The following is a 288,358-nucleotide window of genomic DNA, read 5'->3' as shown; positions in this document are numbered from 1 at the left end:
GACTTCATTGCATGCAAAGGATATGCAACAAAATACTAACATGACTACTTTCATTTGCATGACATTGCTGTGCCCCAAACATTGTGGTGCCCTGAAATGGGGGAACTATGTATAAACACTGCTGTAATTTCTATATGGTGAAACCAAAATATATAAAAATGGCCTTTATTAAAATCTGACAGTGTGCACTTTAATCACATGTGATTTTTTAATATTACAAATCTCAAATTGTGGAGTGCAGACAAATAAATAAATGATGAGTCTTTGGCCCAAACATTATGGAGGGCACTGCATATTACAAACTGACAAGTGTCCATGGTTGAATAACACCCATCTCGTCATTGTGTTTTATGGCTGCTTTTCAACCTCTTCAGTCTGAAGGTCTCAACCCGAAACATCACCTATTCTTTCTCTCCAGAGATGCTGCCTGTTCTGCTGAGTTATTCCAGCTTTTAGTGTGGATCTTCAATTTAAACCACCATCTGCAGTTGCTTCCTACACTCTTTGTTAAGCGTTAGTTGTGTTGAATATTATTCAACACAACTAAGTCTTTTCTTCACCTCCGTTGCTGCAGAGAATACAATCTCAGTTATCAAATCATTCATCAAAGTGAAAAAAAAATACCAGCCCTGCCAATATGTTCATAAATCGCCCCTGGATCCTCTCCAGAGCAATTGCACCCTTTCTACAGTGTGTCATAGTCTTACAGCATGGAAACAGGCCCTTCATCCCAACTTGTCCATGCAGATCAAGATGCCCCATCTAAACTATTTATCTGCATTTGTCCCATATCCCTTTAAACCTTGTGTGTCCCAGTGTGTGTGTAAGGGTGTGTGTTAGAGTGTGTGTCAGTTAAGCGGCGACAACACCCGGAGTGAGCGGAGACTTGGCGATGTCCGGGGAGCATTTCCCCTCTCTACCCCCCCCCGTCCCCAGGAATGCGGGCCGGCCCAGGTGCTCTGTGTCCAGCTGGGGTCCGGGGGAGGTGAGTGTCAGTGACCCAGGGATCCGGGGGAGCAATAACCCGAGATTCATCCCCGCAGCTCCGAAGGCGGCACCGACGCCCCCACTCACCCGGTTCGCTCCTGGCTCCGGGCCGGGGTTAAAACTCCATGTAGTGTGGACAGAGCAGCTGCAGGACACATAGCCGCCAGAGGCGAGGGTGGGGGGTGTGAGCGGTGCCTCATGTGTCGGTGCTGGGACCACCGCCACGTCTCACCTATCACACCATCTGCACGGGAATGTGAATGCGGGTGAGGCAGCATCTATGGAGCGGTAGACAAAATTGCTGGAGAAATGCTTGAGTCTGAAGAAGGGTCAAACTCAGACATGGACGCTGCCTCACCCGCTGAGTTTCTCCAGCATTATTGTCTACATTGCCATTTTAAATAGTGTGCGATGGGCTTAAGCCAAATGCTCGTTCTTTACAGGAAATCCATCGACAGAAAACTATTCTCATTGGTGAGTGTGGAGGAGTGTGACTTTATTTATTTATTTATGTGTTTGTTTGTTTATTTTTTAAGATGTTTTTTTGAGCGTGACAACTTCTGTCATCAGCGTGAGAATTTCGTCAAATGCGTGAGTCTCACGCTCAATGCGTGAGAGTTGGCAGCCCTGGTTACAATCACTACCTTCCTCACCCCTATCCAACTCACCTGGACCCACCCATCAACCCGTTCCCTCATATTATTCTACGAGCTATCGCTCCACGACTCAGTCTGAAGAATTGACCCAAAACGATGCCTATCCATTTCCTTTCACAAATGCTGCCTGACCTACTGAGTTCCTCCAGCAGTTTGTTTCTTTTTTCCCCCATGTCAAATATGAACTTGCCCAATAACAGCAACTCCCAACCAGCTTCTACCTGACACTAATGTAATCAGCTTTCACTAATTTAACATTTTCTCCCAAGTTCCAGTTTTATCTCAATACCCAACTATCTGAGAATTTACAGAATTATGATCACTGCTCCCCTCAAAATGTTCTCCCACCGAAACTCAGATCATCTGGCCAGGCTCATTTCCCAACACAAATTATCCACACAGCGTCAAGATGCACCTAACAAATGAATCCCCATTTAAACCTCTAGCACGAAATGCATAATACTTGTTTTAAAGTACTGGTATAATACAATGAAAGACGATAGATACTCTAAAAAATTAGTTTACGAAAACTTACCTTCAATCACTTCGCCAATTTTGTTACAAATACCAGTAGCAAAATCCCTAATGGGAAGTACAAAGCAAATAATCATTAATCGTAAATTCACAATCATAAACCACAGTGATTTAACAAAATTCATAAATAAAATTCTGTAATAGTAGTTATAGAATGATACTATATCAAAACAGACCCATCTGCCTAGCTCATTCATGCTGTCGAAGATGTCCGAGTCTAATCTGAGACTAATCCAAGATTTATCTGAGCTACTCCCATTTGCCTATGTTTGACCCATATCACTCCAAACCCTTTCTATCCGTGTACCGGTCCAAATGTCTTTACAAGGCAACTATACCTGCTGCCAGAGCTTCCTCTAACAGTTCTTGTACTCACTTGGATTGTGCAGAAAAATGTGCGGCAGCAAAAATGGCAGCTTCCACTTCAATATTATCATGCGAATCCAAACTTTGCCGAATACTGTGATGAGCATTTTTTCTGTCAGGAATAATGGAAGCCATACTTCCCAGCATTCTGCATAAGGAAACAATTCCTTGAATTATATTTTCATTGTCATGGCACATACATGAACAAAAATATAACTACTGGTATGGAAAAATAAACTGCAGCCAGGAGGAACCTTTGTATAGATAAACCAGGGAACTGCATTTGATTCAAATTGCCCTCACAAAAAAACTCAGTGCCAAGTATGTCAACTAGAATAAAAATCAATCAAATAGTGGAGATGATATGTGCTATAATAGCAAGACTTGCTAGGTCCACACTGAAAAATCAAATTTCCAATGGCCCCTTTAAATATCCACTTTTTATTCCGTTTGATAACAATATTTTCTTTAAATCAGGGCCTGTTATTACGAGTTTATTCAGAATTAATTTACAGTTATTTCTTCAACATCCAGTGACAATAGAGTCTGAAGAAGGGTTTCGGCCCGAAACGTTGCCTATTTCCTTCGCTCCATTGATGCTGCTGCACCCGCTGAGTTTCTCCAGCTTTTTTGTGTACCGACAATATATCATACATCTCTTGAAACACAGCATACTCAACAGGAGTATAAATGAACAATGTTATTTAATGTCTAATGTTAGTTTGGCTGTCTTATTTTGACAAATTATTCATAAATCACAACCAATACAAGTGCCCCAATGCGTATCTTCACTGAAATCATCTTACCTGAGAGTTATGGCTCTAGCCACTGGATCATTGCTATGGATAACTGAGAAGACCCTTTTCACAAACTCATCAACATTTAAGATTTTCTCCAGATGCTTTTCACTCTGCTGAGTCACCTTCAGTACACATAGTCTCAAAAAGTTGTTTCTGAAGATGAAAAGTGGCCAAATTAATGCAACTCTTTCCCCTACCGAAATTAAAATGTTAAAAATAGCAATCAGCATTATTCTTTCAAGTGATCGTAACACTTACCCAACTCTGAAGATGTCTGCCAGTTTCAAAAAAGCTGAATTTATAAGAATTGGAAATGGGTACTTCTGGAACAGTCGAGGAAAACGAACAACTGCCTCACACTGTTCACCAAGTTTTCCTGACCTTAGCCCTGAAGAGAAAGAATACAAAACACTGCATTTCAACATCATTTCTCAGCTTCGCATTTTAAAGATAATGCAGGTTGGAATCAAAACATTTTTGTATTGTATGGTTCATTGTCATATTGGCACTGAACTATATGCAAATAAAGAATTTCACTGTACCTAGGTACACTAGACAATAAAGTACCTTTGAGTGATACCATTTGACCATTAGTGGGTATTTCTTAGGAACCGTAATAGAAGGCATAGTGGCGCTGCAGTTGTCTCACAGTTGCTACGAACCAGGTTCAACTGACCCAAGAGCTGTCAATGCGGAGGTTGCACATTTTCCCTGTGTTCACATAGGTCTCCCCTGGCTGTTATAGTTTCCATCCGCATACCAAAGACATGCTAGTTGTTCAGTTATAGTAAATCTCCGCGACATAGATAGGTGATAAAGGATTCACAGGGGCATTGTGTGTAATTCTTCAAGAAAAAAGGCAAACATGCCATCTGAATATATTTTGTGCAGAATATTTGATGAGCTGACTCTAATGCAGATTATACATACAGTGGCAGTAATAAAAGTGTGGTGTTTGAAATTGATTAAAAAAAACACACACACACATATATTCGAAAGTCACCAGCTTCAAGTTTCTGGGCTCTGCATATCTCTGAAGATCTGTGCTGGGCGCAGCACATGGATTCAATCACAAAGACAGCTCCACTTCCAAAGAAAATCAAGGAGATTCAGCATGTCAATGAATAGTTTTTGAACTTCTGTAGATGTTCGGTAGAGAGCATACTCTCTAAATAGTTTAATGGTTTAACCTTGGCCTTTTTGGCAACTCAGACACCCAGGAACGAAAGAGATTAAAGAGTGGTAGACGTTGCCCAGTTACTTATTAATAAACCTGAATGTTACAGATTTTATTAAAGGCTATATTTATACTTTTTGGTTTCACCATGTAGAAATAACAGCTGTGTTCATACAGTCCCCCCACATTTTAAAGCACCAATATGTTTGGGACACATGACATTTGGTCGGTGGGGGCGCTGCAAGACGGCTGCCCTGCCAGCAGCATGTTAGTCATTTCTACATTTTTTGTTTTTTTAGTATGTCCAAATGTGTGTTTTAATGAATCTTGGTGTGTCTTGTGTGGGGGGTGGTGTGGGGGGGGTAAGGGGGAAACCGCTTTTGGTCGCCTCCTCCACAGAGGCGACTTTTTCCATGTCGCCTCCCTCGTGGCCTAACACCAAGGATTGGTGCGGCCCTTCCCGGAGTCAGGCCCGGAGCTTCAGCAGCGGGCGCAGCGTGAACATTTCCCAAACGCTGGCCCACGGCCTACAACATCTGAAGCCGCGGTCTGCGGAGCGTCTAGCTGCGGACCCCTCGTTGGGGATCCCCGGAGAAGAAGAGCTCCGACCCGCCAGCCCGCAGCCTACATCTGAAGCCGCGGACTGCGGAGCTTCTAGCCGCGGGTGTGGCTGGGACTTACGGATTTACTTACCATCTGGAGCGGGATCCCTCGCCGGGGATCCCTGGAGAAGAGCTCCGACCGCCGGCCTACTTCATCTTGAAGCCGCGGTCTCCAATAGGGAAGCACCGATTCAGGACTTACCTTTCAGACGAGAGGGCCTGTACATCTGGCCGACCGCAGCGGCGACTGCGGAGGTATTGGCCCCGACCACGGGGGAACAATGGAGGAGGACTGACTGTACTTTGTGCCTTCCACCACAGTGAAGAATGCTGTGGTGGATGTTTGTGTTAAATATTTATTGTGTATTGCGTGTTTTTTTTTAATTGTACGTGATGAATAAATCTGATTGATTGATTGATTGACTTCACAGGCATTTGTAATTGCTCAGGTGTGTTTAATTGCCTCCTTAATGCAGGTATCAGAGAGCTCTCAGCACCTAGTCTTTCCTCCATTCTTTCCATCACCTTTGGAAACTTTTATTGCTGTTTATCAACATGAGGACCAAAATTGTGCAAATGAAAGTCAAAGAAGCCATTATGAGACTGAGAAACAAGGCTAAAACTGCTAGAGGTATTAGCCAAACCTTAGGCTTACCAAAATCAACTGTATGGAACATCATTATGGAACATCTCTCAGGTCAGATGATCAGCTGCTCCTGATTGAGCCAAAGACTAAGCGGAAGCTCAGAGGGGACCGTGCCTTTGCTGTGTCGGCTCCGAGATTGTGGAATGAATTGCCTCTGCACGTTAAACAGGCCCCTTCTCTAGCTGTTTTTAAATCACTCCTGAAGACATATCTATTCTCCATGGCCTTTGTAGACCAGTGAGGTGTTGAATTGTTTATTAACTTTATTTGCTTGGTTTTGCTGCGTTGTTCGTACTTGTGTTTTATGTTTTTTAATTTATTGTTTGGATTTTTGTATGTAATTTATGCGCCTCGTGTTAGTTGTATGTTCTGTTGTTCTGCCTGTTTTATGATGTCTTGCTTGTTTTCTTTTTTCTGTACAGCACTTTGGTCAGCTTTGGTTGTTTTTTAAGGTGCTTAACAAATAAAGTTATTATTATTATTATTATTATTAAGAAGAACGAGAGCACTGGTGAGCTTACTGAAATTGCAAGGCTGGCCAAGGAAGACCTCCACAGCTGATGACAGAAGAATCTATAATTAAGGAAAAATGCCCAAACACCTGTCCGACAGATCAGAAACACTCTGCTGGAGTCAGGTGTGGGTTTGTCAATGACCATTGTCCGCAGAAGACTTCACGAACAGAATTACGGAGGCTCACTGCAAGATGCAAACTACTGGTTAGCTACAAAAATAGGATGGTCGGGTTACAGTTTGCCAAGAAGTACTTAAAAGAGCAACCACTGTTCTGGAAAAAGGTCTTGTGGACAGATGAGACGAAGATTATCTTATATCAGAGTGAGGGCAAGAGCAAAGTATGGAGGAGAGAAGGAACTGCCCAAGATCCAAAGCTTACCACCCCATTTGTGAAACACGGTGGTAGGCCTGGGAATGTATGGCTGCTGAAGGTACTGGCTCACTTATCTTCATTGATGATACAACTGCTGATGGTAGTAGTATAATTATTTCCGAAGTTTACAGACACATCCTATCTGCTCAAGTTCTAACAAATGCCTCAAAACTCATTGGCCGGTGGTTCATTCTACAGTAAGACAATGATCCCAAACATACTGATAAAGCAACAAAGGAGTTTTTCAAAGCTAAAAAACGGTTAATTCTTGAGTCAATCACCCGATCTGAACCCAATTGAGCATGCCTTTTATATGCTGAAGAGAAAACTAAAGAGGACGCCCCCAAAACAAGCATAAGCTAAAGATGTCTGCCATACAAGCCTGGCAGAGTATCACCAGAGAAGGCACCCATCAACTGATGATGTCCATGAATCGCACACTTCAAGCAATCATTGCATGCAATGGATATGCAACAAAATACTAAACATGACTACTTTAATTTACATGACATTGCCATGTCCTAAACATTAGTGGTGGCCCGTCGGTATCGACGATGCCGGGATGTGCAGTCTCAATTCCGGTGAGTTCTGACATGGATCACAAGTCCAATTCGTGGACCGCACACTTGAGGGCAGTGGGGTCAGATGAAGGTCATCGCTTGGGAGTTTGGGGCGGCAGCCTTCCTCCTCTCCCAGGCTTTCGTAAGTCACTCTAGGCGACGCACCTCAAAGCTGCTGGATGCAATCTTTGTACCGCTTCCTGGGATGCCCACGATTCCTTTGTCACTGGGAGAGCATGCTGTGGAAGACCTGTCAAGGCATGTGGGTTTCATCCAACTTGGTGACGTGCCCAGTTCATCGGAGCTGTGCTTTGATGATCATTGCCTCGATGCTTGTGAAGCTGGATCGATCCAATACTTCTAGGTTGGGCACTTTGTCCTGCCAGCAAATGCCCATGATGGACTGTAACAGGCACATATGGAACTTCTCACGTTGACGGATGTGATTCCTATACAAGGTCCATGTTTCACAGCCATAGAGCAGGCTGGAAAGCACAACTGCACAAACATTAATGGTGCCCTGAAATGGGGGGACTATGTATAAACACTGCTGTAATTTCTACATGGTGAAACCAAAATGTATAAAAATGGCCTTTATTAAAATCTGACAATGTGCACTTCAACCGCATGTGATTTTTTTTCTATTACAAATCTCAAATTGTTGAGTACAGACGCAAATAAATAAATAATGGGTCTTTGTACCAAACATTATGGACGGCACTGTAATCATGTGTTGCCTTTCTACTTACTGGATAGTGCGCAACAAAAGCTATTCACTGAGCCTCGGTACATGTGACAATAAACTAAGCTGGATATAGAATATTCAAATTTCTTTATTTGCAAGTCACAGATCAGAGCATCATTGACAATCATGAGCAGTGTATTTCCAGCCCAACATTCAAATCATCCTGCTGCAGTGCAGATGCTGGTTAATACACAAAGTCAAGGACTGCTCTCACCCCAACCACAGACTGTTTACCCTCCTACCATCCGAGAGGCGCTACAGGTCTTTCCGTTGCCGGACCAGCAGGTCCAGGAACAGCTTCTTCTCTGCGGCTGTTACATTACTCACACTGTACCTCGGTGATTGCCAGTCACCCCCCCCCCCCCCCCCCCCCCACCCCCCCCCCCCCCCCCCCCCCCCCCCCCACCCCCCCCCCCCCCCCCCCCCCCCCCCCCCCCCCCCCCCCCCCCCCCCCCCCCCCCCCCCCACACTCCTTCCACCAGAAAAAATTGCACTACTACGACTGTATGCATGTAAATATATTTATTATTGCTCATATTCTATGTCGCTCTTCTAGGAAGATGCTAACTGCATTTCATTGTCTCTGTACTGCACAATGCACAATGATAAAGTTTGAATGTGAATCTGAATCTGAAAAGGACACCAAATGCTGGAGTAACTCAGCAGGTGAGGCAGCATCTCTGGAGAATAGGTGACGTTTTGGGCCATGACCCTTCTGCAGACTGAATGAGGGAAAAGAAGAAAGCTGGTAAAGGGGAGAGGCAGGACAAAGGGTGACAAGTTATAGGCCGACACAGACGAGGGTTTATTTTGACACGCTGGTGGTTGGGACAAAAGGCAGAGGTGTCCATGCATAAGTGTAGGATGGAATCGCAGATGCTAGTTTAAACCTAGGATAGACACAAAAAGCTATCTCAGCGGGACAGGCAGGATCTCTGGTGAGAAGGAATGAGTGACGTTTTGGTTTGAGAACCTTCTTCAGACACTTCCCAGCCATCCCAATATGTCCATCCATATAAAACTTTGCACGTTGGTTCATATTCAATTTGATTATAGCATAAATAATTCGAGTATGACAGATGTAGAAAGTTTTCAGTCCTTCTATGATCAAAACATTTCAGTTGCTTTATTTATTTGAAAAGAGCTGCCATACAATAACGGAGACAGTGGCTATTACAGGTTTCAAACAGTGACAAACCACGATTAGGTTTGGATTCCTGTCTTTAGGCGGGTGGGGGAGTGAGTTTATGGCCGATGACAGAAAAATGTCTCACAAAATGAAGCGTGAGGATGGAGGGAACAAGATCACAACAACACTTGTAGTGAAGTGAAAGGCAGGCGGGTGATTTATTTACAACAGCCGCGCCGTGGAGCCGGGAGCCGCGGATACCGCACTTCGGGCACCACCTCCATCTGCCCGGCATCGGCGGAAGAAGGGTCTCGACCCAAAAAGTCGCTCATTCCTTCACCTCCATAGAATCATAGAAAATAGGTGCAGGAAGAAGCCATTCGGCCCTTCGAGCCATCACCGCCATTCATTGCGATCATGGCTGCTCGTCCCCTATCAATAACCCGTGCCTGCCTTCTCCCCATATCCCTTGACTCCACTAGCCCCTAGAGCTCTATCTAACTCTCTCTAAAATCCATCCAGTGATTTGGCCTCCACTGCCCTCTGTGGCAGGGAATTCCACAAATTCACAACTCTCTGGGTGAAAAAGTTGTTTTCTCACCTCAGTCTTAAATGACCTCCCTTTTATTCTAAGACTGTGGCCCCTGGTTCTGGACTCGCCCAACATTGGGAACATTTTTCCTGTATCTAGCTTGTCCAGTCCTTTTATAATTGTATATGTTTCTATAAGATACCCCCTCATCCTTCTAAACTCCAGTGAATACAAGCCTAGTCTTTTCAATCTTTCCCCATATGACAGTCCTGCCATCCCAGGGATCAATCTCCAGAGAGAGATGCTGCTGCCTGTCCCGCTGAGTTGTGTGGACACCAGGCCGCGGCCGTCTCGTACCTTTGTCCAGCTCCATCAGGGCGGAGTTGGCATCCATCTCCTGCTCGCCGTAGCCGCCATCCGAGAGGAAAGGCCGGGCGATGGTCAACGCCATGGCAGCTCCGCTCCAACCGACACCTCCCAGTCATGCCCCGCGAACCGGACGTGACGTCGCGGCCCCGCCGTCATTTCCGTCCTCATGCTTCTTTCTCGGCTCGTCCAAAGATGATTGGTCTCGCCCCGCCGGCATCTGCGTCATCACGCTGGACGTCCCGCCCCGCCGGCACTTGCGTCATTCCGCTCCACGTCCCGCCCCGCGGCGCGCACCAATCAGGCCCCGTGACGTCTATTTGGCGGGAGGTTGGGAGCAGAGTGAAACGCGCGGGAGTTTGTAACAGCAGCAGCAGCAGCAGCAAGATTCTCTGTGAATGAGGATGCTGTTCCGTACTGTGCAGAGTAGCAGGGTTTGCAACTCAAAGAGGGGTGAGACGATGTGATTAAGCTATTCTTTCAAGAAGTGTCTGTTTATATAATTTGTTTAAATGAACGGGTAACGTGTGGGTCTAGGCGTGTTTACATTGTGTCAACCCAACATTTGTATTATTGCGTTACTACTAACGGTTTTATTATATATCTGAATTATATATACATCTATCCATATATTCAGATATTATATAACTCCACCCGCACGCTTCAGTTTTTGGGATGGTTCTCAGCCATTGGCTATAAACTTTTCCCCTCTAAAGATCTCAACCTAATCCATTTATATATTCAGATATATAACAAATGTCTATATATTCAATTTAACTGTAAGTAGTAACGCAATGCAAAATTAAGCTGTTTTTGTGGTGGTGGGTGTGGGTGGGGGGTTTGCGGGTGTGGAGGGCAGGGGAGGGCGATCGGGAAAGTGGTGGTTAAATGAGTTTAAGTGAGACTATAGACGAGTCGTGTTTGCAAACAAAAGAAAAAGCATAATTACAAACGAACTTTATAGTGAGAAAAATGTGTAAGTAGAGAATTAAGTAAATGGGCCTGCTCTATGGGACAAGAATACCTGCAAGTTAGAGAACAGATACTATTATGATCATTTACTCTCTGACTACGTTGAGATTAGATGAGGTTTATTGGGTTTTTTTCAAGCAGTTGAATGTAGTGCATGATGCAAATAATCTAAATTGAATAGTGTTCTCACCATTTTAACTGAATTGAGACAGACAAAAGTTAGCAAAGTTTTGCATTGTCGCTGCTCATCAAAAAGACGAAGTTAAGACGGAGCTAAAATTGTTCGAGAGATCAAAAGTATTTAATGGTCATGAGTACGAAACCGGAACAATGAAATGATTGCACAGCTTTACAGGCTTAAACGCAACACACACATACATATAATATTCCAATAATTCAATAAATTAATAGCCATAATATTAGTGCAAAATAAACTAAAGACTTTTCTGTAACCGCCGATACACAAATACAAGTTCACAGTTGCTGAGCCTTGTGTGGTGCAGTTTTCAAAAGCCTGACCGTTGCTGGAAAGAATATTTTTCTTGAACCTATTGGTCACTGTTTTCAGGCTCTTGTAACTTCCGAATAGTAGGAAGGAAATGTGAGCGTGGCCAGGGTGGGTGTGGGCAAAGATATTGGCTGCCTTTTTGAAGTAGCGCCTCCTATAGATCCCTTCAATTGTGGGGAGGTCAGTGCCTGTGATAAACCAGGCAGTGTTTATCCCACTAATTTCCTTCTTTCCTGGGCCAGGCTGTGATGCAACCAATCATGACTTACAGAATCTCCTTGACCTACAAAAGAAGTAGAGGCTTTCTGCTCAGTTTAGTTTATTGTCAAATGTACAGTGAAAAGCTTTTGTTGATTATCTTCTTCCTTTGTGATTGCATCAATGTGCTGGGCCCAGGACGGATCTTCAGAGATATGCTCGCCCAGAAACTTGAAGTTCCTGCCACACAATAAGACACAATAAGGAGCAGGGAGGTTCTACTGCAGTTGTACAGGGTCTTGGTGAGACCACACCTGGAGTATTGCGTACAGTTTTGGTCTCCAAATCTGAGGAAGGACATTATTGCCATAGAGGGAGTGCAGAGAAGGTTCACCAGACGGATTCCTGGGATGTCAAAGATTTCCCCCTTATCCTTAAACTGTGACCCCCTTGTTCTGGACTTCCCCAACATCGGGAACAATCTTCCTGCATCTAGCCTGTCCAACCCCTTAAGAATTTTGTAAGTTTCTATAAGATTCCCCCTCAATCTTCTAAATTCTAGCGAGTACAAACCGAGTCTATCCAGTCTTTCTTCATATGAAAGTCCTGACATCCCAGGAATCAGTCTGGTGAACCTTCCCTGTACTCCCTCTATGGCAAGAATGTCCTTCCTCAGATTAGGAGACCAAAACTGTACACAATACTCCAGGTGTGGTCTCACCAGGACCCTGTACAACTCCAGTAGAACCTCCCTGCTCCTATACTCAAATCCTTTTGCTATGAATGCTAACATACCATTCGCCTTTTTCACTGCCTGCCGCACCTGCATGCCTACTTTTAATGACTGTTGTACCATGACACCCAGGTCTCGTTGCAACTCCCCCTTTCCTAATCGGCCACCATTCAGATAATAGTCTACTTTCCTGTCTTTGCCATCAAAGTGGATAACCTCACATTTATCCACATTATGCTGCATCTGCCATGCATTTGCCGACTCACCCAGCCTATCCAAGTCACCTTGCAGCCTCCTAGCATCCTCCTCACAGCTAACACTGCCCCCCAGCTTCGTGTCATCTGCAAATTTGGAGATGTTGCATTCAATTCCCTCGTCCAAATCATTAATATATATCGTAAATAGCTGGGGTCCCAGCACTGAGCCTTGCGGTACCCCACTAGTCACTGCCTGCCATTGTGAAAAGGACCCGTTTACTCCTACTCTTTGCTTCCTGTTTGCCAGCCACTTCTCTATCCACATCAATACTGAACCCCCCATACCGTGTGCTTTAAGTTTGTATACTAATCTCTTATGTGGAACCTTGTCGAAAGCCTTCTGGAAGTCCAGATATAACACATCCACTGGTTCTCCCTTATCCACTCTACTAATTACATCCTCGAAAAACTAAGATTCGTCAGAAATGATTTGCGTTTCATAAATTCATGCTGACTGTCCAATGATTTCACCACTTTCCAAATGTGCTGCTATCCCATCTTTAATAACTGATTCTAGCAGTTTCCCACTACCGACGTTAGACTAACTGGTCTGTAATTCCCCGTTTTCTCTCCCCTCCCTTTTTAAAAAGTGGTGTTACATTAGCTACCCGCCAATCCTCAGAAACTACTCCAGAATCTAAAGAGTTTTGAAAAATTATCACTAATGCATCCACTGTTTCTGGGGCTACTTCCTTAAGTACTCTGGGATGCAGCCTATCTGGCCCTGGGGATTTATCGGCCTTTAATCCATTCAATTTACCTAACACCACTTCCCGGCTAACCTGGATTTCACTCAGTTCCTCCATCTCATTTGACCCCCAGTCCCCTGCTATTTCAAGCAGATTATTTATGTCTTCCTTAGTGAAGACAGAACCAAAGTAGTTATTCAATTGGTCTGCCATGTCCTTGTTCCCTATGAGCAATTCACCTGTTTCTGACTGCAAGGGACCTACATTTATTTTAACTAATCTTTTTCTCTTCACATATCTATAAAAGCTTTTGCAGTCAGTTTTTATGTTCCCTGCCAGTTTTCTTTCATAATCTATTTTCCCTTTCCTAATTAAGCCCTTTGTCCTCCTCTGCTGGTCTCTGAATTTCTCCCAGTCCTCTGGTATGCTGCTTTTTCTGGCTAATTTGTACGCTTCCCTGATTTATTTTTTTGCCAAACTGGGATGAACAATTGTTGTAGTTCATCCATGCAGTCTTTAAATGTCTTCCATTGCATATCCACCGTCAACCCATTAAGAATCAATTGCCAGTCTATCTTGGCCAATTCACGTCTCATTCCCTCAAAGTTACCTTTCTTTAAGTTCAGGACCCTTGTTTCTGAATTAACAATGTCACTTTCCATCTGAATGAAGAACTCAACCATATTATGGTCACTCTTACCCAAGGGGCCACGCACAACAAGACTACTAACTAACCCTTCCTCAATACCCAGTCTAGAATACCCAGTCAACAATTACTCAATACCCAGTCTAGAATAGCCTGCTCTCTCGTTGGTTCCTCTACATGTTGGTTTAGAAAACTATCCCACATACATTCCAGGAAATCCACTTCCTCAGCACCCTTGCCAATTTGATTCACCCAATCTATATGTAGATTGAAGTCGCCCATTATAACTGTTTTACCTTTGTTGCACGCATTTCTAATTTCCTGTTTGATGCCATCCCCAACTTCACTACTACTGTTAGGTGGCCTTGTACACAACTCCTACTAGCGTTTTCTGCCCCTTAGTGTTTCGCAGCTCTACCCATATCGAATCCACATCCTCCAAGCTAATGTCCTTCCTTTCTATTGCGTTAATCTGCTCTCCAACCAGCAACGCTACCCCACCTCCTTTCCCTTTTTGTCTATCCCTCCTGAATATTGAATATCCCTGGATGTTCAGCTCCCAGCCTTGGTCACCCTGGAGCCATGTCTCCGTGATCCCAACTATATCATAGTCATTAATAGCTATCTGTACATTCAACTCATCCACCTTATCACGAATGCTCTTTGCATTGAGACACAAAGCCTTCAGGCTTGTTTTTACAACACTCTTACCCCTTATACAATTATGTTGAAAAGTGGCCCTTTTTGATTTTTGCCCTGGATTTGACTGCCTGCCACTTTTACTTTTCACCTTGCTACCTATTGCTTCTACCCTCATTTTACACCCCTCTGTCTCCCTGCTCACACATTTAAGAAACCCTTTCCATTTAACACCATCCTCAACTATCCCATTTGACACCCCACCCCCCTTATTCAGTTTAAAACCACCCGTGTAGCAGTGGCAAACCTGCCTGCCAGAATGTTAGTCCCCCACCTGTTAAGATGCAATCCGTCCCTTTTGTAGAGTTTCCCCCTTACTCCAAAAGAGATCCCAGTGATCTAAGAATCTAAATCCCTGCCCTGTGCACCAGTTCCTCAGCCACACATTCAGGTCCCGTATCTCCCTGTTCCTGCTCTTGCCAGCACGAGGAACTGGAAGCAAACCGGAGATAACAACCCTGGAGGTCCTGCTTTTCAGCATTTTTCCAAGTTCTCTAAAGTCGCGCTACAGAATATTCATCCCCTTCTTTCCGACATCGTTTGCCGACATGCACTACCACTTCCGGATGTTCACCTTCGCCCTTGAGGATTTTCTGCACTCTGTCCGTGACATGCTGGATCCTGGCACCGGGAAGGCAGCACACCATCCTCGCATCCCGCCTGTTGCCGCAGAAACCCCTATCCGTACCTCTCACAATGGAGTCTCCCACTAAATACATCTTCTGTTCCGACAGCTTCTAAATGAGTGTTCACAAGAGCTACAACACCTGGGGACGTTGGCATTCCATGCTTCCCTCCCTTTCTCACTGTCTCCCACCTTCTCTCTTCCAGTACCTTAGGTGTAACAATCTTGCTGTAGGACTGTAGGTTAGATCCATATCATTTTGCTTTAGGATGTTAGCCTGAAAGAATTCCGAATTAATTATTTTAGCTCCCATTATCAGATTACACTGAAAATTAAAGTCATCAATGATTTAATGTACTACTGCTTGTTTACTTTGTGGCGGAGACTCGAAGGAGTCCAGCCAAACACTAATCGGAAACGAGTTGCGTGCACCAGACGTGTTTAATCTCTCCAATACAGCTCCCTACTCCTCCCAGGTCACGTGTGTTGCCCGGCCCGTGACTAGCACCTCCCACAACAAGACGCCGCCCTCCAGAGCCGATGGTTCGTTGTGCCCGTGGGTTGCCACCAGGTGCCCCCCCAGAACCAGAGGCACCGAATGGGATGGGATGCCGAATGAGGCAGCCCGAACTCGTAGATACAATCCCATGCCCTGGGGGCTTGCTCGGTTCGGAAGAATCTCCGGGACCTTCATACGGGCGCTGCAAAGGCGACCTATGGGAGTCGCGCCGAAGAAAAACGTACGGGCAGCCCATCAGTGGTAGTGGCACATGGGAAGGGGCCACTCCATGACGCGACGTTGGGAAGGGAGACGGGGCGCTGACCCTCTCCCGCAAGTGGATCAGCACTGATGACGGGGACTCCTGGGACCCATCAGCAGGGACAAACTCCTCGGGGACGGTGAACGGAGCACCATATACCAGCTCCGTGTAGGACGATGACAGATCCTCCTTGGGGGGGCGTCCGAATCCCCAACAGGACCCACGACAACTCGTCCATCCACCCAGGGCATGTGAGACGAGCCTTCAGACAGCAGTGGAACCGCTCCACCAACCCATTTGACTGGGGATGGTACGCTGTCGCGTGGTGGCGCTGCGTCCCAAACAGGCGGGCCATGGCAGACCACAGTTCAGACGTGGACTGGGCGCCCTGGTTGGCTGTGATGTGAAGTGGAGCCCGAAAGCGGGCAATCCAAGTTGCCACGAGGGCACGAGCGCACGACTGGGTTGAAGTGTCCGTGAGCGGGATGGCCTCCGGTCACCGCGTAAAACGGTCAACCACCGTAAGCATGTGTGAAACACCCCGGGACTAAGGCAGGGGCCCCACGATGACCACATGTACGTGATCGAACCGCTGCTGTGGCTCTGCAAAGTCTTGAACGGGCGCCTGGATTTGTAGATGCACCTTTGATGTCTGGCACGGGATGCACGCCCGGGCCCAGCGACCGACCTGCTTCCGAAGTCCGTGCCACATAAACCTTGCGGCCACCATAGCGACCGTGGCCCGGATGGATGGGTGGGCCAGCCCATGGATCACCTCAAAGACGCGACGGCGCCAGGCCGCCGGAACGATAGGCCTCGGCTGACCGTGGATACGTCGCAGAGGATGGAACCCGAGGGACCCAACGGCCCGTCCTCAAGCACCAAACCAGACATCGCGGTGCGGTACTTAGGCATCTCATCGTACGCCAGTTGGGCCACCGCCAAGGCGGAGTAATTATCCCCGAGGCCGGGTTAAGCACGGCTGCCAGCAAGTAAATTCAAACAACGGGCAGAGTCCAGCCAAAAACTAATAGGACACGAGTTGCGTGCACTAGACGTGTTTATTCTCTCCAATGCAGCTCCCTACTTCTCCCAGGTCACTGGCGTTGCCCGGCCTTCAATACCGACTCCAGTACCGACCCCGTGACTAGCGCCTCCCACACCAAGACGCCGCCCTCCAGAGCCGATGGTTCGTTGTGCGCTTGGGTTGCCACCAGGTGCCGCCACAACTTACTCATTTTGTTTTAAATTCTACTTTTTCCTATAGTTTGGGGCCCTGTGCATCAGTCTGACCACTGTCATTTTTCCCTTGTTCTTTTCTGCCTCCACTCAAATGGATTCTACAACTTTTCACCCTCTATTGTCTCCTTGGTTCTTTTGGTTCCAGCCTGGCCTCCCTAAAGTCAAATACCCCAAAATTCTGAATTCCAAGCTTTGATTTCTGTATAATAATGTCTCCAATGGCATTCAGAGGTTTTGTGGAATTTCTGCTGGTTGTTCATTGATTTTTATCTTTGGATATTATGTGCATTTAGATATAGAAGTCTTTCTTTATGCGTTAATCCTATCTGTGTGGTCTATGACAATGCGTCTGAGCCCACTTGTAGGTAATAACCATTGCACAGCCCCTCTGAGGAATGCGGACAAATAAAAATAATACTCAGCAGTTTGCAACTATTTTCCAGGTAATGCCTGTTAATTTTGTATGTAAACTTACAGTATAAATGATGGATTACTAAAACATTTGCTACGTGTCTCTGCATCTGTTTCAATGTTTGTTTTTTCTCTTTGCCATTAGAGCCCCACAGCTACCCTTTGGAGACTTTGCTGCAATATTACCAGTGCAACCGACATGATGAGCACACGTCAAGTGGTGACCTTGGGGTGCCGGTTCCTCCTTTTGGCTGCTCGTGGTCCACAGGTAGGTTGGCCAGTGCTGGGCTTGTACTCATGTATATGGAGTTAGATGTGGTCCTTGTGGCTAAAGGGATCAGGGGGTATGGAGAGAAGGCAGGTACAGGATACTGAGTTGGATGATCATATTGAATGGCGGTGCAGGCACGAAGGGCCGAATGGCCTATCCCTGCACCTATTTTCTATGTTGGGACACAGCTACCAGCCTTGGAGGGCATCTACCACAAACGGTGTCTCAGGAAGGCCGTCAGCATCCATAAAGACTCCTCACACCCTTGTAACGGACTGTTTGAACTACTTCCCTCCGGCAGACGTTACAAGGCCTTCTACGCCTGAACCTCCAGACTCGGAAACAGCTTCATTCCCAGAGCTATAACGGCTCTGAACCGGCCCTGCTGATTGCCCCCCATCCCCCCTGGACTCTCTCCCTCGGATGGTCACGTCACACAGCTTATTTATTTATTTTACTTTTCTTTACATCGGTTGGAAGCTGCATACTAAATCTAGTTTCACTGATGTGCAATGACAATAAAATGTATTATTATTATTATTATTCTTAAGGCATAATATTAATAGATGTGGGTTGGGTAATGGTTGATGGAATTTAATACAGAGAAATGTGAGGTGTTGCATTTTGGAAGCATGGCAGGACCTACATAGTGAGCGGTAAAGCTCTGGGGAGTGTTGTAGAGCAGGGGGATCCAGGAGTGCAGGCACATAGTTTCTTGAAGGTGGTGTCATAGGGAGATGGTGTGGTCAAAAAGGCTTTTGGCACATTGGCCTTCATCAGTCAGGATATTGAGTATGGAGGTTGAGAAATCATATTGCATTTATGTAAGACATGGCAAGGCTGCTTATTGAGTATTATGTTCAGTTCTGGGCACCATGTTGCAGCAAAGATGTCATGTTGGAAAGGGTACAGAGAATGTTTACGGGATGTTACCAGGGCTTGAGGGCCTGAGCTACAGGGAGAGGTTGAGCAGGCTGGGACTTTATACCTTGGAGCACAGAAGGATGGGGATATAGGTTTAAGGCGAAGGGGGGGAAAATGTAATATGAATCTGAGGGGCAACTTTTTCCTCGCACAGGATGGTGGGTGTATGGAACGAGCTGCCAGAGGAGGTAGTTGAGGCAGGGACTGTTGCAACATTTAGGAAATAATTAGACAAAGGATAAAAGGAATATTGTGCATGGATAGGAATGGTACATCGATAGGACATGGTACAAATAAATCTTGCTCGGAGTTTGAAAAGCATTGATCAGACGTCTCCATGCAATTATAGATGTGAGAAGCTGCAATTTTGAACTTGAATAGTTGAATTGTAAAATTAATCCAACTCGAAGACAGATCCCAACCTGAAATATCACCTATTTATCTTCTCCAGAGATTCTGTCTGACCCTCTGAGTTACTCCACCATTTAGTATCTATCCAACACAAAGTTGGATAACATACTTCCTTTTCTTTTTGGAAAATATATGCGTTGGCAAGATGTATATTGGATGTTTATGCAAACAACAAAACAAAAATGTCCAGCAGCTGAAAACTTCTGCCGTAACCTTGATATCCAAAGCAAACAGCCAGTGCATCAGATGTGGTTCAATATATTGAGGGTAATGATGAATTAAACTACATAATGTTAATATTGATTTAAAATCAAGTACACAAAAACCTATAGTTTCTCTGAGGAATATATAATTTATGAAGCAGTTCCAGATTCAAGGCGTGATGAGCAATTGTGGCATTATTTGATACTGTAATTTTACACTGGTAATGTTCAGGTATACCACGGACAGTCCACACTAGGTTGACATTGGAGCTTACATCAACCACCTGGCCAGAAGAACTAGCTTAAGATAGCGTAAAGGCAGCCCTACATGAAGAATGCAATACATTTTAGTTTCTGTTGGTTTAAAATTGTAAGAGAGCATTTTGTTTTTGTGTATTTGTGGATGTTAATATTCTGATTACCGTAACCTTTCTTTCTTTACAGCAGAGCAGTTACAGTGGGTCCTTGCAGTTGTAAATGAAGAAGGTGTAGTCAGGTTATACAATACAGAATGCCATAAGAAGAAGGATCCAATTTTTCGAGGTGTGCCAAGATTTTGTTTGCTTCATTGCTTTCACATTTTTGAAAGGGGTGTGTCTAGATATTAGTCATGTGAAGAAACGAGACATTCCTTTGTTTAAACAAAAGACAAATGTATTGTAAACGCATAACAATTTTAATGCAATGCCATTCTATTCATCATAGACAGGGCCCAGGTTCCTACTCGTCCTTTATTAGTGTCCTGTATTGGAAGGAAAGCATTTCTCTCACCTCTACCACTCTGGCATTGCTGCCAAGTTCAGTTAAATCTTGATATAATGTCCTGTTTAAACAAATGGTTTAGCTGTGCGTGTAAAATCTAATTACCATGCTGGCAGAATAGTGTGGGCCCTTTTAAGAACATAAAGATTATGGGCTGTGGGGAGGGAGGGATCTCAACTCATTAGGTCAAAGTCTTGTGCAATTCATGTATGACTACAGTATTATAGATCATGTTGAATGGCATTTATTCAGGAATACACTGAATGTGTGTTGAATTGTAGAACTAATCCAACTCAAAGGAAGTTGGATGACCTGCTTCTTTTGCTTCTGAAAAAAAACGCGGTGTCAAGATGTTTATTGTTTGTTTATTGTTTGTTTGTTTGTACAAACAATAAAGCAAAATACCCAGCAGTTGAAAATGTCTTAATTCACAAATTATTATGAACAATAAAGTTTTAGTTTACATCCGTCTGAAGAAGGGTCTCAACCCAAAATGTCACCCATTCCTTCTCTCCCGAGATGCTGCCTGGCCCGCTGAGTTACTCCAGCATTTTGTGTCTACCTTTTAGTTTACATTGTTACCTGCAGTGAGTTTTTAATTACCAGTGTAATGGAGCAGTGTTTAGTCCATCGCTTTAGCCTTGTATTTGAGAGCTCACTCGATGCCAAGACTGTATGCCCATTTTGCCTGGGGAGGTGTGCTCTGTGATGGTGTGTTATCTTGAGCCCTGTCAAAGCATCTCCTGTGTCATTTTTATTGAAGTGTCATGTAAAGTGTCTATGGGTGACATGATTATCTCTTGTGCTGTATGGCATTATGATACTAATAATGCTTTCTGAGTGAGAATTGTGCTGTCTATCCTTTATAACAAAATAGCCGACAGTGAAAACGGCCACCACATCACTTGTATGTCATGCTAAGTGACATCTAAATGCTCCGTGGGACTTCTGTTAGTTAGGACATAATTGCTTTTTTGACATTTAAGTGGACAGTTTTCTTTAATCAAGATCTCAAAGGCAATACATGCCATCACCTCTGACGAGACAAAGCGAAATGATGTCTCGAGTCTGTTTATTAACCTGATCTTTAACCTCTAAATTGAAAATGTCCTTTTTTTTCCAGCATGGTTGGCTCACACTAATGCAGTGTTTGACCTTGCTTGGGTTCCGGGAGAACCAAAATTAGTAAGTACCCCAGCCTTTCATTGTATGTTCCTCAAATACGCCAGAATGAGATGATGCTGATAAAAAATCTGTGCTGTTTGTTTTATTTTGAAGGTTACAGCTTCAGGAGATCAAACTGCAAAGCTGTGGGACGTGAGAGTGAGTGAGCTCCTCGGAACGTTTAAAGGCCACCAGTGCAGCCTCAAGTCTGTGGCCTTTGGGAAGCAGGAAACAGGTACCCAATACAACATTATTGATCTGTAGAGCTTTATTCATAACGTAAAAGTGGTTCTAATTGTATTTTTGTTTTTTTAAATAAAGCTGTGTTTTGTACCGGTGGAAGAGATGGCAATATAATGGTCTGGGATACTCGTTGCAGTAAGAAAGGTATGAATTCTATAGAAATTGTGTCTTAGATGCATTTTTTTTTATTTTATTTTTTTTATTAAAGAGTTCAAGTTGTTCAATGAATCTTATTTTGGAATTTTTAAAGGCCTACGGCAATACCTCTTGCATTAAAGCTTGTCTTTTTACTTTCCTTTTATAACCCAGAATTGCCCTGTCATTTGTATTATTTAGTTTTGTACAGGTATCTTCATGCAAGTCCCTAACAAACCCAATTGGAATGAAGATCGACACAAAACGCTGGATTAACTGAGTTACCCAGCATTTTGTGTCTTGTCTTCTACAAATTAATGTATTGCTGATATTTTAGATCATGTCGTTTGTTCTTGTTTCCAGGTTAATTGTTCACAGTTTGCTTCCCTCCTGGTTTGCAAGTAGGATTCTGTTGGTGTATGAATAAGACACTTATTTTAGTCGGCTAAATGTTCCCAGAGTTTCAGAATGGAAATGCTGGGCACTAATTACTTCTTTCAAGGAGGCAGCATGGGTGGTAACAGCCCAAAACTCTTTTCTATGCTGCACAGATTGGGGTCCAAGTACCTCTTGCTTTATCTTTAATATTGCAGCCCCGCTACTGGTACTCTTCTGCTTCCCATTCCATCTGCCCATATCCTCCCCATGTGGGGTTGTGTATGTAGCAACAAGAAACCCTATTTATTTTTTTGTATTTATTTATTTTTTAATACAGTGGTACAGGTGCACAACCTTTTATCCAAAGATCCAAATAACGAAAACCTCCGAATAGCGGCCATTTTTTTCGGTCCTTGAAGAAAGGTCCTTGAAAACGTTCACCGAGGGCGGTCCACAGAGGTGACGGTGGAACCTCCGGTCGGTCCTCGAAGAAAGGGGAACTAAATCCCCATTCATAAAAGAGAAGGTGAGGGTATATTGCGCGGGAGGGTTAATAATTGACAATATGCTGCTACCTGCCTGCTGAGTTAAAAAGTTCCCACGGTAGACTCGTGATACACAGTGTATCGTGAGTCTTGCGTGGGAACTTTTTAACTCGGCGTGCAGGCAGCAGCAGATTGTCGCTCCCTTCAGTTTCACCCCACCTACACCCCTCTGCTTCCCGGCCATGTGTGTGACCCCTTCCCTCCCCTCTCCAGCTCCCCGCCCATTGCACTGGCGCGGGGGCTTTGCACTGCCTTCACGTCGGCGATGGCAGCAGCACAGTGCCGGTCACTGGAGACGTCAGGACCAACGGGACACCGACCCCCAGGCCCACTGCAAGCACGGAGATCCCAGATCAGCAACTCCAGCCCAGCCCCGTTCCAACTCCAGAGGAACACGCTCCCCGTATGGGCAGAAGCTGATGGTGTGCAAGGGACGTCTTGTTCTTGGGGTCGCGCAGCTCGGGCTGTGGGCGAACTGCCACTTGTCGCCGTAGCGGCCCATCGGGGAGCGGATTCCCCTGGAGTTGGAGGGGGAGGGGGGTATTGTGCTGTTTGATCGCCCCCTGCTATCCCAGGGACAGGGAGACACAGCGGCTTTTTAGACTGGTGGGCAATCACTTCCAAAGTTCTGCCCACACAGTCAGTACACCTCTCCTACACTGCATTTCATACAAACATTTATTCTGCAAGAAAAAACTCCATTGAAGACTCAAACTCGCGACCGAGTAACTGCCAGGATCGAGGCGCAAACTCGCGACCTAGCTCGGGGATTCAAGAATGCATGAGCTAGGCCGCCTTAGGGCATGTAGCCCTGCTAGGGTGACATGAGTGCGTGAGGTGATTCAATGCTGCGGGCACATTTACAAATTCAGGAATTCGTTCAACACACTGCATTTCATACAGACATTTATTCTGCAAGAAAAAACGACATTGAAGACTCAAACTCGCGACCTGAGTAACCCGAGTAACTACCGGATCAAGGCGCAAACTCGCAACCTTGCGGATATGAGCCGAGCACTCTACCACTGAGCCAGCCATTAAAATCTACGCTAAAAAATTTCCATTCCGAAGACCGACAAATTCTGAATTACGAAAAGTGTCTGGTCCCAAGGCTTTTGGATAAAAGGTTGTGCACCTGTACAAAAATTATGTTAACATATTACATTCTCTGTACAACTTCCTTTTTTTTTAAAAAAGAGAAAAGTAAGAAGAGAAAAAGGAAAAAGAGGTTGTAGAATGACTAGTGAGTGCGAGTGAAAAACAAATAAAGAAAATAGTGGGGAAAAAAGGAATAAGTGAAGGAGAGCAGGAGGGAGTTTATTCAATCGCCTATTTTATTCGTATTTATTTTGTTTCTCACCTTGTGCCATCATGGCTTAGCTTAACAGTAATCCTCACATTTGCACAGAACTTGATGTTCAGACTCCAATGTGTTGATTAGTAAGGTTATTGAAGTGTTCCTTAAAATAGGATATTGACATTTAAACAGAATTTGTAAGTGTGCTGAAAATCCTCCTTTACATTTTGGGTCATTTTTGCGCACTGATGCACACAGCAGGAAACCATGCATGTTCTTATGGTTCAGAACCATAGCTTTATTCAGGAAAGAAAATAATCATAAATAAAATGTTATATAGGCTGCCTATCTAAAGGTCAGAAGTGTGCCTTTTTTAATATCAGCTGATGTGGTATAAATTTAATCGTGGTAATTAAAATTAATTATTGACCAACCCTGGTTCTTCTGTTCCTTCTTTCTTTGCTGCTCAGCCTCAGTGTTGCAGAGTGTATTCCATTAACCTGATTTTGACAGCCGGTGTTACTACTGACCTGGATCAGTATGATCAACCCAATCCTTCACCCCATAACCTGCTAGGCAATGGGCAATCCCAAAGCAGCAATTGATTGTTCCCAATAAATGACATGCAGGGTAAGTCCAGATGAGATGGGGAGAGAGGCCTCAAATTCTGTCTTGCAGTTGGGATGGGACTTGGTCTTCACAATCTGTACAAGAAGGAACTGCAGATGCTGGAAAATCGAAGGTAGACAAAAGTGCTGGAGGAACTCGGCGGTTGAGGCAGCATCTATGGAGCGAAGGAAATAGGCAACATTTCGGGCCAAAACTGGTCTGAAGAAGAGTTTCGACCCAAAACGTTGCCTATTTCCTTCGCTCCATATATGCTGCCGCACCCACTGAGTTTCTCCAGCACTTTTGTCTACCTTCACAATCTATAGCTGACTGGCAGAAATACAGAAAGGATGGTCACCTTTCAGATTCAGATTCAGATTCAATTTTAATTGTCATTGTCAGTGTACAGTACAGAGACAACGAAATGCATTAATAACCTTGCTTGTTTTTTTGTATTGTACTGTATTTCAGTGTAGTGAGATTTTGACTATAATGTCAGTTTTGGCATATTGATGAAAAATATTATGTATTTCCGGAAAGAGAATGTTTTTCTTTCCTGAATGTTCTTTCAGGAAAGAACATTTATTTGCATAGTTTAACAGGCACACTTTCCTTTGTGTCAGTATCCAAAATGAGTTTATCCTTGCACGAATCAAAGAATAATGTTTAACAATTTATTAGCAGAATTCTCAGAGGGATCGTTGCCAAGTAGGTTGCCATCTTAATATGCAAAATATTCTGTGCATTGTATATGAATGTGAAATTGAAGTCATCAAATGTTTTAGCAGAGAAATGGCCCTTTGGTCCATCCACACAGACTATCCATTATCTACTTACACCAATCCAACATTAATGCTGCTTCAATTTCCACACATTCCCTTCTACTCTTTTCACCCCCACTTGCCCCCCCCCCCCCCCCCCCCCCCCCCCCCAGATTCTACCATGCTTAGACACAAGGGGCAATTTACGATGGCCAGTTAATTTACCAACATGTCCTTAAGATGTGAAAGAGTACTTTGGTGAGCCCAATGTAGGCACGGGGAGAACATGCAAACTCAGCACAGGCAGCGCCAGATATCAGAATTTAATAAGGTGCGGCACGATGCCGCAGCAGTAGATTAGCTGCCTTACAACGCTTGCACCGCCGGAGTCCCGGGTTCGATCCTGACTACGGCTGCTGTCTGTACGGAGTTTATATGTTCTCCCCATGACCGCGTGGCATTTCTCCAAGATCTTCCGTTTCCTCCCACACTCCAAAGACATACAGGTTTGTAGGTTAATTAGCTTGGTGCATGTGCAAATTGTCCCTAGTGTGTGTGTGTGTGTGTAGGATAGTGTTAATGTGCGGGGATCGCTGGTCGGCACAGACTCGGTGGGCCGAAGGGCCTGTTTCCGCGCTGTATCTCTAAAAAAAAAAAAAAAAAAAAAAAAAACAACCTGGGTCACTTGAGGTGTGAGGCTGCACCATTGTGTTGTCCAATGGACTGAGTGGCACATAATATAAAAGGTCAGACCTGGCCTTGTGAGGTGCAATATTGATTTGCTAATGATGTTCTTTCCACAAGCCACTATCATTTCACCCTCTCCAACCCCAAGGCTACCAGACTCTTAGTTCACTCGGCTGATGTCTGAAAAGTGGTCATTTGGGGAAGTGGTCGTCAAGTTGCAGGCATAAATTGTGCTAATGTTCATGGACGCGTTGCCTCTGTTTTAGATGGATTTTACAGGCAAGTGAAGCAGATCACTGGCGCTCATAACTCACAAGCAAAACAGACACCCCCAAAGCAAAAGAAACGGCGACCCACTGCCCGGGGACTTGCTCCGTCTGTGGTATGAACATTCATATTTAAACATTCTATCTCTGTATCTCACTGTGGTGTTATTGTGAGCCTGGTTTCAGTTTTGCTGCAGGTGCTGACCTGTCTGTTAATCTCCAGGATTCGCAGCAGAGTGTGACGGTGGTGATTTTTCGAGATGAGAACACCTTGATCTCTGCGGGGGCTGTGGATGGGTAAGTGCACTTGGAATGGCTCCTTATTTTATTTATATTTTTTTTTTTCTCTCTCGCTCTCCCCTTCAACAAAAATCAAGATTGGAATCGACACGTCGCATGGCTAAAACAGGATGAAACCATATTTAAATAACAGGCAGCAAAGTGGAAGTGTATGGTTGCATGCTAGCATGGGGTGGAAGTGGCCATTACCCAGGGGGTTCTGCTGGTATTGTTGTTTCTCTCGACATTTTAACTTGGGTGTACAAGGCACTATTTCCAAACTTGCAATCGACACAAAACACGAGGATGGCCAGTAATTTTCGAAGAATTATCAAAGCGAAATGTAAAGTTTTTAATTTTGGTGAGAAGAATGAGAAGTGACAGAGTAAAAATTGAGAGCTCGATTCTTAAATGGAGTAGAAGGACAAAGATTGGATAAAATGTGTGCAGATTATTTGAGAATGTATAAAAGCAGACAGATCACTTGATGGCATCTATCTAGGTGTATCTGCTGCATAGCCATCGTTGGCTGTATGATTTAGTTAAGGAATCAACTTGGCCAAAGTATTTGAGTCCAGATAATGCTATTAAAAACATGGTGCCTTTACTTTAAAGTCTCCTTAGAAAGTTTTGAGAGCCCTCCCGCATTTTGTAATCCAGGTATGGTTGCTGCACGAGTGGAACGTGCAGAATATTTTCAGCATGCCTGAGGGTGTTAACAGTGAGGGTGTTGCATATATTTAATATCTGGCCTCTTTTATTTATTTTTTTTAAAGAATGTATTTTATTTCTATTCCAGTGTCATCAAAGTGTGGGATTTAAGAAAGAACTACAGTGTTCTCCACCAAGATCCTGTGCCAGTTCAGTCCTTCCTTTATCCAGGCACCAGTGCACGAAAGCTAGGTAAGTGTTCTTCACTGTGTGATCGCTCATCTGTGACCCAATCACAATAATACTTTATTAGCCAAGTATGTTTTGCAACATACGAGGAGTTTCATTTGCCAAGTCAGTCATACAAATAAAAAGGAAAGGAACACACAATACATTTTAACATAAACATCCACCACAGTGACTCCTCCACATTCCTCACTGTGATGGAAGACCAAAACAAATCTCTTCCCTTCTTTGCTCTCCTGCGGTCGGGGGCCTCGAGCCCTCCGTTGACGGGACGATCTTGGCTCCTGTAGCTGGCAGCGTTTGAGCCCTCCGCATCGAGGCGATCAACTCCTGCATCGGGGGGATTTTAACTCCCCCGTGCCAGATGATCGGACCCCAGGTCGGGCTAGTCGTTGGAGCTTCCCGACCAGCCTCTCCCGGGACTGCGAGCTCTTCATGTTAAGTCTGCAGGCCGCGGTGGAGCGATCCCAGGCAAGGGCCCAAAGTCAGTCCGATGTGGCCTCCAGCTCTATCAATGGTAGGCCGCAGAGCAACCAGAGATGCGACTCGAAAATTAATCGCATCTCTGGCAAGGTAAGAAGCAGGGGGGGGGAAAGTTTCCCCCCCCCCCCCCCCCCCCCACCCCACATAAAACTAATCGGAGAACATTTACACAGACTTTTAACACACACTAAAAAAATATATAAAAAGACGGAAAAAAAATACAGACTGTTGGCGGGGCTGCCAATCGTGTGGTGCCCCTGGTGGTTAAATCCCTGTCATTGAATTCAAAGCAAAGAAATACACTTTATCCTAATCTGATCGGATATCAATCTTCAAACAGTGGCAGCAAAATTCAAGTATTGAAGCACTTTTATGAGAGTCTGTGAGAATTTGGAATTGCTAAACCTGGTTGTGAATGTGGCCGTGTTGATGTAGTTGTGGTGTAGTTGGCTTTTATCTACATGTGGATTATATCTGCAAACCTTATTCTGAAGTGGAGAATTTCAATTTCTTTGCTTGCAGGATACTCCAGTGTTATTTTGGACTCGACAGGCTCCAATCTTTTTGCAAACTGCACTGATGATATCATTTACATGTTCAATTTGACTGGCTTGAAAACTGCACCAAGTAAGTCTGTCTGTTACACTTGAGGGAAGGCATATTATTCTGTTTGCTGTTACCATCTGGCACTTAAAAATAAATTCAACACAATGTATACGCCCACAACTTCTAATATTTCCAACTTGGTACTTAAATTGATAGTATCAATAACTTCCAGATAATATAATGTGAAATATGCTTTAAAGATATGATCGGTGTAGATTAGGTTTTGAGGCGTGTGTCTGTAATCTGTGCCAATATGATTTTTAGAGGACATAATAAACACTGCGATTTAATGATCGATAACATTGGGTTCAATGTATGGGGGTGCTTTTGTACTCGCTGGTTTTTAGAATGAGTGAGGGGGAAATTCAAACCAACTGAATAATGAAAGGCAAAGATAGAGTGAATGAGGAGAGCATGTTTCCAATTGTGGGAGAGTCTAGGACAAGAGGGCACAGCCACAGAATAAAAGAACGTACCTTTAGAATGGAGATGAGTAATTTCTTTAGCCAGAGAATGGTGAACCTGTGGAATTCACTTCCACAGAGGGCGGTGGAGGCCAAGTCATTGGGTATTTTTAAGTAGAAATTGATAGCGTCTGAATTAGTAAGGGTGTCAAAGGTTATGGGGAGAACACAGGAGAATGGGGTTAGAGGGAAAAATAGATCAGACATAATCGAATGGCGACGTGGACTCGATGGGCCGAATGGCCTTACATCTAGATAAGGTGCATGAACATAAGGCTTTTCATTAGCACTGTATATCCCAAGTGCTTTCTAAAATGTAACTATATGCATGGCAGCAAAAATAACATTATGTAGCCAGTCTACGGCATGGCTTGGTGTCCTGTGATCTTTTTTAGTTTTAGTGACACAGTGCGGAAACAGGCCCTTCGGCCTGCAAAGTCTGCACATTGACACTATCCTACACTGGGGACAATTTACACAGAAACCAAGCCAATTAACCTACAAACCTGTATGTCTGGAGTGTGAGAGGAAATCGGGTAACGGGGAGAACGTGCAAACTCCGTACACATTGAACCCGGGCCTCCAGTGCTGTAAGGCAGCAACTCTGCCACTGTGCTGCCCTTTGAAGAATAAAGAATAAATAAATATTTTTTGTTGAAGAATAAAAGTTGACTGGGATAACAGCTTATGATCTTTAGATCTATCTACCTGTTATTTAATGTTTAAATAAAAGTTGCCTTTTCAAACCACTTTCTATATCTCGTGTACTCTGGCTAAGGGAATTAATTAAAATGTTACATTAGTTCTATATATTACTAGACGGATTGGAAGTTTATCGGAAGAATGAAAGACACTTTATGTTTGGTAAAATTTTCACGGAATGAATGTTTTATTTGCTTGGATTGCAGCTGCATGAGATTGGAACATAACCGTAAAAAAAAACCTGGGCACAGCGCAAATGGCTCTCATACAAACATTCAAATAACCAATATTGCCTCCATCGTATCAATTTTGTGGATTGGTTTGAATGTAACCTTGCTCCATTTACCACTGAGCTGACTGACAGTAAATAAGCTCATGGAGAAAATAAATACTAAATATTACTATTTTGAGCTGTATCATCCTCCTCCCATACATACATAAAGTTTTATTATCATTATGCCATAAAATTAACTTTGTTGAAGTAATGTCACTGAGTTAAAGCACTGTCCCACGGTACGAGTTCATTCCAAGAGTTCTCCTGAGTTTGCCCTGATTCGAACTCGGAGATTTACGGTAATGGCCACTCGTCGGTACTCGGGGCTCTCGTGGACATTTTTCATCATGCTGAAAAATCTTCACAAGTCTTCCCGTGCTTACCTGCCGTTAGCGAGTCTTCCCGAATACCTGCCGTTAGCGCTAAGAGACGTCCCCGAGCTCCGATGTACCCGCTACGTTCATTCTCCGTGCTTACCACGAGTTTGATTTTTTTTTTTAACTCGGGAGAGCTCTTGAAATGAACTCGTACCGTGGGACAGGGCTTTTAATGGTATTTCTTTGCCCTCTAACTAGTCTCTTTATTTTGTCTAGTTGCAACCTTCACTGGTCATCAGAATAGCACCTTTTATGTTAAGGCCAGTCTTAGCCCAGATGATCAATTCCTTGTCAGTGGGTCCACTGATAACAATGCATATATTTGGAAGGTGAGTGAATGCAATTAATTGAGAATTAGAAGTACTTGCACTGTCAGCATGTCTGTTAAATCTGTACTTAAAAAAAAAAAAAGTGTTGAAAAAGTTTGCATCAAAAAGTACTGCATCTAAAAAATACTTCAGGCTTATAATTAAATGTGATTAATATTGCTTTGTCGCTGTGAACTGGACCGCAGGTGTACTAAAAGAAAGCAAATGATACAAGATTATCATGTTTTAAATTACAATTAAAACACAAAGTACTTGTGCTATAACTCCAGGATAAGTGCTCAACTAAGAAAGCCAAGCCCAAAGCTAAGGTATTATCTAACTAAATATACCAACTTGCAATAAATAACTGAGTGTAAAAAAAACAGCTACCTAGCACTTATTATTATTTTTTTAAACATATCCTGTAGATGCAAGTATATCATTGAGGTTATCAAGTGGGCACGTCCCTTCATTGGTTTGTTGAGTTAGGCCCACAACACCTCGGGAAGGCTGAACAGTTGGTTCTGGTTTCCCAGACCCACCTCCCTCAATACTTGCTCCACCACCTATGCTACCAGTAGCTACTAAAGAAAGGAAGCTCACTCTAACAAATGGTAAACACCTGCATCCTATCTTGAACTTATCCTGGCCCATCATTAAGCTTGTAACACCACAAATATCATCCTTGCATAAGACTGGGATACACTTACACAGACTACAATTACAAATACACATTCTGCATGTCGTATGTTTCTTTTCTGCCCCCAACTGACATTATTTTGTCTCCATCAAGTCCACCTACTGGATCAAAATCTTGCAAATATTTTAAAAGGGGGCTTTTTGGCCCCTTTTTCTGCTTTTGCAAATGTGCTGGTTTATGCAGCTATGTGGATTGATAAACCTAACCTCAATGCATGGTAGATACACAATGCTGCAGTAACTAAGCGGGGCAAGGCAGCATCTCTGGAGAGAAGGAATGAGTGACGTTTCGGATCGAGACCCTTCTTCAGACTGATCCATTATTTCCTCAATACATATTTTTTATATGTGACGTAGAGCCACAAATTATTTCTGGAAGGAACTGCAGATGCTGGTTTACGCTGGATGGACACAAAATGCCGGAGGAATTCAGCAGATCAGGCAGCATTTCTGGAGAAAAGGAATAGGTGATGTTTCGGGTCAATACCTTTCTTTAAATAAAGAGACTCCCAGTCTGAGGAAGGGTCTTGACCCGAAACATCACCTATTCCTTTTCTCTACAAATTGTTTGTAGCTAAGTGCAAGGAAGTGGGGAAGTCTCGCACTCTCATCCACTGTTTGTTAAACTCTTCCTGGTACTCCATTCACATTGAAATCACTGGAATGTCACAAGGTCAAAATTAACCTTGGGTGTCTTTTGAGTGAGGTTTTACAGTGTCTCACCAAATGTTTAGGAAGGAACTGCAGATGCTGGTTTAAACCGAAAATAGACACAAAGCTGGAGAGACTCAGCGGAAAGAAGGAATGGGTGACATTTTGGGTCCAGACCCTTCTGTTTGGTTCCTAGCATTCTTGTATTATGAATTTGTTTAATGTCGTGGTAGTTTTTTCATGTCTTGCTCAAAGGTTGTTCACTGGAAGTTTTTATCTACCAGTTGTCGTTTGGGTAACTTACAATGTTGGATTCTCTAATTTTAAGTTACTTCCACCATTGCGCTTCTTCCACTACCCCCCCCCCCCCCCCCCCCCCCCCCCCCCCCCCCCCCCCCCCCCCCCCCCCCCCTTTCCTCCACCTAAGTCGTTTAACCAGTTCCACAGTTCACCACACTGTATCCCTCTTGAGATCAAACCTTCCCCAGCCAACAATTAGCCTAGCAGAGCACCACCCTGCCTGAGGTCATTTGTTGCCAGCCTTGTCTGGTCCTTGTTTAATCCCACCTCCAGCTCTAGACTCGAATTTTGTTAGCCCTTGATGTCTCCTCCCCTTCCTTAGCCCTCGAGCTGTCTCCTCCCATCCCCCAGCCCTTGGGCTCCTCCTCCTCCCTTTTTCCTTCCTACTCCACCCCTATCAGTCTGAAGAAGGGCTTCGGCCCGAAACGTTACCTATCTCCTTCGCTCCATAGATGCTGCTGCACCCGCTGAGTTTCTCCAGCATTTTTGTGTACCTTCGATTTTCCAGCATCTACAGTTCCTTCTTGAACACTCCAGCTCTAGACTGTTCGCCCGCAGAAGGGTCTTGACCCGAAACGTCACCTACCCTTTTTCTCCAGAGATGCTGCCTGATTCACTGAGTTACTCCAGCACTTTGTGTCTATCTTTAGCAGTTGTCGTATCTGTGTTTGTGTTAAAAAGAGGATGCCTTATCACCAAGCAACCAAAAGCCTAAGAAGTTCTGGGAGGTTAGTAAGCATCCTGTAATCAGACCTTCAAAGACTGAGGTTCATGGAACTAGCTCACTTGTGCTGCTTTCCTTCAACTCAAATTGCTTATTTCAGAAGGAGCACGAATTGTTTAAATCAGATTTTACACAGTCTGTGATTTCAACATTCCCTGCAATCTGCTTTTGCATGGTTCTGATCCAAATTAGACTCAATAAATAGCAGCAACCTCAGTCATGTTAACTTCAATTACACAAAACCTTTCATATAAACAACAACATCAGATCTAAATCGATGCTGCTATCCTGCAAACCATAATGTTTGTCTTGTAACCAATTGTCATCTAAACTGACTATTTAAATTCCTTGTTACCAGGTCTCTGATCCTCTTCATCCCCCAACAGTGCTTCAGGGACACTCTCAAGAGGTGACGTCTGTATCCTGGTGCCCTTCAGATTTCTCAAAGGTCTGTTTTGTTTGTGATCTGTTCTGAGAGATTTCAGAATTTCATGGTTAGATCATTATCTTTTTGAGTGAGAATCTTATTTGTTCCATGACGTTGAGTGAAGCTTGTTGTTGCTGTACTGATGCCAAGTAGATTGTTGGTACATGGGATTCATTGGCTCTCTGGATTGGGAACTTGCATAAAGAAAACTGGTGTTAATTTAAAAAAAATCAAAAATGCTGGAAACACTCGGCAAGTTCGGCAGAAGAATCGTTAGCATTTGAGGTCTTTGCTATTTCTCAAAGTGGGAGGGATAATAAATTCATCTAAGATGCAGAGAACGATGGAAAGGAAGAGAAAAACAAAAGAATGAATAGTAAGAGTGAGAGAATGGATTAAATAGAGAGTAAATGGTGGCAGGGTTGATGAAGAAAGCAGATGGTGATGGAACAGTTGGGATCGGGTCAGTCTAGAGGGAGATTAAATAGGGAATCCATAATAATTATGTGAAATTGACTAAATGCTGGAAATCTGAAAAGAAAAGTGCTGACTATTTGAAAGTGTTGAATTCAATACTTGAATTCAGTGGTCATGGCTAGTAATGTGCCGAGACTAAAGATTTTTCCCTCTGGCTTCTGAGTATTGTTGGACCAGGAGCCAGGGACTGAGATCAAAATGACATTGAGGGGCAATGCATTGGTAAGTGGATGCTCCGATTTCAAGTAAATTGTAGCTTCAGCTGGAGAGAATGAGATCATGAAGGATGCGAGGAGGTAAAGGGTGGGTGGTTGCACGTTTCAGTCGAAGATGAAGGGGTGAACCAGAGCAGCCTGGAGGGAGTGGTCCTTTACAAGTGCTGAGAAGTACCGGTATCAGGTTTGAGATGTTTGAAATTGCTCTGTTGAGGGAAGAAGCATAAAGCCTGTTGGTTGATGTGGATGAGGGATGGATGGATGGAATTGGATATCCACGATAAACATGGGACAAGAAACTGTTAATGCTGTGGGAGGTGCCAGAAGCAAATATTGGTGGGAAAATCGATCTCTTTCGAAAGGATTATATTATCTTTATATGAACAATAAGAATATTACTTTTTCTTGTAGAAACACTGAACTTTTTTTTTGCAAGAGTGCAACAAATGTAAAATTGTAACAACTGTCTCTGGTTTTGATTTACAGGTAGTTGGAGGTTTTTGTTGAAATTTGAGTTGATAAGATGGTTGAGAAAAGATGAGTAATTGTGCTAAATTCCACAAACATTTACTGCTGTTATGCACTGTAATCTTATTAACCCTTTCAATAAAGAATGTGAACTACTAGAATACATTCCTACGGGTATTGAATCGTATCTGGCAGCAGCAGAACTTGTAGATGCATTATAATTGGTGTATTTAAGGAAATGTAATTATGCTTTGTGACAGATCTATAATTTGCTCTGTCAACGCTTGCCTTTTTGTACTGGCCTTAAGGAATAATAGCTGAAAGAGATTTGTGTTCAAGTCAAGATATATTGACATGATCATAAGCTTGGAGGTACAAAAAATGTATTTTTTTTTTTTGTGGTAATGTTTTGGATAAAATTGCAGCCGTTTTTTTTTTTGTCTTGTTTTTTAAACCCAGTGCATCAAAGTTGCTAATGTTTGCGGGTTTTGACATTTCTAATGTTGCTTCTCTCTGTTTAGATTGCCACTTGTTCTGATGATAATACTACGAGAATCTGGCGCCTAAATCGAAAAATGGATGTGACCAAGACAGAATTGGTGGGGTCTGCCTGCCAAAAGAAGCATTTGGACAAAGGTAAAATAATAATAATAATAATAATAAACTTTATTACGTACTCGAGGTCCAGACAAGGGGCAACATTACATCAAAAAATGCATTGCATATTAAATATCATAAATATATATATAATCTTTGTATATCACTTGTATACCAGTGTCTCCACAGCTGGGATTCGTAGCGTGTAGTGCTAACCCCTATGTTTGTCAAGGCCACCATAAGCACATTTTTAGAGCCATTTATCCTGCAAATGAATTTATACATGTGGTGTCTTAGGATAGCTTCTAAAGTACTGACTCCTGCAGCCACAAACATATTACTGGCACTACACCATCTAGGTTGCCTCAGCAGTGTTCTCATGGCATCGTTATATGCCACCTTTAGTCTCTGCATACTTGTCTTTAAATAGTTCAACCACAGGTGCGCAGTGTAGAGTGGTGTGCAGTATGCTCTAAATAGCGACATCTTCACCACAACTGCACACACACCAAATTTACACAAGAGGATATTCGCCTGTACATACAGCATGCATCGTTGCCTATAAATATCCTCATCATCTGTCATTTGTTCTGTAATAATATGCCCTAGATATTTTATCTTATTACAGACACTAAGATTATTGTCAGACAATTTAAAATCAGGATATTTTAGGCATTTCTCCTCTTTGGTTCTACAGATCATAACAGCACTCTTACTAGCATTATATTTAATGTCATGTTCCACACCTTACACAGAACATATAGTAAGGAGCTGCTGGAGACCAGTGCTAGATGGACTAAAGACCACAAGATCATCTGCATACATAATATGGTTCACTAAAATAGTTAGAGTCCACTATAAAATCTGGAGCCACAGGATAAATATATATACTATATATGGATATATCCAATCCTATACACTAAGGAGTATTGACTTTATTTTTTCCCTATGTAATGCTTGTGTGGGGTTATCCAGTTTTCAAACATCTTTAAACCTGAATTAGTAATTCAGTATCTGAAATGATAAGCAAACTCAATGAATTTGCAGTGAACTTTTCAGTTATACCAAATTTACAGTGAAGTGCAATTTCATCGTGTGGCTACCTAGAGTCATACAGCGTGGAAACTGGCCCTTTGGCCTAATTTGCCCACAACGACCAACATGCCCCATCGACACTAATGCCACCAGCCAGTGTTTGGCCCATATCCTTCTAAATCTATCATGTCCATATACTTGTCAAAATGTTTTTTAAACATTGTCATAGTACCTGACTCAACTAACTCTCCTGTCAACTGGTTCCATATATCTACCACTCTTTGTGTGTTCACACAAAAAATTACCCCTCTGGTTCCTATTAAATTTTTCTCCCCTAGTCTTGAACCTATGTCCTCTGGTTCTGGTTCCCCTATTCTGGGTAAAAGACTGCATTTACTCTATCTACTTCCTCTCATGATCGTATACACTTCTATAAGATCACCCTTCATCCTCCTGCGCTCCTAAGGAATACATTTCCAGCCTGCTCAACCTCTCCCTCCTGCTCCGTACCTCAAGTCCTGGCAACATCCTCGTAAATCTTCTCTATCCTTTTCATCATAACTTTCCTATCTAAAACTGAACACAATATTGTACCCAGTTGCACTATTATGGTCTGGTTAGTAAGTATTAAGCATAATTTATTGTATTATTGATTCTTGTATAATTTATTTGTTGGATTGCTGTACTAATGGGCCTGTTAAGTTGCAGCAAGTAAGAATTTAATAGTTCCACTCTGCTGCATATGACAATTAAACTCTAGGCTTACAAAACGTGAAAGTACTGAAGGCGGAGTTTATTCCTGTTTTTATCATCTTAGACCTACTACACCTCTCCGGTTTGTCCAATTACTGAAGAAAATTAGCATTTAAAATATTCCTTTTGGCGACTATTAAATCTCTTCATGTTGATTGAGTTGAGGGATCACATTTTCCCAATTTGAGTCTTGTAACAGCTTGTGGTATGAGTCATAAGGTCTTGAATCTAATGCATTTGGATAGATTCATGGAGATGCTGATTTTTGGGTTTGATGTGGCCAGTTCTGTATAAATGAACCAAATGTGAACTAAACAATATGCAGTTAGAAGCGATTAATGAGTTGGTACACTCCAGTGCGTTGTAGGGGGGGAGAATCGTGTTTTAAAGTATTAATTCTGTTACCAATTGATCAAAATTGTACAAAGATATTAATTTGTCTGTTGTAAGCCTTGGAGTAGTAACTTCCTTGCAATGCTTTTAACAGACGTCATCATTCAGTCAATACATCGTACTCCAGCTAAAGCATCACTGATGGAAGGTCCCAATTTGCCATCGCCTCAGCAGGCTTCGTGTGCTCCTAATGTTAGTGGAGACCTGCCTCGCTCTTCAAATACCCCCAGCTCCGTAAGCCAGAGTTCCTTGGGCAAGAATAGTACGCCATGTCAGCTGGGCAAGTCCAGTTCCTCTTCACCGCCAAGTTCTTCCTCTGGGAAAAAGTCAATCAGGGAATGGATGGTAAAAAGCCCCAGCCCTCCTTCCTCTCTCCTTGTTGCCCACAACACGTCAAGGACAGCGCTGAGCCCAGTTGGACAAATTCAATCAAAAGCCGTCTTGACAACAATAAACATTCCAACTTCAGAGAAGAGGGTCAAAAGGAGATTGGACCCCTGTGATGGGTCAGTAATAAACAATAACAAACATGACAATGGCAGTCTCGCAGCACAACTCAGTCCTATTTCTAAAAAATGTAAAGTTGATTTCTGCTGTGAAGAGATGCAGGAAAGGGAAAACCTAAATACAGAAGAGAAGGGGATGAAAAACACTGGTTGCAACTTTGGAGAAAACCTCCCTTTAGCTAGCCCTTTCCCCTGTCCAGACCTAAAAGCTTCCTCAACTTCATGCAAGTCCCAACAGAGAGCTGAGATCCTGGACAAAGAAAACGACTCGCCTCCAAATCTGAACTGGCTTGCTGACTTAGCAGAAAAACAGAAACTTGAAGTGGGTGTCAGAGTGCGGAGATTATCATCGAGTCCCACTGCCTCTCACAATCTGGCTGTGAGGAAGAAGGAAGAATTGAATCCAGCAACTTCACCAGTAAGTAATCTATTTATATGTCATAGGAGTTGAATTAGGCCATTCGGCCCATCAAGTCCACTCTGCCATTCAATTGTGGCTGATCTATCTTTCCCTCTCAACACGATTTTCCTGCCTTCTAATATAATCCCATGTATTAGGCCGTAATGGACCCTGTTGCCTTTATCAAAAACATGACCAATTGGATAGACATATTAATATTTCATAAATATTTTTGCTTGAGTGGTTCAAATTCTCAAATCGGTTTATTCTGCTATTGCAATGTTCAGTATTCTATTTAAAACTCCTAATCCAATAATCATGCATCCGATATACAGGTCTCGACCCGAAACGTCACCCATTCCTTCTCTCCAAAGATGCTGCCAGTCCTGCTGAGTTACTCCAGCTTTTTGTGTCTATCATTGGAAATATCATATTTTTTCTTCCATATTTAACACCTTCTGAAGTTCTGCTTCTTTCCATGGATTCTAACTTTATTGATTTTTAAAAATATTCTCTCAGTAATGCATTATTGTTTTAAAAATCGATCAATATTGTTATTGCTGTGTCTCCCACTTGCAGTATTTCATAGAAAATAGGTGCAGGAGGAGGCCATTCGAGCCAGCACCACCATTCATTGTGATGATGGCCGATCGTCCCAAATCAATAACCCGTGCCTGCCGTCTCCCCATATCCCTTGATTCCACTAGCCCCTAGAGATCATCTCCCTCTTCTACTGTCCTGTCTCCAGACTAATAGACTCTGGGTTGGGATTCTTGTCATTATTGGATCTATCAGAAGGAGAATAATGTCTATTTTTGCTGCTTTGCCTTCATTAAATGCCCTGTTTATATGGCATTCATGTTTATGCATGACCATGTGGATGTATGATGTAAAGCTCTCTGAGGCAGTGTTTAATTGCTAACTGCATATATTACCTCAGTTGGGTTAATTTGTTGAAGCCATTGGATTATCCCTACCACCCACTAAATGTGAAGCGGGTGTTGATTAACTTCTCTGCATTAATACCCCTCCAGGTTTACTTATTCTGTAGCAAAGTTGAATTAACAATAAGCTGTCTGTTTGTTCTACAGACTGCGGCTTCAAACCGCAAGATCTCTTCGTATTTTCAGCGGAAGTTGACTGATTGACCATATTGTGCAGCTGGGGATGATTATTGGCAAAATCTATTGCAGCATTCAGATCTTGCAGCACTCTTGATGAAACACTTCTTACCTTCATTTAGTAGAATTTCCTGACTGCCATCTGTGATGGTGTATGGGTTTAATTAATTTACTTGTGAAATAGGCTTAGGACGTTTTTTTTAAATGTGATGCCTTTTTTGACTATTGTTTGACCGTATATTTCCTCTTGTTTGCCAGCCAACTAATTTAACATCTAATGACAATTTATGTACCAGCAATAACATTTTGTATTGGATCTGTGGTTTGTGGAGCGATGTACAGGGCTGCCAACAACACTTTATTATGCAGGGAAATACAGGACTGAGAACTGCTCCCTCATCAAAACCAGCTCGCTGTGTAGTGTGAACAGATCAAATCGGTGGGAAAAAATGCAAACTACAAACTGTACCCCTAACTTTAACTAATCGGTGGTTTTGAGCATTGAAGTAATAATCACTTAGTTCATTGTAGGATTTTTTTTATATGTTAAAACCCGTGATCCATTTGAATTTTATCTAATTTTAAACTGTCTTCTAACAGGATTTTACTTCCCTTTTTTTTTTAAATGCTCAAGATTACAGCTATATTTATTAATTGTGTTACTGGTTGTTTTTGATCTTATTGCTTACCATGCTAGATTTCACCTACTTCAATAACATTTGGTGTCAATTTATTTTTTGTCTTGGCATTGACTAAACCTTATTTTGCTTTGATACCAACCTGCATGACACACTGGGTAATGTAGCTGTCTCCTAGCTCCAGTGATCTGGCCTCAATTCTGATCGCCATTGCTGTCTAGAGTGCATATTCTTCCTGTGATCTCTTTAGTTTCCTCCAATGTTCTGGTCAGTGGATTATTAAATACTGTAAAATACTCCTGCTATAGATAACTAGAAAAACTGGTGTTAATGGGCAGGTGTGAGATAAGACATGAGGAAATGAGTGGGGAAATGGGGTTGCTTTGATATCTAGCATAGACTGTGGACCAATTTACCTTGTCATATGGAAGCATAGGAATAATTTGAAGCAAAACTATCTGTACATTGTTTGGAGACTGCCTTTTGTTTAATGTAACAGTTATGAATAGAACTTAAAAAGCTCAGTTTTGTTTTCCAATCTAAAACTATACGGTATAACCAAATAACAGGCCAACATATAATGTTATCTAAAGCAATGGTCAGGTTACACTTAATAAAATCTCTCAGCCTTTGTCCAGGCTTGCCTTTTTGAATTTTGAATGGAACTGTTGCATTCTCAACTGATAGCACTTCTGCAATGGTAAAGACACATTATTTGTCAGGTGAATTGTTCTATGACATTTTCCTGGTTTGTTTTCTGCATTATTGTGGTACTATTGCACTTTAATTGCAGCCGGTTAAATTGCTAAAGCAATAATACAGTTACAACACAATTATCTTTGAAATAATATACTGGTCAGTCTACGCAGAAGTTACAACTTCAAGTTTTGTATAAGTTTTGGAAATTAAAGTTGCACCACGTACCTTTTGGTCGATTCAGGCGTACAAAGGTTTGAACGTTATCCAAGTAAGTATTACATCAAGGCCATTTGGGTGGCAGATTTGGTTTTGAACAAAACTCCCAACAAAATCTGAGAATTGTAAGATGCAGATCCTGTTCCGTTATCTAGTTTTGCCAAAGGGCTTTCTGAGGGATGGACATTGGCAGTGTGGGCAATAGCTCTGCCTTTGTAAATGTTTATCTAACACAATAAAATATCACTTGGTTGCAAGAGGAATAAGCCTGAATTCTTTGTCGTCTAAAATTGGATTGAATTGTACCATTTTGTTTCCATTTTAAAACTAAGGTTAAACTACGTTATGGGTGATGTATGACAAATCAGATTGACAACCAACAAAGCATAACAACTGTTCTTCATTGAACTGGGTAGTTATTTTTATGAAGCATGCCTACACTGGTCTCCAATTGGAGGCGTGGGTTCGAATCCCACTTCTGACACCATGTAGACAAACTCCAGGCACGCTATGTGATCCAAAATCATCTATAATCAGCACTTAAACTTTAACAGCGTGAAGGATGGTTAGATGTAAGAGCATGGCAACTGCTGCTCGAACTGAGTAGTGCCAGTATAATATAAACATTATAGCGGGGTGGGGTTAATAATGCTAATTATGTGTGATTGGTTAACATACATAATCCATCTACAGCCAGAATGTAGGGCAAATAATTCCCCTCAGTCAACACTGTTTAAAAGCAATTTCTGTTGCTCAAAACTTTAGCTGCACCAAACTACTTTTCAGATGCCATTGCATACAGCAAAGTATGTGAAAGTAGAGAATAACTGTAGAAGCTTGCTCACGTTTCACCCTCAATCAGGTTATCAAATCAATTTTAGTCTATTCTGTGCTATCAACATTGAACAAGAGTGGATTATTGGGTACTATAACCACCATGGCTTTAGATCATTAGCTGTCACAATTAAGATTTGGATTTCAGTCATTGAACATCTGACGGGTGCTGGATCAAGGTATTTGTGGTTAGACAAAATGTCACTTGCAAACAAAAATTGGCACAATCTAGCAAAACACCATTCCTTTTGCAGTCATCTGTAAAGTATAGTACTGATGGTGTGAAGTGAAGGTAACTGAACATAAATATTTCCAAACTAGAAATGTATTAATGGAACTGAAAGGTTGAACTCTCCTTCATTGGGTTTAAACTATATCTGAAGTTCAATTAATTCCCACAATTTAATACTGTTGCTTTGAATATTGGGGCAGAATTCATGGTAATGTAACTAACATGAAATATTGCTACAAATTTACAACACCCACCACCAGGATCATACCCTCTCCTGCAACGTCTAGATGTTTACATAATCATTCGGAGAAAATCTATTGAGTACCACTCATGCACTGGAAAATCTCAGGCATACATCCCTTCCTTTGCCCATGTAATTTCCCACAAAAGGAAGCACACCTTTTTTTGTCTGTCTTCCTGGCTTAAAATGATACAGCTAAATGCTTTCAAATATATCAAAGATACATGGTGGAATGCTTCACTAGGTTGTAGCTTGTATTCCGAGAGAGACAAGCCCAGGCTTGTCTCAGGTGAAGTATATTGAGACAATGACCGATGCCATTGAAATGTCTTGTCCTGGAAGTGCCAACTGATAAGATGTCTTTGAAATGTGTCTACTAATTGATAAGAGACAAGCTCAGATGTGTCATGTTGTGATGTATATTGGCTACATCTTGACCATGACTAATATCTTTGGAATGTGACTATAAAAGACACACACACACACACTGTATAAAACGCCATGCAAATCTTTGTTCATTGAAGTGGTAGCACGGGGAAGTCGAGTATCTGTTGTTTACTTGACTGGTGTATCCCCATCACTTCCACCGGCTAATGATCAGTAAAGCTTGTTGGTTTACAAAACGTTTTTGTGAGTTGTCTGTTTATTAAGTAGTGAACCGTATCAAAAAAAGCTGGTGGTATGGGAGGAAAAAACAACATTTTGAGATGGTAGCAGAAAATGCTGAGAGCATCTATGAAAGGAGAAGTTGATAACGTTCCCAGTCTGATGAAGAGTCTTGAACTGTTTACACATCCAACATGACCCAAAGTATTTCCAGCAGTTTCTGATTTTTTTTTTCCCCCCAGATTTCCAGCATCTGCATTGTTTTTGTTTTATTTAAAGTCCTTAAGAACACTGGTATCTTGACAGCCTTTGCTGGGCTTCTGTTTGACCCTGTGCGAAATCTCTCCCAATTTAGATGCCAGTCTCAAGATATTTGTTGCAATAAGAGTCAAGATGCAAGAGTGCCCCTCGTGTCTATTACAAGATTCAATAAAATAGTAGCATATCTTTTTACCTATGCATCTTTCTTGTAGTTATTTGCCCAAATTTGGTATTTTTACATAGATATTTAAAAACAAAATGCTTTCTTATAACCCCATCTGCTTGTGCCTATGTAACTAAAGAGCAGCCAAGTTTGATAGTTTGTTTTTTAATGGGTCAATGTCACTTGCCTGGAAGGGGCTGAAATTTTGAAGAATCTGTAGTTACAATGGGGGAAACTTCAAATGTAAATGACATTAGATTGTGGTCATTTGCACTGATCAAACCAGTTATGCTGTGGTAAATTGGTGGAAACTACCCTAATGTGATGAATTAAAAGAGTTATGTAATGTTATGAGAATGGGTATAAATGAGCAACCTTACTATTTTATTTTATTTCCCCCCTCCCCCACACTAAAAAAAACCCTGAAAATATAACTGACAAGATGCACAATATCACACTTCCAACCAATTCATTAATTAACCTGCAGAGTGAAAAATGACATCCAAATATTGCTAAGCCATAGAGGACTTAAAGCCTCAGTGATATTAACAATGTGCTTTGGAATATCTCAGATTTTAAAATAAACAAAGATTAATTTTGTAAATTGTAAGAAAGTTACAATAGGAACACTTGTTCAAACAATTTGCAATTGTATTCAATAACAATTCATTTGGTTTGGAAAAGGCTCTGAAAGATTACAAATTTGGCTTCTCTGAAACCAATACTGATTCTATCTTGCATGGATAACACTTTTGTAAGACTGTTTTAAGCAGTAATACTTTGGCAAATCCTGCAACTTTGATGAAGTGCCATAGGTGCCATTGAGAAACAACGTAGATACAGTTACCATTGTTTTGTTGGAATAGCACCACTTCTGATAAAATTATTGTGAATTATTGGCTGAAAATTCCCTTTTACAGAAATAGTCCCCTTTTGTTTTCTTTGTCTAAAACTAATGGTGATCCATTTTCCTCCCACATCTTAAATATGCTAGGTAGGTTTATTGACTAATGTAAATTAGTTATATGTACAAGTGAATTACAAAACCAATACAGTTTCTAGTTGACTGTTTTAAAAAACAACGAGTTAGTGAGCTAACAAAGTGCTCAAAGCTTGAACAGTTTATTTCTATGTGCCACTGTTCCTTGTGTTACATTTAAGTATGGCAGCATGTAAATGGCAATCTGGGGAAACTTCCATTACCCAAAGTCAAACTTAACAGCAAAACAAAAATCCCAAGAGAGCCGTGTGAACCAATTTAAACACACTAATGCTTTTTAAACATTAAAATAAATAATTGTGGTTGTGTGAAGCCAAACAAATGGACCCACAAGCATCTGCTGCTGGAGCTCCAAGCACAGCAGCCTCAACACAGCTATCTTCAGCTACACCTTTTAATGACTTTCCCTTCAGAAGTGGATTTGTTTGCAGATGATTGCATAATGTTCAGTTCCATTTGCAATTCCTCAGATAAAGCAGAATTCATGCCTGAACAATATACAGGCTCAGGCTGATAAGTGGCATGTTGCACAACAAACAGCTGAAATTGTGTCCTTAGCAAAGAGATAAACAGCTCTTGGAAAATTAGTTATTCCCATCTCAAAATTATCTGTTTTATATTTTATACTCCATATAGCAGTTTTATTGAAGGGTGATTCAGCTTCCCTGCAAACTCTTTCCAGCTACTAATTCAGCTCCCATATGGAATTTATAAATGAAGCTGCCACAACCAATACTTGGTACTACATTCCAGACCTTAACCACAGTTGAAACGTGTTTCTTGTGTCTTTTTTTTGTTCATCAACCATGCTATGTTCTCGTATTCTTGACTAATGGCATTAGGAGCAGTTTCTATCTGCTGTCGAGACCTCTCATTGATTTAAACTCTCATTTTCCCGTATTATATTCCTTCTTGTATGCTCAAGACTATATTCCTTCTTGTTCCTTCAAGACTAATTGCTAAACCAGCTCTTCCCATACTATATCTTTCAACTCTCGTTTCCATCTGAAGTGGCAAGTTTAAGTTTTTCCTTCATTGTGCTGCATGACCCCTCTAAGCAGCAGCAGATGATGATGCTGCCGTGACAGTTTGAGGTGCTCTGAGATGTGAAGTTGCATGTCATACCTACCCACTGCATACATTTGAAATCTTCTCCATCCCACATTAGCTGGATTTTGACACTGTTTGCACCAAAACTATGGGCTTGCAAAATCTGATGAAATAGCATTTGTTGTATGGGGTCTGCGTGTGCTGATTTTTCTTCTGTTTGGTTGTGATTCACCTAGTGTGCTTCTGAAACAGTTGATGCCCTGGTTACCATCATTAGAAGGTGACTAGTGTGCGTGTGTGTAGGAGGAACTGCAGACACTGGTTTACACTGATGATAGACACAAAATGCTGGAGTAATTCCGCCTTCAAAATATCCTAAGTCTTACGTTGCTACCTCCACTGATAATTACAAATTGACTTTTACAACTTGTTCTTCCACTTTAACAGGGTGTCATTGCCAGAACACCTATCTGTTGGCTACCTGGGAGACATTCTTTAAATGCCAGCCCTCCATTTAAAAAAATAAAATAAAACAGGATAAACTTACACACAACGACTGTGAAATTCAAGACCGGAGGAACATTGTAGGCTGCAAGTTTATGAAGAACAGGCTATTGGAGGTGCTCCACAGGCTAACTGCTGCAATTGAAGCAGATTGTTCATTGATGTGCTGCTGTCTCGGGCTGCTGTGGAACTAATGAAGCAACGGACAATGGTAACAGCAACAATGTCCATCAACCAAACAGCTTTAATGAAGAAAAAACATCCCAAAGGATGAAGAAGGGTCTCGACCCGAAATGTCACATATTTTTCTCCAAGATGCTGCCTGGCCTTTGTGTTGCTCCAGCATTTTGTGTCTATGATCCTAAAGAATGTCACAGAAACACATCAAGAAAAAAGAATTGATATTAAGATATACGAAGTGGTGTTAAAAAGTTGGTGTCAGAAGTTTATGGAATTTTTTAAAAAGAGGAAAGCGAGATAGAGTCCTCACTTTCAGATGTGGGGGATGGGAAGAAAGCACAAGATATAATTGCCTAGCATAAATATGGCCAAGATCAGGATCCACATGTTCAGAGCATTCAAATTAACAGCCGAACTCCAACAGCAATTTCCCAGCTCTATTCGGTCAGCAGTAAGTAAGTAGCATCTTGCTGGAATTCACCATCACATAGAGTGACACGGTGGAGCAGCAGTAGAGTTGCTGCCTGACAGTGACCCAGGTTCAATCCTGACTACGGGTGCTGTCTGTACATTCTCCTTGTGACCGCGTGGGTTTTCTCCGGGTACTACAGTTTCCATCCACGCTCCACGGACATTAAGATTTGTAAGTTCATTGGCTTTATTAAAATTGTCCCTAGTGTGTAGGATAGTGTTCGTGTACGGGGATCGCTGGTCGGAACACTCGGTGAGCCAAAGGACCCGTTTGTACATTGTATCTCTAAACTAAACTAATCTTACCCTAGCAAGCTTGCACTGAGATCCCATTATTTTCTAGGAAATCTTGGAACAGCAAGAAGGAAAGCAAGTTACTTTTAAAATGTTTGCAGTCATTTTTTTAAAGTTATCTACAATTATTTAAGTTGCTGCAAGGTTTTTATAATAATCTTTTAAAATTGCTATGTTTTTGCAAATTAGTTTTGTAAGCAGAGCTTGTAAAGGCATGCATGAGTGTCCTGATTCTGATGCAGAACTTCTGGTACAGTCCAGCTCATTGCTGCTCAGCTCTTGGATGATCTCAGTCAGGAATATTATCTTACAGAACACAGGCAAGTCCTCAATTGTTTTTGACAATTTTATGGTTCAATGGTGAAATTTAACGCCAAATGAGTCAATCTATTTTCTTCATCTTGTAAATGACAATCAGATCCAATATTCCTGAACCTCCCATATCTATCCCCCCCCCCAATTCTCTCCCAACCTCCCTCCTTCTGATATGGTCAGTCCTCAGCAGAGGCCTTATCTTTGTACCTTCACACCCACACTGCAAGGTGTTCCACCATGATGTTTAGTCTTCTTCAACATCGCCTCTGTCTCCGAGCCTTTTCCTCTGATAAGGAGTCCTGGCCTCTCAGCAATGACTCCTTGTCCCGTCTCCAACATTACTCAGTCAGAAGAGGGTCCTGACCCAGGACATCACCTATCTACATTCTCCAGAGATGTTGCCCGACCCGCTGTTACTCCAGCACATTGTCTTTTTTTTCCCCCTTATCCAAGTAACTTACTCTACACAGCTCTAATGTGTAAAGTTTTGACTCTTTTAGGTGAACTTGATAACAAAGATATTTTATTCCATTTTAGTGATTCTCTCCGTACCATTTCTATAGCCTCAATATCACGACTTGAAAAGATCACAGCTGAAAACAATGTAGCAAATTAAGTCTGACCAGGATATTGTAAAGCACAAAATGATAAACCTCTTTAAAATCAATTAGACACCACAATGTCATTTATGTTGTAGCTATTGATTTACAGCATTCTTCATGTACTTTTATCAGGATATATCACAGCTTGATTTGTGAACAGCTCCATCCAAGACCGCAAGAAATTGCAGCAAATTGTGGACGCAGCCCAGACCAACCTCCCTTCTATTGACTCCATTCATACCTCGCGCTGCCTCAGCAAGGCCAGCAGCACAATCAAGGCTGAGTCGCATCCTGGCCACTCCCTCTTCTCCACTCTCCCATCAGGCAAAAGGTATAGAATTGTGAAAATGCACACCCCCGGATTCGGGGACAATTTTTTCCCCAGCTGTTATCAGCAACTGAATCACCCTACCACAACCAGAAAGCAGTGCTGAACTACGATCTACCTCTTTGATGGCCCTCGGCCTATCCTTGATCGGACTTTGCTGACTTTACCTTGCACAAAACGCTATTCCCTTATCATGTATCTAAACTGTAAATGGATCGATGGTAATCATGTATTATCTTTCTGCTGACTGGTTATTACGCAACAAAACATGTACCTCGGTACACGAGACAATAAATGAAACTTTGAGAGATCCATCCTAAAATGTCCAAGGATTTATTCCTCAGTTCTCTTTAGTGTTATTTGACGAGCAAGTGAAAGTCGAGTATTTACTCTGTTCTCATGTATAACACTGCATTTAGTCAAATTAAACATCATTTACCCATCATAATCTCTTTCTGTTGCATTTACATCTGCCTGAGGCAGTCCAGCACCATCTACATATCTTAGTTTCAGCTGAAATTGCATCCTCAACACTTGCGTTAAAAACCTATTCTCTGCGAGTTATAATTTTAATGTAATTGCATTGTGATAACGTTTTCCCTATTTTTATGTAGATGTACTGATGTGCAAGTAAATTAGTAATGATTGCATAAATAAAACAAGGCCTGATATTATGTAGAAACTATTAACTCATGGAACATTACAGCACAGGAACACGACTGTTGACCCACAATGTGCATGCCGACCAGGATGCAAAATTAAACTAATCCCACCTGCCTTTACATGGTCCATGTCCCTACGCATTCATTTACCAGTCTAAAATTCTCAAATGTCCCGATCAAATCTACTTCCACCAACTCCTCTGGCAGTGCATTCCAGGCACTACTCTGTAAAAAAGAATGACATTGCAAATCTTAGCGAAACTTTCCTCCTCTCACTTTAAACATATTTTGACTCTGGGAGCAAGGTTCTGACTGTCTACAAAATCTGTCCTCGCATAATTTCATGAACTTCTATTACTCTGACGCTCCAGTGAAAGCAATCCAAGTTTGTCCTACCTTTCCTTGTAGCTAATACTCTTTAATCAAGGTGAACCGTTTCTGGAATCTCTCTAAAGCCCGTTTTGTGGTAACCAGGAAGTGGACACAGCATCACAAATGTGGCCTAACTGAAGTTCTATACAAATGCAACAAGTCTTCCCAACTTTTATACTCAGTGCCCGAACCAATCGCGCATGCTGTATGCTCTTTTTACCACTCTATCTACTTGTATTGCCACTTTCAAGGAGCTAGGAACAATGGGCTTTCATCCTAAGATCCTTCTACACATCAATGTGTTTGTGTAGATGATATACACTACTCTACCTTCTACAGTCATCTTCATCATTTGTTTGTAAAAAAGTGACCTACCAGTAAAAAGCCAGACTGATTATCTTTAATAAATAACTTTATACACAGGTAAACATATGTAGTTTATGTTTCAGATGTTATTTTGAGTAAATACATTTTTTTGGGTAAAAAAGGTCTTTATCGTGTTGTTATTACATAATTACCGCGCCATCGCTCTTCATGCACGTCGCACGAAGCGCGCGAGGTCATGGGAGAACCTTATTTATTGAATTGGATTTAGAAATGCGATTCAAAGAGCTTTTGCTAAGTTACCCTTATAATATCTATTTCCTCCGTTTTCTCTCAAGGGAAAGCAATGGGGGGGGCATCAGGATTTTAGAGATGATTAGGTGGGGCATGGCCAAAAAAAGGTTGGGAACCACTGATCTAGAGACTAACCATAAGACACACACCCAGGTCTGATCACCCTGCGGTGGGCCTGTCCCGACTGAGGGCGTCTTGTGATAAAAGGCCGAAACACCCAGTGACGTTGAGGTACACAACTGAAGATGTGTCTGATTGGTAGCAAAATCACCTAGTGGTCACCCCCAAGAATACCAAATGTCAATTGTAGTGGAAAAACATTAGGGATTGTAATATCCAGTCCTACTAATCAATCTGCCATTCCAGTTCAGTTGTAATCCGTCCTTCTTGCATGAATCCCACCTGAGATTTGGTTACATTATAGGAACTACTGTAATAAATTTCTGGGCATCCTTCCCAATTTGAGAAAATCCAACATGCATGTTTATTATAAATTGTCCACAGGATGTGGATGTTGCTGCTATCACCAGTGTTTATTGACCCCTGAACTAAGTGGACAGGTAGGAGCCAACACGCTGGCAAATCTGCAACCACAAATACGCTAGACCAAGCTCGGGCAGCTATTGTCTTCCTGGAACTAGAGGGGTTGTTGCAACAACGCAGTAGTTTCATGGTTCATGTTAATGGAAAAAGCCATGGTGAGCATTTGACAGCACTGGGTCTCTAGTCGCTGGAGTTTAGAAGTTTGAGGGGGGACCTCATTGTTCCATTACAGAATAATGAAATGCATAGGAGTGGTTGTGGAAAGGATGTTTCCACTGGTGGGAGAGTCTAGGACCAGAGGTCATGACCCCAGAATTAAAGGGCGCTCTTTAGGAAAGGAGACGAGGAGGAACTTCTTTAGTTAGAGGGCAGTTAATCTGTGGAACTCATTGCCACCGAGGGCTGCAGAGGCCAAGTCAGTGGATTTTTTTAAGGCAGAGATAGACAAATTCTTGATAAGAACGGGCGTCAAGGGTTATGTGGGGGAAGGCTGGAGAATGGGATTAGGAGGCAGATATCAGCCATGATTGAGTGGCGGAGTAGACTCAATGGGCTGAATGGCCTAATTCTACTATAACTTGGGAACTTGTGATGCCTTTTAAAAAAATATATTTTTAATTCACATTTATTTTTAGATCACGGAGGGATTTGTACTCGTGTCTCTGAACAACACCAAACTGTCTTGGTTGCTTGAGGGACTTCAGGTTTTTGTTTTGCACCAATATTGTTTTATTTTTTAATTTATTGAACTTTCTTTTGTTTATTGTGTTAAATATGAGCACTGTGTTTATAGACGTATTATGCTGCTGCAAGTAAGAATTTCATTGTTCTATTTTCGGTACATATGACAATTAAACACTCTTGACTCTCTTGATCAATGTTCCAGAACGTGGGCTCTAAAGGACAGAAACTTAACAACAATGCCACAAATTCTATTTCTCACCACCTCAATCCACATAAAGTAGCTTGACACCACTTGTTTTAAAGAGTCACACTATAGTGTCGGTTTAGGTTAGCTGTAACTTGCTGGATTAACCACTAATCTTGTAAAATCCAGCCTTACTGCATTTAGCCATCTGAAAAGGCACCTTGACCCAGCAGCTCGGATAGCAGTGATTTCCAAGGATATTTATTATTCTACAGTCAATCCTGCAGAATTTAAGGGTGGTGATTTAATCCTGCAGCACCAAATAAATCTGAAGAAGGATCCCAACTTGAAACCGCCAATATCCATGTATTCCAGAGACGCTACCCGATCCGCTGAATTGCTCCACTTTGTATTCTAATACCAAGTTTATGTCTTTCTCAGGTTTTCATCCTCCAGCAAAATGGTGTAATGAAAAGACACTGCCTCCTTCTAATGATAAACAAAGTGTTTAGTGCATCAGAAACATCATATTGCAGACAGGAATATCTACTGTGGTATTGAAAGTCTTGCTTTTATTTAGGAAGTCCATAGCAAAGGATATTACAGAGAATAAATTCCTTTAACATAATTTAATGCAAAGAGCATAAAGTGACATAAGGTGCAATGACATTTTATATTACTACCAGTATATTAAACCATGCTAAATATGGCTTATTATTCAATTAATAGTCATAGCACAGAAACAGGCCCTTCAGCCCAAGTTACCCATGCCGACCACAATGCCCCAATTACACTAGTCCCACCTGCCCGTGTTTGGGACATATCCCTCTAAACCCTTCATATCCATGTACCTGTCCAAATGACTTTTCAATGTTGTTATAGTATCTGTCTCAGCTACCTCTGCTGGCACTTTGTTCCATAAATCCACCACCGTCTATGTGAAAATGTTGCCCCTCTGCTTCTTATTAAATCATTCCCTTCTCTCCTTAAACTGAGTTCCTCTGATTCTTGCTTCCTCTACTCTGGGTAAAAGGCTGTACCGTATGTGTTTACCCCATCTATTTTCATTTTAATTCACCGCTATAAGATCACCCCCCTCAGCTTCCTGTGCGCCAAGGAATAAAGACATTGGCTTCCGAACCTCTCCCTATAGCTCGGACCCTCAAGCCTTGGCAATTTCTTTGTAAAAATAATATATGGAGTATTGCAATAGTTTCAAACATTCAAATTACATAATGTAGGCCAAGGTATAAAAGTTCAAAGAAAAGGGACTAAAGAATATCATATAGTAAACATTGTCCTATTAGAGTAGCATCAAGATATTGTCTAAATCAAAAAACAAACTGTTGGAGAACAGTGGGTCAAGCAGCTTCTTGTCTCTCCAACTTTTTTAATTAAATCTTGGATACACATTATAGAAAATGTAGGCTTTGCAGCATGGTTGGGGGGGGGGGGGAAAACAAAAAGTTAATAGAAATGGTCAGATGCACATGCACCTCTGTCATGCAGTGCTGCAGAGTGACCAATGTTCAGTGCATTGGAGTCTGTTTAGATGTGCTAGTTGTGCATTTCTTGTTATCCTCTTCTCTCACCATCCTTCCTTCTGATCTTGTCCTCTTCATATCTGATTTCCTTCCCTCACCCCTTTCAATCTCTTGTCATCTTCTCCCACTAGATTGTTACTCTCAATAATCCTATAACCTCATTGTCCTTTTGATTTCCTGTCTAACCCCATTGTTTCTTCCCATCTTTACCAAACCACACGGTGAGGAGCTGGATGACAGGAGGGTGGTTAATGCCTCTATTTGAGGCTGAGAAATGGCTAAGGAAGTGTTTTGGGGTTTTAAAAAAAATTAATTTTATTAGAAGCAATTGTACAGGGATATGGCGATCGACATAACAGTTATACAATTATTGTACAGGTTCATTTTTACCATTGAAACCTAAATTTAAAAAAGAATTAAAAGGAAAAAGGAGTTGAAAGAAAGAAGAGAATGAAGAAAGAGAATAATAGAAAGCAAGAAAAAGGCCCCCAAGCTATCAAAGAAGTGTAAAAGGAAAGGAAATAAACAAGAAAAGAGAAGATGGAGATATACCTTTCTTCTCCCCCCCTCCCATCCCTGGCATCGGGTTTTGAGAAATCAAACCAAGGCAGGACCTTCACTGTGAATGAATTATTCACAGAATAATGAATTGGGGTGGTGATCGACTCTAGCTCTGAACCCCTTTATAAATCAGTTACACAGAATTATTATAGAAATGTTATTGTCACATTTTCTTTCCCAATTTAATATGGATTTATCCGACATAATTTGGAATAAATCTGCCCACAGACATCCTTCTGTCCTTTTTCCATTGTCCACTTCCTACTATTCTGTTAAAATGGCATCCTTATCAAGTTCGTATTAGTGCTATACATACGAGAATAATATGAATACAGATGAGTGCAGGAACAAGAGGGAATTTGGGAGTAAGAGATATTAATGACAGAATTTCATAACAAATTAAATACCTGGGGATTAATGTTAACTGAAAAAGAGGCAGGAGAGAAGTTGGAGTGATGCCAGCAATTTAAGTCATGGAAATAGCCTCAACTGATGGTGCAAATGGTCCTGCTTGGTGAAGTGGACTGTAGTGGTGTAATACTTGGTGTCAAATTTTGTTCAGTAACGCTCCTGTAAAGTGCTTTGAAATGTTTATGGCGTTTGCTGGTATATAGACACAAATTGTTGTTGATTGTGGCTAACAGTTCCAACAGCCCTAATTTAGAGTTTTAGAGATACCGTGCGGAACCAGGCATTTCAGCCCAACGAGTCCGCACCTACCAGCGATCCCCACACGTTAACACTATCCTACACACACTAGGAACAATTTACACATATACCAAGCCAATTAACCTCCAAACATGTACGTCTTTGGAGTGTGGGAGGAAACCAAAGATCTCGGAGAAAACCTACGCAGTCACGGGATGAACGTACAAACTCCATACAGACAGCACCCGCAGTCGGGATCGAACCCGGGTCACTGGCGCTGCAAATACAATAAGGCAGCTGCGCCACCGTGCCCCCCCCTAATCGTGGCTTCTTTCCACTGATTTCCCTACCTGGTAACCAGCCACCCAGTCAATCTGTTCAGATATGGAACTTAGAGAAAAAAAAAAACAGATAAAATCCTGCCATTTAATTCCACACAACTTCATTGTCACTGGAATTTCCAGTTTCCTTTTATCCCCCTTCAGTGACCAAGTTTCCCCATCCATTTCCTCCAAATATCAATGCCACTTTTAAAATTCAACATAATTTCATTTTAAGCGAGTGATAATTTCCAGCCTAATGTTTGCATTTCCTCTGCTCTTCCCCTGCGCTTTCCCGCCCCTCTCCAACAAACCAATATTTCTCCATTTATATCTATTGTCCACAATCACCAGTCCCCTTTTAAAAAGTGTTTTTTTTCCTCTCTCCATAACTTAACTGTCAAGAGGTCTGGGACAAGAACTTGTGTGGGATCACATGTAGCCTTTGTATATCTATTTTGTACAAAATATCTGGATGCATTAAAATGTCACTGTTGCTGGAAAATAAAATTAAAATCTATATATTATTTTTATTATATACAATTGATGAGCCGCTGTTCTCCAGCAATGCATGTAAAAAAAGAATGCTGATGAAACAATTTTCCGTTGGTAAAATAAAATTATAATCTATTTTACGGTCGTTATCCCAATCCATTGAGAAAAGCTAGTTACTTCCACAATTTTTTCTTCTCTTTACAGTTACCTTCAATATCCAATGACTTCCTTCATTGCTTCTTGTTATATATAATTCACAACTTAATTCAATTCCTCAATGAATACCAACAAGTTCCTTTTTTTTTTTTTTAACTTTTGTTTAAAATCTTTTGTCCCATTGCTAGAATGTACCTGATGAATTTATGGCACTGTAACTATTGATCTTTAAACTCCAATGGTCAGTAAATCTATAACTTGATTGCTTCCAATTTGGCTTCCAATATTAGACAACACCAACGTGGCATTGTTCACAAAAATTATATATATAAACGTACAAAACAGAAACACTGGAAATAGTGAGCCAGTCCAACATCTGTGGAAATGGAAACAAAATTGACCCTCAACTCAATGACCTGTCATCAGAACTATTCAAACATCGGGCAATGTTTTCTTTTCAAGTAGTATTATCAAGTAACTAGATAATTGGCACCAGAGGAGGTATGCAGAGTAAACTGAAATATGAATAATATCAGTGTTATAATTTAAAACATCAGACTTCACGTAGGCATTGACGCCCAATTCTACCACAACCTCTTTTAACACCTTGTTAAACTGCTTGTACGATATCCATTAAAGAAGCAGCAAAGATTTCTTGCCAAGTATTGGAAAGACTGCAGCCATCATGTTCATGCCACACACATCTCTCTCCCCGGAAACTGCATGAGACTGAATCAGATTGTTCAAACATTGATCCAGTATTGGGTTTTATGCTGATACCAGCATTAAGACCACTTACCTCCATCCCTTCAACACGGGGTGAAGGAAAGAGCGTTCAAGTCGCGGCCCTGTTTCCACCAATCTTTCCAACACCACGCACAAGAAGCGACAAGACAGACACCATTGTATGCAGATACCGAGAAGTGTGTTCAGCTCTGGCTGAACTAATCTTGTGTGTAGACTCGATAAGAAGATCCCTTCAACACTCCTTGATTCTCTCCAGGCTCTGCTCATCTGTTGCTGAAGCTGTCACCCATGACTTTGTTATCTCTGCACATGACCATTCCAATGCCCTCCGGACTAACCTTCCATATTCTCACTTCCACTGTACAAAATCGAGTTCATCACTGCCCACACCTTAACTGAATAAAATTGATGAACAATTTGTGTAAAGGACTGTTGATGGTCAGCTCAGACTCAGTGGGCTTAAAAGCCAATCTCTGTTCTCTCTCTCTCTCTCTCTCACCATCTATCTGTCTACTGGCCCTCTGCTTTCTCTATTGGTTTCTGCTAAGGAACATGTTGCTTTTGAAATTCTCATCCCTTTTTCAAACCTCGTGGCTTCAAACCTTCAAGGTATCCCCATTCTTCCATTTCTGGTCTCTTAATTACAATTCTTATTGTTTTTTTTTATTTCTCTGTTAGCATTCAGGTATTCAAATGCCAAAGCATTCAACTGTGAAGATCTTTCAGTGGAACTCATCCCTTTTCCCTTGAAGCTTCTTCACTCAGATCTCTTTGTTCAAGGATTTAGATATCTGCCATAATATTACATGGCAGAATGACAAATGTTTCTTTGTTAACCCATGGGATTTTAAATGTGAGATACAAGTGCAAATTATTGCAGTGTGACCCAATTTAAAACATTTCTGAGTGGGAAGGAAAATAGCTTTGCAAGACTCGGAAAGAAGAAATGGGGAGACGGATAGGGACAGAGGTACAATGGGCTATGGTCTGCTCATAGGATTTGGACACTCATAGGTCAATGGGCAAATGTATATTATGGATATGCCCATAACATTGTAGACTTCCTTCAGCTTGAGAAACCATTCCACGAGCATTTCACTTCCAGATGTGTAAAGGAATATTGAAGATGAAAGAAAGCTACAATGTTCACGGGCATATCCATGGAAAATGCACATGCCTCAGGACTTACGAGTGTTCAAATCTAAACAGACCACAGAACACCGTTGCCGGTGCTCGATTGAGCTCGGCAGGTCTTTGGAGAGCGATCTAGAGATCCTCGGTGGAGGGGGAAGAAAGAAAGAAGCCTAGTGCAGGCATGGTTTCAGACTGGCCTTCCTGTGCAAGTAGTCTGATGTACCATCTTCCAGAAGCATTCCTGAATGAAGAGAAGAGGAACAGTGCCCATGAGCAAGCTGTGTGCTCACCTCCTATGCCCTCAGAGGCACGTTGAGCGTATTGAGGTTGGCTGCAGGAGGCACCCCAGCATGTGGAGGCTGAGTGGTGGCTGTGGGAGGCGAGGGGCAGTGCATTCATGGGTCGATGTGCCCACGAGTTAGGCCGCCGGAGGCCATGCAGCAGCTGAGGGAATCGTATGGATTAGGTACCACTGGGGGCTCCAGAGGAGGTGCGCACAGATCAGACAAGGCCTACAGTGGCACAGTGGTGGACGATGGGACAACATTGCCAGGCCGATGCCTGCAACACAGACCCAGCATTGCTGTCAGAACCAAGAGTCTTTTAAGACCAAGAACTTGAATGTTACAAGATGCTGGTGAAAATGGAATGACTGTACTGCCTCAGAAGTCTACTATTCTTAAGCTATAATCATGGCATTTTTATATTTATTTATGATTGTGCTTATATATAGCGTGATTTTACTGAATTGGGCAAATGTATATCATGGATATGCCCATAACATTGTAGACTTCCTTCAGCTTGAGAAACCATTCCACGAGCATTTCACTTCCAGATGTGTAAAGGAATATTGAAGCTGAAAGATCACTTAAGTACCATTGAATTAAGAATTGTTTTCAGTAGAAATGACTTGAATGGAAGACAATTACAAAATTGTAATTAAATTAATTGCCTTTATTACTTTTGATACCTTGATCCAAAATATGATTTTAGACCAGCTTGTGAGCTTGCTGCAGAATTCCTCATGGACTCCACTAGTAGAGCCTTGTCCTGCATCACAAAGGGAAAATTGGTCAGATTTTGCTTCGGGTACCAAATGTGCCAAAGAATCCAAGACCCTGTTAACTTCAATAACCATGGTAGACCTATGAATGATGAGAAAAGGGAAAGATTATTTTGCTTTATTTAGCTTTACCATTATTCAGTCTATCATTAGCTTACCATTATTCACAGGCTTGTTAGCTTCTTTAAACAAGTTTCGTAATAATGCCCCACCCTCCCACCCCCAACATTTACTTCAATGTTCATAGTTTTGAAATACCTTGTATTTTCTTGTTTTTATTTTAGATTTCCAGCATTTGCACTATTTTCTGGATATGCATATGAACATTGTAGCTTTCCTTCAGCTTTTGAGAGACCATCACCATTTACTTCCAGTGGTGGAATTAACATTATTTTTTTCCAGTGGACATTATCTGAATAAATTCTTGAAGGGTATAGACAATGCGAATAGCAATATATATATAATTTCAATGGAGTATTCAATGTCTGCAGTTCCATGTATGCACCACCCTCTGTGGGGAAAAAGTTGCCTCTCGGCTCACTTTTAAATCTTTACTCTCTCGTCTTAAACTATGTCCTTTAACTTTAGATACCCTGGGGGGTATATATATATATATATACCCTGGGGTGTGTGTGTGTGTGTGTATATATATATATATATATATATATATATATATATATATATATATATATATATATATATATATACATTATATATATAGCCCATCACGTACTGATTCAAAAAGGCAGACAAATCAGAGACCCACACCACCCTGATCAGCTCTCAGCTCACTGTTAGTACATGAAGCATGAACCATGACCACCATATTCAAGCATAACTTCTTCCCATTCACCATCAGATTCTTGAACAATCCCACACAACCCTAAAGGGCCTGTCCCACTGTACGTGGTAATTCAAGAGTTCTCCCGAGTTCTCCCCCGATTCAAGCTCGTTTAATGCAAGCTGCGGGTACGTAGGAGCTCGTGGATGTTACGTAGCGGCTCGTACGAATAACGGCAGGTACTCGGGAAATCCGGTAAACTCGTGATGTTTTTTCAACACTGTGAAAAATGTCCACGAGTAAAGAAATACTCGTGATGAAAAAAAATGGTTACTTTTTACTCATACGAGTCCCTACGTACATTACACAAGCTCGAATCAGGGGAGAACTTGGGAGAACTCTTGAATTACCTCGTACAGTGGGACAGGCCCTAAACTCAGCAATGAACTACTATGGACTTTGTTTAGGTTGCACTACATACTTCAATTTGCAGTATTATGGTCTGGTTACCTAATATTACTTTACTATACTATTAATTATTTTCTATTTTGTTATTTATTTACCATGTTGTTGCATTACTGTGTCTGCAGAGCTGCAGCAAGTAAGGATTTCATTGTTCTGTTCCCAGTGTATATGACCATTAAACACTCTTGATCCTCGACAGTATTTTGGCATGTACTCAACATTATGTTGTTTACAGCAATGTGGTCATCGAGCTAAACAGCATAGATACAGAACTATTGGTCGGCCCAACGCATCCATGCTGAAAAGTAGCTTAACCAAGCTCGTCTCACTTGCCCGTGTCAGACCCACATCAAACTTTTCCTATTAATGTACATGTTCAATTCATTACATCTACTACTTGTTCCACGCAAGAATCCCCCCATCCCCCAAGCACACCCCTTCTCATTGAAGATAGCTCCCCAGGTCCCCTCTCACCTTAAACCCAAGCCTTTTAATTTTAGACTCCTGTACCCCGATACAAAGACTGCAGCTATTCATTCCATTTATGCCCTGCATAATCTACTAAACCTCTAACATTTTTTCTGCACTCAAATTTGATATGGAAGATATTTGAATGATCTTTCTCTGCTTTACACTGTTGGTAGATTGCACGCACATTTTCCTCTATCTCTTTGTTAAACTTTTAAATTGGCACAACTTTTAATTGTCAGGTCAACATAACTGTGACACTATAAATGTGCCTTTTAATTAGGACCATTGGTTTCAATGTAATATTTGCAAATAATCAGATTTATGTATTGTGGAGTCTGAAGAAGGGTCCCGACACAAAACATCTCCTATCCATTCCCTTCACAGATGCTGCGTGATTCACTGAGTTCCTCTAGCACTTTGTGTTTAGCTTATGTATTTGCATACGGCATTACACATGAAAGCCCATCACTTCCATAGAAATCAGTTTGCTCTGGCAGTACAACAATGAGAAAATGAAACAGACCATTTTCCAAAAATAGATAGGGTTGATACTGAAATGTAAATTCTTGATTCCCTTTCCTAACCGATGCAACGATATATGGAGATGTACTTAACTTTAACATTAAGGCTAAAGTTCAGAAATGAAATTAACCCCCCTCCCCCAAAAGTTTATTTCTGCAGATAATCTATTGTTTCCAGCATTTTCTGCCTTTTCAAATAGGTGGAAGTCCTTTTTTTTTTTAACCATGGTCATAAGGGTCTGAAGAAGGAACTCGACCTGAAACATCACCCATCCCTTCTCTCCAGAGATGCTGCCTGTCCAACTGAGTTACTCCAGCATTTTGGGTCTATCTAGGGTCTCATACATCTCATTTCCTTCTTTACCAAAAACTATCTACTCTTCTTTTAAATGTCAAGTTATTCAATTAGACTTGCCACCTTCAAAGAGTTAAATTTAAGATCTTTTCATATTTTGATTCAGAATGTGATAAAGATTCCTAAAAAAAACATTCCCCATGATATTGTTTTTTGAGAATAAGCATTTCCAGTTTCCATTGCTTAGAGAATAACTCGTGCTTAAAGCTTGGTATCTATATTTCCTTGTTTTTAAATAGCCCTATCTATCGTATGTGCCTCTCATAATTTCACCAGGTCACTCCTTCATTCCAGAGGAAAAATAAAAGCTCAACCCACAACCAAAGTCCCCAATTCTTGGTGAATCGCCTCTACATAATCACATCCTTTGTATGGTGGGCAGACAGACAATAAATACCGGGATTGACAATGAAGGCTAGAGTCTGGAAAAAATAAATAAATAAATAAATAATGGGTGAAGAAGGGCTGTGTGCCACTAAAATATATTTTTTTTTCTCTCTGGTTTAAAGAAATCTTATTTCAAACACATTGCTTTCTGCAACAGGAAATATGTATATCCAAAATAAGTGTTTGAAATAATAGACAACTGAAGCCATTGAAGTTAATGCTACATTTTTAATATGTAATTTATTAAAAGACTTGGCAAAATTGAAACGGTTATGGGTCAAATCCAACATAATTACAAAACTAGGATGTCACTTTATACTACAAGACAAGAAAGAAGGGAGACAACAGAAAGTTGTCACAACATCAATTACAGGAAGCTGCTGAAATCCATTATTAAGGTCATCATAGAAAAACCATTTAGAAAATCCAAGCAGTCTACTCACACTGATGAAAGCCAAAACAAAAAATCAATCACATTGTGACTGATGAAATTTCTGTGAAGATGTATCAAACATCATTGATGAAAGGGACAGACACAAAATGCTGGGCAGCATCTATGGAGAGAAATGGGTGACTTTTCAGGTCGAGACGTCTTCAAACTTCGATTGTTGAAGGGGCTCTAGTGGAGGTGGTATATTTTCATTTCCACACGGCATTTGTTAAAAAGTGCCATGTGAAACAAAGTGGGTTGAGGGGGGGGGGGGGGGGGGGGAGGAAGGGGGGGGGGGGGGAGGAAGAGGGGGTGGTGGAGGAAATAGCTAACAAGTGGCAAACAGAGTTAGGATAAATGGGTCATTTTCAGTATCGCCATACGAACAAGTGTGGTGCCACTAGGCTCAATGCTGATCCTTAACTGTTAACTATAAGGATACCTTGGATGAAGGGACTAAGTTGTACTGCAGCCATATTTGCTGATGATACAAAATGGGTATGTTAGTGCGTTGTGAGGAAGACCCAAAGAGCCCAGAACGATATAGAAAGGTCAAGCGAGTGAGCAAGAAGTTTGCAGGTGGGGTTTAATGTGGAAAATCTGGTTATCCACTTTGGAAGGAAGAATGAAAAACAAACATTATTTGAACAGAGCAGAACCACAACATATTGTAGTACACATGGATCTGGGGATAGTTGTACATAGTCATACATCCCGGAACAGACCCTACTGTCCATCTAGTCCATGCCAACAAAGTTGTCGGCGCACTTTACGCGGCGACTCTTGCATACGTACTGTATGCAACAAAGAATCAATTACTAAGTACACGTGGCAACAACGTATCACCCAATCAACCAATTCCCATCTATGTTGGGTCTCATTTGCCCACGTTATTCCAAATCCCACTAAACTTTTCCATTATATGCACCTGTCCAAATGTCTTTTAAATGTTATCTTGGTATCTAACTCAACTACATCTGTTAGCTCATTCCAAATATTCACCATCCTCTGTGTGAAATGGTTGCTCCTCAGGTTCCCATTAAGTCTCCCCTCATTTTAAACTCTAGTTCTTGATTCCCCCACCCTGGGAAAAATACTCTGTGTAGTCACCCTATTCCCCTCATGATCTTATAACAATTCTATAAGATTACCCCATAGCCTCCTGCACTCCAAAGTCCTAGCCTACCCAATTTCACCCTCTAGCTCAGGCCCTCAAGCCCTGTCAACATCCACATCAATCTTCTCTCCAGCCTTTCCAGCTTAATCGCCTTTCTCCTACAGCACAGTGACCAAAACTGAACACAATACTTTATGTGAGGCCTCACCAACATATTCTACAACTGTAGGATGACATCTCCAATTCCATACGCAATTCACTGTCTGAAGGCGACAAATCTTCTTCACCACCCTACCTATCCATGATGTCATTTTCAGGCAATTATATACTCCTCAACCTCTCTGCCCGACATCACTCCCATGGCCCTACCGTTTACGGTGATGGTCCGACACTGTCCAAAATGCATGCCTTACACTTATCCAAATTAAACTCCACTGGCCATTCCTCAGCCCATCCGTCCAGCTGTTCAAGATCTACTGTCATTCTTGATAGTCATAATCACAGTCTACAATACCACTTAATTTAATGTCATCTGCAAACTTACTACTCACACATTTACATTCTCATCAATACCTGAAAAAAAAAGTAATAAGGAGGGCATTATAATGGAAGGAGGGCATTAAGATGGAATGTTTGCCTTTTATGGCAAGGTATAAAAGTGTGATAGTTTAAATGTAACTTTACAGGGTTCTGGTGAGATTGCACCTGAAGTATAGTATCTAATTTTGATCTGTATATCGAAGGAAGTAGTGCAGAGAGGGTTAACACATGTAAAATATAGTTTCCAAGCCAAGTTTAATTCTGACTATGTGCTGCCTGTGTGAAGCCGTCACCAATTTCTTTAAAAGCTGGCAGTTGAAGCATATTATATTATTTCCATAGCGTATGAACGCAGACAGAAGACCAGGTGCTGTTCTGCAAGCTTACGTTGGGCAGTATAGGAGCAACATAGAAAGTCAAAGACCAAGGGGATAGATTGGGATTGGGCAGGGAATTAAGGCAACAGGTGACTAGATACTCAAAGTCACCTTCACAGTCCGAATGGAAAAATGGTCAATCAATTTACATTTGGTTTCTCCAAGTAAAGGAGATAACATTTTGAGCAACTAATACAATAGACTAAATTAGAAGTGCAAATTCGACTTCATCAAGGAAGACCAAATGGGTCCCTGGATGGTGGGATGAGAAAAGGTAAGAAGAGCAGGCTTTGGATGCCCTGGTGTTGCATGGGGAAAGTGCCATAAAAATCGGTTCAAGTTGAAATAATAGACCAGGGATCACAAAGGGAATGATCCCGTTAGAATGCTAAAAATAGAGGAGAGGTTTCTGCCTGTTGAATCCCCTTTGGAGGACGATCCATAGAACATTCAGGGTGCTCAGGGAGAAAGCAGTTCCATGTTTGGCTTGGTACGTCTTCGAATTTGGTAGTCTGCATCCCGTGCTCATAATGTGGTCTCTTTTGCAATGGAAAAACTAAATGCAGAATGAGTGAGCATTTCCCCCTCTCGCTAGACGTGGTTACGTCTCTTGCTGTTAATTGGTTGTTTATCTCCAACTACCAGCTTTTTAAGAAATAACATTGTTACTATGACAACTTTGATCTGCAACTAACGTGTAAACCTCCCTCGTATTCATTTTTACCGAAGGGCCCGGGACCCGAAACGGCGCCGCGTTAATGTTGATGATCCGCTCAGCGCTTTCAGCATTTTCTATTTCCAGTATTTGCATGCTTCGGTCCAAGAAATCAAAAGGCAATATAGTTTTAAAAAGGATGCAAAATACTTGAACAATATAGCAAAGTATCTCATATATTATAATAAGTATCTAATTTAAAACTAAAAGCTGAGGGAAGTCGTTTCTTTATAGAAGACATACCTATACATGTTCATATCTTCTGAACACATCGCATTCCGCTCGCCAACCAGCAACATCGTTACTTGCTTTTTAAGACAAGGTTCCGCGCCAACCAAACTTGAGTCCTCATGTCCCGCCCCTCGGCGCCTCTGATTCGTCGCATGACGACAACATCTCCCCTTACACACACGAGGGGGCGCGGCGTCCCGCTCTCCGATTGGCGGAGCGCCCGTCGGTCAGAGCCCGTCCCCGTTTCCGCCCAGTGGGGTTGGTTGGTCGGTCGGTCGGTCCGTTCCGATCGACGCGAGCGGAGAGTGTTGTGGAGCGCGAGCGAGCGAGAGCGCGAGGGAGGGAGGCGGCGGCGACAGTTGGTGGCCACCCTTTTATTTTGTTTTTTAAATATATATATTTTTCTACTCACTCTCTCTCTCTCTCTCTCTCTGATCTCGATTGACCTTCAGAGGATTGGGGTCGGTTGGAAGGGCAAAAGGAAAGCAGAATATCACCGCGTTCCCGCGGCACAGCGAGGGCGGGAGGTGGCAGTGGCTGCGCCCATTGATGCACGGGCGGGCGGGCAGCGAGAGAGCGAGTGAGCGGGGAATGACAGCCTGCTAGCCCGCTCCGTGCAGATCGGCGGCGGGGGGCGGTCGGCAGCCACTCCCAGGGGAGGAGGCCGCGGGCGGGGGGGGGGCTGGCGAGGGAGCTCCGGCCCTGGCCGCCGACGATAACTTCTTGCACATTGCTGCTCGCACTCTGCTTTATTATTTTCCCTCCCTCCTGCGGGGGGTCACTTGTTTCGTTGGACTTGGTTCCCACACGCACGGCCAATCGCGTCCTCCACCTACACTCCCCGCCTTCATCCTCGCCGCTGCCGGTGGCTGGCTGGGTCTGTCTTTAGAAGAAGATGTCGGCAGCAACGGCCGTGGTGACAGCGGCGGAAAAAGTGGATGGGTTCACCAGGAAATCCGTGCGGAAGGCGGCCAGGCAGAAGCGATCGCAGGGATCGTCACAATTCAGGAGTCGAGGCAGCCCGATTGAGATCCAGCTTCTCCCGCCCCTCAAAGGTACAGAGGTTCTGGGACTAACCGTGTACGTTGAAAATATGTATGTATCTAGGTTCAAAGAACACACCTATGTCGCCCTTCGAAGATCAAACACTTGCCCCCCCCCCCCAATCTAACCCTGTAATGCCATCCTCCCCCACTCATTCATTTGTAAAAATAGTAAGAAGCAGAGAGCGTGCCTCATGCTGGAGCCTCTAGGACATCAGATACACCTGGCATCGCAATAGTCATTTGATGTATTTTTCTCCAATATTAATTAAGGTGGATCAACCTGAGTATTATTAACATTTGACATAAAGAAATGTTAGGAAAGTGATCAAAATTGTGCCTCTATGAGGTGGGCCTTAAGGAACATCTTGCTGCAGGTAAAAGAAGAGGCAACCAGGCTTGGGGTGTGAATTCCAGAGGTTAAGGTTGTGGTTTCCAGTCAATTTCATTAGCATGATCCAGTTGAAACATTGGGATTTTTTTGGTGACCTCAAGATGCTGCAGACATCATGTAATAAGCATCATGTAATAATACGGTTTCGGCCGGAAACGTTGCCTATTTCCTTGGCTCCATAGATGCTGCTGCACCCGCTGAGTTTCTCCAGCATTTTTGTGTACCATGTAATAAGTATATTTTGCTATGCAGCAGAAACAATGAACTCAGCAAATGCTGGCTTACAAAAAAAGGCACAAAAAGAGGCCATGCAGCATCTCTGGAGAACATGGATCGATGGGTTGGGACCATTCAGACTGATTGGGGTGGGTGGGGAGGACAGACAGGACAAAGCTTGGCCATTTTGCTATTCCTGACCAAGTGCTTTTGCCCCAGACCATTGGCTTTGGGCATTAAAGGTTAAAGCTCTGGCTGATAGAGATGGAACTGCTAAAATTGTATTTGAGGGTCTACCTTTTAAGGTTAGAAGAAATTACAAAGGTACGGAGGGATTAGAAATCAACAGATGGAATTCTAAAATGGGAATTTAACTGGGAGCTAGTGTAGATTGGGGAGTGCAGAAAAAAGATTTAAGGGTTCCATTGGAATAATCAAATATAGTGGGAACTGGTATGTGGATGACAGAGTCTTCGCAGTGGGTGAGCCAAGCCTGTAAATAGTAATATGGAATCAGAAGTTATTCTTGAAATTAAAATTACCACTGTTGTTGCAGTCTGAACACTCTCAGATGTTTGCCAAAGAGATGGTTGGAATTAGTGGTGGTATTCGGTAGGTGCGACCCAGTACAATCAGGAAATTTTCACTAAAGTAGATATGGATTTTGGTGAAGCAGTCTGACAATCTAATATAATTGTAGGCTCCAAAGAAGTGTTGATAAGATAGATACATGTACTTGGTGCTTTAAGCACATGTGGAAATTGCTGTTATGTTTGCTAACACGTTCGAATATCATTGGTACACGTGACAATAAAAGACCTTTGAAACCTTTAATACGTGGATAAGTAATGGGAAGTGTCCAAAGCTCTTGAAGAACAACATTTCTAGTAATACAGGACTGGAAAGAGAAGACACTGCATGTTACTTTTATTTTGTTTATGATGATGGATTAAAACAAAACCTATCTATTGGGGAGGTATTGGAAAAGGCTATTTGTGGCCATGTAGTAGAAGTAGAAAAGCATACAAATTAAGAGTTAGGGCAGTTAATTCGCTATTTATCTTTGAATGTATTGCAATATGCAAATTCTGTTACTTTTGAATTCTTTGATATATGCAGAATTCAAATGTTACTGCTCCATACTGGATGCATTTCGTACCATCTACGAGTGTGCACGACAATAGTTATCGGTATTGGTTTATTATTGTCACAGGTATCAAGATACTGTGAAAACTTTGCATGCGATCCAGTCAAATCATATTATTTTAATTGCCAAAGCTTTCTATATCAGCACATAGAATTAAATTACATAGGATCCTCACAACCCTGTTATGTTTACCACTGAGAATGTCACCTACTGCAGAAGCCACTGAACGCAAGTTTTTTTGCAAGGAACCCTTATTCTGCCTGGGATAAATGTGGCCATTTTCTCGATCATTGCTGGTCCAAATGTTGAAATTCCTTAACCTAGCAGGTTTACGAGAGAGCCTTTATTTCACGGATTCAAAATATGTCAGATGTGTCACCGATAGTTGTGTATGGATTGAGAGAATGGATTTAATGGTTCCAATTTAAATGGTGAATTTGACAATGATCTTTCCATCCCATAAGTGAATTATATATCGAACAATACAGCACAGTAGCAGGTGTTCCGCCCACAATCTTAACATGATGCCAAATTAAACTAATCTCCTTTGCCTGTAAGTGATCCATATCTAAATTCCCTTCATATCCATGTTCCTATCTATAAGCCTCTTAAATACCACTATTGTATCTACATCCACCATCAACACTGGCAGCACGTTCCAGGTACCCACCATTCTGTATTTTAAAAAAAAGAACAAAATTGCCCTGCACAACCTTTACATTTTGCCCCTCTCATCTTAAAGCTATGACATTTCCTCCCTGGGGAAATGATTCTGACTATCCTATTTATGTGTCTCATTATTTTATGTATTTCTGTCAAATCACCCCTTAGAAAAAAAGTTGCACTTTGAGATCTATAATTGCTTTAACCTTCACCAAACCCAGATGATTGATGTTCAAAATAACTTACCATATCAATGCAGAATTGTCATTGTGATTTAACTACTTACCACTCAACACTAATATGCCTACAAATTGGGCTTCAGGTATTTTTACTGTGCTCTATTTAGTACTAACACCCAATTGGAAGTCACAAAAATTGTGGCAGAATTGGGACATTTAAGATACCATACTGTAGTTTACACCCTTTCAGAGAAGTTAAAATCTGACGTGTGCGCTTTGAAGCTGCTCTTTGTTGGTCTGCAAGAGCAATGACAATCATATCCTGACCCATGGAAAATAGCCAGTGTGTTTAAAGGATCTCTGCATGAGAGCCTTGGATACATGGTGGGCAAATTGAATTTGTGCTTAGATGAAATGTAGCAGGATGTGACCAGTTTATTTTCCTAATGTGAGTGACTTCTATTGGAAATTGATGCAGGCATTTCAAGACCAATATGAGTTTGCTTTTTATGAGCAATATGGATCCAAGTCATTCATAGATATGCAGTAATATCTGTTCCAGAACAGATTTAATTCCAGAAATATCGTATTCAGCTAGAAAAGTGCAAATATTTAGGTGTTTACCTCTCATTCACCAAGAATACATAGGAGTTAAGATTTCAGCTTGCGTTTGTTCAGAAAAAGTTTAGATACCTCATCTTTCCCCCTTCCTGACCAGCCACTGATGTTGAAAATCAAAAAACCTTCTTTTCTGAAGGCTTAACGAAAAATGAAATCCCTGGATTTCACCCAAGAAGATTCAGATATTAAAAATATTAACTGGTTTTAAATTAATAGAAAAATAATCTAACAGTGTGAAACAATTATAAAGCGTTTTGTAAGATTAAGATTTAAGTAATAGCGTTGCTTCATTTTAGAAAGCAATCTATTAAAATAATATTTGTCCTAATATGTGCATGGGAGCAGTGCAGAAATTTGTTTGGCATTGTTCAGTGCGGTGAATAGAATTCAAAGCAATTTGATGCAAACTTGCTTACAGAAAGGTTCATAACTGCATTATTTTACTGCAGCGAACGTTGATAACTTGCTCTAGTGAAGTATTAAGTGATTTCAGAGTGGCTATTACAAATGTATTGCCATGATATAAAAACAATATTTCTGGATGGTTTTGCTGTGTAGAATTTTGATTGTTTTATTGCCATTGCTTTTGATGTCCAACAAACATTTTGATAACTTTTTGATATCTTATTTTGCATGTTTAGTACAGTTTCTGGCATTTTATACAAATACCTGGTGATGGTGTCTTGAGAATAATTATCTTGTATTAATTAATTAACTTCCTCTTCATGTTGTAATTTCAATGTACACAAATATTAAATGTTAATTAATTTTATATTCCCTTTGGAGTGATGAGAAAATTGTTGGCACACACACACACATCTCCTTTCATATTTTTACTGCCATTTGACATTGGTCTCCTCTAGTACCTTGAAATATTCATCACATTGCTACATTTGCTGGTAATTTTAATGTTTTTCATTCACTGTTTGAGGCTCTGGTGTCCAACTACAAAAAGGTTTACTTTTGTGTTAATTTAGTGAGACTAAGTGAATTGTGGATATATAGTAAATTATTTGAAGTTACACAAGAGTACATTGTTTAAATCGCTTGGAATACACCAAAGTCAGAAAATCTTGGTAATCAAATCTAATACTTGAGAGATATATTGGAAATTTGTAATCATCTGTGATTGCCTCATAAGTTTGCAGGAAGAGTAATTCATATTGGGGATTATGTACATTTATCTGTGTTATGCATATATTAAAAAAAATGCCTTTTCATGTAGAGCATTGTGAGGGTCCTGCATTTAACATTTGGGAAATGTGAATATTTTTTTAAGTTCTTTCTCTGCTTTGTAAAGTTCAGAACATTGGCAGATTCTGTAACATTTTGGCATGTTATTCTTTGTTGGATGCTCAGTGTTTTGCTTTCTAAAATGAAGAAAGCCCAAAGTTTTTTTGTGCATTCATTTATTGAATACAAGCCTTTAAGAAGATGTGATTCATTTAATGGTAATTATCTGCAGTTGGGATTTCTACTCTGGCTACCAAGAAAAAAATGACTGTCCTTCTGAATTCTTTAAAGGTGCAAACTTATTCATTTTTCCATTGTTGTGCGATGTGATGATATCACACTCTGATGCTTTTCATTTGGTGCAAAATTGCTTTTTGCCCAATGTGATCTACTCACCAGCAACATGTCAACTCCACCTTTCTCTTTCTCCCTTACTTTCTTCCGGGTGTGCCTCTCTCAATCTCTTCCCTTCGTAAACTGCATAAAACGTATAGCAGAAATTCACCTGAAGTTTTTACTTTCTTGCTGGTCAATAGTATTGATCAGCTAGAAATTTGATTAGAAAAGATTTCCAGTACAAAGCTTGGCATTAGTTTATGAACTCTGTTAAATGTGCATAACTTGGTAAGATCTGCAGCAGTCTGCAATCACAGATTGATCCCAAATAGTTAAATTAAGATGCAATGATCCAGCTTTTAGTGTAAAAGACGTTCACAGAATTTGATTAGTGTCCATTGCCTTCGTAAATAATTGCCCACTGTCCATTTAAATAAAAGATTTAGTGCTATTATCACCCCCTACTGGATCTACATGGTACAATGAATCCAGTTCTAACTGCTACGATATTACTGATCTATTCTTGAAATTCCATAACCAATTCCTGATTTATCCACTCTGTGAGGCATTCCTAATTTAAACAGGTTATTTAGTTCCGCCTTGGCAAGATATATTATCACGGGTGCTGTCTTATATTTGGATAGAGTCGATGTCATGGTTTCAAATGTTTTTGTTGTTCATAAGATTTTGGATAAAATGGTCATTTTTTAGCTAGTTTTTGCAGTTTGCTTACAGATTGGTGTATAAATATAGTCAGCCGTTTTAATGGGCTGTGGCTTTATTGTATGCAACTCTCCAAACCCCCTACATTTTACCCCCTACATAGGGACATACACTTTAATCAAATTGACATAAATGGATGTCAATTTTTTTTAATGGGAATTGTTCTGACTTTTTTGTGGCGGCAGGGAAAGGGGAATTACATTTTATTTTAAAAATTCAAGAAATTAAGAGGACCTGGATGAGTGATGATGGCAAACATCAGTATAATTATTGTTTAGACTAAATAGACAGATGTGCATTTAACAACCATACTAAAAATATATTAGATTACTGTTAGAATTTCTTCTTCATATTGCTAGCTTGAATAAATGTGATTTATTGTGGGTGCTGTGTTACAATGTATTTGCAAATTCTCTGGTAGAACTTATTCTCTGGTAGAAATTACTTTTTTTTTAAAGTAATACAAAAAATAGTCAGCCTAAGAAAGTGGCAAACCAATTTGAGATGACATTGTCATATGTGATGTTTGGTTAACGGAAATGCAGTCATTAGCAAACAGGTATCCTGGCATTAACTCTTTATGAAACTTGGTTCTATATATGCTTTACTGAAACAACATACTGTAAGCACACAGAACAATCTAACAGCTCATTTGGCTGTTTGATTCAAGAATATTTTAGTTTTTCAAAATTTCTGCTTGAATGAAATCAACAATGTAAATTTAAACGATTATATTCCTATATGTTTGAAGTTACTTTGTAGAATGGTTTTGCGGTATATCCATTACGTGCTTTTGAGGTAATTCTGTTAAAGCACTGTGATGGTGTGTTCTTGATGAAATTGTTGCCTATTGTTATAGTAATTATGATATAAAATGAAGGGAATGTGTATATTTTTAAAATATTTTTGTTGCAGAATTTCTGTTTTTTAAATAATATATTCGAGTCAAAAGATATAATTTAGGGAATAGTAATTTTCCTTTTTTTTACATACTTTCTGTAGCTAATATAGTGACAAGTCTGATATGTTCCTTGACATGTCCTGGTCTAGGTATAGGAAGAAGGTTGCGTGAATTAAGTGTGGAGCTGTGTGCTGTAAAAAGATACCGACAGTAAATGGAGGTGGCGTTGTAAAATGTTCATGATCTTCATTATTTTCAAGGCAATTTAATTGTCTATGATGTTTAAAATTGAAATGATCTTATGCGGTTCTTGTAAATGAATTACTTTTTTGCTCTTTTTACAGAAAGATTTATAGAGTATTTTTTAGCTGGTATCTATTCATTTGGCAAACCTTTTGACAATGAGCAATGTTATTGGTCACCCTGCTATTTAAATTAGTAATTTTCTCCCCAAGTGATTTTGGTCCACTGGTGTCACTAAATTTATTGCCCTGATCCTGTTTTATCACTTCTTGAAACATCAACTTTTACCCCCACCAATCCATGGGAAATGGCTGAAAACTTATCTTTCCCTTTCTATTATCAACTTATGTCCCACAAAACATTGAATTATCTCTACTTATCAAATACTTTCCTCTGGCTTAAATGTGATGGTCTATTGGTCCATCACTGTCCCTGTGCTATTGGTAGCTGAGACCATGTGTTCTCAGGTTCCCCCCTTTAATCTGTATGTTGGTATGTTTTTCTACCTCGATTCCTTTTAAGAAGTTCTTTAAAACCTACCACTTTGCCAAGCTTTTACTCTCATCTTGTGTGATATCTTCTGACATATTTGTGTCACAATTTGCTGGAGAAACATCTATGATATGCTTTTTGGCTATTTTACTAAAGTCTGGGACTTATTAAAGGTGATAGAGAAATGCATGTTGGTATTCAGTGCTGTTGGAAGTTGGCGTTCTTGTTCCATGATCTGTGCTCATAATCTTTTCCGTGTGCCACATCGATCTTTATTTCGAGTAAATGGTTCCCTATTCCTGTTTTTTAAAAATATTCCTTTACTAACCTTCATATGTGACCCTTTGTATGTAGGAAATCTCAGATAGAATCATATGGCACAGAAATGGGTCCTTCGGCCCAACTTGTCCACACTGACCAAAATGCGTTATCTAAGCAACTCATTTGGTGGCGTTTGGCCCATATCTCGCCATATCTTTCCTATCCATGTACCTGTCCAAATCTTTTTTTTAATTTTGTGATTTATTGTACCTGTCTCAACCATTTCCTCTGATAGCTGGTTCTGTATACACATGTGTAAAAGGTTGGACCTCGGATTCCTATTAAATCTTTCCCCTTTCACCTTAAAGCTATGCCATCTAGTTCTTCATTCCCCTACCCTGAAAAAAAAACTTTAGCCATCACCCTGTCTATTCTCCTCAGATTTTATACACTTGCGTGAAATCACTCCTCACTCTTCTGCACTCTAAGGAATAAAGCCCAAGCCTGCCGAACCTCAGGTCTTGGAAACATTCTCGTATATCTTCTCTGTACTCTTTACAGCTTAAGGGCCTCCTTCTTATAGTCAAGTAACCAGAAACTAAACATAATACTTCAAGTGTTGCCTCACCATTGGTTTATAACATAATGTCCTAACTTATATACTCAATTCCCTGACTGATGAACACTAGCATGCCAGACACTTCACCACCCTATTTACCTGTAACACCAGTATCAGGGAAATTTTGAAAAGTTCCAGCCTATGATTTTGTGAGCTATTTGCTAAGACCCCCAAGATGTAGATATCTCTTAAATATAAAACACTTAACTTGTGTATCAAACACACTACTCCTGCCAGATCTTGTAACAAAACATTTATCTGTAATAAATTGCATCTGCCAATATCAATTCCATATGTATTCTCATTCCTAATTTGATACCATTTTACAAATCTGGACACAGGACCAATCTCTTCTTTCATTTAAGGGCAGTGCAGTGGTGCAACTGATAGAGTTGCTGCCACACAGAGATCCGGATTTGATTTATATGTGGAATTTGCACATTCTCTCTGAGACCACGTGGTTTCCTTCAGATGCTCCTCCTTCCTCCACATCCCAAAGATGTGCTGGCTTGTAGATGAATTGGCCTCAGTAAATTGCCCAAGTATGTAAGGAGTGGATGCATTAATGGAATAATATAGAACTTGTATGGATGGTAGGCCTGGACTTGGTGGGCCGAAGCACCTGTTTCCATGCTGTATCTCTAAACTAAACTAAAATCATTTTTTTCTAAAACTTAACTGGTCTGCATATTGTTACATTGCATTGGTAATAGCTTGTGTACTTGGACACTTCATTTGGTTCTTTTTGTGAATCGATTTTAATTACTTTCATTTGTTCCTGTTTTGTTCAGTTCTGTTGCTTGTATCTGAACAAAACTTGAAATTTTCAGACATTTCAAGCATTAAAATATAATGAAAAATAAAATAAAAATGGAAGTTTCTGGGAGCCTACTTGTGGAGCCCCATAACAGATTGGTTGATTGCAATGGCATCTATAAATTTGCCTCTGTCATCACTGTAGTTGGTCAAATTACTGGTGGTAACGGGTCCTTACACAGGGGAGAGATAGAACACATGACTGAGTGGTACCGCAACTACAAACTCAATGTCAGCAAGACTCAGAAAGTAATTGACTTCAGAAAGGGGAAATCGGGAGACCACGCAACAGCTTTCATTAGTGGGTTGGCGGTGTAAAAACTTAGCAGCTTCAAATTCCTGGGCGTTTGCATTTCAGATGACCTAACCCGGGCTTACAAATAGATGTAATTGCAAAGAAGACAAGCCAGTGCCTTAGAGGTTTAAAGTGATTCAACATGGCACCAAATAAAGCCAAATGACTATTTGAAGCCAGCTAAATGCAATAAATCTGGCACATTAGAAAACTATGAATGTTTCTTTTAAATTGTTTTTAACTAATTATGTACCTTTTGTGTTGATTCCTACTCTAGTCCAGATTTATTGTTCTTTTTCAAATACTTTTGATATTTCAATTCAGCCATGTGGCATATAGTGGAGAAGAAAATTACTTGTTAGCAATTGGTAGCTTTTCTTGTGTTTCCTCTTTTTGTCAGTGACTTGATTGTCCCAAGCAGATTAAATGAACACTCAATTCATATTAGTAGCACATTTTTTTACTCTTATATTCACAATAGTTATCAGGAGCATAGATTTATACTTTAAACATTTTACAATAATATTTGCAGTGAGCAAGAATTTAAATTTCAAAACTTTTTGCTGATGGAGAGGAACACAAGAAACATAAGAGCAAGAGTAGGCTCTCAGGATAGTGAGGCCAGTGTGGTATATATTGATATGCTTGGACTGTTTGAGATCAAGGAGGAAATGCTGTAGGGTGTTTTGAAAAGTATTAAGGTGGTAAATCCCTAGGGCCGGAAGGGATCTATCCCAGCTAATTAAAAGAGGCAAGGATTTGCAAGATCTTTGTATCCTTTGAAGATCAATGAAGATTTTTATATCCTCTCCAGCCAAAGATGAGATACTGGTAGACTGGAGGGTAGCCAATGCTACTCCCTTGTTTAAGTGGAAGTAAAGAAGTAAAGGAAATTATAGGTCAGTGAGCTTCACATCAGATAGAATATACTCACGTTCATAAGAGAATTGAATCATTAGGGATGGTCAGCGTGGCATTGTCCGCATCAGGTCATGATGTCTAATTTGATTTTAGTTTTTGAGCAGGTGGTGAAGGTGATTGATGAGGGTAGTAGGGCAGTAAATGTTGTCTACATGGACTACAGTAAGGCATTTGATATAGTCCATCATGGTAGGCTAATCCAGAAGGTTAAGATGCATGGGATGAATTGATAGTTTGGATTCAGAACTGGCCTATTCAAAGAGGGTGTATTATCCTAGCTGGAAATCTGTGAACGGTGAAGTTCTGCAGGGATCTGTGCTGAGACCTGTGTTGGTTGTGATATACATATATATATATATATATATAAATGACTTGGATGCAAATGTGTTTAAGAAGGAACTGCAGATGCTGGAAAATCGAAGGTAGACAAAAATGCTGGAGAAACTCAGCGGGTGAGGCAGCATCTATGGAGCAAAGGAAATAGGCAATGTTTCCGGTCGAGACCTTCAGACTGATGTGAGGGTGGGGGAAAGAAGAAAGGAGACAGTGGGCTGAAAGAGAGCTGAGAAGGGGAGGAGAAAGCAGGGAATACCTGAATTTAGAGAAGTCAATGTTCATACCGCTGGGGTGCAAACTGCCCAAGCGAAATATGAGGTGCTGCTCCTCAAATTTACGGTGGTCCTCACTTTGGCCATGGAGGAGGTCCAGGACTGAAAGGTCGGATTCAGAATGGGAGGGGGAGTTGAGGTGCTGAGCCACTGGGAGATCAGGTTGGTTATTGCAAACCGAGTGGAGGTGTTGGGCGAAGCGATCGCAAAGCCTACGCTTGGTCTCACCGATGTAGAGCAGCTGACACCTAGCGCAGCGGATGCAATAGATGAGATTGGAGGAGGTGCAGGTGAACCTCTGCCGCACCTGGTAAGACTGCTTAGGTCCTTGGATGGAGTCGAGGGGGGAGGTAAAGTGACAAGTGTAGCATTTCCTGCGGTTGCAAGGGAAAGTGCCAGGAGAGGCGGTGGTTTGGGTGGGAAGGAACAAATTGACCAGGGAGTTACGGAGGGAGTAGTCTCTGCTGAAAAGGAAGATGTGGCCAGTGGTGGGGTCCCGTTGGAGGTGGCGAAAATGTTGGAGGATTATTTGTTGTATGTGACGGCTGGTATGCAAATGTGAATGGATTGATAAGTAAATTTGCAGACAACACCAAAATTACTGGAGTTGCAGACAGTGAAGAAGGTTGTCAAAGGAGATAATTAGTTAATTAAGGAGATAATTATGTTAATTAGAGAAATGGCAAACAGAGTTGAATCCAAGCAAGTGTGAGGTGGTGCACTTTGGTAGGTCCAATATAAGGGGGAAGTATACAGTTAATAGCAAGACCCTTTATGTCAGGGGTCGGCAACCTTGTTCAGCATAGGGCACAGGATGCATGTCTGTGAGCGGATGGCGGGCCACATCTATCACATGTACACATGGATCCCGCCCCGGATGGCAGGCATCAAATCACGTGTTCACATAGATCCCGCCCTTTTGAGGATGTTACCGGAGCACTGTCCTCTAGTTACGGGCACTCACCAACATGGCGTACCTATGGACCATTGCCATGGCTCTGTCCTGAAGACGGTGGCTCAAATACTCACACTCACTCATCCCCGGCCTATTGACAACCCCGATCCCGACAATGAAGCCCAGACACAGAAGGTGCACAGCCGTGCTGGCGGTTTTGCGCAGGATGTGGTACAGCCAGAGCTTGGCGCTGCTCGGTGACTCTGCCATTGCGGCCAAAGGTGATCTATGATTGCGGCCACCAGGGCAGGCCTCCTTGCGTCACCGCGCCTGGGCGCCGCGGCCTCAGGCCGGGAGGTACCGGAGATGACAGAAGTCTGCGGGCTGGATAATTACTGGATAAATGTACACCTGGGGCCGGATGATTTCGGGTTATGAGCCGCATTAGTGCCGACCCCTGCTTTAAGACATTGATGTGCAGAGGGGTGCAAGTCCATAGCTCCCTGAAAGTGGCAACACAAGTAGAGAGAGTGGTAAAGAAGGCATATGGTGTGCTTGCATTCATTGGTTGGAGTATTGAGTATCGTCAGGAACTCATGTTACTGCCTTGTAAACCTTTGGTTAGGTTGCATTTGGTGTATAGTGTGCAGTGTGGTCACTCCATTATATGAATGTTATGGAGACATTGGAGGGGGTGCAGAAGAGGTTAACCAGAATGCTGCCTGGTTTAGAGGGTTTTAGCTGGAAGGAGAGGTTGGACAAACTTGGATTATTTGCTCTTGAGTGTCGGAGATAGAGGGAAGACTTGTAACAAGTTTATACAATTATGAGGGGAGAAAAAGAGGTTGCATAGGGGAAGGGAAGTAGGTTAGAGGTTGCCTAAAATTGGAGAATTCAATGTTCATACCATTGGGTTGTAAGCCACCCAAGTGAAACATTAGATGCTGTCCCTCCAGTCTGCTTGTAGCCTCACTGGCAATGGAGGAGGGCCAGGACAGAAAGGTCAGTATGGGAAGGGAAGTTAAAATGTTCAGCAGCTATAGATCCAGCAGCCTTCGTGGACTGTGTGCGAGAGTTCAGTGAAATGGTCGCTAAGGCTATGCTTGGCCTTGCCTATGCACAGGAAGTCACTTCGGGAACACTCGGTAGAGGAGTTGCATGTGAACCTCTGTCTCACCTGGAACTACTGCGGGGTCACTGGATGGAGGCGAGGGAGGAGGTATAGGGACAGGTGTTGCATCTCCTATGGTTGCCGGGGAAAGTACCTGGGATGGGGGTGGTTTGGGTAGGAAGGGATGAATAAATCAAGGAGTTGCGGACCAAGCATTCTGTGCGGATGGCGCCAAGCAGAGAGGATGGGAAGATGTGACTGGTAGTGGGATCACATTAGAGGTGATGAAAATGTCAGCAGATGATGTATTGGATGTGGAGTTTGGTGGGGTGAAGGTGAGGATCAGGCAAATTCTATCCTTGTTCTGTTTGGGGGAAGTAGGGAGCAAGAGTAGGACTATTGGACAGAGAGGAGATGCAGTTGAGGGATCCATCTATAACAGAAGGGGGGAAACCATGTTTACTCGAGAAGGTGGCCAAGAAAGGAAAGTCTCGTCTTGGGACTAGAGATAGAGGAATTGAGGGTAGGGGAATAGCGTCTTTGCAAGAGGCAGGATGGGTGGAAATGTCGTCCAGGTAACTGTGGGAGTCATTTGGTTTATAGTGGATGTCAGTCGATAGTCTGTCCCGTGTGATGCAAACACAGAGATCAAGATAGGGAAGAAAGGTGTTAGAAATGGTCTAGGTGAATTTGAGGGCAGGGTGAAAGCTAGTGTGACTTCAATGGTCGACACGTTCTACATGGGTGGAGGAGGTAGCCATGCTAGTAAACAATTGAGGGCCAAGAACTATTTGTGAGGGTAATCCACAAGTGACGTCATTCCAGCCTGAAAAATATCCATTATTTCAATTCCTTGTTTTCAATATCACAGCCGGTTTTCTATCCAGAATGGAGAAAGTAAAGAGAAGAAGGTTTCTCAATTATTTATGAAATGTTAGTGATTTTGGGTAGTGACATCACTCCTTCATTATCCTAAGGCTAAGATGGCGGTAATTCTCATCAGTATTGCAAGAAGAACAGGATGAGCTTAGAGACTTGTCAGTGGGAACAAGAAAAATTGTTATAGTTAGAAACAGCAAAATACAATTCTTCGACATTTCACATATAACCATAAAACCATATAACAATTACAGCACGGAAACAGGCTATCTCGGCCCTTTTAGTCCGTGCCGAACACGTATTCTCCCCTAGTCCCACCTGCACTCAGACCATAACCCTCCATTCCTTTCCCATGCTTATAACTCCAATTTATTTTTAAATGATAAAATCGAACCTGCCTCCACCATCTTCACTGGAAGCTCATTCCACACAGCTACCACTCTCTGAGTAAAGAAGTTCCCCCTCATGTTACCCCTAAACTTCTGTCCCTTAATTCTCAAGTCATGTCCTCTTGTTTGAATCTTCCCTACTCTCAGTGGGAAAAGCTTGTAGTTATTTTTATTCTGTCCCTTGAGATTATATGGTTGTCAATCAAGTTCGACATTTTTTTAACTAAACTTATTAACAGATGAGGCAGTAAGCACATAATTATGCACTCCACTTGTCAGAATCTGGTTATTTAAATTACCAAATTGTTAGTTGCTTTATCTCCATTAAAAAACTTTTAAATCTGCTTTTTGTTTAAAAAATGCATAAAGGTTTACAAGGAAAAACAATGCACTGATGTGTCAGTAAATCTTGTGTGAGATTCTCGTGAGGCAAAAAAGATTCAGAACTGGTGGTTACGTTGCTACACTGAGTTTGCGTTGCTTCACCATCCTTATCTACCATCTCATGCCATAAAAATGAGGTGATCTGGTGAAGAATTAACAATGTACCATCATCACATTTTAAGGTATGTAATCAAAATACATTTATTGCACAAAAACTGATATTGATTAATTGGCTCAAACTGATTGTGAACCATGGTAGTGCAGGTTCACAGATGAAGTGAGTGAAAATTTACTAAAATACTAGAAAATCTTGCACAAAAACTGCTTATGTGTTCCTGCCTTTTGGGGTATTCTGATGTAAGAGGTTAATCCAGCATACAGGAGAGTTCAGATCTGTAACAGCAAATGTAGGTTTAATCTGACAGCAAGTGTGAAGGGTTTTGCATGAGGCAGCACAGATGGGAAACATTTCAAAAGAAAATTGTAAACATTGATGCACTAAAGATGAATGATCTTTCATTGACATAGCTACTTATGTAATGCTTGATACTTTTGCTCTCTGGAAGTCAAATGTGTAATTTGCCATACTTGAAAGTAAGTTGCTGAAAAATTGACAATCCTCTCCATGCATTGAGATCTATATTTCCATGCTACTTTTTCGAACAAAACAAGTTTAGTATCTGTTCTAAAATATTTGCCTTTATCTTTCATTGAAGGAAGAATAGCGTGGCATACATAGAATCTCATAATTTACAATGTAGACTAAATGGGATATGTAATAAGAAAGGAAGTGCCCAATTGAGGTAGAATCATAGGGAGTAGTAGGAATCTTGGTGTGCGTGCAAGGTACCCTGAAGATTGCAGTAACGTTAAGTAAGATGAAAAAAGCTTTGGGGACTGAACATGGAACAGCACTGTAAAGGAACAACCCATTTTGGCCCTAGGATTCACAAATTCACAATTAACAGCCATTGAATAGCTAATTATATAGAAATTGTATAGAACTTTACAAGCAGTTAAATCAGTTACCAGTATGAAACTTCAAATTAATTGACTAACAGTTCTAATCATTTTGTGGCCTTATAAGCACAGAGGACTGAAATACACCAGCCACGTGGTAAATAGCTGCAATAACAACATTTGCATTTCTCCTTTTCTTGAATAAAATGCCCCAAGGTCATTTGGAGCACTATCAAACAAAACAGATATCAAACTGTGGCAATTTTGGATTGAATGACCAAAAGTTAGATGGAAGAGGAAATTAAAAAAAACAAAACATCCTTGAAAGCATAGAAACATAGAAACATAGAAATTAGGTGCAGGAGTAGGCCATTCGGCCCTTCGAGCCTGCACCGCCATTCAATATGATCATGGCTGATCATCCAACTCAGTATCCCGTACCTGCCTTCTCTCCATACCCCCTGATCCCCTTAGCCACAAGGGCCACATCTAACTCCCTCTTAAATATAGCCAATGAACTGGCCTCAACTACCCTCTGTGGCAGAGAGTTCCAGAGATTCACCACTCTCTGTGTGAAAAAAAGTTCTTCTCATCTCGGTTTTAACGGTTCTTCTCATCTCGGTTTAAAGCGGAAGCCAGTGCAGAGGCAATGGTTTAGTGAGGAAAATTCAGAGCTTGTCACATTGGCCACCAAAGACCTTTGCTCAGAGGCCAGCTTCTTTATGTGCAGTAATAACTCAGTGATTCTATGTGAACTGAAATGGATTTTGTGGAGGCTGTTAGCTTAAAAAATACACCTGCTGCCATGTTCAGCGGCAGGCACAAGATAAAATTACGTGGTGAACTTTTGTAGCTTTGGCGGCAGAAACATGTCCTGTGTAGGTGAGGTCTGCTATATAATTTTACTGGGTTGTACGCAAAACAAGGCATTTTGCTGTATCTTAGGTACATGTGACAATAAGGTATCATTGAATCAATGAATTTAGACCAAATAATGCATGTCGACCAATTTGAATTTCTGGGCTAGTCCCATTTGATCTATAATACCTCCAAACCTCTCCTATGCATACACCTGTCCAAATGTCTTTTGAAAGTCATTATCATATTTGCTTCTATAGCTTTCTCTGGCAGCTCATTGCAGATATGGACTGCATTCTGAGTGAAAGAGTTGCATTTGAGGACCCTCTTAAATATCTTCCTTCTCATGTTAAACTTATGCCCTTTAGTTTTAGAGTTCTCTACACTAGGAAAATGGCTTCTTCCTATGTATTGAACTGAGTGTAGTCATCTACTTTTTCAACCACATGATGCTGACCACCCAGGTGTGGTCTCACCAATGGACCCAAATGGACATTCATTCCATTTTGGTTACATGCAGTGCTGGAGAATTGCAAGGGAGCCAAAATAGGCCCTTATCTAGAAATGTTGAGGTCATGGGTCATTAATTTATTATAGGCCAGTCAGCCTAACATCAATGGAAGATATTAAGTTAATTATTAAAAAATATATATTCTGAGCGCTAATTGACTATAAATAATTCTTGAAGTTTCACATTCTTCAAGAAGAGTCTGCATGGATATGAATAAAAGGCTAGTCAGAACTAACTTGATTTGATTTTATTTAAAAAAAGGATCAATAAAGGTAAATAAATAATTTGTAGCCGATTGGCCAGGTTAAAAAAGTAAAAATTTTATAAGATCGAAGAGAAAATGGAAAGTTGGCTCGTTGGCATGATGCAAAGGATAATAGTTGACAGATATTGATTCCAGTAAGATTTGCTTGCAAATACAAATACAATGCTCTTGTTATTAATAATATATGCAAATCATTTTGACCTGAATGTAGAAGCAAAAAATGCTTTGGGCTTATATATGGAAGCCACGTTTAAGAAGTCTGCAAATTTTACTAAAATTGATTACATGGTTAATAATGGAGAAGAAAGCTAAAGACTGCAGGAGGGTATAAATTAATTGGTTATGTGAAAATTGGCAGAGTTTAGCCCAGAAAAGTGAGAGGAAACGCATTTGGATATTCAAACAAGTCATGTAAATGCCCCATAAATGTTTGGATATGGATTTGCATTGGAACTGCATGTCAATAAATCCAAGGTGCTGGGTTTTATTGGACATCGTTCATGCAACATCTTGCCGGAAATATGTGATACTGATAGCATTGTCAAGATCCAGGGGAGATTTATGAGGGTGCTGCCAAGAATGGTAAATTTCATTAATGTTGAAATTAGTTAAGCTGGTGTATTCTTGTAACTGAGATGTAGAAGAGATGCGAAATGAATTAAATTAGGAAAGACCTCCATCAAGGTAATTGTGATTGGGATTTTCTTTCCATCCAAATAATCGTGAACACCTGCCACTGATTGACAGTGTGGTGGAGACAAAACCCTCATGAAGAATGCCTGAATGGAGACTTGATGTGCTCTTGCCTTCAATGGTGTCTGAAAAGTGGCTTTAGTCCAAATTGCTCTGTGTTTGGCCAATATTGGCCCAAGTGACTGGTTTGTCCAGCACATTTCTGATTTCATTGAGTGATGAGTACAATATCAGGACCTGGAAGAAGAAACCCAAGTGACAGTTGTATGTGGATTTCTTGTTTAGCGACGAGTTGAAACAGATGAAAATGCAGCTTGGTGATGCTCGTAGCAACAACAGTGGTTAGAAATATGTTTTGGAGATTGGTCCAGCTCCTACATTAGTGTACTGGAGAATGAGCAATTTATGGACCAGAGATTGACCCAGTAGAAGGTTAGAGAAGTTGCTTAGGCAGTTAGTGGAAGAGCAATCAAGATATTAAAGAAACCAGGTAAGGAACAAACACAGAAGCTGACAGTTAATGTGACAACGCATACATTGCTATGGACAAGCAATACAGAATCCACAAGCAGAAGTAAGCATCAGGGTTAGAGTAAACCAACGGAAGCAATCCTGGAAGTCAGGAGGACATTGGATAGACAAACCTTGTGATATTGTGCATATTTGATCATGGCTGATAGACCTCTCTAATTAATATTTGAACTTCCTCACAAGCATCAACTGATTTTTCACCAATCGGAAGTGCAATGTCACTGTAACCATAGTGAGGCTGCTACTGTACTACATGTCTTATAGCCAGTATATTTATGCTAACATACGATTTTTTTTAATGGAGTAGAGGTTATTTGCTCCCTTCTCAGTTGTCTTGACTTTGGAGAGAGAAGAAGGGAAATAAAGTTGCACGTTGGTGATGGTGATGATTATAAAAAATTTTTGCGGTTGCATTTACTTTAAAGGTTTTTTTCTGAAATATTGGAATGTAAAGTATAAAGTCAGCTTTCAAATTGAGGATCACTAATCAATTGACACAATTCAGAAGCACATTGCATGTTTTGGACATGCAGTTATACTAAAGCAAGGGAACTATATCATAGGAGGATGAGATAACAAAAGTTTGTTAATTAGATGCAGCCCATTTTTTGGGCAAGATCTTATTAAAGGCCTTGCGAAAGTACATATGGACAATATCCACTAACTCGCCCTCATCAATCCTCTTGGTGATCTCTACAAAAGATGATCAGATTTTAGTTTACAATTACAGCGTGGAACGTTCGGCCCACCTAGTCTCTGCCGACCAGCGACCACCCATGCACTCGTTCTAAACCACACACTAGGGACAATTTACAGAAGCCAATTAACCTACAACCTGTACATCTTTGGAATGTGGGGGAAAACCGGTTCACTCGGAGAAAACTCACGCGGTCACAGACAGCACCCGTAGTCAGGATCGAACCCAGGTCTCTGGCGCTGTAAGGCAGTAACTCTATCGCTGCGCCACTGTGTTGCCCCAAATTGATTAGTGAGATAGGATTTCCCATGCTAGCGATCTCTAATCAGTCTCTGCCTATTCAAATGCTAGTAGATCCTGCCCCTCAGAATCTCTTCCAACAACCTTCCCACCACTGAAGTTTCTTGGCTTGCTGCCTTTCTTAAGTAACAGTACAATGTTAGCCACATTTCCAGTTGTCTGGAAATTCACCTGTGGCTAAAGATGTTACAAATATTTCCAAAAGAGCCTCTGCAATGTCTTCCCTAGCTTCCCGTAAGGTCATAGAATATACTTGTTCAGGTCATGGGGACTTCTCAACCTTAATGTGATTTTAAACTGCCAATATCTCCTCTTTGGTGATTGGCTGATGTAGGTGGCTGAATCTTTGTTCCATATGAGAGTGGAGCTTCTTGAATTACTTGAGTGGTATTATTTTGAAATTGTTTGTTGCGAGAAAGAGTTAATCATTAGCTGGAATGAATTCAAAATATCAGCAGTGTCTGCAGAATTGAAAGCAACTTAATTACCTGGACTTCAACTTGTCATGCCAAACTTTATACTGCATTTTAATTGTATGCAATCAGTTAAGTTAACAAACTAGTAACCAAGAGACTGGAGCTAACAATGCAGAGGCTGTTAATAGTTTCTCATGCACCTTTTCTTCTAAGCTTGGCCCAAGTCCATCTAAGTAAGCAAAAAGGTCACAGTGAAATAAAAAATAAGAACCTTTAAAAAAAAAGTTTATTTAAAAACTGGTAATAAAATAATATAGATACAAATCCTGTCAATAGTATGCTAGATGTTGTATGGCATTACTGCAGGCATGATGTGAAATACAGGCACCTCATGTTTTACATGGGTGTTAAACGTGCTTGAAAAGCAGCATGTGAATCAAAAAGCCCGTAAATCCGACAGGTGCCAGGCACCACACGGGACTATACTGCCATACGGTGGCAGACATAAATTAGAGCGTGTTATTTCCAAAAATAGGAGTGCGTAAATTAAACTGCAGCAGCAATTAGACAAGCGCGATATTATAAAAAACGCGTAAATCAAGCATGTGTAGAAGCCGAGGTGTCTGGACTACGAACTATATTAGGGGACCTGTGACAATTGATTGACTCAAGCTTTCCTTTCCCTTGTATCATGTCCATTTCTCTGACCGATACAAGAATATTTGATGTCCATTAACACAGCAATGATGCTTTGATGGAGAAAGGTTTGGATTTATCAGCAGTCTAAAATTTCAGTTTCCTTCCCTACATTGACATATGGAAATGCCTATTGAGGAAAAAACTCTGATGCAAGATGCACTGGTGTATTATAGTTGTCGATACAGTGACTTGTACCTTGGGTGGGATTGTCACACAGTAAGGGTCCAGAAGAAAAATATGTTTACACAAACAAGTACTTAAGGATTACCTTTCCAGCTCATCCAAATTTGGAAATGACAAAATTCCTCCGAGCATACTAAGCCTTGCGAAGTCAATACGCACAAGCATTAGGTGACTCATGTATATATTGTCAACAGGACATAGTCATGCTTACAGAAGGCAGCCAACGTGCTAGATTCATCCATCGCGAGTACGTCCTGGTGGTGGCACAGAGCTACAGTGCCCTTCATAATGTTTGGTACAAAGACCCACCATTTATCTATTTGTCTCTGTACTCCACAATTTGAGATTTGTAATAGAAAAAATCACATGTGGTTAAAGTGCACAGTCAGATTTTATTAAAGGGTATTTGTATACATTTTGGCTTCATCATGTAGAAATTACAGATTTTTTTCTATTACAAATCTCAAATTGTGGAGTACAGAGGCAAATAGATAAATGGTGGGTCTTTGTCCCAAACATTATGGAGAGCACAGTGTAATGTTGGATGAGAAAATCTCTTGTCATCCTCAACATTGACTCCAGACCCTATGAAGTCTCGTGGCATTGTCAGTACTGGCAATTAGGAAAGCTCCCCCTGATATCAGCTACTGTTTTTCCTCGAATAAATGCATAAGTGCTCTCCATGTTGGACAACAAAAGGAAGAAGCACAATTGAGTAGCAAGAGCACAAAATATATTTTAGGTGGGGAACGTCAGTGTGTGTCAGCACAAGCAACTGGATACGACCACCACTGACCAAGCTAGTTGATGCCAAACTGGGTCTGTGGCAGCAATGAGTGAATAAACATGAGATACTCTTTAAGTGACTCCTGTTCTTACAGTCTGAAGAAGGGTCTCGACCCGAAACATCACCCATTCTTTTTCTCCAGAGATGCTGCCTGTCCCGCATTTTGTGTCTACCTTCGATTTAAACTAGCATCTGCAGTTCTTTCTTACACCTGTTCTTAACATTCTACCTGTAATAGATACATCTCTGCATTAGAATTGTTTTTTTTTAAAGTGGTGCCTGACTTTAAAGCACCAATTTAGATAATTGGAAAAACAGGTATTTGAAGATCATTGCTTCAGACCTGGTGTTGTCACAACCTATTGGGTAGCAGTGATCATTGCCCCCCCTGCTTTACTTCCTTATTCTGTCCTCTGCCAGGGGGGTGGCTTAGCAGAGAGACAGAAGGATAGTGTAAACGATCTACTCTGTGAAAAAACTCACAATAACTCCTGTGAATCTTTGGCCCATGACTGCTCAAGGATGAAGGAGGGATGTGATTGAGAACCTTGAGTCCATACAATGGGAGTGAACACAAGCCCTGCAATAAGCGGCTGAAGGAATGCTCTACCTCTCAAACTACGTATGCTCCACCAGTCAGCCACTACCTACCCTCAGGCTATTAAACACTACAACCTCCAAATAAACTCGGACCTACTGTAACTTGGGGCATTGTTTTACCTTTGCACTATTCGTGTTTGTTTGTTGTTATGTTTGTTTTTATTATTTTGTATGGTGTTTTCCGAGTCCTGTGTTTACATATAGGACAGTTGTGCTGCTGCATAAGAATTGCATTGTTCCTTTTCAAGAATATGACGATAAAAGACTCTTGGCCTCGTGTAGAAGAATCTGATTCCCACATAAAGACAAAATGCTGGAGTAACTCAGTGGGTCAGGCAGCATCCCTGGAGAGCAAAGATAGGTGATGTTTCAGGACGGGACCCTTTTTAGAGGTCCATGTTCTCCAGGGATGCTGCCTGACCCGCTGAGTTACTCCAGCATTTTATGTGCTTCCTTGGTAAACTAGCATCTGCCATTCCTTGTTTCTACAATCTGATTCCCAGCTTGGCCTCATTAACCACGAGAACCACAAAATGAGTGGAACTAAGGAGATTATAATTTGAAAATGTTGTATGTTCTTGGACATGAATGGGTCAAAATATTAAACAAACATTCTGTTGAGTATTTGGGGCAGCTGGTGGATCTAGTTGGAGTCATACAATAAGTTCAGTTTGGAAACCTCTGCTATTGACTGTTACGTCAAAAGCTGGACTTTTGGCTTCTTAATCATCTTGCGAATTCCTGCAAGTTGTCAACCTAGAAATAGATACCAATGAGTCATATTGTAACTTGCTATCATCAGTGAACCAGGTTCAATGACTTGTGCCCAACAGATGCTATGCAAGAAGTTTGGTGTTCCTTATTCTCTTAGCGACAATGTTACAGAGAGAAATAATTGTAGATCAAAACATCATTACATCACATCAATAGCTTTACTGTTAACTATTCTGCTACCTAAAACCTTGTAAAGCTGTAACAGTTTGTGAAGTATGATTTAACTTTCATAAATTAAATTTTATTCTGCCCATCAGTTATTATTTCTAAATGCCTTGGTACCGCTTTAATAATAGATCCATAACTTTCCCCACTGCTGATACCAGCTATCTGGATCCTTGGTTTGTCTCCCAACTTTCTTAAATTTCTTGAAATACATAATTTTTTTACCCTTTTCTGTGCTTGGAAGCTATTCGGAATCTGGACTTTTTGAATGATGGTAACCAATGCATCTTTTCTCTCCATAGCTGCATCCTTCAAAGATTGTATGTCATCAGGTTCTAGGGATTTATTGTTTTATCAACCCTGTACATTTTAAACATACTGCTATTTTTAATTAATACTAATTGTATATTTGTTTTGGGGATACGGTTTCCTTCCATCCATCCCGTCTGCCATTCTCACTATTCTATAAATCCCATTTAAATATTCACAATATCTCTAGCCATATCTCATACCTATCTCCCAAACCCCGTTGGTGTTGTCTCATTTTTTCTGTTGTTTGGTTAATTTGTTGCACTTATTGCATAGTAAACTGAACTCTGTCTTTGTACCAGACTGATTCCTGGGATGTCAGGACTTTCATATGAAGAAAGACTGGACAGACTCGGCTTGTACTCGCTAGAATTTAGAAGATTGAGGGGGGATCTTATAGAAACGTACAAAATTCTTAAGGGGTTGGACAGGCTAGATGCAGGAAGATTGTTCCCGATGTTGGAGAAGTCCAGAACAAGGGGTCACAGTTTAAGGATGAGGGGGAAATCTTTTAGGACCGAGATGAGAAAAACATTTTTCACACAGAGAGTGGTGAATCTCTGGAATTTTCTGCCACGGAAGGTAGTTGAGGCCAGTTCATTGGCTATATTTAAGAGGGAGTTAGATGTGGCCCTTGGGGCTAAAGGGATCAGGGGGTATGGAGAGAAGGCAGGTACAGGATACTGAGTTGGATGATCAGCCATGATCATATTGAATGGCGGTGCAGGCTCGAAGGGCCGAATGGCCTACCCCTGCACCTATTTTCTATGTTTGTACTGTTATGTGATCTGCTTCATAAGGAGGATACAAGATTACATGCTGACTGTCCTTGTCACGTGTATGGATGCTGGATTTTCCCCTTGAGCTTTTGAATAATGGTGTGTCATATTTCTTTCTCAATGTTATGCTACAACCATAAAATGCTGGTTACTCTGCACGTGGAGTATTGTTTACAGTTTTGGTTGTCACAGTACAGGAATTATGTGGTTGTGCTGGAAAGAGTGCAAAAGTGATTCACTAGGGTATTGCCTCAAGTTGGGTAAAAGTGAGTTGTGTTTTTTAAAGTTTCATGATCCTGTGGGAGAATAAATTCATCCACACCTCTATCTGAAATATTTGACCCTTATTCTGAAGCTATGCACCCTATGTTAGATAGTCCCACGAGGAGAACCATCCTTTCAGCATCCATGCTGCCAATGCCTGTACATGAAGTAGGGTATCCTTTTTTTAATTCTATATTCCAATGAATATGGACTCGACCTTCCTTTATAGTGGATCTTTACATTCCAGAAATTGGCATCATGAACTTATCTGGACTATTTCCAATGTAGGCACATCTTTCTATAAGTGTGGAGATGAAAACCACACTCCATGTGTTGCAAGAGTATAAATACTCCAAGTACACTAACTTCTGCCTTGTAAAGTTGTCACTTGTAGCAAAGGCCATGTTCCATCAGCCACCCTAATTTTTAGCTTGCATGCTAAAGCAAATCTATGTTTCATGTACTTCAAGGTTCCTTTTGTTTTGCATTGTTTTGACCTCAAACTGTCTAAATATATATATTTTTTTAATTCTTCTTTCCAAAGTGCATAACTTGCATGCATCCCATCAGTCTACCTCTTTCCAACTCTCTTAATCTCTTTACATCCATTTGCATGATAACTTACTTTATCGTGTGATTGGCTTTTTGGCTACAATATTTGGTTCCTTCATCCAAGTCATTTTAAGTAGTTGAAGTCCAAGCACTGAAACCTGTTTAAGCCATCCACTTACTGATTGCCAATTCAAAATTACCCATTTATTCCCAATTTTGTTTTCTGTTTTTTATCCGTGCCTCCTATCATAAGTTCTAGGAGCAGAATTAGGCCATTCAGCCCATCGTCTACTCCGCCATTCAATCATAGCTGATCTATCTTTCCCTCTCAGCTCCATTCTCCTGCCTTCTCCCCCATAACCCCTGACCCCCTTACTAATCTGCAAACCTGGTCACTAAGCCTTCAATTCCCTCATCCAAATCATTGATAGACATCGTGAAGTGTAGCGATCCCAGCACCGACCCCTGAGGAACACCACTAGTCACTGCCAGCCAACCAGAAAAATAATTCTTTATTGCCATATTTTGCTTTCTACCATTCAGTCAAACTGCTATTCATGCTGATACTATGGGCTCTCATCTTTTTTAGTAGCCTCACCAGCGGCACCATATCAAAGGTATTGCCAATGCATGCCAATGTAATACCTTCAACCGCACAAATTATTTTGTGTAACCCTTTAATGGAATTAAATAGCTTAAGGATAAAGGGGAAATCCTTTAAAACCGAGATGAGAAGAACTTTTTTCACACAGAGAGTGGTGAATCTCTGGAACTCTCTGCCACAGAGGGTAGTTGAGGCCAGTTCATTGGCTATATTTAAGAGGGAGTTAGATGTGGCCCTTGTGGCTAAGGGGATCAGGGGGTATGGAGAGAAGGCAGGTACGGGATACTGAGTTGGGTGATCAGCCATGATCATATTGAATGGCGGTGCAGGCTCGAAGGGCCGAATGGCCTACTCCTGCACCTAATTTCTATGTTTCTATGTTTCTACTTGTATTTATTTCTGCCTACAAATTTGAGAGATTACATTGAGATGACCACAAAAGACAATATTCACCCTTCCCAATTGATATTATTTCTGATTTTTTACCCCCAATATGAATGATACTGAACATATCCATTCTTAACATCAAAAAACCTATTCCAGTCATTTGGTTGAAAGACACATTTAACGATATTTCAGTGCCAAAATAAACACCTTTCATTTGAAACTTGGAAAATATCGTATGCATTGCAGAAATAGTTCAAAGGAAATATTAGAAATTGTGATTAATGCTGCAAGTCTATCCAATTTGGAATAGAATTTCAAATAGACAAATTAGGAGAAGAAAAATATTGTCATCAGCAGACCTTTGAAATTCAATTCTTAATGCATTTTCTGTAAATTTGAAAAATTATTCCTTTTGTCATGCAAGTTCAAATTTCCCTTGAAGGTTTCTTCAAAAAATTGATTGTTTGTAATGAGTATTGCATGGGTACGATTTGGAAATTTTCCTGAAACCCCAACTTGTTTTTCTTCACATCCTGAAATGGCAAGTAAAATGGTGCAATAAGGTTTGGTTTCTTATTGTCATGTATACTGAGATACAGTGAAAAGCTTTTGTTTGCATGCTATCCAAATAAATTAGTTAATTAGTATACATGAATACAATCAAGCCATACACAAGTACAACAGGTAGAACAAAGAGAAAAATAGTGTGCTGAATACAGTTTTCAGCAATGTCTGAGATGTCTTCATTTTTTAGGGAACAGTGGTTCCCCTCTTTATTATAGATGAGGCCCTCACATGTGTCTCTCTACTCCGCAGCTCTGCTCTTGCTCCCCTTCCCCCTATTCACAACAGGTACAGAGTCCCCCTAGTCCTCACCTTTCACCCCATCAGTCAACACACAATCCTCTGACATTATCACCACCAACAGGATCCCACCACTAGTCATATCTTCCCATCTCCACCCCTTTCCACTTTTTGCAGAGACTGTTCCCTCCACAATTCCCTGGTTAACTCGTCCCTTCCCAAACAAACCACCCCCTCCCCAGGTACCTTCCCCAGCAACCGCAGGTGCTGCAACACCTGTCCCTTTACCTCCTCCCTCAACTGTCTAGGGACTCCGGCAGTCCTTTCAGCTTATGTAGAGGTTCACTTGCACCTCATCTATTTTACCCATTGTTCCAGATGTGAACTCTTATGTATCGGCAAGACCAAGAGTGGTCTGGGCGATCGTTTCGCTGAACACCTTTCCTCAGTCCGTCTGGGCTTACCAGTTGCCAACCACTTTAACTCCCCTTCCCAATCCCATACTGACCTTTCTATCCAGGGCCTCCTCCATTGTCAGAGTGAGACAATATACAAATTGGAGGAACAGCATCTCATATTTCACTTGGGCAGCTTACAACCCAACGGTATGAATATTGATTTCCCTAACTTCAAGTAACCCTTGCATCTCCTCTCTCACCATCCCTCTCCAATCCTAGTCGTCGTACTAGTTTCACCAGCAGCAGGAAGATTTAAAAGGGCAGTGGACACAGCTGAACTAGTATGTTGCCAGCCAAGAGGGGGACAGCAGCCAATAAGAAGTAACCATGGAGTGAAGTGGCTGTGTTCTGAGGTGCAAGTGATGTGTTTTAAGGGCAAGTGTTGAGGCTTTGGCTCGAGATTTACCAGAATGTTACCTGCATTGGACCCCTTCAGTTATAAAGAGAGAATGGATAGATTGGTTTGTTTTTTCTGATAGAGCAGAGGAAATAGAAAAAAATAAACAATGTAACCATAAGTCCATGGTTGTGCAAGAGGTGGTCTGTAGTGTTCTGATTGTCAAGATAGGTTGTTTCCAAATGAAGATAGGGTTTTGGCCCGAAACGTTGCCTAGTTCCATCACTCCATAGATGCTGCCGCACCCGCTGAGTTTCTCCAGCACTTTTGTCTACTTTCGATTTTCCAGCATCTGCAGTTCCTCCTTAAACATTGTTTCCAAATGTAACTGCTCCTGAACCTAATGCTGTGCAACGTCAGGCTTGATGGTACATTCTGCGTGATGGTAGCAGCAAGAAGAGGACAAGGCCCAAGTGGGGGTAATTCTTAGATGATAGATGTTGCTGCCTTGAGACAGCTCCTCATGTAGATACTTTAGAAGGTGGGGAAGGCTCGCAGACCTTTGTATTGTTGTGTGTGGGAATTGCAATACCAGGCCATGATCCAATAATTCAGGATGCTTTCTACAATACATCTGTAGAAGTTGTGGCGTTGGTCATGATGCCGGATCAGCAATGAACACGTTGGCACACACAGTGAACTCACCCAATGAGCTTTATTTCCAACACAAACATGAGCATCTAGAATCATCCCAGCAGCTTACTCTCTCCACTCCTCTGACTAGAGTTCTGAAGGACAAGGATCAGACTAATTGGTCCAATAACCATTAATTGGATCCAGCTATGGTTTGTTTGCCAAGGGCAGGATCGGAGTGGACTTTAAAGGGGATGTGTTGTTACAAAGTGTATTGGAATATTTGGTGACATGCCAAATTTCTTTAAGCCTGTAGAAGCTATGGCTCTCCTTCTTCGTGATTGCATCTATGTACTGGGCCTAAGACTGGTTAACACACTGACATTTTGAAGTTGCTGACTTTCTCCACCGCTGACCCAACAATGAAAACTGGCTCATGATCTCCCAACTTCCTCCTGAGTTAACGATTAGTTCCTTGGTCTTGTTGACGTTGAACAAGAGGCTGTTGTTGCGACACCACTCAACGGAGTTCTATATCTCTCTCCTGTACGTTGACTCATTATCACCTGTGATTCAGCTAACCACACCATCAGTTGTCAGTGAATTTATAGGTGGCTTTGGAGCTGTGCTTAGCCGCACAATTGCGGCGATAAACAAAGTAGATCCGGGGGCTAAGCATGTAGTCTTGAGGTACACATGTTAATTGTCAGTGAGGAGGATATATTCTTATTGATCACGCTGATTGACCTTTGCTGATGAGGAAGGTGACAATCTAGTTGCAAAGGCAGGTACAGAGATACAGGGCTTGCAGCTGGTTAATGAGTTAGGAGGGAATTATACTGTTGAATGCCGAATTGTAGTCAATGAACAGCAAGCAGCCTGACGTATATGTTCCTGTTGTCCACATGGTCCACAACAATGTAGAGAGCCAGAGAGATATCAACTGTTGTTGACCAGTTGTGATGATAGGCAAATTGAAGCAGAACTTTTCTGTGTCAGGAGTTGATTTGCACCATGCCCAACCTCTCGGCATTTCATTGGTAGACAAAAATGCTGGAGAAACTCAGCGGGTGAGGCAGCATCTATGGAACGAAGGAATAGGTGACATTTCCGGTAGAGACCCTTCTTCAGACAAGGGTGTGAAGAAAGGTCTCGACCCGAAACATACCTATTCCTTTGTTCCATAGATGCTGCCTCACCCACTGAGTTTCTCCAGCATTTTTGTCTACCTTCGATTTTCCAGCGTCTGCAGTTCTTTCTTAACCACGAGGCATTTCATTACAGTGTATTGCATATGGTGAGAGGTAGGAGGTTTCAAGGGATCTGAAGGGGAATGCAGCAGAGTGGTGGAATCTGGAATGTGCTGCTTGAGGGAGTGGTAGGGGCAAGGTAATATTATAACATTTAAGAAGCATCTAGATAAGCATTTGAATTTTGCCACGATGATGAAGACTATCGACCAAATGCGAGTAAGTGGGACGAGTATCGACACGTGCACTGGTCAGAAAAGTAGACATTTGCGGCCAAAGACCTCCCTCTTTCTTTGGAGGTAATATAATTTTTAAAGTAATACTAGACTAAGTGGGATCCGTTGGGTCCCAGCATCACACGGGAGGGCTGGTCCCACAACGCAATATTCCATCTCTCCCCCAATTCCAATATTGGTGGGCGGGGGGGGGGGGCTTTCTGGAGTGCTAGTATGGCTGTTGTGGGCTGAAGGGACTGGTTTCCAGAGGGCTAGTATGGACATTGTGGACTGAATGGATTTTTGGGCTGTGGCGGCTCAGTCACTCAAGCCTGTTGTGCTGGCAGCTCACTCACTCGCGGCTGGTGGACTGGCAGTTGACACGGCTATTCCTTGAAATTACATTTCAAGCAGGGTGCAAGGCCACCAAAGACAGTGAGTTGCGACCTCTCCATCTTGCAAAGAGCCACGCCCACACTTCTCGGTTTTATAGTCCCTCCCACCAGAAGGGGAGTGGCCTTCATGGCGTGGTTGACAGGAGAGAGAATCTCAACATTTTCTAAACACTAATAACTATTTTAATTTTCATCGATGGAAATAATCCTCTTGTCCTGCGCAGCGGAGTAAGATGGCCAAAAATCACAGCCGTAAGTGGCAGCGTTTTTTCTAAAATCAATATACAGAACAACAGGAAGTTCAATTCAACTTTAATGTCATCGCACAAATACAAGTATGAGTACAACGAAATGCAGTTTTGCGTCAGTCCGTAGTAGTTGGGCACAAAGAAATAGAAAGAGAGAAGACTCCGATTTCAGCAATGTGATTGGCGGGACTCCGATTTCAGCAATGTGATTGTATTGTTGTATAAGCTGTTCCTCATCCTACTAGTACGTGACCTGAGGCTCCTGTACCACATCCCTAATGGGAGGAGGGCAAACAGTCCATGGTTGGGGTGTGAGGGGTCTTTGATGATCTTCCCAGCCTGTCTCAGACACCGTTTTCGGTGGAGGGCATCCATGGCAGGGAGCGGGGCACCGATGATGTGCTGCGCGGTTTTCACCACCCGTTGTAGTGCCTTCCTGGTCAAGATTAGACTTTTAGTAATATAAGAATATATGAGTACCGATGGATATAGGCCAAAGTATTGAGGGGTTGAATAGCTGACTCCATTCCAACACACTCAAAATGTATAATGGTTTTTTGATAGATCAATTATAACCTGCACAGGCTTATTTTTCACAACAGAAAGGAAGACAAGTGCACATCAAAAGTTATGCATAATGGATTTTTTTTCCCTACCCTCTTTAATATGGAAAATGTTTGCAAAGCCTATCATTACTATTGACCGGGTAGAGGTGCTGATTGTCAAGAAAATGTTTATAAAAGTAGCAGAAATATGTAGTTTGCAAAGCCATGAAAATTGTACAAGTGTAGTGTTGATGTTAAGGGATGAAATGTAAATGTATGTCATCTTTCTCTCTTTTCACAGATGCTCCAAATGCTGATCAGCATGATCTCTTCGGTCAGAAACTACAGCAATGCTGTGTTATTTTTGATTTTATGGACTCAGTTTCAGACCTAAAGTGCAAAGAGGTCAAAAGAGCAACACTGAATGAATTGGTGGATTTTCTCACATCCAGTAGAGGTGTGCTTCTTGAACCAGTCTATCCTGAAATAGTGAAAATGGTATGTGACAAGTGCCCATTATTAAGCATTTTTTTGTGTGTACGGTTATCTTTCACTGAAAAAGAACTACTATAAATAGATCTTTCTCGGAAAGAGAATTAATATAGCACAAATCAATAAGAACATGAAAGATATCTTGAAATCCACCGGATGCAACTCTACAGTGCATCATTTTAAAACTCAAGTTATGATATCAGTAGTTGTGTCTTTTTGGGATTCCATGTTTCCAGATTTGAATCTGGGAAATTATAACCTATTTGATTAACAAAGGTAAACCATGCCTCCTTTTTTTCCTCAACCACTGATATAATCCACATTTGCAAGTATCTTACAAAGTTGACCACACCAATCTCCTCCAGCACCATTCTTGGTTCCTTTCCTTTATTCCATCTCATTATAACCCAAGAATTGCCTGAAATAAATTATCTTCTTACTGGTATTCAGTTCTAGAAACTGCCCGCTGGGTAAATATGGCAAAGATCAACCCATTGTGTTAATTCTCCGTGAACAGCAAATTAATAAAATTAGAATCTAGATGACATTATGTTCATTGTCTGTTGCAAACTCCATTGCCCAACGTCATCACCTCCAGGATAAATTAATATCAAAAATCTGTTGATTCTTGAAATCTGAAAAACAAATAGAAAATGCTGGAAATGCTCCAGTCACGCAGCATTTGCAGGATGAGAAATAGTTAACATTTCAGATCCAAGACATTTCATTAGAACTAGAAAAAAAAAAACAATTTGATTTTTAGTAGCAAAGAATATAGAGAAATAGGTGAATGTCGTAAGTGGTACAGGATGAGTTAATGTAGTGGTGGGAGTAACAGTAACATTATGTGGCTTTGTCTGTGTAACGTTGTTAATAGCAAGACTAAGAGACATGTCCAGATGGCCAGACTTAGCTAGTAGAAAAAGAATAAAAGCCAACTCAAATTGACAACAGGCAGAAATGGCATGTTCTGATACAGTCAGAAAAATTAATTATTACCCAAAGTTGGAGAATTCAAAATTAGTCTGATAGGCTGCAACAGAAAACTCTTATTTGCAGCTAGGTGGCTAGCGAACCACGAGATCAGATTCTGACCATGCATACAAAATAATTTTGAATAAAACCTTTCTAATGGTAGCACCGAGATGTGAGCATGGCCAGGATGGTGTGGGTCAGCTGCCTTTTTGAGGCAGCATTTCCAGTAGATCCCTACAGAGAAGGGGAGATTGGTAATGTCATCTTGGACTACAGCTGTGACATTCTCAATCAAATGTCAACTCCTTTTACCCTCACCTCTATTCCTCCTGTACCCTGGAACCTTAAACTGCCAGTACTGTTCCTTTCTGAGCTATATTTACGTACAACATTCCAGTCTCACGTATCAATTTACGTCCAGAATTCATACACCAGGCTCTCTTTAGAAGAAAAAATTATAGAGGATTATTAATGTTTAAATGGAGAAAGACTGCATTAACAGTAATACAGAGAGATTTGGGCTTGCATGAAGGGCAAAGAGGTGCAGCAAGAAATGGGAAAGGATAATAAAATGATGGCCTTTTAGTTTGAGGAACTCTACAAGGCATGAGAGAATATATGGATATTGTGAACTGGTTTAGTCCTCTTGTTTAAAGAAAGATATAATTGAATGCAGTTCATTGCAGTTGAGAAGAATGAAAGACAATCTTATTGAAACATGTAAAGTGCCTTGGGGCTGGACAGAATAAATGCGTAGAGAATGTTTCCCCTCATGGAAGAATCTGGAGGGCATAATCTCAGGATAAGAGGGTGTCTGTTTAAGAAGGAATGGAATACTTTATTGTCACATGTGACTAGGCACAGTAAAATTATTTGCTTGCATACCCAATGTATACAAATAGCAGCCAATTACGGCACTGACAAAGTTACAAAGCACGTCGGCTCCTCTTTTGTTCTTTGTTCTCCCCCCTCACCCCCCCATCCCAGTTGTCCATTGTTCTCCCCCCCACCTCCCTCATGGCCGTTCCCCCACGCCGGGTCCTCCATTGTTCTTCCCCTCCCCCCCTCATGGCGATCCTCCACGCTCCCATCGACCACGGGTCGACCTGCGAGGCATCGCTGCAGCCACGAGGCTTCACCACTGCCAACGCCCCACTTCACGCCTCCATGGTGCCGACCCGAGCCCCAGCCGTGGGCTCCGTCAGGCGCTCATTAAGATTAAGACAAGGAAGAATTTCTTCCCTCAGGGTTTTCAAGTCTTTCGAATTCCCTGTCCCAGAAAGCTGTGGAGACTGAATAATTGGAATGTATTCAAAGCTGAAAAAGGTTTTCAATCAATAGGTAGTGCAAAAGTTAGGCATGTAAGGAACAAAAGTGGACGAGGAAAATTAGATCAGTCATGATCTTATTAAAAGGCAGAGAAGGCTTGAGGGGCTTACTAATAATCATTTTTTTAAACATCCTTCTGACCCACTGTAAAACACATTATTACTGCACATCTTACAACACTCCCTGGAGTGGGAATAAAGTTGAGGAATGTTTTAGCTAATATTCTTGAACATCATGCTCTAAACAATTCTGTTAGGTATAATATGATGGTTCCTATCCATGTTTTCTGTTGCATTAGTGTTTAGTTAAGATAGACAAAAGATGCTGGAGTAACTCAGCGGGACAGCGGCATCTCTGGAGAGAAGGAATGGGTGACGTTTCGGGTCGAGACCCTTCTTTCAGTACTTAAGTTCTTGCAATGTAGAGATTTCTCTATTTCAGATGTGTCACATGTCCATTGTGCTTGCTGTTTACTATTTGGGATTAGTTTCCATTTCCAAAGTTAATGCTTATTTTTATGTCAGTAGTGGGTCGGGAAATGAACAATGGTTTTGTCTGTAGTTTTTTACATTGCAATACATCACTTGCTTTTGAGTTTTTTTGTGTCATTTTAGAATGCGATTTGAAAATTGGTAATCTTTATAAATTCATAAACTAATAATCTGGTTGTTAATAATTAACTAAATTAAACTGAAAATACAATTGTAAAGTTATGTTCAGTTTCATTTTGATTTGCTCTTCACTTTGCGTCTCCCAAAGATCTGTAATGAAAGTCTTTATTAGTCAGCTGTTTTGTATAACCAAATTGACAAAGTATATCTGGGGTGGAAAAGTCAGTCTTCAACAAATGTGTTTAAAATACCTGGAATGTATATTATCAAAAGGTCATGTGATAGGAGCAGAATTAAGCCATTCAGCCCAACACGTCTACTCTGCTATTCAATCATAGAAACATAGAAATTAGGTCCAGGAGTAGGCCATTCGGCCCTTCGAGCCTGCACCGCCATTCAATATGATCATGGCTGATCATCCAACTCAGTATCCCGTACCTGCCTTCTCTCCATACCCCCTTAGCCACAAGGGCCACATCTAACTCCCTCTTAAATATAGCCAATGAACTGGCCTCAACTACCCTCTGTGGCAGAGAGTTCCAGAGATTCACCACTCTCTGTGTGCAAAAAGTTCTTCTCATCTCGGTTTTAAAGGATTTACCCCTTATCCTTAAGCTGTGACCCCTTGTCCTGGACTTCCCCAACTTCGGGAACAATCTTCCTGCATCTAGCCTGTCCAACCCCTTAATAATTTTGTAAGTTTCTATAAGATCCCCTCTCAATCTCCTAAATTCTAGAGAGTATAAACCAAGTCTATCCAGTCTTTCTTCATAAGACAGTCCTGACATCCCAGGAATCAGTCTGGTGAACCTTCTCTGCACTCCCTCTATGGCAATAATGTCCTTCCTCAGATTTGGAGACCAAAACTGTACGCAATACTCCAGGTGTGGTCTCACCAAGATCCTGTACAACTGCAGTAGAACCTCCCTGCTCCTATACTCAAATCCTTTTGCAATGAAAGCTAACATACCATTCACTTTCTTTACTGCCTGCTGCACCTGCATGCCTACCTTCAATGACTGGTGTACCATGACACCCAGGTCTCGCTGCATCTCCCCCTTTCCCAATCTGCCACCATTTAGATAATAGTCTGCTTTCCTGTTTTTGCCACCAAAATGGATAACCTCTCATTTAACCTCGCATCTGCCAAACATTTGCCCACTCACCCAGCCTATCCAAGTCACCCTGCTGTTCTCCTAGCATCCTCCTCACAGCTAACACTGCCCCCCAGCTTAGTGTCATCCGCAAACTTGGAGATATTGCCTTCAATTCCCTCATCCAGATCATTAATATATATTGTAAATAGCTGGGGTCCCAGCACTGAGCCTTGCGGTACCCCACTAGTCACTGCCTGCCATTGTGAAAAGGACCCGTTTACTCCTACTCTTTGCTTCCTGTTTGCCAGCCAGTTCTCTATCCACATCAATACTGAACCCCCAATGCTGTGTGCTTTAAGTTTGTATACTAATCTCTTATGTGGGACCTTGTCAAAAGCCTTCTGGAAGTCCAGATACACCACATCCACTGGTTCTCCCCTATCCACGCTACTAGTTACATACTCGAAAAATTCTATAAGATTCGTCAGACATGATTTACCTTTCGTAAATCCATGCTGACTTTGTCCAATGATTTCACCACTTTCCAAATGTGCTGCTATCCCATCTTTAATAACTGACTCTAGCAGTTTCCCCACTACCGATGTTAGACTAACTGGTCTGTAATTCCCATTTTTCTCTCTCCCTCCCTTCTTAAAAAGTGGGGTTACGTTTGCTACCCGCCAATCCTCAGGAACTACTCCAGAATCTAAAGAGTTTTGAAAGATTATAGAAGATCATAGCAGATCAATCTCTCCCTCCTAACCCCATTCTCCTGCCTTCTCCCCATAGCCCTAGACACAATTACTAAACAAGAATAGATCTATCTCTGCTTTAAAACTATCCATTGACGGCCTCCACAGCCTTCAGTGGCAAATAATTCCACAGATTCACCACCCTCTGACTAAATAAATTCCTCCTCATCTCCTTCTTAAAGGAACATCCTTTAATTCTGAGACTGTGACCTCTAGTCCTGGACACTCCCACTAGTAAAAACATTTTCTCCACATCCACTCTATCCAAGCCTTTCACTATTCTGTACACTTCAATGAGCCCCCCCCCCCCCCCCCCCTCATTCTTCTAAACTCCAGCGAGTACTGGCCCAGTTAACTGGCTGTTAAATGCTCATCATGTGTTAACCCATTAATTCCTGGGACCATTCTTGTAAACCTCCTCTGGATCCTCTCCATAGCCATCACATCCTCCTCAGAGTTGGGGCCCAAAATTGCTCCAAATGCAGCCTGACCAGCGCCTTATAGAGCCTCAGCATTACATCCCTGTATTTGTATTCTAGCCCTCTTGATATAAATACCTGCATTGCATTTGCTTTCTTTACTACCGATTTGACGTACAGATTAACTTTTGGGATTCCTGCACCAGCACTCCCAAGTCTGGTGCAGAAATCTCTGATTTCTGGATTCTCTCCCCATTTAGAAAATAGTCTACACCTTCATTCCTCCTACCAAAATGCATGAATCCACACTATATTCCATCTACCACTTCTCTGCCCACTCTGGGTGGGATTTTGGTTTGACTTATTTACAAGGCTTTTCATTGTCTCAGACATGGCTGAAGCTTTCAGAAAACCTGACATGGATTCTGGATCAGGTCATCAGCAGCAAAACCAGACAGATCAAATCAGCGATACTGTTTGATCTACATACCCCTTCTTGGGCTTTTGCCCAAAGGGAAAACATAAAGCATGCAGATGTGATATGTATATAAAGCTGTAAAAATTAACTATCATCTATCGTAAAGCAATGGAGGATATACTGCAAGTAATATATATAACGTTGGTTATAGTTAATTAGAGTCCAAGATCTGCATCTAGACATAATCCCCGTATCTAGCCACAGGCTTGCTGACCCGACCTGCACTCGTACGGTACAGGCCTTTAGCCGTGCCCCTCACAGGAGATGTCGCCACAGGCATGGTCTCCATCGGGAGTTTCTTAGCAGGCGACGAGTCAGCACAGGTTTCGCGGGGGATTTGTCGACAGACTTTACAGGGGTCTTCATCGTCGGCACCAGCCCCATTGGCAGTCCTTTTGCAGGTGCAGAAACAAATTTTTGATCTCACAACTGCTCACTGCCTGCTGTCACGTGTCCCTCATTCAGATAATTATTTCCATAAGGTACAGAGTATATTTACAAGGACATGGCCAGGGTGGGGACTTTAGTTATGGGAAGTGATTGACTGGAGTTGAGTTATGTTATTTTTGGAACAAATAAACTCAGCCGAGATTTAATCGAAGTGTACAACATTGGAGGTTCTATCAGAGATCATGATAACCAGAGGAAATGGGTTTAAGTTATTTGCTAAAAGGATAAGAAGGAATTGTGGAATTTCATCATTTCATTAGATCTCAGTTCTGAGATCTAGAACTCGCTGTCTGAAAGTTGATGGAGGCAGAGATCATCATCGCCTAACAAATGCACCTGACTGAACATTTGATGAGCCACAACATGCATTGCGAAAGACTGAGAGCTAAGAAGTGGGTGTAACTTGAATAACTGCATTTCACGACAATATGACTGAATTGAATTGAATTGTGGATACAGAATCCTAGACCATTAAAATGACCAATCATGTTGAGGAAAATGTATCTAGATATGGTTTGACCAGTGACCAGATTATTATAAACCAATGCCCCCGATAGTTGGAATAGGTGTGCTGTAAATGTCCAGTAATATAATTCATTATATTGTGATTCCAATCGTGACCAATCCATTACTTTACAGATTTATCAGGAACTTTATGTGGGAAATAAGCACAGACCAATCAGTCTTGTAAAAGAATGTGGAAGATGGACAGATCCAAACCCAGTCCACCTAATTTGAATTCCTGTTCACAACCCTGGGTTGTTTAGTAAAATCCTAGTTATTTCAGACTCCATCTAAATGTATCTGCTCGATATTTAAAGTGTGATCCAATGCCTCCAGTGTTTTGCATCTTTGTGATGAATTATTCCGAGTGTTCTATTTCCTGTGAGAAGTACAATGGAGTTACAAATTAATTTTTATGTATGAATTTATTTAGTCATAAACAGATGTACCTACCGTTAGCCACGAGACTACAGATGCTGGAATCTTAAGTGAAAATCAAAATGCTTGAGAAATTTAACAGGTATGGCAGCATCTGTGAAGGGAAATAGACAAAGCCATTTTGGGTCAGCACTCTTCAGACTGATGGGAGTAAAGGGGAGATAGCTGGAAGAAAAAGGAAGATCTAGGTAAAGATTGGGTGATTGGCCAACGAGTCAAGTGGGAGAGAACAGGTGGTAGATAGTAACCAAGGCTGGAGATGATAAGCGGAGAAGGTAAAATAATGCAAATAGTGGAATCTAAAAATGCTAATGAAAGTCAAAGAAGCTCATTATAGAAACATAGAAATTAGGTGCAGGAGTAGGCCATTCGGCCCTTCGAGCCTGCACCGCCATTCAATATGATCATGGCTGATCATCCAACTCAGTATCTCGTACCTGCCTTCTCTCCATACCCTCTGATTCCCTTAGCCACAAGGGCCACATCTAACTCCCTCTTAAATATAGCCAATGAACTGGCCTCAACTACCCTCTGTGGCAGAGAGCTCCAGAGATTCACCACTCTCTGTGTGAAAAAAAGTTTTTCTCATCTCGGTTTTAAAGGATTTCCCCCTTATCCTTAAGCTGTGACCCCTTATCCTGGACTTCCCCAACATTGGGAACAATCTTCCTGCATCTAGCCTGTCCAACCCCTTAAGAATTTTTGTAAGTTTCTATAAGATCCCCTCTCAATCTCCTAAATTCTAGAGAGTATAAACCAAGTCTATCCGGTCTTTCTTCATAAGACAATCCTGACATCCCAGGAATCAGTCTGGTGAACCTTCTCTGCACTCCCTCTATGGCAATAATGTCCTTCCTCAGATTTGGAGACCAAAACTGTACGCAATACTCCAGGTGTGGTCTCACCAAGACCCTGTACAACTGCAGTAGAACCTCCCTGCTCCTATACTCAAATCCTTTTGCTATGAAAGCTAACATACCATTCGCTTTCTTCACTGCCTGCTGCACCTGCATGCCTACTTTCAATGACTGGTGTACCATGACACTCAGGTCTCGCTGCATCTCCCCTTTTCCTAATCGGCCACCATTTAGATAATAGTCTGCTTTCCTGTGTTTGTCACTAAAATGGATAACCTCACATTTATCTCATTATGAATGAGAAGCAAGAATAAAACTGTTAGAGACATTAGCCAAACCTTAGGCTTACCAAAATCAACTGTTTGTAACAAAATGAAGAGGAAAAAGAGCACTGGTGAGTTTACTAATTGCAAAGGGACAGGTAGGCGGAATTCTCCCAAACGTAAGACCTCCAGGGCTGATGACAGAAGAATTCTCTCTATAATAAAGAAAAATCCCCAAACACCTGTCCGACAGATCAGAAACACTCTTCAGTAGTCAGATGTGGATTTGTCAATGATCACTGTCCGCAGAAGACTTCATGAACAGAAATACAGAGGCTACACTACAAGATGCAAACCACTAGTTAGCTGCAAAAATAGGATGGCCAGGTTACAGTTGTTTATGTTTATGAATCGCAGACTTCAAGCAGTATTGCATGCGAAGGATATGCAACAAAATACTAAACATGACTACTTTCATTTACATGACATTGCTGTGTCCCAAGCATTATGGTGCCCTGAAATGGAGGGGGGGGGGGGGGACACTATGTATAAACACAGCTGTAATTTCTACATGGTGAAACCAAGATGTATAAAAATGGCCTTTATTAAAAGCTGACAATTTGCACTTTAATCACATGATTTTTTCTATTAGAAATCTCAAATTGTGGAGTACAGAGGCAAATAAATAAATGATGGGTCATTGTCCCAAACATTAAGGAGGGCACTGTAAACTTCCATGTCAGCTGAAAGTTCTGTTTGGGTCCTTGAATGGTGGTGGGGGAGGAGGTGTCGAAACAGGTGTTGCACTCCACTTGCTGGGGAAGTGCTTTGGAAGGGGAAGGGTGTATGGGAGGGAATGAATGAACCAGAGAGTCGTGCAGAGAGTGGTCTCTGCAGAAAACAAAGGAGTGGGGGCAGGAAGATATGACTGGTGGTGGGAAGACTGGAGAATGATGTTGGTGAAGTTGCATTGAGTAAAGTATGAGCCCGAAAATGATTTTGGAAAATCTTGTGTGCATTTCAACAACCAAAATCATTTGGTTACATGACAAAATGTTTTGTGCGTCTTTTTTTAAACTAGGGTTTAGATCATCAGAGAGGAGCTAATGTTTAAAATATTATCCAAGTTATCATTTACTGGGAAGTGCGGACATTACATACATATTATTTCAATTTGAAGCATTTAACTAAAACTGAAAATGTTGCCTCTATCTAGGCAGAGACCTGCTAATTGTAATTTTTGTAATTATATAAACAAATATTCTGAAGTATTTGAAAACTTTAAGAAATGACAGTATGTAATTTTATAATTGGATTTTGTTCAGCAAGTAAGAAATATGGCATAAAGTCATGCAAAATTTATTACAGAAGAAACTGCATCCTTGGTAACAGTTGAACTGAACAGCTGTCACTGTCATTAAGTTACTTTCTAAACCACCTTCCTCTCCTCCTCATCTCCATTCCTCTGGCACTTGAGATTAATTTTTTAAAATGTGACCAAATGCCACGCTGCACATTCTAAGTACAGTTTACAGATTGCTTGCTTTGTTAGTTCTGATGTAGAAATCTTATGTTAAATGAATCTCGATCACTCCGCATTAAGAATTCAAATATAACCAGTTAACCTTTTATCATCGTTAAAGTGACAATCCAGATTGATGTTGTGCATTTTGTCGTAATGTACTATTGAATAGTACATATACCACCTTCAATGAAAGGTGGCTCCTGAAATGTGGGAAGTGATCTACATTTACAGGGTCAAGTCAGGTTTATTGTCGTATGGTAATACAGGTACAATGAAATTCTTGCTTGCAACAGCAACACAGGCACATAAGAGTCAGACTGCACAGGAAATCAAAAATTATAACTCATTTATACAAGACAGTGAAGACAAAAAAGACTGCAAAATCAAGGCATTAGTGCAATAACAAGGCCATGGTAGGTCAAGCGGTGGTCTGTAGTATTCCATTGCTGAGTAGGTTTAGGATTGTGCAGGTCAGTTCAAGAACTTGATTATGTAGGAAAGTAGCTATCCCTGAATCTGGTGAGGTAGGACTTCAGACTACCTCCTGGCCGATGGCAGCAACGAGGGGCCTGGCTCAGATAGTGGGGATCCTTGATTATGGATGTTGCTTCCTTCAGGCAGTATCTCATGTAGATGTTTTCGATGTTGGAGAGGCATGTGTCTGTGATGGACCCCGTTGATTCCACCTTGTCATGAGGCTTAAACGTCAGAGGGCATTATGGTGAGCAGGAGCAGGTTGGTGAAGGATCTTGTTTTTATGGATATTGAGTGTAATGCCCAACCTCTTGCATAATTTGCTAAACAATGTCTTCAAAGTCATCCTCTGAATTTGTGCAAACACGAACAGAATCTGAAAACTAAGCTGGACCAATAAGATTCGGGTGATCTTGGTTTTTGAGTGTAGTCACTGTAGATTGAATAGTTTTGAAGGTTAGTTCAAATCCAATGTATAGTTTGCAACCTAGCCTATATACCAGAACTAGCATAATAATCCAATTGCTGCTGAACCAGTCCTTGTTCTTATACACAAGGTCTCTCTAAATAAACCTGGGATACTGTATGCTTTATTATCCACTTTCTCGACCTCCCTGCCACTTTAAAATAATTGTGCACTGGAAACCTTAGACCTCTCTCGCCCATAGAATCTCATAAACACCCAGGTTAAAGTGGTTGTGTCTGTTCTGAATCCATGTACAGGCCGTCCCCTGTCTCCGATTACATTATTAAATTCAAAAGACCAATGTACGTACAGACGTTCGTTCCTACCAATGCTGTCACGTGCCTTTACGTTTGCAATGAGTATGATGTACCTGTCCTTACTAGTTTCCATGCTTGTTCAAAGAGTTGTTCATATAGAAAAACACAGTTACATTGACTAAATTATTAGGTAGAAATTAAGTGGTTCCCTTATCCGTATGTGATTAGTTACCTCGTCTTCAGTAGGTTTCTCAGATCCTCATTCTTCTATTTGTTAATCATTCTGCAGCCATACCCAGAGATTGTGAAAGAGGAGTCTGTGACATTGGCTATAAGGTAGAATGTTGTGAGTACAACTGACATGGTATTGATTGACTAGTCCACAGGATGCCTATTCCAATTTTGACACTTGACATTAGGGATGTGATGCTGAGGCTTTATAAGACACTGGTCAGACCACATTTGAAGTATTGTGAGCAGTTATGAGCCCCATATCTGAGGAAGGATTTGCTGTCGTTGGAGAGGGTCCAGAGGAGGTTTACGAGAATTATCCCAGGAATGATTGGGCTAACATATGATGAGCGTTTGACGGCAATGAGCCTGTACTCGCTGGAGTTTAAAATAATAAGGGAGGACCTTTTTGAAACACACTGAATAGTCAAAGGCCTGGATAGAGTGAATGTGGAGAGGATGTTTCCACTAGTGGGAGAGTTGAGAACCAGAATCAGAATAAAATGATGTATCTTTAGAAAATAGATTTCTTTAATCAGAGGGTGATGAATCTGTGGAATTCATTGACACAGACAGCTGTGGAGGCCAGGTTGATGGATATTTCTAAGGCAGAGATGGACAGAACCTTGATTAGTAAGGATGTTGGTGGTTATGGGGAGAAGGCAGAAGAATGGGATTGAGAGAGAAAGATAGATCAGCCATGAATGAATGGTAGAGTAGACTTGATGGGCTGAATGGCCTAATTCTGCTCCTTGAATTTATGGATCTCTGGTGAAAGATTCATTGGGCTGGGATTGACTTTACTGCATCTGAATCCAATGCCGAGGTCAGTGCCAGATAGTCCATCAGTTTTTAATTATCGCTGACTTTCCATGTAGAGTTTTTGATGCCATTGAATGGCTTGTTGGGTAACTTCAGAGGGCAAGCAGTCACATAGCTGTGGGTCTGGAGTCACATATGAGTCAGACCAGCTAAATATGACACAATTTGCTTCCTTGAAGGACATTGTTTTTTGTTTTTGTTTTTTGTCTTGCCTTGTAAAGCGACTGAGTCCCTGAAAAGCGCTATATAAATTCAATTTATTATTATTATTATTATTGGCGACCAGTTGTATTTTTGATTACAATCTTGCATTTTCATAGTTCCTATTACTTAACCAACTTTTTGTTTAAATGATCTGATTTTTTTAATTAAATTAACAAACTGGATTTAAATTCTCCATTTGCCACTGTAGCATGTAGCTCTTCAACCCCGCCCGAGTTGCGGGGTTGAAGAGCTCTTGGAGCGGGGCCTAACATCACTGCCCCGCGCGGCTTAGAATGGCCGCGGGACTCTGCGAGCGCACGCCGGGGGCTCTAACAGCAAGACCCGGTGTGCGACCTCGCATCACCCGGCGTGGCTTTAATGGCCGCGGGACAATCGCCATCGCCAGCCGGGGGCTTTGACTTTGACTGACATCGGGGGGGGAGAGTGCAGTGGAGAGATAAGTGTTTTTGGCCTTCCATCACAGCGATGTGATGGATGTTTATGTAAATTATGTTGTGTCTTGGGTCTATGTGTTTGTAATGTATGGCTGCAGAAACGGCATTTCGTTTGGACCTCAAGGGGTCCAAATGACAATTAAATGTATCTTGTCTATTTAAGACTATAGATTTTTAGTGCATTTTTGGGGATTATTAGTCCATTAATTTAATTAATACACCAACCTTCTTCTGTAACTTTTAAGCAAAATTACATTTTAATCTTTGATTAAGAAACTGTTCAAACTTTACTTCAGTCCCCAACTGGAATTAACCAGAGAATCATAATGATTAAGTTGGAGCCTGTGCAGTCCATTAAGTTAATGTTTACTCCCTGCCGAGCAATATATTCAGTGTCAATCCTCTGCCTTTACCCTGGAGCCCTGTAATTTAACTTCCCATAATTGTGACACACACAAAACAACCTGAATTATCATAATATTTGTGGTTTTCATATATTTGAAATGGAAGTTAAAATGATGAACTAATATCATTATATTTTATTTAATGCAGTTCAAGACAACCTGTTGCATTTCAATTGTGACATTTGTTTATTCCTTACAAATAGCTTTAATTTGAATTAGAATTTTTATTGCATGAAAAGTAATATTAGAGTGCAAATTATCAAGTTGTTAAAGATATTTGTGTATGATGTTAATCTTTATTGCATGCTATCTGCTAATAATATCAATTTATGTCATGAGATCATTTATTCAGCATGTGAACATGTCCTGTTAATTGTTTCTCAGGAATAGTTAATGAACCTGTTCCTTGGATTTCATTTTATAAGGATCACAAATAAGGTTGAAGAGTCAAAAGAGCCAGTTAAATATTGACTCTTTATTTGTGACCTAATAAAATGGTAAATCAATTAAATCCAATGCCCCTGTTTAACGAGATGTTCATTGAAACTGGAGGAGTTCGCAGGAGATTAAATAAATGAAACTTCCAAAGAATTGTCAGCAAAAGATGAATTTTTGGACCCATCTGCACCATAGTACTGCTTAGCCAATATTCTGACAATGTGGACATTAAAATTAAGAAATGTTCATGGTTTTAAGTCATTTTGAACAAATATGGCATGTGTTATGAATTGTATACGATGTATCAGATATAGAGTTTTAAATTAGCATAATCATATCTTTTGCGTAGAATCATGTCTATATTTTGACATACTTTGTTACTCCACTTAAAAATCAAATCCAAATTTAATAGATAATTTAACAAACACTTTGACGATGTCAAAACTATGATCTAAATTTATTTTTGCCAATTACGGTTATATTGCCTGCTCAAAGCAATGTAGGCTTAAGAATATTTAGCATATTGGTGACTTCAATCTTGCCTTCAAATGAAGCAACATTACTAATGGCTAGAGCCAGGATTTTGCCATAAATGCCATGTGCCTTTTCATGCCTTTTTTGATGATTTCAGGAAGATAATGCCCTTTCCACGATTGAGTGCCTAAATCAGCCTTTTCTTGCCGTTTTGTAATTTCCAAGAAAATTTACACCACAGGGGCGAAACCCGGCTGTGAGTGGGTGTAAAGTGGTGATTGGAGAGGGGTGCGTGGGAAAGGGTCCAGTCTTTGCAGACTGGAGTCATGCTTTAAGTAGGTGTGAATGGTGATTGGGAGGAGTAGGTGGGGAAGGGTCCAGTCTTTTCAAACTGGAGTCAAGCTGTGAGTAGGTGTGAAGTGTTGGTTGGGGATCAAGATTCAAGATCATGATTCAATTTAATTGTCATGTGGACCCCTTGAGGTCCAAACGAAATGCCGTTTCTGCAGCCATACATTACAAACAAATAGACCCAAGACACAACATAAGTTACATAAACATCCATCACATCGCTGTGATGGAAGGCCAAAAATTTTATCTCTCCACTGCACTCTCCCCCCCACGATGTCAGAGTCAAAGTCAAAGCCCCCGGCTGGCGATGGGGATTGTCCCCGCGGCCATTAAAGCCACGCCGGGTGATGCGAGGTCGCACACCGGGTCTTGGTGTTAGAGCCCCCGGCGTGCGCTCGCACAGTCCCGCGGCCATTCCAAGCCGCGCGGGGCGGTGATGTCAGGCCCCGCTCCAGGAGCTCTTCAACCCCGCAACTCGGGCGGGAGAAGTCGCCATTGCCCTGAAAAGCGGTCTCCCTCCAGAGACCCGCGGGCTCCCGGTGCCGCCGTCCACCAACCCCGCAGTTGCAGCCTCCGAATCTCCGGAGGTCGGGCAGCAGCAGCAGCAGCAGCGCTCCACCACCGCTCCACCCGCTCCGGACTCGGCCAGCCCCGCGACGGTGACTGTGAGTCGTCGGCACCAGAGTCCCCGGTCATCTCCTGTTGGAGGCCGCTCCTCGTTGCAGCCCCAACGACAACGGAGACCCGACAATGAAAAGGTCGGGTCTCCCGTGCAGGGAGAGATTTAAAAGTTACCCCCACCCCCCCACACACACACACACCAACAAAAAATAACAAAAACTACATAAAAACATAGACAAAAATAATAAAAACTCGGACGGGCTGTACAGGCCGCTGCTGACGAGAGTTGCGCCGCCTACCGCGATGGGGTGTGGGGGTACCAGGTAAAGATGGGGTGTGGGGGTACCAGGGTTAAGTTTCTGTTTATCAAACCTGCAGTAGAACTCGTTCAGGTCGTTGGTCAGCTGACGATTGTCCAAGGAGTGGGGGGGGGGGGGGGGGGTTTCTCTTGTAGCTTGTGATTTTGTGCAAGCCCTTCCACACTGAAGAAGAGTCATTTGCTGAGAACTTGCTCCTCAACTTCTCAGAGTACCTTTCCTTGGCAGCTCTGATTCCTCTTCTCAGCTTATTCTTGGCCTGCCTGTAGAGGTCTGCATCCCTGCTCCTGTAGGATCTACCCCTACAAGGGTCAAAATGCCTAAAGTCAAGTCAACGCCTTGTAAAAAACTGAACGATTTGGTGAGAGTTTACGGAGTGATATATTCTCTACAGTCAACTGTGTGCTGTTTTGCAATGCATGTGAGAAAGCAGTGAATCATGAAAAGAAATATTTCATCTCCCAGCATGTACAGACAGCTAAACACAAGTCGGCGGCAGAGAAACTGAAGGTAGGAAATACACAAGCTTGTCTCCTCGTAACATTTACTGCTGGCTCCAGTCGCAAATCTGAGGTTTCGAGTGATCTGTGCAACGCATTCATTGATGCTGGAATTCTGCTGTGGAAATTGGCAAACAAATCTCTCAGAGGTTTTTTAGGGAAATACACAAGAACATATACCGAGCGAGTCATCATTACGGAAAAATTATGTTGACAGTAACTTCAACATTGTTGTGCAGAAAATTAGAGATGAAGTTGCACGCAACAAAATATGGATATAAATAGACAAGACAACCGATGCTATAGGGAGATATGTTGCCAATGTGGTCATCGGTACACTGGAGGCAGGTCAACCATCAAAGGAGTATTTCTTGTCATCGGAAATATTGGAGAAGTCAAAGAGCTCAACTATTGCTTAGTTGTTTACATCTTCACTTGCTGTACTTTGTACTTAATGTTCCTGGCGATGTAGGTAAAGACATACAAGGAAAATGTGAGAGGGGATTTTAGCTAACAAAGATCTTGAAGAAATACAAAACATAGCTAAAGTTCTCAAAGATAGTTGTAATGCACAAGATATCGACTTGAATATAGAGTTTGTAGCTTGTTTCAGGTATGCACCAGTGACCTCAGCTGGGGTAGAAAGAAGTTTTTCACAACTGAAGCATATTCTGTCTGACAGACGGCATGGTTTAACACCAGAAAATTTGGGAAAAAATGCTAGTAATTATGTGCAGCCAGGCAACTTTGGTCATTTAATTTCGTCTACCTTTATTTTATCATTTTTAACCATATTTTGGTGACGGAAATAATGCCCTTTTCTGCTTTTTTTTTGGTCAATAAATGCCTTTTTCGTGCCTTTTTTGTAATTTTATTATGCCTTTTTGCCTGCCTTTCAGAGATGTTTAGCGCCTAAACATCCTGGCTCTACTAATGAAGCAATGTTAAAAAAATTTGAGATATTAAAAAATCAAGTCTGCAATTTCTCCCATCAGATAAAGTATAAAAAGACGTTTAATTTGACACCTTCATATCTTCAGTATTTAAAAGGTTATGGCAATTTTCATACTCGGAAATTAGCATCTTGTTCCCTATTGCTTTTCCATTGACTTAACTCAAAAGCTATGATCGAGGACAGTCAAAAGCCCATAACTTTCTTAAAAATTAAGAGACAGTTTCAGTTATTATAGATTGAAGCATTCTGAAACAAATATAAAACCATCTTACTTGGATGACCTGAAATTAAAGCATATAATTAGTTAATTACTTAATTGTAGCTAATTACAAAATTGACCGTTGTGACGGAAATAGTAATAAACACCCAGACTGCTTTGAAAATTCAAAAATGTGATATTCTCAAGATCAGAACTTTAATATTATTGTATTATATGCTGTAAGTCCGTTATAGATAGGTAAATAATTTACCAAGTCTTTATGGAGAAGATCAGCTGCTAGCTGGTACATTGGTATATCAAAATCAGTAGCATCATCATACTCCTCAGATTGCAACCAATAAGCAACTCTGTACACCTTGTTTTTCCTCAACTTTTCAATTTTGGCATTGTAAACTACAAGTTTTTGCTTTTCAAACCACGCATGACATGCCTTTCTGCCCACTATTTTCCCATTAAGAATGTCCTGTAGATCATAACATTTGGAGTATTCCAAATTCGGATAATCTTTGCGAATGCTGTTTAAATCAGTCTCTTTCAATTTGTTTCCTAGTTCTTTCCTCTCTTTCGTGTCCTGAGCCGAGCATGCTCCTTGTCTTTCTGTCGCTTGATGATTTCTGCACTCTTCTGTTTTTTCTTCCTTCTGTTCCTCTGCACTCTCCTCCATGTCACTGCCTTACAGAGCACCTCCTCCCTACGATGCTCCTCGAGATTATCAAGGTAATTGACTGTTCTATTCTTGCAGGCCTACATGACAAATAACACATGGTGGCATTGGGAGATTTCTGTTTCGATGAGCTAAACATCCCCATTATCTCCTCCGCATCAATGTTGTGTGATCTTGCTGATGCAGTCTCCTCCTTCAGTTTCTCAGTTACATCAAGTTCAAAGTATTTACTATATTGCCTCTCCAACACAGTGATGACAGCTTGAAGACAGCTCCTCATCTTTGAACTGAACTGTGGATGTACTGGTAGCTCCCGAAGTTTTGTCAACGTGGCGTCAAGATGTACCTCCTCACCGAAGAAATTTTCCCTTGCCAATATCAAGTTGTCAGGATTTTCTGTGGCTTCCTTTAGGGCAGAAATCACCACGTTGATGCCATCAACATGGTTGATCTGATTCTGGCTTGAAGTGTAGAAGCGCTTCATCCAAAGCCCAGTCAGATATTTGCCAAGTAAGCCTAATATCTGAAGTTTTACTTTTGCTTCAGCCTGGGTGAAGTCATGGACGATGGCGCTTTTCAACCCCCTACAGGATGTTCCGCTATTCAGCAGGGCACCAAAGTCATCATAATGTTCTATGAGCTTGCCACTAATGTGAAACAGTATGTGCAATCTGTTGCCACGGTACCATGGGAGGACACCTCGGGGGATGTTCCTGTCATCTAAAAATGCGACAAATCCTTTGGGTCCCCTTTTCCTTTTTTGTACCGAAGTTTGCTCATCTGCAGTATGGCATTTACTGCTAGACAGTCATTCGCAAACAAGAATTGTCCTCCGGATTGTTTCTGCATTTTGAGGGCTGAGCGAACTGATGTAGCAATGGAGCCAAGAGGATGCAAGTGGCAGTAGAGCTCATTCAAAGATTTACCCCACTCACTACTCACAATCCTAATAGCAGCATGATTAGCTGCACACCTGTCACTCATTGTGCTTGAAATGTTGTTCATTATCTTTTGTCTGGTATCTTGAAAATCTGCTTACTTATTGAAATAAGTAAGTTTTACACAAATTATCAACTGTTTCGCAAATATGTTGTGCATAGTCTTAAGCAGTCCCACCAGCCAATTCATCGACTGCTGCAGAGAGACATTTGTCTGTGGTGGTGAAGTGAACACTGTTAATGCGGGTCCTTTCCTGGGTGTTTGCATCAAAACCCACAGTCAAATCCTTTGTTGCTAGGATCATCTCTGCTGTTTGCAACTCAGCAATAGCTCCCAATTCTCGGGCCATAACTTCAACTGCACTGCGTCGAGGACAAATCCCACAACCTCATTCTTAACGTGGGAAAAACTAAGGAGATGGTGGTTGACTTCAGGAGGGCGGGGAAACAACACCATACACCTCTGCACATCGACGGAGCTGATGTAGAAAGGGTCAGCAGCATAAAGTTCTTAGGACTACATCTGTCTGATGACCTGACGTCCACGGCCAACACCACAGCTCTGGTCAAGAGAGCCCAGCAGCGACTTCACCCTCTCCGAAGACTATGTAAAGCAGGCCTCCCCACCACACACCTACGGACTTTTTATAGGGGGACTGTCGAGAGCACACTGACATACGGCATCACTTCCTGGTTTGGGAGCTGCAAGGCGTACGAACGGCACCAACTGGACAGGATAGTGAAGACCGCAAGCAGGATTATTGGTGCTCCACTCCCCTTCCTGCTGGACATATACAAGAAGAGATGTATCAACAGAGCCATCTCCATCATCAAAGACCCTTACCACCCATCGCATGACATTTTCTCCATCCTCCCATCTGGGAAGAGGTACAGGAGCATTAGCTGCAAAACCAGCAGGATGCTCCTCAGCTTCTTCCCACAGGCTATAAGACTGTTAAATGGACTTTGCCCCCTGCCAAGTATCGCGCACAAACCCCCACACTGCAGCAGAGCCACTGTTGTGCCGCTGCCGGTCGGAACGGCTGTTGAATGTTTAGTAGAGTGTTAAATTTGTTCATGACATGTATTTTTTAATTTTAATTCCTATTTATTTTTTAATGCAAACTGAATGGACTCTGGTTGAGCAACGTTTTTTTGTTTCCTCTGGGTATGCGAATACTCAGGAAATGACAATAAAGATTTACAATTACAATTACAAACATGATCCAGATGAAGTCCACTCCGCTTGTAGAACTGGCTTATCAGGATTGGAATGTTTGCTGTGGGAGTTTTGTTTACAATACAGTCAAACACATGCATCCTTGTTGTTGAGGAGTAAGTTTTCTGGCCCACCTTTGACTTGACAAAACTGGCAGCCTGCAGAGTTTCGATTGTTTCTTTGAGGACAAGAATGTCAAATTCGAGGCGTCTCACATCCTCTTCCCTGTCCTTTAAATTTTCATGAACTTTTCTGTACTGGTGAATTGAAACAGTTTTCCTATATTTCTTACTGCCACGAAACATCAGCAATTGTCTGTGTGCTTTTTTAAGTCTCAAAAGCTCTGCCTTGGTTTCAGCAAGCTCTTGTGCAAAAGTTTTCCCATGTAATTTGGTTTTGAGTTCCTGAATCTTTCTGTCCTTTAAATCTATTTGGGTTTGCTTTCTCTTTAAGGCTTGATTAACTACACGTGTGGGAGTTTTCAACCGTGCCCGAAGTTCACTAATCTTTGTGTGATACTTTATTGTAAGAGCGTCCCTGGATTCAGACAGAAAGTTTAGTCTTTTCTTCGATTTCTGTTTCCTTGGTGAAAGACTTAGAAATTCTCTGCTACATTGTGTTGAAACACTAGATGTCAATGGCATTGGTTCAGGTGAGGCAGCAGCTGTTGTTGGCGTTGCTAGATTCAGTGGAGGATGCAGACTATGACTGTCATTGCCCATGTCTTGAAATATGGGTACTTGGCTTTCAGCTGATGTCAAGGATTCAGGATCTTGAGCACCAGGCAGTGGAATGTCATCTAAAGAAATGAGTTGACTGCCTTCTGGAAGTTTAAAAGTTTCATCACAAATTTTCATAAATGCTCCAAGTTCCTTGGGATTGGTGAGTTTTTTTAACTTAAGCAAAGTCTGGTTAACGAGAGCCTTCACTCTTAACTTAACAGCACCAAATGAATAGCCTTCTGCATCCGACAAAGAAATGTGAACTCAGCGATTTCTCTGTTTCAGACAGACTTTTTTCAAACAAGTACAAGATGTGTCCATTTTTAAGATCCCTCTTAGACTCGGGCATGACAGAGAAATTCACTTCAAGTTGAACTCTAGCTATGCTTGTCTGGGCTTTTGGATTGACAATTTTGCATTTCTTCTTCGGAGACATCTGTTTGTAATGTAAATTTAAAAAAAAACACTGTACAGCATTAACAGAAACAAGTTATTTGCAGTTTTAGAAAAAAAAGAAGAAATTCATATTCATCAGTTTCATCTAAATTCAATTACTAGATCTAAACATCTATCCATTTCTTAAGAAAAGGTTAACATTTTTAAATAGCCTGTGTCCAAATAACATTCACACAAGAATTTACAATATAAGATGATTTTTAAATCTCATTGTCATGAATTTATAGGCCAAATGGAAGGAATTTAGTGTTTTATTCCCGTAAATGAATGGGCATTCAAATCATCTTGCGAGTGGGATTTTGTGGAATGCGATCGATTGGAACGTTGCGGTTGCGGTGAATTTGAACCCCATATCGGCAGGAAAAACATTGCCGGTTCGTATGGGGCAAAAATCACATTTTCGCCAATTAAATTTGGATTAAAGTCATCCTAAGAAGCAAGTTTATATGTAAAATACACGACTTACCTTATGTTTTGTCCCCTACGTGAGATCCATCCCGTTGTAGGCATTGACGGCATTATAAGTCAAATTTTATTTTACTCCAGCGCTTAAATTGTCTAGCGATTTTCTTTTTATTTTCTATCTTCAATCTATCTATTTATTTATTTATTTTTAAAACTTCCGAGAACGGAAGCCCGGTCGATTGTTCTGCAGCAGCTTAGCAGCCTGAGAAAGTTCGCCTTCGACAGGCAGGAGAAAACGGCATTTTAATCCTGTCCCCCCCCCCCCCCCCAAAGGTGCCAAAGTCGCGCACATGGCCAGTGGCAGAACTGCAGCGCCGCTGAAGGTAAGTATTGTAACATCGCTAACTAATGGCTATTAGTTAGCCATTAAGTATGACCCAGAATATTAAAGTAACCCTAATTTTTTGGAAAAACAAATATGCCTTTTCAAGTTTGAGGGCATGATTAGAAGCTATATTTGGCAAATATTTACCAAAATAGATATTTCAATTGCATATGTCTGTTAAATTATCAATATTCTTTTCCTGAGACTGCTATTAAATGATAATATGTTATAGCTTGCTCTTTAATAAAATTCTTAATTCTTCCTATAATCTTGTTGCAGATTACCAGTAATATTTTCAGAACTCTTCCTCCCAGTGACAATCCAGATTTTGATCCAGAAGAAGATGAACCATCTTTGGAAGCAGCATGGCCTCACATGCAGGTAATAAACTTGAGAAAGAATAACAGTACAAAATATGGGACGTGTTTGTAATTTACGAAGGAGGAGGGGGGGTCAAAGAAGCAAGGTGACTAAGGTGGTAGGAGATGATGGAAGAATTTGTGCACACCAAGTTGGGGTAGGGGCAGAGGAAAGAGAGAGGAGGTATGACTTGAAATTGCAGAATTCAGGTTCATACATAAGCTACCCAGGCAGAATAAGATGTGCTGTTTTATGAGAATGGGAAGGAGATAAAAAATGGTTAGCAACCGAGACCTCCAACAGGCTTTTGGTGGGTGGAGCACATGTTCAGCGAATCGTTCAACAAATCTATGCTTGCACTCACCGATATAAAGGAGGACACATCGGGAGCACAAATGCAATGCACTGTTGGAAGAGGTGCATGCGAACTTCTGTCATACCAGGAAAAGTTGATGTGGTCCCAAGATGGAAATGGGAGCGAAGTTGTAGGGACAAGTGTTACATCGGGTGATGTCATCAGCGATGGCAGCCTCGCCAACAGTCTGTCTTTTTGTCTTTTTTGTTATTTTCCGTGTGTTTTAAAAGGATGTGTTAATGTTCTCTGGTTTGTTTTATGTGGGTGAGGGAGTTGGGGGAAACTTTTTTCAATCTCTTAACTTGCCGGGATGCGATTGTTTTCTGGATCGCTCTGCGGCCTAACATCATGGAGCTGGCGGCCTTGCTCGAGACTGACTTTGAGCCGCCGCCGCGGGGCCGTGGACTTACCATTGGAGCCTGCGATCCCTTGCCTGGGATCGACGCTCCAACTGTGGCCTACGGATTCCAACATCGAGGAGCTCGCAGTCTCGGGTAGAGACTGATGTCAGGAAGCTCAATGTCGCAGAAGGTTCGACCAGCTCCGCCGCGGGGGGAGCTAAGATCCCCCCCGATGCGGGAGCTTGATCGCCCCGAAGCGGAGGGCTCGACTGCCGGGTGCGGGAGCCAAGATCGCCCGACAATAGAAGGTTCGAGTGCCCCGACCACGGGAGAAGAAAAGAAGATGAAACTTTTTTTGCCTTCCATCACAGTGAGGAATGTGGGGGAGTCGCTGTGGTGGATGTTCATGTTAAAAATGTATTTGGTTGGCTTGTTGCTCTTTATTGGTATGAATGTAGGGCAAATCAAATTCCTCGTATGCAAAAATACTTGACTAATAAATTACTATTGATTATGATTATGACATCTCCTGTAGTTACAGTGGAAAGTGTATGGGGCGGGGATGTTGGCAGGTTGGATGGAAAATAATGAGCAAACCAAGGAGTAGCAGAGAGAACCAAGGAGTAGCAGAGAGAGTGGTCCCCGTGGAAAGCTGAAAGGGGTGACACGGGCAAGATGTGACTGGTGGTGGGAACACATTGAAGGTGGCGCGAATGTCAGAAAATTATATTTTGGATGTGGCGGGTGAATGGTGAGGACCAGGGGAACTATCCTTCCATGAGAGGGGAGAGGAAGCAAGAGCAGAACACAGAGACCCAGGTGGGGGCTCCAATCACAAGAGCAGGGGGGAAGCTGTTTTTTCTGAAGAAAGAGGATATCTCAGATGACCTAGAGAGGAATGCCTCTTCTTGCGAATAGATGTGCCGGTGACATAGAAATTGAGAGTAAGGGATGGTGTCCTTCCAAGAGGTATGGGAAGAAGTGTAGTTGAGGTTACGTTGAGAGTCGGTGGGTTAGTAGTACATGTCAGTCAATAGTCTATTCTCTGTAATGGAGACTGAGAAGGTGAGAAAGGGAAGAGAGGTGTCAAAATAGAATATCTAATCTAGTTCTTCTTTGTGCAATAGCAATTTATGTAAACATATCCACTATTTAATATATCGGACAATTAAAATAATTTCAATGTAAATTATCTCTTCTTTTCAGCTTGTGTATGAATTTTTCTTGCGGTTTCTGGAGTGTCCTGACTTTCAGCCTAGTATTGCAAAAAGGTTCATTGATCAGAAATTTGTACTTCAGGTGAGTGTCTTTAATTTTATCTTGTTTGCTTGGTCAGTTAACAGTTTTCTATGGTATGTTGTGCTCATTCTGGATTTTTTAAGCTGGTTAGGATTTGTTTAAATTAATTGCCTGGAGGATATTAAGCAGAATACTGTATTAAGCAGAATGGTCAATCAGATAAATATCGGGTGAGTGCTTGTTGCTAAGGATACAGTATTATGAAAGGCAGATTATTTATAGTTGATGACGTGAAATGCTTAGCAAGATTTTTTCTATAAATTGGCTAGCAGGTACCTTTTTAGTAGTACAATGCTCTTTTTATTTTTTCATGTTGCAAAGATGAAGTCCTGTGAGTACTTTACATTTCAGACATTTTCCATTCACGCTTTTTGGGGAGATATTTTAAAATGCCGTATTGTTGGTGCAGCAATTTGATTTAATTTGCACATAAATTGATTTAACAAAATTAAGAAACATTTAATCACATTTCCTTGGTGTGGAGCACAATGTGCCAATTTTAGGGAGTAACATTTTTACAGGCTTTGATCAAACAGTGATCAAATAAATATTAATATTCTTCTCAAACAAAAGAATGTTGGCTTGATTTTAATTTATGTTTCCTCTCATCCTTAAATAAATGTTGTGCGGCAGATTCTATTTTTATTTAAATGTATTGAGGGAAACACCTTGTTTTGTTTATATTATACAGTGGTTGCCGCTCATCGAGAGAAATGGGTATCAGTTTAGCATAATAGCTTGGACTAGAAATATTGTTTAACTTCCACTGGTTTCCACTATGTATGTGACTTCATAAAAGTCACATATTTGTACCAAATGAGGAAAATAGTTGATTTGTTATCTTTGTCTTGATTCCTGCAAGCATATTATTTTATACCAAGAACTTGCTAGGCTATTATGCCCTCGTTAACCATAAATGTGAAGTCAATCAAAGAAGATGAATTATTCTACCAAAGGCAACTTTATGGTTGTGCCTGCTTGAAACTTAAATGTCCACATAATTGCTTATTGGTTTGCCGTCACGATGAATTATATAATAATAATAATAATAATTTTATTTATAGAGCACTTTAAAAACAAACATAGCTGCAACAAAGTGCTGTACATCACTAATCATTGACAAAAAAGTTAATACACACCAAAAATAACAATCAAAAGAAATAGTAGGAAAAGACATGTAAAATAAAGAAACATCAAAAACACCACAAACAGAAGCAAAGCCTCAGGCATGGTCAAAAGCCAGGGTGTACAAATGCGTTTTAACACTGGATTTGAAGATGGACAGTGAGGGGGCCTGTCTGATGTGCAGCGGCAGGGTGTTCCAGAGTGCCGGAGCAGCAACAGAGAAGGCTCTATCCCCTCTGAGCCTCCGACTAGACCTCGGTACCTCCAGGAGCAGCTGACCAGCTGACCTGAGGGACCGGGCAGGAGTGTATGGGTGGAGCAGCTCAGAGAGGTAAGGCGGGGCGAGCCCATTCAGAGATTTTAAAACAAATAACAGTAACTTAAAATGAACCCGAAAGTGCACCGGGAGCCAGTGTAGGGAGGCCAGAATTGGCGATATGTGCTCCCTCTTTCGAGTCCCTGTTAAAAGGCGAGCAGCAGCATTCTGAACCAACTGGAGACGAGCCAGTGAAGAACGAGCAACACCAAAATAGAGCGCGTTACAGTAATCCAGCCTAGATGTAATAAAGGCATGGATTACTGTCTCAAAATGCTGCCGCTCGAGAATGGGCTTCACCTTCGCCAGCTTCCTTAGGTGAAAGAAGCTGGACTTAACCACCGCGCATATTTGGCGATCTAATTTAAAGTCACTGTCCATCCTAAACCCCAGGTTCACAACTGTTGGCTTCACGTACCTTGACAATGGACCTAAATCAACAAATGGAGGTTCACGGCAGCCATTGGGATCAAATAAAATCACCTCTGTCTTCTTTTCATTAAATCCAAGAAAGTTTAGGGCCAACCAGGACTTAATGTCATCAAAACAAGACAGAAGCGATTTTACAGAAAAGGCATCTTCCCCCCTCAGCGGCAAATAAAGCTGGGTATCATCTGCATAACAGTGGAAGGAGATGCCATGCTTTCTAAGGATGGAACCCAGAGGAAGTATGTACAGCGAGAAAAGCAGGGGCCCCAGAATCGAACCCTGTGGAACCCCATATAACAGGGGAGCGGAAAAGGATTCAAACCCAGCAAGGCTAACACACATGGTTCTGCCCGCCAGATAGGACCTGAACCATCCCAGGGCACTGTCGCAGATGCCCACTAACTGCTGTAGCCGAGATAATAAGATATTATGGTCCACCGTATCAAAAGCGGCAGACAAGTCCAGCAGGACAAGAACCACACAATCCCCAGAATCATTAGCCAGGAGGATATCGTTAAAAACCCTTAGCAATGCTGACTCCGTGCTGTGCATGGTTTTAAATCCAGACTGGAAGATCTCCTGAATATCATGCTCCTCCAGGAATAGTTTTAGCTGAGCATAAACAACTCTCTCCAGTAATTTAGAAATAAAAGGCAATTTCGAGATGGGTCTAAAATTGGCCAGAACAGATTGATCCAGGCCACGTTTCTTAAGCAGTGGTTGCACTACCGCATGCTTAAAACTCACGGGGACAACCCCAGAACACAAGCTGCTGTTAATAATGGTAAGAACCGACTGCCCTATACTAGAGAAAACCTCCTTAAAAAGATGTGGAGGGACCGCATCACAAGGAGAACCCGATGGCTTAATATGGGAAACCACATCCTTTAAATACGATATAGTCACAGGCTCAAACTTGTTGAATACCACCAGGCAAGGGACCGAAACAGAAGGGTCAGAGGCAGGTGCTGAAATGTTAGCCCTTAAGGAAACAACCTTATCAACAAAAAAGTGCAGGAAGTCATTACACATTTCAGGTGAAGCTTCCAGACAGACAGGCTGCAGGGCATTTAGAACAGAGTCAATGATTTCAAATAGCACACGAGGGTTGTTACACTTTGACACAATAATTTTAGACAGGTACTCTCTCTTGGCCTTTTTAACACTGTTTTGGTAGTGACGCCAACAGTCCCTGAGAATTTGAAGTGAAACCTGTAGCCTGTCCTTCCTCCACTTTCGCTCAGCTCTACGACACTCCCGTCGTGCTGCACGAGTCACTGCACTGAACCAGGGTTCAGGTTTAGCCCTCGGCTTCAACGATCTTAACGGAGCCACAGAGTCCAGTATAGTCCTGCATGAAGAATGAAACCACGAACTAATCTCCTCCGTACCAAGAGGAGTGGATGCAGAGGGGGCGCAGAGCTGATCGAAAGCAGCAGAGAACTTGCCAGCAGTAAAAGGGCTAAAAGACCGACAGCGCCGAGCAGACACCACAGGCAAAATTGCTTCACAGGAGAAATTGACATCAAACAATACAGGCATATGATCTGAAAACACACAATCAGAGATTTCCAAATTCAACACAGACAAGCCATGAGAGAGAACAAGGTCCAGTGTATGTCCATGTTCGTGTGTGGGACCAGACACACACTGGACAAAATCAAAAGAGTCCACAAGGCTGAAAAAGTCCTTCACTAACGGCTTAGCAGGACAGCACACATGGATGTTAAAGTCCCCAACCAAAAGGACACGATCATAGTTGGGCACGATCCCAGCCAGAAAATCAGAGAATTCATTTACAAAGTCCTTATTATACTTGGGCGGTCGGTAGATGACCACACAAAGCACCGGTTTCGAGCGGCCCACTTCAAATACAGTTGCTTCGAAACTGGAGAAAGAAGATGATAGAGGGCATTGCCTGCACTTAAAGTTATTTTTATAAACAGCCGCTGTTCCTCCTCCACGGCCCGATATCCGCGGTGAGTTGAAATAAGAGCAGCCAGCCGGTAATAGCTCAACAAGAGCGCTGCACTCACCTGGACCCATCCAAGTCTCAGTCACACAGAGGAAATCCAGTCCATGTGAGCAGAAGAAATCCCTCAGTATAAAAGTCTTGTTTGCCAGGGATCTGGCGTTCACTAAACCGATCCTGGAGGGGGATGGACTCACCAGATCAGCTGATCGCTGAGCCCGGTGCAGAGTCCTCAGGTTCCGGGGATTCACCCCGCGGTGGTGGGGCCGAGGAGAGCATGGGAGGCGTGGCCCGTCTCGCCGCAGCTCCTGAGCATAGGAAGGGGTGGGGGCGAAGGGACCCACCCGGAAGAGTTGGTGTACCAGGTGACCTCCTTCATTCCTCCTACCGAGATGGTGAGCCAAGCCAGTTCTCCGTGCTGCAGCAGGTGGACAGTGCTCCCGATCGTTGGGGAGGAGATTGTCCGTTGACAGTTGACAGTTGGTGAGCACCAGGCTGAAGGCTGCAGGCCCCAGAGATGTCCCTGAGCAAAGTGTTCCCGACGCTCAAGGCTTTCGAGGAGATTCCCACCTCCTGGCCCACCCAGTTTAGACTTCACCAGTCGACCGCTACGTTTGCCACGGCGACGGCGACGGCGACGCTTCCTCGGGCTTAAAACCCACTCCAGGTGAGTTTGGATTCCCAAGAGGAACGGGGGCAGTGTAGTATGTCCGCGGTAAACAAAGGCACCAACATTACGCTGAATGTCCATTAGAGATGTACGGTCGTAGACCAGCAGAGACTTTAGTTGTATAACACCAATAGAAAACACAAAAAACAGAGAGAGCAACAGACAGGCAGCCATAGACATCGGCGCCATCTTGGAATATATGCCCTATCCCTGGAATCTAAATTTCGAGGGCTAAATCTAGCTACACATCTGCTACTTAGTCTAAGATGAACCAAATCAATTTAGAAAGAAAAATTGCCTTTTTTGATTTTATGCTTGCAAACTGAAGTGTTGCTTTCACTATGTAGATCTTTATTTTATCCGTCCTCCTAGGACATTGTTGTGGCTGTTGAGATCTGTAAGCACTTTATGAATACCACACCATTGTTCATCTGACGTATCACAAACCTTGAATTTCAGATTTCTCCACTGGAGACCAAAGGTGAACAAAATGTAATCTGTTAGAGCCTGGTTTAGAGTTAGTGAAATAAATGTTTGTAATGGGACAGACAGCAGATTATATGGTAACAAACAAATTTCCGGGGTGGTGAGTTGCCTCCTGGTGCAAGGTCTGGAATTTTCCTGAGTAGCTGCGCACATTCTCATTGAGCACATTGGCACAAATGACATGTGTGGAAAAGGGATGAGGTCCTACATGCGTAAAGTTTAAAGAGCAGGACCTCGAGAGTAGTTAACTCCAATTGTTTCCGGTGCCACATTTCTTGTGAGGGTACAAATAGAAAGATAGGACAGATGAATATGTGGCTCAGGGGAGGGTTTCAGATTTTTGGGCAAATTGGATCTCTTCTGGGGCGGAGGTGATCTATACAGGAGGGATGGGTTACACCTGAACTGGAGAGGGAACCAATATCCTTGCACGGAGGTCCAGTAGAGCTATGCAGGAGGATTTGAATCATAGTGAAAGGGGTGGTGGGAACCAGAATATAAGGACAGAAAATGGATGGACTGATGGGAAGGTAGAGGTTAGGACCAGGAAGTCTCAAAGAAAGGGCAGGCAAGGAGCGGTTAAGAAATATGAAACTGAAAGGCTGAAATGTGTTCAATTCAACGCAAGGAGTATCATGTATAAAGCAGGTAAACTTAGAGCCTTGGGGCTATGATGTCGTGGCCATTACGGAGACTTGGTTATGAGAGGGACACTAGGGCAGCTCTATGTTCCAATGTTCTAAGGGACTCGGGTAATTAGGATCAGTCAGCATAGCTTTATACATGGCAGGTCATATTTTACTAATATGAATTGAGTTTATTTTTGAGAGGGTGATGAAAGTGATTGGTGAGGATAGGGTCGTGTATGTTACCCACATGGATTTTAGTAAAGCATTTGATGAAGTTCCCCCATGGTAGGCTGATCCAGAAGATTAAGATTCAGGAATTTGCAATGACTTGGTCCTCCGGATGCGGAACTAGTTTATTCCTCGAAAGCAGAGGGTTGTGGTGGAAGGGCATTATTGTGACTGGAGGTCTGTGACCAGTGGAGGTCCGCAGGGATCTGTGCCTGGATGCTCCTTGTTCCATTGTGCACAGCCTTGTGTTTTCAGCCTATGTCATCATACAAGTACATAGTTGCATACTTTGCATTAGATGTGGTGTGTAACTGTGCTAGTCTTGATATTTTTTATGGCTGTAGTTTACTCATGCTGAATTCTACACTACATGTAGAATGCTATTAAAAGCTGTCTCTTAAATTATGCAGTGTTAATATCTGAACAGATGGCTGTGAATGGAAAATCAAGTGATGATCATCCTTTACCATCATAACTGTCTTGATCTCCCACCACTGTTTTGGTATCTAGCAGGAGAAAAGCAGAAGGTGGTATAGATTTTGAGGGAACTTTGGTTAGGGACTAAATGGTGTACATTTACACTATCTGCAAATTCAGAATATCGGGACTATGAGGAGTGGTTGGATTTGAGAAGAAGGATGAGGTATAAAGACATAAATCTATTTGCACAACATCCATAATGGATGCCTCATTAATGGCAAACACCATCTCCTCTATGGGGATAAAATCATGCTCCCATGTGAGAAATGTCTGCTATTGGTGTCCTATGAATTGTGTGATATGCAGTATGGTTGACTTGATGGCATTGTGCAAGTTGATGGATCAGGTATTGGGCGCGCAACAGTGATAAGTTTGTGTGGATGATTTGATCTGTAAGTGGGTGGGTTAAAGTAAGAAGCTGCAGATGCTATAAATCTGCAAAACAAATGTTGGAGGATTGTTGGAGGCTAAAGACATAGTGAGAATGGTGCAGGTGATTAAATTGACAGGCAATCCTGAACCTCAAGTCACCTGTTGCAGATTGAAAGCAGGTGTTCTACAAAGTAGTCTCGCAACCTGAATTTTAGTTTCTCCACTGTAGAGACGACTACATCATGTCTACCAAATATAATACAGTAAATTGGAAATAGTGCAAGTGAATCTCTGTTTTGCTTGAAAGCACAATTTGCATCCTTATTTGTGGGAAAGGAAGAGATACAAGGGCAAGTATTCGTTTTGCATGGTTGCATGTGGAAGTGCTATGAGAAGTGGAGTAGTAGATAGAGATGGAAAAGTCGATCAGGGATTTGAGGAGAGAATTGTTCCTTTGGAATCTTGTAAGTCAGGGGAAATAAGAATTGAAGGTTTGCTCCTTCCACATCAATGTATCACTGTCTGAGTAGGTGTTTTTCATATTCCTATTCATTATGTAAAGTTTTAGATAGCCAGACAGAATCAAACTTGACATTTTTACATATCTAGTCATTGCATTCTGTTCACTGCACTTTCTTTTCTGTACTTTTTTTTACAACTTTTATTAATGATTTTTGTTCCAATAGTTATGCTATGAAATTAAATCTGTATAATAGCTCCCACGGTTCATTGATTACAGTTAACGCCACAATCGTTAACAATGTAATTTTTGCTGGATTTTATTCAGATTAACCTTAATCTTATTTGAACGGTGGGGCAAATTTGAGGGATTGAATGGCAAACTCTTGCTCCTCATTTAAAAATTCCTGTGAGTTCAATAACAACACAATAGCTGTTTGCATGGGATCACAAGTTATTCATTTGTGGGAAATATTAACTTGCAGTTTTCACCAGATATTTATGTCCTTGTGTGTTTTTTTTAATGGATTTGATAATGGATGAGGCTTAATGAATTGTTACAAAGGCAGAAAATGCTGGAAACAGTCTGTAATTTAGGCAGCATCTGTGGAAATGTAATACATTGTTAATCATTTCACACCAACTTAGAAATACGGAACAATGATTATGATAATCTTCACATAGTTTTATCAGTAAAACAAGCATTCAGAAAATAATGGTAAATAAACTGTGCACCATGCAATGCAGCATCAATCAGTCATTTTACCACAATTTAGCTTCTGCTTCTTATAAAGTAGTGTTGTGTTGGCACTAAATACAAAATGGTATTTTTATACTGTCCAAGAAATCTATGAATTATACTTACTGAATACTTTGGTATTATTCTAATTGTATCGATGTTTTGTACATAAAAATATAGGTTTTTATATGTCCTGTTTTCTTCAACTGCACTAGCGTTATAGGTGGCTTTTCTAAAGTTAAAGATGTTGATAACTTTAATAAAAAAAATATTTCCAGCTTTTATATGAGTAAAAGAGAAATTCCCTTGATTAGATTATATAAGGCCTTATTACTTATGAGTTCCTACCTTAATTGGGTACTTTGTGTATTTTCTTTGAAAACAGTAACTTCTCTAACCCTTTAGCTTAAAAAAGAACTTACAATCTCCCTTCATCTCCATCAATCCTTTTTAAGTCCTTAAATGTTCAGCCATATCTATAAACCACACTCTTCTCTTGAACAATGTTTGAATATTCCCATTCATGTTTCTGCTTTTTGTACAGTTCTAAATGAGCATTTATTACAAATAGCATTCTATGTGAATGACAAATACCCCATCCCACAGCTCTTTTTCTGTATACATTTTTATCCTTCTTTCCTCAATCTAACATTGTCCATTTGGTTAGCCTGATTCAATCACGTTGGCCTGATTCAAATTCTTGTCCAAACAGCCATATCAAGACAATCAAAGGAAAATGATCGCTTCCCATTCTTGCACCGTATCATCGAGTGTCTCCCTGGTCCCTGTATTCCCTGTCTGGTCTTACATTTTATTTGTGCAGTCCCACTGTGACATCACTTAAAATATAGCATTATTTCCCACATGCAGATATACCTTACTGCTTGAAACCCTTCCAATACCACCCATTAAACACGGAAGTCTAATTTCCATTACTGAATAAGCTGAAAGTTATTCCAATTAAATCATTAAAAACATCTTGAAACTCTTCTACCTAGGCGTTAGAAACATAGAAAATAGGTGCAGGAGGAGGCCATTCGGCCCTTTGAGCGGCACCGCCATTCATTGTGATAGTGGCTGATCGTCCCCAATCAATAACCCGTGCCTGCCTTCTCCCCATATCCCTTGATTCCACTAGCCCCTATCTAACTCTCTCTTAAATCCATCCCGTGACTTGGCCTCCACTGCCCTTTGTGCCCATTAATTCCTTTCTTCCTCCTGGCTGAGGCAACACTTGATTGTTAGCAATATTTGTTGACATATTTATTGAAGGTAATGTTTTGACTATTATGTACTAAGACTGCCTATTTCCACAGCATCAGTCAACTTTGAGATGATCAAGGTGGAACTGTGCCAAGACTCAACTCTCCTTATGTGCCAGTGCCCTGATCTTTGAAACATGTATCAATTTTCTCTTTAATTACCTCCAATGAACTAGTAGCCTCCACAATCCACCAGGTTAGAATTACTGAGATTCACTGTCCTTTGTGAGAAGAAATTTCAATGCACCTCAGTTTTAAATGGCTGTCCCCCTATCTTATAATTGTATACACTTGTTTGAGACTCCCAGAAGTGGAAAAATCCAGATACTGGTCCCTTGGAATCTTTTGTCTCAATAAAATCATTGTCCATTCTGTTAAGCTCTATAGAATATTAGTCCAGCTTTTTGTTAATCAGTGCATGATAGGTCATGCCTTTCATCCCACAAATCTCTTTTGGTATGATTGCATACTGATTGCATTGCCTCCTTGTCACCTTCCCCTCGGCTAACAATGAACCATTCTACATTTCCTTATCATCATCAGCTTTGATCTGTTGTTTCCACACGTTACCCCTCCATTACCCCTCTAGACTCCCTCTTCCCTGAATCTCAGTCTGAAGAAGGGTCTTGACCTGAAACCTCACCCATTTCTTCTCTCCAGAGATGCTGCCTGTCCAGCTGAGTTACTCCAGCATTTGTGTCTTTCTCTTTTGAAATTCCTTGTTTAAATAAGGGTACTAAAACGGTGTCCTCGTAGTGTAACTTCACAAACACCTTATACAATTGTAACAGTACTTCCTTATAAATTCAAAACTTACCCATGGCAGTAATGCCCAATATGCCATTTGCCTTCCTAACATATTGCTACATTTGCCTGCTTTTCTGTGATTCATGCACACCCAGATTCCTCCGTAATTCACTCATTCACAATTTTCTTCCTTTTAGTTAATACTTTGCCTTATAATTCATTTTATCAAAGTGCATGATCTCATACTTCCCTAAATTAAACTTCATTCGTCAGGTTTTTGCAACTTGGACAAGCTATCTGTGTACTTTTGCGGAGTCCAAATATCCTCATCACAACATACTCTCCCATTTCATATACTTGGCAAATTTGTATACTTTATACTCTGCCCCCTTCACCAGGTCATTAACATACATAATAAACATTGAGAGTCGAGAATTGATACTTGATGGCTGCCCTCTTGTTAAATCCTTCCAACCTGAGAAATACCACATCTTGATCCTCACTGCAGTAATACAACAATAATTCATGATTAAGAAGTGTCCCTTTATATAATTCTCACTTTTGTCTCCAACTTCCGCCATAGCTCTGTAGTCTCATCCAACCACATTATATTGTGAGATAGCTTCATTTCCAAACTCTTGCACTCCCTTTATTTTGATCACTTTACCTATTCATCTGACAAGACCCTATGCTCTGAGATGTGTTTGTTAAACCTCTTCCCTCTGCCTCTCTTTCATCCTTTAAGATTCTCTTTATAAAGTAGCTTTTTGACTAAGCTTTAAATCATCTTTACTAATCTCTCTCTTGTGTGCTCTGGTGTCAGATCTTGTTTAGTAATGCTTCTATGAAAATCCTTCAAGTATTGTATTGCATTTAAGGCACAATACAAACACAAGTTGTTATTATTTCCAGCTTTTGGACTTATTTGATAGTGAGGATCCACGTGAGCGTGATTTTTTGAAAACGGTTCTGCATCGTATTTATGGAAAATTCCTTGGACTACGAGCATTCATCAGGAAACAGATCAATAACATTTTTCTACGGTAATCTATAGTATATGATTTGCTTTATGTTTATTAAAATAAATTCTACCTGTATGGCAAAGAAAGAACTGTAAGTTGTTACAAAGATCATAAACAGCCAGGTAGATCAATAGACCACAATTTTCCTATACACATAAAATGTAGGAAGCTTTCAAATTGAATGAAATCTTTGGACTTTTAAGTGTTCTATATTTTCTCATCTTTCTTATTTACTATTGGCTCTCTTTGCTGTTTTCAAGTTGGGATTATTCTGTTCTTTCAACCTACAAAACAAATTATTCTCAAACTCATTCAATGAGGCAGAATCAGGTGTTCCTAATCCCAGATGCTGAGAACATTGCTATTCCTCTAACCGTTACCACATTCCTTTACTTGCCCCAAGTGATTGAATGTTGTGCCCAAGTGGATGTTTTGCCAAAAAGACAACAAGGCCCTTGTTTATGTTGGATAAGACCAAAGATGTTGAATCCTCTAGGCTTGCTCCTTGACTTGCAGTTGCAACCTCGTTCTCTAGACAAATTTGCAGCTAACCTAGAAGTGTATGACCGTGTCTTAAATCAAAGTGTCTGATTTGCATGACCCTCAGATATCTGCATCTTGGAAATGTTGCCAGTTAAAGTTACGTGTTGTGATGTCTCGCGCAAGCTCGTACATTGCACTGCTGTAATTATTTATCTTTGCTTTATTTGTTTAATTAATTAAACTTTTAGTGATGTTAATTTAATATATTTAATATAAAACCTGCTTAAGTATCCATCACTACTTTAAGTAACTGTCACCACTATTCCACTGACCTAACCCTTAGCATGAACATAGAATAAATTGTACAGCACAGGAACAATCATTTTGGCCCACTATGTTTGTGCCAAACATAATGTTAAGTTAAACTAATCTCCCCTGCCTGCTCATGATTCTTATCCATTCATACCCTGCATATTCATGTGCCTATCTGAAAGCCTCTTAAACATCTCTATCATATATGTTTCCTCCCTCCACCCCTGGCACCATGTGGCAGGCATGAGTAACTCCATGTGCATAAAAAAACTTGTCCCACACATTTCATTTATACTTTCCCCCTCTGACCATAAAGCTATGTCAAAAATGTCTTGGACATTTCCACCCGATGAATAAGGTTCTGACTGTCCACCCTAATTGTAAAAACTTCTACTAAGTCCCCTTCAACCTCTGACACTTCAGAGAAAACAATCCAAGTTTGTCCAACCTTCCCATATACTTAATTGCTTCTAATCCAGGCAGCATTTTGGTAAATCTCTTCTGCACTGTCTACAAAGCCTCTACATCTTTCCTGTAATGGGTTGACCAGGAGCACACAATACTCCATAAGAGTCTTAATCAAAGTTTTATAAAGCTGCAACATAACTTGACATGTGAAGGCAAACATAGCGTACACCTTATTTACCACTCTCTCTATTTGTGTTGCCACTCTCAGGGAGCTATGGACTTGGACCGCAAGAACCCTATGTATATCAATGCTGTAAAGGGCCTTTTCATTAACTATTATTTTCCCTTGCAATCGACCTCCCAGAGTGCAACACCTCATATGAGCTTGGATTAAAGTATATTGGCCATATCTCTAAATCCTGTTATACCCTCTGACAGTCTTCCTCAATGTCCACGACTTCAGTGTATCGCAAACAGCAGAGATCACACCACAGAACTCTATAAGAGCACCACCTCCAGCCAGAATATCATCCTTCCACCACAACCCTCTTATTCTATAGATAAGTAGGTTCAGAATACAAACTACTAAATTACTGTGGATTCCTCGCTTCTTCATCTAATGGATCAGCCTACATTAGCCTATTTACGTAGTCCATGCCAGACAATTCTATCTTCAATTCTATCTTCAAACATTATTTAATTGCCTGCATTTAAGTTGAGGACTTTGGTTTTGGACCAAGGATGTTTGTCCTCTAACCTTATCTGGAATTCCACAACATTGTAATTCCTTGGGGATCCTTAAACATCTTGTTAATTTCTTGTTGATCCTAGCTCATTATACATCACAAAATCTATAATAGCCTTATCCCGGTAAGATTTTGAAATATAATGCTCAAAGAAACAAAACCCAAAACGTTCCACAAATTCCTCTTCCACAGTAACCTTGCATCAATATGCAAACTAAAATCACCCATGAGAATTGCAGTTTCCTTGCTGCTTGCACTCGAGTTACACGCATGTATGCCTTTCAAGAACAATTAAGATTATGCAATGTACGAAACATTTGCTGTCATATTTTATGTTGAGTTAAGCATTGAAGCTATGTTATATTGATTGGATGCATCAGATTGATTCTAGGATGGGATATGGAAGTATTTGGAGGTAGAAACTGTTATGTCTCTTCAGTTTACAAAGAAATCTACATTTTGTGAAAATCTCTATAGTGAGAGATATAGTGATGTCTTGACTTCACTAGTGCTATGAATGATTAAAAAAAAGCAGAGGCTCGTCTGTTTCCTCCCGATGCAATAAATCAAAACAAATCTGGGCTTGCTTTGACCCTAAATGTGCAAGCTGACACAAGCTATTCACCCATTGCCCATTGGTGTCAGGTGGAAGAGCCCAGGCACGCAAGAAGAGATTACTCTCAATTTTTAATACATGAATCCCTTTTTATTACAAACCTCTTCATAACAGATTTTGGTTGTAGCGAATTGGTATTTGGACAACACTATCTCTTTAAGACAGACGCTGCTAGTTACACTGCAGAGGCCATAGAGATTGACAAGTAATTGAAATTGGCAAGCAATGGCTTCAGTGGACATGTGTAATGATGAAGGACAACGTGCTGGAGTAATTCAGCAGGTCAGAGAGCATCTCTGGAGAGCATGGATGTATGACTTGTAGTCGGCACCACCGCTGGATTATGCTGCGCACCTGACCACTGGGAGATGCAACGCCAACTTTCACACCTCCTCCATCTCTAAGGTCGGAACCACCAAAGTTGCTACCGACTGGAACTACTGACTTTCACCGCCTGGCTGGTCTGCCGATGTTTGCCCGCACCACTTCCCCAGCTGCTTTGAGGCTGGACCTACTGCCATCATTGCCAGTGCACACAGCTTCCTCGGCAACTTCTCGGTCACACCTGCCACCGCCGACCCTTACCTGCACTCAGGCTGCCCGCAGGCCACAACCAATGACTGCCTATCCTCGCCTCTCTCCTGGCCTTCAGGAGGCCAGAGGCATTAACGCCTGGATTCCAGGCCCAGTTCCAGACTGAGTCAGCAGAAGGATCTCAACCTGAAACCACCTATCCATGTTTTCCAGAAATGCTGTCCAACCTGCTGAGTTACTCCAGGACTTTGTCATTTTGCGTTTTAACAAGCATGTGCAGATTTTTGTTTCTGCTACATTTACAATGATACTCTATTAGTCAGTATTTCCCTTACTCAGTTACAGCGGACAATTGACAATAATGGACACCTCTCCCCCCGGCCTGCCCCTATGGTTCATTATAATGAGGGTTTACGTTTTTTTTTAAAGACTCTTACCCATCAAAACAATCAAAAAGACAGTGAAATGTTTCACAACCCCATGTTTGTAAAAGTGTTCCCTCGCCTTGGTTTTGGCAAACTAAAACGTTGTGATATGTTAAATTAAACCCCTTATTGCAGAATGTTAACTGGGGTGGAACTGAATTAGATGAAGAAGGGTCTCGACCTGAAATGTCACCCATTCCTTCTCTCCAGAGATGCTGCCTGTCCCGCTGAGTTACTCCAGCTTTTCGTGTCTGTCTTTGAAGAATTTTAACATCCACTGTTTAACATTGCACATAGATCAGAAGTTGAAATCAAATAGCTCTCTGTGTTCTTCTTCACATTTCTGCCTGGTTAACAAGGTAGTCTCCTTCACTGTGAATGTCCCATTGAATAAACCCATCTGGAAAAGAGCTCTGAACCTTAAAAATTGTGTTTTAAAGTTAATATTATGTTAAGGAAGAACCAGACATTGCCTAAAACGTACCCAATTATTGTTACCAGCTCATATGTTGGACATCTTTTTGACCAGCAATTTGCATCACAAAGGTTTGCTCATAATTCCTGCAAAATACACTAGAATTAAGAAAAATATATCTCTTTGAAGTTATGCCATTTTAGTCGAGTGAATAGGATAACATGATCTCCTTGCTTGAGGATTCATGAAAGGACTATGCATTTCATGTTCTTTTGTTACAAAGCAGTTCATGTTCTGAAATCTGTGTGTAAAGGTACGTGATAACTTCTATCGTCATTTTTCACACAGATTCTAGAGCATGGACTGCTTTTTAACAAAAGTGCATTAAGGACTGATATTTGATGCAGAGAAAGATAAAAGGTTGAGTGGAATTCATTATGGGTGGGTATGGTATGGAGTCAGCAGAATGCTAACTGCGTTCCTGTAGATTAATCCACACTTGATTACAAACCTACAGTTACAGTTTTGGTATCCTTTTGTAAGGAAGGATTTTGATGAATGGAAATAATTCAGAGAAATGGTGCTAGACTACTACCTGAATCGGTAAAAGAGTTTCCAAAGAGGAAAAGTTAAATAGGCTGGAACTTGAATGGAACATATAAAATTCTGAGAGATCCTGACATAGAGAGAGGATGTTTCCTTATGTGAGAATCTAGGACTAATGGCTGTGTTTTTAAGAACAAAGGCCACACATTTAAGGCAGATGAGGTGGCCCTATCTATAGGGTTGTAAGTCGGGTAGTTAGAAGCCATAATTTGGAATAATTTTTTGGCAGGGTTAGATGAATTTTTGATGAGCAAGGAGGTTACTGCAGGTGGACATTGTCACAGAGTTGAGGTATAATCAATTCAACTACCATCTTATTGATGAAACAGGCTTGAGGGGCAGAGTGCTATACTCGTGCAAATTCATGCTAACACAAAGGAAAAAAGTTACACATCAGTAGAATTGATAAGCATTTCTTACACAGTTAGGTTGCTTCAGCCTCTTCTCATATTTCAAATATCTTTTTAATTGCCTACATTGACAGGTTAAAAGCCATGTTAAAGTTACTTTGTTACTGATGATACTGAACAAATTGCTAGTCAAAATCTATGTTAAATGTTATTCATTTGGAAGAGCCGAACATGTAAATAGAAACTTTAAGAGCATTAGATTATTTGTTAAAAATATTAAATAAAAACATGATGTTATATATCCAATTGTGTTTTCTTTGGATGATGTAAATTTATGCTGTCTAAAAATAATTTCTACAGGTTTATATATGAAACTGATCACTTTAATGGAGTTGCAGAACTGCTGGAGATATTGGGAAGGTGAGATATACTGTTTTGTATCAGGTTGCTGATTTACCTCTTGAGATTACAGGTGGTCCAGGAAAGATTGCCTGTGATCCTCTTTAGACCTAGCCTGACTTGCTGAGTTTTCCTAGCATTTTCTGTTTTGTTTAGATGATCATTTAAAAAAAAAAAATTGGACTTTTAATGTTTTGCCATAAGCAAAGATTAATCAATAATCTTTCAGTTGAGTGGGCTTAATGTGCCTTCTATAATGGAATTTTATAGTAGGTTTGGAAGTGAATTATTTCAACCTGCAACCAGGATCTTAAGCAAAGCAAACTAGGAAAATAAGAGATGTGAGTTGACCATAGTATACATTAAAAAGTACAACAATAGAAAACTTACTGGAACTGTAGTTTACAATAAATGTAAATCCCTACAAGTGAATTAGCTGCAGTTATTTAAAGGAGTTAAAGATAATGTTAGATCATAGGGGGAAAAAAACCTCAACAATGTTTCCAAATATATCCATCTGCATTTTGGAAATATTTACCGAACCAGCTTCCCCCATTCACTGCGAGAGAAAAAATTCTGCGCATATGTAAAAAGGAAATGGTTAGCAGACTGAATAGGAGAGACCATGAGGAAATGGCATCTAACATTCTTTTAACAAGGCGGAAGAGTTAAAAAAAATGTCCAAGAAATAATTGTGAACAGCCAGTCAAGCATGAATAAAATCATGAAAGAAATTAGCATTAGTTTAATTGAAATCTAATAAATCTCTGATGGTGATGATGTCCTGCAATCTAGGGTTTGAAGGATATGATAATAGAAATTGGAATTTTAGAAAGTGGCAACGATAGGTTTTGAGTATTTTAAATAAAATTGATGACAACTAATTTAAAAATAACTGTTTAAGAGAGGAAGGAGAGAAAAAACTAGACCAATTAGAGGGAAAATGTTGGAATCTATTATTTCAGCAAGTGATAACAGGACACAAATTCAGATTACTTTATTGTCATTTCCACCATTCAGTGAAATTCCTTGTTCATATGAAGCTCACAGCATACACATTATGCATGTCAATGTTAGTAGATACAACAATTAAAAAAAATTGTGAAACAGCAGAATGCAGCAAAGATTGTAGAATAACTGAACTAGTACAAAAAACCCCCAAAGTGGAATAACAGAAAAACCGAGTGAAGTGAAGTTAAGTGTAAGAGCACATGGCAGCACCTCTGGAAATAGGGTTTGAAAGAGGTGGTTGGATAAATGTGGGACAGGCTATTCGTTAGTCTGGACAATTAACTTTTAAGCTCCTGCAACCAAGATAGAAAGAAAAGGGAATGGCCAGAATGACAGATATCCTGGACGATACTTTCAGTATTCCTGATGCAAAAGACAGTGAAGATGTACTGGATGAAAGGAAGTAATGAGCCTGTGGAGTGCAAATTCAGGCGATCAGGAGCAGCATAGTTGCCGTACTAGGCTGAGATGCATCTCATCAAAATACTTCACAGCATGCATCTGTACATGTTCTAGCGAATCATTGTGGACATGCTGAATCTTCTCAGATACCTATCAAAATAAATACACTGATGCTCCTTCTTGACATCAATGTGAAAAGGCCAGGTTAGGTTCCTGGTGATATGGATGCCAAGAAACTTGCACATTTTACAGCGGCAACATCATCGTTGAGGACAAGCTTGTCTTCAAACACCCCCAATTGTGTGCTACTACCCGACAACTACCACTTGATCCCACCACATACTTTAGATTGACAGAGATCCAGTCTAACTTAATAATTATGAATGTATAATTTTTTAATGATTATATCACAGAAAAAAATCAAAGCCATTGCTTGGTCCCTGCATAAATTATTCTCCAGTCCCAAACTCTATCTTATTCCCCAGCAATGTATTTAACCCCAATGTCTTTGAACCAAATATTTGCTTTATTTCAAAGACCCATCTCTTATTGTCATGTAACTGTGCCCATGTTCACCAGTGCACCAGTGATCAAAGTCTGAAGAAGGGACCCGACCCAAAATGTCATCTATCCATGTTCTCCAAAGATGCTGCCTGACCTGCTGAATTTTGGGTCACGAACTTTCTTCAGATTGATAGTAATGATTTTTCTCATCCTTATTTTCAAATCCCTCCAATGCTTTGCTCTTCCACACCTTCAACCAAGAACCTCTTGACAATATAACATCAGCCAAGACGGGGTGGGAGATTGCAACCTTCACATAGTCCACCCAGTTTCAACGAATGCAATCAACCCGGCGTACACAATCAAATAAGATCAAATAGAACAAGTTGTCCTACAAATTTAGGCTGTGCACGCCATTCGCAAGAAGAAGCCAGGTCAGCAGGTCTGAAGTTCCTGTATTAAATCTCCTCATCTCTACTGCTTTTTTCCATTAAGGCACACGTTATAACACAAGTCTTTGACCAAGCTGCTTAAAGTCTCCATATGAGGTTCTGCACATAATCAGAATACATTTTTGTATTAGTTGTAAAAAATTTTGCTCTAAAATAATATGATTCATTAAGTATGTTGCAATTGTTTTTCCACATTAACAAAATAATTTGTATATTTATTTTTCAGTATTATTAATGGATTTGCACTGCCACTGAAAGCAGAACATAAACAATTTCTTATGAAGGTTCTTATTCCTCTTCACACTGCTAAAGGTTTAGCTCTATTTCACGCACAGGTATTTCATGATTTTTAATTTATTTTGTAATATACCAAATCTATTCTGCAGGCTCATTTAGCTGCGGTTTCATCTGTTCACTCTACTTCACTTTCTGTTGTTAAAGTATTGCAGAGATTTAAATGATTTCTAAACAGTTCGGACATGCATCTGTTCATGATATTGGCATTGGTCAGAAATGAGCATTTATTTCCAAGTGCATTTATTGAGTCACCTATTTGTGACGCACTGGTAAGCCAGTTTCACAATTCCACATGACTTTTATGCCCAAATTTACTGATGTATTTTTAGTAAGATGACTAGAATGACAATTTTATTATTCGTAGTGGCATTTGAGCCTTTTATTTGATGTGAAAGATGGTGCTAGGCTGATAAACTGTACAAGGGATACATTCTTGCTAGGTTTTGACAACAATCCGCTGGAAAACAGCTGGCATTCACTTGCCTAAGTATCAATAAGTTATGAATTCAATATATGCAGGAGTATCATACTTGCTGAATGCTTCCAGGTGGCAAAATAGTTGTACAAAAGGGACGGGTTGCACCTTAATTGGCAGGGAGGTTTGCTAGTGCTAGTGCTACACGGGTGGGTTTAAACTAAAAAGTGGTGGGTGGATTCAACAATGTGGACGCGTATCTGCAGCTAACGGGAAATGAGAGTGTAGGAAAGGTCATATTTAAACTCACAGGGCAGGGGGATGGGAACCAATGCAAGGAGACAGAGGGACATAAAAGGAGGACTGAAGCAAATGGCAGAAGGGAGCTTTGGATTGCAATACTTTGTAACTTTTAAAAAGATGTTTGACTTTTGATTGTTTTTGAACACTTCTAAATGCAAGGCTCATTATGAGTTTGGTATGTGTGAACCTATTGGGCATCCAAGCACTGAGAGTAGGTAGCAGGCACCACTCGATTAAATCCAGGCCCATATCTTGAAATCTGTAGCTGATAGACAGAAAGCTAGACTTATCTACTTAACCTGAACCTTAATGGCTGAGGATGAGGCACAGGATGACCAAAGGCACCAGCATGATACTTCAAAGACCTTGTGTACTTAATTTTCAGAAGGTAGAAAGTAATCTTAAACTACTTTGGGATGCATTTTATATGGTACACAAACATGATGAATGTTATTCCAGTTAAATTTGATTTCATTTGTAGCAAATGTTAAAATAATGATAGATTAAATTCAAATTAATTAACGCAAAAGAAAGCAATCTAATTGTTAACATTTTATTTTGAATGAGAATTCAGAATACCCAAAGCCAAACGTATCATTACATGATGCATGGGTGAGTTTAGGTAAAGAGGAAAAAACAAGTAATGGAGTTGATGGGTATCCTTTGGTTTGGGTTAGTAAATGGGTGAGAAGTAGAGTATGGCCTGTCCCACTTAGGCAATTTTTTTTTTGGGCGACTACAGGCCACTGCAGCAAAATTTTTAACATGTTGAAATATTTTCGGCGACCGTAGGGACAATTTTTTCTGTCGTAGGTTGTCGCCAGGTGTTGTAGGTGAATTCCATTAAAACTAGTTCCTGGCAATTGCCTAAAGAGTCGCCTACGTGGGACAGGCCCATAAGGAAAATAAGGATACCCGCCAGGGATCTGTTCTCTAACTTTTGTTTTTAACGATACATTTATGTGTCTATATGCACAGATTATGTAGCTGGCGCACAAATATAGAAAGTAATCTAAAACTATACAGGGATGTTTGCCTTTATTTTAAAAAAAAATATTGCTTCAGTTGGACAGAGATTTTGCTCTCTTAATTCTCATAATTCTCTCCTTGTTCTCACATGTCATTATTCATTTGATTCTTTAACCTTCCTGCTGCTTTCCTCCATTATCCTCTCTTGCTTCCCCTCCGTTCATGCAGCTGCCCTTACCTCCACTCATGCAGCTCTCCTCTCACCCCTTCCTCCATCCTTGCTTCGCATCCAGCTCTCCTTCCCCCCCCCCTTCCCTCCTTTATTGCCGTTATAAGGAGAATGGAGCTCATGTATTTTATCAACTTCATGCATTTACCTTTGTCCATGGTCTACTATGACCACCTAGGATTTTGCTGGCATTTGAGCCTGTTTCTAAGGCATTTCCTCACATTTATTTCTAACCATGAGTCTGAAGCTGGGGTTGTCACTTATTGGATTTGTCTTGTTATTGCTTTATCTCTATTGTTTCTCTTGTCAAAACCTTTTTATGAAGGGGTGATTAAAAAAATATGAATTGCCTTTACAAACTAATTGCTAGTTTTTGCTTCAGTATTATAAACAAGCTATTTAAAAAAAATGACATTTATGAACTGTGAAATCCTCCAAGGAATACTTAGATATAATTATGTTATGCAGGTATGTTTAACTAATTAATTTTAAATAGCTACTTATTGTTTAAATTTATTTCAGCAGCTAGTGTGGTTTATGCTATAAATCATGCCTTAGAAGCAAAGCAGATTATCACAGACATGCAAAAAAAAGTCATTGAATCTGCCATGTAAAGGCCTTGAGAAATCTGCTAATGTATATGAGTTGTAAAGTGATTACTCTCTAGGGAATTCATATTAAAATGACCATGGGCAGATCTGAAAAATTGTATTTTAGAAACTTGAATGGTGCTGTTTCAAACATGTAATTATTAAAATGATTCCACTGAGGTTTATTTTAGTTATTATGAACAAACTCAATACAAATGTTGTGCCAGTGCAATGAATTAAATTGTTTAAAGAGATGCAATCTAGCTTATTTTGTCATTGAATCAGCAAAATGAAACTGTCCTTAACTGTTGCTGAATAGACCATGGTTGGTATGGGGTCTCAAAAAGACGATTATGAAAGGCTTTACAATGAACATATTGTGGATGGACCAGGTTTTGTTGTGGAAGTAGCAGTAATCATTATCAGTATGTAAATCAAAAATAAATGTTCAATTTTAAATATGCAGTTCAGGACTTTGTTGTTCAAATGGCCCTCAGCAGTGATAATAGTATCCCATGGTGAAACATTGCACTGAAATGCATTTAATGCAATTTAGTAAATTGAATGTGCCTGTAAAGCTGCAGCGAGTAAAAATGTAATTGTTTCGATTTTCATGCATATGACAGTTAAACACTCTTGAACACGGTGTAGTTGTTGCTCCTGTGTGATTCGGTACCGACTACACCTATCAGAAACTGTTTTGGATGTCATAGTCATACAGTGTGAAAACACTGTTTCTACAATAATTGTCTATGCCATTGTTGGTAAATATTTACTGACATTTTGTCAATATTTGTAAAACAATTTACTAAACTATGATAACTAACAATTGTTTAAACGTAACATTTACAAATGTGTCAAGTTGTTCCTTTGGATTTTAATGATTGTTAGATTTTTCTTTGTTCCTTCCCTACCTTGTTCTAGTGGTTCTTTCCATACCTGTTTTTCTTTCTGCATCTAAATATTCTGAATGAAATTTTCTTCAAACTGATATAGCAAATGGCTGTGTCACAGATTTCAGATCACCCATAGAGGGTGCTGTATCATTTTTGACTTGTTTACATTAGGTTGCAAAGGAAAATAGGAGCGGTACAAGAGCATTCAGCTCTTTTTTTAATTAATCATTCATTCAAATAAAGGCCTGCCTCACTGTGTTTGTCAATTTGTCAAATTTCTTGATGAGCCGACCATAAGAGACATTTTCAAAAACCTTACTAAAATCCATGTTGGTGACATCTATTGCTCTACCCTCATCAATCACCTTTATCACCTACTCAAAAAAACTCAGGCATATTGCTAAGGCATATCCTGGCACATTCACTGTATCTCAGTATACATGACAATAAACTAAACTGAAAATAAACAATACACAATAGCTGCAGGAGTATGCTATTCGGCCCCTCGAGCCAGCACCACCATTCAATGTGATCATGGCTGATCATCCACAATCAGTACCCCGTTCCTGCCTTCCCCCCCATATCCCCTGACTCCGCTATGTTTAATGGGGATAAATGTGAGATTGTCTCTCTTGAAAGTATCCAGATAAACCAGCCACCACCGCCCTCTGAGACAGAGAATTCCACAGACTCACAACTGTGTAAAAAAAGTGTTTCCTCATCTCTGTTCTAAATGGCTTACGCCTTATTCTTAAACTGTGGCCCCTGGTTCTGGACTCCCCCAACATCAGAAACGTGTTTCCTGCCTCTAGCATGCCCAAACCCTTCATAATCTTATATGTTTCAATATGATATCCTCTCATCCTTCTAAATTCCAGAGTATACAAGCCCAACCACTCCATTCTCTCAACATATGACAGTCCCGCCATCCCGGGAATTAATCTTGTGAACCTACGCTGCACTCCCTCATTAGCAAGAATGTCCTTCCCAAATTTGGAGACCAAAACTGCACACAATACTCCAGGTGTGGTCTCACTAGAGCTCTGTACAACTGCAGAAGGGCCTCTTTGCTCCTATACTATATGAAGGCCAACATGCCATTCGCTTTCTTCACTGCCTGCTGTACCTGCATGCTTACTTTCAATGACTGATGAACAAGAACCCCCCAGATCCCATTGCACTTCCTCTTTTCCCAACTTGACACCATTTAGATAATAATTTGCATTCCTGTTTTGACTACCAAACTAGATAATCGCACATTTATCCCCATTAAACTACATCTGCCATGCAACTGCCCACTCACCCAACCTGTACAAGTCACCCTGCGTTCTCATAGCATCCTCCTCACAGTTCACACTGCCACCCAACTTTGCATCATCTGCAAATTTACTAATGTTACTTTGAATCCCTTCATCTAAATCATTAATGTATATTGTAAATAGCTGCGGTCCCAGCACCGAGCCTTGCGGTACCCCACTAGTCACTGCCTGCCATTCTGAAAGGGACCCGTTAATCCCTACTCTTTGTTTCCTGTCTGCCAACCAATTTTCTATCCATGTCAGCACTCTACCCCCAATACCATGTGCGCTAATTTTGCCCACTAATCTCCTATGTGGGACCTTATCAAATGGCTTTCTGAAAGTCCAGGTACACTACATCCACTGGCTCTCCCTTGTCCATTTTCCTCGTTACATCCTCAAAAAATTCCAGAAGATTAGTCAAGCATGATTTCCCCTTCGTAAATCCATGCTGACTCGGACTGATCTTGTTACTGTTATCCAAATGTGCCGCTATTTCATCTTTTATGATTGACCAGCATCTTCCCCACCACCGATGTCAGGCTAACTGGACTATAATCCCCTGTTTTGTCACTCTTAACAAGTGGGGTAACATTAGCTACCCTCCAATCCAATGGAACTGATCCTGAATCTATAGAATATAGATTCTGTAGAATTCAAAGTATTCAAAGGTTTTTATTAGACCTGACATCGGTGCTGGGGAAGATGCTGGTCAATCATAAAAGATAACAGGATTAGAACATAGAAATCTTAGAGACATGCTGATTGGCCCCATCTCTTCTGAAGACCAGTAAATCCTCTCCTATAGCTTCTTTACCATAGGTTATTCCTGGATTATCTCTACTTCCCATCTTAAACAAAGGAACAACATTGTTCTCTGCTAAACAATGTAACATACAGCGTTTGGTATTTTTAGCTTGCAGTAACGATACTAAACATATTGGTATCAAAAATAACTGTATTTTGATAAACCTATGTAACTTAGTTATTGCAAGTCTGAAGCTCTCTTATCCTGAACCCCTTTTCCCTCCATTGGTACAATGATCTTCATAACACTTGTAGGAGCCATTTATGTTTAGGCTAGCTACTGTTGGGATATTATATTATTTTTGACTGGATATATCCGTGTATTCCAGTATTATTTTGGACAATTGACTATTAGATGCACAGAGTGGCATATATATATATATGGGCATAGGGGACAGGAGGTGACAGGCACAGGGAGGGAGAGCATACAGTTCTCACCAGACCGGGGAGAACACCCAGCTACAACTTGTATGTAGAATAAGGAAAACCTGGTACATCCATCTCTTTGTTTGTACAACTACTTCAATAAACAACTGAAAATAACGACGGGACGATCTGTTCTATTTGGTCTGCGTAAGACCACTCCTACTTACCTGTGTAGTAATGGCAACGGAAAAGAGGTTACAATTAAGTGAGAACTAGCTCTATGAGTGAAACTGGAGCTTGTGAAAACTTGGGAACACGGATTGTTTTATTTCACACACCTGACGCCGCCATTTCTGATCAACTGGACAAGGTCGCTAATCTGACTAACAGAGATTGGAAACCCCGAAAGCCAATGCGCAGGGAGAGTGAGTACGTACAGCATTAAGCTTTATTGGAGAAGCTACATATGATAAGCTGTTTTGGAAAATGGCTACTAAAATGAGGAATTAAGAAGTGACCTTGAGAATCAGAACAATATCAGTTGTTTGAAATATTGTGTTGTCGGCATACGGCTTTACGTCAACGAGTCTTAAAGGGATAGTGAACAAGTATGTCTAAAGCTCAGTCACAAGATGGCGATGTTGGAAAGGATTCTGAAAAGGAAAGAAGGGTTAGTAAACACACTGATAAAGGCTGAGAATTGTTCATGGTAGTGTGTCAGACGACAAGAAACTGGATATGTAAACAAGCTAAGAAGTTAACAAGCTGAAAGAGCTCATGAAATCAGAGGAAAATCCAAATGAAGTACAATCTAACCTGGTTCAATTAAGTTCAATTAAGCTCTGTGATGGTCAGAAAACCACGAGTCATTGGTGAAGGTACCACTGCCTGAAAAGGAGCTTGAAAGGCAAAATCAGTGGTTTCAACAAAGAATGGAAACTTTTAATGGTTTTATACAAGATGTAAAGGTGTGGTTACCTAACGTTGGACAGCAAACTACACACTCCATAGCTGAAAGTGCCATACAACAGTGTTGTAAACAGAAGAAATTGGACCCGATGACAATGTTTCAAATGTCTCAAAACCAAAATTAAACCACAAATCTAGTTCTTCATCATGCGCATCTTCCAAGGCCTCTGCTCGCATAAAAACTCAGACAGAAAGGGTTGCTCTCTTGAAACGGGTTGCCGCCCTGAACAAAAAGCATGAGGTTGTGGCCCAAGAATAATTGGTAAGAAAGGAAGAACAATTGAAAAGAGAGACTGAGCTGGCATAAGGAATAAGACACCACTCCAGAGTATCTGATGGGATGAACTCTTATATGAGAAAAGGAACTGTTCAAAGGGAAAGTCCAAGGGGAAGCAGTTTTGTAATGCCTGTAGAAACAGCTGTGCAAGAAAATCTGACAACAAGTGGAATGAGAAGAAATGTATCTACTACCAATATTCAAGGTTCTTGTTTGTTCTGTAATAAAAGTGGTCACACATTTGTTGCGGGTGACTTCAATCACTCCAACCTGAAGACTGTACTCCCCAAATTCCACCAACATGTATCCTTCCCCACTAGAGTAGACAAGACACTGGACAAAGTCTACACCAACATGGCTGAAGCTTACAAAGCCATCCCCCTCCCCCACCTTGGTCAGTCTGATCACGTCTCATTGTTCCTGCTCCCTAAGTACTCCCCACTCATCAGACGGGTTAAACCAACTGTAAGGACAGTTAAAGTCTGGTCAGAGGAAGCGGACTTCACACTTCAGCAGTGTTTTGGAAACACTGACTGGAAGGCGTTTGCAGCCCAGGCCACCCTTGACTCTCACACGGACATTGATTCCTATACATCCTCTGTTCTGGACTTTATAAACTCCACCATCAATAGTGTCACCTCCCTCAAACAGGTGACCATATACCCGAATCAGAAGCCATGGATGAACAGCGAGGTCAGGCTACTGCTGAAAGCACGGGACACCGCTTTCAGGTCAGGCGATGCTCGAGCCTACAGTTCATCCAGGGCTAACCTGAAGAGGGGCATCAGGAAGGCCAAGCACTGCCATAAGCTCAGGATTGAGGAGCACTTCAACAACAACTCCGACCCCCGACGCATGTGGCAAGGCATCCAGGCCATCACGGACTACAGACCCTCCAACATCACCCCCACATCCAGCGACGCCTCCTTCCTTGAGGAGCTTAATCACTTCTATGGCCGCTTCGACAGGGACAATCTAGAGACAGCCATCAAGGCTGTGCTACCTGCCGATCACCAACCCCTCACACTCACCCCCTACGACGTGTACGTGGCACTGAGTAGGACTAATGCACATAAGGCTGCTGGCCCTGACGGCATCCCCGGGCGCGTGCTCAGTGCCTGTGCTGCGCAGCTGACAGACGTCTGGACTGACATCTTCAACCTGTCACTTGCCCAAGCAGTTGTCCCCACTTGCCTTAAAGCCACCTCCATCGTGCCAGTGCCAAAACACTCCACTGCGGCAAGCCTCAACGACTTCCGCCCAGTTGCACTTACCCCCATCATCACCAAGTGCTTCGAGAGGCTGGTCCTGGCACACCTCAAAAGCTGCCTACCCCCCACACTGGATCCCTATCAGTTTGCCTACCGCAAGAACAGGAGTACGGAGGATGCCATCTCAACGGCACTTCACTCCGCCCTCTCCCCCACCTTGACAACAGAGACACTTATGTAAGAATGCTGTTCATCGATTACAGCTCAGCATTCAACACCATTATTCCATCAAAACTGATCACCAAACTAGGTAACCTGGGCATCGACCACTCCCTCTGCAACTGGATACTGGACTTTCTAACCAACAGACCCCAGTCTGTGAGGTTAGACAAGCACACCTCTTCAACCCTCACCCTGAACACTGGCGTTCCTCAGGGCTGTGCGCTGAGCCCCCTCCTCTACTCCCTCTTCACCTATGACTGCACACCTGTACATGGTACTAACACCATCATCAAGTATGCAGATGATACAACGGTGATTGGCCTCATCAGCAACAACGATGAGCTGGCCTACAGGGAGGAGGTCCAGCACTTAGCAGCATGGTGCGCTGACAACAACCTGGCCCCTAACTCCAAGAAGACCAAGGAGCTCATTGTAGACTTCAGGAAGTCCAGAGGCGGCACGCACACCCCCATCCACATTAACGGGACGGAGGTGGAACGTGTTTCTAGCTTCAGGTTCCTGGGAGTCAACATCTCTGATGACCTCTCTTGGACCCACAATACCTCTACTCTGATCAAGAAGGCTCATCAGCGTCTCTTCTTCCTGAGGAGACTGAAGAAGGTCCATCTGTCTCCTCAGATCCTGGTGAACTTCTACCACTGCACCATCGAGAGCATCCTTACCAACTGCATCACAGTATGGTATGGCAACTGCTCTGTCTCCGACCGGAAGGCATTGCAGAGAGTGGTGAAAATTGCCCAACGCATCACCGGTTCCACGCTCCCCTCCATTGAGTCTGTCCAAAGCAAGCGCTGTCTGCGGAGGGCGCTCAGCATCGCCAAGGACTGCTCTCGCCCCAACCATGGACTGTTTACCCTCCTACCATCCGGGAGGCGCTACAGGTCTCTCCGTTGCCGAACCAGCAGGTCGAGGAACAGCTTCTTTCCGGCGGCTGTCACTCTACTAAACAACGTACCTCGGTGACTGCCAATCACCACCCCCCACCCCCCCCCGGACACTTATTATTTTTTTTATTCAAATCGTTTGCTATGTCGCTCTTCAAGGGAGATGCTAAATGCATTTCGTTGTCTCTGTACTGTACACTGACAATGACAATTAAAATTGAATCTGAATCTGAATCTGAATCTGACATTGAGGTGGTCTCTACAGATCAGGAAGAAGGGGCACAGAGAAAAGATAGACTTCTTAATGGAGAAGGGAGTCTGTTTTGGATGTTTGAAGATCGGACACATGAGCAGAGACTGCAAGAGTTGTTTGACTTGTGATGTGTGCAACCCAAATCATTCTGAAATGTGTAGGGTACAGGGAGGGAGAGCATACACTTCTCACCAGACCGGGGAGAACAGCTAGCTACAACTTGTATGGAGAATAAGGAAAACCTGGTACGGTCATCTCTTTGTTTGTACAACTACTTCAATAAACAACCAATTAAACTGGAAATAACGACTGGAAGATCTGTTCTATTTGGTCTGCGTAAGATCACTCCTACTTACCTGTGTAGTAATGGAAATGGAAAAGAGGACACTGGAATAGTCGGAAATTTGCCATTACATCATTCATTTCTATAACACGAGCTTTCTTAGGAATCATTTGTCTCGTTATACCAGAACTACTTATACTTTGAAAACATTTTTTTCAAGCCAATTAAAATTAATTAAATAAAATCATTGCCTCTTTGACTGTTTTCATATATTGATCAAATCAGAATATTGACAAATTACTCGTTATATTTGTGGAGGCATCATTGACTGACACCAGTGCCACTGTTGAGCTTGCATTATTTAGCTTCTAAGTAATTATCTTTGCAGAATAACATTTTAAATTTCTGCTTTTCTATTTTATGATACACAGAAGGGTAATTATGCTATTATCCAAGAACTAGCATAATTATGCTAATTATGAATGCAAATTAATAATTGTGTCTATAATTGATTAATAATCAATTGTTATCTCTTGTTCCTTTTCTAGTTGGCATATTGTGTGGTACAGTTTTTGGAAAAAGATGCAACTCTTACAGAACCAGTAAGTTTTATCAGTTCACATTTTTAGGTTTGAGCTTTTTTGAGCTTTGTGATCAAAATAATGGGCATTTTTTAGTTAGTTGTGGGGAGTTGGCATGAGCAAAAAGTAAACATTTTGATTTATGTTGCTATTTGAACCATTTTGTGTGGTATTTGAAAATGATTTCATTATAATTTTGTGAATCTTAGTTTTTAAATTGCTTAAGAAGAGTTTTGAGAATGAATAGGAAAAACAAAACCTATTTAAATACATATGATTATCTTAAGTTCACATTGCCGATGGAGTAATTGAATGATAGACAATAGACAATAGGTGCAGGAGTAGGCCCTTTCCAGCCAGCACCGCCATTCAGTGTGATCATGGCTGATCATCCCCAATCAGTACCCCATTCCTGCCTTCTCCCCATATCCCCTGACTCCGCTGTTTTTAAAAGCCCTATCTAGCTCTCTCTTGAAAGCATACAGAAAACCTGCCTCCACCGCCCTCTGAGGCAGAAAATTCCACACTCACCATTCTCTGTGAGAAAAAGTGTTTCCTCGTCTCCGTTCTAAATGGCTTACTCCTTATTCTTAAACTGTGGCCCCTGTTTCGGGACTCCCCCAACATTGGGAACATGTTTCCTATCTCTAGCGTGTCCAAACCCTTAACAATCTTATATATTTCAATGAGATATCCTCTCATCCTTCTAAACTCCAGAGTGTACAAGCCCAGCTGCTCCATTCTCTCAGCATGTGACAATCCCGCCATCCCGGGAATTAACCTTGTAAACCTACGCTTCACTCCCTCAATAGCAAGAATGTCCTTCCTCAAATTAGGGGACCAAAACTGCACACAATACTCCAGGTGTGATCTCACTAGGGCTCTGTACAACTGCAGAAGGACCTCTTTGCTCCTATATTCGATTCCTCTTGTTATAAAGGCCAACATGCCATTCGTTTTCTTCACTGCCTGCTGTACCTGCATGCTTACTTTCATAGACTGATGTACAAGGACCCCCCAGATCCCATTGTACTTCCCCTTTTCCCAACTTGACTGTATACCAACACACAGTTCAAACAGGATCATCAAGTTTGCGGACGACACGACTGTGGTGGGACTGATAAACAACGATGACGAGTCTGCCTACAGGGATGAAGTCCAAAAACTGACTGTCTGGTGTACCAAAAACAACCTGGTACTAAACCCATCAAAGACAAAAGAACTTGTCATTGACTTCAGGAGGAAGAGGAGAGAGGAACCTGCTCCCTTATACATCAAAGGAGACATGGTGGAGAGAGTCAACGACTTTAAGTTCCTGGGAATAAACATCTCCCAGGACCTCAAATGGCAAATGAACACCGTCACTCTCGTGAAGAGGTCTCATCAGCGGCTGTATTTCCTAAGGTCTCTACGGAGAGCTAACGTCTCACAGCCGCTGCTGCTGTCCTTCTATCGATGCGCCGTGGAAAGTATCCTCACCTATGGAATCCTGGTGTGGTTTGCCAGCTGTACTGTGGCTGAGAGGAGGGCGCTGCAGGGAATTATAAAAACTGCGCAGCGCATTACAAACGCTAACCTGCCCTCCTTGGATGACATATACAAGGCCCGATGCTTGCGCAGGGCCATAAATATCAAGAAGGACACATCCCACCCTGCCAACCACCTTTTTACTCTGCTACCCTCCGGGAGGCGATTCAGGTCTCTGCAGGCTCGCACTGGTAGACTAAAAAATAGTTTCTACCATTGTGCGATTAAAGAGCTTAACTCCAATAGTGAACACTGGGAAGCAAGAAGTAACTTCGAGGAATACCGCTAAATTCTTTTAATCTCTTTTAAAAATGTATTTATATTCTACCATTAACTGTACATATGTGCATTGGTGTCGTGTTGTATTTCTTTTAATGGAGGAGAAGCAAATGGAATTTCGTTGCTCAGTTTTGTGCAATGACAATAAACATATTCTATTCTATTGACGCCATTTAGATAGTAATCTGCCTTCCTGTTTTTGCTACCAAAGTGGATAACCTCATATTTATCTGCTTTAAACTTCATCTGCCATGCATCTGCCCACTCCCCCAACCTGTCCAAGTCACCCTGCATTCTCATAGCATCCTCCTCACAGTTCACACTGCTACCCAGCTTTGTGTCATCTACAAATTTGCTAATGTTACTTTGAATCCCTTCATCTAAATCATTGATGTATATTGTAAATAGCTGCGGTCCCAGCACCGAGCCTTGCGGTACCCCACTAGTCACTGCCTGCCATTCTGAAAGGGACCCGTTAATCCCTACTCTTTGTTTCCTGACTGCCAACCACTTATCTATCCATGTCAGCACTCTACCCCCATACCATGTGCCCTGATGATAATCCATAAATTTAATGAAAATACATAAATGAAGTCTTGCAAAATTGGGACTTGCTTCTTTCAACTTAAATGGTCTTGACTTCAAAGGAAACTTTAATCCACTTCTTTTGTCTCTTATTTTGAAAATAGGTTTTTGTTTTAATTAGTCCTTGTCAAATTTTTGTTAATGTTAATGAACAAGACTACATTTTAAAATATTTAATAGTATTTTCTTTTTGATTGTACTCCAAAAATACGATGACCAACTTGTTTGTAAATTAAGTAATTTGTTCTTGGTACTTTCTGGAAAAGAAAAATTAGCAACAAAATATCAGTGTTGCTGGATTTCAAGTGAACATTTAATCAGGTGCCTGAATCTCCCAATGGAAATAGATGGCAGTTTTAGACAGTTTTCTGGACAGCATTCTAACTACCAAAAAGGAATGTAATTTTATTCTTGGATGCTGTGTGGAATGGAAATGTGATTTGAAAAAGATAGATTTTTTTAAAAGGTTTAAAGGAATTTTCTCAAGCAAATATTTCTTACCTAAACAAGGCATGGGGTTGCTCTGACGTCACCAATTCTAGAGCAAGCACCTTCTGATTTGATCCTAGGAATTTGAACCATGGGATTGTCTTTGTTGTAGCTGTTAGTTGGAACACATAAAGCATTTGGAGCACACCAGGCATATAAGGACAGTGTTCATGTACTATTACTTTTTACTTGATTATTATTGGCAGAGGTTTATTCTTCTCGTGATTTGTTTGATAATAGGCTCCAGTGCGGCTGAGAATCAGATTTTTACCATCTGATATGATTGGACTTCAATTGCAAATACCTTTTTTACTTAAGGCTCTGAATCTCATTTTGAGCACAATGTCTTAAGCTGCATGCTTTTAGCAAACACTGTTACTACTGTCCAATAGCTTAAATCTTGGAGTAACAGGAAGAATAATGTTTCTCACAAAACTTTATGTAATATCAAAAGGATCCAGCCAGTCAAATGCTTATACGATTCCATCATATATCAGCTTTATCTGTACCTCAAGTTGGATATTTTTACACCACATATTCTTTCAACCAAGGTGAAGTTCCTTGTAAATATTTGTGAAGACTTTAGTTATTGCTCTTTCTTCACATCACATTCCCTGTGCTGCTTTCCTTTTAACTTTATTTCGTTTTCAAAAAACAGACAAACACTGTTTGGAAATATGAATAATTATGCACATGTCTACCTAAAAGTCATGCACATTATCATAAAAATGTAGATACAAGGAACTGCAGGTGCTGGTTTGCTGGAGAAAAAAAGATGCAAAGTGCTGGAGTAACTCAGTGGTCAGGCAGTATCTGTGGAGAGAACGGATTGGTGACACTTTCAGACTGAAGAAGAGTCCCGACCCAAAGCGTCACCTATCCATGTTCTCCAGAGATGCTGCGTTACTCCACTTACTCCAGCACTTTGTATCATTAAGCTGCACCTGAACCTCCACCAGTTCTAAACTATATGGAACTGAAATTTGTCACGACATGAAAATCCACTAATGTCAGTATGGAATATGCGGGTCAGAGAAAGAACACATAGATGCAATTTAATGATTCCTTTTAAACATGTCTTCTCTTTTCTGAATCAGCTGATCATATATTTATGAATTTAATATTGCCATTTTGGTAGATTTATGGTCTGCATTTACCAAAACTATCTTATTGAGTAAAAATTCAGCTGAGCAACAGAAAAGGATTTTTTTTAATTCAATCTGAATTGGATTTAAGCTCCTTGCCAGGGTGAAAGGATAGTGTGTATTAACTCAGCTGCAAGCCATCGTCCCTTCATTTTAGGGTTGGCACTGCAGGAAGCGAAGCTGTTTCAAAGTTCCAACCATCCAGGTTCAATCCTAGAGAAACTCAGCAGGTAAGGCAGCAATGTGGAGGGAATAGTCAGACGACTTTTTGGTTGGGACCCTTCTTCAGGTTGATGGTGTCGGTGAGAAAGCGGGAAAAGAGAGGTGGGGTGAGGCAAAGCATGGCAAGTAATAACAATGAGGAACTTCATCCTATCCTCCCTGGTCCAATCCATTCCCATTGACGTCCAAGACACCTCACATGCCCTTTGACTCTTTAATGACTTTCGGTTTCCAGGCCCTTGTTTCCTCATATTTACTATGAATGTTCAGTCTCGCTACACCTCCATCCTCCACCAGAAAGGCCTTAAAGCCCACAGTTCCACTCTGGCTCCCCCTCCCTCCAATCGCAACAGGGACAGAGTCCTCCAAGTCCTCGCCTTTTACCCTTTCAGCCGTCGCATACAGCATGTCATCCTCCGACATTTCAGCCACCTCCAACGGGATCTTCCCATCTCCGCCTCTTTCTGCTTTTCACAGAGATCATTCCCTCCGTAACTCCCTGGTTCACTCATCCCTTCCCACCCAAACCACCCCCTCCCCAGGAACTTTCCCCTGCAATCACAGGAGATGCAACATGTCCTTATACCTCCTCCCTTAACTCCATCCAGGAACCCTGACAGTCCTTTAGGGTGAGGCAGAGGTTCACTTGCACCTCCATCATCTACTGTATCTGTTGTTTGTGGACTGCTATATATCAGCGAGACCAATCGCAGACTGGGTGATAATTTCACTGAACAGTTATGCTCAGGCAGCCTTGGCTTACGCGATCTCACGGTTGCCAAACATTTTAACTCCCATTCCCATACTGACCTCTCTGTCTTGAGCAGCGCACAAGGCAGCGATATGAACATTGATTTCTCTAATTTCAAATAATCCCTGCCTTCCCCCTCTCTCTCTTTCTCCTCAAGCTTCCAACATCTTGTTTCCAGGTTCAGTCTGATCTTTGGTGGCTTCTGTATTCTCTGTGCGACCATGTATTTTTCCCCTAGCTACTCCAGTCGCTCCTACATCCCCAAACCAAAATTGTTCTTCATTAGTTGTTGTAAATTACCCGTTCAAATGTTAATCAACACATGTGAGTGAACATGTTACAGGAAAGTGAATCGGGTAAACAGGATCTGAAGGCTATTCTGAAAGCTGGCAGACTCGGTGGGCTGAAAAGGCTGCCTCTTGTGTCATGAAATTGTGAAAATATTAATTCTGTTTCTTTAGCACTTTGTACAACATTATGTTCAAGAACCGTTTTTGAGCATTGCAGGAATTCTATTTTTTTTAATGCAGATCTGATTATACTAATTACAAATGACAAGAATATTGGTTGTTTGTGGGTTATTGATCTTTACAATATCCTTTATGTCAGAGGCATTTTTTCCCTTTTTGAAGATAGCATATTTGGGTTATGCATTATTTATTCTTGCACCTACAGATTTAACTTTTAGAAGTTAACTTGCTATATTTCATAATTAAATTAGTATTTTTGTGCATTATTGGACATTTGAGTAACTGCTTAGTTTGTTACTCTGTTTCAAATAGATTTCAGGTCTGGATAAAGTCAAACTACTTAAGAGGTTGCTGCAGAATTGAGAGGCCATCTAAGATTTGAACAACTCCAGGAATTTCTATTTGCATAGCTTTATCAAGCTATGAAGAGATGAAACCCGTAGATGCTGCCGATCAATTCATAACCTTTCTAATGCTGTAGCTAGGATTGGAAATAGACACATGTAGCAGAGGTAGTGAATGAAAGGTAAATCAAAGGAAGTTAAAATAATTTATTGATAAAAGCTTCACTGAGTAACCGAGTGGAGCTCTTTGCACTTTCCCTTTTAAAGTGAATACTTAAGAGGGAACCAAAATAATAAATTAAAAATTCTATCATTCAAGTTGGTTTTGTTATTCTTTCTGATATTTCCGGCAGGTATTTATTTGGCACTAGACCAAGGGGGACCTGTTGGGAGGGCTATGGCGTCACACACACACTAACCACCCCCCACACACGGGGGGGGGGGGGGGGGGGGGGGGGGGAGAGGAGGAGGGGGGGGGAAGGGGGGGGGAGAGGAGGGGGGGGGAAAGGGGGGGGAGAGGGGGGGGGGGCAAAAAGGAGGGAGTGGAGTAGGGGGAGGGGGGGCTGGAGGGGTGGAGAGGGGGCAGATGGGGGGAGGGGGAGAGAGGAGGAGGATGAGAGGGGGGCAAAGGGAGGGGGAGGGGGGCTGGATGGGAGAAGGGGGGCAGACGGGGAGGGTAGAGAGTGGGGCAAAGAGAGTGGGATGGAGGTGGAGGGGAGGGGAGGAGAGAGTGAAGGCGGGCAGAAGGAGAGAGAGGAGGGGGGCAGAGGGGGAGAGGGAGGGAAGGGTGAGGTGGAGGGAGGGCAGAGGGGGAGAGAGATGAGGGAGGAGTGGGGGTGAAGGGAGGGGCGGGGCGCTGCGCTGCGGACATCCGGCCGAGTGTGAGTATTGATACAATCAGGGACTGCCTATGTTGACAGTTTGCAGGCAGGCGATCATCGAGTTGATGTATCGCCTACTTTTATCAACGGAGCGCTCAACCTCCTGTGGCGACCAGTGTTCACGGAAGCCTCCGGAGTCCCCGTGGACACTGCGTGTTCCCTCTCTGGGGCGCGTGGGCGTGGGCCCTGAGGAGGGGCGGGCGGTCGACCCCAGTGCGGGTGGCCGTCTTGGCCGGGCCCAGGAGCAGACGGACGGGGAAATATCCCCCATCCCTCCCGGCCCTCCCCCCTCTGTACCGGGTGCCCAGGTGTGGGGCTGGAATGTGGCCTGGCTTGGGGGAGCGGCCCCTTCGGATGGTCGAGTGGGGGCTGCGGCCTCTCACACTGCATGTGCAGGTGGGGCACGGTCTCTTCCTCGCCGTGTGCGGCACTCTACACTCCGGGTCCCCGATGTGGGGGGGGTGGCAGCTGGGCCACATAACTCGCAGCTCTGCACAACGTTCCGCGAGGAGCGAAGGCATCGTGATGTCATCAGCTCGCTTCTGCAGTTTGATTTTTTAAAGAGATGTCAGATTGGTGAAAACTCAGAAATAATGAAACAAATTTTCAGATGAGGGGATTTTTAAAATCATGAGGTAAATCTCTACCGGAATATGTAAAATGGGGAGATGAGGAGGGAGAGTGGGGGGATTGAGGGCGAGACGGGGTAGTTAGGGAGAGGGGGGGAGGTGAGGAGGGAGAGTGGGGGAGGAGGGGGAATAGAGGCAGAGGAGGGGGTAGTGGGGGAGGTAGGAAGTGGGGAATAGAGGAAGAGGAGGACCGTGCGGGAGGTCGGGGGAGAGTGGGGGGATAGGGTGAGGTGAGGAGTGGGGGAATAGAGGGATAGGAGGGGGGTAGCGAGGGGAGAGGAGTTATGGAGGGAGAGAGGGAGTGACAGAGTTGGGGAAAGGTGAGGGAGGGGGAGGAGGAGAGGGGAAAGAAGAATGGGAGGGAGTGCTTTTAGATGAGGGGAAATGAGCCGTGCCTGCGCAGTTGGGGGCTATGCATGAGTGGTACAATATTACGCTGAGACGAGTTGCATTGGGGGAACGGGTGAGTGGTGGAATATTGCATTGGGAAATGGGTTGCGTTGGGAGACCCGGCCTCCAGTGTGACAGGGACCCGCCACTTAGTCAAGTATGAATTAAGCAGGAGTGGACCACTGTGCCTCACAAGCCTGATCTGATCACAACCAATCTGATTGTGACCACAACTTTACTTTCCTATTCATCTGTAGAGACCCTTAAGCACTACTATAGCACGACTACCAATCCCACTCTCCTCCACCACCCCTCCTCCTGCCTACTCGCCAACCTTCTGTGGATTCACGTGCCCATTATAACTGAAGAATAGCTTCACTAATCGATTGAAACAGGCAAGATCCTGAATGTTGATGTGGAAAAAATGATTCCTCATATAGGAATATCTGGAACAATGGATCATTGTTTAAAAATAATGGTTATCCCATTTTAGACAGAAATTAGACTTTTGTTCTCTGGTGGTTGGGTTTTTGGTGCAATTATTAATCTAAGGGCAGTGAAAGCAGAGTATAGGCGCCATTTATGTTTAGGCTAGCTACTGTTGGCATATTATATTATTTTGTCTAGATATATCTTGCAGTATTATTTTGGACACTTGGGGGCGGTCATTAAATGCACAGAGTGGCGTATATATATGGGCATTGGGGACAGGAAGTGACAGACACAGGGAGGGAGAGCATACAGTTCTCACCAGACTGGGGAGAACAGCCAGCTACAACTTGTATGTAGAATAAGGAAAACCTGGTACGTCCACCTCTTTGTTTGTACAACTACTTCAATAAACAATCAATTAAACTGGAAATAACGACTGGAAAATCTGTTCTATTTGGTCTGCGTAAGATCACTCCTACTTACCTGTGTAGTAATGGCAACGGAAAAGAGGATACTGGAAGAGTCAGAAATCTGCCATTACAATTAAGTGAGAACTAGCTCTATGACTGAAACTGGAGCTTGTGAAAACTTGGGAACATGGATTGTTTTATTTCACAAGCCTGACGCCGCCATTCCTGCATCTACCCTGTCCAATCCTCGAAGAATTTTATGTTTCTATAAGATAGCCTCTCATCCTTCTTAATTCCAGCGAATACAAGCCCAGTCGCTGCATTCTCTCAACATATGGCAGTCCCGCCATCCCGGAAATTAACCTTGTGAACCTATGCTGCACTCCAGGGATAGGGCATGTCAGCTGCAGGAAAGGTGTGGACATCAAGCTAGATTTTCTGACCTGGTGGACTTCATGGAGAGACAAGTGAAGATACTGTCAGATCCACTTTTTGGGAAAATCCAGGATGCTTGGCCAATTGCAACTGTCAAAAGCTCTACTTTTGCTAAAGCAAGAGAAAGGTCGGGACCTAGAGGAAGCAATTTTGCAACAACTGAAATACCTGTAGAAACAGCAGTACAAGAAAATTTGGCAACAGGTGGAATGAGAAGAAATATATCGACCACCAACTCTCAAGGTTCTTGTTTGTTCGGTAATAAAAGTGGTCACACAGTAGGGTGGTACCCACAGATCAGGAAGAAGGGACGCAGAGAAAGGATAGACTTCTTAAAGGAGAAGAGAGTCTGTTTTGGATGTTTGAAGATAGGACACATGAGCAAAGACTGCAAGAGTTGTTTGACTTGTCATGTGTGCAACCAAAATCATCCTGAAATACTTCACATTGAACAAAAGAACAAAGAGAAGAAGCCGGAGTATACAGAACAGAATGAGAAGCCAATTGTGAGTAATGGTGTTCCCTCACCTCATATGTGTGGGCATATTGGGGCCGGTGATGAAACCTGCATCTTCTCCATTGGACCAGTATAGGTAAAGAGCCACAAGGGGCCACTGTGCTGCAAACATGTGCATTTTTGGATCATGGTAGTTCAACTACGGTTTGCACGGAAAGCTTGATGAGAAGGTTGGGTGAACATTACAGGACAAAAGACCAATATTCTCTTGCTTATCATGAACCAGGCGAAGTCTGTGATCAATCATCATATCATCAGGTTTAGAAATATCTAGTTTGGACAAAGACGATTTTATCCAACCATCTGATGTGTTCACACATAAGACCATAGCGGTTTCGCAGCTAATCATTCCCAAACAGGAAGACCTGATCCAATGGCCTTACTTAAAGGACATCAAGATTTCTGAAATAGACTTTGGCATTGACCTACTCATTGGGACAAATGCTTCAAAGGTATTGGAACCTTGGGAGCTGCTCAGCAGCCAAGGGAATGGACCCTATGCCACGAGGACCCTACTGGGGTGGGTCATTTCTGGTCCCCTGAGAAGGAAAACGTGGATGAAAATGGCTGCCCTGCTGCTGCTGTCAATCGAATATCCATTGTAAACCTAGAGGAGCTACTAGTGAAGCAATGCAATCACGACTTCAGTGAAAGAACCAGCAAGGAAACAGAGGAAATGTCCAGAGAAGAGGTAAAATTCTTGGATATTGCGAATCGCTCAGCAAAGATGATAGATGGACACTATTGTCTAGACTTACCTTTCAAACAAGAAAGCGTCAGCGTGCCAAATAACCGTTGCATTACATCTTGAATTTGCATCTACACTTGACACAGACTCCTGCATCCGTGCATTACGAAGATTCATCTGTCGACGAGTTCAAGTTTCATGTTTAAAATGCGACAATGGCACACAGAGAATTGAGAGAAGCACTCAATGGCTTGAGCCAGGATAAGATCCTGAGTTCTATGCTTCAGCGAGGGATAAAGTGGCACTTTAACCCCCAGCAGGAACCCATCATGGCAGTGTTTGGGAACGATTGATCCGGATGGTTCAAAGTATGCTGCGCTCTATTCTTAACCAACAAGTTCTGGACGATGAAGGATTGCAAACTTTAATTTGCGAAGTTGAAGCAATTTTGAATGATCGACCTATTACCAAGAGTTCTGATGATCCAATGGACCTGGAAACACTCACACCAAACCATCTTGTTCTGTTGAAAACCAAGCCAATACTACAACCTGGACTCTTTGTGAAGGAAGACTTGTATATTAAATGCAGATGGAGACAGGTGCAATATGTGGCAGAACTCTTGGAAACGGTTGACACAAGAATACTTGCCTCTAATCCAAGAACGATAATAACGGTGAGGAGAAGCTTTGCTCCAGGTGACATTGTTATGGTGGCTGATTCCACTGCACCACGAGACTCCTGGCTAATGGGCAGAATATTGGAGACCATACCAGATGCACAAAGTTCCCTGTGCGTGCAGAGCAATATCCGATAACAAGGGTATATCCAAGAAGCTGAGACTAAGGTACTGCAAGAAGAATGATAAGAAGAAGGAAGAGAAGATGATTGAAGAATCAGTAAAGAAGATTAAATGCCAACACATAGTACATATCTTTTTTATTGAAAATGTGTAAAGTTTTTATAGCTCCTTTTAATGTTTATTGATAATTGTTTTGTTATATACGAAGAACGTTTTAAAATGCATTTTGGATCTCAAACAATTAAATTTGAACTGCATTAATGGAATATGATAAATCTAGCTTGGCATTGGTAGTAGTAGGACAGAAGGTAATTTTGATAAGCAAATGCAGCGTATTGATTAGATTTGATTATGCCCACTTCATCTGTTTTTTCTCCACTCCCATTTTGTGGCTACGTGCATTCTAGAAATAGTATTCTCTCCGAAGATTTTGGTTTCTTTGGGGATGATGAGTGCAATCTAATGTAGACTACCGTAGAAGTGTTTTACCTTCATATCATCCAGAAAATATTATAATTGAGGGGATGATCTGACCAAAAATTTAATTCCACTGATTGCAGAGGGTGTGGGCTTGAATGTAAAGGCCCCTTCGGAAGAGCTTTAACCACTTAGCTTAAATTATTATTTTGCAAAGTGAGAAGTGGTGAGTTAAATTAAAGTTGCTGTATGGTTTTTTTTGGCAGTGTTATTTTGATAATCCTGATTCATAAATAATAACTAAATCTGCAGGTGCTATCATAACGTTTAAGATACATTTGAACAGGTACATGGATAGGATAGGTTTAGAGGGATATGAGGGATATAGAGAGAAACACATTTGTACTCCCTGGCTTTTGACCATGCCTGAGACTTTGCTTCTGTTTTTATTGTTTTTAATGTTTCTTTATTTTACATGTCTTTTCCTACTGTTTCTTTTGATTGTTATTATTGGTGTGTATTAACTTTGTTGTCAATGATTAGTGATGTACAGCACTTTGTTGCAACTATGATTGTTTTTAATGTGCTCTATAAATAAAATTATTATTATTATTATATGGGCCACGCGAGGGGCTGGTGGGACTAGTTTAAATGGGACATATTGGTTGGCCTGTTTGATCTGCTGAGTCTTGCGTGCCAGTGAATGTAAGAGCGCATGGAAAATATTCATTCAACAAATTATAATTAAATAGGCTATTTGGTTCTGGGCATTGTCATATATTTTACACTTAATATTTTACTCTGGTTTACAAGAATAAATAATGTACTTGTTGGAGGGGTCCTTGATGCAAGACAAATCATAATGTGTAGCTGTTCAAGTTAGATATATACAACTATTCCTTCAATTACAAATGTTTAATTCACAAACATTTGCTATAGCACCTTTGATTGTCTGGGACATGTGTCTTGGATATACAGATATATTTTTCATTAGCATGCCATTTTTTGCCCATCCTAAAAAATACAAAATGCATTTTGCCCTGCTGCCTTCTTGCACAAAATTTCACCTGATGTAATTTTTTCAGGACCATATTCCATTTGTAAAGTGAGGAATAGATCCTTAGATATAAACTGTTGTAACGTTAAAATACATGTGCATTGCCCATGAGACGCGGTGTTTCAAGCCTGTGGTCTGATTGTTAACTCAATTTCTAAAGTTTAAAAATGAGGATACCATGGAGGTTTAACAGGCATTTCATTTTTAATAGGACAATGCATTGAAATTAAGGAATTATGCAGTCGTCAGCTTTTTCAGCCTTGCACAGAAAGATTGTAGATTCATGTTTGGATCATTGCAGAAAGCATCTAGTCCAATTTGCAAAGAATTAACGCTTAGCATGCATGTGCATTTGTGAAATTAGATCATGTCATTTGCACATGTGGCTGATTGAAAAATGAAATGTGGCTATTTGCAAATCTGACTGTAGATTACAAATAAATGACAGACTCTTTAGTCATGTATTCCCAACACAGTTGCATGGTATGTGTGGGTGAAATTATGAGATGAACAGGGATATGTGACTTTGTGAACATTTTGTTTTATACATATTTACTTCTGTTGTAAGTTATGCAAGTTATTTCCACCTGAAATTAACATGTTGACTGAATCGGTGTTAGCATAGTCTCATCTACATAAAGCTAATGATTTCTCTTGTACAGCATTTGGTTGACAAGGTCAATCATTTTGTGACGTGTCAATGTTAAGAAAACGAACAGTGAGTGGATACACTGATGGTTCAGTGAACCGGCTCATCATTCTGTCCGTTCCAGCCAATGTTAAACTATATCCACAGGTACCAAAGTACCACTGGTACCAACTTGCTGCTGCTCTTCGATTTCTTGTTCAAAGGAGAAAGGTTCAATCCACTTACAGAAATATACTGAGCAATACTTACCCAATTATGTAATTTTCTTTTCTGCCAATTGATGGGGAGTTGTGCAGAATAAGAGGTAAACTTGTCCAACTCTCCCCTTTCAGGATGTTCTTTAAAACATGTTACTTTGAGCAAGCATCTGTTCTAATCTCTCTGTGCAACTCCTTGACAAATGTTGTTTGATGTTCATGTGAAGGACTATTTTGAAGGTGCTATATATAACTGCAAGTTATTATTTATCCCTGCATTTAAACTGTAGGTCTTTCAAATTCAATGTCAGGCACAACGAGTCAGGGCCTCACGCCACCAGCGATCTGGGTTTAATCCAGCATGGATTTCCCCATGCAATAAAGCCAGCCTTCTATTTCCCTTAGTACTTGCTTTACCGACACGCTAACAACCAGATCATCTGTAACTTATTTTCATGTATGCATTATTCTGCTTCTCTACACTTTCTGTGAAAAAGTTTGACCTCACATTTCCTACATTATTCTCTACTGGTGAATTTTTTTTTACTCGGTGTAACTATATTCCTTTGCTGACTCACAGTTTGCATTTCCAGTTTGTGTAGCAGCCATGATACACACCCCATGAAAGACTGTATCATGGCTGCCCATAAAACACAACCCATATCTGTATATCATTGAGCAATACGAGTTATCTTGCACTTGATCTTTGCTTTGTCATTAGTATAAACTGTAAATAGATGTAGCATCCTATCAATTAAAGCTTGCCAACCATGACCTTGAAAATGACCCATTTATCACCATTCGCAATTATTCTGTCAACCAATCCTCTATCCACGCGTATATATAACCTAGACTGCCACGTGTCTTTACTTTGTGCAGTAACTTTTATGGAGTAAGTTGTTATTCCTTATCCTTAATGTTAACTATAGGTCAAATTTATTGTCTCTAGTTACACAGTAGTACAACTAGAAAAGTCAGCCTCATTAAATATGTTCTGAAAATCCAATAAATTATTTCCCTTTTATTCACCATACATGTTAGATCCTCAATGAAGTCCAATAAATTTATCGAATGCTTGCTTCTGCTAGATCATATTATTTTCTTTATGTTCTATAACTATTTTCATAATGCATTCCATCAATTTTCTGATGGCAAATGTTAATCCAACTGTCTTCTGTCTTCCTCCTTTCACATTGGCATTACTTCTGCAGGTTTTCCATGCTGCTGGGTCCTTTCGAAAATCCTTGAAACTTTGGAAGATCCAGCCATGATTTTTAAATTGTACAATGTGGTCCAGAGACCTTGGCCTTTAGTCCCATTAGTTTGCTTTCTTTACTGGGAGCAGCCAAATTCCAGCGGTTCCCATTGGCACTGCCAGTGATGTGTAGGAAGGAACTGCAGATGCTGGTCTACACCAAAGATAGGCACAAAATGCTGGAGTAACTCAGCTGGACAGGCAGCATCACTGAAGAGAAGGAATGGGTGATGTTTCGGGCTGAGGCCTTTCTTTCCTCCCCTGACTGTCAGCCTGAAGAAGGGTCTCGACCCCAAACATCACCCATTCCTTCTCTCCAGAGATGCTGCCTGACCCGCTGAGTTACTCCAGCATTTTGTGTCTACCTTTGATTTAAACCAGCATCTGCAGTTCTTTCCTGCAAGCTAGTTGGGTTAATGTTGTGCATATTAGTTTATATTTTGGTCCGTCAGGGCTGGGAGTTGCCCTTTGTGCTGAGCATGGCGGTGATTTTCAATGCAGTCTTCTGGACTTATTTTTCTTTGAAACAATGCACCCTACAGATGAGTTGTTCAGGAGCGTATTCTTTGTTTTCATGTTATGTCCATAATACATTTCTAGGAATAGGAACAATAAACTTTCTTTAAGATAGTCCTGTTTTAATTTATTTTTAATAATTTTAATAAAACAAGATTTCATTTAAACAAATTGTTTGTTTTCGAATGTACTTTTTCCAGTAATTGATTTATTTATGATTATGCTTTGAAATGTTTACAGTCTTAATGTACATTACCTTTCTCTAAATAGTTTGTATGTATCTGTGAGAATACTGCTTACATTTTTCTCTGATTTATGTGTATAATAAAGGGAAGCATTGTAATTATGATTTCCTCTGCGACAAATTAAACTGTTTTGGTTTATTACTTTAATCTTAATATGTTTTTGTCATTTTCTGCAGGTTATTAGAGGATTATTAAAATTCTGGCCAAAAACTGTAAGTCAAAAAGAGGTAAGTTATCCACTTTCTTCTCTGGCTTTGCTGTCTATGTACTTGTTTTTTTAAATATATATATATATATATATATGTAGGTACAAACAGACAAATAAAATTAAAGGAACCAATGTTAATATATTTAATCTTGAAAACAAATTGACCATTCAGATTTGAGAGTCCCTAAAATGACTGACATTGAATAAATCCTGTGCTTTAGAGATTTAGTAAACTTACAGATTTGGTCTTTATCTGCGTGTGTTCCATTTAAACTAGCTTCTTTGACCTCAACTTAAATATAGTGTTTAAGTTTGGGATAGGTGCAGTGGAATAACGGGAGATGAGACTTTGGGAGGAGAGTGATTAGAGATGAGGGAGAAAAGAGATGGAGACAATAGACAATCAATGGAGATTAATCACATTTCCTCCTACACTTGGTCACAATCTGTTGCTTTCCCCTGGATGTATGCTGCTGTCATCCTTACTGAATAAAGACAATACCATGATTATGATTCTGTATAATGACATTACCCTCCAATTTGGATTGGGTAGTTTGAGAAGGTTTAAAATTGTGTATCATTGTTCATATAAATGTGTAGAATAGCTACCTGTCTACCTGAGAGGAAGGATAATGGATTTAACATGTTCTTGGTTTGGACCATATTTATTACTGGAATGTAGAATCAGTCATAGAATCATTAATATTTATGATAAAGGAGGGGGGGGGTAGGTTCGAGGGAGGCCATGGGCGAGCGGGCGCGATCTGAGGACGGTCAAAAGCAGTGGAGGACTGGCCGATCGTGGCTTCCGCGAGGGGAAGCCCAACCACCCGCGTGACAGACAATCGGGCGGGGAGGCGGAGAGGAGGTCGGCCCCCGTGATGGCCAGAGATCGCCAGGTGGGATCGGGATAACTAGCGAGGAAAAGGCGTCACGATTCCCCGAATCCCTGCGATCGACGGAGGAATCGCAGGTCTCCATAGAAGGCCTCTCCCAGAGGGAGTAATGGCCGCCATGGCCATCTTCCCACCGCGCTGCCCCGCAACCTCACCCGCGCGGCGATAACGACTGCCGCCGCCATGTTCTAGAACTTCAAGGAGCCCAGCGGAGCGTGCAGCACGACCTGAGCAGCAGTTTAAAAACGCTAAGTGATGAATTTAAAGAAGTAAAAGTTAAGAAGCCAAGAAGTACAGAAGACAGAACAAGGGTGACGTCACTCGCAGCGCGAGCAGAGGCAGGCAGTCAGATCCATTGTGACGTCATCAGCGAGACCATCTCGTTTATTTTCTATGTTAGTTGAGATTTGTGAACATTTTCATAAATAACTCGAGAAATAATGCATGAAATTTTCAGATAAGGCGATTTTTTACATCATGGCGTAAATCTCTTTTGGAATATGTAATATTTTCACCGTTAGTGCATCGTGTTTTTGAGAAGATGTAAAACGCATACGAACATTACACACACACACATAAATACACACACATCTAAGATCAGAGTTTTATAAGTATAGAGACAATAGTCTATTGTAGTTTATAGCTTATGAGGTTGTAGTGTTTAATAACCTGATGGCTGTAGGGAAGAAGAGGCCTACTTAACAGTTTTGGAATTACCTCTCCATTTTGGTGTCTCGACTGATAAAGGGAAGTATTCTGTATGCCTTTTAACGATTTGATCTAATTGTCCTGCTTCTTGAAAGGATCTGGATATGTATTTCCAGATATGCTTTGTTTATTTATGTGATTAAATATCCTGTCGTCTATCATGTATTCTCTTTATTTGTGTGCTCCTGCCAAATATATCTCACGTCTTTCTTCGTCACATTTTTGATTATGCGCAAATCCAATGGCGATTTCCTGCAACCTACGAATCTTCATTAGTATCATCATCAGATTTTTAACTGTTTTATACATCAAATTATAATCTTATATCAGTCTTATTAGTCCTCAGAATGTGGGTGTTTCTGGCAAATCATGCATACTGTTATACAGTTACCTTGGGATTGTGTGTGTCGACCCGGGGTGTTTGTTGTACTTGCGGGAGGCTTGTGGTTATATTAGAACAACTGAAATGATAAAAATGTACTTTTTCTACATACTAAATAGATATTGCATGTTTTTAATTGTTTGAAAATAAAACTTACTTGGGGTTCAATTTGTCTGCTTTCAGGTCATGTTTTTGGGTGAGGTAGAAGAAATTCTAGATGTGATAGAACCATCTCAGTTCAAAAATGTCCAAGAACCTTTATTCAAGCAAATAGCCAAGTGTGTGTCAAACCCACATTTCCAGGTAAAGAATTTATTTCTGATAAATAAAGCTGTCATCTTTTGTCTCATTTACAATAGTGACCAGAAAACCATGGCAAGTGTAATAGGTCATTGTGGACTTTTTTTGCTGAACTAAGATTGAGTTCCAGCAAAATGTTAAGATAACTGAATACAGGCGACCCCTGTTTTACAATTGTTCCAGTTACAGAAATTTACCCCTCAAGTATTCGCAAATCACAACCCAAACAATCTAGGTACGGAATCAAATTTGCTCTTCTTGATTTCATGTGGGGGAGGGCGGGAGGGGGGCGGGGAAACATATGAAAAAAACTGTTTACTTTTAGTTTTTTCAACTTGCATTTCTTGACACATGAGCATAAAATGTGGCGTGTCCTTTAGCATTGGACGTCCATTTAACAACCTTTATTTTCAAGAGTTTTCAGATTATTTATTTTCAGACCTCAAGAAGTCTGATCCAGGGTCAATAAGTTTAAAAGCACATTGAAATCTCAACAACCATGTAAAGGAATATCATCGGATGTAAAACCTGATATTTTACAAAGGGTTGATGCTGGCGACAAAGATTGTGATGGTTGTTACATCTGCAATGTTTCCAGTAATTATATGAATCAACATGGGAGGGGCCATTTAAGAGATTTGTTTTGGAAATTGATAAGGCGGTCTCTTGTGTGGTTCCAGTACCGTGAAACAGCAGATCTCCATTAAACTTTCCCCCTCTCACCTTATTGCTACGTCCTCTACTGTTGGACATTTCCATCTGGGGAAGAAGGGTCTGACTGTCTACCCTATCTATGCCTTTCATAGTGTTATATATTAACATGGGAATGGGAAGGGGAGTTCAAATGATTAGCAATCGGGAAATCCAGCAGACCTTGGCAGACCAAGCACAAGTGTTCGGGGAAATGGTTGCCTTGTCTATGCTTGGTCTCATCAATGTAACAGAGACCACATCCGGAACATTGAACGCAGTGGATGAGATTAGAAAATATAGATCGAGAATAGAAAAATAGTACTGAGGCCAAGATAAGTTTACCCATGATTTGTTGAATGGTGAAGCATGCTCAGTGCCAACTCCTGCTGCTGTTTCTTATTTCTTTAAAAATATAACTAAAGTTAAACATATCTAGCAATGTACATTATTAATATTTAAAACGCAGTACCTATGAAATAGAAAAATAATTCTTACCACATTAAGATAGTCATACCACATGGAAACAGGGTCCTTGGTCCAACATATCCATGCCAACCAAGATGCCCCATCAACGTCTGTCCCACCTGCCTGCATTTGACCCATATCCCTCTCAACCTTTCCTATCCATATACCTGTCCAAATGTCTGTTATAGTATCTGCTTCAACAATCTCCTCTGATAGCTCATTCTATATACCCAGCTCATTCTATATACCCACCATCCTGTGTGAAAACTTGCCCCTCAGGTTCCTTACTGTTCAATGTTTCCTCTCTCACCTTAGATGCATGTCCTTTGGTTCTTGGTTCCCATCACTATTTTAGACACCACTATATAATAATAATAATAATAATAAATTTTATTTATGGGCGCCTTTCAAGAGTCTCAAGGACACCTTACAAAAATTTAGCAGGTAGAGGAAAAACATGTAAGGGGAATGAAATAAATAGTAGAGACATGACTAGTACACAAAATAAAGACAGAATTCAATTCAAAACACAATATGAGGCAATTAATGCACAGATAAAAGGGAGGGGGACGTGGGGCTAAGGATAGGCAGAGGTGAAGAGATGGGTCTTGAGGCGGGACTGGAAGATGGTGAGGGACACGGAATTGCGGATCAGTTGGGGGAGGGAGTTCCAGAGCCTGGGAGCTGCCCTGGAGAAGGCTCTGTCCCCAAAACTGCGGAGGTTGGACTTGTGGATGGAGAGGAGACCAGCTGATGTGGATCTGAGGGACCGTGAGGGTTGGTAGGGGGAGAGGAGGTCAGTGAGATATGGGGGGGCCAGATGGTGGAGGGCTTTGTAGGTGAGGATCAGGATTTTGTAGGTGATCCGGTGAGAGATGGGAAGCCAGTGAAGTTGTTTGAGGACTGGAGTGATATGATGCCAGGATTTGGTGTGGGTGATGAGTCGGGCGGCAGCGTTCTGGACCAGTTGGAGTCGATTGATGTAGGTGGAGCTGATGCCAAGGAGAAGTGAGTTGCAATAGTCCAGTCGGGAGGAGATGAAGGCATGGATGAGTCTTTCAGCAGCGGGAGGTGTGAGAGAGGGTCTGAGTTTGGCGATGTTGCGAAGATGAAAGAAGGAGGTTTTAATGACATGGCGGATGTGAGGCTCAAGGGAGAGGGTGGAATCAAAGATCACGCCAAGGTTGCGGGCCTGGGGAGATGGGGAGACAGTGGTGCCGTCGATGGTGAGAGTGGGGTTATTGATTTTGCTGAGTAAATACCCCTTAGACTCTTGCACTTCGTCTTGCACTCCAGGGAATATAATCCTAGCCTACTGAACCTCTCCCAATAGCTCGGGCTGTCGAGTCCAGGTAACATCCTTGTAAATCCTCTCTGCTCTCTTTCCAGCTGAATTGCATCCTTCCTCCAGCAGGTTGTTCAAAATTGAACACAATACTGCAAATGTGCCCTCACCAACATGTTGTACTTCTGCAACCAACTTCTTTACTCCATACCCTGACTAATGAAGGCCAATGTATCAAAAGCCTTCTTGATCACCCGATCTACCTGTGATGCTACTTTCAGGAAACTATGGACCTGAACTCCTAGATCCCTCCGCTTGGCTCTTGGTTTCTTGGTCCTCCAAAATATTCCAAATGGAATTTAAACTGGAGGTGGCTCTACAATATCCCCAGGACCTTGCCATTCTATAATACGTTCAGTATAAAATTTAGCAGAAGATGGAGTGGTGCATTTGTTTATTTTGTCTGTTTGGAGGCAGAGGATGTGTATGAATCCAGAAACATAATGTTCAATTGATGTTCACTCATTTGCCAACTTAACTGATGGTGGGCGATGGAATGCAGCGCAATCGCCCGTGCTGTACCACTGATGCTAATGGTCATTTGGTTTTCAGTCAGAACCGTAAGTGTGGGAGTCACATAACTCTATGTTTCTGACACAAAGGCGCTTACATATAGGATCCAATGCTACTTGTAGAATCTAAATTGCAATTTTCAAGGACAAATGGATTCAATTTGTAGGTTGCACGTTGCCTATTTGTCTAAAGTATTACGTCATAATCGGGAGGCTGAAGAAAATTTGGTGGATCAAAGGAAGCAATCGTTCTGCTTAACACGGAATAACTGCTCCACTGATTGCAATTCCATAGGTCAGGAGGGGAAAATATAACATCTTTCTGCTAATTGTAAAGATAAAACATGTTTGAATAGTCATATTTGGGCCTGGACCTTGCCATTAACCACTTATAGTTCAATACAGATGTGTGGAGGGGCATTAGCTTGCTCCAAAAAAAGGGGAAAAATGCACATTGGTGTGCAAGATGACTGGGTGGGGGCGGGGCAAAGTCTATCAGATGATAGCTGGATACAGATGATGGGGTTTCGATTAGCAGATGGTTGGACAAAGGCTGGATGTGAAAAGACCAAAAAGTGTAAGATAATAAGGTTATGGATAGCAGGGAATTTTAAGGAAATAGCCCACAAATACCCCCCCTCTCTCTCTTATTTCCCGTGCCCCCGTCTGGATGAACATTGCATTCTCCAATTTTAGGTAAGTAACCTACAAAAACTCTCTCGTCCCCCCCCCACGTCTCCTTCCACCTATATTAATTTCTCAGCCTTAACATTTCACGCCTCTTCCATCCTTATTCCTTACCTTAGACATTGTCCTTTCATCTCTGACCTGTGTTGAACCACCTGCCAATCAAATAATCTCCTGGCCTGGCCTGTATCCACCTATAATTTGCCAGACTTTGTCCCACCTCCAATTCTCCCCCTGGCCACTACAGTCAGTCTGCAGAAGGGTTCCAGCCCGAAACCCGAATTGTCACCCATCCATGTTCTCCAGAGGTGCTGCCTAACCCACTGAGTTATTCCGGCACTCTGTGTCTTTATTTGTAAACCAGCAACTGCATTTCCTTGTGTCAGCAACATGATAATATCATAGAGGTGAAACAAAGAATTTTCCACTTGACAAAAGAGAAAGAGTTATAATCTTTAAAGTGCCATTTGCTTGGAGGCATTTTCATTTTTCATCTGGCAATAATTATTGCACATTCATTGTTATTCATGGTTAAAGTAGAGCTATAATAGTAGATCAGCAATGGATTAAGAAACTGAATTAGCTGTTCAATTTCCTATCTTTATTGGTGCACTTGACACTGGGGTTAGAAATCTCAAATATGACATGGTGAAAATGTTTACTGGAAATTAATGTTATGGATTTTTTTATTTTAAGTATTCTCAAATGGATTTCTTTCCAAAACAGGTTGCAGAAAGAGCTTTATATTTCTGGAATAATGAGTACATTCTTAGCCTAATTGAAGATAACTCTGAGAGAATTCTACCAATTATGTTTGGTAGTTTGTACAGAATCTCCAAGGAACACTGGAACACGTGAGCACTTTAAATATTTATATATATTTATATACACACGCACACACACACACACACACACACACACACATATATATATATTTAACGTGTAAATAGGCCCTTTGGTCCACTGAGTCTGCGCCGACCAACCAAATTCATTAACACTATTCTACACACTAGGGACAATTTTACAAAAACCAATTAAACTACAAACCTGTACTTTATTGGAGCATGGTTGGAAACCAGAGCACCCAGAGAAAACCTATGCCGTCACAGGGAGAACGTAAACTCCTTACAAACAGCACCTGTATTTAAGATCGAACCCAGGTCCACATTAAACAATGAATTTCTCACTATTGGGTTGAGATTCAGATCTTGGGTTGAGATGTCAAACTTGTGCCTTTTCCTGACTCATCTGTTGCTGGGCTGCTGGACTTTTCAGATTCCAATGATAGAAAAGTATTTGCAGAAATACCCCAGCACTTGCATTTAGGAATCTGCTCTTGGATCCTGCATCAGATTGATTTCCATGCTTGTTGTTTGCTATTGTTGTTCATTGGATAGTAGCTGATTAAAACTGCTTCAGTTGTACAGACCTTCCGTCTAGACTTTGTCTATCAAATAATGTTTTCGAACAATAGCTCAGTACACGCAACAATAATACAAATACATCAATAGTTATTTAAACTAGATTTACATTCTGACTATTCTAAAGTAAAGTGAGGCATTTCCATTAGAATCAGTCTTTACATTTTTGATGAAGATAGTTTAAAACTCATCAATAAGTATAAATGGTAATTGTGCTGGTTGCTGCAGATGTAGTGTGGATTTTTTTTTCAGCTGTTGTGTACAGTCTTCTTAGATCCTAGAAAAACTTGATCCCCAGAAAAATTACATAGAAACATAGAAATTAGGTGCAGGAGTAGGCCATTCGGCCCTTCAAGCCTGCACCGCCATTCAATATAATCATGGCTGATCATCCAACTCAGTATCCCGTACCTGCCTTCTCTCCATACCCCCTGATCTCCTTAGCCACAAGGGAAAAATTCCTTTTGGATCATCTAGGACCGTTTAGCATTGCCTCACAAGCTCTGTACTATTCAGAGCTTCACTGCATCTTTACAACTAAAAAATCTTTTACTCAGGAAATTGCCCAGCTCTCTTGGAATGAGGTCAGGAATGACAAGTAGCATAATTGCTAATGGTTTTTTACAAGGATTAGGAAAGAATTAATGATTCCTCATTAAGATAAATTATTTGTAACATTTATTTTACATGTGACAATAAGATACCATTAAACCTTTATGACTTATTTACTTAACTTGCATGCCACCTCCTGTTCTCAGTCCTCCCCATTTCAAATATACCATCCAACTGTGCAGAATCTTTGCGGATTTTAAAAACCTCAATTGTACTTAATCGGAACCAGATTCTCTCCCAATAATAACTCTGAAGCATTAAGCAGATCTGGATAAATTAGGGTATTCAAAGTGGATAGCTTTTTAGTCATCCTACTGTATCCTATAGAAATGTCCGGGTTTTTTTTAAGAAAGTGAAAGTATACTTTAAGTTGATACTGTTGCTTCAATCCTTAACATGCTCTTTAAAAAAATTGATCTGCCATCTTTAAAAACAAAAGTTCATAAAATACTTAAGGAAGTAATTTCCCTGTTAGCTTGTGAAGATCCCAAGGTCTTCATTAAACATATTTTTTACTCCAACTTGAATAGCTGTCTGCACATTGGGCAGTTTAAATATGAATACAATTTCTTGACATCACTGCGTTTTGTAGTTAGAACTAGAATGCTAAAGAGAATAGCTCAATCTTTCTACATTGCTTTTGATCTTTAAGATTGGAGTGCAGAGAATTTATAGCAGCTACTTTGTACGGTTCTTCATTAAATAACATAAATGTAATTATCTTGAACATTTACGAGAATACAAATTGTTTTACAGAACTATTGTAGCACTTGTTTACAACGTACTAAAAACGTTAATGGAGATGAATGGGGCACTGTTTGATGAACTTACAACATCATACAAAGCAGAAAGACAACGGTATGCAATCACCATTCACTAATTATTTTGTTTTCCACTTTCTAAATGTTAATGGTCCTTCATAGTATAAGTTGCATAGTGCATTGAGCACGGACATACAAGCTATTCCCTCGTTTCCATAAATGGTCCCCTGGAACAGTACAGATAGTGCATTGAGCACGGACATACAAGCTATTCCCTTGTTTCCATAAATGGTCCCCTGGAACAGTACAGTATGACCTGCATAAATATATTTGATGTACAGTAAACCCTTGTTTTATCAGACTTCTTTATAACAGATTTTGTTTGTAGCGGATGGACCTGCTGATGCCACCCCCAGCCCGCACTGTCTCTCTGGCTGTTTAGAGCCCTGGCCTCCGACCCCACTCGACTCCAGCGAACCCATCTTCACCCACCGCACAATCCAGTGACATGGCTTTTGTTGCGGCTCACGTTGTAGCCCCTGGACAGCTCTTTCTGCAGGCCACCGTCACCAACAGAACATGCTCGGTCTCCGTGGGACTCCCTTCCCTCCCACTTGCTACTGCTTCGTGCTATCCGCAATGGCTTGGTCTTGTCCCTGCTCGTACTCGATTATGTCCGTACTGTTGGCAATAACAGACACTATTTCCACCACATTATAACGAGGCCTTACTCTATTTATTATTGTGCTGATTAGCATTAATGCCATATGAAAATGATACCTAAAACAAATGTTCAGTTAATTTCAATAATGTATAAATTTCAAACATGCAAATGTTTATATAATGTTTTATTATCAAGGTCATAGTATGCAAAATAGCAAAATATATTTGATTTAAGTATATATACATATATAAGTTGAATGGGCTCGATAATTTTGAATTAATGTAGATTATTTATAGGAATTAACCTACTCATTTGTATTTTTTAAGAAATCTATAGAACTTTACTAAACTAATAGCGCCAATAGGAGATTGATTACAATGATATTTAATTATTAAAATACTAATTGTTAAATTTTTCTCCAACTCTGCTCAAAAGTGTAGCTGCTAGCCTTGCAATACATTGTTCATTAACAAGTATAATATATTTTCATATTGCAGTGAAAAGAAGAAGGAACAGGAGCGAGAGGAACTTTGGAAAAATCTTGAAGAGTTGCGGCTCCAAAGGAGTCAAACGCTTGGTGAAATACAGAATGATACTCACAATTCGCAAATTACTCAAGACAATAAATCAAGTGCCAAATGACGAGCATCAACAATTGACTTAGAGTTACAGACGAAGAGTGATGGGGGTATTTCACACGTATTTTGGAATATGTGTGTGGATATAATACAAACACAAGACAAACCTTCAGCAGTATACTTCCAAAAATGACCAGCTTTTTTGATGAGCTGTAAACTATGTTGAAAGGAAAAGATATGAACTTTGAACATTAGTGACCACAATATTTGTAACTGTCTGATCATGAATTTATTATGTCACTTTTTAGAATTCTCAGAGAATAAATGAATTTATCATTTGTGGCCAGTGAAAATAATTGGTGGAATTATGACTTGAAAAAATAATTTTTTGATTGTGCTGCACATAGAAAATTAGTCAGCTATTTAATTTTAGATTTTTCCTATTTTATATGTGCTTCTCACAATGCTACAGGCCTTGAGTGAACTGAGAGTGAATTATGCCTACAGAGAAAATATTAGAAATTCAAGCATAAAATATTGTATGTTTTTTCTTCAACTAATCATTCTGATATCATGTCGGAGAACCATTCCATTCTGTAAACCTTTGGCAGTGTGAAGCTTTTTTGTAATGAGACATCTTATTTGGGGTTCTGAGCAACATTCAATAAAGTCTACATAATGTTTGTATTTGGATTTCTACATTTTTAGCTTTTCTGTATGACAAAGGAAGATATTATTCAATTTCTAAGATTTTCATTTGCTGAAAAGAACAGTGATTCAGTGTCTGTTTATCATCCCGTTGTGATGATAAACATGTTACTGGAGGCCATGGCCTGATATGAAAAGACTTGAGCTACTTCCGTGTGTGCTTAGTTTGCATATTGAAGACTGACACATGTAAATGTTCATGGCAGTCCAAATCAGGATGCTTTTCCAAAACTGAAGTACAGAGTACATTTTGTATCAAAAGAGCAAAGCATAATGAAGTTTACTGGTCATTCTGTACCTCAATCTTCAGCTAACTCTACTTGGGCATGCACTACAAGTATAAACACATCATGGATGCATCATTTCTCAGGCCATGGAGATGTTGATCGTAGACAATGTATTTATGTGGTGGAAATTGTTTTTTTTGCTTTCCTGCAGATCACCTTTATCCAGACAGCACGCTGAGATTTACAGCCTTTGTCAAACACAATCCACAAAAAGTTTGGTCCCGTGTTGAATCGGTTTAGTTATATTATACATTATTTCAGGGCTCCTGATCAAGTGTATCCTAGAACATTAGGGAAACTAGGGAAGAAATTGAAGGAGCACTGGCAGACATATTTACATCGTCTTTATCCCCAGGTGAGGTATTGAAAGAATAAAGGGTGGCTAATGTTTAAGAAGGGTTGCAAGGACTAGCCAGGAAACTACAGGCTGGTGAGCCTAGTATCAGTGGTGGGAAAGTTATTCAAGTGGATTCTGAGAGACCGGATGTGCCAGTATTTGGAAAGGCAATGACTGATTAGGGATAGTCAGCAGAGTGTGTGTGGGAAATAATGTCTCATGAATTTGATTTGAGTCTCCAGAAGAGGTTTAAGTAGGGCAAGGCAGTAGACGTTGTCCACATGGATTTCAGCAAGGCCTTTGACAAGGCCCTGTGTGGTAGGCTTGTCTGGGAGTTTAGAGTCATGGGATCCAGGGGAAGAGGGCCAATTTGATGGGCCAAATTCATTTCACTTGCACTATAAGTGCAAGTGACGAATAAAACTGATTGATTGATGTAAAATTGACTTTGTTTAATGAGTCAGAGGGCAGTGAAAAGCTATTATTTGGATTGGAGGCCTGCAACCAATGATCAATGCTGACACACTTTGTTTGCCACGTAAATTTACAGTTTGGATAACAATATTGTTAACGTGGTTAGTAAGTTGTGGATAACACCAACATTTGTAGTGTAGATGATTTTTTTAAGATTCCAACAGGTGAACTGGGGAGGGGGCATGAAATGGCAGATGGAATTTAACATGGAGAAGTGTGAGTATTTGCATTTTAGGAAGTTAAACCAGTGCAGAAATTGCGCATTAAATGGTGGGGTCCTGCAGAGTGTTGTAGAACAGAGACCTGGGGATAGAGGTACATGGTTTCCCTGAGAGGGGAGATACAGATGGTTAGGTAATTGAGAACAGGAATTGGGATGTCATGTTACAGCTGCACAACACGTTTGAGATCACACTTGGTGTACTGTGCATAGATACGGTTGCCTAAGTAAGAGGAATTACACTGGAAAGGGGGCAGAAAACATTTGCAAGAATGTTACTAGGACTGGAAGATTTAAGTTATAACACGAGGCTGGATCAGGGAGGACTCTACCCTGGAGTGTAGGAGGTTGAGGGGTGACTTTATAAAGGTATCTAAAATCACGAATGCATAGATAAGATGGATGGCAAAGTAGATTTTATCAAGGTTGGAGTCCAAAAGGGACTTGAGGTACAACCTTTTCACACACAGAGGATGGTGGGTAAATGCAATGAGAAGAAGCTCTAGTGCAAGTGCAATTCTAACATTTGAACAACCTTTAGACAGGCTCATATTGGAAATGTTCAGAGATGGTCCAAATGCTGACAAATAGGACTAGCAGACATCTTGGTTGATATGGAAGTTGGGCCAAAGGGCCTATTTCTGCACAGTATGACTGCAACTCTTTATTAACCTAGAGAACATTTTCAGCAGAAACTTTGAATTCCCCTGTGAGATTTTTATTTTATAAATAGCAAAAGGATTATTAGCGTGAAAGCCGGTTTGTTGGTGGAGGGAAGAAAATATATCTACTAACTCGTGGCAATGGATGGTATGTGTGTGATGAATCATATCATAATTAATTCAAATCATGTACAGGATGCCCAAAGCCAGGCCAATGATCAATAATAAAGAGCCTGTCCAAAAATGGTAATTTTTACTTCTATTTTTCCAGAGTAAAATACACAATCTAATGTGACCTGTTTATATGTTTTATTTTAAATGCTGCCTTTAACTTAGTCTATAATTGTACTGAGTATTTTACATTGTGATAAAGTGAAATTGCAGCTTCTGTTGTCTGGATGGAAGTATTTTATTGTATTTGTATTGGTGGTGAATATTCACAATCTATCACATTAATGTTCATTGATGCTCTGGCATGTAAATATTGTCCATCATAAATAATGCCAAACAAAGCCTGACTCTTTATCCACCAAATGAGTCAAATAAATGAGGATTTGTTGCTTATTGCTTATGTCTAGGATAGTGCATGATAAAGTAACAGTTTAGTATAGAGATACAGCGCGGATATGGGCCTTTCGGCCCATCTAGTCCACGCCGACCAGCAATCGCCCCATACGCTAGCACTATCCTACACACTATCCGTCACAATTTACAGAAGCCAATTAGCCCACAAACCTGTGCTTCTTTGGAATGTGGGAGAAAACGAGTTCCCAGAGAAAACCCAGCCACAGGGAGAACATACAGACAGCACCCATAGTCAGGATCAAGCCTGGGTCCCTGGTGCTGCAAGGCAACAACTCTACCGCTGCGACACCCAATTTAGTTGCCAAGCCCTAAACTCTTGAATTATCTTCCTAAATCACTCCACATCCTTGGAAACAGAGGAAGGGAGTGAAGGAGAGAGTAATAGAGATCAGTGTAGCTGGGCAAGAAGGTCAGCGTGGACGCAGTGGGTCAGAGGACCCATTTCTGTTCTGTACAGCTCTATGACGCCAGAAAGGCCAAGTGTGAATAAGTGGAGAGGCACATGCTAAATGCAATTACAAATAAAATGATACATTTGGTAGGAAGAACAAGAAATATGAAGGATGCAATTATAATTGAATGCATTTGTAACTGGCCAGAACACAAGCTGTGTGTATAAATCTTTAAAGAGAGCAGGATAGGTTAAGAAAGCAATTAAGAAAAATGGTTTGCTGGACTTTGCAAATAGAGACATTGAGTGAGAAAAAGGAAGGATGGGAGAATATGTCAGAAATATTCAAAATCAGAAACCTGTGTGAGGGTTGAGAATTTAAGAGCACAGATTTCTAGCGACTGGCAAAGAACAAAACGTGACATGAAAGTCTCGTTTAATAAGCTGGAATGTAATAGCTGATGGGATGATTCAATTGTGGCTTTCACAATGGGAATCAGATTGGTATCTGAATGAAAGCAGCGCTATGCAAAAGAAAGGGGAAATAGCACTGGCTACATTGAAGCTTGCACAAAGGACTGAATGTGGGTCTTTTGTGCTGGTTCACAGGAATCATGGCAAGAAATCCATTCCGTCCCACTCAATGATTCTTTGGAAGGCAGAAAGACTGTCATTGGCAGAGATGCTTCAAAGGTCAGTTATTAATATTAGATTATTAATCTTAAAAGGGAAAATATATTTTGAACTAACCTTAGGTGTTTTAAGTTGCCTGGAAGATTGTCAGCAATAGACCATTGTTCATTGCTTTATCATTCATTACTCTATTTTTACTGCCGGTACTAATATAAATGTAAAATCACCTTAAAGTCTGAATAAATATGGATGTCTTTATAACCAATTTCCAGTTAGAAAAACATATCACTTCTTATAATAAGCAAGGCAGATAAAAATGTTTCAATGCTTAAGTTAAATGACCAAATATTCAAAGGTGTTGATAAAGTAGCATCTTTATTAATCTGCATACTTTTACACATTAAAAATAGTTATGGAACATTTGACAAGTTTAATCCAACAAGTAATTTACCGGTTAATTGTCAGAATACTAACATTATTTCAGACAATAGTTTGAGTAGACTTAACCTTCTTAGCTATCCCGGTTAAGAATCTAGCACTACATGTCAGTTAACTAATAATCAACAATTGTGATACTGTTACCTAGCCTGTATCAAGACTAAGGCAATAATCAAAAGTTAACACTTCTTAATAACAGACAGCAGTTCAAAAAAAGTTTATTTCTCAACATTTTTAAAAATATAAAACTTGAGGAATATCTTAAATGTTGCAATTCTTATATTTTAACAGTACAGTATTATTTTTGTTAAGTCTTGATTCCTCCCTCCCCTTACACCCAAAGCCTATATTATGATCATTAGGGCGATCTTTCATTAATGATCAGAACACATTTTAGCTATCTTGGATGAACGCATTCTTATATTTTAACTACCCAAACAAAGATTCAATATTTAGAGCCTTAGTTACAGGTAAACTGCTTTTTAAAAGATCTATTAGAATTATTAAACTTGAGGATCATTGGATATTCTGATGCGCTCCTAATTTAGGTTCATTAAGAATATAAAGGTAGCCCCCGATAGTAGGCCAGCACTAGGATGCATTATTCCCTAATTTTCCCTACCAGTTTCCAGACACCATTATTTTATTTTACCTAAATGTTCCTTTAAAATCAAAGCACGAGTGGAGGAGAGGGGAACTAACCAGTAGTATTTTTTTTTTCACTTGCCAGAGTTGACTAACGAGCAGCTACTCCCGAGAACCTACTATTTCAGAGATGCAGGGAAAACCAGACCCAGGTTCTGGCCTTGATATCTACCATCTTTAATAGCCTTTTCTGCCCAAAGAGGAGCTCTAACAATTTAGGGGAGAAGTGAGAGTGCACCGGCTATTTTCCTTCTCCCTGCAATGGAGCAAGTAATGATTGCAGCCAGCTGAGGCTAATGCCTGACAGTGATGCCCATGTGCAGTGTTTAAAGCTGGAATTCCACCCTGACACAATTATCGCATTATAGCAGAACTACCTGTGTGCCTGAACATACGTTGCTATAAAGAATTCAACATAAATCTTATTTTACTCAAACCATTTGAAGGCATTTATTAATGGAGGAGTCTTCCTTCCTGATGTGTCCAACATAAGCTAAGTTTAACTAACTTGTTGTGTTTCAAGTCACAATATCATAACTCTTTCCTTTTCATAAAAATAGTCCATCCAAATAGCTACTCAAAACCGCTATCATAATTCAATAAAGTACGTACATTCTTCAGACGTATTTTCGATGTACAAACAAAATAATGCTGATAAGATAATAGCAGTATGTCGGTGTAACTAGGCTTGCTTATAAAGAAATTAGTTGAATTCAACAACAATTTATAATTCACAGCAAAACCACGTTCCACACATACTGTGATCAATAGCAGCATTTAAATATTACTTTGGAATAAGTATTTTTGTTAATGTCTTTATTGAGACAACTTTGCATTGAAGTGCATTGCCGTGCCTGAACACTGCCTTACCTCCGATTACATGAATGTTGACACAAAGCATATTCACTGGTCCAGCAACAGTAACATTATGGACAATCAAAACCAGTTTCCCAATGATATGCATCTTATATCACAAGACTCCAAGCCCTGGTTACCCCACAATCCAAAAAAGACTAATGGAATTTATAGGTAACACTTCTGTGATGATATTTTGTTATTACCCAAGCCTTCCTCTTCATAGAAACTGTGATTGAATATAAAACGTTACAGTTTTCCCAAGACTGATGTATCCCATTTCATCAGATTGACTATCGTCAAATGTATTCTGGCAGCAGTCATAACATAAGTTCCACACAACAAATATATGAAGTGCTGGATTGGAGAAAGTGGATTAGATCTGCATTTCTTAAATGGGCTCATTAGGTCCCTGGGTTAACTCATCTGGTCCAGTTCCTGGGTTTTCCGTTTTTGCTGCCTCTGTTTAATTTTAATCATCCATTTAATACTGAGCTTTGCAAACTCTGCAGCCTTGAACAAAGCCAAGAAAACGCCACAGAGGATGGCAATCGTGTTCCACTGATTGGCTGTGATTATCTGCAAAAGATCAAAGGATAATTTATCCAGAAATATTGGGATTTATACTTGTGATAACTGACTTTATGCAACGTACAAGAAAATGGCATTTCATGACTGTGGAAGATGTACATCTTAAATATTACAAGGTCGGATCATGTACTGATATTTACTAATCCATTACCCCATTGAGAAATAAATTAATTCTGTTTTAATGGAATTATCAATAAAACAACAATACATTTTATCAGAAGACCCATAATTTTAAAAGCCTTCAATAAGCATACAAAGCAAAGACCCAGTCAAATGTTGGCTTCGACAAAATTTTCAGTGATAAAGTTTGACAATTTGGCTAATAATCAGAAATCTAATCCGTTTTTTTAAGGCAAGAATCCAAATACGGAACCATGAAAGCACTGGCCATGCTACTTGAGACGACCAGATGGAGTTTTAGATAAATGGTCCTTGTCGGCTGTATTTGACACTAGTAAACTGTGGGGGATTTATGTACTTCTTCTCCAGTCACTCTGCCAAATAACATGCAAAGTGGAGCAGTGAAAGATGATCACACTTACATCTCGGACTTCCTGAATGAACGGATCTTTCCATTCAAACACAACGAAGAACCACTGGTCACTTTGGTCAGAACCATGTCGACGGTCGTTGTATCTCACAAGAGTGGACTGTGTGAGCAATACGAGTTGAACAGAATTTTAAAAAATCGAATGGAGATTCATTCCCAGTCATGCCAAAACATTCATAAAAACAGTAACAGGGAACTCATCATGTCCTGAACCTAAAACATTATTTTTTCTCTCTGCACAGATGCTGCCTAACCTAAGTGTTTCTAGCATGTTTTGTTTTTAATTCCGGTGGCTACACGGTTTCACTTTCAGATCTGAACAATATAGGCCAAGGCAGATATATTGAATGCAAAACTGCAAGTTTTGAAAATTTGAAATAAAATTAAAAATGCTGGAAATACTCAACGGATTAGGCACATTTTGTGCAAAGAATAGGAGACCCCTTTGTCTTCACCAAAGACAGGACTCTCCAACCTCATCAGCTGCCTCTTACAAGAGTTCATCCACCGTCATTTCCTACTTAGTAACCTCACCCACTTTGTTATGGTTACAAGCCCCCTTGAAAATTAAGTTGTTCATCCAGGCTTATGATAGAGTCTAGTATAGAGTGTAATGCAGGACTGAAAGATGCAGAATTGTCTGGGGAATCCTGTGCTGAAAGATAAAAGATAAACCCAAGATTCAGTTTGACCACTGTTGTAACTTAGATGAATGTAAAAGAGGACATTGCATTCCTTGATAAGAAGCAGATTGTTTTCTCTGTCCTTGGAAGCAATCCCAATAAATGTGTTATTTTTTTAAACAGTGTAGGATTCTATGCTGGTTGCTACATTTGGCGATGCTATCGTACTGCATATCTAACATAATTACAGGTTTGAAGTGTTCTAGCACATAATAGAGATGTAATGACATCTCTTAAGAAAAAATATTTTTTTCCTAAAAGGTTGCCTGTCACAAATGTTCAAAGGTATGTTGGCACATGTCCAAATCTATTAACAAATGTCACCAATGGAAAGTAATCCTTTATGTGGTATAAGCAGTCATAATTTTCCAACATGAGTGCCTGGTTAAGTGAAAGTTTTTCAACAAACGGATGCCAAAGAACAAACCCAAGATGGCCAACAGGGTCAAGACTAGGGCCGTATGATATTTATAGAGCACTTTAAAAACAAACATAGCTGCAACAAAGTGCTGTACATCACTAATCATTGACAAAAAAGTTAATACACACCAAAAATATTGCCAGTAAGGCCAAGTCAAAAGAAAATAGTCGTAGCTCAAACAACCATGTAAAATGAAATTGAATTCTCCAATTTAGGCACCCCCCCCCCACCCAGCTCTTCCCCTCTCCTCTCCTCCTCTAAAAGTCTATTAATTAGTTCCACAGTTCACAACTAAATATCCCTTTTGGCTCACACGTGTCTCTATCTTGGCCTATGAGGGAACCTCCTTGCCTGACGTCATCTGTTGCTGGCCCTGATTTTTTTTAAGTTCCATTTTTCCCCCCCATTCTCCCTCCTACAATCTGTCTGAGGAAGGGTCCCAAACTGAAACATCACCTATCCATTTTCTCCAGAGATGCTGCCTGATCCACTGAGTTACTTGCGCATTTTGTGTCTATCCATCATTCTTTTTGTTGACATTCTTTCTCCAAGTTATTCTTTATTGACATTCTATCTGAATACATATACTTGCTGATGATAAAAAAAAAGCTCTACGTCTTAATCACAGGTCTTGCTTCTATTTCATTATCTGTCTATTTGATACCAAGTTATAGGCAGGCTAGGATAACACCTTACCTGCCTCATCAAAAATCTTATATCTTTGCAACAAACTACATCTTCCCCCATGGCTACTCATTCAGGTTACATCTGATGCTACAAAACTGTATGACACCACCAATCTGAGGCACTCAAACCCACCAAGGTCTACTGGTTGCTAACCATTTCAATGCCCTATCCCATTCCCATACTGACTTTTCAGTCCAGAACCTCATCCATTGCCAGTGAGGCCACAGTCAAATTGGAGAAACAGCACCTCATATTTTGCTCGTAGCTCACAACCCATTGGAATGAACATTGAATTCTCCAATTTACATCACACTCTCTTGCTTTCCTCTAAAAGCTATTTTGACAGGCAGTGAGACTGGGCCGCACCTGTCCTCCACTATCACCCTGAGCACCGGTACACCACAGGGCTGTGTACTGAGCCCCATGCTCTACTCCCTCTTCACTCACGACTGTGTTCCTGCATTCGACACCAACACCATCGTGAAGTTTGCAGACGACACAACAGTGATTGGGCTGATCACCAACGGTGAATAAACAAAATACAGAGCGGAGGTGCAGAACCTGGCGGACTGGTGCGCACGTAACAACTTGTCACTAAACACCTCCAAGACCAAGGAGCTGATTATTGACTTCAGGAAGTCCCATAATGGAGAATACGCCCCAATCTCCATTTACGGGGAAAGTGTGGAGAGAGTGTCCAGCTTTAAGTTTCTGGGCACTCACATCTCAGAGGACCTCACATGGTCCACCAACACCGCTGCGCTGGTCAAGAAGGCACAGCAACGACTGTTCTTCCTGAGGACATTAAAAAAGACTGGTCTGCCCCAACAGCTGCTGACAACATTCTACCGCTGCACCACAGAGAGCATATTAACGTATGGCATCTCTGTGTGGTATCTCAGCTGCACGGAGGCGGAGAGGAGAGCTCTTCAGCGCGTCGTCCACAGAGCGCAGAGGATTATTGGGACACAGCTACCAGCCTTGGAGGGCATCTACCACACACGGTGCCTCAGGAAGGCCGTCAGCATCCATAAAGACTCCTCACACCCTTGTAACGGACTGTTCGAACTACTTCCCTCCGGCAGACGTTACAAGGCCTTCTACGCCCGCACCTCCAGACTCAGAAACAGCTTAATTCCCCGAGTTATAGTGGCTCTGAACCGGCCCTGCTGAGTGCCCCCCATCCCCCCTGGACTGTCTCCCTCAGATGGTCACGTCGCACCGTTTATTTTATTTTTTTTTTGACATCGGTTGGAAGCTGCATACCAAATCTTGTTGCACTGATGTGCAATGACAATAAAATATATTATTATTATCATTATTATTGACATCAAGCGATCAATAATTCCATTAGCTCCTCAAATTCTCCCACACATTCAGCCTATTCTCTCGATAGTTAGAGAACTGTTGATTAACTATCAATTTTTTTCCTGCAGTAACTCTTTCTTTTCTAACAATTTGTTGCAAAGACTAAATATATCAATGTATGGTTAATTATAATTCACTTTACTAGTTACTTGGTTCATAAGAATACGTAGACAAAAGTGCTGGAGAAATTCAGCGGGTGCGGCAGCATCTATGGAGCGAAGGAAATAGGCAACGTTTCAGGCCGAAACCCTTTGCCCGAAACGTTGCCTATTTGCTTCACTCCATAGATGCTGCCGCACCCGCTGAGTTCCTCCAGCACTTTTGTCTACCTTCGATTTTCCAGCATCTGCAGTTCCTTCTTGAACATCATAAGAATACGTTGTCAGACACAACAAAGGGATTATAGACAACAAACTGAAAGGAGGTAAACACCAATCCAATTTACTGAGTTGTAATCGAGAAATAAATTCTATATGTCCATGTAACAAATTCTGATGCACAAGTAGAGGATAAGCCGCCTGAATACAAACGCTGCGATTCTACCCGCACTGTGATCCCAGTGTTCTCCATACCTCCTGTCTGAATTCCACCGATTCACTTCTATCTTTCTCCATCGTTTTCACCAGAGACATTTTGACCCATGTTCGAAAACCTCCAGAAAAAGTCGAGACGGAGTATGAGCGTTCACTGTCCTGCATGAACTGTGCTTTGTCAGGACTGAAAGACAAATACCAAACATCTCTGTTCAGTTTACAAAATTGCATATTGTCCTGCACAAAACATTGCAGAATTCAGCTACTTTATTACAAAAAATTAATTCTGTCATTTTTAAATCCGACGGTAATAGTTTGTCAAAAAAAAAAACCTTACCATACTGCTAAATATGTTCGAACAGAAGCAATGGCATCAATGAGAAAGCATCATCAGCATTGCCCTTAATATAAACCAGTATATCACTGGACATATTGTAATTCTCCCAGTGTCCTGCCTGCACTGGTCATCATGGGGCAACATTTTCAGTCATGGGTCAGTGACAGCTGGATTAATATATGAGGTGTAAAATATAGTGATACTATTAGGATTAACAGCAGGACCAACCAGTGTCCTTGAAAAATCTAACTTCTGTCCCAAGTGCACTATGTGATTCTCTGTAATCTGTCTCAGTCACAGGCAAGAAAGAAGTTAGTGAATTACCAAAAATATGAATTAGGCATGCCATTTATAAATAAACCTGTCTGCACAGACTTTGAATTTGCATGTCATCTGCTAATATTGGTCACTGGTAACCAATGGTGTTATCCAAATAGGATTGAAAAACTACATATAAATGTCTCTTCCCACTTATATCCCAAACACCTCTGGTGCCATTCACTACTCCTCGGCAGTCACAGACCTTTGGGAGATCTTCCATCTACTGCTTCTAGCATTGTCAACATCTCCGACCCCAGGCCGCAGATGGCAACAGAATCAATAAGGTCATCTGGAAGGCTGGCCCCGTCCTGGGAGTGGAGTTGGAGTTGGTCTTGGAGGGGAGGATGCTCCTCAAACTGTGGAGCATCTTGGACAATACAGCTCACCCCCTCCATGGCACAACTGGTCAACCTAAGGAGCACCTTCAGCAACACACTGGTTCCACCAAGGTGCAGCACAGAACTCCACTGGAGATCCTCTTGCCCAGTGGCTATCAACCTGTACAACTCCTCCCCCCTTCTGTTGTGGAGTAGACTGAATCCCTTTACACCCCCCCCCCCCCCCTCCAATCTTTGCACATCCCCAATCCTGGACTTTCCGCTCGTCACTTTAATTTCATGTTTCATGTATCATGTTGTATTTTATGTCTGTTGGCCGACCAATTTCCCTCCTGGGATAAATAATGTTCTATCCTATTGTATTGTACTTCTATCTGCTGACCAAGATCCACAAGCATGTCTCTCTGAGATGACCAACTATTTCAGCTTGCAATTGCCGCATTGAGCTTTGACTCCATCCTTTCTCCTCTGGTCCAGTCCTTTATTACATGCATCCTCTATAGCTCTCTGTCAGTTTAGACAAAGAACCTAAGACCCAATCTCCCAATCTACCTTGTTCTAACCCTTGCACTTTTTTAAATCTGCACTTTCTGTGTAGTTATAACAGCATATTCTGCTCTGTTTCCTCTGTTACTCCACTTGTTGTACTCGCGTATGGTCTGATTATATTCATGTATGATATGAGATACCTGGGACATCACCTGCCAAGAAACGTTCTTACAGTATCTCGGTACCGATGACAATAATAAATCAATATCAATACTCAAAATCTGACCTCTATTTCCACAAATATCACCAGATCTTTGCAATATATCCAGCATTTTCTGTTTTATTTAAAATAAATCCAGCTGACTTTGCACAAAAGGCAGGCACTGATTTGATAAACATATAGTCTATTTGAAAAGTATTTAGCAACAATCATTATGCACCAATAACAAATCAATTCTTTCCACCCAACCCCGGCCTCCACACAAAATGAAAGTTCCTCTTCTCATTTCTCACCTCTCAAGAAACTCCTCAAACGAAGCGAATAAGAGATAATCAATTGCACTGAAATCTTCTTCCGTTTCATTTAGATGGAACTGCAAGAATACCAGCTCCTTCTTCCTCACATCTTGGGGTCCACGGATAACCAGGGCTGACTTCTACAAAGAAGGGGTAACAACAACTAATTGAATTCAACATGGCTGGACATATTTTGCAAGTGGTGTAAGATCGGTGAAAAGCTTGGAGCAGACAACAATTTTGGGCGGCACGGTGGAGCAGCGGTAGAGTTGCGGCCTTACAGCGCTGGAGACCCGGGTTCGATCCTGACTACTGGTGCTGCCTGTACGGAGTTTGTATGTTCTCCCCTGTGTAGGTTTCCTCTGGGATCTCCACTTTACTCCCACACTCCAAAGACATACAGGTTTGTAGCCTAACTGGCTTGGTATAAATATAAAATTGTCCCTCGTGTGCTAAGGGTAGTGTTAGTGTACGAGGATTGCTGGTCGGCGCGGACTCGGTTGGCCGAAGAGCCCATTTCCGCACTGTATCTCTAAAGTAAAGAATTCTGGCCAGCTCTTGGTTAAGCCCGAGGATTTGTATCAACCGATCTATTACACCTGTTTATCTGTTATAATATCCCAATCTTGGAATTAAATATAGTATACATCCTTTGCAAGGGAATAAGATAGGAAATTAGCCAGAGGGTGGTGAATCTGTGGAGTTTGTTGCACAGGTGGCTGTGGAGGGCAAGACATTATTTATTTTTAAATCGGAGATTGATGGGTTCTTGATTAGGAAGGGCGTCAAAGGTTATGGGGAGAAAACAGGAAAATGTGGTTGAGAGGGAATAGTGGATCAGCCATTATTGAATGGTGGAGTGGGCTCGCTGGGCTGAATGGCCTACTTCTGCTCCTATGTCTTATGGTCTTATGTAAAGTGAGTACAGCAGATGAACACTGGTTAAAATGGGAATATATCAACAAGGACTTGAAAGATAAATGAAAAGGTGCATGATGTACTTTACCAAGGTTTGGTTTCTGTAAGGGTCCATGTAAGTGACATGTTCCTTGATGCAATCTATTTCACCCGGATGGCCTGGAGACACCACAAACTGAACACGATCATGAAAATGATGCTTACAACTCAGGAGCTCAGCTTCATCCAGATAAAATGCTATGCCTGTGATATAGACAGAGACACATTCATTAGTCTGGCCTCTGCACATGGTTCAAACGTTTCACTGGACTACCCTCATTACTTACTTCATCTGAAACTCCTCTGATCCAGATATTATAAGGGAAGCCCAGTGCTTAAAGCCCATACCTACTGGTTCACAGTGCCTGTACATGAAACACTCTTCCGGTAAACAGACGGTAGGAAGGTGTATTTGACAAGTCGAATACAATAGTTTCATGTCCAATTATTCTGGGTATTTCAACAAATCTCCGACCAAGCCCTCACCCCCACAAGCCATTTTTGTGCACTTCAAGGTCGGGTAAGATCAGGGAATGTGAAATGGTGGGAAGATGACTGCCCGTCCTTTCATGAAAACGACATGGAGTAGTGGAGAAAAGGTTCTGTCTGATGGTATTCGTTGCAACATGCTGGGAGTAAAGGTGAGGCAATAGCCCTCGAGGTTGCTCTGCCATCAGCAGGTACATGGCTGATCTAGCTCAATCGTACTGCTGGAACAGGGAGGCATCTACAGTGACCATCTTGAGACAAGATGTTGCAAGAAAACAAATTGTAATTTCTATGAATCGTGCTTCAGATGTTTTATTGTACAATCAAGGGCAGTACTGAGTTACTCCAGAATTTATTTGCTAAACCACCATCTGCAGTTCCTTGCGTCTAGTTTAACAAGTAGTTTATTGTCCTCCAGTGGAACAATTTAATTTGAGAACAATGATCTACTTGTTTATAAAAGTGGATACCATCCAGGATTGCAGCACTGCCTGGGTGTCATCTGTCTGGTGATACTCTCATCAGAGACAAAGGATCCTCTGCAGTTTTGAAGAGAAGTGGACATCAGCCCACCAAGTCTATGCTGACTAGTTCTATCTTAGACGCTAGGGCCAATTTATAGAAGCCAATTAACCTACAAACCTGCATGTCTTTGGAATGTGGGAGGAAACCCGAGCACCCGGAGAAAACCCACGCGGTCACAGGGGGAACATTCAGACAACACCTAGAGTCAGGATTAAATCTGGGTCAAGATAGAGGTAGAGGTGAGAGAGGAGGGAGAGTTACGTTTTTCTGATTAAGGAGAACATTACAATAATATTTGGAGGCCTGTGATCAGGGACACACGCCGGTTCGCCAGTTGTCTGACATAGAAGTTAATGATTTGGATAGCATGAGATTCAAAATTGGAGGGAAGTGGGACATTGACGGAGGTTGTCCAGGATCTCGAACAAATGGGAAAGCGAGCCAAGAAATGGCAGGTGGATTTTAATTCAGATAAATGCAAAGTGATACATTATGGAAAGTTAGATTAGGGCGTGATAACACAAGGAATGTTGTTGAGCAGAGAGAACGAGGGATGCAAATGACATTGCCCTAAATCATCGGTTTCCTCCCACACTCCAAAGAAGTACAGGTATGTAGGTTAATTGGCTTGGTGCATCTGTAAATTGTCCCTAGTGGTGTTAATATGCAGGGATCACTTGTCGGTGCGGGCTCGGTGGGCCGAAGGGCCTGTTTCCGTGTTGTATCTCCAAACTAAACTAAACTCCCCTCTGAAACAGCCCAGCAAGTCATTTGGTTGCTTCATATTAATAGACATTCATAATTGGAGCAAACAACCTAAGCTGCTTTGTCAGCAGTGGCCGCACCCAGAAAATTAATACATGCAAAAACCAGTGATGGCATGTAAGATTCGAAAAGACGGGCTAAGACCGAGTAGAAATCGCACAACTGCAATTATGACTGTGACTATCTTGTGATAAAATTATCAATACAGATGACTCATCTCATATGCTAATAATTCTGGAATGTCAAGCATAACCAAAGGTGCATTACTCATGTCCAGGAGCTGAGTGCACCTGCGTTACAATGCCGTGACAGCACAGGCTGAGTACTGGTTATTAATTCATGATGAATTGTTTGCACAGTTCCGGTATTGTATATATTTATTTAATTGAATAAAGTCTATTTTGAAATTAAAAAAAAAAAAAATCATGCCAAATTTTAAGTAGCCTAAAAGCACTCCCTTTAAGTTGAAAATCATTCAAATAATGAATAGGAAAGAACTGCAGATGCTGGTTTAAATCGAAGATACACAAAATGCTGGAGTAACTCAGCGGGACCAGCAGCATCTCTGGAGAGGAATGGGTGACGTTTCAGGTGAAGACCCTTCTTCAAATTGATGTCAGGGCTCTCTGTGCCGCCCACTCCACTGACATCAGTCTGACGAAGGGTCTCGACCCAAAACATCACCCATTAAAATAATGAACATTGGAAGCCTCTGATCATTAACCAGTAGCAGTAAATAAGTGATTACAATGTTTTATTTAATGACAATCTCAGATGGCCCAGGCAAGAGGATGTGAAAGAAAAATTCTTTATATCTCAGTCTCGCAATCACAACCCTTGAAATGGTTTATTTTGAAAAAACAAAATTGTTATGATCCTTTTAAGCATGCACAAGAGGAACAACAATTTGCAATTAAATACGAGTTATCAATTTGTTTTGTTGGTTTTGATTAGAGTTGAATGTGTCTTGGGCCTCAGGTCTTCATCATGAATGTATGGACCAGCAAACAGCGCTGGTGCCCCTAACATCTCATCCGAAAAGTGTATCTCCCACTGTGAAAGCTTTTCCCGAGTAACACAATCAAACAATTTCCTAGATCATGTCCGACAAGACAACTCATGTATAACTGATTAAATTGAACACACAGGCAAGTAGTTGTGAGAAACGTCAATGGCCAGCACAGTGGCACCGTGGTAGTGCTGCTGGCTCACAGCGCCAGAGACCTGGGTTCCATCCTGACCTCTGGTGCTGTCTGTGTGGAGTATGCACGTTCTCCCGTGATGGGTTTCCTCTGGGTGCTCCAGTTTCCTCACACATCCCAAAAGTGTGCGAGTTAGTAGATTAATTGGCATCTGCAAAAAGTGTGTAAGGAGTGGATGCACGTGGGTTAACACAGAACAAGTGTGAACGGGTAAATGGTCAGCGTGGACTCAGTGGGATAAAAAGCCTGCTTCCGTGCTATATCTCTAAACTAAAAGAAAGATCCATCTTGCTAAATTGTAGCTTAATATAAATAACCTCCCAGACTACATTAGACTTTAACTCCTCAGAATTTTTTTAAATTTGGACAATGAAGATGAATTCTCTCAGCGTGCTGCGTAAGGGGATATTTTTCTTAAAGTGGATGGATATAATTTTACTTCCTGCAGTGCATCATGTTCAGACACAACACATTCTCCTAGCATCACTTGCTTGCTCTATGTTAAGTTAAAATTAATTTGAACTTCTAAATTTAGCTTTAGATCTGCAGGCACTTGGTTATGAAAGTAGCCCAGCAAACTAAATTTGCAATTAAACTAATATCATCAGTAACTAAAATTGTATTTTGCAAAACTCAGCTGATTCAAATCACGTTAATTATATAGTGGGCCACAGAAAGTTGAATCGAATTAAATGTATCGTCACATTGCTTCTAGTAAAAGTAATGAGGGTAAAAAAAATCAGATTTCTACATACAACTTGAAAGGCCAAGAACTAACTTAAGGCAGCAATTTCATAATAAAATAATTGTGTTCTTACCAGGAGCATCGTATTTCTGAACTTCCTGGAAAGAGACAGACATGACAGGATGTTTGAGCTTCTCTCTGTAGTCAGTGATGGTCTGATAGGCCAGGAACATGGCCACGGACATCAACAGCAGGTAGATGAAGATAAGAATGACAGAAAACGTGTTCTTCAGACAGGCTTTCCCGAAGATAGAAGAAAGGATTGTTGAGCCCACGTTATTGTCTGGAGCAAGGGAAAAATAATTTAGTCCCTTTCCTATTTAACGTGATTATGCCGATCAGATTTAACATATTAAAACAGCAGAGTAACAACTTATTCACAAGGAAAATGTGTGATTAAGAAGCATCTCTATAGATTAGCACACAACATAGAGCAATCATATTCTTACTTGGGGCTGCAAATATTATATTGCACAAGAATGAGATGGAAACGCAGGTTGTTCTTTCCACGGCCTTGTTTAGATCTGGAGAACTGTACAATTAATGGTACAACTACCACACAGGAACTAATGTTTATTTACACAGAAAAAGTCACAAACACTCAACAGGTCAGACAGCATCTGTGGAAGGAGAAACAGTTAATGCTTTCAGTCTGGGCCATCTCATAATGACTTGAAATCAGAATTTTTTTTTATTTTTTGGTAGGAGAAAAGGTGATAGAGGGATATGAAGGGGAAAAAAGAGAAGATGCAGCCTGCCCTGCTGGATATTTCCAGCATTTTCTGTTTTATTGTTAAAATACCTGGGGTGGAATGAGTAAGCATGCAGGTACAGCAGGCAGTGATGAAAGCTAGTGTTGGCTATAACAAGAGGATTTGAGGATAGGAGCAAATAGGTCCTTCTGCAGTTGTACAGGGCCCTGGTGAGACCACACCTGGTGTGTTGTGTGCAGTTTTGGTTTCCAAATTTGAGGAAGGACATTCATGCTATTGAGGGACTGCAGTTGCAGCATAGGTTCACAAGGTTAAATCTCGGGATGGTGGGACTGTCATATGTTGAAAGAATGAAGCGATTGTGCTTGTATACACTGGAATTTAGAAGGATGAGAGGGCATCTTATTGAAACATAAGATTATTAAAGGATTGGAACGCTAGAGGCAGGAAACATGTTCCCGATATTGGGGGAGTCCAGAACCAGGGGCCACAGTTTAAGAATAAGGGGTTAGCCATTTAGATGCGGAAAAACTTTTTCTCACCCAGAGTTGTAAATCTGTGGAATTCTCTGCCTCAGAAGGCAGTGGAGGCCAATTCACGGAATGCTTTCAAGAGAGAGTTAGATAGAGCTCTTAATGAAAGCGGAGTCAAGGGATATGGGAAGGCAGGAACGGGGTACTGATTGTGGATGATCAGCCATGATCACAATGAATGGCGGTGCTGACTCGAAGGGCCGAATTGCCTACTCCTGCACCTATTGTCTATTGAGTCTAAATGGGTTATCAGGTGCAGTTACATTACATTACATTACACCTGTAACCTACTGCAAATAGTGAGGCTGTAGGTCCAACAGTGTAGGAGGCCACAGACAGAGAGGTCAGAGTGGGAGGGGATCGGTGAATGAAAGTAGCAGGCAACCAGAACTTCATGATCCCTCCTGTGGACCTTCACCTCTCTCCAGGTGCTCCCTCGCCTGCCGAGTGTTTCTAGCATTTCAAATGTTGAGTGTTTCCAGCATCTGTTTACACAAGGCTTTTAAAATTATAAAATGCCAAAAGACGCTTCAGAGGCTTAAATGAATTTGTAAAAAATGACTAAATATAATTCTGCAGCAGACACAAGAACTGCAGCAATAAAATCTGAAGAAGGGCCCCGACCCAAAACATTGCCTATCAATGTCCTCCAGTGATGCTGCTCGGGTCAGTTACTCCATATACTTTATGAAGCCAAATTTTTTAAAAATTTCAGGGAAGCGAGCAGCAGGTTGCAGGGTGTGCATCCTATCTTGTCTCCCAAGTGACAGGCGAGAGAAGGACTAGAATCTTTGAAGGGCTGACAAAGGGGGTGGAGACCAACAATGTTTATGGGGGAGGAGGTGATGCATAGGTGGTCCTGATCCAAGAGACCAAGACTATGTTTAAGAGGGACCAAGGACAAAAGAAAAAAAACAGGGAAGTAATTGATGGTCTTTTGTCAGTAAACAAAAAGAAATGAAATGATTCAATTTATTGTCATTGTCAGTGTACAGTAAACAATTTTTAGCATCTCCCTGTGGGAGTATAATAAATCCTAGGAAAAGTCTCCCAAGTGACAAAGGGCAGGTTGTGTAGGCAGGAACTACCGCAGATACTGGTTCCATTAACCGAAGGTGGGATGAAGACTTGCAGGAAAAGCTAGAGTGAAACTTAGCGGGTCAGATAGCCCATCACTGGGGACCTCACATGATTAATGTCTGTAGGTAAGGGGACAAAAAACCCTGTTTTGGGTCTGTTGTTCAGAGAAGGGTCAGTCAAGTGTCTGTGTTGGTCCGAAACATCACGATGTTAAGTAAAGTTTTTTTACCAAACAGAGATGTCTGTTTCTAAGAGCGAACCTGGTTTAGTTGTTATAAAAGTAACTTTTTCAATGTTTTGGGTCGAAGAAGGGTCTCAACCCGAAACATCACCTAATCCTTTTTTCCAGAGATTCTGTCTGACCCGCTAAGTTACTCCAGCTTTTTGTGTCTATCAAAGGGCAGATTGAGGTACATAGTTACGGTGCATCAGCTGAGTATGGAGGTAATAGTGCACAGAATTTTCAGGGTAATGCAAGGGAGATCATTTGCACTTTATTCAAATATACAAATTTTGCTACAGTGAAATCCCACGAGAAATTTCAGGGCAAACAAATTAACTTTAAAATGGAAGATAGCAAATACCCAAAACTGCAATTTTGTGAACTAAATATACAATTTATCTAAAACAAGAACAAAATACAGATTAAAGATTGGCACTGGGAGAAGCTAATTAAAGGGTATCCTCATCCCTAGGTAAGCCAATACAGCCTCTGAAACAAGATACTTCTGAACAGTATAAACTGGGTAACATTTACAGACACCAAAGAACTCAGTAACGCTGCAGAAATTTAAAATGGAACCAGGAAAAGCTTAAAGCATAAAAACACCACCACAATAATCCAGACACAAAAAGCTGGAATAACTCAGCGGGTCAGACAGCATCTCTGGAGAAAAGGAATAGGTGACATTTCGGGTCGAGACCCTTCTTCAGACTAAGAGTCAGAGGAAAGGGAAACGAGAGATAGAGGTTTCATCTAACACATAACTAACAATGGCCTGTTTTCCTTATCATTGCTACTTCTTTGCATATCTTTCATTCATTTGTTTTTTATCTCTCTATCCCTCGTTTCCCTTTCCCTCGACTTTCAATCTGAAGGAGGGTCTCGACCCGAAACTTCATCTATTCCTTTTCTCCAAAGAGGCCGTCTGACCCGCTGAGTTACTCCAGCTTTTTGTGTCTATCTTTGGTTTAAACCAGCATCCACAGTTCATTCCTACACGCCACAATAATCCAATGCAGAAAGAAACTTCAGAACTGGCACAAAGATCAAATTTATTCACAGTTTTACAAATTATTCTCCAAAGCCAATACAAAATATTCATCACAGATTAAGATGGCCTTATTTTAGTTACGAGTCCAGAAACCAGCTGCTGCACACCCGCTCTCAGCATCTGCACACCCATGTCCCACAAACAGACCTTGAAGTCTCAAGGTCGTCAGATAAGAGAAGTTATCAGAGGTTGGTTCAAGGAAGGAAATGCAGAATGGTTTAAAAGTAACCTCTGCCTGACTACACAACATTGCAAACATATAGAATCTAAACCAGGCGTTTTCCCTCAAGTAAAGTTGGCATAATGAGGTCCAATTAATGTTCATACCTTGCAACACTTCGTTGTTAACATACTCTTCCTCTGCATCATTCTCAACGGCGAGATCAGAACTATTACGCCTTTCCTCCGTTTGATCATTTGTAAGCTACAGAGAAGAGTAAACATTTTAGAAGCATAAGAGGCAGGTGTGTTATGGTAACCAAGGTAAGGAACAACATCATCTGGTGGTCGACACAAAAAGCTGGAGTAACTCAGCGGGTCAGGCAGCATATCTGGAGAGAAGGAATGGGTGACGTTTCGAGTCGAGACTCTTCTTCAGATTGAGAGTCAGGGGGAAGGGGTAGGGTTTAGAGGGTAATGGGTCAAATGCAGGCAGGCATAGCCCACTATGCTGATTTTGTTGCTATGGACAAAATGTGCAGAAGGCATGTTTATTTGCTGTAAATCTCCCCTTATCTATAAAAGTGCAAAGGCAATATCGATCTCTGATTGGATTTGCCCGATTTATTAGCCTAATCCCAAAAACCTAATCGGACTGGATTCAGAGTAACATTCATTCATTCCATTTCGACCCGAATGAAATAAATTTGAAACTTATAATGGAACTAAACACACACATTCTTGTACTCTGCATTGAAGTGAAAGAGATGAATTAATTTCATATTTTACCGTTGCAACCTTTTAGTAATTTGAATAATTTTATAAGTAATTTTGTTTACTTTCAGCGGGTGGTTCAAATTAATGCATTCAGATATAAATAGCATCTCAATTTTTTTTTTAGAAAAAAAACTAAAATAATAGATAGCCCCCTATGAGGTATATATACTGTTCATTGCAGTCCCTGCCACATAGTCAAACCTATTTAGCAGTGTCCTTTCATATCTTAAATGAGTATACAATGCCAAACACAGTCCATGCATGGACAAGGCCAGGAGACGGAAAACATAAGAGGAATTTGCTAAAACTACTGTTACTGGTTACTAGACATTAACAAAGCCCATCAACGCTTCTATTTCCATAGGAGATTGGGTATGTTGACAAACACTCTCTTGAACATTACCAGGCGTACGGAACAGAAAGGTCTGAAGAAGGCTCTTGACCCGAAACGTCACCCATTCCTTCTCTCCAGAGATGCTGCCTGACCTGCTGAGTTACTCCAGCATTTTGTGTCTACCTACAGAAGAGAGCATATTGGCTGGTTCCAACGGGGCCTGGTTCGATAATACAAACGGCCAGTAATGAAGGAGATTACAAAAGGCAGTGAGCACCGCCCAGTCCAGCACGAGTACTGGCCTCCCCACCAATGAAGAGATCTTCAAGAGACCTGAACGAGTTCTACTGCAGAAACCTAACCCTGGTGCCCCCCCCCCCCCCCCCCACCCCCCCCCTCCCCAACCAACACTTCACACATACTTATAGCCTGACTCCAGTTTGCAAAGACTGAGCCCTCATCTAATACCCACCTTGCTGCCCAACATCAGTCGGGCCCCTTCTCCATCACTAACAATAGAAATTGAAGAGGTGGAGAGGCTATTCAGAAGACAGAAAAGCCGGGACCGGACAATTTTTCCCCCTCCACCCTCAAGCTCCGTGCCTGAACCCCTCTGTCAGTGGATCACCAACTTCCTGACAGACAGCATGTGAGGCTGGGAAAGCACATCTTGGACCCGCAGACCTTCAGCATAGGAGCACCGCAAGGCTGTGTATTCTCCCCTCTCAAGTTCAAGTGAATTTATTGTCATGTGTCTCTGTATAGGACAATGAAATTCGTACTTTGCTTCAGCACACAGAACATAGTAGGCATTTATTACAAAATAGATAAGTGTGTCTATATACCATAATATAACTATATACCACATTTACTCTACTTACACCAACGACTGCACCTCCACAGACTCCTCTGTCAAGCCTCTCAAGTTTGCGGATGACACAACTCTGATTGGACTGATCTAGGATGGGGAGGAATCTGCCTACAGACAGGAAGTGACACATCTGGCGTCCTGGTGCCTTCGTAACAACCTGGATCTCAATGCTCTTAAGACAGTGGAATTGATAGTAGACTTCAGGAGAACTCCCCCTCCCCTCCCCCCACTCACCATCATCTGGAGTATTTTAAGTTCCTTGGAACCATCATCTCCAAGGACCTTAAGTGGGGGGGGGGGGGGGGGCACCATCGACTCCACAGTCAAAAAGGCCCAACAGAAGATGTACTTCCTGCGGCAGCTGAGGAGACACAATCTGCCACAGACAATGATGGTCCAATTCTACATGGCCTTCGTAGAGTTTGTCCTCACCTTCTCCATCATGGTCTGGTTTGGCTCAGCCACCAAGCACGACACCTGGAGGCTGCAGTGAATCGTCCGATCAGCTGAGAAGGTTATTGGCTGTAACCTTCCCTCCATTGATGAACTGTACACTGCAAGGGCCAGGAAACGAGCGGGCAAGATCATCTCTGACCCCTCTCACCCTGGCGACAAACTCTTTGAATCACTTCCCTCTGGAAGGCGACTCCGGACTGTCAAAGCCGCCACTGCCAGACATAAAAACAGCTTTTTTCTCCAAGAGTAGTAGCTCTACTCAATAACCAAAAGTCTGTAGCCTCATTTCGCTCTGGTATTTTATTTCATTCACATGTTTAAACTATAATGTTTAATGTTTTATGTGTCATTCCCAATTATTACTGTATGTATTGGATTGCTACTTGCGAGCGGAGCACCAAGGCAAATTCCTTGTATGTGTACATCAGGCACGTGCCGTGAGTAATTACTCAAGGTCAGTCGGCATTTTAAAAAAAATCTTAAACCGCGCGTGCGCAAATTGTTCTCCTCTCTGTAAATATAAAAAGTAAAAGTAACAATTAAATTTGCCCAAGGCTTCCAAATCCCCTCTTCATTTTGAATTACTGAATGGGTGGGGATGGAGGATGATAACAGGTGGAGAGATGGTGGGAAAAACTGGAGCACACCAGGACAAGTTGAATCAGTTGTCATCTTGTTGAATGACAATACTTGTTCAAGGGACCAACTGGGGGGAGAGTTCCTTTCACAGTGTGTGGGGAGTCTGGCCAGGGGTAAAGTTGCGGGGAGGGCAGGAGTGTTGAGAAGGAGGGGGGCGGGGATCATGCCAGCAACTCACTCACTCACCGCTGCTGTGGCGCTCCAGGCACGGAGCCACCGCATTGTGGCCAGGGAACGAAGCAGCTGGGGTGGCTGCGAGCACCAAGAGATTTACCGACCACATTATTGGTACATGAACTCCATTCTTCTCTCTTTGTTTCCTAAGATACACTTAAGATAATGGCAATCCATATTTGAAAAACCTGCCAAGAAACTAGCGCTGTGCATGCGCAGTAGGCTGTTGTGCATGCGCAGTACTGCAAAGGCAGAATTTCAGCTGCCTTCAGCCCCGCTTGAAATTGACGGCTTGAAGCAGCGCCGACGGCACGTGGGCTGCACAGACCTTTGCGTGTTGCAAGTGCTGCACATGAAAGGCACGGAGAATTATGCCTACCTAAGTGATCGATCTCTTAGATAGGCATAATTCTCCCGTGCCTTTACTATTTATATTTAATAATTACCATTTTATAATTTTAGTCAGGGTAGGCAGTGCCTGGTGTACATACTTGGCCAATAAACATGAATTAATTAATTCATCTATAGGTGTCACTGCCTCAAAGGCAGCCAGCATCACCAAGGACCTACACCACCCTGACCACACTTGCATTTCACTCCTGCTATCGGGAAGAAGGCTCCGGAGTCTGTAACGTCCAGATGCACGAGCTGCATCTTCCCAACAACAATTGAACACTGAGAACTCCAACTAAGCTACAAACTACCTAGATTCCACTATTGTTTTTGTCCTTGCACTATATTGTTTGATGCTTTTATATTTTGAACTTTTTTTTGTCATTTATTATGGTGTTTACAGAGTACTATGTTCTGTGTAGGAAAGAACTGCAGATTCCAGTTTACACCGAAGGTAGACACAAAATGCTGGAAGAACTCAGTGGAACAGGCAGTATCTCTGGATAGAAGGAATGGGTGACCTTTCAGGTCGAGTCTCAAGAAGGGTCTTGACCCGAAACGTCACCCATTCCTTCTCTCCAGAGATGATGCTGAGTTACTCCAGCATTTTTGTGTCTGACTTCAATGTGTTGTGATAATTAAGAATTTCATTGTTCCGTTTTGGGACATATGACCGTAAAACACTCTAGACTTGAACATACAGTTGTATTCAGCTCTCTTAGTGCCTGACTCATGGACATATAACAAAGTGAGGGAGGAGGCAGGCGTGCTGGATGGGATATGGGACATGACGCCAACAACTATTTCACAATCCCCCTCATGTTGTTGTGGCTAAGGCTAAAGCATTATCATGTAGAAACATACAAAATAGGTGCAGGAGTAGGCCATTCGGCCCTTCAAGCCTGCACCGTCATTCGATATGATCATGGCTGATCATCCAACTCAGTATCCTGTACCTGCCTTCTCTCCATACCCCCTGATCCCATTAGCCACAAGGGCCACATCTAAGTCCCTTTTAAATATAGCCAATTAACTGGCCTCAACTACCTTCTGTGGCAGAGAATTCCAGAGATTCACCACTCTGTGTGAAAAATGTTCTTCTCATCTCGGTCCTGAAAGATTTCCCCCTTATCCTTAAACTGTGACCCCCCTTGTTCTGGACTTCCCCAACATCAGGAACAATCTTCCTGCATCTAGCCTGTCCAAACCCTTAAGAATTTTGTAAGTTTCTATAAGATCCCCCCTCAATCTTCTAAATTCTAGCGTGTACAAGCCGAGTCTATCCAGTCTTTCTTCATATGAAAGTCCTGACATCCCAGGAATCAGTCTGGTGAACCTTCTCTGTACTCCCTCTATGGCAAGAATGTCTTTCCACAGATTAAGAGACCAAAACTTTACGCAATACTCCAGGTGTGGTCCCACTAAGATCACAATAGTTAGACAAGTAGATGTGCATAAATCATCACGTTACATAATTGTCGCACTTTAGTTTATAGTTTAGAGATACAGAGTGAAAATAGGCCCTTTGGTCCACCTACAACCACCTGTACACTAGTGCTGTTATCCCAGCATCGCATCCTACATTCTAGAAACAATTTACAGAAGCCAATTAACCTACAATCCTGCACTTTTCCCACATCTTTGGAATGTGGGAGGAAACCAGAGGACACGCATGCGGTCACAGGGAGAAACTGTAAACTCCACACAGAGAGCTCCTGCAGTCAGGATCAAACCTGGGCCTCTAGTGCTGTCAGGCAGCAGCTCTACTGCTGTTATAAAATGGGGGACTGACTGGATCACAATCCATTTTGTGGTCAAGTCCCACAAACAGAAGTGGGCAGCGAGGCCTTGCTTATCAGCACAGATGCAGGTTGAGCTGAATACACAAGGCTGCTGAATACTCAGGCCATTGTTGTGTATGCAGTTGTTAATATTATTGGTTTGTAGCCCATGAACTGGAAAAATAGAGTAAATAGGTGTTTTAGAGAAGTTTAGAGAAGTTGTCTGGAACACACTGCGCAGGTACGGTGGCGCAGCGGTAGAGTTGGTGCCTTAAAGCGCCAGAGGCCTGGGTTCGATCCTGACTAAAGGTGCTGTCTGTACAGAGTTTGACATTCTCCTTGTGACCTTGTGGATTTTCTCCGGGATCTCTGATTTCCTCCCACACTCCAAAGACGTACAGGTTTGTAGGTTAATTGGCTTGCCATAATTATAAAATTGTCTCTAGTGTGTAGGACAGTGTTAGTGTATGGGGATCGCTGGTCGGCGCGGACACGGTGGGCCGAAGGGCCTGTTTCCACGCTCTATCTCTAAACTAAACACAGCCGATTTCCATTGGTCATATGAAAATGCTTTATATATTCAATCTTTGCACTTAAAAAGGTTGATCATTTGATTCTCTTAACTTGATTATATTTATGTATAGTGTCATCTGATCTGATTGGATTGTGTGCAAAACATTAGCTTTTCATTGTACCTTGGTACTCACAACAATAATAAACCTAAACAGCTTCTTCACTGTCTATTATACCACTTATTTTAGTGTCATCTGCAAACTTGAGAGTCCGTGCAAGGCATGATTCATAAAGCTGCTACAGCCAGACATAAAAACTGTTTTTATCCACGAGTAGTTGCTCTACTCAACAGCCAAAAATCTGTAGCCTCCCTTTGATCTGGTATTTTATTGGTTCACATGCTTGATCAATGGTGTTTTAACATTAATGTTTTATTATTATTAATGTTTAGTGTTTTCTGAGTCATTCGTAACTGTCACTGTATGTCATGTTGTTACTTGTGGGCGGAGCACCAAGGCAAATTCCTTGTATGTGAATACTTGTCCAATAAACTTACTTACATTCTCAACCACGTCATTAATATAGGTAACAAACAGCAATGGGCCCAGCACTGACCCAAAGCACACCATTAGTTACAGGCCCCCACATAAATAATAAACAACCTGCTCACACAGAATTGACAATGGTAGGAAGCAGAGGGAGGTTAATTCTGTATCCTGTCAACTAGCTCTCCCTGGATCCCATGTGATCTAAACTTCCTGAGCTGCCAAACATCGAAGGGCCGAATGGCCTACTCCTGCACCTAATTTCTATGTTTCTATACAAAACCTCATCAAAGGCTTTGCTGGTCCATGCTAGACCTGTTTATGGACCTGTCTTCATTAATCTGCTTCAAACAACTCCGATTTGTCTGACACAATCTCCCATGGCACAAACCCATGCTGACTACATCAACCCGAATCTTTCCAAATCTAATTCAAGATGTTTATGCTTGCACAGAGTGCGGTAAATAAGATTGAAGACGACATACATAAGTAGTCACATGATATCATCATCAAGCTTCAATATACAAAGCTTAATGAAGGAGACGCGCTGACAACTCTGATAAAGGAGACAGGAAGGATGCAGTATTGATCACAAATATCTTTACAACATTATATTGCTGAGGGTTCAAATATTGATGAGAATGGAGCAGCTGTATATTCCAGGAATGCAGGTTGGAGGAGGATCTGACTTTGAGAAAGAAAGCCTTCCTGCCCCAACTTTTTAATCTACAGAGGCTACGTTTGCAAGAAACAGGCTTCAGCCTTCTGTAATTTAAGAGGTGATGTGAAGGCGAGCTGCCCGAAATTGCAGTTGATTCTTGGAACAATTGTTCCATCATTGGATCCCTCTTTCTCTCATCCCCCCTCCTCTCTTTCTGTCTCTCTCGAACTCCCCACCTCCTCCTTGGCCCCCTCCCCCTCTTCTTCTCCCCATCTCCACCTCCCCACTTCCCCACCTTACTCTCTCCCTCTTCCTCACTCATCCTCCTCTCCCCCTCCCTCCTGCCCATGTCCCCCACTCCTTCCCCACTCTCCCTCATTTTCCCACGCCCTCTCCCCACCTGCCTCCCTACTTCTCCTTCCTCCTCCCCCACTCTCCCTTTCACAATCCCTCTCCCACAATCCCACCTCTCCCCCTCCCCTCCACCTCCACCCACTCCCCTGCCCCCTCTCTCCCCGGTGCTCCAGGTTTCCGGCTGCGCTTGCAGCGATCGAGTCACAGATTCATCCCTGAACAACATTATATTGGGTGAAATAGCATTTAAGCAGCAAACCCTGCTGTCGAAGAACCATGCAATGCTGAAAGTAAATAAAGTATGGATTATTTAAAATGCAATCACACTTCTAACCAAACTTAGACCTCTCACAACAAACTTTGGGGGACTAATTGAAGAGTTGCCTCTCCTGCAGCGGCCGCTGCCCTGGGCTGCAGCCGGTGGCCCCGGGGATCGCGTCTGCTGCAGCCGGTTACCTCTCGGTAGGAGCCGGCGATCTCTCTCCGTATCATTGCCGAGGTCTTCGGGGACGAACCGATCAGCAGACCGGCGAGGCAGCGTGCAGCTGGGTGCAGAACATGGTCCGGTCTGGGCTCCAAGCGGCGGCCTCTGCAGCTGCAGCAGGCGGGAGGGGAGGGAGCAGAGCAGCCCAGAGCCAAATGTCAGCGCCCGGGACACACAGATCACCACTGCCTTCCCCCAGACACCAGCCCTGGCTGTGGTGCCAGTGCTCACCGTCTCCCCCAACAGGGGAAACACTGCCAGTGCTCACTGCCTCCACCAGTAGGGGAAACAATGCCAGTGCTCACTGTCTCCACCAACAGGGGAAACACTGCCAGTGCTCACTGTCTCCACCAACAGGGGAAACACTGCCAGTGCTCACTGTCTCCACCAGTAGGGGAAACAATGCCAGTGCTCACTGTCTCCCCCAGCAGGGGAAACAATGCCAGTGTTCACTGCCTACCCCAGCAGATGAAACACTGCCAGTGTTCACTGCCTACACCAGTAGGGGAAACAATGCCAGTGCTCACTGTCTCCACCAGTAGGGGAAACAATGCCAGTGCTCACTGTCTCCACCAGTAGGGGAAACAATGCCAGTGCTCACTGTCTCCACCAGTAGGGGAAACAATGCCAGTGCTCACTGTCTCCACCAGTAGGGGAAACAATGCCAGTGCTCACTGTCTCCCCCAGCAGATGAAACACTGCCAGTGTTCACTGCCTCCCCCAGCAGGGGAAACACTGCCAGTGTTCACTGTCTCCACCAGTAGGGGAAACAATGCCAGTGCTCACTGTAGGGGAAACAATGCCAGTGCTCACTGTCTCCACCAACAGGGGAAACACTGCCAGTGCTCACTGTCTCCACCAGTAGGGGAAACAATGCCAGTGCTCACTGTCTCCACCAGTAGGGGAAACAATGCCAGTGCTCACTGTCTCCACCAACAGGGGAAACAATGCCAGTGCTCACCGTCTCCACCAGTAGGGGAAACAATGCCAGTGCTCACTGTCTCCACCAACAGGGGAAACAATGCCAGTGCTCACTGTCTCCACCAACAGAGGAAACACTGCCAGTGCTCACTGTCTCCCCCAGCAGAGGAGACAATGCCAGTGTTCACTGTCTCCACCAGCAGGGGAAACAATGCCAGTGCTCACCGTCTCCCCCAGCAGATGGAACACTGCCAGTGTTCACTCTCCTTTCCCCCCTCCCCCAACAGAGGCAGCAATGCCAGTGCCAACTGCCTCCCGAAGCAGGTGAAACTGCCAGTGCACCGCCTCCATTGCTGGGTTAGCTGTGCCAGCGCTGACTGCTCTGCTGCCTTCAACCACGACTGCGATGTTCGCACTGTGTTACCCTGCCAGGGCTGCTATTCCAAAGCGTATTGCCTTCACCCCCTGCCTGCATACTGCATTAGCTCACTGCTTTCCTCACACAGGACTTTCATTGCAACATTTACTTTCCCTTCCAGTCAAGCCTGCAGTGCCAGTTCTTTCTGTCTCCCCTGTACTAGAGCTGCAGTGCCTGTATACCCTGCACTGCCATCCCCAGCCATAACAGCTATAACAGTGCCCATTCCTCCCCAAACCAAGTGCTGTTGCAGATTCCTGCCTTGTCCAGTCAGCGTAGCTGTGCTAGGGCCCAATCCCTCTCCAAAGCCTCAAATCAAATCTGATAATAAGTACAAGGCTCAAGTACAACGTTGAACGCTCATTACTTCTCAGCAACCTTGGCTTTTTCCAATTACAAATATTTCTCTCTTACTATGACCAGAAAATAACACTTTTTGGCGGCCGCAAGAACGACAACTAAGTTTTGTAACTTATTTTATTCTCAAAATAGCTGTAAGGCCAGGTCCTTACAACACGTGTGGCCACAACGGTGGTCAGCACTCAACTGCCGCATGCGAGCGGTGAGCATCCCTACGAATGAAAACATAAGCACAATCCCGTAACATGAATTAATTAATGTTTATCGGGAAGTGGGAACCGGGACCAAAGCACGTGTCCGCTCGCAGTCAGCTGGCACCGCCGAAGCCGGGACCTCCTGATCCCGGGGGACGGGCAGAAAATCCCCAGGTACCCACAAAACCGAGCCGTAAACTAGCTCGGCTGAGGAGGCGTTGAGGTCCTCCTTAGAGGTGGTTCTGATGCCTAAGACAACCCAAGGCAACTGGTTGACCCAATCGGGGCTGATGAGCCGAGCTTTCAACGCCGACTTGAGGTGCCTGTGGAAACGCTCAACCAAACCGTTGGACTCTGGGTGATAAGCAGTAGTCTGATGCAGCTTCACACCATACAGCTGCGCCATACAACTCCACAGGGCGGCCCCCACATCGCAGCGGCCTCTGCAGTCCGTTTGTCTTTTTGTTATTTTTTTGGCCCGTTTTAATGTAGTTTTTATTATTTTTTTAATTTAAATCTTTTTATTTGAATTTTGAATTTAACAGCAATTTGCATACATACAATGATAACAGACAGTGATAGTCAGGACATAATTGTACAACAGTATGTAAACGACCCTCAAAACCCTTACCCTTACCCACCCTCGCCACCCGGAGACAAACAACACTCACATACGTACACATCCACACAAATATGATAAGATAAACAAAACAAAATGAGAAAAAAAAAAAAGAAAAAAAAAAGTGTGTGGAGGGAAAAAAAGTGTGGGGAGGGAGGGGGGGGGGGTTGAAGGGATAGCAGCTGCAATAAGACGGAGCAGTGATAGAGGGCACTCAGTCCTCTTCCGAGTCCGGAAACAAGTTAAGAGAGTTAACAAGTTCCAGGAAATGGTTCCATGTATCTAGGAATGTCTTGGTAGAGCCTTTGAGAGAGAACCTAAGTTTTTGAAGCTTTAAGTTGTAGAGCACCTCCTTGATCCAGCGGGCGTGTGTCAGGGGACAGGTGAGCCTCCAGTTAAGCAAAATCTGTCTCTGGGCTAACAAGGTTGTAAAAGCCAGGACCCGTTTCAACGCAACAGAGAGGTTGGTGTTGGGAGGAATACCAAAAATAGCTGACAGTGGGTTTGGAGGAATAGTCTGGCCATAGGCTCTGCTTAACACGTCACAATTATTATTTTTTTGATGGGGTATGTGTGTGTGTGTGGGGGGGGGGGGGGGGGGGGGGGGGGGGAACTTTTAAAATCTTTCCCCTGCACGGAGAACCCGACCTTTTCCCTGTCGGGTCTCCGTTGTCGTTGGGGCTGCAACGTGGAGCGGCCTCCAGCAGGAACGTCCTGGGGCTCCAGTCACGGAGCTGCGGAGCTACTCACCATCATGGAGCTGGCCGAGTCCGGAGCGGGTGGAGCTGTGGTGGCGCGCTGCTGTGACCCGACCCCCGGAGATTCGGAGGCTCCAACTGCAGGTCTGGCAGACAGGAACATCTGGAGCCCGCGGGTCCCTGGTGGGAGACCGCTTTTCGAGGCTTCTGCAACGGCGACTTCTCCTGCCCGAGTAGTGGGGTCGAGGATGACCTGGAGCGGGGCCTTACATCATTGCCCGGCGCGGCTTCAACGGCTGCGGGACTTTGCTAGCGCCCGCCGGGGGCTCCAACAACAAGGCCCGGAGCGCGGCCTTGCATCACCCGGTGTGGCTTTAATGGCCGCGGGACAATTGCCATCGCCCGCCGGGGGCTTTGACTCTGACATCGGGAGGGGAATGGGGGGTGCAGGGGAGAGATACGTTTTTTTGCCTTCCATCACAGCGAGGAGGAGATGCGCTGTGATGGATGTCTGTGTAAATTGTGTTGTGTCTTGGGTCTTTTTTTTCATGTGTGTATGACTGTAGAAACAGCATTTCATTTGAGCCTCCATGAGGTTCAAGTGACAAATAAATTGTATTGTGTATTGTGAACTGGGCCCCTCGATCAGTAGTGATATCAGAAGGAACCCCGAAACGAGCGATCCAATATGAGACGATAGCCCGCGCGCAAGCCTCGGTGGAGGTATCAGTTAACAGTATCGCTGCCGCCCACCTGGTAAACCGGTCCACGAGTCAGTAGGTGAGTGCCTCACACGAACACGGCAAGGGACCAACCAGGTCGACATGGATGTGTAGGAACCTACCGCACGTGTCTCTGTACCTTGGAAGCCTGGCATGGGATGCAAGCGCGGGTCCATGCTGCGACCTGCTTCCGTAACCCGTGCCAGACAAACTTGGCCGCGACCAGGGCAGAGGTGGCGCGAATGGACGGGGGAGCTAGGCTGTGGATAGTGTCGAAAATCCGACGCCTCCAAGTAATCGGGACAATGGGGCGGGCTTTGCTTGTGGGGACATCGCAAAGGACCCGCGCGCCGGCGGCGACACAGGGCACCTTAGCCAACTTAAGGCCCGACTCAGCGTTGTGGTAAACCTCCATGCCGGCATCCACCTGCTGGGCAGCGGCCAGCTCCGCATTATCCACACCCAGGCTTAAAGCAGAAACCTCGGGGGCTGCCGGATGGGACAGCGCATCAGCCACAACATTCAGCTTCCCCGACACATGCTGAATATTAGATGTGAATTTGGATATGTAGGCGAGGTGCCTCTGCTGCCTGGCGGACCAGGGAATCGGACATCTTGGTCAAAGCGAACGTGAGTGGCTTGTGGTTCGTGAATGCAGTGAACGCACGCCCCTCCAGGAAATAACGTAAACGCAGATGACACAAAGTTGGGTGGCAGTGTGAACTGTGAGGAGGATGCTATGAAATTGCAGGGTGACTTGGACAGGTTGGGGGAGTGGGCAGATGCATGGCAGATTAAGTTTAATGCGGATAAATGTGAGGTTATCCACTTTGGTGGCAAAAACAGGAAGGCAGATTACTATCTAAATGGCGTCGTTGGGAAAAGGGAAAGTACAACGGGATCTGGGGGTTCTTGTACATCAGTCTATGAAAGTAAGCATGCAGGTACAGCAAGCAGTGAAGAAAGCGAATGGCATGTTGGCCTTTATAACAAGAGGAATCGAATATAGGAGCAAAGAGGTCCTTCTGCAGTTGTACAGAGCCCTAGTGAGACCACACCTGGAGTATTGTGAGCAGTTTTGGTCCCCTAATTTGAGGAAGGACATTCTTGCTATTGAGGGAGTGCAGTGTAGGTTTACAAGGTTAATTCATGGGATGACGGGACTGTCATATGCTGAGAGAATGGAGCGGCTGGGCTTGTAGTTTAGAAGGATGAGAGGTTATCTCATTGAAACATATAAGATTGTTAAGGGCTTGGACACGCTAGAGGCAGGAAACATGTTCCCGATGTTGGGGGAGTCCAGAACCAGGGACCACAGTTTAAGAATAAGGAGCAAGTCATTTAGAACGGAGACGAGAAAACACTTTTTCTCATAGAGAGTGGTGAGCGTGTGGAATCCTCTGCCTCAGAGGGTTGTGGAGGCAGGTTCTCTAGATGCTTTCAAGAGAGAGGTAGATAGGGCTCTTAAAAATAGCGGAGTCAGGGGATATGGGGAGAAGGCAGGAACGGGGTACTGATTGGGAATGATCAGCAATGATCACATTGAATGGCGGTGCAGGCTCGAAGGGCCGAATGGCCTACTCCTGCACCTATTGTCTATTGTCTAAATGGCGGATCGCTAGGTAGAGAGCGAGGAGTTCCTGATCGAAAGCGTTGTACTTAACCTCGGGGGCTCACAGCTGCCTGCTGAAAAATGTCTCGGCCTCCTTGGACCAGACCAGGTCCTTAGGCTTACCGGCCAGACACTGGAACAACGGCCGCATGATGGCGGCTGCTGACGGGACGAATCGCTGGTATAAATTGACCATTCCGATAAATTCTTGCAGGCTCTTGACAGATAGAGACTTGGAGAAGCGATGGATAGCGTTGGCCTTCTCGGGCAGCGGCTGTGCGCTGTGGCAGGTAATGCTGTGACCCAAAAAGGAAATGGAACACAATCTGAACTGGCACTTCGCAGGGTTGATCACCAACCCGTGTTTGCGCAGCCGTTCGAAGAGCAGGCGGAGGTGCCTAACGTGCTCTGCCTGCAAGCTGCTGGCCACCAGAATATCATTGAGGTAGATGAATATGAACGGCAAACCCCAACCAACCTGGTCCATTAGCCTTTGGAATGCCTGAGCTGCGTTCTTCAGGCCAAAAGGCATTCTTAGCTATTGGAAAAGGCCGAAATGGGTGATGATGGCCGTTTTATGGACGTCGTCGGGATGGACCGGAATTTGATTATACCCGCGTACCAGTTCGACCTTCGAGAAAAAGGTTGCGCCCTCCAGATGAGCCGAGAAATCCTGGATGTTCGGGACTGGGTACCGATCTGCCGTGGTTATCGCATTAAGAGGCCTGTAATCACCGCAAGGTCTCCAACCCCCGAACGCTTTGGGCACCATGTGCAGCGGGGAAGCCCAAGGGCTATCCGACCGCCGGACAATCCCCATGTCTTCCATAAGCTGGAACTCGTCTCGTGCGATGCGCAGTTTATCGGGCGGGAGGCGGTGCTCGCGGGCATGAATCGGTGGGCCCTCGGTGGGAATGTGGTGGACCACGCCATGACGGGGCGCGGCCCCGAATAACCGGGGCGTGGGCAACCCAGGGAAATCGGCGAGCAGGGCTGCAAAAGGTTGCTGGATCTCAGCTACCTCGAATTGCTGTAGGGGCGTGGACGGATTTTCTTGGCTTGGCAGGGCACAGGTCCAACACAGGAAGCATGCGCCCGCCTCGCACATCGACTAACAGGGAGAACGCACGCAATAAATCGGTCGCCAGGATCGGTTGGGCGATGTCAGCAATGGTGAACTTCCACCTATACGGGCGGGAGTCATAAAATTTGTCCAGGGTGCTCGCGGGCATGAATCGGTGGGCCCTCCGCCATGACGTACCCAGGGAAGTGCGAGCATGTGCACTCCCGTGACGGACTTGGCTTGGCAGGGCACAGGTCCAAACACAGGAAGCATGCGCCAGCCTCACACATCGACTAACAGGGAGAACGCACGCAATAAATCGGTCGCCAGGATTGGTTGGGCGATGTCAGCAATGGTGAACTTCCACCTATACGGGCGGGAGTCGAAATTTGTCCAGGGTCCACGTACCATAAGTGCGAATGTCGCTCCCGTTGACGGCCGAGTGGAGGGTTCTACCTTATCTACTAGCCCCCAGTATCTCGGGCGCTCGGTGGCAGGATGCTGGCTATGGCACCGGAGTCCACCAGGAAACGGTGGCTGGAATGGCGATCACGGACGTAGAGGCGTTCGTTTGGGCCGATAGCGTTCGCCTCTATGGACGATCGGCTGAGGCATTTCCCTGAAACAAAGAGGGGGTTCGGCATCTTCGGGCTTCGGTACCGTAACGCAGACGGTAGTTGCATCAACGTCGTCAGCTGTAGACCACTGGAAGCGGCGATGTTTCTTCGGCGCTGAGCTGGGCTTCCTCTTCCTCCCGATGTCGTCTCGGTTGCACCCGTGCCGTGACAAGGGAGTGGGTGAAGGCACAAACGTCCCGCCGTCTGTGTGCCCACAATTCGTCAGCTCTCTCCGCAACGTACTGGGGATCGCTGAAATCAGCTCCGCCGAGCAACAGTCGGACTTCGTCTGGCATCTGCTCTAAGAACGCCTGTTCGAAGAGCAGACATGGGCGGTGCCCGTCCATCAGGGCTAACATCTTCGCCATGATGGTGGATGGCCGCCGATCGCCGACGCTGTCCATATGTAGAATCTTCGCCGCCCTGTCTTTGCGACTGAGACAGAAGGTGTGGAGCAGAAGGGCCTTCAGCCCTTCATTCTTGGTGATCGACGGTGGGTCCCTGATGTAAGGCAACAGCCTCAAGGCACAGTCTTGTGGTAGAGCTCCCACCACATGGAAATACATAGCGTCATCCGCAATAATGCGGTGTAGATAGAACTGTGCCTCAACGTGGGCGAACCACACGTGAGGTTGATCGGGCCAAAACGATGGAAGTTTGAAGCCCGGTGAGCCCTGCCCCATGTCGGCCGATTCGGCGGGAACGTAATCCTCCTGCATGATCTTTTGCTTGTTTAACGACGGCTCGACAGGTCGGGGTCACCAATTTGGCGGTCGCAAGAACGACAACTACGTTTTTGTAACTTATTTTATTCTCAAAATAGCTTCTTAGCTCACAGGTTCTTACAACACGTCTGGCCACAACGGTAGTCAGCACTCAACTGCCGCGCGAAAGCAAAACCGCGCGAAAACCAGCAGCCCCTCCCGAGTCACGTGACCGCGGCTTCCGAACGCCGGGTTCGATACTTGCGTGTGCCAGCAGGTGCCGCTAAAACTTATATCAATGACATCTCATCTCAATGAAATGTGTCAATTATCTCAGATTGATTGTTAATTTCATTACATTTTGCTTACTGCCGTGAAGGTACAGGAAGAAATGTAATGATGGCCGAGAGAGTGACAAAGTCTTGTTAACCACAGTAGGTCAGTCTTCTGGAAGAGATGTAAATAGAAGGAGATGAATGGCAACACTGGAGAGATAATTTATAAATACAACAACTTTGAATACGGAAGTGAAAACACTCCACAAATGTGGAAACTAGAAGCTGGCTTCGACAAAATGCTGGAGGAGCTCAGCGGGTCAGGCAAGGTACTTCACAAATGCTTCAGCTCTCATGGAACCCTCTCTCAAACAGCATTATTAAGGAAAATCAAAACTAAAGTGCAGGTATGCAATTGTGAATCAAACATGGACATTGCTGGTAAACCCCATAGAACAGAACAAGCGACATATGTGAAGAAATGCTGCTGACCTGAAATGTGATCCCACTTCCACAGATCTGCATGGCTTGCTGTTTATCCAGCATTTTATGTTTGTGTTATCAGGAAATCTCTCTAAATGTGTCAAAGTTTAATCATGAGTGACCAAGTTTGGAGGTTTTAAGTTTTCATGTGCTTTCGTCAGGCTGAGCCAGTTACTTGATGAGATCACTTATCTCCTACCTCAGTTATAAAGAGAGGAGAGGACATATGTATCTGTTTCCACCCACCAGTCACAAGTCGGCGTCCCCCCTCACATGATTCCACTTATCATAGACCTCTGCCTTTCATTGTTATATAGGGTGATTTCACGAAAGGTCACTGGAGCGTAGATCCGCACCTACGTGACCGAAAATTTAAACTGGAGTACACTTGGTACTTCCGGTACATGTTAGTGAATGGGAAAACACGCAAAATGAAAACGCTTCTGAAGCTACATTTACCATTTAAATAATCGTAAACTATCAATGCGTTTTGAAATAAATTTTACTCAGATGCAAGCTAAGGAATGGGATAATTGTCAGCTGTTAGTTGGACAAAATTAGGACATTTTATTATTTGCCAAAATCAGGATTGATTACATCATTCCATGCTGCAGGCTTGTCTGTTAGTTAGATGATAAATAAATAAACTTGAAATAAATAAACTCTGCCATTTTGATGTGAATGCCTCCCCTGGCTTTAAACAAGAAACGTTTTGAGCTAATATCCAATTTTGGCACCAAATAATAAAATGTCCTAATCCCCCCCAACTAGACAGCTGACAATTAGGACCCATTCCTTAGCTTGCATCTGATGGGGAAAATGTACTTTCAAAACGCATTGATAGTTTACGATTTTTTTAAATGTAAATGCTAGCTTCAGAAGAGTTTTTCATTTTGCAAAAAAAAAACCCACCTGAGGAACCATGGGCGAGTTTGCAATTTTACTGACAGGATTTGCCGTGAGATTTTTTAAAACTTTTCGGGAATTACGCGTTTGAATGAAAGATCAAAAAAAGTCAATATTGCCTTACTTTTGATGAAATGCAGCGAGCAAACGCGATAATTCCCGATATTTTGGATCTTTAAATCTCCACGACAAATGTCCGCTGATCACTTCCGCTGGTTTAGCACCTTCAGCTCCCTCTTGAATTTACCTTAGTTTCTATCTTTTTTTTGGACTGTAAATTTAGGTAGCTGTGCCTCACGGTCACCCCGACTGGCACAGTAAATTGCAGCTCAAAAACTGGCCGTTTTCGATGTTTTTAACGGGTGTGAAAGTGCGTGTTTTCCCATTCACTAACATGTACCGGAAGTACCAAGTGTACTCCACTTTAAATTTTCGGTCACGTGGGTGCGGATCTACGCTCCAGTGACCTTTCGTGAAATCACCCTATACTGGCTATCTCCACTCTTATTCCTAATGTCAGGTCTCAAATGAAAATGTTGACTATATCTCCAAGAATGCTGCCTGACCTGCAAAGTTCCTCCCGCAGGTTGATTATTACTTGAAATCTTTGTTGAGACTGCCATTTTGATGATCCCAGCCTCCCCTGCCTCTTTGTTGTCACGGAAGCTTTTTAGCTATTCATCCAATATCAGGATCTGCACTGATCTAAGCAGTCGGATTTCAGCATTGGCTCATGACACCTGACAAAATCCAGACTCATGTTCAACAAATTTTCTATCATTCCCACTAACTTTCTGTAGAAATAAGGGCACTTCTACAGGGGAATCACGTGATCTTCGACCTGAAGCATGACCTTGTGTTTCTATTTCTTACAAATGCTGTCTGAGTTAAGAATGTTCCCAGTTATTGTTGTTGTCTTTCTGTGAACAAGGACAGAGTCTGAAGAAGGGTCTCGACCATTCCTTCCCTGCAGAGATGCTGCTGCCAGTCCCGCTGAGTTACTCCAGCATTTTGTGAGTATTTGGTTTAAACCGGCATCTGCAGGGCAGGCAGTTCCTTCCTTCCTGCAAACGACAGGGATTATTAGCAACAATGTTATTAATGTGTTGCAATTTGGTTCTCTGTTATGCCGCTTGTCATTGGCTGGGTGTAGAGGGAGCTCGGTTGCCATTGGTTCTTGGGGATTCTGTAACCGACGCGTCGGTTGGTTGCGCACCGCACAAGGCCGCCTATGATTGGCTGGCTGTAACACTGGCCGGTGATTGGCTGACAGGCGCGGGGCGAGGGCGCTGATTGGTTGGTTCTCCCCGCCAGGCGGGCGGTGATTGGCTGGCGCTGCCTATTGTCAGCCTCGAGCCCCTGGGTCCCGGGTCCCGGAGCCCGCGCCGCTCTAAGATCTTTGGTTGCTGCTACAGGCTCTTGTGTTGTTGCTGCTACAGGATCTTGTGTTGTTGCTGCCCCGACTTTGCAAAAGCTTCAGGAAACCGTGCAAGATGCCGACTGCGGGACCAGGGCGATGCTTCCGGGTTGCTCTTATTACTGCAATGAGTTTAAACCTCTTGCTCGCCCAGGAAGCTAATTTGAACCACTCCCCTACTGAGCACAGCGCCGTCCGCTTGTTTACAGACGAGGAGTTGGCAAAATACAATGGAGGAGAGGTGTGTACAATGTTAACTAACTAAAGTGTCGGTGAACTGCTGTAATTCCAGCACGCAACAAAAAGCTTTTCACTGTAGCTCAGTACACGTGAAACTGAACTGAGCTCCTCGGTGCACAGTTCGCTGATTTCAATATTTTTGGTTCCATGCGGATTTGCTGTGTCACATTTAGGTGGGAATGTAGCACATTTAGGTGGGAATTATCCTGCGTCTGGAATGAACGGGTGGTGCCCACGTGAAGTGTGGAGGAAGGAACTGCAGATGCTGGTTTGCTCCGAAGATAGACACAAAATGTTGGGAGTAACGCAGCGGGACAGGCAGCATCTCTGGAGAAAATGAATGGGTGATGTTTCGGGTCGAGACCCTTCTTTAGCTTTTCTCAACTTGGGTTCCCCGGACGCTAGGGGTTCCGAGAGAAATAGTGATAAATGGTCTAATCATTTTTGAGTTATTTTTGTGCTAGCGAAATCTCATGATGGTAACAGGGCTTATGTCAATGATAAACGGTAGCAAGGCTCTTCTCACTGTATATGCTCCCCTTAGGAAATACATTCAAAGGCACAGCATTTCCTTCCACTGCCTAGGGAGGTTTCACTGCAGTCGGGTGCTACACCCGTACTGTTGCTACACTACTCCAAGGAGTACACGCGATGAACTGCAGGTAGGCACTTACCATTGTTTCCAGCGTAGCGGGCCCGTTAAAACCCGCTGAAAATTTCATTTTTGCGCAGTAAATAATTATGGAAATCGGGATAAGCGTGTGAGACATTTAGCCTACTTCAGAATTCCAAAAGTGAGCAGAAATGACGGAAGATAGAAGCGAAAGTTGAAGGGACAACAACAGACAGAGTGCTTAGTGAACATTGGCCGTTTGCTCACTGCATTTCATCAACTAAGGTGTTTTTTCTTGATTCCTTTGGCATCTAAAAAGTTTCAGAAGTGATAAATCTGGCTGCAATTTTTTTTTAAATCGCCCATGGTTCCCAAGTGGGGTTTTACATACAAAATGAAAACGCATCTGAAAAATTTACAGCCAGATTTATCATTTCTGAGAATTTTTAGATACCAAAGGAATCAAGAAAAAAACACAAATAATGCCTTACTTGATGAAAATGCAGTGAGCAAACGCGATAACGCCCAATGTTTACCAAGCACTTTAGCTGCTGTTGTCCCTTCAGTTCTCGCTTCTCTATACCTTCATTTCACTTCACTTTTGGAATTCTAAAGTTGGGTACATGTCTCTCGCACTTACCCCGAATCCCACACAAAATTCAACATTTTGGCGGTTTGTAACAGGTAGGAAAGTACGCGTTTTTAGCATTAATATCATATACCGGAAGTGACGGATGTCCTCCAGATGGATTTAGCGGCTCCGTGCGTCGAGCCCTCTGACCCAGTGACCTTTTGTGCAACCCCCCTATACAGAAGATGCACAACTCTATCTCCCCCTGAAGCCCAACAACCGATCAGATCTACTTAAATGTATCCACTGCCTCGAGGATATAAAGTGTTGGATAGCCCAGAACTTCCTCCAACTAAACAAGAGTGTCTGAGGTCATCCTACTCGGCCCCTCGGACTAAATCAAAATGATAGCAGGCAGCCTTGGAAAAACCTTGGCGTGATATTTGATTCCACATTGAAAATTGACAAACAAGTCAATGCGGTGGTAAAAGCTAGCGTCCAGCTTCCGACGATAGCTAAAATAAAACAATTCCTCCAATTTGACTGCCTCGAAAAGATCATCCACTCATTTATCTCCTCCCGCCTTGATTACTACAACTCCCTTTACACTGGCATCAGCCAATCATCCCTGTCCCGCCTGCAATTGGTCCAAAACGCCGCAGCGAGACTCCTGACGGGCACCCGAAAAAGGGACCACATCACCCCGATTCTGGCCTCTCTCCACTGGCTCCCTGTGCAGTTCCGAATCAATTTCAAGCACCATCCTTAACGGGCTCGCCCCCACCTACATCAAAAATCTGCTTACCCACCATACCACCTCCAGGTCCCTCAGATCGGCCGACTTGGAGTTACTGACCATCCCAGCATAAGCTCAGGGGCGACCGCGCATTTGTGGTTGCAGCTCCGAGACTATGGAACAGCATCCCTCTTCCCATCAGAACTGCCCCCTCCATCAACTCTATTAAGTCCACACTTAAAACTTATTTCTACTCTCAAGCCTTTCTTGAGTCCTCTGAGGGAACGCTATTTGTATGTATCTATGTATGTATTGTTGATCTATGTACCACTGTTTGTAGCATGTTGGTACCTGCACTAATGTAAAGCACTTTGGCCATCGAGAGTTGTTTTTATAATTGTTGCTGTAGAAATAAAATTGACTTGACTTGAAGGCACTCATCCATTCCACATAGAATACACGAAACAGATTGCCACAAAACCACCTTGGAATTTTACATTTTTTAAAAGCTCACGGGTTTAATGAGTACTGCAGAACGATTGGAGTCGTTTATCACTTGATTCGTCTGAGACCAAAATTGTTTTGTCCTTCAAGGAACTGATGCGTTCCTTTGAATAAAATTCACGGGAGAATTTCTTAAAACTGTCTGATGCTGATACAATTATCATTTGAACTTTGGATGTATTAGTGGATGGGAAAGATTTAAACGGGTATCGGAATGGTCATTAAGGGCTCCGTCAGTCGATCACGGGCTTCCTGGCATGCAGGTACAGCCATTCACCCATGTTATTTAGTAAATTGTACCCATCATTTAGGGATGTTATATGAATTTTAAAAAGTTAAGTATGTTTATGTTTTTGTTAGTTTATCAAAAGTTTATTTATGTATGTTTTTGTTAGTTTGTGAAAAGTTTATGTGTTGTCCTCTCCCTCTCCCTAAGGTTAGTTGTGTTTGCCTTTATTTGCTTCAGTTTTATTTGTTTAAGTGTTATTTGTTCATATGACATATTGCCTTGATTTATCTTATGCCTTTTCAACATTGTCAGTAAACGATTTGGTTATTGTGGTAGTTATTATCTGTTTTTGTCTGTTTATATGTGTTATTTATGGTGTTGGTTATTTATGTTTATTTTTGTGTTTACAGATATGGTTGATTTTTTGAGTGAATGAAAACCTCCTTATGAGGTCTTGAACAAACAGTATGATTTCAGTTATTTTTTTGCATTGTCAATTAACTTGAGAAAAACGTAAGTTATTTTTTTGCTTAAACCAGTTATCAGAAAAATATATTATGTTTGCCTTGTGAACTTTAAGTTTATGAAAGAGCAAGAAGGAGATTAATAAAGATATATAATAATTTTTATATAGGGGTACTCTGAAACATGAAAATTATTTCAAGGGTTCCGCAAGGGTCAAAAGGTTGAGATGGGCAAAATCTCAAGCTTGACACTTAATTATGCTAACATTAAAACTGGACCTCCAATTTCACAACAGCACTATCTCAGCTATTCCTTCTAAGAAGGGTCTCGACCCGAAACGTCACCGATGTCTTCTGTCCAGAGATGCTGCCTGTCCCGCTGAGTTACTCCAGCTTTTTATCTATCTTCAGTGACAGGAACGAGGTCTCCAAGAAAGAACTCATCGCCGACCCTATTAAAATGCAACCTGACTTGCTATGGAGCATGAGCTGATGTGTGAGCCTTGGGTCGCCTGCTCCTCACTAGAAAATAAATGTTGCCTCAACATGTTTCCACGGGCACTAAAGCCAGACAGTGGATCCTATAACCCACTGAGGCCATTGGAATTTGCTATGCAATGATTAGGCGCAGCGTAATTGAGGGAAACTGCAAGATCAAGGAACTCTCAGAAGGGCAGTGGGGGAAGGGCATGCTTCAGATGCCTGGTGAGAAGATGTGGTAATGAAGTGGTGAACAGAATAAGTAATTCAAGGACTCTCTTCGGGCATCCCTGAAGAGTTTCAACATTGACATACACTACTGGGATCAACGAGCATCGATCGGGTTGTCCTGTTTGCTGCACCTGTATAAAAAGTGATGCTCATATAAGGAAGCATGACTTGGAGGAAGCAGAGAGGAAAAGAGACGCTCGCAAATTAAGAACCAGTTGCTACAGCATTCCTGAGCCTCTGTCACCTGTGACAAACTTTAGAGCCCTAATTGGTGTAATCAGCCATCTGCTTACACATTACAAAGCTACAGCCTCCATGTTATGATCTCAAGAACAGATCAACACACAATAGTTGACAAGGAATGGGCTGCGGGAAGGGGAATTAAAGTGTTGTTTAATTCCCCTTCCCGTCCCCACACTGACCTTTCCGTCCTAGGCATCCTCCATTGTCAGAGTGGGGCTAAACACAAATTGGAGGAACAACATCTTATATTTTGCTTGGACAGCTTACAACCCAGTGGTATGAATATTGATTTCTCTAACTTCAAGTAACCCTTGCATCCCCCCCTCTCTCCATCCCTCCCCCACCCAAGTCGTACCAGCTTCAAAGTTGTCCTGTTGAGTCATTGGCTATACTCGCTTTCACCTAGCTCACAACTAACAATGGCTTGGTTCCTTTAGCATCGTTACTTTTTTGCATATCTTTCATTCATTTGTTCTATATATCTCCACCTCACAGTCTATATCTCGTTTCCCTTCACCTAGCCCCCAGCTAACAATGGCTTGGTTCCTTTAGCATCGTTACTTTTTTGCATATCTTTCATTCATTTGTTCTATATATCTCCACCTCACAGTCTATATCTCGTTTCCCTTTCCCTTGGCTCTGTCTCGAGAATGTCCTTAATCCGAAACGTCACCTATTCCTTATCTCGATAGATGCTGTCTGACCCGCTGAGTTAATCCAGCTTTTTGTGTCTATCTGCAATGCAAGATATGTTGGTCAGTATGACAGAGGTGGCTCTTAAGAAGAGTTTGGGAAGGAAGAGAGTGGAACATAAATAGCATGTACTGTACCCATGAACTGGGGTCATACAAAGCCTCAATTGGCAAGAAATTGAATTTGACAATGGATTGAGAATTTGAAATTGGGACATTGGGCAATTGGATGCCAATATAGGTCAGTAGTAACAGCTGATGGAACACATCCAGGAGGGTCTTGGGTGAGCTAGAATGGAAGATGGCAACTCTGCAGATGAGCATTAGACAAGTGGAATTCTCAAGGAAGTGGGAATTCGGCACCAGAGACTGCTGAAATGGACACAAAACAATCCTTGGTCATCATAATTCTCTGAATTAATTTTTACTTCTGCCTTTCATTTACTGTGTGTGTGCGTGTGTTTAATTTTTTCTTTTGTGGTTCTTAGGACAATCAGCCGATCTACATGGCAATTAAGGGAGTGGTGTTTGATGTCACGTTGGGAAAAGGTAAACATTTTCTACATTCTGTCCAGTAGTTTTAAAAAAAAAAAATTTTAAAGAAGTAAGTACAGTCATATGGCACCAAAGTGCCTAATATATATTTTCATAATACATTTTATGTACAACTTTTTTTTTTGTTACATTGAAAAAAGATTAGAATAAGAAAAAGAAGTTAGATAGTAAAGAATAGAAAGATGTGAAATATATAGTGTGTGAAGAAAGAAAACGAGTAAATGAAGAAAGTTGAGAGAGAAAATAGAGAAAAGAAAATAAAATAAAAAAGAGAAGGAGATCATTATTTATAATCTTGACCAACCCTCGTCCAGTCCTGAAACAGTTATTTTTTACAATTGTGTTGCACCATATGATTCCAAAAAAACGACGAATGGAGACCAATCAATGGTCGATTTATCCATTATGATCGCATTCGCTTATGAATACTTGCAATGAACATTTGGTCTGGATTTACCCTTCCATTAGGATTCATTTTCGCATTTCCTCAAGATTTTGAGCTGTGTCCAATTTATTCCATACTTGCAAACCATCATTTTAAGGTTCCATTCTTGTTGGTATTTTGATTTCAAAAAATACCCTTCCAAAATCTATAAAGTATTAAAGTGTGTTATTTTTTTGCTATTGGACATTTACACAACTTCATTTGAAGTTTTTAGGGGTAATAATGAGGGGGGAACAATTCAATTTTAACTGAATTAGAGAGTGGTAGCATTTGTGTGGATATGAGCTTCCAGTGCTGAATTTTAGTGGTGGAGGCAGGTTCATTGGTATCATTTAAAAATAAATTGGATAGGCATATGGATGAGAAGGGAATGGAGGGTAATGGTATATGAGTGCAGGCAGGTTCAGAGAGGAAGAGAGACATGGCACAGACACCACACAAAAGTTTGGGACCAAAAAATTTGTTCGGCGATGGAAGGGAGGGGACTTGTAGTGGCACGAGATGGCCTGTTTCTCGTGCTGTACATTGTTATATAGGTTTGTTATTCACAACCACAGACATTAGTTTTTTTTTTGTGCATTTTTTTTTAGATAGTAAAGGAATACTAAAAACTATATCTTCTTAGTTAAGGTCCTCATAAAATAGATTTTACAAAGAGATGGCTGTTCAATTTATTCCCATCATTGGTCATTGACGTCAAATATAATATCTCTCCCCTTCCCCACACCCCCAACCTGAGGCAAGCCTAACCCCCAGAAGTATTTCATAAAATAAACAGGCTTCTCACATTTACATGTCATGACCAATGTTTTGGGGGAGGAGGCAACACACATCTTCGAAACAAATGTTTATGAGGGCAAGTGACAGAGAGGAGCACACTAGGGTGAACTTTGGAGATTTCACAATGTTTTTAGCTGCAGCAGGCATGTGGGATTCTGGGCTTTTGCAATCTGACCAAACTAATTCTGTGGAATGGCTAAGGGGACTCACCTATTTTGTAATGGTTAAGGAGGGGACAAGGGCAGTTGAGTGTCTACATGGTGGAATATTGGGTTGGGGGATCACACCATTGGGGGAGCACTGCACTTGGTCTAGTAAATATATAAAACTCAAATCGTTCCAGTTTGTGTGGTGCCTGCAGTATTAAGATTTTCAAACCTTTGTAATTTTTATCATTAGTTCCCGTTCCCACTCTTCTCTCTGTCTGCCTATTTTGATTCGTTGATGATATTGCTCCTGCCTTTCATTGCTTCCAATAAGTCACACTTCGACCCTTGTAAATTTTTCAAGCAAACTGGATATTTAAAATACTGTTGTTTTTCATTTAAATTTGCAGCAGGCAGGGGAGGTGCAATTGAGGGAGGCAGGGGAGTGCTGGAAACTTACATTTGGCAACGGCTTCAGTTCCATTGGAGGAGACGGGTGCATGGTGGAATATTGGATTGGGGGAATCACACCATTGGGGGAGCAGACCCAACGGGTCTGCACTTGGTCTAGTAATACATAAAATTCGGAAGTGAAAGTCCCCCGACCTCTTTTGGTTTACATAAGTGTTTTTTTGTGATTCTATGTGATCTATAGTCCCAAATATAACTGTCCAGTACAGTTAAACATTCAAAATGTTACACTAAAACTGCAACAGAAGCCTGATTGATGTAAACCTATGATGGCAAATTATATTTTTGCTGGTATTCATTTTTCCAATTGTCTGCAAAATTATTATGGGTTCAATAACAATACTGCTTGTGAAGTCAAATAGCAAGCACACAGGACCTCTGACCCAACTCGACTATGCCAACCCAAACGCCTGTCATATTGCTGTGTTGACCCATATACCTCAACCTTTCCCATCTAGGTGTACCTGTCCAAATATGTTTTAAATGTTTTTTTTCATTCTTTCAACAATATTTTGTTGACATCCCTATTTTAGTCAAAAAATTACAGGGTATGTAAAATTATATGTTTCTAGCTCTCCTGGCTATTTGACTAACTTTACTGCATTTAAAAGTTCCCATGTTAGCCACAGTTATTCTGCTCTCCCAAGTTTAGTTTAGAGATACATCGCAGAAACAGGCCCTTCGGCCCACCAGAGTCCATGCCGACTAACGATTCCAGCACGACTGTCCTACTGTTAGAAATTTTCCACCAAAGACTATTACAAAAACTGAGGTAGAAACTGAACAAACTTTATTGTGAGAGAGAGAGTCACACAGAGCCCAAGTGTCTGTGGGAGTCCTCTCTGTGCTAATACTGAAGAACATCTCTTTTATACATTGATTAAAACCAGAAAGCGTCCAGACAAATGGTAATTAACAAGGACACTCAGAATTAAAAGGAAATAACATTTAGCTGTGGAATGCTTCACTGGAGCGAGATTAGCAGTTTGCAAGCTATGCAATTGCTCCCAATCACTTGGCTGAAACCTGTTCAGTAGCTGGATTGTGCTCTCGGCATTTCGGTAAGCGATCTTGTACAGACACAGATATAATACACAAGGTAATCGATACATACATTTTCCATCACCTACACGCACACACTAGGGACAAATTTTACATTTACCAAGTCAATTAACCTACGTACCTGTACGTCTTCGGAGTGTGGGAGGAGACCGAAGATCTTGGAGAAAACCCACACAGGTCACAGGGAGAGCATACTAACAACGTACAGACAGCAATCTTAGTAGGGAACGAACCTGGGTCTTTGGCGCTACATTCGCTGCAAGGCAGCAACTCTACTGTTGCGCCACTGTGCCGCCCATATGGTTAGGTAACATAGGTAACAACCTAAATAATGACTGCAGATGTTCATCGGCTCAGACTCTTCCAAATCTTGGCTTTTTATACCCCTGTCACCATTAAAGTTTCTATTCTTGCCCTCACCGTACTCCGGTACAACTACCAGCTTAATTCCCTAAAGTCCAAAGCCCATAGATTTGAATGCGGTTGTTTTAAACTATTCATTATCAGATCTGTTTGCTCTGCATCAAGCAAAACATGCTCTTGTGGATCAAAACTGTTACCTCTTGGATAGCCAGGAAAGAATCACAACATATTTTCTCCAAATCTGTTTCCTTGCACAACCTATTTCTCTCCCTACATTTTGTCCCAGTCACTGTGAGGAATTATCACCAATGTTGAGAACATTTAAACACACTTTCAAAGGCAGACACAAAATGCTGGAGTAACGCAGCAGGACAGGCAGCATCTCTGGAGAGAAGGAATGGATGACTTTTCAGGTCGAGACCCTTCTTCAGGGCTTTCAAAGGCTCTGTGAAAGTCTGTGATAGCATTCTTTACATTTCCCCTATCCAGTATTGAGTAGTTTCTCTGAAGACATGAATGTCCTGTACTTTTTATTAGATTCTTCACCAATAAACGGAAAATAAGAATCGATGTACAGGAAAAACCACCTTTCCTTGGCAGAGATTCCAATGACATGGAGGCTTATATTTCATTACACATTAGGTCTGAAACTTGCTGCCTGAAAGGGTGATGGTGACGAAAGCCTTCACCACATTGTGGGGAAAACAATTAGATAATTGCTGCAGTAATAGTAATCTGCAAAGCCAGTGATGAAGAGCTGGGCAGTGGGATTGACTGAAGTGCAGATAATCTGGTACCCAAGGGACTTTTGATACCAGACATGCTGATGTTACTCATTTCACCCAGTGTATTTCATTTCACTTTTTTCTTTACATGTTACACAGTAATCTAACACATTTTCCAGTGAACTTGATGAATTTAAAGAGAATGAGAAGCTAAACTTTGTGTTCAAAGGTAGCAAGAGGCACAGATCAAAGGATTCAAAGGTCTTTTATTGCCACATGTAACAATTACCATACAGCCATGCGGAAAAAAAAGCAACAAGACGCACAACTACATACGTTAACATAAACATCCACCACAGTGGATTCCCCACATTCCTCACTGATGGAAGGCAAAAAAGTCCAACCTTCTTCCTCTTTATTCTCCCGCGGTCAGGGCAATCGAACCATCTGTTAGGGCAAACAAAGCTCACGCAGCTGGCGGTCGAAACTCCTGTGGCTCAGAGTTCCCTGAAGTCGGTCTCTAACTAGAGACCATGAGCTCCACTGTGTTAAAGTCCGCAAGCACCCAGGGTTGGAGTTCCGAGGTCGATCTCTGGCAAAGGGATCACGTGCTCTGCGATGGTAAGTCCGCAGGCACCCCGCGATGGAACTCTCAAAATCGGTCTCTAGCAAAGGCCGCCAGCTCCTCTATGTTAGGCGCAATGCGGACGAAGATACGATACGGAAAGAAATCGCATCATCTCCGTCGAGGTAAGAGATTAAAAAAAGCTTCCCCCAATCCCACCCCCTACATAAAACAAGCTAAAGAACACTAAAAACATACATTTAACACATTAAAACACAAAGAAGGAAGGGACAGACAGATTGTTGGCGAGGCATCCATTGCTGGCGCCACCCGGTAGTAACAATCTTGTAACAGATCTTGTCTAAGAATGAGCGTGATATTAGTGCCTTTCAGCTTTTCAAACAAGATGAAGCACTTATACACACCTAGCTGGCTCCAGCTACCCCCCTGGTCCACCTGGTCCCAACCCCACCAGCAGCCACTAACCCATCCTTCTTCCTTACTGCCTGAACAGGTGATGGAAGCAGAAGCTAGTATGACAGTCTCTAAACCAAATACCTGGACAACTGTTAAGAGATCTGTAAACCATCTATGTATGAGAGCACAGATAGGGGAAATAGTCAAAATCATTTTCCCCATGGTAGGTTATCAAGAACAATAAGGCACAGATTTAAGGTGACAGAGGATCTGAGGGCTATATTTTTGCAAAAAGTAGTGGCTATCTGGAAAAAGTATGTGTATTTGTGTGTGTGTGTGTATGTGTATGTGTGTGTGTGTTTATATGTGTATATGTGTGTGTATATATATATATATATATATATATATATATATATGTGTATGTGTAATACATATATATATATATATATATACATACACACACTGATACTTTTTTTATATATATTATATATATATATATTATATATAATGTACTATATATTTATATATAATGTGTTTTGCTGACACTGCAACTGTACTTTTTTTCTCATTATATGTTCATTGTACTTTTATCTGTTGGACGCTGACAAGTAAAATTTCATTGTTTTATCTGGGACATGTGACAATAAAACACTCTTGACAGACTACCGGTGGAGGTGGTGGAATCAGATGCTATTATCAGACATAGGAGCAGAATTTGGCCATTCAGCCTATAGAATCCGCTCTGCCATTTAATCATGGCTGATCTATTTTTCCCATCAACCCCATTCTCCTGCTTTCTCTCCGTAACCATTCCCACTCCTAATTAAACCTATTAATCTTCACTTTTAAAATAACCAATGTCATAGCCTCCACATCCGTCTGGCAATGAATTCCACAGTTTCACCACCCTCTGGTTAAAGAAATTCCTCCTTATCTCCATTCTAAGGGAGCATCCTTTTATTCTGAAGCTGTGCCATCTGGTTATAGACTCTCATTACTGGAAACATCCTTTCCACATCGACTCTATCTAGGCCTTTCATTATGCGGTAAGATTCAATCATTCTTCTTAATGTGTTTACGGTGTACTTGGGCAGGCGTATAAATAGGCAATGTACAGGGAGATGGATCCTAATGCAGGCAAATGCATTGGTGTAGGAAGGAACTGCAGATGCTGCTTTACAGTAAAGATAGTCACAAATTGCAGGGGTAACTCAGCAGGTCAGGCAGCATCTCTGGAGAAAAGGAATAGATGCCGTTTCGGGTCGAGACCCTTCAGCCTGACCACCTTCAATCTGAAGAAGGGCCTCGACCCAAACATCGCTGTTCCTTTTCTCCAGAGATGCTGCCTGACCAACATTGATTGGGGTAGAAGGGCAAAAACATCAGAATAGACCTGATGGGCTGAAAGGCCTGTTTCTATGCTGAACAGCTCTGACTATAAAAGCTGATTGTGGCTCCAGCCACATATTTAGCTCTCACTCCCAGTAAATATGGCCAAACTCAGCCCCTGGGGTCACAACGACTTGGTCTACTAATGTGTGAGACAAATGCCAAACCATCTGGTCGCAAGGACAATGGATGCCGATTATCACTGTTTTACTGTAAGGATGGCACAGATTTCAAAGGACTGATAGGGTCATTGTATGTTTTCAATCATGATTTATGTCCTAAAATATTTCAGGTGTTGAATCTCAGTTTTTCAGTTGCACCAGTCGATCAAATGTACCAAACAAGCATTAAACTAAACTGCTGTTTTTTTTGTTTTTTTTTGCTCTTGTGTGCTGTTGTCCCCTTTTAACTTGTGATGCCCCATCCTCCTGTGAATTAACTCGAGGTATTGAAGTGGTATATTTGTGATTTTTGTTTCTTTGTTATAAAGAGTAGGGACTGTGTTTAGTTTAAGCAGCAAATATTTCAGTGTATAACTCCAAGAGTAACACAGTCCTTGTCCTCCACCTCATTTCATCCAAATTCCCATGGGAAAGTTACATACGAAAGGTAGCGCTTTCCATTTGCAGGGGGTGTGTCAAATTGCAAACATGGTGGCTGTACTGTGACTGAAGAACATGTAACATGCTATGTCTGAAACTCCTCTTTCTTCTTGTAGAATTTTATGGCAAAGATGCCCCATACAATACACTGGCGGGGAGAGACTCGACACGTGCAATAGCAAAGATGTCTTTGGAATCTAAAGACCTCACACATGATACTGTAAGATTTCCTTTTGGAATTATGTTTCCCCTGATTGCTGGCTTGTATTCTTTTAGATCACTTGATAATAAGCTAAGTCTTGTTTGGAAGTGACAAGGGGGTGCTAAATTGTGATTTGGTATTGCATTTGGCTGCATTGTGAATGTGTTACTGCATTTTATATAGTACAGTACAGGAATGGACCCTTCGTTCCTTAATGCTTGTGCCAAACAAAATGGTGTTAAACAGATCTCAGCTACCTGTATATGATCCAATCCCTCTAATCCCTGCACTTCCATGTGCATATCCAAAAGCCTCTAAAACGCCATTATCATTTCTGCTTCCATCACCACCCCAGACACCCACCAATCTCTGTGTATATTAAAAAAAAACTTGCCCTGTTAAACTTCCCTCTCTCGCTTTATAGCTAAGCTCTAATATTGGACATTTCCACCCTGAGAAAAAAAGTTTCTGACTGTATCCTATCTATGCCTCTCATACTTTTACATGCTTCTATCCAGTCTCCCATCAATTTCTGATGTTCCAGAATAAACAATCCAAGTCTATCCAACCTCTCCCTGTAGCTGAAACCCTCTAATCTAGGCAGCATTCTGGTAAACCTCCTCTGCACTCTCTCCAAAGCCTTCATATATTTCCTGTAATGGGGCCACCAGAACTGCATGCAATCAATATTCCAAGTATGGCCTAACCTAAGTCCTGTGTAGCTACATCATGAATCCCTGACTTGTATTTGATGCCCCAAGCTATGACGGCAAGCATATCATATGTTGCCTCAATTGCCCTATCTACTTGTGCTGCCACCTTCAGGACTCCCAAGATCCCTCTGAGCATCAATGCTGTTTGCCATTAATATACTCTCTCCTTGCATTCAACCTCCCAAAATTGATCATCACACACTTACTTGGGTTAAACACCATCTACTATTTCACTGCTCATTTCTGCAGCGTGTCTATATCCCTCTGTATCTTCCGACAGCATTCCTCTATGTCTGTAACTCCTCCAATTTTGGTGTCATCGGCAAACTTGCTCACCAACCTATCTACATTTTTGTATAGATCATTTATATATCACAAACAGCAGAGGTCTCAACACAGATCCCTGCGGAACTCCACTGGTCCAGACCTCCAGCCAGAGTATCTACCTTCCACGACAGCCCTATGCATCAGCCAGTTCAAAATCCATATGACTAAGTAATTGTGAATCCTGTACATCTTAATCTTCTTCTTCTGGATCAGTATTTCATGAGGGACCTTGTCAAATGCCTCACTAAAATCCACGTATACACCATTCATCGCCCTACCTTTATCAGTCTCCTTCATCACCTCCTCAAATAAAACTCAATCAAGTTAGTGAGACACGACCTGTTGCGTGCAATGCAGTGCTGGCTATAATCTTTAATTAGCCCATTCTCTTTTCCAATTGGTAAAATTATTCTGATCAAATGTACATGTACTGTTTTGGTTTCTCCAACAAAATGTTATTTAGTTCACTACTCAGTGGCAATTTGAATTTCCCAATGGGCGTATTAATTTATGGAGGACAATATTTATTCATTTTGAAGGTATTTTAATTTTTTAAAGTTTACAAAACATGTCCTACTCTACATAGACTTTTATTTATCATACCACAGAAGGAAACCACAGCCGATCCCTAGTAGAGTCATGCACCAACGAGTTTAACCTTACTCTTTCTCACTTGCATACTTTAAGTGGTATACAGTCAGTTAACAAAAGGACATATTTGAGAAAGTAAAGAAACCCAGGTACCCAGCGGAAGCCCAAACAGTCACAGGGAGAGCATTTGACTGTAATAATAATAATAATAATACATTTTATTTTCGGGTGCCTTTCAAAGTCTCAAGGACACCTTACAAAAGTTAACAGAAGAGAAAAAAAAATACATATAGTCGGAGAAAAATAAATAATGAGGACATCATCAATACACAAATTAAAGATAGAAATCGCTCCAGACAGAAAATCAAAAAATTAAAAAAAACACAATGTGAAGAGAGAGCAGCGGCAGCTAAAGCGCGCCAGCGTCCACTCTCCCTTCCGACAGCCATCTTGGACACAGACTAACATGTTAACTTACACACAGAAAAATCACCCCCCCCACAGTGGATACCACTGTGGGGGAAGGCACAAAGTCCAGTCCCCATCCCCAGTTCACCCAAAGTCAGGCCTATTGAGGCCACCGCTATTGCCTCTATGGAGGCCCGATGTTCCTGGCCGTTCCAGCCGGGTGGTGTTGCCCCGGCGTCGGGAGAGTCCTCACAGCGGCTGGGCCACCTGGAACGGCTGCTTCCTAGCAGGGGATTGTCCGCTTCCGAAGCCGACAGGGCCGCGCCGGGTTGGAGCTCCCAGGCTCCCGATGTTAAAGTCGGCGCCGCCCGCTCCGCTCCGCAGACCCGCAGCCCGGAGGTGTTGCTCTCGGCGGTCCAGCTCACCGGAGCTCCAGCGCGGCGACCCAGGCAAGGCATCGCCCGCTCCGCGATAGCGCTCCAGCGCTGTGCCGCCAACGAAGCCGAGGTGCTGGGCGGTCCCCACCAGGAAATGGCGCTCCACGCCCGCTGGTAGGCCACGAGGACGGGTCGACGGGCAGCCCGGAGAAAAAAGCTGCCTCACCGACCAGGTAGGGACCTAGAAGTAAGGTTACCTCCTTCCCCCCACAATAAGAAGTCCATTTCTCCAACAAACTAAGAACAAGACTTACTAAAAACTTTAAAAAAAAATGAATTAAACGGACGGCTGCTGGTTAGCAGCCGTTCCACAAGATGGCTCCTCCATGTAGACAGTATCTGAAGTCAGGATGGTCCTGGGTCCCTGGATCAGAGGCAGCAGCTGATCCACCATCTTCCTCTTTTACAAAGGATGGCCCAATGCCAGTTTAAATATTATAATGAATGTGCAATTAAATTTAATTGTAGAAGAGTTCATTCGCCGTTTTCCATCTAATGAAATATCCAAGCATTTTGGCTGTTGTGTAAAGGGATCTTTTGCCCCTTTTTAATTAATAATCATAAGATCTGCCTCAGAGGGCAGTGGAGGCAGGTTCTCTGGATGCTTTCAAGAGAGAGCTAGATAGGGCTCTTAAAAATAGCAGTCAGGGGATATGGGGAGAAGGCAGGAACGGGTTGATCTGATTGGGGATGATCACATTGAATGGCGGTGCTGGCTCGAAGGGCCGAATGGCCTACTCCTGCACCTATTGTCTATTGTCTATAAAATCTATTTCCTGCAAGTCATTAAATAAAACCCATCTTTATTTAATTCTTCCTAAACAAGAGGCCTGTTAAAAAAAAGCTCTCTGCAACAAAACAAGAGGAAATAAATATCACAGTAAATCTTATCTAAAACCTTGTGGGCACTCTTTGGTTTGTCAAAGCACCAGCGTGTAATAATTTTTGCTGCAATGAACTGGGTAGTTGCTTGTAGGATCCCGTGCAATATCAGCCCTGTCTGTCCCCAGCTTTGTGAACTGTGTAAAGTTGTTTGAGTTGTCTTGCAGCCTGGTCCTCCTTATTTCTCCTCCCGGGGCCATGTTACTGTTGAGACCATGCTGCTTAATTCTGGGGCTTGGATTGTATCTGCAACAGGTCGTCTAAGTCTGATCACTGTGGGTAATTTTAAGCAGGAGAATAGGGCAAGCAAGATCTGGCCCAAACTACCAATACGTTAAAGGAACACTCGAATGACCATGGTTGACCCCTGATGGAGAGACCAGGAACTGCAGATGCTGGTTTACAAAAGAAATACACAAAGTGCTGGAGTAACTTTGTTAAACCCTTATCTTTGACTGCTTTCTCTCATGCTGCCACTAGATGGTACTCCATGATCTTTTGTTCCAAAATAAATCTAATTCCCGGTGGACTGGAAGCAACCACTTGTTGCCATTCCACCTTTGATCATTGTTGGCCCATTCTTAGACTATGCAAAAAATATATAGTGGAATTAATTGCTTCATTCAATTTTGTATCAGATAATGCCAATTAAAGGTAATATGCAAATTCATGTTTGAACTTTTAAAATTCATCAACACATCTGCTGTACATCAGATTTGCTTTGCCTACAATGTCTAATAAATTGAGTTTTAATGTCAGTTTATTTTTTATATATACTTGTATATATACTTGCTTGATAACCTCTCTAAACTAGTTACAACTAGCACAACCCAGAAATATGCTGTTTCTTGCTAACCGCGAATAAGGCCATATGAGATGTCCTTGTAATAACAAGTCTACAGTTTATCTGAGAAGTTCGCTGCCCAGTAATTCAAACTACCTTTAGAATTGAATTACTTTGTCCATTTCATTTTAGTTAATTGCAACATTATTGAACGATGTATCATCCACGTCCACAATTCCATTCATTGTGAATCTGCAGAGTCCTTGTTGTTGCTGGTAATGAGACTTTTAATAATGACTCCAGCTGATTCTTTATCGTCCTTTATATTTTTAAATGCTTCATTTTGGCAGTACTCCCACAACCCAAGTTGCTGGGGTTTGGAAACCCAACAATGTGCTTAAATCTTGAGTGGAAGAAGATGGGGGAAAAGCTGATGTAAATCAACCCGATTCTACAATAGTGATTTTATTTCAGTGCAGCATTGATTTAAAAAATGAACTCGGCAACCATTTCTTGCCATCTCCCAAGTTGGCTGTGAACAGGGTTTCCTTTGGAGATGCCAGTTATGTGGGATTTAAGGTATACAAATTAACAGCTGCCAATTTTCATTTTTGTGAGTGTGTGTTCAAAAAAAATGTGACTTGGAACCTATGCATGTGAGCTCCAATGCAACCAGAGTTGAATCTCTGCCTTCCTGTTTCCAACTACTAGTTCATTTCAATCAAAGGTGACGCCTTACCCGGATGACTGGAGCCTTGCCGCAACTGCTGGTTTGTATTTTGCATTCCCGTAAACGTGCAGCCCATTTAATATATGTGGTTTATTTTCCATTGTTTCACAGAATGGACTAACTGATGATGAACTGAAGTCTTTAGATGATGTTTTCAACAGTTTGTACAAGACCAAGTATCCTATTGTTGGCTACACTGCACGTCGAATTCTTAATGATGATGGCAGCCCCAACAAAGATTTTAAACCTGAAGATCAGCCGCATTTCAATATTAAAGATGAGTTTTGACCTCTTTGTATTAAAAGTTTTTGTATTTAAAGTGTAGTAGCAACTGTTTGTACATTACAGATTTCTTTTGTACTGTACATTTTTCTTTAAAAAAAAGTACATTATCCGTAACAAATACCACTTTGAAAGTTAAATTCAATGGTTTTTGAACTTTGATATGAGAAATTAAACAACCTGTTACGTGCTGAATAAACAAGTAAATATTGAACGTCATTTGCAAACTAGGAAGACTGTTTCTTATCAAAAATGCCAACTATATTGAGATATTAAAACCTCTGGTACATTTTAATGTGTTTGGTTTTATTCATTAATTTTGAAATGGCCTATTTGCAGAGATTATTCATCGTGTTTGAAAAGGCAAAGGCTAATATTGGGACACAATAAACATACACCTGTAATATTTATTTTCCCTATCTTTCCATTTGCATTCCCCATTTGCAACCAAGAAATTAAAGAAAATAGCTTTTCTTTTTGTGTACCTTGCATACCAAATTACTGTTGAGGTATAACCTCAAAATACTTGGGGCAGTTGGAGATATTTTGTACGTGTAATAAGGTGGAGAGCATTGATAATGTTTGTTTTTGGATTAGCCATGACAGCATTTATATCTTTATGCATTTTGCTTTATTTTTTAAACTAAAACAACACACGTTTAATTATCAGCATTGCTGGACAAAATGACTTGTTTGATTTTTCTTTTGTCTGCTTTTATTTGGATGCTTTTGTTTAATTCTTCATTGTTAGTTTTCTAACTACTTTCCTTCCATTGTATCTAAATGGTCATCTTTTCTATTCTGATTTGTAAATACTTTACTGTAGTACACGGGTATTGTGTACAATAAGAGTATATTGACAGCAGGCATGGGCCACTTTGAGATCAGGAGCAATGTCTTTTTGCTGCGTTTCCTCTAAAACAAAAACAGTTTCTCAGTGTAGAGTTTTCTTTCTACGTGATCTCTTATGTACAAACCTTGAGAGGTTTAATGTCTGCAACTCATTGTGTTCCATTTACCATCCTCTTTAAGTGTTCACATTAGTTTAGAGATACAGTTTGGAAATTGCCCCTTCGGCCAACTGAGTCTGTGCTGACCAGCCGACAGTGATCTATTCACTAGTTCTAACCTACACACTAGAGATACTTTGCACAAGCCAATTAACCTAAAACCACCTACAGTCTGAAGAAGGGTCTCGAACCGAAACGTCACCCATTCCTTTTCTCCAGAGATGCTGCCTCACCCGCTGAGTTACTCCAGCATGTTGTGTCTACCTCTGATTTAAACCAGCATCTGCAGTTCTTTCTTACACATAACCTAAAAACGTGTATGTCTTTGGCATGTGGGAGGAAACCGGAGCACCTGAAGAAAACCCACGCAGTCACAGGGAGAACGTACTAACTCCATATAGACATCCCCATAGAATCAAACCCGGTTCTCTGATGCTGTAAAGGCAGCATCTCTACCGCTGCGCCATGATGCTACTACGTTCTTGTGGGGTATTGTGTGATCAGATTCATCAGTAGTTTGACAGGTGAGGTGTGAGCTGCTCTTGCATATCTGCAACTGACATTATTATGTTTTTAAACACAACATAGGCTCCCACAAGCTGGGAGAGGTGGCCACCCACACCTATTAATCTGAAAGTCAACATCAAATTCCCCGATGAAACCTCAAATCCTGTGCTTTTTGAGTCAAAGACAACAATGTCCTGACTATTCCTGCAAAGCTTTAGGGAATTATAAATCTATGCATTCTCTTCTCATCTCCCTCCAATTTAAATCTATTGCATAAATTTGGCCACATTGTAAATGTAACTATCAAATTATTACATTGACTGTCAATGAATGCAAATGAATCAACTTGCTGACTACTAAATTTGTGCATTCAAATTATAAATGCACTTTTGTGGATTTCTGTTCTTATCTACATTAATTCAAGATGGCATGATTTTTATATCTCTAGACTTCAATTTAATGCTCGTCTAAAAACTCTTGGTTCTAATAGTGGAAACACAATACCACACGGAAGTAGGACGTTTTAACCCTACACTAATGCAGCTAGACATAATTTAATTTTCAAGTGTACCTGTTTATTCAATAGCCAAGGATCTTTGAAATTGGCTGCCTCTTATCTATTTTTTCATCTCTAAATATTTTGAGATGAATAATTTGCATATGTAATTTCTGAACGGAATGAGTTTGCTCACTCGGACTTTAAACATGTAACAAGCACAATTTATTACTGAATACTAACGGAGTATTGATCTTTAATCAATGTAGTATTATTTGGTTTTGTGCTGAATCATCTATGCTTTTGGATTACATATGAAGACAACAATTCATGTCCACACTTTCATGGATGTGTAGAATGGAGCTGGAGACCACAGATAAAATGTACCGATTCTAAATTCCAATGCAGTGGAGTTCCCATTTGGTTGAAGCATATTAAGATTGATTCAATCATTCATCATCGTTGAAAACATTAGCGACGCAGTGGTGCTGATTTAGAACATAGAAACATAGAACATAGCAGGAGTAGGCCATTCGCCCTTCGAGCCTGCACCGCCATTCAATATGATGGCTGATTCCAACTCAGTATCCCGTACCTGCCTTCTCTCCATACCCCCTGATCCCCTTAGCCACAAGGGCACATCTAACTCCCTCATATAGCCATGATCTGGCCTCAACTACCCTCTGTGGCAGAGAGTTCCAGAGATTCACCACTCTCTGTGTGAAAAAAGTTCCAACGGGAACGGTGACGGACGAATCACACATCTCAGTCCTCAAGTCCTGCGGACTTCCTCCGCTGGAAATATAGGATTTGGATGTGTGTGCTTTATCATCATTCCTTACAATGCTATGTACGACAGTGATCGCAACTTCTACTGAAGTGTGGATGGCCGTTGGCTCGCTAGAAGTTCATCCTCCCTTTGACAGGTCTTGTTTTTGGTCCTGGGGTCCACAGCCCCCTCTTTATCTGGCAAACCAGGTGGGGGAGATAGTTTAGTCGCTGACTCTCCGACCATGGAGCAGGTAGCACGGGATTACATGGTACCCGTGGCGGGGAGGGACTCCCCCCGACCTGACCTGCAACTAAGATTGAGCATAGTTATTAATCATCAGCAAAATGCATTTACTTAGTACCCCTTGCATGGTCAAATCAAAAGTCTCAAGACTCTTCAAAGATGTGAGCTGAGGGTTGTTGATTTGAAGGATACTAGCAAGAGGCAAGTTTACTGAGTGTTCTTGCTAAGGTGAGTATGTAGAGGATTCCTTTAGATAACTTTAAGATCTGATTAGCCATTTACAGTATATAGATACTTGACAAGGGAATAAAATATAATGCAAGGTAAAGACAGTAAAGTCCGATCAAGGACAGTCTGTGGGTCACCAGAGGGAGATAGTCAACAGAGCTTGGAAGAGGATTATAGGATTGGATGAGATAATTTTAAGGTGGCAAAGGAACTTATCAAATTCTTATATTAATCTTTCACTAAACAACAATGAAACACTTGTTCAGGGAAGGAGAAATCATTTTAGTCTGTTTTATTGTTGGTTTTAAGCCACAATACTTATTGAGGGGAAATAACATCAGCTTCAGGGTAGTAATCCAGGGAAGGAATGATCCCAGCCAGTTGAGCAATAAGAAGTTGACCGGTGAGTTGCCTCACCTGCTGAGTTACTCTAGGACTTTGTGTGCTTCTGTGTAAACCAGCATCTGCAATTCCTTGTTTCTACTGTGTGCTGTGCTGTAGCTGCACAATTTTATCTTAACACAACCAGCTCCTTCAACACTATTTTGGCCTGGTTATCAAGCCCTTTAGCTCACTCCAATGCCCTGATGTCACCTTGGATTCCTGGTAAAAACCTGAAGGATTCTTTTCCTCTATTACTGCACTTGGCAAGGTGCCATCAAACATGATTTTTTTTCACCCCACGGTTTCTCCGAGGATCACTGCTTACAATGGATAAATATCCCAAACCACACAATTCACCCTGTGCTTGCGGGACAGTCCAGCTATGATTGTTGCAGCGCCACAGGATTCTGTGTGTTTTATTCCGTGTTCTATTATTATGTGAGATGTTTTAAAACTGATAGCAAAAATATTTGTATGTGGCTGGGATGGAGGATATAAAACTTCACGTTCAAAAGCCAGATGAACATCGATGAATATCGGGAGGTTTTCCAGTCTGGATTCAAAGCTATGCATAGCACAGAGTCAGCTCTGCTAAGGGTTTTTAACGACATCCTCCTGGCAAACGACTCCGGTAATTATGTGGTTCTTGTCTTGCTGGACCTATCTGCCGCCTTCGATACAGTGGACCATGGAATTTTAATTTCCCGATTACAGCACCAAGTGGGCATCTGTGGCAGTGCCCTGGGATGGTTCAGGTCCTATCTGGCAGACAGAACCATGTGTGTAAGCCTTGCTGGCTTTGAATCCTCCTCCGCTCCCTTGGCATATGGGGTTCCACAGGGCTCAATTTTAGGGCCCTTGCTCTTCTCTCTGTACCTACTTCCTCTGGGCTCAATTTTAAGAAGGCATGGCATCTCCTTTCACTTTTACGCAGATGATAGCCAGTTATATATGCCACTCAGGAAGGAAGATGACTATTCTCTAAAATCACATCTGTCTTGTCTCGAGGACATTAAGTCCTGAATGGCCTTAAATTTTCTGGGACTTAATGAAAAAAAGACAGGTGATTTTGTTTCTGCCCCAATGGCTGCCGTGAACCTCCCTTTGTTGACTTGGGTCCACTGGCATTGTCCGTAAAGCCAACAGTTTTAAACCTGGGTTTTAGGATGGACGGTGATTTTAAACTAGATAAACAAATAGGCGCAGTGGTTAAGTCCAGCTTCTTTCACTTAAGGAAGCTAGCAAAGGTGAAGCTCATTCTCGAGCGGCAGCATTTTGAAACAGTAATCCATGTCTTTATTGCATCTAGGCTGGATTACTGTAACGCACTCTACTCTGGAGTCGCACGAGCTTCATTGGCTCGTCTCCAGCTGGTTCAAAATGCTGCCGCTCGCCTCTTAACCGGAACTCGAAAGAGGGAGCACATTACCCCAATTTTGGCCTCCCTTCACTGGCTCCCAGTGCACTTTCGAGTTCATTTTAAATTTTTTTTATTTGTTTTTAAATCATTGAATGGCCTCGCCCCGCCTTACCTCTCTGAGCTGCTCCACGCATACGCTCCTGCCCGGTGCCTCAGGTCAGCGGATCAGCTGCTCCTTGAGGTACCTAGGTCTAAGCGGAAGCTCAGAGGGGATAGAGCCTTTTCTGTTGCTGCTCCAGCACCCCGGAACACCTTGCCGTTGCACATCAGACAGGCCCCTTCACTGTCCATCTTCAAATCCACCCTAAAAACTCTTTTTTATTCTCTGGCCGTCGACACTGGCTGAGACATTGCTCCTGTTTTTAGTGCTTTTAATGTCTTTTAATTTTTACTGTTTTTTAGTCCTTTGTTTTATGGTTTTTAATGGTTTGTAATAACTTCTTGTCCATGAGTTCTCATGTACAGCACTTTGTGGCAACTGCAGTTGTTTAAAGTGCTTTATAAATAAAGTTATTATTATTATTAATATGGAACAAGCTTGGAGGGGGAAGAGAATTTGTGAATGTACAAGAACGTGAACTTTTTGTTTAGTTTATTGTCTCGTGTACCGAGGTACAGTGAAAAGCTTTTGTTGCGTGCTAACCAGTCTGCAGAAAGACAATACATGATTACAATTGAGCCATTTACAGTGTATAGATACATGATAAGGGAATAACGTTTAGTGCAGGGTAAAGTCAGCAAAGTCCGATCAAGGATAGTCCGGGGGTCGCCAAAGAGGTAGATAGAAGTTCGGAACTGCCAGCAGTGTGTATTCTCCTCCGAATTTGACCGTTAAGATTGTTGCAGCATTTTTTAATCTGAAGCAAGATATGGCGTTAAAAGGTTGAATTCGGATTTGAATTGTCAAAGATTAATTATTAGGATTGATATTATTAAGATGAATATCGTTCATTCATTTGTTCAATATCTCTAAATCATCGTCTATATCCCAATTTCCCCATTCCCATGACTTTCAGTCTCAAGACGGGCCTTGACCCGAAAAGTCACCCATTCCTTCTCTCCCGAGATGCTACCTGTCCCGCTGAGTTACTCCAGCACTTTGTATCTATCTTTGGTTTAAACCAGCATCGACATTTACTTCCTACGCATATCAGGATTAATCTTTGGAAACAGAAACTGAAAAATGAATCACATTGGGAAATGCAGGGGCCAGACTCCCAACGTCAAATGAAAGCTAATTAATCCCATCTGTGTCAACAAATCCAGAGTAACTTAAGAAAGTGAGAGAAAGAAAAGAAAGCACATTGTAAACGATACAAGGATGAAACAGGAGTTTGTGGTCAAGGGCAAAAATGAACTTTTAAATGGAACTCAATTAAACCGTAAAGTATATATTTAGTAGAAACCTCGACTATTGGCAGCAAGCACCAGTTTTGGGGAGCAAAGTAGAATGTTTCCACCACATGGTTGACAAGGCAACTGGTGTGGGCTTGAATTTTGGAAATGTAGAACTGATGAATGGTGCTACCTGGCAACAGCATCTGGCTGCAAAAGTAACTCAATATACTTTTAATTGCCAGATATTTCTAAACCAATCTTTTTGTGTGCATGTACCTTTCATCAAAGTCGGTTTGACAATCTTGATTTAGATAAAAATCTGATGTGTTTTAAAACGCCTTTATTTTTTACAAAATCATTTGATCCGTTCCCTGTGCTGTAAAATGTCATTGTTTTAACTCTAATGTAATCTTTTATGGAAATTGTCAGTGGCTTATTGTAACTCTTCTACTGTACATCGGGTTGGAGAGGTGATCAGCAGCATTGAGACTGTTCCAAGTAAGGGGGAAATTAACAAATGATGAACATTGCAATTGTTTGATTCTGCTTTTTCACTTCAAGGATGGCTTTTGAAAGGTACTGCCAATATGTTATAAATTCTTATTTCTGTGAGTCACATACCTTTATAGAGTCATAGTGTGGAATCAGGCCCTTTGGCCCAACTTGCCCAGACTGACCAACATGTCCCATCCACATGTTGATGTTGATCCCAGCTGCCTGCGTGTGGCCCATATCCCTCTAAACCTGTCCTATCCATGTACCTGTCTAAATGTTTCTTAAATGTTGTGATAGTTGAATATACTTTGGATATATTTTGCTGGCAGCAATTTTCAAACCAGCAGACTATAAGCATGATGCTTCATTAACACGTTTGTATGTCTATAATCATGGATATACAATTGAAAGCTATGTCTTATGGTTAATACAAGGTGGATAATCAAAATCACTGGTTTTAAAGGTTTTACTTTATTTGTAACAATCTTGTAACAAGAATTGTAACAACCTTGATTCTGTGGTCCATTCTAGCTCAGATAATTACTTAGAATCAAAAAGTTAATGAAATGCAATTTCAGTAAACTGCCTAAAATTCCATCTTCTAATATAACATCCATTAAACTGAGGGAGGGTCTCAACCCGAGACATCGCCTACTCCTTTTCTCCATGGATGCTGCCTCGCCCGCTGAGTTTCTCCATCACTTTATGTCTACTTTCGATTTTTCCAGCATCTGCAGTTTCTTCGTAAACATTTTGTCTGCTCCACTGCGAAATCTCCTCAAGGTATGTCTACTTTGAAGAAGTTCTCCTCCTCTCTCCAAAGAGTCTGAGGAAGGGTCTCGACCCAAGACATCACCTACTCCTTTTCTCCATAGATGCTGCCTCACCCGCTGAGTTTCTCCAGCATTTTTTGTCTACTTTCCATTAAACTATATGTGCTGAAGAAAGTTGCTGCTTTACTAATTTGAGGACCACTGTTGCCCTTAGCAGAGTTCAATAGTTCAAAGCTTTGGAGAGAAATGAAATGGATTAAGAATAAAGGAGCGAGAGTCCAGAGTTCATGGTCCCTGGTGTGTGAGGAAAATGCCCAAAATACACAAAACTGGACAGAATGTGCCATTAATTTGATGCCTGTTTATGGGGATCACTCCTGTTCCAAGCTGGAGTTCAATACTTAATGTTATAAGTTCTGAACCCCTATTTATGGATGGTCTCTTCCAGTTGGATTTTACAAATGGGTTTACCTTCAGTTCTAAAGAGCAATAAAATAAGAAAGGAAAACGATCCATCTTACTAATGGACATGGAAGACAAGGATGGCTGAGGCCTAGAGCTTGGAGCCATATTATTCGAGACAAACTAACTTACCAATCCACGTGTCATTGGAGCGGTAACGGGAGCCTGCTAACTTCACACAGTTAGCCACACCGGTCTGGATTGAACAATTAGAGCTGTGAGGCAAAAACTCAAAGACATTTCATTGATAGTTTCAAATTGAGTTACATCGGGAGCATTCATTGCAAGGTTAGGTATTGAAAAACCTTCTGATATCGGTAGGGTATGAGAGAGCTCCCTGATGAACAAAAGTCTTATATCTTCTCAATGATAACCACTGGTCACTTCAAGGTACGAGGACTATGAATGGAAAGCAACTAAGATGTGTGGCTCTGTTTGCAAGAGGTGTTCATCATAAGGCATGGTGGCATTCTCCAAGTATAAAGGATATCGAGATTTTTAAATATTGAGCTCAGGGTAGTCTTTTTGCCTTCTATTTCTCCTTCTTTCTCCATACATAGACAAAAGTACAAAATATGAACAACATTATCAACTTTTCTTTTAAAAATCTTCATTATCCTGCATTCTTAAACAACATTAAGCCTGATTTTATTTTAAAAATACAAATCAAAATAAAGAAGAATTTCATGGTGTGCCTTTAGAATTGAGATCAATAGTTTGTGTTTAGGTTTTTTCAACATTAAAGTGTTTATTGAAAGCTGAGGTATCATTAATCTCAGGAATATTGTGTTTTTAGGTCAGTGTGAAGAAGGGTCTTGATCCGAAACGCCACCCAGCGGGACAGGCAGCATCTCTCCATAGATGCTGCCTGGCCCACTGAGTTACTCTAGCTTTTTATGACTATCCCTTATTATACTGACTATATTCTATAACTGAAGGAAAGAAATGAGATAGTCACCTAAAAACACAATATTCCTGAGATTAATGATAAACCAGCATCTGCAGTTCCTTCGCCCACAGGGGCTGAGAACGCACCCTTGTCGGGCATGGGAGTGACGTTTGCAAGAATTCTGCCATTGCCTTCACATGACCACTGAGCTAACTGCATGGATTGTGTTGCTGGGAGGTCTGGCAAAGCTGGAAATTCTCAGCATGTGATACTAACTACATCACTGGGGAGCATTAGTCATTGCATTGTAATTATTCTGGAAACATTTTTTTACATCAGATTTTTTTAATTTCCAAAAATAAACTTTATTCAGAATAAAAAAGTTATATTAAACCAAAATAACTGCACAGGAGCTTTTCACGCATTCTCAGTGTCTTTACATTCAATGGTGTCATAAGCAGTAGTAGCACCACATGCACTGCTGATGGGAGTAGAGAGGCTGAGAATGTCAGTACTAAACTGGAACCATCAACAATCACCTTTGGGGGGTTGTTATTAAAGGGCTTCGGGTTTCCCCCCCCCCCCCCCCCCCCAAAAAGAAACCAAACAATTTTTCTTTGGGTGGGAGTTGGCTCAGCAGCCTTCTGGCCAATTCTCTAATGCAGAGGGTTGTGAGAGGAGCCCTGACAAGTTGCTGATTCTATTCTGCCACTGAAATGTTACTTATCAAAACAAAAGGCTCAACTGAACTCCTTGTGGACAACTATCAGTTATTGACACGTGGAACAATTAGCAGCCTTTATATCTGTGTAAATGCAAGGACAGTGACCAGAAACATCGCACCCGGATGGCCAGCCAGCTCTTGTTATTTAAATCTCTTACAGTGTCAGTGGTGTGATCTTCCTGTAGGAAGTGATCAAGGCTGTCTCTGTGGGGATGTGCACCTGGTTCCTGTACTTTGCTGGTACTTTGTGGGATATCTTGCAGACATGGGACGGTACAAGTATAAATTGTCCTCTCATGGTTTATGCCAAGGATTAATCATTCAAATGTTAATGTTTTTATTCATTACACTATATATAATGAATCGGACTGCGGTCACAGATTTATGGTTTAGCAACATTTGAGTTGCTGACCAACACAAACCTGTGCAGATGTTGAAGAACTAACTAAGTTAAAGGAAAAATGAAGAAACTTTGAGACGAACATTCACCAAGGATGAATCTTAACAGGAAGGTACACAAAATTGCTGGAGAAACTCATCGGGTGCAGCAGCATCTATGGAGCGAAGGAAATAGGCGACGTTTCGGGCCGAAACCCTTCTTCAGACTGATGGGGGGTGGGGGGAGAAGGAAGGAAAAGGGGAGGAGGAGGAGCCCGAGGGCGGGCGGATAGGAGGGTGGGAGGAGACAGCTCAAGGGTTAAGGAAGGGGAGGAGACAGTAAGGGCTAGCAAAATTGGGAGAATTCAATGTTAATGCCATCCGGACGCAAGGTCCCCAGGCCTAATATGAGGTGCTGTTCCTCCAACTTCCGCTGTTGCTCACTCTGGCAATGGAGGAGACCCAGGACAGAGAGGTCGGATTGGGAATGGGAGGGGGAGTTGAAGTGCTGAGCCACCGGGAATTCAGCTTGGTTATTGCGGACTGAGCGGAGGTGTTCGGCGAAACGATTGCCCAACCTCCGCTTAGTCTCCCCGATGTAAATCAGCTGACACCTAGAGCAGCGGATGCAGTAGATGAGGTTGGAGGAGATGCAGGTGAACCTTTGTCGCACCTGGAACGATTGCTTGGGTCCTTGAATGGAGTCGAGGGGGGAGGTGAAGGGACAGGTGTTGCATTTCTTGCGGTTGCAGGTTGAATCTTAACAGAGTGGCTGCATAGCTGGTCCTTGAGGAACCAGATGCATTTGTTAGCGATATTCTTTAAAAATACAGTGCCAAAGAAATGGCCTTCGGACTATGGAATTAAGGACATCATATGCCTTACTAAAATTGAACCTTTGTATGAAGAAAGGCAGCTGAGTTTGATGAGGAGTGAAAATATAGTTGCAAAGTAATAAAACCTAAGCCCTAGCAACAACCTGACAGATACAGATGATGTATCCTAACTACCAGGAGGAAATGAGTCAATGGTTAATGCCAATCAAAATATTACCTGTCTGTGCAGGCAGGAAAAGTAAAAATGCTGACTGCAGTAAAATATGTGTTGTAAGCTGGCACAGCCCCAGCAACCTGCATTCAATCCTGTGTGCCAGTGCTGTCTGTGGAGTTTCCGTGTTCTCCCTGTGATTATGGATTTCTTCTACGCCCCAAAAATATGCAGCTGGTCAGGTTACGTGGCCACTGTCTATTGTCCTGTGTGTGTGTGTAGGTGAGTCTGGAAAAGATGAAAGTATAAGCTGCAGCTGAACATGGTGGGCGATTACTCTGCGAACTGACATCAAGTCAATGGGCCGAAATAGTCTCCTTTTACATTGTAAGGCAACATGACAAAAAGTGTGTGGTCAAGATTAGTGTGGGAAGGAGCTCCATTAGTATCAAGAATAACAATCGGAGACAGGTAGTTGATGGTGGAATGGAGATTTTCACACAGAGAGTGGTGAATCTGTGGACTTCTCTGCCACAGAATGTAGTTGAGGCCAGTTCATTGGCTATATTTAAGAGGGAGTCAGTTGTGGCTAAAGGGATCAGGGGGTATGGAGAGAGAAGGCAGGGATGGGATACTGAGTTGGATGATCAGCCATGATCATATTGAATGGCGGTGCAGGCTCGGAGGGCCGAATGGCCTACTCCTGCTCCTATATTCTATGTTTCTATGAGAAAGGGCTTGCCAGGTATCCAGTTTGACTCGGTCTTGTCATTTATTCTCATAGCTGATTGGCTGTGATTAACTTTACCTCATAGTTATATCATAGTGTAGGAAGGAACTGCAGATGCTGGTTTAAACAGAAGATAAACATAAAATGCTGGAGTAACTCAGCGGGACAGGCTGCATCTCTGGAGAGAAGGAATGGGTGACGTTTTGGGTCTGAAGAAGGGTCTCGACCCAAAACATCACCCATGTTGCCTGTCCCGCTGAGTTACTCCAGCATTTTGTGTCTGTCTTTGTTATATAATAGTGGTTTGCCTCCCATTTCAATAAGAAATCAATTCAGCAGCTAATCTGTTGTAGAAAAAAACTGCACTTCGCAGCAGTGCATAAATTATGGACCCGTGTTTAAATCTGTTAGTCAAAAACAACGATTGTTAGACTATTTAAAGATTTTTAATAGTTTGGATTACAGCTGAGTTGATTTATTGACTCCCAAATAATTTCTATCTGTAATTGTTGACCAACATTTTCCCTCTTGATAATGATGTCCAATTGTAGACACTCGGCTCTGGGAACCTGGTTTAGCAGGAATTTCCGGTTTACCTCAATTGGCAGCAATGAAATTGTGATTTTAATGCCAGGAGTACACTACCTATTGAAGATCATTGGAGGTGATATTGGTTGAAGGAGATGACCAGTAGGCTGGAGGTTACAATTCAGCTACATTCTCAGAGAGTCCTTGGGGACAATAATGCAACATCCTGATAATTCCTCTGAATGTCTAGCCCATGAGCTCTTAAAATAGAGGAGCATACAGGATGGCACAGAAAGCCTCAGATGTATAGATCAAGAATGCATGCACCCTGATGTAAGTGCAGGATTGGGTGTGCATTGTCACATGCTACCCATTTGCTTGTTCCTCAGGCATCTCCTGTCCCCTTTCTGATGGGCTTTGTGGAACCCCCCCAAAAGCTCAAAATTAAGCCAACTTGGTTTTGCCATGCCTCTGAGAGGTCAGTCAATCATCTTAAACTGGTACACAAAAAAGCTGGAGAAACTCAGCGGGTGCAGCAGCATCTATGGAGCGAAGGAAATAGGCAACGTTTCGGGCCGAAACGTTGCCTATTTCCTTCGCTCCATAGATGCTGCTGCACCCGCTGAGTTTCTCCAGCTTTTTTTGTGTACCTTCGCTTCTCCAGCATTTGCAGTTCCTTCTTAAACATCTTAAACTGGTATTTGCACAGACCTTTGCACAGGTGGCAGATTGCAGATATACTGTCAATAGTGACCGTATCTGAGTTACAATAAGGTCACATCAAACGGTTTCGGCATGCATGTGATATTGTTCCATGGCCAGCTAATTTGTAATGGAAAAGCATCCACCAACATTGGGTTAAAAATAATTATATTCAAAGTTCTCAAAGTTCAAACATGGGCTGCATTGAAGATCCCAATCCACTTGGTCCCAGCCACATTGCAATCAGACTGAGGTTACACACCCTCATACAATCACTTTCATAGAAATATAGAAAATAGGTGCAGGAGGAGGCCATTCGGCCCTTTGAGCCAGCACAGCCATTCATTGTGATCATGGCTGATTGCCCCCAATCAATAACCCGTGCCTGCCATTATGACCCTCTCTCCTCCTCTCCTCTCTCTCTCTCTCTCTCTCTCTCTCTCTCTCTCTCTCTCTCTCTCTCTCTCTCTATCTCTCTCTCTCTCTCTCTCTCTCTCTCTCCTCTCCCTCTCCCTCTCTCCCTCTCTCCCTCCCTCCCTCTCTCTCCCTCTCCCTCTCTCTCTCTCTCTCTCTCTCTCTCTCGTTTTAGTTTAGAGATACAGCACGGAAACAGGCCCTTCATCCCACCGCACCGACCAGCAATCCCCGCACATTAACACTATCCTACACACACTAGGGACAATTTCACATTTATACCAGGCCAATTAACCTATAACCCTCTACGTCTGGAGTGTGGGAGGAAGCCGAAGATCTCGGAGAAAACCCACGTGGCCACGGGGAGAACGTACAAACTCCGTACAGACAAGCACCCATAGTCAGGATCGAACCCGGGACTCTGGTGTTGCAGGTGCTGTAAGGCAGCAACTCTACCGCTGCGCCACCATGTCTCTGTCTCTCTTTCTGCCTCTGTCTCTGTCTCTCTGTCTGTCTCTGTCTCTCTGTCTGTCTCTGTCTCCCCTTTCTATATTAAATGTAGCTGAAGTGTGTTTTCATTCATCAGTATATTAGGAAACCTCAACTATTGAGATGGCTGTCTGCTTGAGCAAAATGTTCAGAATCTTTTTTTCATTTAGCATTTACATTTGCCCATCATTACTATAAATGACGGGAGGTCCCGGCTTTTCACCTGGCAATAATCATTTAAATTATTCCCGTACATGATTGAAAACATCTTTCCAAGAACTATTCTGGAGAATCTTTTGATGAGTCCATAATGCTGTGGGATATTTCTATGTGACCACTTTATATGTGTTTACAATTGAGACCCTTCACTTGTTTTTTCTTGCCAATGGATACATTTATTGGAATTCTCTAGTGAAAAAAAACGCATATTTAGAAAGATATCCAGACAAAAATATTTCACAACACATGGATAAGTAAGAATAATATTGAGGAGCAAGCCAACTTATGCTTATTACCAAGGCATTAACTTTATTTTCTTTCTTAAAACCCTTTTTATCTGATGTATTTTGATGGAGTTTTTTCATTAAAGTACCCACTTAACAATGAGAAGGGAGTTAAAAAGAGAGTTGAAGAAGAAGCTACCATAATTATATTCCAAACCTTGGTTTGTGGTTGGCTGGAGTCAAAATACGTTTTTGTTCCCATTTATTTGTTGATTTTACTGTGTAGTGGGATCAACACAATAATAATTAGATTAGTAAATGATGTTGGAGAGTGGGGGAACACTGCATTCTAAATTCAAATTCCACTCATCGAGGAATGAACTGGAGGACAGGTTTAGTTTCCCCTTGCCCTCAGCCAACTGAAGAGCAGGAGATGAACAGACAAGATGCCATAAACCTTCAGTCTCAAGTCCCCTGGCAAATAAAGGTCAAGAATTAATAGGAACCTGATGGGGCAACGGAGGGTGGTGGGTATAAGGAATAAGCTGCCAGAGGAGGAAGTAGAGGCATGTACGATAGCAACATTTAAAAGGTATTTGGACACGTACAGGGTAGGAGAGGTTTGGAGGAATATGGGTCAATCACGGATAAGTGGGACCAGTGTGGATGGGGCATCTTAGTCAGCATGGGAAAGTTGGGCTGAAGGGCCTGTTTCTGTGCTGTATGACTCTCTTTATGTCTTCTTCTTCTTGTGTATGGCGTGCACAGCCTAAAGTTGTAATACAACTTGTTCTGTTTGATCTTCTGTTTGTGCACGGCAGGTTGATTGCATTTGTCGAAACAGGGTGGACCACGTGAAGGTTGCAATCTGTGTCTAATGAAGTATCAATGCTGTATGCTCATGAAAATTGCCACAAATATATTGAAACACTATAAATAGGAACAGGGCGAGGCTCCACTATCTCTTTAAGTTTTTTCTGCCATTAGGTAAGCCTTTGGCTGATCCTGCACTTCCAATATTTTCCCACCATCCCGGCGTTATTAATTATCTCTGTCCAAATATTTAACAGTCTCAACCACAAAATACTCAACATCCTGACATCTGCATCTCACCTAGGGTTGAGAGTTATTCACCAATGTGCAACTAATTTCTAAATGTTCTCCTCTTCTCTGACCTAAGTAAACCTGCTGCTTATTAGAGACCATGTCCTCCAATAATCGACTGTCCAGCCCAAAGTTTCTTTGCTTCCTCTTTACAACCACTTGCAAATCTAGTTTTGTAACAACAAGGGTAGTATCAGTTCCACTCCAAATAGAAACATAGAAACATAGAAATTAGGTGCAGGAGTAGGCCATTCGGCCCTTCGAGCCTGCACCGCCATTCAATATGATCATGGCTGATCATCCAACTCAGTATCCCGTACCTGCTTCTCTCCATACCCTCTGATCCCACAAGGGCCACATCTAACTCCCTCTTAAATATAGCCAATGAACTGGCCTCGACTACCCTCTGCGGCAGAGAGTTCCAGAGATTCACCACTCTCTGTGTGAAAAAAGTTCTTGTCATCTCGGTTTTAAAGGATTTCCCCCTTATCCTTAAGCTGTGACCCCTTGTCCTGGACTTCCCCAACATCGGGAGCAATCTTCCTGCATCTAGCCTGTCCAACCCCTTAAGAATTTTGTAAGTTTCTATAAGATCCCCTCTCAATCTACTAAATTCTAGAGAGTATAAACCAAGTCTATCCAGTCTTTCTTCATAAGACAGTCCTGACATCCCAGGAATCAGTCTGGTGAACCTGCTCTGCACTCCCTCTATGGCAATAATGTCCTTCCTCAGATTTGGAGATTGTGGTTGTTTCATGATAACATTTCTCATTGACCTAAAACCAATGAGCACAAACCAATATTGATCAATCTCTCAATGGAAAATCCCTTTGCCACAGGACTCAGTCTTGTGAATCTATGCTACACCAACTCCAAGCCTAGCGCATCTTTCCTCAGGCATGGGACACAAACATGCACCTCATATTCCAGTACGGTCTCACCAAAACCTTTATAACCACAGCAAGACTTTTCAATTTAGTATTCCAATCCGCTCGCAGTGAGGGCAATACCTGTTTGTGAACTGTTTGTTGGACGTGCAGGTTTATTTTCCATGCGTCACGAACTACACATCAAGATTTCTTCATACTCCTAGAATTACAAGTTTCTCATTTTACAAGAATTCCTACCAATGTGAGTTTCTCAACTGTTCTCACATTTGCCATTTGACACCAAGCATTATATGTCTCTCTCTATGCATACTCTTCTTCCTCCTGGCTGCTTATGTGTCAATCTGGTTTTGTACCATCAGCAAATTTGTATTCAAGTAATTTATATAAATTGAAGCCCTGATCGCCAATAACAAGTTGCCAGCCTGAACAATGTCCTTATTTCTCCTTTGTATTAACTATAACCAATTCTCAGTCTATGACAACGTGTTGCTCCCTATAGGCACCTATCTAATTTATGAACAATACATGAATTAAATAAATAGATTTGTTCAAGTTCAAGTTCAAGTGAGTTTATTGTCATGTATCCCTGTATAGGACAATGAAATTCTTGCTGTGCTTCAGCACACAGACAATAGTAGGACATTTACTACAAAACAGATCAATGTGTCCATATACTATAATATAAATATATGCACACATGAGTAAATAAAATGATAAAGTGCAAATAACTGATAATTGGTTATTAATAATCAAAGTTTTGTCCGAGCCAGGTTTAATAGCCTGATGGCTGTGGGGAAGTAGCTATTCCTGAACCTGGTTGTTGCAGTCTTCAGGCTCCTGTACTTTCTACCTGAAGGTAGCAGGGAGATGAGTGTGTGGCCAGGATGGTGTGGGTCTTTGATGATACTGCCAGCCTTTTTGAGGCAGCGACTGCGATAAATCCCCTCGATGGAAGGAAGGTCAGAGCTGATAAATAGATTTGGAGAGGATATGTAAATAGATTTGAGTTAAGTTGAGTTTGAAGGACGGTGTCATGAGGAAATACCAGACACATAAGGAAAGCGTACTGAATTCCAGAAGTGGGTGGAGCAGAGGGAGATGGACAGTAAAGACACAGTAACAATGTAATATGGAATTAATTGCTTAAGGAAATTAATGTATAGTCTTTTGTTTGACTGGACATGTGACAATAACAAACTAAACTAAACTAAACTAAACAAAGACTCATGAGATAAACACAAAATGCTGGAGTAACTCATCTCTGGAGAAAAGGAATAGGTGGCCTTGTTCAGGCCTCCTTCTTTAGATTGAGAGTTAGGGAAGAGGGAAACTCGAGGTGTGAAAAGGTACAGATCAAATCAGAGTCGGCACTAATGACAAAGGAAAGATAGAGCCCACAATGGTCCATTGTTGGCTGTGGAAGAGGCGATAACAAGAAGTGATTCCTCATGAGAGGAATAGATCAGGTAGATCCACGGAATCTCTTGCCCAGGGTGGGTGAATTGAGGACCAGAGGACTTTAGTTTACGGTGAAAAGGAAAAGAGTTAATAGGAATCTGAGGGGTAACTTTTTCCACACAAAGGGTGGTGGGTGTATGGAACAAGCTGCCAGAGGAGGTTGGTGAGGCTGGGATTATCCCAATGTTTAATAAACAGTTGGACAGGTACATGGATAAGACAGGTTTAAAGGGATATTGACCAAACGCAGGCAGGTGGGACTAGTGTAGCTAGTAACTAGGGACATGTTGGCCGATGTTGGCAGGTTGTGCTGAAGGGTCTGTTTCCACTCTGTATCACTCTATGACTGTAACAATGGGATACGAACAGTGAAACTAGCAGGATGACTAGGATGTGGGAGGGGCAGAGGGATAGAAAGCAAGAGCGCCTTGAAATGAGAGAAATCAATATTCATAACGTTGGGTTGTAAGCTGCCCAAGCAAAATATGAGGTGCTGTTCCTCCAATTTGTGTGTGGCCTGACTCTGACAATGGGGGCGGTGCGGACACGAGATAGGCAAGTCTGCTTTCTTTCCCGAGGGACTAAGGAGAAAGGAACTTGCTACCAGATACCATTTTGACCCTTGTTGTTTGGTTGCTGGCTATCAAAGTCAACTGGCTCTGGTAGATGTAACACTCTTCTGATGCCTGCCAGCAGCCCACTGACCAGTCAGTGAGAACTGAGGGGGATGCAGTTGTGCAGTGGTAGACTTACTGCCGTACTGCACCTGAGATGGATTTGATCCAGACCGGGTGCTGTCTGTACGGAGCTTGTACATTAGACACAAAATGCTGCAGTAATTCAGCAGGACATGCAGCATCTGTGGATAGATGGAATGAGTGATGTTTCGGTGCGGGACCCTTCTTCAGATTGTCATGCCAGGCGCTGCCCCAAATGGTGTAACAGGAACTGTGCCCTTTAAGGAGTATCTTGCCAGCTCAAGATGAAGTAGTTTGATCATCTGCTTGGAGGTTGGAACAGGATCACCGATCATCCACTCTAATGTGTCTCTTGCAAATTCAAGCAGCTAGGCAGCCCATCACATGTGAATATGTGAAAATACTGTTCCTGGTACTATAACCTTTAGAGGTTAAATACACTTCCCAGGTTTAAATAAATATGATGCTTTTGAATTGTTGATACCCAGACTAAATCTACAGACCAATGATAGGAATGGCCTCCAGAACTATGGAAGCATTCATATAGGAATACAGCTACTGAGTGTGATGGATGCAGAACATCCTCCAGAATGAAGACTGCATTACAGAAGTCGGTCAGTGTTCAGAAGGCTGTGGGTGTTCCAGCTGAAAGACAGGCACAGAAGCAGAGAAAGAGATTGTTCGAGTAAAGACGAAAAGAAGCAGTAGATAGATAGTTCACAAAAGGAATGCAATCAACAGGGTTGCAAGGATGACTCAGAAACACATGAGGCAGAAAAGGAGAAGGTGAGCACTCGATTGCAGATCACAGAGGGGAAGTACGTAACCAACAAGCGTCAATGTGACACCAAGTATGGAGGCAATATGTACAATGATGCTAGAGCTGAAGGGGCAGGACCTAAATTGTCACTGGCTGATCAAGAAAAATCAATGTAGCTGACACCAAGAGGGGAATTATGTCCCGTGTCTAAATAAAGTGAGTAGGCTAAAGGGCACTGAGATGAACAGCAGGCATACAATGTGCGATGGGGGAAAAGGCAAGAGTTATATTAGTACAGCAGCACTGGAGAGGATGTTAGATTTTGCAATGTGTAGCTTCTGTATTAGACTATCAGAGATGCATCCAATCCACCATGTGCATCAAAGTTTCAAAGTTGTATTGAAAGGCATGTTCTTTCTTGATTAGTTGAATTCCTTAAAGGGCCGGTCCCACGAGCATGCGACTCCATGTGGCAAGCGCGACCTTGAGCCGTACGGCCTCGCGGGGCCGGTCCCACTCGATCGCCGGAGCCGTATGGAGTTGTGCGGAGCTGGTCTCGCCATCGCGCGTGGCTCCGAAAAACTGACCGTGTTAAAAAATTTCGCGCGGCAACGGCCTGCCGGCATGCAGCCGCCTCAACGCCGTACGCACCGCCTCGACGGGCGTGCGCAGCGTCTTGACGCCGTACGTCACGCGCAAACTTCCCGCGGACTTCGCTCGAACTTCACGTCACTCACTCGACCTCCGCGCGGCCCCCGCTACCGGTTTGGTCGCGCTTGCCGCATGCAGGTCGCATGCTCGTGGGACCGGCCCTTAACTTAGTAAACTGAGTCAGAAGGAATTCTGAATTAAAGATGGAAGGTTGTTTTTTTTTTATGTTAGCTCATGGATTTTTGACTGCTGTGGAATTATAAATAATATGTGGCTTTAAAGTCAAAATTCACTCATCGTGCCTGATCTAGGCCTTTTAAAAATGACATTTTAATTAATTTACAGTAATAAATTGCTTGTATGTCATTGTGTGTAAATTAAAATGAGTGCTGTGTTCAGTGTTGATTGAATTATATATTTAAATGCAGTTTGTACAGTCATAGAGTCGTATAGCATGGAAACAGGCCTTTTGGACCAACTTAACCATGCCACCAAGATGCCCCATCTACACTAGTCACATCTGCACGTGTTTGACTCACATCTCTCTAAACCTTCCCTGTCCATGTTCCAGTCCATATGTCAATTTAGTTGTGAAAATCTTAAAGCTAGTATTTTGGATCTGCTCCCCCCTCACACTGATTCTTTCAAGGATGAATGAACCATACATTTGATTGATTAATGATGTTAATATAGTTTTAATGTTCGCCTCAATTTTGAATCCTAAACAGAGAGTTTGTGTGAGTTTTTTACGTCAAAAGGCAAAGAGATGATTTATTGTAACATCAAACTTGCACTCGTTTGCTGAAAATGCTGACTGTGCAGAACTGCAGAGCAGTTAACAATTTCCACAGACACCTCTTTTATTCTACATATCAGAGGCTGGAGTTTTAAATGGACAAAGTGGGATTAACTTTGACAAAATCCAACTGCTGCAACTACAGGACATATTTCTAATTTGGAAATGGAAAAAGGAACAAAGGCACAATAAATCAGGATCTATTGGTACATTCCTGAGATTAGATTCACCCGTGGAAATTAGTTTGACTTTGAGGTTTTGTTGGAAAAGTACAGTTAAGAATAGCAATGAATTATTTTCTCATGGACATGTTTGAGATGTCAATGAAAGCCAAAGGATGGATTACATTGGATGGGAACTGTGAACAGAGCACATGTATCCTGATGGAATTTGTTCCAAAAAGCAATGGTTAAATCATTTGATGAACCAAGACTGGCAGGGAACATGGACTAACGTTGGTGAAACCCATAGTGAGGGCGGAGAGTTGTAGGGCCCAACAGCACGGAAACACGCCTTTTGGCCCAACTTGTCCATTCTGATCAAAATACCCCTTCTAAGATGGTCCCAGTTGCCCATGTTTGGCTCACATCTCTGCAAACCTTTCCTATCCATGTACCTGTCCAAATGTTTTTAAAATATTGTTATTATACCTGCCTCAATTACTTCCTCTGGCAGCTCGTTCCACATATCCACCATCCTCTGTGTGTAAAGGTTCCCTTCTCCCCTTAAACCTATTGCCTTTAGTGCTTGATTCCCCTACCCTGGGAAAAAGACTGTGTATTCACTCTTTCAATTTCCCTCACACTTTTATACATCTCTCCAAGATCACCCCTCAGCCTCCTGCCCTCCAAGATACAAAGTCCTAGCCTGCCCAACCTCTCCTCATAGCTCAGGCCCTCAAGTCCCAGCAACATCCTCATAAAATTTCTCTGCACTCTTTAAAAGGTCAATGGCATCTTTCTCATAGCAAGGTGACCAAACTGAACAAAATACTGAACAAAGTACTGTCTCACCAATGTCTTACACAAATGTAACATAACGTCCCAACTTTTATCCTCAATCCCTTTACTAATGATGGCCAGCTTTTAAGCCCTGGAACGAACTGCCAGGAATAGTTGAGGCAGGAATAATACGAATATTTAAATGAAATTTGGACAGGTACACAGGTGTGGCAGCAGGCAGTAGCTAGGCCTGTTCGGTGAACTTTTTTAACTTTGTCGGCAACACTTGGCAACACTTATATACTACCTCGGTGAGGTCTGCTACATGATGTTGCTGGATAGCATGAAAACAAAGCATTCCACTGTACCTTGGTACATGTGACAATAAAGTAACATTGAATCATTGACGAATCATTGAATCATTGTTTTTCCAATACTGTACATATTTACCCCCCTTACTCTGTTACAGTGGACAATCGCCAATAACAGATATCTTCCCCCCCCCCCCCCACCATGGTCCATTATACCAAGAGTTATCTCTAATTCTGTCTGTCTTTGCTCCTATTTTTTTAAGTTCATTCCACAATTTAATTAAAGCCTCGTTATTTCTCCAATGTCACTTCAAATCATCCCTGGTTTTCGTATATGTCAAAGTTGTTCCTAATATTTGCTGCTAAACATTAGCTGAAAAACTTTTTAAAAAAAAAGAAAAGTTGAAGAACATTCTGTTTGTTTTTATGCATTGTTTGAAACCTGGAGTGTTCCTTTAAAACTGTGCTTCGGGGCATTTACGTAACTGTGCACATTTGTATGTATTTGTATTCAGTGGTTACCTAGAAACAGCTTCCTGCTACGTCCCTATTAATACCTCCAGTAGCCAATCAGGAAATGCATTGAAGGCACACGCTCAGAATGCCATGTATGGATCTTAATACTGTATTCTGTTACCCACATTACCAAAATAGTGTATGCGCATATTTGTGTGGCCACTAATTATAGTAATGAAAATAAACAAAATGCAATTCAAATAATTTAGACAGAACTTTAGTTTTAATCATAGCAGAGTGATGGTATTCCTGATATTTCCCCCCCGCTTAAAGCAGGAAATGTACTCTACCGCTTCTAACGAGGTTATAACAATATTACTGCCTATCCCCTGAGATGCTGCTCATCATGAGCTTGGGGTTGCACTGCTTTGTAACAGAGATGTTTTTATCAAGATGAAATAATGGCATGGGCACTTTCCTACAACTGTTCACTCACTGATAATCCCTCACAATGAAGGTTGATTGTTTTTAAAGGTCCAGAAATGTCCAATGAGTCTGATCTGGATTTAACAGATTCTGCTAACTTGGAAATATATATTTTTGAGTGGGATGGGCAGACTTAGTGTGTTGATCTTTTTCTCTCATTCCCACGTCTCCATTTCTTGTTGCCCTCTTGTTGTTTCTTTGTGTTTAAATCCGTGCAGAAGCCACTCCGTCCATCTGGTGAGGTCCTGTGTGATCATCTGACACAGCTTGGTCTTGATGCTTTGGTTCTTTGTGTATCTCTTGAGGTTGTCCTTGAAATGCTTTCTCTGCCCTTCTTTCCAGCATTGAACTCAGAGAAAATGGTTTGCTTTGGGAATCGCCAACTTGTGATTGATCATTGCTTCAATGCCTGTTGTTTTTACATTGGAGTGATCTTTGTATTGGTTCACCTATCCTGCGAGTGTATATGTAAGATCATCGCCATAAAACATTGGTGGCATTGATCCAGTATTTTGAGAAGTCTCATAAAAACTATCGACGTCACAGCTCCATGGAGCAGAAAGGGCGAACAATGGTTTTAAAAACCGCCAGCCTTAGGTAGTCATTAGGGAAAACTAAAATCTGTTTTCTCAGATCGAACAAAGTCTGTACTTGTGTAACCATATAACCATATAACCATATAACAATTACAGCATGGAAACAGGACATCTCGGCCCTTCTAGTCCGTGCCGAACACTTATTTTCCCCTAGTCCCATCTACCTGCATTTAGACCATAAACCTCCATTCCTTTCCCGTCCATATACCTATCCAATTTATTTTTAAATGATAAAATCAAACCTGCCTCCACCACTTCCACTGGAAGCTCATTCCACACAGCTACCACTCTCTGTAAAGAAGTTCCCCCTCATGTTACCCCTAAACTTCTGTCCCTTAATTCTCAAGTAATGTCCTCTTGTTTGAATCTTCCCTACTCTCAATGGGAAAGGGACACAACCCGAAACGTCACCCATTCCTTCTATATAGAGATGCTGCCTTTCCCCCCACTGAGTTACTCCGGCACTTTGTCTATCTTAACTGCCCTTTAACTGAATAACTTGGGCCATTTGAGAGGGCAATTAAACTTGTGGTGTGAGTTTGTAGTCACATATAAGATAATTTTTTCCCAAAAATGTGTTAGTGAACCATATCATTTTTGCTGATACTCTTGTAGTTTTACGCACACCATAGTTAGAGCAGCTTTTTAAAACGATCCACCTGATTATTTAGTTAATGTGATCTAAATTCTCCAGCCCATATGGTGGGATTAACATTCCTCTCTCCAGGTTATTAGCCCAAGTCTCTGGATTTCCAATCCATCAGTATAACTATACCTCCGCAATATATCTCATTGGTCCTGTGGTGCTTGACCAAATAAAACATTGGTGTCCTGAAATATCAACAGAACATATTGGAACTACTCAGCATGTCAGGCAATTTGTTGAGGGGAAGAGATACAGAGCTGACATTAAAGGTCAAAGACTCTTCGTGAGAACTGGGAAGGAAGTAAGAGAAGCTGAATAAACTGCAAGGAGAGAGAGAGGGAAAGAGATGCCTTTGGTCATTTAAAGCCAGAGTGATGGTAGAGATTAGGTAGTAATTAGGTATTAGCTGGGACATCCCGTATATTGGGCTAAATTGGTTGGTCCCATACGGGACCGCCCTTGTCCCGTATTTGACTGCTACTACTCGGGTCGAGGGTACTCATCATTCACCCAGCCACGGCCGAGTCGGTTAACGAATTGCCGTCGGGAATTTGTCCCTTATTTTGACCTTTTGTCCCTTATTTGGGAGTGAGGAAGGTGGCAACCCTAGGAGAGATAAGCCTGCTACCTGGTACGTAAAGATGGTATCTGACCAAAGAGTGAATGGGAGCAGATAGAGAGTGAGAACAAAGATGGGCATCCCCTCCTCAACTTTTGATTTTTAATTTTATCTGCCCGTTCCCTGCAGCTGTAACACCATATTCTGCACTCTGTTGATTTTCCCTTTTGCACTACCTGATGTACTCATGCATGGTATAATGTATCTGGATAGTGTCCAAAACAACGTTTTTCACTTTATCTTGTATCTTGCGGCACATGACAGTAAAATAATAAAGCAATCCCACTAAATATATGAATTAGGGGTCAAAGAAGATTTGGAAATGTAACAATTTTTACATAATAAGTTACTTCCATTTTAATTGTTTTTATATTACTCTGAATGTCACATTTAACAATTGTTAAAATTGTTGATTAAAACGTTAACCTCAGTTTTGTTTTGTCATTGAGTCATAGAGTGTTACAGCGCGGAAGCAAGCCCTTTGACCCAACGCCCACACCGGCCCACATGCTCCATCTACATTAGTCCCACCTGCCTGCGTTTGGCCCATATTCCTCTAAACCTGTCATATCCATTTGCCTGTCTAAATGTTTCATAAATGTTGCGACAATACCTGCCTCAACCACCTCCTCTAGCAGCTCATTCCATACACCCACCATCCTTTGTGTAAAAAAATGACCCCTCAGGTTCCTACTAAATCTCCCCCCCCTCCCCCCTCCCTCCCCCCCTCACCTTAAACCTATGTCCTCTGGTTCTTGGTTCCACTACTCTGGGCAAGAGAATCTGTGCATCTACCCGATTTATGACTCTCATAATTTTGTACATTGCACACTTTTGTACACTGTTTGTATTAAACTATATTAGAAAAATATAAAAAATAGATGCAGGAGGAGGCCATTCGGCCCTTGGAGCCAGACCCCTAATTCTTATTGGAGGGTTTCCAAAAGCAGGGCCTCAATGGTATGTTGCCTAGTCGCCATGCTGACCTGACTACCCAGCCTCAGAGTGCACTGGGCCAGTGAGATTAACCATCCATATTATGCTTGAGTATTGCAGTAAATGTGTAGGTGCAAAGCAATACAAGCTGGGGGCTGGAGAGCGAGCACAACCTTGAATATTAAAAGTTCTGTGGCTTTAAGATGTTCCCCCCTACTGAAGAAAATTACATAGACGAAACTGAAAATTTCATGTAAGCATTTGGAAATATTGAACTTTTTTTAATTAACATGTCATGACGACAAAAACTGGACATATTATATAGGCTTACATGGCAAACCATGCTAAATGTTGACCTTTGATTTAAGTATGTTTGCTCAAGCTCTTTTAAAAGTGGGCACAAACACTTCACTCAAACTTGTGACTTACGGGTGAAAGATTTATGCAGAGCTTTCTTTGTGGCACACACCTGAAACGTTAAACATTATTATTCCTCTTTCTGGCCACTTGACATGAATGTTTATTAAAGGTGTGTAGCAACATCGTTTTGTCCACAAAATAAGCACTGGGTTTATGGACCAGGAAGCAGTTTTGACAAATTAATATCTATTTTTGAAAAGATAAAATAGCTACTAATATGATTGATTTATTTTGATGATTACTGCATAGAATCCATACAAAAGACTGGTGTAATGATTCCAGTTGGTCATTAAAGAATAATGTATCTTGAAATATGGTGTTTTTCTATCATAACTTTAATGGTAATTCCCATAAGTAGATCTTATTTATAACTGTGTTCAGGGTACAGTGGACATATGTGTTAAGATATAGAAACATCACTGTTTACAGTCATCTCTTTACTCAAGTGCAGATTTGTATAAATATAACAAAAACACTTTTGTTCTTCCATACAAGGGTCAAATAGATTATCATTGATGAAAACTTCTTCAATTGTAATTTTAGAAAACTCTTCAAATTTGAAGTACCTTGTCCAGTTCACCTAATTAAATATTTTTTCCTAACATATAGCAAAATATAATTTTTCTTTGACTAAGCACTTCAATATTTTCTCCCATGCATGATTGTAGAGGTACTCCTTAAGAAATGAAACTCTGAATTATAAACTTTGATATAAAAATTAATTGGCCTCGATGTTATGGCAGTAGCGAAGGGTAAACTGTCTTTGTTGTGCAAAAAAAATGCTGGCTCTCGAATTTCAGCTTTTTCAATTCTGAGATTATTATACATTTATCACCAACCGCTGGGGATCTTTGTTGTAAATCTACATGGAATAGAGCAGACAAGCTCATTAAATACTCAGAATGAAGAATTTCCACAGATTACAAAGCAGGAAATAAATAGCTGAAAATATTAAACACATTGAAATCGTTGTTCAGAAAAGAAAATACAGGTTGGGGCAAGCACAAGATAACAAGAACGAGACATACAGAGAAAAACAGATACAATTGTTTAAACATATTTTTTTGAATTAGTTTTATTCTGAGTAAGTGCGAGGTGTTCTACTTTGGGAGGTGGTATGTCAAGGGGGAAATATACAGTTAAAGTACACAGCACTGATGTTCAGATAGGCCTCTGTGTCCAAGTCCATGGCACCCTGAAAGTGGCAACACAGGTAAATTGAGTGTTAAAGAAAACATTGGTATTGAATACGAGTCAGGAAGTCAACCTTGGTAAAGCTGCATTTGAAGTATTCTGTGCAGTTCTTGTAGCCCCATTACAGGAAGGATATGGTGGCTTTGATGCAGAAGTGGTTCACCAGATGGTGCCTGGATTAGAGGATATGAGCTATCAGCAGAGGTTGGATACATTTGGATATATTCACTGGAGTGTACGAGATTGAGGGGAAATCTAATAGAACATAAAATTCAGAGTATCCTAGTCAGAGTGTTTTCCCCGGGTGAAAATATCAAAGACGAGAGGCCATAGCTTTAAGGTCAGAGGGGGAAAGTTTAAAGGAAATGTGCGGGGTGGGATTTTTACACCGTGAATGGTGGGTTAGATAAATATATGGATATGCAGAGAATGGAGGCATTTGGATCACATGCAGACAGAGGAGATTAGTTTAACTTGGCATCATGTTCGGCACAGACGACAAGTCAAGTCAAGTTTATTTGTCACATATCCATACAAGATGTGCAGTGAAATGAAAGTGGCAATGCCTGCGGATTGTGCAAAAAACAACAGAGAACAGAACCAGTATTTACATTTCAAAAAAAAAATTAAAAAAGACACAACACAACAGTAAATTAGTAAATTAGTTCTTGGTGAGATAAGAGTTTATAGTCCTGATGGCCTGTGGGAAGAAACTCCATCGCATCCTCTCTGTTTTCACAGCGTGACAGTGGAGGCGCTTGCCTGACTGTAGCAGCTGGAACAGTCCTTTGCTGGGGTGGTAGAGGGTCCCACATTATCTTGCTAGCTCTGGATCTACACCTCCTGGTGTATAGGTCCTGCAGGGGGGTGAGTGTTGTTCCCATAGTGCGTTCAGCCTAGATCCCTTGATTCCGTTAGCCCAAAGAGCTCTATCTAACTCTCTCTTGAAAACATCCAGTGAATTGGCCTCCACTGCCCTCTGTGGCATAGAATTCCACGGATTCACAACTCTCTGGGTGAAAAAGGTTTGTCCTCATCTCAGTCCTAAATGGCTTATGCCTTATTCTTAATGCATGCATGTGAATGGACTGTTAGTCTGGCACCAGGTTCAACAAGCAGATTCCCAGCGTAAATCACTGCAATTCACCTATCGCCACAATAGGTTCACACAGACTCTATCTCCCTGGCCCTATATTCATCTCTGGAACATCTGGATAACAAAGGCACCTGCATCAGAGTCCTGTAACAATAATTGTCTCTTAAATGTTGCTATTACATCTTTCCATCACTTCCCCTGGCAATAAGTTCCAGACACCCAGCACTCTCTGTGTAAAAAAAACATGCCTTGCAAATCTCCTTTAATCTTTCCTCCTCTCTCTGTAAACTTATGGCTTCTTGAATGTGACATCTTTACCCAGAGATAAGAGATTGACTTTCCACCCTTTCTATGCCTCCCATGATGCTATATACATGTATCAGTCACTCCGTCAGCCTCCGCCCATCAGAGAAAACAATTCAAGAAAATATTGCTATTTCAACAGCATAATTCATACCAAACATATCTTCGAACTCCAGGACCAAGGACTCAGCACCTCTCTCTCTGCAACTGGATCTTCCAGTTCTGACCCACAGATCACAATCAGTAAGAGTAAGTAATACCTCCTCCAGAATAATTCTCTATACCAGTGCAATACAAGACTACAAACTCAGCCCTTATTATACTCCCTAGAGACTCACAAATATCTGGCCAAATGTCTGCTTTACCTACATTTACAAGTTTGTAGATGACACCACCATAGCAGGTCAGATCTCAAATTATGATGAAACATAGGACAAGAAGGAGCTAATGTTTAGTTTAGTTTATTGTCACGTGTAATACAATACAATACAATACAATAATACTTTATTAGCCAAGTAGGTTTTGCAACATACGAGGAATTTTGGTTGCCAAGTCAGTCATACAAATAAAAAGCAACAGAACACACAAAATACATTTTAACATAAACATCCACCACAGTGACTCCTCCACATTCCTCACTGTGATGGAAGGGCGAAAAAAAGTTCAATCTCTTCCCTTCTTTGTTCTCCCGTGGTCAGGGGCCTCGAGCCTTCTGATGATGGGACGATCTTACTCCTGTATCCGGCGGCCGAGCCCTCCTCGTTGGGGCAATCAAGCTCCTCCATCGGGGGGATCGCAGCTCCGCCGTGCTGGCGATCGGACCCCGGGTCGGGGCTGGTCGAACCTTCTGCGTCGTTGGAGCTCCCGACATCTACGGTCTCCACCCGAGACGAGGTACAGTGAAAAGCTTTGTTGTTGCGTGCTATCCAGTCAGCGGAAAGACTATACATGAAGAAGGGTCGAGACCCAATATGTCACCCGTTCCTTCTCTCCAGAGATGCTGCCTGGCCCGCTGAGTTCCTCCGGCATTTTGTGTCTACCTTCGATTTAAACCAGCATCTGCAGTTCTTTCCAACATTACAATGAATCCGTCTACAGGGCACAGATACAGGATAATGGGAATGACGTTCCCTAATAAAGTGTGTAGTAGCACGGTGTCAATGGCAGCAAAACAAAGGAATTGGTCATCAACTTCAGGAAACAGGATGGAGTAGTCTGTATCAACGGCTGCTGAAGTGGAGATAGTCGAGAGCTTCAAGCTCATGCTGTAAATATCACCTGCAATCTGACCTTGTCCACCCATATAATTATTCAGGTAATAATACACATCAATGCTTCTACTTCCTTCTAAAGCTGCGGAAATTCATGATGAACCCAATAACTCTTACTAATTTCTGTGGCTATATTATCGTAGATAATTCTGTGACAATGTGGCTACTCAGCCCATCGAGGTGGGCATTTAGTCCTGGGTACATGTATCACTGGTCTCCATGTCTGTTGCCTCATACAGGGTCATATCATTGCCCAGTCAGCACCTTTTCATTGTGTGCACTCGGTTATCAATTGCATTGTAAACAGTTTCTTCAGTGAATGCTTCAGCTATTTATTTAGTCCCAGGCTAAAGTTCAAAGTGTGTATGTAGCCTGCAATTCAGCTGATCATTCAATGTCCCCATACTTGGTGGCCCCTTGGTGGTCGGCCTCCATTTAGATGGACTTATTTTACATCCTTCTGCCTAGGCTGCGCCTTGGTTAACTGTTTGGAAGTAGTTGTTGATGCGCCATTATGGGTAGTTTCACCTCCTGGAAAGCCAGAGTATTTTTGGCCAGATCACAGGCCCACTTTCCTTGGCGTGTTGGTCTTCTCAGAATACACCACAAGGAACCCCCCCATAGAATACAGTGTTAATCAATCAGATGGTGATAAGCGAGGATGAGCCTCAGGGCTGCCAACATTGGGTGAGATTTGAGAATGAGAAATTGCGAGGGACCGTATCGACTGTTCCCCCTTCCCATGGTAGGGAGCTTTTGCATTTTTCAGCTTGAAATTGTGCAATCTGGTGCATACTGTAGTGAGTCTTTTAACTTACACTTGAATGCAACATTTATGCTTCAAATTGTATTAGGTATGAATAAGGTTAGGCTAAATTACATTCCTAATTACATTCCACAGTAGAGCCAGGCTCTGATCAACAGGTGCAGCACATGAATGACCTTAGTATGTTCATGTATGGAAATCAGATTATTATTCATGCTGATACATATATATAGAGAAACAAAAACAGAAACAAGGCAAGAGGAGTCAGACTTCCATCACTGCTCTGCACAAATAAATCAATCAACCTTAACCTTTGACTATAGAAACAAAACAAAAATAATGCCACATATTCAACCGTATATGGTTCAATTAAATGAAGATATATATGTAAAATATATATATGGAAACAGGCCCTTCGGCTCACCAAGTCCACTACCATACACCAGTTGTATCCTACATGCCAGGGACAATTTACAGCTGCCAATTAACCTGCAAACCTGCACTTCTTTCGGATGTGGGAGAAACCGGAATTTCCGGAGAAAACCCATGTGGTCATAGGGAGAATGTACAAATACTGTACAGACAGCACCCGTAGCCAGGATCAAATCTGGGTCTGTGTTGCTGTAAGGCAGCAACTCTACCGCTGTGCCACCCCTTTAAATTATTTTTTCTGTAATATATTTATTGTGGCGTCACGTCAATAAAGATGAACACATGATTCTGATTTCTGCCCTTAGTTAGATAACACACATCTACAGTCATGGTGTTTTATGGCTGGTTTTCAACCTCTTCAGTCTGAAGGTCTCGACCCAAAACATCACCTATTCTTTCTCTCCAGAGATGCTGCCTGTCCTGCTAAGTTATTCCAGCTTTTAGTGTCGACCTTCAGTTTAAACCAGCATCTGCAGTTCCTTCCTACACTCTTTGTTAAGCGAAACATGTCCTATTCTCATAATATTATTCACCTTAACTAAGCCTTTTCTTCGCCTCCGTTGCTGCAATCCCAGTTATCAAATCTTTCTTCAAAGTGAAAAGAAAATTCCAGCCCTGCCAACATGTTCATAAATTGCTCCTGGATCCTCTCCAGAGCAATTGCACCCTTTCTACAATGTCATAGTCTTACAGCATGGAAACAGGCCCAACTTGTCCATGCAGATCAAGATGCCCCATTTATCCGCATTTGGTCCATATCCCTTTAAACCTTATGTGTGTTAGGTTGTGTGTGAGAGTGTGTGTCAGTGAAGCTGCGATAGTGAGCAGAGACTTGGACATGTCCGGGGAGCATTTTCTCTCTCCCCCCCCCCCCCCCCCCCCCACCCCCACTGGAATGCGAGCCAGCCCAGGTGCTCTGTGTCCACCGGGGGAGGTGAGGGTCAGTGACCTGGGGTTCAGGCATCAGAGCGGAGCAATAGCCCGAGATTCATCCCCGCAGCTCCGGAGGCGGCACTGACACCCCCACTCACCCGGTTCGCTCCTGGCTCCGGGCCGGGGTTAAATCTCCATGTAGTGTGGACAGAGCAGCCGCCGACACAGAGCCGCCAGAGGTGAGGGTGGGGGGTGCGAGCGGTGCCTCATGTGTCGGTGCTGGGACCACCGCCACGTCTCACCTATCACACCATCTGCACGGGAATGTGAATGCGGGTGAGGCAGCATCTATGGAGCGGTAGACAAAATTGCTGGAGAAATGCTTGAGTCTGAAGAAGGGTCAAACGCAGACATGGACGCTGCCTCACCCGCTGAGTTTCTCCAGCATTATTGTCTACATTGCCATTTTAAATAGTGTGCGATGGGCTTAAGCCAATCAAACTGCTTGTTCTTTACCGGAAACCCGCCGACAGAAAACTATTCTCATTGGTGAGTGTGGAGGAGTGTGACTGTATTTATTTATTTATCTATCTATCCATCTATTTATTTATTTATTTATTTATTTATTTAAAAGCTTTTTGTTTTTTTAGCGTGAGAAATTCTGTCACCAACGTGAGAGCGTGAGAATTTCGTGAAATGCGTGACTCTCACTCTCAATACGTGAGTCCTGGCAGCCCTGGAGTCTGCACACTTGGGGAGGCACAGTGGCCCAGCGTTATAGAGGTGCCACCTCACAGCGCCAGAGACCAGGGTTCTTTCCTGGCTACTGGTGCTGTCTGTATGGAGTTTGTACATTTTTCATGTGTGGAGCCAAATTTGCTGATGATGCACAAATCTTTATGTGTATGGGTTTTCTCCGGGTGCTCCAGGTGCAATGAGTATAGGCTCAACTATCTCAACCTTTGCTTATATGTCAACGCCCTAATCCCAGGAAACTTCTGTATTGTCTCCAATGCAAATAAATATGGATACCTGGTAATGTCTAAATCATGCTCTGGTCAAAGTTGCTGCAAAACTTTCCTAGTTTTATACTCTATATCTGTCGCAATGAAGGTCAACTTTCCACTGCTCCTCCTAATAACTTGCTGAATTTTTATGTTCAATGAATGACAATCCCATTAGCGCAACATTTTGTAGTCTTGTCCCATTTAAAAAGTGATATGTTATTTTCTTTCAACTACCTTGCAATATGGAAAACCTTATTTTTCTTCATGTATTCGCCACCTGTCAACTTCTTCACCTCTCACTTAACCTTTCTATGTATGTTGTTGCAGATTCTTTGGATCCACCTTACAACTATTTGTGCATCATCAGCAAAGTGACTATGGAACACACATTTCCTTCATTCTAGTCATCAATACTGATAATACATCCTCGAGTCCAGCACTGTTCCCTGTGGCACCTGACTAGCTAATGACTGCCAGTCCAGAAAGGACCCATTCATCCTGAAAGTAAATTTATTTCAAGAGGGCTTGTATACAAAATCTGGGTTGTAACGCTGAGGCTCCATAGGGTGCTGGTCAGGCTGCATTTGGAATATTGTGAGCAATTTTGGGCACCAAATCTGAGGAAGGATGTGCAGGCTCTGGAGAGGGTCCAGAGGAGATTTACAAGAATGATCCCAGGAATGAGTAGGTTAATCTATGATGAGCGTTTGACGGCATTGGGACTGTCCTCACTGGAGTTTAGATTGAGGGGGGACCTCATAAAAACATACAGGATAGTGAAAGGCTTGGATAGAATGGATGTGGAGAGGATGTTTCCAGTAGTGGGAGAGTCTAGGACTAGAGGTCATAGCCTCAGAATTAAAGGACGTTCTTTTAGGAAGGAGATGAGGAGGAATTTCTTTAGTCAGAGGGTGGTGAACCTGTGGAATTCTTTGCCACAGAAGGTTGTGGAGGCCAAGTCAGTGGATATATTTAAGGCAGAGATATATAGATTTTGATTAGTACGGGTGCCAGAGGTTATGGGGAGAAGGCAGGAGAATGGGGTTAGGAAGGAACGATAGATGATCTTATGACTAACTCCCTGTTTTCTGTTAATTAGCCATTGTCCTTTTCATGCCACATTATCATCCCTGCGCCTCTACAATATTATGCCCCTGTCCCACTTAGGAAACCTGAACGGAAACCTCTGGAGACTTTGTGCCCCACCCAAGATTTCCGTGCGGATCCCGGAGGTTTTAGTCAGTCTCCCTACCTGCTTCCACTACCTACAATCTCCGGCAACCACCTGCAACCTCCGGGTACGGCACGGAAACCTTGGGTGGGGCGCAAAGTCTCCAGAGGTTTCCGTTCAGGTTTCCTAAGTGAGACAGGGTTATGCAAAAACCTTTTTGATCTAAAGCCGACTGGAAATCCAAATACACTATACCCACTAATTTCCCATTATCTACCCTGTTTCTAACATTCGCAAAAAAACTGTGGAAAATCGGTCAAACACTATATATTTTTCTTAAAGTTTGGTTGATTACACTTGATTGCCTTACAAGTTTCCAAATGTCCTGCCTGCAAACATTACCAGTCAATAATGGTGGCAGCATTTTGCCAATGCTACATATTAGACTGATACCCCCACGACCTTAAGGTTATCCTTCCGTCACATATCAAGTCAAGTCAAGTCAAGTTTATTTGTCACATACACATACAAGATGTGCAGTGAAATGAAAGTGGCAATGCTCGTGGACTTTTGTGCAAAAGACAAACAACAAAACAATCAAACAAATTATAAACACAATCATAACACCCATATTATTTTACATAATAGAATCATCGTGACTTGAAATAACTATTTTGTCATAGCCACTGGGATAAAACCTGGAACATTCGACCATAGCACCTTGGGATTAAATTCAAAGTGCGGAAAGTTTCAATTAAGCCACCAATTTTGGAAAATAAATCAGACAAGGGCAATTATTGCTGATCTTTCCCCAATACTGGAACATATTCTACCTGGAATGGAAGTCCTTGGCATAAACACCTCGCACAGTATGCTGACTCTATGGGGTGGGAAGAACTGCGAGGATTAGTACCTATAAGTAGCAGGAGCCTGTTGTGAAAGTTAATCACATTATTGAAACCACTTGCTCTACCTCTGACACTGCAAAAATGAGAACAGTTTAAGTATAGTTTGTTTTCAAGAGTTTCATGTTCTCTTCTTTCCAGTATGACTCGGAAGCACTATGAGGGCAATATTCCCATCTCTGTTATGTTATTTACGCTTGAGTGACTAATCGGAGGTATAAGGTCATCTGATATTTCACGGTTTCGTCTTATGTCAATACCACGTGGAAATCAAATAGTGAGTCAGCAGTTTCTGATGTAATCTGAACGGTAGCTGATCGTGCCAGTGTACCTTGAAAGACAAGATAAAAAAAACATCATCTTGCATTTAATTTTCACTTTTCACTTTTATATTAAAATCTGAATCGGGTGATACTGCATGAAAATGATGAACATCACAAAGCTATTCAGAGTACAGTAAGATCATTATACATTAAATCTGCATGTTTAGTTTCCTTTATTTAAACTTGACCAGTTTACTGTGTTCCCCCCCCCCATTTGTGAACCAGTTAATGAAGGTTTGCAAGGTCCAGCAGTAGCACGCCGTAATGCTGATTGCATTTGAATGCTTTATTTGTTATTTTCCACTATGACAACACTCGTTCCCTGCCTTGCCCGGAGATCAATACAATGCCTCACTCGGCTGCAATTGCGTCAGCTCAGAGTGGGCTCGGCGCTGGATGAGTAATCGGCTTTACTGGAAGTCAGCCTGTTGTATCGAAAACGTAGCCTTGCCTTGTTCTGCTCCCGCTCATGCTCCCTTGTCAGTTTCGTTAACAGTAAAGATCAAATGGTAATGAGAATTTGTAAATCAGCACATGTTGTCACACGGTGACAATTCCCCCACACGAACCCATCCCCGTTCCTGGAAAACAAGGATTACGTACGTGGGCGAACCGTATCATCAGTTCATCTCATTTCGGACCTGTAATCGCTGTTGTCGCTGCTGTTTGTTTTACGAGCAATCAGTCCAGCGGATTACAGTAATTGAAATCACCACCCAGCATAATTTCCAGCATTAAATGAAAGAGAAAGTTAAAACCCACTGTGCTCCGAGGTGCATAGAAACGTGCGAATTATCCACTATATCAGAACGCCCTGTGTGTGTGTGTGTGTGTGTGTGTGTGTGTGTGTGTGTGTGTGTGTGTGTGTGTGTGTGTGTGTGTGTGTGTGTGTGTGTGTGTGTTTTGTGTGTGTGTGTGTGTGTGTGTGTGTGTGTGTGTGTGTGTGTGTGTGTGTGTGTGTGTGTGTGTGTGTGTGTGTGTGTGTGTGTGTGTGTGTGTGTGTGTGTGTGTGTGTGTGTGTGTGTGTGTGTGTGTGTGTGTGTGTGTGTGTGTGTGTGTGTGTGTGTGTGTGTGTGTGTGTGTGTGTTTGTGTGTGTGTGTGTGTGTGTGTGTGTGTGTGTGTGTGTGTGTGTGTGTGTGTGTGTTTGTGTGTGTGTGTGTGTGTGTGTGTGTGTGTGTGTGTGTGTGTGTGTGTGTGTGTGTGTGTGTGTGTGTGTGTGTGTGTGTGTGTGTGTTTGTTTGTTTGTTTGTGTGTTTGCCCCACAATTACATTTCTGCTTTCTGCATCTGCATCGAAAACTGCCGCCATAGTCACAGAGAAGGTTGACCATTTAGACTTACTTAAGAGAAACCTGCCAGGGCACATGCAAACAGCACATTGCAAGAATGATATGTGGTGGTGGAAGGATTAAACCCAGGTGAAAATATGGGTTTTGAGCAGCCTTTTAAAGCAAGAAGGCGGAGAGGCTTCAGTTGGACACGGTAAGGTGCGGGAAGCAGCCGTCCAATATTGAACTGGAGAACTCTACACCCCACGGGGAAGCCATTCGGCCCATCCTGTCTATACCGCTAAAAATGGACTTCAAGTTCATCTAATTTCTCAGGCCCATGGCCCTGCAGATTATTACAGTTCAGGCAGGAAAATGAAGAATGCGTCTGTTTTTGTGCCGTTGAGTTTGAGGTGGTTCTATGGATGGATTAGATTATTAGAGAATGGAATGGAATTTGGAGTATTGAGGGACTGGGGCCAGATGTCCCTCAGCAAGAGTCATTAGTGAGAATATTATGGTGGACAATGTAGCCCAAATAACCAAAGACTTGTCCCACCCCAGTCATTCCTTCTTCCTGCTCCAGTCCGGCAGGAGGTACAGAAGCTTGAAAGCACACACCACCAGACTCAGCAACAGTTTCTTCCCCTCTGTCATCAGGCTTCTGAATGGTCCTTCCACAAGCTAGAGTCCTGTCCGATTCACCTCTATCCTATTGAGGACATAGAAACATAGAAAATAGGTGCAGGAGTAGGCCATTCGGTCCTTCGAGCCTGCACCGCCATTCAATATGATCATTGCTGATCATCCAACTCAGTATCCTGTACCTGCCTTCTCTCCATACCCCCTGATCCCTTTAGCCATAAGGGCCACATCTAACTCCCTCTTAAATATAGCCAATGAACTGACCTCAACTACCTTCTGTGGCAGAGAGTTCCAGAGATTCACCACTCTCTGTGTGAATTTTTTTTTCCTCATCTCGGTCCTAAAGGATTTCCCCCTTATCCTTAAACTGTGACCCCTTGTTCTGGACTTCCCCAACATCAGGAACAATCTTCCTGCATCTAGCCTGACCAACCTGTCCAACAGGTCCAACCTGTTCAACAAGGACATTGGACTTTGTCTATGGAACTGATGTGCTGCAATGCTGTGAGATACAGTATATACTGCACTCTGTATCTTCTCCTTTGCTCTAACTATTATACTTGATTTTGACGATTGTATTTGTACAATCAGATACATCTGATCTGCTTGGATAGCATGCAACGCAAAGTTTTTCACTGCACCTCGGTACACATCACAATAATAAACCTACATCTAATTTGAATGAGCAGAACTTTACAAATGTGGACCCATACATTAGTTCTATCCTACACACTAGGAACAATTTACAGAAACCAATTATACTACAAACCTGCACGTATATTTGGATCACCCAGAGAAAATCCACACGGTCACAGGGAGCTCGTTCAAATTCTGTGCAGACTATACCCGTAGTCAGGATCGAACCCGGGTCTCTGGTGTTGTAAGCGAGCAACTCTACGGCAGTGCCACTGTGCCGCCCAATTGTTTGCAAAATGATAATTTAAAGAGTTTACATTTAAAAGCATCATTCACATTCTTTCAATAAGGTCCCAACTTGCTTTACACGGCAGTCTCTATTGCAAGGTAGGAAACATGGGAGCCAATTAGTGCATGAAAAGTTCTCACAAACAACAATATGATAACGGCCAAATATTGGTTTTGGAATTGCTAACTGAGGGATAAATATAGGGACACTGAGGATAATGTATCTGCTTTACCTCTAAATATTACATGGGATCTACTAACCACCTCTGAGGCCTTATGTAAACATCTCATCTAAGAGATGGATCCTCTGGCAATGAAACATTCTCTCAACACTAGACCATCAGTCTAGATGTTTGTGCTCAAGTGTTTACCATGCGGCTTGAAGCCAGAACCAGGCTCAAACATGAAACACTAAAGAACATTTAGTTCCTCAGGATCAGGAATGGGCTACTGGTCTCCTCTAGCCTGTTGCACCATTCCATGTAATCTTGGCTGATCTGCTCCGGGCTTCAACTCCACCTGTGTGCCCATAGTCTTCATTCCCCAATCTTTCAAAGATGTATTTACCTCCTCTTTAAGTACCACCTATGATCTCGCCTCCACGACCCTCCAGGGCTGGGAATTCCAGTGATTCACCACCCTCTGTGACTAGAAATTCCTATGTAACTAGGTTTTAAATGACTATTGCCTTACTTATAACTAGGGGTCTTTGTTCGCTAGAGTCATTAAGTTTGCTAGAAAAAGTTCCACAATGGCATGAATGACAAAAAGTGCTAGACTTGATAATCATCTTTAGTAACAACACATCACTAATAATCAGTTCCAAATACTGAATGGGATAGAAAGACTACAATGACATTGTACTTGCTTTCAGTTTACGTCAATAAGTTACTCAATATAATGCTTTTCTTGTACTGACTAAGCCTGTGCATTGTTCTGCTGCTTTGGTATTTCAAGGGCATCATGTGTCTTAGATGACTTTTAAGAGCTAAACAAAAAGGTTATGGTTTACGTTAGGATCTAGAAACAAAGTAGTGTTATGTGTGTTTCATGGCTTTGGTCCCTAGAATGAGCTGAATGGTAACAAGAGACCTCCTTCTCTCTGAAAAACTGGCTCTGTATGTCTCCTTAAAAATGTCATTGTTTTTAAAAAAATCTTTGTTTGGCACTTTCACCCATTTTCTTTATATTCCTGTCGGCATTTGGGCAGGAAAACCAGACACTCTGCAACCACACCTTCGTCAACTCTGGGGTCAAACATTAACTCCAGCATTACAGTTCATTAAAGTTATCGTGCATAATCTATCTTGCACCGTCATACTCTGGCTTAGCTCAATTAACTGATAAATGATTTGATATTTCCTGGTTGGTGTTTAATGTGCTTGTAAAGCTGCAGCAAGTAAGAAATTCATTCGGTGCTTATGACAATTAAAAACGTGACTTTCAGAAATGCAGCACGGAAACAGGCTCTTCAGCCCGCTGACCAGTAATCACCCCGTAAATTAGCACCATCCTACACACTGGGGATAATTTACAATTTTACCAAAGCTAATTAACCTAATGTACAAACCTCTATGTCTTTGGAGTGTGGGAGGAAACAGGAGCACCTGGAGAAAACCCACAAGGTTACAATGAGAACGTACAAACGCTGTACAGACAGCACCTGTAGTCAGGATCGAACTCGGGTCTCTGGCGCTGTAAGCCACCAACTCTACCACTTGACTCTCATTGACTGACTCAAGTGCTCTATTTGCTTCCTTATGTCCATTCTCTCTGAATGAAATACACAGGATGAGGAACCCCGCTTTGTTCTCGAACTATAAAACTGATTAATGCATGTTAAATTCCTTCCTACTTCTGCAGTTTACTGGCTTCTGCGACCATATGTTGCTGATGCAAAAGTAACTAAACAGTTTGATATGCACTTGCCAAATAGTTCTGTACGTGCCCAATGCCACCACCTTTAATTCCTTAGGGTCCAATGTATTGTTGCACAATGTATTATACACAGCAACTATAAGAATACTGACTCTCTAATTTTACCATTGAGATAGGGCAGTGGATTTATCAACATAAACATAATCTCTGAGAACCACCCCAAGCAATTCAAGTCCCTGACCCAAATCAGAACGATCAATATAAAAGGATTTTTAAGCATTTCAAGCAGGCCAATATATTTACAATGAATCTTTGGGAAACTGTCAGCAAAAGTCATCATTTTGTACATTAGATAGAAACATATTTGGTAGAAAACAAACAATATATGAAAACCATTAATGAGCAAACATTTTTTCTCAGGTGTTCTGGCTAATGTGATATTAGACTCGATGGAATGATAGATAAGGTTCAGGAAATAAGAGTTTTTTTATGCCTTATTATTCAAAATTGCTATCAATCCTTGTTACTTTTCTGTTTTTTAATTTATCTTTTTTGGAAGGAGTCAATAACAATTTAACTGAGAAAAATATTCTGTAAATAATAATTTTCCTGCAGTTGTCAAAAACCAATGGAAATATTTAAAACTGAATTTCTAGAGTGCGGATTCATTCCAGACAGTGGTGTGGACAAGTGTGGTCTGTGCAAGCTAGTCAAACATTTCTCAGGAACCCAACCAAGGTTGAATACAGGACTCAATCTTACATTTAGAACTGACAGAATATTAGATTTAATACAAATAATTAATACAAATTATTTGGATTTTGCAAAAATGAAGCAGATCATAACATCTTACAAATGCACCTCAACAGTCACTCGTTCCATTTAAAAGGGCACCCTATAGGCTACAATAAGACATATAGTTCTGGAGTAACTCAGAGGGTCAGGCAGCAACTCTGGGGAATATGGACAGGCAATGTTTCAGGTTGGGACCCTTCTACAGAATTTCCCTGTTAGCTCTTTGTCCACTGAGATGGTCTCCATTCAATATCCCTTTATTTCCTGCTTTGAATATTCTAGCTTTTCACTCTTCCTTTCCACAGTTTATATGTAATTCATCCTCCTCTTTGGTGTAACTGGATGATTGCACATTCTCCAGTCAATAACTTCATGTGCTGTATTTTCCTATAAACCCCATCCTGTGCCCTGTACTTCACTTGAGCTAACTCTCATTTTAATTTCTCTACCCACTCTTCTCATCTCCTCTCTCCCTCATTTACTTCACCTTTTCCTTTTACAGCATTGTTTGTTCTTCACTGGACCATTGGTCAAATGTCATCCTCTGTTGCAACTACGAACACTGGTGCACCTTTAGAAAAGACACTTGTTTATTGTAAGGGATTCAGATAATGCTGCATTAGTTTCCACTGCAAAATTGAGGTGCAACTTGAGGCGTTTTCCCTGTATTCATGTGCATGTTAATGTTCTAATGTTATAAGACAGCAGAATCATGTGATGTGCCTGATTTACAGCAAAGTAATAGATGGTCTGTAATATTTATTCTGTCAGCTTAAAGTCTCATTGTGTAAATTGTTTAACTATACTTCCTTGCATATAGCCCATTATATCTTGTTGATTTATGCAATGCGTTTGTGAAGGCATAACAAAAAATAGATCTGCGGCAATATCATGAAATGCTTTGAGAGGCAGGTCATGGCACACATTAACTCTAGCTTCCCCAACAGTCTTGATCCACTACAGTTTGCCTTCCAATGCAACAGGCCATCTGCTTGGCCTTACATTAATCACTGGAATATTTAGATAACTAGCACACATAAGTGAGACTCTTATTTATTGATTATAACTCTGTCTTCAACAGCATAAACCTGTACAAACTCATCTCCAAACTCCTGAGCCTGGGAGTCAGCGCCAGCCCCTCAGCTCTTAGTATGTACATTATACTAAGTGTTTCTCTGTACCTTGGTATACGTGACAATAAACTAAACTGAAACTGAAACTATACACTCACAACTTTGTGGCCAAATTCTGCTCTAACTTCATGTAGTGGGCAGGATCTTGAATAATTACTAGCGAGAATACAGGAAGGAAATAGAAAGGTTAGTACCATGGTGTCACGACAACAACTTCTTCAACGTCAACACCAAGAAAGAGCTGGTTATTGACACAAGGAAGTGAGCTGGGGAACGCATCCCAATCACCACCCATGGTGCCGGAGTGGAGATGGTCGACGGCTTCAAGTTTCTAGGTGTAAATGTCACCAACAATTTGTCCTGGATCATTGGAGTTATGTCCAAGAAAACACATCAAAACTCTTCTACTTCGTCAGAAGACAAAAGAAGTTTGGCATGTCTCCAATAACTCTTGCCATCGTCTGTAGATGCATCCTATCGGGATTGGCAACAACTCTGCCCAAGACCGCATTAAATTGCAAGGAGTTGCGGATGTAGTCCTGTCTTTCACACAGACCAGACTCCCCACCATCGACTCCATTGATACTTCCTCGAAGAAGTCTATGCCTCAGGGAAACAGCCATGGATATTTCTCACCCCTGTAATTTCCTTTTCTCCCCTCCCTGATGGACGGGGAGAAGATTAAAAAAAAGCTTTTTTTTATTTTTATTTCTTTAATATTTTTATTAGAAGCAGTGCACAATAATATAAAACATGAATAGCAAAATACATTTCATGTACAACTTCTTATTTTAAATTTAGTAGTAAGAAAAAAGTAACAAAGCAAGAAAAAGAGAGAAAGAGAATATTAAATAAAGTAGTGATATTAATAGTTCATGAACAAATAGAGAGAAAGAGCCCATCGAGCTATAAAGCCCAAGAAATAAAACAAAAGGGAGAGATGAAACGAAAAGAGAAAAGAAAGAAAAATTAAAAGAAATTAAAAATTAAAAAATTAAATTTGGCCACAAAAATTAAAAATTAAAAATTAAATACCTGCTTCGTATCTTTACACACCCCTCACCTTTCAAAAGCTTTGAAAGCACAAACAGAAACATAGAAAGTAGAGAGAGAGCACCAGGTCCCAGCCCGCACCGCCATAAAGCCCTGAAACTAAACCCACAAAAGGGAGAGACTGAAACGCTATCACCCCTCTCCAAAGAACCTCGTGAAAAGCAAAAAAACGGAAAATTCGGGAAAAAAAAATTCCTAACCCCAATCTAGGGATATCACCTGCTTCGTATCTTTCCCCACCCCTCTTGGCAGCTAAAAAACCTTTTAAAAGCTTTGCTTCCAAAGCTCCCTGGGGCAGTGACAAACCACCCCAGATTCCTCATCTCAGTTTTAAAAGAGCCCCCCCCTTATTCCAGCTTCTTCCCCGCTTTTATCTGACTGCTGAAAAGTATGGGACCTCCCATAAGCTAGGGTGCAGTCCCAATCTTCCAATATCATTACGGACCTTGGGCCTTTACTTTCTTATTGTTGTGCTATAGATGTTGCAGCCTACTTAACTATGTCAATCCCCTCATTGCACTGGGACTGCCTTTTCCTTTCTTAAGTTGGACCCAGTACACCTGTTGTGGTTCACTAATTTGTGTAGTCTGACAAGAGGATACTCAATCATGCAATAAAGGCAAAAAAAACTGATTGCTATTCACTCATAGTACTTTCGTGACATGTACAATGATATTAACCACCAATCAGGGCCAGCTTCTTCCCCGCTTTTATCTGAGTCCCGCTAGCAGTCCAAATTACGGACCTTGGGGCCTTTACTTTGTTATTTTTCACTATGTTCCACCTGACAGGATAGCATGCAAACTAAAACTATTCACTCAGTACACGTGACAATAATAAACCAATACCAATATAAGAGTCGAAGAGTAAATTGATATTCTTTTTCACCTCCACGAATAAGCAGGCAGTGCCTTGAAAACCTAATGTCCATGTCAAACATGGTCACATATCTGTATATAGTAACTTCAATCATTATTTTCTTTTATCATGTAATAATTACAACTATTACATTTGAATGCTTGTTTTGTAAGGTTAGAGCAGAGATCATGTTGGGATCATGTTGGGAGTGTGCATATGACCTATCAATTTATAGATTAATTCTGTGATTACGTGTTCTTGCAAGGGACCAAAATAACCTCAGCATCACAGATCTTATGTTACAAATTACATGCCCTGCAAGTTTGGTCATTATCTAATTCGTTAGGAAGGATAGCAAACAATAATGTCCATGATAACAATTCTCCAACAATAAACTAATTACACGCATGATGAAGGTATGGAGGATTATAATTGTCAGCGAAGACTGAATATGCTGGGGATCTCTTCAAGTTTCTTTAGAGGTTTGATCGGTTGTGTACAAATAAAATATTTCTTCTCATTTGAGTGTGTGTGATGGGTGGAGTGGAATCAAAACTAATTTAAGGAGATGAGAAATAGAAGTAGACTATCCCGCCTTTTGAGCCTGCCCTGCCATTCATCAGGGCCCTGCCCTGCCTCAGTGTCATTTACCAGCACCATCCAGATATTCTTTTATTCCCTTTAGATGCCTATCGATCTCTGCTTCTCTTTACCATTCTATTGTGATATCGTGCTGCCTGTCCTCTAAATGTCTCGGATAGGGGAAATATCCTCTTGGCATCTAGTCTGCCGAGCACTTCAAGAATTTTGTACGTTTTGATGAGTTCTCCTTCTCAATCACTTCAAAGACTGCAGATCAATCTGTTCAATATCTACTCGTCATACTTGACATTAGTTGAATAATTGAAATCCGTTTATGGCAAGTATATTGTTTCTTAGGTCAGGAGCCCACAGTACTCCCGATGTATCTCAACAAGGTCCCTGTCTCATGCAATTATGAACCCTTTTTTTTAATAAAGGTTCTTAAACATTTTGCCCTCTTGTTGCTAGTTTCACCCACATGTTGACCTTCAATGACTTGTGTACAAGCCCCCCTGTGTCCCACCCAGTCTCATTATTTAATAAATACTTCCTTTTACTCTTATGTGTGATAGAGTGGATGGCCTCACATTTTACCACTGTATTCCATTTGCCATGCTTTTATTCACTAAGCTTGTTAATATCCCTTGATGCCACTCCACATCCTCCTCCACATTTACCATTCCACCTGGTTTAGTATCATCAGCAAACTTGACTATGTCAGTTTGTCACCTCAGCCAAATAATTGGCACATGTCATGGGCAGATGATAGTCCTCTGCCTATCTGAGAATGATCCATTTATTCCCACTCTTTGTTCGGTATCCAATAGCTAATTCCCAGTCCATATCAGGACATTGCCCCTGATTCCATATGTTCTAATCTGAAGGTTAGTTGTTCCCTATTTATCTCCTCCCTTTCTTAAATCGATTGGTCACATTTGCTTCCTTCCAAACCACAGGAGCAATTCCAGAATCTACAGAGCCTTGCAAGATGAAACGCAGAGCAACAGCTATCTTTAAAGCCAACTTAGTTTTAGTTTTAGAGATATAACATGGAAACGGGCCCCTCGGCCCACCAAATCTGCGCCAACCAGCAACCACCCGTACACTAGTTCTATCCGACACGCCATGGACAATTTACAGAAGTCAATTAAGCCCCAAAGCTGCACATCTTCAGAATGTGGGAGGAAACTGGAGCACCTAGTGAAAACCCACAAGGTCCCAGGGGGAATGTACAAACTCCATTCAGACCCCACCCATAGTCAGGATCAAACCTGGGTCTCAGGCGTTGCAAGGCCACAACTCTACCACTGCGTCACTATGCCGCCCATCTTTCTCAGTACTGTCATGTGACCATCGAGTCCTTGGGATGTATCTGCTTTCAAGCTCACCACTATGTCTAGTTTGTTTTAAAATTAATAATAACAGACCAATTGGGATTATATGTGGAGGTTCTTTAGGAGAAGGTTTACTAGAGAATAACTGATATCTAAAACTTTCTGGAATTTGGATGAATCAAGTCTAAAGCATTTAAAGGGTTAACTACAGCAGAAAGCAAAGGAATAGAAGTTTATTCTGAGAAGATTAAACATAGAAAATAAGTGCAGGAGTAGGCCATTTGACCCTTCGAGCCAGCACCACCATTCAATATAATCATGGCTGATCATACAGAATCAGTGCCCCGTATATTGCTGAATGTTAAAACAGGCAGGACTGGTATTTCCCAGGAAAGCATGGATCCCTACTAATACTGGTAGCCTGAGATGGTACATTTGGATTTTTTTCTCATGTTAAAGAAAAAACAAATACGATCTTGTTCTCCAAAATAGTGTGTTGCGCAACGGATCCGTTTAGTTTAGTTTAGTTTATTATTGTTACATGTGCTGAATACAGCATTGTGTAGTATTGTGTAGTATCTAGGACAAAAAACACTATACATGAATTCAATCAAACTGTCCGCAGTGCAATGATAAAGGATAAAGGGGACAATATTGAGTGCAAGTTCTTATAGAAACTTACACAATTCTTAAGGGGTTGGACAGGCTAGATGCAGGAAGATTGTTCCCGATGTTGGCGAAGTCCAGGACAAGGGGTCACAGCTTAAGGATGAGGGGGGAAATCCTTTTAAAACCGAGATGAGAAGAACTTTTTTCACACAGAGAGTGGTGAATCTCTGGAACTCTCTGCCACAGAGGGTAGTTGAGGCCAGTTCATTGGCTATATTTAAGAGGGAGTTAGATGTGGCCCTTGTGGCTAAGGGGATCAGGGGGTATGGAGAGAAGGCAGGTACGGGATACTGAGTTGGATGATCAGCCATGATCATATTGAATGGCCGTGCAGGCTCGAAGGACCGAATGGCCTACTCCTGCACCTAGTTTCTATGTTTCTAAGTCATCTGGTGACTCTAATGTCGGACAAATCTGTCAGAGCTCAGTGAAATGGCAACTGGTCGGTCGTGTTAAACCATCATGACATGCTTCTGCAGAAATATGAAATCTGACACAACATTTGGCATGTCTGCGTTTTCCCATTGTTCCAAGAATACAGTGTTAAATCTGAAATAAAGTAAAGGGTGAGAATCGAGGAACAGAGGACACAGCCTCAGAATAAAATGACGTACCTTTAGAAAGGAGATGAGGAGGAATTACTTTAGCCAGAGGGTGGTGAAACTGTGGAATTCATTGCCACAGACAAGTGTGGAGGCCAAATAGGGAAAGAGGGAAAGATAGATCAGCCATGATTGAATGGTGGAGCAGACAATGGACTAATCCTGCTCCTATGTCTAATGAACCTATAAGGGTGAAATAGACCCACAGTTAGATATCCACTGATGCTTCCTTTCTATGAAACTGCACCACTGCTGTATCAAAATATCTCAACAGTACTTTGCGGAGGGAAGCAGATGGGAGGAAATCATTTTATTGTTATTGTTCTAATTTATGTTTTATAACGACATAAGTGATTCTGTTTTAACAGATTATTTTTTTGTAGCTGTGAGTGCTACAGGGATTTCCCTTGCACACTATATACAATAATGAAAATGAACTGTGAGGAAGCCACGAAGTGTCTGTAAAGGGACAGATTTAGTGAAGTGGGGAAATTTGGCAGTTAGAGTAAAACATTGGGAAATGTGAGATTATTCACTTTAGTAGTATCCAGTATTGCTTAAATAGAAAGGGGATAGAGAATCTTACAGTTCATGAGATTTATGAATCCTTGCACTATTAAAGTACAGCAGGTAAGTAGGAGGATTTGTGTAAGGCTGGTGCTTTGTTGCAAAATGGATAAAATATAAAAAGAAGTCCCTGAAATATACCTGGAGTGCTGCATACAGTTTGGTCTCTTTATGTAACAGGGTGGAAGACTTATTTGCACTAGAGATAACACAAAGAAGGGTTGTGGGATTGTGGGATAAAAGGATTGCCATATGAGAACAAGGTGGCCTAATGCTCGTTGGAGTCCAAAAGATTGAAGGTGATCATATTAAATCCTGTAGGATTCTTTGTAGACTTATCGGGGTCGATCTTCTTCTTCTTCTTCTTCTTCTTCTTCTTCTTCTTCTTCTTCTTCTTCTTCTTGGGGTGGGAGATTGCAACCTTCACGTGGTCCACCCTGTTTCCACTAATGCAATTAACCCGAGGTGCACAAACAGGATCAAATAGACCAAGTTCACCTACAACTTTAGGCTGTGCACGCCATACGCAAGAAGAAGAGGGGCCGATGATAATATATTTCCCCAAGAGGGATACCTAGAGTATGGAAGCATGGTTTCAGAGAAAAGGTTCACACTCATAACAGACCCGTGCCTGAATTTCTTCTTTCAAACAATTGCAAAACTTCGGAAATTTCCTGTCCCAACGAGCCGTGGAACTGGAATTGTTGCAGTTATTGAAAACTGAGATAAACAGCTGTTTGGTCTGTAGGGGAGCCAAGGTAATGTACAATAGACAGACAAGTGAAGTTGAGTTACAGGTCATATCAACATGGAAGTTACTGAATCTCAATACCCACTTGGTACATCCCACTACCTCCATCTGTGTCCCTTGTTCTTATGCTGTTACTTAAGTAGACATGTTAATGCTCAATGTTAGTATTTCCTCTTTGAATATTGAATTGTTCTGTACAGGATAGCTTAAAAATCATATTGTGCACAAAGCTAGAAGTATATAGAAACACTGTTTAATTACATTTCAATTGCAAAAAACATTGTGCAATTTCCATACAGAATGTCAGAAGTGTAATAGCATGGCACATGCACATTTTCTGTCCTGAGTTTGCATGTTTGCAGAAATTCTAACGTAAAAGTATCTGTTATTTGCTGAACTAGAGCATGCAACAGGTTGTGAAAAATTTGTTACTCATCAATATCATAGTATACATCTTCCTCCTATTCTTGCAGCAAGATTCTAAATTGGAGAGATACTTCTCTAATTTAAAGTTGTCTCTATGAATTTAGCCTCCTCTGAAATCTATCAGCTAATGGGGAAACAACCTGACTACAGTGAGATTCCCGGTCCCCTGCATGACCTTAGAGTATAACTGGAGACGTTGAATTCTTTCTAGTGGGCAGAGTCACGGTTATTCTGTGAACCAGACCCTTTAGAGCAACAAACCACTGTAACTGAAACCTGGTGGTAAACAGAATATCACCATCGGAAGGTACTGAAAATGAAAGTTTCACAATAGTTTTTAGAAGCCAGTTTGCTACAGTTGGAGGTCTATTCAAGTTCAGTTAGGCGTAGTCATAAGTGGGCTGATTGGATTCACTTTCAACTTGTACAATTGTGAGGTATAATAATGCAATAATGAAACCTAACTAGGATCTACACCACATACTTCTTCTGTCTTCCATACAGTAGATCATTGCAATGGTGGGTGATTTAAAATGTGGTTCTAATCAATTATCTGTTTTATACCATTGTAAGCTAAACATTGAGAATAATAGTTAATGTTACTTAATTCAATTGGTACAATTTAGCTCTGAATTGATCCCATGAATATTATTACACTTTCTGGGAGGCCTTGCTTCAATGAATAAACCTGCTGCATTCCATCCTATATTCCAACACAGATCCTCTCAACTTCTTATTTCATGTCTGTCGCTTTAGAATCTCCACAGTAAAATCCTCATTAACTTTCCCTTAGCCAAAGCTTTATCCATTTTCATTTCTACCCCTTTAATTATCCACATAACCTAACAAATTGTAATGTTAATTCATCTCTATGGATTTAATTTCAGATTCACATGTAATGAAACTAATCTGGTAAATGAATATCTTAGAACACACATTAATTTAAAGAACATTTTAAAATCCTTTAAATATATGGTCAAAACAACCTGGAATATGGCAATCCAGTTGTTAATTAGAGCAATGACATATATCTATTCCCTAAAGTATCATAACTATTCATTTACCATCCTGAATGACAAATTTTCTTTTCTCCAAAATATAACTTAAAATTGTGTGGAATTGGCAAACTGCTCATAAAATGTACCAATCAGTTTCTTCCTCAGCGAGATTAAAACAAATTGGAGAAAATGAAGATGAAGAAAACAATGTTCTAATATTTCCGATAAAACAACATTATTATACAGTATCAGTCTGAAGAAGGGTTTCGGCCCGAAACGTTGCCTATTTCCTTTGCTCCACAGATGCTGCAGAACCCGCTGAGTTTCTCCAGCACTTTTGTCTACCTTCGATTTTCCAGCATCTGCAGTTCCTTCTTAAACATTATTATTCAGTAATTACATTATTTCTAACAGCATTTTAGGGGAATAGGTAGTTTTACAACTCAACTAATTTTAGGTCTCTATTGACAAAGTATAACAGCAAATCAATTAACATTCGTTTTGTACACAATCAGGGAATATATTCTATCAGGGAATATATTCATGCTTTGTCTTAATTGACATGAACATTTATAGAATTCAAAATAGATCCTTAGAGACTGATTCCATAACATGAAACTATCTAATGTAGAAGTTGCATAAATATCTTTATTGGTAATTTTATTTTATTAGTGAAAATAATAAGCTGCCTAGTTTGGATAACAAGGGCTCCCTTGAATCATAACCCATCCCAAAATTATTATGCATTTGATTTGGAATGAACCTGAAATTGGACTCCAGACGATTTGCACAACTCCAGGAATCATTTAATGTACATATTTGTGGATATTTCATTTATTGAAATACCATAGAATATTGTGTAGAATAACTTTGCTGTAATGAGCATCTTGTTTTAACATAGTCTCAGTCCATGGCATAAACATGTACCAGAATTATCAGTATTTCACTTAATTTGAAACGTTCAATTTAAAAAGATATTTTGGAATACGTAATTCCATATGTAAACAAAATAAAACTCACCAGTATGGGTCCCCTCGATTTGAACAGTCAAATGGCAAAATTGGGTACTGAATAATCTATGTCTTACTTTTAAACAAAGCGTATAATTGGGAAGATAAAATCTTTTACGAATTAGTGAAAAACTGTAATCAAAATGTTTGAAAACAGGCAGAGAAGGGGAACTAGGTTTGGTAGAATTTTGAGGATAGCAAAGTTATAGCTGTAATTGAAAGGAAGAGAACAAGGAGGAATTTGAATTTGAGGAATGATGGTGCTATATATATTCTTGGAAAGCATCAGAAACATAGAATGTAGGTGCAGGAGTAAGCCATTTTGGCCCTTCGAGCCAGCACCGCCATTCAAAATGATCAAGGCTGATCATCCAAAATCAGTACCCAGTTACTATTTTCTCCCCAAATCCCTTGATTCCGTTAGCCCTACTCTAACTCTCTCTTACCCACATAGAATATGGTGTGACTGAAACTGGGCTAAAATGATAATAATATGCACACTGTACTTTATCTAGAAAAGCCTTCAGCCACTTAGCTCTGTATTTCTTAAGCTTGTCATGGAAACATAGAAACATAGAAAATAGATGCAGGAGGAGGCCATTCGCCTCTTTCGAGCCAGCACCACCATTCATTGCGATCATGGCTGATCGTCCCAAATCAATAACCCGTGCCTGCCTTCTCCCCATATCCCTTGATTCCACTAGCTGCTAGAGCTCTATCTAACTCTCTCTTAAACCCATCCAGTGACTTGGCCTCCACTGCCCTCTGTGGCTGGGAATTCCATAAATTAACAACTCTCTGGGTGAAAAAGTTTTTTCTCACCTCAGTCTTAAATGACCTCCCCTTTAATCTAAAACTGTGGCCCCTGGTTCTGGACTCGCCCAACATTGGTAACATTTTTCCTGCATCTAGCTTGTCCAGTCCTTTTATAATTTTATACGTTTCTATAAGATCCGTGAAGTGAAGTTATTTAAATTATTTATGTTGTGCAAACCTCTAATTTATCATTTAATAAGCGTTTCCTGCTTTCATGGTTTTGTTAATATATTAGCTCCATGTCAAAGTTCACATCAGGTACGTGTTAAAAGATGTATATGGCTAGAGGGTACAGTGACATTTCGTTTGACATGTATTATATATATCACGCTAGCTTCTACTCAATTCAACAGCTCCAAAACATTGAGGCATTGTAGTTTAGTTACTAATCCAACCTCTCTACTCTTTCAATGTTCAACTATTGTTCCCTGTGTCGATTAACCGAGAATTTCAGCTAAAAAAATGTGCTGGAGGAACGTCGGGTCCGGCAGCACCTGTGGAGGGAATAGGCAGCCGACGTTTCGGGTCGGGACCTTTCTTCAGACTTCCTCGCACCCTGAGAACTCGAAACTGGACACAATCAAAGACGATGAAGTTGTTTCCATGGGCGGGTTGAAACAAACATTTAAGACATTATTTTAAGTACACACATCTGGATAAAGAAACACATTTCACTGATAACCCATTCACTCATATATTAGTGTTCAAGAAGGAACTGCGGATGCTGGAAGATCGAAGGTAGACAAAAATGCTGGAGAAACTCAGCGGGTGCAGCAGCATCTATGGAGCGAAGGAAATAGGCGACGTTTCGGGCCGAAACCCTTCTTCAGATTAGTCTGTTCCGTTCAAATGCCTACGACGTCGTTTGTCTATATGAACTAAAATAAAACCGCTATTTATAACCTAAGCTGTTTAAAGTCAACATTACACCGGCAAAACTTACATTTATTTTAAATACTGTGACCATGCTGATATGAAATATTAATTGGGAATATCAGACCCGATGTACATAGTAAAGTCACTAAAGCATGGACAGCATTCCGCAAGTTACGAATCAACGACTGACTTACAGTGAGTTGTAAAGGTGAATTTTTCGAGTTTCATGTCGCCTTTTTGAAACACCTCTAACGCAGCTCCAACAAGTCAATGGCCAGTTTTGCGGTATTCGGGAATTTACCCGAATCCGTCCAAGTCTGGAGATAGCTGCATCGGTGCTCCCGCATACGGAGGGAACCTGGAAGAACTGAGTCTTCGTTAAGACTAACAAGAGTTGGTTCATTTATAGAGGGTCATAAATCTACCCGCTGAATAAACGCACCAAGTGAGGACGGTGATTGAGAGGATAATACCGCAAAGCAAATTCCTATATTCGTAGTCATCGAAAACAAGTCAATTCACTGATCGCATAATGCATTCGGGACCGCTGGATTCCATCACCTATAGTCACTTGACTTTTATAAATATTTTTCATGTTTCAAGTGTATAAATAAGAGATAAAGAGATTCAAACTTGTCTCAATGTACATGATACACGGTGATCATCGTTTGAATATTACAGTTTCATTTATTCTACTCATACCTGGCGCCTCCTTTGAAGTGTGAAAATCGTATTTTTTGTTATCGGTCAATGAAATATTTATTGTTCAGCATGATGTTACACGAGTAATAAGTAATAAGTTGGATATCTGATTTAAAAATCTTTTGAGGGTATTTGATCAATGATAGATCAACGAGGTACGTTACAATGTAACTGAGAATCCAAACCAGTATAGCAAACTTGAAAGACTGGTGTGTTATTAATATTGCCATAACTTTAAACTGTTCAGTTATTTGGCCGCATGGAATATTGATTCTGTGATTGAAACTCTCAGAAGGTTGTTCCACACTTTCTGTAAGAGTTCGTTACTTCCAATGAATAAAGACAACAGTGTGTGTGATTGTGTGTGACATGATTCAAAATTCGAGATGTATTTTGGATTGTGTTATTGTAAATAGGCCAGTGTGGTAAAGTGGCCCGCGGCGCCGGTTTCCACAATTCCCTGCCATCGATTTGTCTCATTTCAATCACAATGATGATTATTTATAATCTCACAATGTGTACTTTCGGTTCAAAAAGTATCTTTATCAAATGAAAAATAAACGGTCGAGTCAGCACTAAAATACTGTTATGCCTGTTTCTCAAAATGTGACACATATTTTTGAAAACAATATTTTTGTGCCGAGGACGAGTTGTCTATTTTAGCCAAACAGCTTAAAGACCGAAGCTGGGGGTCGTCTCTCATCAGATGCCTGGCGTCTACGGTCATTTCGTTGTTCGGGGCCACATTTGCTCATTACTATGCCATGACTGGGTTTAATCAAAGTGATCTGGTCCTGTTATGGTTCGCGGTGCTGAGTTCCCTCACTGAGAGCAGCGTTGCATCACCACATGTAAAGCTTCCCCGCTCTATAAATAGCAAATACGTCAGTTGCTAGGCTTGTAAATACCAAAGCTCACACTCACTATATAAGGGCAGTGATGCAACCCCGAGCGGTGTTCCGCAACTTTTTCGGAAAGTGCACAGGTCGGGCGGCAGAGCTGCTCCCGGAGCGAAGCGAAGCAGCAGTGGTTCCCGGCGGCCAGAGGTAGTCCACCGAGAGGTAGGTCCGCCGCCAGCCGCGGCTTGACTCAGCCCGGGGAACACTCACTATAGTCAGACTGCAGAA

At 41.7% G+C, this 288,358-nt stretch overlaps 6 protein-coding genes and 1 long non-coding RNA gene across 9 annotated transcripts in view; 4 read left to right on the top strand and 3 right to left on the bottom strand.

Annotated features, from left to right (window-relative positions):
* ints7 (integrator complex subunit 7) overlaps positions 1-10,135 on the bottom strand; it is a 58,425-nt gene extending 48,290 nt beyond the window's left edge. The window contains exons 1-5 of the mRNA XM_055639781.1: positions 9,981-10,135; positions 3,602-3,731; positions 3,350-3,496; positions 2,554-2,691; positions 2,179-2,225 (exon numbers count right to left, since the gene is read on the bottom strand). Coding sequence (XP_055495756.1) covers positions 2,179-2,225; positions 2,554-2,691; positions 3,350-3,496; positions 3,602-3,731; positions 9,981-10,074 — 556 coding nt within the window. The 5' untranslated portion in view covers positions 10,075-10,135. The remainder of the gene's footprint in view (positions 1-2,178; positions 2,226-2,553; positions 2,692-3,349; positions 3,497-3,601; positions 3,732-9,980) is intronic.
* A 193-nt stretch (positions 10,136-10,328) lies between these two features.
* On the top strand, positions 10,329-41,348 carry dtl (denticleless E3 ubiquitin protein ligase homolog (Drosophila)). 2 transcript variants are annotated; one of them, XM_055639775.1, is made up of 15 exons: positions 10,329-10,442; positions 17,876-17,998; positions 19,987-20,082; positions 21,425-21,486; positions 21,580-21,700; positions 21,787-21,852; positions 26,387-26,502; positions 26,610-26,683; positions 27,465-27,568; positions 28,568-28,672; positions 30,685-30,797; positions 33,509-33,598; positions 35,259-35,373; positions 37,610-38,439; positions 39,513-41,348. In XM_055639775.1, the coding sequence occupies exons 1-15, from the start codon at positions 10,388-10,390 to the stop codon at positions 39,567-39,569; spliced, it is 2,127 nt and encodes a 708-aa protein (XP_055495750.1). In that variant the 5' UTR covers positions 10,329-10,387; the 3' UTR covers positions 39,570-41,348. The 2 variants fall into 2 exon arrangements, with proteins under 2 accessions (XP_055495750.1, XP_055495749.1); XM_055639774.1 differs by having other exon boundaries at positions 19,984-20,082.
* Positions 41,349-57,777: 16,429 nt separating this feature from the next.
* LOC129699743 (uncharacterized) lies at positions 57,778-64,871 on the bottom strand. Its single transcript, XR_008723925.1, has 2 exons — positions 64,310-64,871; positions 57,778-57,989 (listed from the first exon to the last, which is right to left on the bottom strand). It is a non-coding gene; the product is annotated as an uncharacterized LOC129699743 (long non-coding RNA).
* Positions 64,872-65,028: 157 nt separating this feature from the next.
* On the top strand, positions 65,029-176,125 carry ppp2r5a (protein phosphatase 2, regulatory subunit B', alpha isoform). Of its 2 annotated transcripts, XM_055639776.1 has the most exons (13): positions 65,029-65,352; positions 96,187-96,383; positions 118,333-118,434; positions 120,316-120,408; positions 131,235-131,365; positions 136,600-136,659; positions 139,234-139,342; positions 149,846-149,899; positions 165,387-165,437; positions 167,588-167,707; positions 172,133-172,260; positions 174,196-174,297; positions 175,362-176,125. In XM_055639776.1, exons 1-13 carry the CDS (start codon positions 65,193-65,195, stop codon positions 175,504-175,506), a joined length of 1,452 nt encoding a protein of 483 aa, XP_055495751.1. In that variant the 5' UTR covers positions 65,029-65,192; the 3' UTR covers positions 175,507-176,125. The 2 variants fall into 2 exon arrangements, with proteins under 2 accessions (XP_055495751.1, XP_055495753.1); XM_055639778.1 differs by lacking the exon at positions 96,187-96,383 and having other exon boundaries at positions 65,030-65,352.
* A 3,970-nt stretch (positions 176,126-180,095) lies between these two features.
* Positions 180,096-205,149, bottom strand: pacc1 (proton activated chloride channel 1). The gene is made up of 8 exons (XM_055639779.1): positions 204,908-205,149; positions 197,122-197,218; positions 193,268-193,477; positions 189,518-189,672; positions 188,509-188,651; positions 186,550-186,694; positions 182,811-182,918; positions 180,096-182,256 (listed from the first exon to the last, which is right to left on the bottom strand). Exons 1-8 carry the CDS (start codon positions 204,941-204,943, stop codon positions 182,095-182,097), a joined length of 1,056 nt encoding a protein of 351 aa, XP_055495754.1. The 5' UTR covers positions 204,944-205,149; the 3' UTR covers positions 180,096-182,094.
* A 10,799-nt stretch (positions 205,150-215,948) lies between these two features.
* nenf (neudesin neurotrophic factor) lies at positions 215,949-234,114 on the top strand. The gene is made up of 4 exons (XM_055639780.1): positions 215,949-216,185; positions 221,436-221,496; positions 228,584-228,687; positions 233,653-234,114. Exons 1-4 carry the CDS (start codon positions 216,021-216,023, stop codon positions 233,827-233,829), a joined length of 507 nt encoding a protein of 168 aa, XP_055495755.1. The 5' UTR covers positions 215,949-216,020; the 3' UTR covers positions 233,830-234,114.
* A 54,021-nt stretch (positions 234,115-288,135) lies between these two features.
* atf3 (activating transcription factor 3) overlaps positions 288,136-288,358 on the top strand; it is a 20,292-nt gene continuing 20,069 nt past the window's right edge. Inside the window, exon 1 of the mRNA XM_055639773.1 lies at positions 288,136-288,292. The gene's annotated coding sequence lies outside the window, so the exon portion shown is untranslated. The remainder of the gene's footprint in view (positions 288,293-288,358) is intronic.

Source organism: Leucoraja erinacea, chromosome 8 (assembly GCF_028641065.1).
Source record: "Leucoraja erinacea ecotype New England chromosome 8, Leri_hhj_1, whole genome shotgun sequence".
Taxonomy (NCBI): Eukaryota; Metazoa; Chordata; class Chondrichthyes; order Rajiformes; family Rajidae; genus Leucoraja; species Leucoraja erinaceus.
This window is presented reverse-complemented; position numbering and strand designations above follow the sequence as displayed.

Excerpts from the sequence above, each read along its gene's own strand:
- nenf (XM_055639780.1), top strand. The coding sequence starts at position 216,021 with ATGCCGACTGCGGGACCAGGGCGATGCTTCCGGGTTGCTCTTATTACT. Across the intron at positions 216,186-221,435 it reads CAAAATACAATGGAGGAGAG|GACAATCAGCCGATCTACAT; the intron begins GTGTGTACAATG and ends TGTGGTTCTTAG. Across the intron at positions 221,497-228,583 it reads TGATGTCACGTTGGGAAAAG|AATTTTATGGCAAAGATGCC; the intron begins GTAAACATTTTC and ends TTCTTCTTGTAG.
- dtl (XM_055639774.1), top strand. The coding sequence starts at position 10,388 with ATGAGGATGCTGTTCCGTACTGTGCAGAGTAGCAGGGTTTGCAACTCA. Across the intron at positions 27,569-28,567 it reads CACCAGTGCACGAAAGCTAG|GATACTCCAGTGTTATTTTG; the intron begins GTAAGTGTTCTT and ends CTTTGCTTGCAG. Across the intron at positions 33,599-35,258 it reads GCCCTTCAGATTTCTCAAAG|ATTGCCACTTGTTCTGATGA; the intron begins GTCTGTTTTGTT and ends CTCTCTGTTTAG.
- ppp2r5a (XM_055639776.1), top strand. The coding sequence starts at position 65,193 with ATGTCGGCAGCAACGGCCGTGGTGACAGCGGCGGAAAAAGTGGATGGG. Across the intron at positions 131,366-136,599 it reads ATCAATAACATTTTTCTACG|GTTTATATATGAAACTGATC; the intron begins GTAATCTATAGT and ends TAATTTCTACAG. Across the intron at positions 172,261-174,195 it reads TCCAAGGAACACTGGAACAC|AACTATTGTAGCACTTGTTT; the intron begins GTGAGCACTTTA and ends ATTGTTTTACAG.
- pacc1 (XM_055639779.1), bottom strand. The coding sequence starts at position 204,943 with ATGATACGGAGAGAGATCGCCGGCTCCTACCGAGAG. Across the intron at positions 189,673-193,267 it reads TCAGAAATACGATGCTCCTG|GCATAGCATTTTATCTGGAT; the intron begins GTAAGAACACAA and ends TCTATATCACAG. Across the intron at positions 182,257-182,810 it reads TCATTCAGGAAGTCCGAGAT|ATAATCACAGCCAATCAGTG; the intron begins GTAAGTGTGATC and ends GATCTTTTGCAG.